This window comes from Rhinolophus hipposideros, assembly GCF_964194185.1.
Source record: "Rhinolophus hipposideros genome assembly, chromosome: 13".
NCBI classification, from domain to species: Eukaryota; Metazoa; Chordata; class Mammalia; order Chiroptera; family Rhinolophidae; genus Rhinolophus; species Rhinolophus hipposideros.
In genome coordinates this window covers 49,380,734-49,669,091 of record NC_138059.1, presented here as the reverse complement: position 1 = coordinate 49,669,091, position 288,358 = coordinate 49,380,734, and the positions used below count along the sequence as shown (strand labels likewise).

The window sequence follows — 288,358 nt, the reverse complement described above, 5'->3', positions numbered from 1 at the left end:
TGTAAAAATCTTTAAAAATTTAAAAAAAGTCCTTGAAGTTATTGATATGTAAAAGATATTGATATATGCAACATCACAGTGTTGTAGGAATAGGCAATTGCTTATATTATTATAATAAGAGAAAAATGCAGAAGCATCTATATAGTATGTAAAAGTGATGCATCTGAATATGACATACACATATAGCACACATACACATGTGCATGCACATTTATACATAGAAAATACAATGGAAGAGCTATAGCAAAATCTTAACAGTGATTATTCTAGATGATGAGATCAGATGTGATTTTTCTTATTTTTTCAAAATTTTCACACATGCCCATTTTATTGCTTTTATAATTCAGGGAAAATAGTTATGAAAGATAAAGTTATGCAGTTGGTGAGGGAAAATTCAACAATGAATAATGTTATATCCAATCTGCCTATGATTGACTGGGTTACCTAATTACTAAGGATTACTTTATTTTGTTGTATTTTGCATTTTTATTGGGGTATAATTTGGCATATAATATTATATTAAGTTCAGGTGTACAACATAATGATTCGGTTATTTGTATATATTATGAAATGCTCACCACAATAAGTCCAGTTAACATCCATCACCACATATAGTTGCAAAATTTTTATTTCTTGTGATAAGAAATTTTAAGATCTATTCTCCTAACTTTCAAATGCACTTTACAGTATTATTAACTATAGTTGAAATGCTAGATATTACATCCCCAGGACTTACTTATTTTATAACTGGACTACTTTTTGATCACCTTCACCCATTTCACCCACACCCCTCCCCCTGCCTTTGGCAACCACTAGTCTGTTCTCTGTATCTATGAGTTCTTTTTTATTTGTTTGTTTTGTTTTTTTGGATTCCACATATAAGTGAGATCATATGGTACTTGTCTTTCTCTCTCTTAACTTACTTCACTTAGCATAACGTCTTCAAGGTCCAGACATGTTGTCACAAATTGTAAGATTTTAAGGATTACTTTTTGACATAGAATTCAACAGAATAATGCAAAGTATGATGATAACAGAACTCCTCAAGTCATTAAGAAGACTGAGTAGTGTTCACTGTTTGCCTCACCCTCAGGATATCCACCTTTTGGATTTTAGAATTTGGAAAAATTCAAAGAACTTTACTTAGGGAGTTATTTAATAGACAATGGCAATGTCACATAATTTATGGTCTAAAATCACCACAGCATCTTTTCTTCTTAGGTCAGAACTCCAGCAGGACACATTTTGAATTTTTCTATTGTACATCCCAAACCTCAGTTTGAAAGCTGTGCCTGGGAAATATCGAGACCCTAGTTTATATTTTTAAAAAATATTGGACTACAAAAACATACTAAATCTAATATCTAAATATAACTAACCACATTACAAATTCATATATGTAATATGATTATATATATATATTTCATAATATGTCTAAATCTAATAACTAAGTCTAGTCAATATAGAATCTAAAAAAGCCTACAATATTGATCTTTCCAATACTAAAACTCTCTTTTACATGTTTGGCAAGAAGATGAAAATTCAAGAACTCAGCTCTAATCATTTCCTAAGGTTTTTGTTTATTGTTTTGTGTTTTACTTGTTAATTCCAGGATCAAGAACTCTATATACATTTGTCTTCAATGAAAAAAATCCATCTACTTCTAAACCTTCATTCTTTCTCTATGATTCCCACGTTACTAGTTCCAACTTGACCTAGATTTTGAGCTCCAGGATCACTTTTTTAACAGCCTTCTATAGATCTTGATTTGGATTTCCCACCTGTACCTTAGTGCTTTTAATCCAGAATAGTACTTTGAATTTTCTGTCCCAAGAGCTTTCTTACCAAATTTCTATGCATTCTTGTCATCATCATCTAGGTGACTCACCATCAAAGTCTGGGAAATATATTTGATTTATACCTATCTTGTCACTGTATTAGAAACAATGATTAAATATGGTAAATCTAAAGTCCTCAGGGCCTCTGGCATCCACTGCCACAGTCCTAGTCTTATTTCAGGCCTTCACCATTTCTTCTGTCCTAGGTATTGTGTTCCAGCAAGTGTTCTCTTCTTCTTTCATTGTACTTTATTTTTCAAGTTGTTCACCATGTTACTAATTTACCTACTGTACAACCCAATCTCATTATATTGAAAAAAAAAATCTTACTTGAATTTTTCCCACCCTCCTCACATCAAATTTAGTATACACTCCTCACCTTGGTACACAAAGCCCTTCACATTAGTTTTTTATGTATTCATTTTTTCATGTATTCATTGATTCAACAAACTTACTGAACATCTCCTCAATGCCAGTTCTGTTCTGCACATCAGTGAACAGAGTAAACAAAACACCCCTGCCTTCAGGATTTTTGTATTCCAGCAGAGGAGCCAAAAAAATAAATAGAATAAATAAGTGAATTATGAACCATGCTAGAATGTGATTGTTGTAAGGAGGATCCATAGTTCAGAGTGAAGAGGCACCAAATTAGCATCTCAGTTCAGACAACCAGAGTGGGATTCACTGAAAAGGTGACATTTGAGCAAAGATTTGAAGGAAATGAGGGAAGGAGAAATATGGAGATTATGGGGGAAGAATATTCTGGACTGAGAGGATGGTCAATCATACTGCTCTGATGGAGAGTGTACACACGTCACTGTGTCCAGATCAATGTGTGTGGACAGCTGGAAAATCATAGAGAGCCAATAGGTCTCAGTCTCAAGGCCATTGTACAGATGAGGACTTTTACTCAGAGGCTTGGAGAGCCTCTAAAGAATTTGAGAAGTGATTTATCTGATGAACTTATAAAACAACACTCTGGCCACAATATTGAGTAAACACAGTTATGAGGCAATGCTGGAAGTGAGGAGTCCTGTTACAGCACAGTTACAATAATCCAGGCAAGAGGTCATTGAACTTTCACCAAAGTGGTGTGTGGGCATCATGGAAGTGGTGAGAAATGATCTTACTTGGATGGATAATAGATTTCAAAGAAAGAGTCCAAAGATTTGCTGATAGATTGGATGTGGGGAGGGAGAGAAAGAAAGAGGTCAAGAATAGCTTTTAGGATTTTGTATTGAGCAGCTGGGTCATCATTAACTGAGATGTGGGAGACTGAAGTTAGAGCAGGTATGGAAATGGAAGAGGAGAATTTCATGTTTGGTTGTGTTACATTTGAGATATCTATGTCACATCCAAGAGGAAATGCAAGTAGGCCATTGAGTATATGAGTCTGGAGTTCAGAGGACATATCCAACTGGAGCTACAATTTTGAAAGTCATTAGCAGACAGATTATATTTATAACCATGAGACTTTAGGGTATACATACAGGAATTAGTATAAATAAAGAAATAAAGAGTCCAAAGACCAAACTCTCATGTACTCCTACAGATAAAAGTGAGACTGATGAGGAAAAACCAACAAAAGAGGAGAAGCCATAGTACCCACTGACTTAAGAGGAAAACTAAGCAAGTTTTCCAGAAAGCTCAAGTGAAGAAAAAAAAAAAAAATCCGAGAGAAGAACATGATCTGCTGTGTTAAATGCATCAATCTACTTTGGTATAAATTATTTTCTCGTAATATTACTTAGACATTAACTAATATATATTTTATTCTTGAACTCTGTGGGACTAGTTCATGAACCATGCTCTGAAATTTCCTATTAGTGTTCAACTTTATTTATAAAAGACATAATCACTCAACATTTCAGTTACATGGAGTAATTCTTAAATTTTTGATTACTTGTATTCCCTAAACATTGTAGAGTTGGTGAGAAAACAAGAGTAAATATAAATAAATCATGTCATAGGCTGAATGTTTGCTTCCCCACAATAAATTTGCATGTGGAAATCTTAAATTCTTGATGTGATGGTTTTCGAAAGTGGAGCATTTGGAAGGTGATTATGTTATGAGGATAGAGTCCTCATGAATGGGATTAGTGTTCTTATAAGAGACCTCAGAGAACTGCCTATCCCCTTCCACCATGTGAGGACACAGTGAGAAGACTGCTATCTATGAACAGGAAGTGGGGCCTCACCAGACATAGACTCTGATGGTTCCCTGATTTTAGACTTCCCAGTCGCTCGAATTATGAGAAAAAAAATTCTGTTGTTTAAACCACTCATTTCATGATATTTTGTTAGAACAGACTAAGACAAAGCATAACAAAAATATCATCATATCATCCTAAATCCAACTATCTATAACTGCTCATTTAGCTTGTTTACAGATTTTGATATGGCAAACATAATTTATATATATATATATATATATGCATATATATATATTTATATATATATGCATATATATATATATATATATATATATATATATATATATATATATAACTACATCTTCTTGAGTAATATAAAATAATTTCTACCAGGTGAGCTTCTAGAATTAATATTTCTGGATGTATATGATTTGAAAACTTCAATTTAACTGCTTAAATTAATGATTTATAATTTTCAGATGTTAAGTTTATTCCATTATTTATACTTTATAAGTATAGGTATGTGTATGTGCATGTGTATATGTACTTGCACACTGATTATTTCAGATTTACTTGGTTTGAAAAAATCTTAAGGGTATTTTATTAGAATTTATATAAAATTTATATGATAATTGCATTTAAAATATGCAGATTGTTTCCATTTAGTAACGTAGTATATTCCTTCATTTAACTAAGTTTATTGTATATGCCTCAATTATTTTGTATCTTTATTTCTTTTTTATGTTAAAGTGATTATTATTTTAAAATAATTTCAGACTTACATAAAAGATGCAAAGGACATTTTTTTCCAGACCTATTTTAGAGTAAGTTACTTACGTAATGAATTTCACCTCAAATACTTTAATAATTCCTACAAGTAAGGAAATAATCACAATATAATAAATTGCCATCAAAATCAGGAAATTAACTTGTTAGATTTCTACCTACCATGCAATGGGGCAGACCCATTCAAGCACTACCAATTGTCCCAACAATATCTTTTATAGGAAAGATATTAAATTTAGGATGAAATATTATATTTAGTGTTATGTTTTTTTAGACTCCTTCAATCTGGAATGATTTCTGTCTTTTTCTTTTTTTTTTTAACTTCCATGACCTTGACACTTTTGAATATTATAAACCATTTTATAGAATATCTGTGAATTTAAATTTCAGCTTCTTCATGATTACATTCAGTTTATGAATCTTTGCCAAGAACCTCACAGAAGTGATGCTACATTATTTTCATTGCATTCTATGAGGCGGTGTATGATTTCTGTTTGTCCCATTACCGATGTCCACTTTGATCCATTTCTCAATTAAGGTACATTGCAGTTGAATTGTATTCTTCAAGAAGATATGTTGAAGTCTTAACTCCTGGTGTTTGTGAGTGTGACCTTATTTGAAAATAAGGTCTTTACAGATGTAATCAAGTTAAGATGAGGTCATGCCAGATTCGTGTGGGCCCAAAATCCAATTACTGGTTTTCTTATGAGAGGAGAGAGATTTGAAGACAGAAACACAGAAGGAAGAAGGCCATATAATGACAAAAACAGAGATTGGAGTGATGTGTCTACAAGTCAAGGAACTCCAAGGATTTCTAGAAACCACCAGAATCTAGAAGTGGCAATGAAGGACTCACCTCTAGAGCATTCAGAGGGAGCTTGGCCCTGCCATCACCTTGACCTTGGATTTTTAATCTTCAGAGCTGTGAAAAAATACATTTGTGTCATCTTAAGCCACTCAGTTTGTGGCAATCGGATACTACAGCTCTAAGAAACTAATATGTGATAGTATCTGCCAGATTTCTCTATAATAAGCTACTATTTTCTCCGTTATAATAAATAAATTTTTGAGGGGATCGTTTGAGATTAAGTAAGAGAGTCCCTTATAAAACTTTCGCCTAGTAGGTTTTAGCATCCGTTGATGCTTCTTGGCTCAGTTAATTATTATGATTGCCAGATGGTGATTTTAATAATGGCATCATTCCTTCTATGTACATTTGTTGGCATTCTACTCTAAGGAAGAGTCTGTTTTCTCCAGTTATTTCTTTATATTTTTATACCTGTGTAGATTCATCAGTCAAGGTGTTATAACTTACTATCATTCTTATATTAATGCTCAAATTATTCCAGACATGGTCAGCAGAACTCCTTCCAGCTGGCTCTTGTGTCCTTTTGATATATTCCATGATTTTTGACACAATGAAATGTTTTAAGTTCACCTTCTGTTTTTCTGTCCTTGGAATCAGCCATTTCTGTAAAGAGTCTTAGTTCCTTTTAATGTAGAATGATACTTAGAAACTAAGATCTATGTGCTAGGTATGCCCATTGCTAAGAGGTGTTTGTGCACGTGGGTCCTCTCAGGAAACAGTATTAGGGACACACTGTCCCTAACACACATATGTAACATACATATATATAAATGTAACATAAATATATATAAATGTAACATACATATATATAAATGTAACGTAAATATATATAGATCTAACATACATATATATAAATGTAGACATGCATACCATTGAAATCTATATTTATTTATACGTCTATTTATATACACATTGAAAACAGTGTTCTACACCATATACCTCCAATTCTAGTCCAACACCGTAGGATTTAATTTTCTCCCTTTCCTCATTTATAACTCCCTTCTCTGATAGTACCATGTATGGTTCCCAATAACTTCAACATATTTTCTTATTCATTTAACACCCCTGTATTTAATCAATCTCTTTCACTGCTTTCACCCCCAACCTCTTCCTCATGTCATGTGGATGACCTCCTCAAAAACCCAGGCAGACTGCTGCTTTTACTTTGGGTAGACGCCCTCCACAGGCTTGGAGACCCTTGCTGGGCCACATTAATACTGCTGAGGGAAGCCTTATTCATTCCATGTCAGCCCTTCATGATCCCAGCATTATGTTGACACCACCTTCACCTTTCCTGGACTCCAGTAGACTTACCAGGTTGTGACCACACCACCTCTTTACTGGGACACCTTCTTCAACCCACTTAGGCTCTGACATCTAGTGTTGGGGCTGGAAGGAAGGGAAGAAAAGAAGGGAGAGAAGGAAGGCGGGAGGGAGGAAAGAATGGAGAGAGGGAGGGAGGGAAGGAGGGAGGGAGGGAGGAAGGAAGGGAGGGAGGAAGGAAGGAAGGAAGGAAGGTATTCATGCTATGTCTCATCATTTTCAGTTGATTCTCTTGAGATTTTCCAAATAGATCATAAAAACATCGTCAAATAATAATGGATTTTTCTACTGACTCCCTAATATTTCATCAAATTTTACTTATAGGAAAATATTGAATAATGTGAAGTTAATACAGAGGATGCCAAAAACACACATATTTTAAGAAAGAAAAACTGTATTAAAATTGTAATACTCGATATACACTGATAACAAAAGATGAATACAAGTCAAAACGTTTGACTTTTGCAATTACAAGAGGTGCTCAAAGTGGTTATCATTGGTGTCTAGATTCTTCTGATTATGGCAAACTACTGCTTGAGCAATGTGGACCAAAGTGTCCACTCATATACATTTTTGACACCCCCAGTATATTTTTTCTTATTTAATAAATGTTTCTAATATTTTAACTTTGTGTGAATATTGGCAGTTGGTTTGAAATAGACTTTCTTATATCAGATTAGAAATAAATATCCATTCTTGTTTAGTTTAGGTTTTGTCAACAATGAGTTTTGAATTTTATCAAGTGCATTTTTTGCATATGTTGAGATGATAGTTTGACATTTTCCCCATGGCTCAGTAATATAACCAAACACATTAATAAATATCTTAATATTAAAACATTCCCACATTTTTAGAAAAAGACACTGATTGTTTTAAAATCTTATTCTTTAACTATATGATAATATTAATTTGATTATTTTTAGGAATTTTCTGTTATTTATTAATATTAATATTTAATATTGTCTTCTTCATATTTTGGTATCAGTGTTATACTAATGTTCAAAAACACATTGAAAGATTTCCTTTCTAATCTATGCCTCAAAAGAGTTAAATAAATTAGAAATTATTTGATTTGAGGTAACCTGCTTGTAAAACATTAACAAATATGGCCATTTTGACGGGAAGAGAGTATTATATCTCTATGACAACTTGAAACATTTCTTCCATTGTATTCAGACATTCTACCTCTCCCTGATGACACTTTAGTAATGCAAGTCTGAAATTATTTAAAATAATGAAAGAAATAACATTTTAGTAATGTGCACTTTCCTAGAAAATAATTTGTTTAATTGATATATTCAAATTGACTTTCAAAGAAAGCTATAGTATTTAAATATCTTCGGTATTCGTGTCTGTCTTTTTTAAATATGTGCGGTAGCGTATTTCGTTTTCTTTCTCTTTCTCTCTCATATCTCCTTTTCTGGCAATTATACCAGAGGTGTTTATTTCAGAGTTCAGCACATTTCTTTATAAAGGGTAGGGAGTAAATATATAGGTTTTTGTGGGCCATAAGGCCTCTTTTGCAGCAACTATTCAACTCTGCTCTTGTAGCATGAAAGTAGCCAGAAAAAGGACACAAATGAATGAGTGTGGCTGGGTTCCAATAGACTTTTATTATGGACAATGAAATTTGCATTTTATATAATTTTTGTGTGTCATGAGATATTATTCTTTATTTATCCCCTAACTATTTAAAAATACAAAAAACATTTAAACTTGAGTGTCATACAAAAACAGGTGGCAGGCAGGATTTGGCCTGCAAATCCTAGTTTTCCAACCCCTATTCTATTTCACAGATTTGAGCAAAAAAACAAATATACAAACAAAACCACTTAAATTTGTTAATCATATTTATGCTTAATTCTTTGTTCTCTAAATGATTTAACATTTTAAGAATTGAGTCAGCTCTTCTATCTACTTTTATTATATTAGTTTTTTTCTGTCTTCTTGAGTTTAATGTTTGGTTTTTGTTTTATTATTTTTCATGAATGTTCAAGAACACAACAATCTGTATAAGAATGTATTAATAACAAACAACCATAACTGCATTACAATGCCTGATACTTAAGAGATTACAAATAGAGAAAAGCACTTCTCCGTTTGGCAGCCTCATGGAAACTAACTTTCATACCCACTCAATGGAAACCATTTTAAAAAACAAAAAAGATGGACTATGTTTTGAAATATAACACTGAGCTAGATAAACAGAAGGAATCAACAGGAGGCTGAAAACAATTTAAAATCAGGGACCTCGAAGGATTGACCAAAAAGTGTCAAAGCAACTTTGTCCCTAAGAGAGTTATCTGCCAACAAATTGTGATGCAGAGCTTCTTTCCAATTCTCCCAGCACCATTTATTGAAGAGGATGTCTTTTCTCGATTGTATGCTTTTTGCTTCTTTGTCAAGAATTATCTGTCCATATTAATGTGGGTTTATTTCTGGTTTCTCAGTTCTATTCCATTGGTCTGTGTGCCTGTTCTTCTGTCACCCATACTGTTTTGTTTATTGTTGCTCTATGGTAAAGGCTGAAGTCAGGGAGTGTGATACCTCCAGCATTGTTCTTTCTTCATTAGGATGGCTTTGGCTATTCAGGATCTTTTGTAGTTCCATACAAATCTGATGGTTTATTTTTCCATTTCTGTAAAAATCTTTTGGGATTTGATGGAGACTGCATTAAATCTGTATATTGCTTTGTGTAAATGCCCATTTTAACTATGTTGATTCTTCCAATCCACGAACAATTGATATCTTATTTCTTCTTTGACTCAGTCATTCTTTAAAAGTGTGTTTTTTAATCTCCACATATTTGTCGTTTTCCCTGCTTTCTTTTGCTGTTGATATCCAATTTCAAAGCCTTGTGATAAGAGAATATGTTTGGGATGATTTCAATCTTCTTAAATTTGCTGAGGTTAGGTTTATGCTCCAATATGGTCTATCCTTGAGAATGTTCCACGTACACTAGAAAAGAAATTATAGTATGATATTATAGGAGGAAGTGCTCTATAAATGTCAATTACATCCATTTTATCTAATGTGTGACTTAGGGCTGCTATTTCTTTATTTATTTTCTGTTTGGATGATCTATCCATAGCTGTGAATGGTGCATAATATTTAGGCCCCTAATATAACTGTGTTTTGGTCAATTTCTCCCCTTAGTTCTGTTAGTAGTTGCTTGGTATATTTTGGTGCTCCCTGATTGGGGACATACATATTGATAACTCTTATGTCTTCTTGTTGAATAGTCCCCTTTATCATTATGAAATGCCCATCTTTGTCTCTTGTTACCTTTTTTATCCCGGACTCTGTTTCATCTGAATCAATATGGCTACACCTGCTTTTCTCCTAATGCCATTTGATTGGAACGTCAATTTCCACCCTTTCACTTTGAGTGTTCTTGTAGCTGAGATGTGTCTCTAGGAGGCCGCATAGGTTGGGTGTAGTTTCTGATCCAATCTGCTACTCTATACCTATTTATTGGTGAGTTCAGTCCATTTACATTTAGGGCGATTATTGATATGTGAGGAATTCCTGTCACTCTATCTTTGTCATTAATTTTCAATGGCTACAATACAATGTGCCTTGGGGGCCTTTTGGGATTTAGGTAATTAGGTATTCTTTTTGCTTCTTGGATTCAGGGATCCAGTTCTTTCCACAAGTTTGGAAAGTTCTCATGGACTATTTGTTTGAATATACTCTCTTTTCCCTTCTCCCTCTATTTCCTTCTGGTCTGCCATTGTTTTTCTGTTGCTCTTCTGATGGAGTCAGAAAGTTCTTATTGAGTCTTTCATTTCTTTTAAGTCTCAAGTCTCTCTTTCTTTCATTTGTGTCATTTCCAGATTTCTATCTTTGATGTCACTGATTCTTTCCTCCATCTGGTCAGCTCTATTACCCAAGCTGGCTATTTCATTCTTCATTTATTTTATTTAGTTCTTAATATCCAGAAATTCTATGTGATTCTTTTTAAAAATTTCAATCTCTTTGTTAAATGTTCATTTTGTTCTTTGATTGTGTTTCTGAGTTCATTAAACTGCCTGTCTGTGTTTTCTTGAATCTTGTTAAGTTTTTTCAGAGCTACAATCTTGAGTTGTCTATCATTTAAGTCACATATTTCCAAGTCTTAAGTTCATTTTATGGAGGCTTTTCATTTTCTTTCTGAGCTATCTTGTTACATTGGTTATTCATGGCAATTACTGATTTATTATTTCTCTTCCTAGACATCTATAGGAGGGGGTCTGCAACAGGTTGATAGGAAGAGGTCTTTCTTTTGTTTTTCAGTAGGTGTTGGTGGAATGTTTTATTTTCTCTCCCTCTGCAGCCTTCGATTGTCTCTCAATAAATGGTTTTATATTTTCTCTGCGCTGTTCTGGCTTCTCATACAATGGGTTCAGTTTCCTGGAAGGTGGCCTTTTCCTTTGTTATGTCGCCTGAGTCTCAAAGCACTGCTTCCATGGGGAAATATAGAGAGCTTCTGAAGTTCCAAAGCTCGTCCTGCACCAGATTCAGGACCTGTGTGTTTTAGCAGCTCTGTTTACCCCTAAAGGGATCTGCCCAGATAGATGTGGGCAGGCTCTGAATAGTTTGCCAGAGATGGCTCTGATCGATGGCAGCATCCACTAGCACTGCCAGTCATCCACCTAAGACTCCTTTCCCTTCTCTGGAACTAGTTGTGCCTTGGGGCTGTAGCTACAGGGCCACAGTTCTCAGAACTACAAATATTCTGTTGTTTTCATTTGACACTGCTACCGACCTGCTTTTAGCTCTGGGTAGGTGGCTGTGGGTCGAGCTCTGGGAGGGTGGGGAAAGGGGTTGCTAGGTCCCGTGCCTATATTTTGTCCTCTGCTTGGCAGAGAGGGTTGAAGACACCGTTTTCACCCTTCTTCCCTCAGTCTGTGCTCTGAGGTCTCCACAGTGAGCATTGGGTTCAGCTCTGTTATATGCTAATCTCTCAGACAGGACTGTGGTTCATAAGGGGAGCACTAGCAGTCTGAACTTTTTCCTCTCTCACCACTGCTGTAGCTCTGGAATGCAGAGAGCTCAGAGCTCCAAGCTAGGTCTGCTCCTGTGCCCCTGTGGCCTGTGTCTCTACACTTTCCCCTTCCCTTCACTCCGGCTGGCCCAATTTGCCCATCTTTACATGATTTCAACTGCAAGTCTGTTAGTCTTGCCTGTCTGCTGCACAGGGAGTCCTTTGTGGAATTATAGCTGTTCAATTTGTTGTAAATTCCAGAGGAGATTTCAAGAGGCTCACCTCATGCCGCCATTTCTATGATATACATATATATATATCTATACATATATATCTTGATTCATGTATATTTACATATACATATATACACATATATATATAACCACATTTTTTCTATCTTCTTGAGATTACTGCTTAGTTTTTCTTTTAATACTTTTCATGAATGTTCAAGTATACTGTAGTGTATAAAATAATATAACAAAGAATCATGTCCTCATTACTACACTTAACATACACACATGTATTTCAGAGTCCCAGAGGGAAAAAATAGTGTGAGGGTGAGGCAAAATTCCACATTATACTGGCTAGGAATTTTACTCCGTTATTGAAAGGTAGCAAATTCTTAATGAAGAAAACCCAACAATTCCAAAGCCAAATAAAATACAAAGAATTCTACACACAGTAATAAAACTTCAGAACACCAAAAAGAATGACCAGTTAGAAAACAGAGAATACTTACCCCAAAAAATGCACATTAAACTGATAGCTGAATTTCTAGCAGTAACAATGGGATCCTGAAGAGAGTCATATCTTGCGTGCTGAGAAAAACAACGACAAGCAAACAGAACACAGCAAACCAGTATTTCAAGATTGAGAAGAAATAAGACAATTATCAATTATCAATTTCAGGTAGAAACAACATCTGAAATGGGAAGTATGAGATTTAAAAAAGGAATATGTGTAAAGGTAATAGTAAAGGTGTAGTTATAATTTCATATCATTTGGTGGCTCCATGCATTTCTACTTTCCAGAAATGAATAGGAGGATTTGAATGCTAGTCTCATATTTCCATCTTAAAAGGAAATTTTCTCACTCTTTTAAAAATATTTTACATAAGTGTAATGCATGTTGTTGCACACAGGAAAAGAGAGAAAATTAGAAAAATTAGCATAAAATGAACATAATTTATCAATTGTTATATCACTATATGACTTTTAGTCTTATCTATTTGTACTTATTACTTAGATACATGCTGATTATATGATCCACTGTTTTTGTATCACTAGTATAAAATGAGGCTTTTTCCATGTCATTGAATATTCTTCAGAAATATCACTTCATAATTCTACTTAATATTCCATCATTTGAATGTCCCATAATGTACCTGAGACCAGCTAGATGCTCACCAATTCCATTTCCTATTCTTGGCACATAGATTATTTTCTTCCAGCCTTTCTGGTGTTAATTTTGGGCTAGTGACTGTTCTGGATAGTGAAATTCATGCAGAAATGAAGTGCAACATTTCCATGCCCTACAATGTCTCAGAGGATGGTCTTATAAATGGAGACAGGGTGAGTGGATGGCTCTTATGATGCCCTAGTGGTGGACCATGAATCAAGGTCTCAATTTACTCCTATTAGTGTTATTCTTTAGTGTTATTTAGTTATTCTATTAGTGTTATTCTTATGTCCTCTGAATACTGATAACATAATCATCATTTTGGGAAAACAGCTATTTTTTTTTATATTGTTGTCAATTAATTTCAGAAGGGAAACCCCAATCTTAGGTAACTTCCATGTACAGCTTTCATTATCTCAGGGAGAAATCATTTATTCATGGTTTGTAATGATCAGACCTTTGCCTGGGCATATATAGCAGGCATTTTAGAAAAAGTACTCATTTACCTTTCTCTGTATGTGACTTATCATTTTCTATTCTTTGCCATTTTACTGTTGACTTTAGAATATACATACATATACATAACTGTGTGTTTGTGTATGTGTGTGTACACACATATATTTGTGTATGTACACACCATATTTTCCCGTGTACAATGAGCACTTTTTTGCCCAAATTTGTGAGGGAAAATAAGGATGCACATTATACGTGGGCAGTACTAATTCTGTATCTATGTAAATGTTTTCAATTATTTTATTTATGCTTATGAGTTAAAATATAACTTTAGAAATCAATAACAATATCCATATGCAAAATAAAACCCTGGAATATGATAATTGGTTTTGTTGAACTTAGACAAACTTGCAACGATGAAGAGTTCTTGGCCTTCTAGGTATGATGTGTAAATATCGTAAATTTGTTGTACCTAAAATTTCTTGTACCTTTTACCTGTTCTTGTTTTGTAATTATTTGTTACATAAAATTTGTTACATAAAATTTCTTGCGCCATAATATGTTAAATTCATTTATAGCTAAAATTCCTTTACAATAAAAAAGTACTTAAATGTAAACAAATAAAAATTTGAATTAAAAAAATAAAATGAAAGATTTTTTTTCCCTTGAAAGTTTGGGACAAAAACGTGGGTGTACATTATACACAGCAACATACGGTATGTATATACATAGTGTGATCAAAGATATACTGAACATTTAAATCAATAAAAAAACTTTATTACAGTAAAAGACGCAGTGCCATTAACCCCACTCAAAATATTCCCTCTCACTTTGAACACAATTATCTCATTATTCTTGCCACTTTCTAAAGAAGTTCTGGAAGTCCTCTTTCATGACTGTCTTTACGTCATCCTCCATGACAATGCTCCAGGTCACACATTGCTTCTGGTACATCACTTTCTGTCAAATAAAAACATTACAGTGTGTCCTCATCCACCTTATTCACCAGATCTGCACTGTGTGACTTCTGGCTCTTCCCCAAAGTCAAAATGACCAGTAAAGGTAAACATTTTGAATTGATTCAGGACAGCAAGGCAGTTCTGACAGTGCAACTAGACACTCATGAAAGAGGACTTCCAGAACTGCTTCAGAAAGTGGTAAGAAGCAAGGGGGCATATTTTGAGGGGGATTGATGGCAATGTGTCTTTTACTGTAATACATTTTTTATTTAAATATTCACCCTATGTTTTGATCATAACTCATATGTATATTTAAACTATGAGTTGTTTATATATTACAAGTATGTCAGAAGTATTTCTCACTTTATTAGTAGCTTTTACAATTTATGATACTATATTTTGATCCAAATACCTTTAACATTTTTAAATCTTAGGAAATCAGACCTATTTTTTTGTTGTTGCTTGTAATTCTTTCGATTGATTTTATGCTTAGAACCCTAGACATCCTAGAACAAACTTTTTTCCTAGACAAGCTTTCAGTTCTAAATTAAATTTTTACCTTGTGTGGAATTCTTTTTTGTTATGATTATAGGAAATACCATTTATTACTAACATATTTTAATTGTAAAAAAACAAAAATATAATTGTGCCATTTATGTGTGCTTCTTGAACAAGAGTTAATAGTTTTGTACACACTGCTTCATTCAATGCTTGCATCAATCACTGAGACAATACTGTTATTAGCATCCTATCATACAGACAAAGAACAGGAGCTGAGAAGCTTTAAGTATCTAGTCTACAGTGACAGAGCTAGGAAGTGGGGTAGCCAGGATCTGAACCCAGGCCAATGGACTCCACACCCAAAGTTTGCAGTCTTGGTTCCTATGCTGTCTGGCACCATTCTCAATTGGGTGTGAGGGTGATACTTATAGAGTCAAGGTGATGCTTTCTTTATTGTACACAAACTACTTGAATTGAGGTCTATTCATGGGTAACCCCATTCTGTTCCATTTATCTCTCTGACTCATATATTATTATCTCATTAAAATTTTAGTAATGGTAAAAGAAATCACATTAAATGCCATTTCGTGTTAAACTTTTAGCGTTTCCTTAGTTAATTGCAACTTCATCTTTCTTTAAATTTTAATTATACATTATTGATATTTTCTTTTGAAATTCATCATTGGAAAAATTCTAATATTCATTCTATTTTATTTAATACTTATTTGCACACTTGTCTTGGATCCTATACTAGACTGCAATTTTTCTTCAGACATGGGATATTTATCTGTACCATCTATGTTGTGATTTCTTGTGGTTAGGCAATAAATACTTGTCTGACTTAATTCGTTTAAATTGGATCATATGGATTGAATTTAACTTATTTTACACATATTATTATAGTGCCTATTATGTGATAGACTTTATTCTAATGCACACAACAACTTGGAAAGGCAGAACTATTATTGCTGCATTCTAGAGAAGGGGAAGCTGAGATGTGGAGAGGCCATACAGCTAAAACTAGCAGAGTCAGTATTCAGATGCGGGCTGGCTGGCTCTGGTCAGCATGTTCTGTATTCATTATGTTTTTGCCCCCTCCAACAAGTAGTGTTAGGTGGTAAGAGACAGGTGGTATTTGAAGTTCCTGCAGAGGCCTTAGGACTGCACTTGGAAAGATGGTAATATACCTTGCTGGACTGAGAGAAAAGGTAAAAGCATTTTTTGGCAGAAGAAACAGTGTACATAATGAAGGAAAAGCAGAAGCATGCCATTACTGGAAATCAGCCAGACTTCAATGGCAGATATCTGTTGAGAAATCAAATAACTTTTGGGGGGAAATATGTTACCAACAACCTATTGTCATTTTTACAATAACTTTGATCACTAATTCTTTATTGAAGCTGAGCAATTTGAATTTCTATTTTCCCCTAGCATTGCACTATTTTTTTTGTGTAGATAAAATGTTAAAACAAAATGATGCCAAGCAGCAAAGAATTTGCATGTTAAGTTTGGCTTACGTTTTCCAGGCAGAGGTTATATCAAGTTGGGGAAATTACATTGTCCCAGTTTTTTCTCCAAAAGACATCATACTAGATTATCTAGCTGCCACCACTTATCACCACGCAGCTGCTCCCCTTTTCTGTTTGTCCCAACCTCTCTCAAACTCTGCATAAGTCAGGTGGGATGCAGAACATATTGGGAGGCAGGTTGACAATTCAGTGAGGAGGCAAGCAGAAACTGGTAGTACAAGTTCAGCTTCCACAAACTATTTTCTCTTTGATATGCTAAAACATTGTTGGAGCTTGTCTTCCTTAATTAATTCCAAAGAAAAAAAGAAAGCTTTTTTCACTTGAGCCTCAAAATTGTCCCCAAACCCCTTTACTTTTCAGAGTTTGACCTTACTAAAGAGGTGCCATAACTAGTCTATTTTTAAAAAGGGTAAGTCAGAGAGTTGTCCAGGAGAGAGCAAATGAAATTTTGTATCAGGCAAAATTTTTGCATATATTTCAGAAGGATTCATAATTCTGTGGCTGTATACAAATGATCCATTTTGTTAATCTGAATTTCTAGGGTCATTAAAATTTTTCTCTGTTCTGGAGTAGTTTATTATTTAGAGAGAGAGGTGGGAAAAGCCAGTTTAAAACCAGGTAAGGGAAGAAAGCTGACAAAAACATAAATTAGAGGAAGAACTTAATTTAAAAAGTGTCAAAAAGGATAGATAGTCTTAGTTCAATAATAAAGACTGGTTCAAGAGCCTTTTCTATCTTTAAATAAAGCATTCAAATACTCTATTACCTGTACACAACCAATCTTTGATTTCCAATCTAAGTCTATTTTTGCTTCTCGTAATTAGCATACAAATATGAAAAAAAGAAAAAAGTGGTTTACATGTGTGATGATTAGGACATGCCTTTGACTTTAGTGTCAGTGGTTTGTCAGGCTAGAGGTGATGAAATGAATTGCTGCTTTGTGAGCTCGTTAGAGGTAAATCTTGTCTGAAAATGACTCCTATCCATCTCCTTTTATTTATGTTCTAAGTTCATCATACAAACTGCAAGCATAAAAGCAAATATTTGTTTTAAAAGAAATAAAGTGCAATCGCATACAGCAACTTGTTAATATATGTGAGCAGGCAGTGAACTATGTATGGTAACTCTGAGCAATACGTTTTCTCTACACAGGAGATTTGAGTCCAGAGATTTAGTCTATAGGTGCGGGCTCTGCTCTGTCAAGAATCATGTACTGGATACAAGAAATGAGAGGGTAAAGTGTTAAGACAAATCTTATGTTGCCTGCTGACTCAATGCACAGAAAGATCTGAGGCTGAAGGCATTTTCTTTCAGTTTTACTTTTGAGGGTGGTGTTTAAACACACTAGCCATTCACAGGTTCCGTAAAAACAGCACCCCTTTTACTTTTGTGTGAGCGAAGTTAGGTAAGCCCATGAAAGCTAAAATTCCAAACTCCCTAATAATATTGTTAGGACGTAACATATGCCAGATCCCTGCCTAGTAGAACTTCCCTCCAATCTTTGGAATCTTCTCTGAAGACAGGGTCCCTTGTTTCAACAAGCTCTAGCTTGTTTCCCAGTACCTGGGGCTGGTGGAAGCAGCAAGTTCCTTGATGGGCTTTGGGCCCTGCATGAGAGGCCTTGTAGAAATAGAGAGGTTTGACTGCGTAGGTGGCTGTTGATGGATGGCCCCATTTACATCAAAGGCAGTTATTATGCATGAAACCACTCAAGCATCATTTGTTTCAGGGAGTTTAACCAGTCCATTTTTCAGTTCCTTTCTGATTCAGGGTCAGACGCAAATGAAGGATCTCAGGGGGGCCAGTTACTTCCCATTTTATTTACAGCAAATTTGTTTAAAGAGTATCACACTTATAATTTGAAAATGTCCTCCTCCAGTGCCTCTTTGAGGAACAAGGGAAACCCTAATAGGGCTGGAGCACCTATCCACATTGCATACAAATTAATTGAAATAGATCAGCTATGACCAAGACTCACCGGACACTCTGTTATAAACCTGTGAGCAGTCACAGTGAGGATGGCCACCATGGGCAAATGCACATGGAAAACCAGGCTATGGCCACTGTTCAAAATCCCAGGTCAGCTTTTAATGTCATTTGAATTTGAACTTAAAGGAAATAATCTTTCTTCACTTTAAGGTAAGGCTTCAGATTCCATTCAATGACAGGAAATGATTGACTCCTGCTCAAAATATTATTAATATTTGTGTGGTGCATTATAGTTTAAAAATAATATGTTATTTATAAGTAATATATTATTTAATCCTGCAATAACCATATAAGAAAGGCATCATTCCCACTTATCAATGAAGAAACTAAGTCTCCAACCAGTTTCATAAAATTTCAAAGACAAAATAGGTAAAATAAAGGAAGCAAACATAGCAAAAAAAAATTTACATAAAGAATTCAACAAGAATCTCATTCTGGATGCAACAAATGAGAAGGCAAAGTGTTGTGATATATGTTACATTGGCTACTAACCCAATGTATGGAAACACTGAGCCAAAAGCACTTGTCTTTTACTTTTGTCTTTGAGCATGGAGTAGAAGAAGGATGTGTTAACACTAAGAAAATGGAAAAGAACATACCGTATCTAACACCAAACATGTCCTACAAGTTACTCATCACAGTGGCACTATTGTGTGTATTACATCGCCTTTGCTTTTCGGCCAGCTCTTGTCCATGCAGCTGGGTCAGGGATTCTTTCTGTACTACACAGTCAGGATCTGCAGAATGTAGGGGCAGAAAAGTTTTCCCTTCTCCCCCTCTAGGTTCTTTGGCTCATCTAATAATTCAATTGATATGACAGATTAACAGGAAAAAACAAATTTAATTATGTATGTATGTGACAGTTTACAAGTGGTTCGAGTGATTTCGGTTGTGAATTGATTGAAGACGAGGAGAGATCCTGATGTCCTTCAACATCAAAAACCCAAGAGAATTTTGAAAGAGTAAGGGAAATGATTTTATCAAACAGGAGATTTACTATCAGGAAAATTTCTGATGTTCTGGACATCTCTTATGCCTCCATTCAGAGCATTTTAACAACAGATTTGAACATGAGGTGAGTGAGTGCGAAATTTGTTCCATGAATTTTGACTGTTGAACAAAAGCAACAGTGTTTGTCAATTTCATTGGAGTTGTGTGATCCTACTGCTTCAGATTCCAGCTTTCTAAGACATGTCATCATGTAGAAACTTGGGTCTATAGTTATGATCCTGACCATGGTTCAGAGTTCTCAATGGAAATCACCTAGTTCTCCTCATGTGAAAACAGCGTGTCATTCAAGATCTAACATCAAGGTGATGTTAATTGTGTTGTTTGACCTTGATGGAATTGTGCAAGCTGAGTTTGTACCCAGGAACACTACAGTGAACTATAAATATTATAAGGGCTTACAAGAGTGTTTAAGAAAAGATGCGCATAGGAAACGGCCTGAGAAATGGGCAAATGGTTTCATCCTCCATCATGGCAATGCTCCCTGTCACACATCACTTCTGGTATAGCAATTCTGTCAAATAGAAACATTATGGTGTGTCCTTATTCACCTTACTCACTGGCACTGTGTGACTTCTGGCTTTTGCCCAAAGTCAAAATGGCCATGAAAGGTAAACGCTTTGAGTCAATTCAGGACATGGAGGCAGCCATGACAGCACAACTAAAGACACTCATGGAAAAGGACTTCCAGAACTGCTTCAGAAAGTGGCAAAAATGATGGGTTAAGTGTCTTTAAAGAAAGGAGGAATAGTTTGAGGGGGATTAATGGCAATGTGTCTTTTACTGTAATAATTCCTTTATTTAAACATTCTCTGTAGTTTTTGATCATACCTCGTACACACATAGAATTCAAGGTCCAGAGGGAATACACATAATTCTTATGATTTATTAACTTCCAACATCCTACAAATATTGTTGAAGCTATCAAAGTACAATATTTAATATGACAAGTTCTGTGTGCCAAACGATTCATAGGAAAGAGGCCAGAATAACTTCATTATACACAGAGCCTATATCTGAGATTTTCTTCCTTTATTTGAAGGGAGGATACAGAGTTGATTGACAACCTAATTTATAAGTATTAGTATCTTGATATTACAAAACCAAGGCTTTCTGTTTGTTTGCTATGGAAAAGGGTTTTGTAGATGAGCCCCGTCATTTAAAAACACTCAATTGTTAGTCTGAATAAAAAAAACAAACAAACAATTAAACTCAATAGACACACATTGGAGTTAAATGCCTTTCTCAGTATTCCCAGTGATCACTGAAGGGAATGTTGAGCCAAGACTTTTCCCTAAAGGACAGTGTGTTGATAGCTTATTCATTTTATGTTACTATCATGTTATAGTCCAGAGTGAGAAGATTCTGTTTGAGAGATACACACCTGAGGCTGTTTAAGACATTAGGTGGGGGGGAGGGGGGTTCACAGTGTGAGGGATATAAATGATGAACGTCTAAGTATTACCTTGTCTTGTACACCTGAAACTAATAAAACAAAATTAATTAATTAATTTAAAAAAAGACATTAGGTGGATTATTACTTCTAGTGTCATCACATCTACTTGCAGATATTTTATGAACTTCTTCTATTGATACACATACATTCACAAAATGTAACCAGTCTTATTTGTCTTAGCACTGTCATATGATGTAGTTAGTACCATCTGACTTCCAAACACCGGCACATCTTATATCAGTGCATTTCTGTTTGTAACATTGCTCTATTAAAGTATACAAATAGGTACTTCTTAAGCAATTGCAAAAATAAACATTTTTTTTCAGATTAATGCATGGAGTGCTAAAAGTGGTACCAGTGAGCATATTTCTAAATTTTGCAAGTTAAGTATTTTTCTGAGAGAAGAGATAATATCTATTTTAGAGATTTTCAGTAAATGATAGTCAGGTTTATGTATATTTTCAGCTATTGTGTGAATACTGTGTGAAAGAATGGAGAACATGCCTATTAATGAAACTGAAAAGTGAGAAATAAAAAGGAGATGCAATGCAATAAGGATCATGTGCAAATAAAAAGATGAAAACATAAGAATATATTTGGAACAAAAATGAGCAGTTGCAGATCTTTAAAAGTCAATGAATCTATCTGGAGTATAATTAACAAAGTATCCATAACTGTACTATTAAAACAACACTTCAAAACAGAAAGACTTAAAATCACTTTAATATTCAACTTAATTTCCAATAGTCTTAAATTTTTTGATAAATGGTTAAGCTGAAGGTAGTAGTAGATTAGTTTTGCTTTTCCATAGGAAACAACAAGAGTAATAAGTCATAACAATCATTCAGTATTTCAACAAACTAATTGAGCTTGTATGATGTACCAGGTATTGCCTGACACTGTGGGAATAGACCACTGAGACATCTCAGAGACAGGGCATGTATAACCTGCCTACTGAGGAAAAAGTCATCAGCTAAAAAAATTGCAGTTTATCTAGCAAAAGTTTTGTGACACCTACAGGTGCCCAGCACTGGGGACGGGGCAGTGGGCAAGGCTGATGCTATTTCTGTTCTTCTAAAGCTTATATTGTGGCAGGAAAGGAGACTCTAAGTAGGCAGTGATTGATACTATGATGAAAACATCAGGGGTGGCTTAGCGGTGACACTCTTAAGGCTTCACTGCAGAGATGCTCTCCAAACTGGTGCTGGTCAGATACCAATATTCAGCCACAATACAGTGTGTCCTCAAGGGAATAGTCAGCAAAACGTCTTAGAATCAGAACGACGTAGTAGAGAGTACAAATAGGGTGGTTACAAAGAAGTGTTAGGGAGAAAAAGTCCAGGATGCCATGAAATCCTATATTAGGAAAACTTGAGTTAGCCTGGTTGGTCAGGATTCGATAGGAGTAGTGGTGGTCGGGGTCAGGTGAGAAAACACTTCCTTGAGCTGGAGTCTGTGGATAGCAGGTAGATAACTAGATACAGAGGATAGGGAAGAGTCTTCCACACCTCATGCTTTGTCCTGGAACACACTGAGGAATAAGACTAACTATCCCCACCTTTTACACAAATTCTGTATTAGCAAATTAACATATTTAAGAAGCTTAGCAGATTAACCTTTTTTCTAATATCAAGTGGGGCAAGTAGTTATCAACTTTTTGTTGCTTTTCTATTCTTGATATTTTAAAGATAAGTTAACATTATTTATTTATAATAAATAATCATTCCATAATCTCAAGTTTTTATTCATTAAGCATTTTTTTACATCAGAGAAGATATCAAGTGTTGCATTTCCTTTTGAGGGAATAATTAGTGTGTTCACCAAAAAATGAGAGGTCTCCAAATTATGTCAAAAGCCCAACCAACTGAGGACCGCAGGATATTTATTCTGGAGAAAAGAATACTCAGGTGGGAGACTCTAATTAGCTCTTTGTCCATAATACAAAGGTGATTAACTGGAAGAGGGAGTAGATTTGTGGTTGTTAGTGCTGAGCCAGGCAAAAGGTAGCATGGGATCAGAATTGCAGGGAAATAGATGGTCCCACTTAAGGAGGAACTTGCAGCCACCAGCGCTGTTCTAGGTGTAATATCAGCAATGACACACCTTAAGACGCTGCCTTAAGACCTGTGTTTCAGTCCTGGTTCCATCTTTTACTAACTCTATGATCTTAGGCCTTCATACCCCATTTTGTAAAAAAGGAGATAGACACCCATCTCTAACAAGGGTTAAAAGGCAAAATTTGTGGAATCTAATACAGAGTAGCCACCATATAAATGCCACCATTTCCCATTACTATAAGACTGAAAAAGAAGCTGGTGAATGGCTACAATAGCAGAGGGTGGGGAAGTGGATTTTAGAGAGGATGATAACCTATTATTTCACCCTCATGAACACTCCACCCTGAACACTGATTATTCCTTGAGAAAGACGTAATAACACTTAGGTGGCTGAATGGCAGGCCTTCTGAGTTTTGTGACATCCTAATTAAATTTGACTATTATAGACAAAATTTACCACTTCCTGAAATCTATTTTATTCATATAATCATTACTAAGATAATGGAAAGACCCAGGGTTAAGTGTGAAGTTTTTTCAGAATTAAACTTAGTTTTTGTGATCTGTAGAGGGGTAGCTTGTAAGATGCTTTCTGATCAGCAAGGGCCGGAATTCTTTAAATCTGAAGGAAAAAGATACTGTTTGTTACTGCTCAGTTACATTTCATGGTTGTATAGATGCCAATAAGAGGGTTCCCTGACAGTGGCTTTGATGATCCCCTAGGAAAACAGGGAACAGGTTCCAGGACTTCCCACCCAAGGACATGGCTCTGCAGGTGTATGTTAAGGCCAGAGCTGTAGGTTGCATCTGTAAAGGCCACATTGCCAACCTGCCCTTGACATTCACCACTCCAGCTTCCTCACCTTTGTTCTTCTCTTTGACCTTCTTCTGCTAGAATTCCATCTCATACTCCTCAGAATCTGGTCTGGCCAATATTTTTGATGGTCTTTTTGCTGTTTTGAGAGTTAATTATCACAATCTTCATTCTTCTAAAATTTCTGGTGATATTAACATTCTTAACAAACAATGCTGAATGATTTCATTTAAAGGCTTTCCGTCATCACACTTTCTCATCATGGCTTCATCTTTTTCTCTTACTTCTATTGATCTTTAAAAAGTGAAAGAGCCAATGGGTTTATTCAGGAATAACAAGAATTGCAATTTGGGACAAGAAAGTTATGATGAACCATAGGCAAGTCTAAAAAGCAGAGGAAAGGGGCTTGTTTCTATAGTGGAAAAGAGAAATTTGGGTGGCTCTTTCAAACAATTCAGGGTGGTAATGGCTTGTCATTGACTAAGTGTGTCAGTTTCTCATTGGCTGGGTTGTAACTAGGAGCCCAAATCTGAAGGAAAGTGGCTAAAAAAGCTCAGGTGACAACTGACAAAGATAGAGGTATTTTGCTGGGCAAGAAGAAATTCTTTTTTCCTCCTCCTGTTTGGGGTCTGGATAGCAGTGCTTAAGAGCTCCCCCTTCAGGGCTACCTGACTCCATTTTAAATGAGGTTTCCTTAATTTACTTGTAACATTTCCCCTTTGGGTCAAGATCTTTCCTTGAAAGCCTTGCTGATAGAGATTCAAAATTTTTGTGTTTGGTGTTTTTTTCCTTCAGTGACAGGAAGGACCTTTCTTGGTTGTCTTGCCCAATGTCAGAGGGAAAGTACACAGATGGGAAACTGTTGAAGCCACATTTGACTAACAAGGAAGGGTAGGAGGGAGAACTCTCAGGGATCTGAGGTAAGCACTGCGGATCATTTGGAGTACTGAGTTAACATCACCCTACTGGGTACATCATTTCTGCAGAGATTTGACAGACAATACATGCAAAGTTTAGCAGAATAATGACCCCAGTTTGTTTAATAATCCTAGACCAGGAGCCCATACCTGAAGGCAGCCAGGTAGTTAGGATTAGAGACGGGTTGAAACAAGGTATGGAATACCTGGTTATAACAGACTGATCTGATAGGTCCAATAGTGGCATCTGGGATCAAAAACAAATTGGAAGAACAAATCAGAGTTTCTAGTGATAGATCCAACAGTCAGAAAGGTTTCCCCCTCTTGCAAGAGATTGGGCCAAGAAAGTGAAAGAAAAAATAAGGTATGAAGCAATAGCGAGATAGAGCCCTGGTCAGGTCATCTTGGGAAAGCTGTTTCCTTTAGCTGTCATCTGCTTCAATTTCTGGAACTCTTTATTTTCAGGCCCAGTTTATGTGTAGGTCCAGCCAGGATTTGATGCTTTCTTTAGATGTGACACATAGATGCTTGGAGTTTGGCAGAACAAGGGGTGGTTAACAGAATGTAATACGGGTCTTTCCAACAGGTTGCTCCAAGGTGTGATGTGTAAGGTCTTTCTCTCTCAAGAGCGTGCTGTGGAAAGATTGCTGTACTAATGTATGGCTTTTCTCAAAATAAATGCAATTAGGAAGTTCAGGAGTCTCCCCAGGTAGGGAAGAATTTTTTCCTAGTAGGGTTTTAGTCACAGAAATAGAAGTAGCCTATCTACAAAAGAAGGCTTCAGTTCAGTGAGAAAACATACAAACCATTACCAAGACACTCAGTTTAAGAAATCAAAGACCTGATAAACACAGGAAATTAATTATTAAGGAAAACACAGAAACCTAGTTTTCCAGGCAAAATACTTTAAAGAAAAAAAAGCTTTCATACTCTCTTATTTTTTCTTTCTTTTTTTAAACGTTTATTGGGATGACGATTGTTAGTAAAATTACATAGATTTCAGGTGTACAATTCTGTATTACATCATCTATAAATCCCATTGTGTGTTCACTACCCAGAGTCAGTTCTCCTTCCATCACCATATGTTTGATCCCCTTTACCCTCATCTACTACCCTAATCCCCCCTTACCCTCTTGTAACCACTAAACTATTGTCTGTGTCTATGAGTTTTTGTTTCTCTTGTTCTTTTCTTGTTTTTGGTTTATATACCAAAATATCTGACTTATTTCGCTAAGCATTATAATCTCAAGATCCATCCATGTTGTCACAAATGGTCCTATTTCATCTTTTCTTACTGCCGAATAGTATTCCATTGTGTATAAATACCACGACTTCTTTATCCATTCATCTATCGAAGGACATTTTGGTTGTTTCTATGTCTCGGTCACTGTGAATAAAGCTGCAATGAACATTGGTGCACACGTGTCTCTATGTATAAATGTTTTCAGATTTTTTGGGTAGATACCCATGAGAGGGATTGCTGGGTCATATAGTAATTCTATTCGTAGTTTTTTGAGGAACCTCCACACTGCCTTCCATAATGGCTGCACCAGTCTGCATTCCCACCAACAGTGTATGAGTGTTCCTTTTTCTCCAGATCCTCTCCAATACTTGTTACTATTTATCTTGTTGATGATAGCCATTTTGACTGGGGTGAGGTAGTATCTCGCGGTTTTTATTTGCATTTCTCTGATGATTAGTGATGTTGAGCATTTTTTCATATGTCTATTTACCATTTGTATGACCTCTTTGGAGAAATGTCTCTTTAGGTCCTCAGCCCACTTTTCAATTCGGTTGTTTGCTTCTTTGTTATTAAGTTGTATGAGTTCCTTGTATATTTTGGATATTAGCCACTTATCGGAGGCACTGTGCAAAAATCTTCTCCCATTCAGTTGGTTGCCTCTTTATTTTGTCGATGGTTTCTTTTGCTGTGCAGAAGCTTTTAAGTTTGATATAGTCCCATTCATTTATTTAAGCTTTTAGTTCCCTTGCTTTCGAGGTTAAATTTATGAAATGCTCTTTAAACTTTAGTACCTTTAAACATAGTACCTATGTTTTCTTCTGTGCAGTTTATTGTTTCAGATCTTATGTTTAAGTCTTTGATCCATTTTGAATTAATTTTGGTACATGGTGACAGATAGCAGTCCAGTTTCATTTGTTTGCACGTGGCTTTCCAATTCTGCCAGCACCATTTATTGAAGAGGCTGTCTTTTCTCCATTTTATGTTTTTTCCTTCTTTGTCAAAAATTATGTGTCCATATTTATGTGGTTTTATTTCTGGGTTCTCAATTCTATTCCATTGATCTATGTGTCTGTTTTTCTGCCAATACCATGCTGTTTTGATTATTGTAGCCCTGTAGTACAAGCTAAAGTCAGGGAGTGTGATACCTCCAGCATTGTTCTTTTTTCTTAAGATTGCTTTGGCTATTCAGGGTCTTTTGTAGTTCCAAACAAATCTGATGATTTTTTGTTCTATTTCTTTAAAAGATGCCATTGGGATTTTGATGGGGATTGCATTAAATCTGTATATTGCTTTGGGTAGTATGCCATTTTAACTACGTTGAATCTTCCAATCCATGAGCAAGGAATGTCTTTCCATTTCTTTGTGTCTTCTTCAACTTCTTTTAAAAATGTCTTATAGTTTTCAGCATATAGATCTTTCGAATCCTTGGTTAAGTTTATTCCTAGGTATTTTATTCTTTTTGCTGCAATTGCAAAAGGAATTTTTTTTTATTTCTTTTTCTGAGATTTCATCGTTAGTATATAGGAATGCAATGGACTTTTGTACGTTGATTTTGTAGCCAGCAACTTTACTGTATTCACTTTACTGTATTCATTGATTGTGGAGCTTTTTGGTGGAGTCTTTAGGGTTTTCTATACATAGTCATTTGCAAAGAGTTACAATTTAACTTCTTCATTCCCAATTTAGATACCTTTTATTTTTTTCTCTTCCTGATTGCTCTGACAAGGACTTACAACACTATGTTGAAAAGCAGAGGTGATAGGGGACAGCCCTGTCCTATTCCTGAGCACAGAGGAAAGTGCAGTTTTTCACCGTTAATTATGATATTAGCTGAGGGATTTTTATATATGACCTTTATTATGTTAAGGTATTTTCCTTCTATACCTATTTTATTGTGTTTTAATCATAAATGGATGTTGTATCTTGTCAAATGCTTTTTCTGCATCAATCATATGTTTTTTGTCCTTTTATTTTGTTTATGTGATGTATCACATTGATGGGTTTCAGTATGTTGAACCATCCTTGTGCCCCAAGAATGAAACCCACTTGGTCGTGATGAATAATCTTTTATATAGGATTTTGTATAGGATTTTTGCATCTCTATTCATCAGAGATATTGGTCTGTAGTTTTCTTTTTTTGTGTTGTCATTAACAGGTTTTGGTATCAAAATGTTGGCTTCATAAAATGAGTTGGGGAATACTGTCTCTTCTTCAATTTTGGGGGGAGTTTGAGTAGGATTGGTATTAGATCCTCTTTGAAGGTTTGGTAGAATTCACTAATGAAGCCATCTGGTCCCGGACCTTTGCTTTTGGGAAGGTTTTGGATGACTGATTCAATTTCGTTACTGGTGGTTGGTCTGTATAGATTTTCCAATTATCATGGTTCAGCCTAGGAAGGCTATATGTTTCTAAGAACTTGTCCATTTCTTCTAGGTTATTGAATTTGGTGGCGTATAATCCTTCATAGTATTCTTGCATGATCCTTTGTATTTCTGTGGTGTCCGTGATAACTTCCCCTTTTTCATTTCTGATTTTGTTTATTAGTTTATCTGTTTATTTTTGTTTATCTTCTCTCTTTTTATCTTAGTGAGTCTAGCCAAGGGTTTGTCAATTTTGTCAATCTTTTCAAAGAACCAGCTTATCGTCACATATTTTTTTTCTATTGTCTTTTTGTTCTCTCTTTCATTTAGTACTCCTCTGATTTTTATTATTTCCTTTCTTCTGCTGACCTTGGGTTTTATTTGTTCTTTTTTTTCTAGTACTTTAAGGCATAACATGAGGTTATTTATTTGGGATTTTTCTTGTTTCTTGAGATAGGCCTGTAGTGGTATAAATTTCCCTCTTATAACTGCTTTCACTGCATCCAAAAATTTTGGAAGGATGTATTTTCATTCTCATTTGTTTCTATGTCTTTTTTGATCTCTCCTCTAATATCTTCTTTGACCCAGTCGTTCTTTAAAAGTATGTTATTTAATCTCCATATATTTGTGTTTTTTCCTGCTTTCCTTTCGCAGTTGGTATCAAATTTCAAAGGCTTGTGATCAGACAATATGCTTGGTATGATTTCAATGTTCTTAAATTTGCTGAGGCTGATTTTATGTCCCAATATATGGTCTATCCTTGAGAATGTCCCATGTACACTAGAAAAAAAATGTATAGTCTGATGTTTTAGGATGAAGTGCTCTATAAATGTCAGTTATGTCCATTTCATCTAATGTGTCACTTAGGGCTGCTATTTCCTTATTTATTTTCTGTTTGGATGATCTATCCATAGCTGTCAATGATGTATTTAGGTCCCCTAGTATAACTGTGTTTTGGTCGATTTCCCCCTTTAGTTCTGTTGGTAGTTCCTTGGTATATTCCGTGCTCCCTGATTGGGGGCATAAATATTGATGACTGTTATGTCTTCTTGTTTTCTAGTCCCTTTTACCATTATGAAATTATCATCTTGTCTCTTGTTACTTTTTTCACCCTGAATTCTGTTTGATCTGATATCATTATGGATACACCTGAGTTTCTCTGTATACCATTTGATTGAAGTGTCAATTTCCACCCTTTCACTTTGAGTCTATGCTTTTCCTTGTAGCTGAGATGTGTCTCTTGGAGACAGCATATGGTTAGGTTTACTTTTTTTGATCCAATCTGCTACTCTTTGCCTTTTTATTGGTGAGTTCAGTCCACTTACACTTAGGGTGATTATTCATATGTCAGGATTTTCTGTCACTCTTAGTTTCTGCACTCTTAGTTTTCTGGTAAGAGTGCGTCTCCATTGTTTCTTTGCCTTTCTATCGTTGTCTATTATTCCTGTGTAGTATTCTATGATGTTTCCCTCTTTTTCTTCTTTTATTACGGTACATATTCAGTTCTGGATTTTTTTTTTTTTGAGTGGTTACCGTAAAGTTTATGTAAAAGTAAGTTTGATATTTAGAGTATTCCATTTTCTTCAGCACGCTTACTTTCTCCATTCCCATATTCTGGTTCAAGCCTTTATTCTCCCCCTTTTAATGTTTTGGTTGCCACAAATTGTCCCTGTTGATGGTGGTCGAATAGCCTCCTTTAGTATTTCTTGTAGTGCCGGTCGTGTATTAGACAATTCCCTCAGCTTCTGTATGTCTGGAAAGGTCTTTGTTCCTCCTTCATATCTAAAGGATATCTTTGCTGGATATATTATTCTTGGCTCATAATTTTTCTCTTTCAATAGTTTGAATATTTAGTTCCACTGCCTCCTGGCTTGTAGAGTTTCTGCTGAAAAATCTGATAAAATCTAATGGGCTTTCTTTTGTAGGTTACCTTCTTCTTTGCCCTGGCTGCCTTGAGGATTCTTTCTTTGCTGTTGATTTTTGACAGCTTCAATACAATGTGCCTTGGAGAAAGCTTTTTGGGATTGAGGTAATTAGGTGTTCTATTTGCTATTTGGATTTGAGGATCCACTTCTTTCCACAAGTTTGGGATGTTCTCATCAACTATTTGTTTGAATATACTTTCTGTTCCCTTCTCTTTCTTCTCCTTCTGGTATGCCCATTATTCTTATATTGTTCTTTCTGATAGAGTCAGAAAGTTCTTGTAGAGTTCTTTCATTTCTTTTAAGTCTCAAGTCTCTTTCTTCTTCCATCTGTGTCATTTCCAGGTTTCTCTCTTTGATGTCACTGATTCTTTCCTCCATCTGATCAACTCTATTGCCTAAGCTGGCTATTTTATTCTTCATTTCTTCTATTGAGTTCTTAATTTCCAGAAATTCTGTTTGGTTCTTTTTAAAAATTCCAATCTCTTTGGTAAAATGTTCATGTTGTTCTTTGATTGTGTTTCTGAGTTCATTAAACTGTCTTTCTGTGTTTTCTTGCAACTTATTCAGTTTTTTCAGAACTGCAATCTTGAATTCTCTGTCATGTAAGTCACATATTTCCATATCTGTAAGTTCCTTTTCTGGAGACTTTTCACTTTCTTTCTGAGCTGTCTTGTTGAATTGGTTATTCATGGCAATTACTGATTTATTATTTCTCTTTGTAGACATCTACAGGAGTGGATTCTGCAACAGGTTGATAGGAAGAGGTTTTTCTTTTGTTTTGCAGTACTTGTTGATAGAATGTTTTATTTTCTCTCCGACTGCAGCCTTTTTTTTCTCTCTCGCACTGTAATGCATTATTCCAGCTTCTCACACATTGGGGGTATTCCGTGGGAGACAGGATTCTCCTTTGTTAACAATTCTCCTCGGTCACTGGGCGCAGTGTCAGTGTGGAGATGTGAATAGCTTTTAAAGTTTCAAATCTCTTACTGCTTCAGATTCAGAGCCCATGTGTTTCAGCAATTCTGTTTACTCTTGCAGGGATCCACCCAGATAGGTGGGGACAGAGACGTGGATTGTGAGAGCTGGCCCAGAGCAATGGCAGCGACCACCACCACAGCCAGTCCTGCTTCCACAGCTCCCTCCCCTTTGCTGGAACTAGTTGGGCTGTGAATCTGTGTCTGCAGACCACAGTTCTCAGAACTGCAAATATTCTGTTCTTTTGATCTGACACTGCTACTGTTCCGCTTCTAGCATTGGGCAAGTGGGTGCGGGGCAGCTCTGGAGGGTAAGGAGCGGGCAGCTAGTCTTAGTGCCTAAGGCTTCCATTCTCTGCTGAGATGTGAGGGCTTAAACCATTGTTTTCAGCCTTCATCCCTCAGCCTTTGCTTTCAGGTCTCTGCCGTGTGTGGTGGGTTCAGCCATGTTATATGCTGTCCCCTCAGCCCTGTCGGCATATACAGAGCCCTAGCTATCTGAGTTCTTCCCTTTCCCACAGCTGCGGTAGTTCCGGGATGCAGCGAGTTTGGAGCACCGATGTAGGTCTGTGTCCTGCGGCCGCGCGGCTCCATCGCCACACTATTCCATTCCCTCTTCCCCTGTTTGCGCAATTTGCCCACCTTCAGGCAAATTCAGTAGTGGGCCTCTTTGTCTTGCATGTCTGCTGTGCAGGGAGTCCTTTGTGGAGTTATAGTTGTTCAATTTATTGTAAATTCCAGGGAAAATTTACAGAGGCTCACCTCACTCTGCCATTTTGATGACGTCTCCATAATCTCTTATGAGGAGCACATTAATAGTCCAATAGTACTTTGTCGTTTTAGCAGATTAAAGAAAATTAAGGTCTAGTTTTATGTAAGAACACTATTGATATTAAAGCTTACTTTTAAAATCCTTATGACAACTTCATTTACTCTTATTCCACTTGATGACACTTTAAGATTTCCTTTTTTTAATTAAGTTTATTGGGGTGACAATTCTTAGCAAAGATACATAGATTTCAAGTGTGCAATTCTGTAATACATTATCTCACATTTTGTGTTCAGTACCCAGAGTCAGTTCTCTTTCCATCACGATATATCTTTCCATCACCATATATTTGACCCCATTTACACTCGTCTAGAACTCCCATCCACCCTTACCCTTTGGTAACCCCTAAACTATTGTCTATGTCGATGAGTTATTGTTCCTTCATTCATTTGTCTTGTTCATTTGTTGTTTTCAGTTTTATATATCACATATCAGTGAAATCATATGGTTCTCTGCTTTTTCTGTCTGACTTATTTTGCTTAGCATTATAATCTCAAGATCCATCCATGTTGTCACAAATGGTACTATTTCACCTTTTTTACTGCCTAATAGTATTCCATTGTGTATATATACCACAACTTCTTTATCCATTCATCTATCGAAGACGTTTTGGTTGTTTCCGTGTCTTGGCCACCATAAATAAAGCTGCAACGAACTTTGGAGCACACATGTCTTTATGGATAAATGTTTTCAGATTTTTTGGGTAGATACCTAGGAGAGGGATATATGGTAATTCTATTCTTAATTCATATATATATATATATATATATATATATATATATATATATATATGTTTCTGGTGTGCAAAACAATGTAATAGACAATTAACATTTATATCCCTCACAAAGTGATAACCCCCCTGTGTCCCGACCCGCGGGACACTACACGACGGACCCCGAAGCACCTAGAAGGGAGGAAAATGGGAGACACAAAGACCGGAGACAAGACAGGAGTTCTCATCAAGTCTCTCTTTAATGCAGCTCAACCAGGGGTTATATACATTCTTTTGCTGGGTGGAGGGGCATTAACATAAGAAGGGTTGCTGCAGGCTAGCAGTCTTAAGCCATCAGGACACATCCTACAGAATGTGGGTGTTACCCAAGTAACTTCCTCTATCTCATGCTTCTCAGTTATGTGATGGTGCCTTATAGGCACCGCCCCCTACAGGTCCCCCTTTTCTGTTTTATAAAAAAAGAGCTCTAAGCCCCTAGGGAACTGCGCCTGTCTTAGGTTGGGACAGTCCATCTCTGTGAAACCTGGTACAGTGACAAGTTTTTTATTTTTTATGTTACTTAGAGAGCTGTCCTCTTACCCGTCATTGGCTATCCAGTTCATCTCACAAGGGAGGAGTCCTGTTTTATGACTCCTGTTATTGGAGAAAGGGATCTCCTCGCTCTTGCATCTCCAGTCGGGTGTAATGGACCTGTATGGGCTTGGCCTGCAAGGCCTCTATTTGTTGTCTGAGAAAGCACATGAGTTTATTGAGGAGGATGGGTCCCAGTATGGGGCCAAGCAGGGGTAGTAAGTAGGGTAAAAGTCCATTGAATCTGGTCCAGAGGGTTGGAAAGGAGGTCTCTTCTTCTTTTTTCAAGGTCTTCTTGTAATTTTTTGACTCTGTCACGAACAATTCCAGATTTGTTAGCATAAAAACAACATTTTTCTCCGAGGGCCAGGCAGATTCCCCCTTTTTCTGCAGTAAGTAAATCTAATCCCCTCCTGTTTTGGAGGACAACTTCTGCTAGGGAATCAACCTGATCTTGAAGATCTTGGATAGTTTCTGAGAGTACCTGGACATCTGATATAAGTTGCCCAGATAATTTATGGTATTGTACTAGGGAATGTCCTATCCCCGCGGACCCGGTGGCAAGTGCGGTGGTGATGCCTAGACCCGCTAATAAGGGAATAAAATGGACTGCACGTTTAGTGCGTCCTGCAATATGTTCGAAAGTCGGGATAGGAACTGGCTCATCTCCTGGAATGATGGATACATCTGGGAGGAGGGAGCCTAGGGCACAAACTCCTGTCCAGTTTTGTGGTAAATAGATGTAGGCATAATTATTTCCACAAATATATACCGATCCATTGGGTGCACACATAGGAGGATACATTAATGAAGGAGGAGCAATTTGTAAAGGAGAGGCTTCTAAAATAACCTCTGTAGTATATTGTTAAAGCCAAGGGGTTGGGCATACAGGTTTGGTGAACTGTCCGGGCTGGCCACATGAAAAACAATTATTTTTGCCTTTAGATGGATTAAATAATGAATCTTTTAAAGCTGCCCCAATAACGAGGCCCATTTGGTGACCAGGACCAATATCAGTGCATAGGCGAATGTAATCAGAGAGTGAACCCTTTTTTCTAGGGCGGATGGCTGCCTGACAGGCAGAATTGGCATTTTCAAAAGCTAATTGTTTGAAAAAATCACTATCAGTTTCTGTGCTACCAAGGAGTCTTTCAGTGGCGTTGGTTAGGCGACTGATGAAGTCAGCATAAGGTTCATCTGGCCTCTGTCTAATACTAGTGAGTTGAGTTGTGGCCGGCCCCTTAGGGAGAAGTTTTTTCCATGCCTTAGTAGCGGCAAGGTGAATTTGAGAAAAAAGGCCAGATGGATATTGTAGTTGAGCTTCATTTGAATCGTAGGGCTTAAAGCCCCTGAGCTTATCATAGGTCCAATCAGTGCACTCGCCTCCCGCTTCTGCGTTGTGGCGTGCAGTTTCTTTACAGGCCTCAGAAAACTCAGATTTCCAGAGAACATAATCGCCCCCCGATAAGGTAGCATGGGCCAAATAGTGCCAATCGTGGGTGGTTAACCAGAGGTCATCTAGGGATTGTAAAATTGAGAGTGTAAAGGGGACCGTGGGGCCATATTCGTCCACCGCTTTTTTGAGTTCTTTTGTGGTTTTTAAATCAAAGCGTTTATAGTGTCTGGCGGGTTCTTTATTGTCTCTGTCGGGGTCCTCATCACTATCTGCACTGCCTCCTTCAGTTTTTATTGGGGGGAATTCAATAACAGGGAAAAGATTAAGAGGGGGTTTTTTAGCAGCAGAGGAGAGTTGTGAATCTAACTGTTGAAGTTGTTTAAGGAGAGTTAGATGTTGTTTTTTGAGTTGAACGGTTTTTTGTAATTGTTGGACTTGGTGGGAGAGGAGAGTTTGATCAGGATCGTGGATAGGAGCTGAAGGCATTTGGGGATTATAGGGAGGGGGCAATTGATTAGAGGCCAGAGACTGCCAGTCAGGATTAGTGGCAGCTTCCTCTAAATCAGCCTCATCCTCAGAGCTTAACTGATCGTCCTCAGGTGGGCTAGAATTTACATTAAAATCGGGACAATTAGGTGAGGACTCTTTTAGTCCTGAGATAAACTTGTCAGGAACACTAACCTCTTGTCCCATTATGAGAAGGAATAAAGACTCTCCTCACGTAGGCAGTCGGTTGGTACAATCCGCCAACACGGACCCAAACGAGACGTCATGGATGGTAACGACCCGCAGACGAATGTCTTTTGGGACTCACCCGGCCGGAGCGACAGGGGTGTTGGGATGAGAGGAGAAAAAGCCCTTACGTGAGCAATCGGTTGGTATAATCCGCCAACACGGACCCTGAGAGGCGACGCGGCTGGTAATGACCCTCAGGCGAAAGCCAGTCGGGACTCAACCGGTAGGGAAATTCTCTGGGTGGACGATTGGAGCTCAAAGTAAGCAGGCAAAATCTCGCTCAAACGGTCCCAAACACCTAGAAAACTGTCTCGTTGGTGAACGACTAAAACCCAAAGTGAGCTGAGAGCAGATAAAAGGGGAGACTGGGACAACAGGTTAGGGGAAAGGGGAACCCTAGTCTAAGTGTCTGAGGGGAAGCCTGTAGACTATACATAAGTCTAGAACACAAATATATGTCCCATTTTTTGAAGGAGTCGTCCGCTTACCTGTACAGATCTCCCACAAGTTGGGTAGTCTTATGGTGATCAAAGAAGAAATATGCTGCAGCTCCTTAGACCGGATGAACTCAGACGTCTCGTCTTCTAGAAGATTTCAGGCCCCACGTTGGGCGCCAGTTTTCCCGACCCGCGGGACACTACACGAGGGACCCCGAAGCACCTAGAAGGGAGGAAAATGGGAGACACAAAGACCGGAGACAAGACAGGAGTTCTGATCAAGTCTCTCTTTAATGCAGCTCAATCAGGGGTTATATACATTCTTTTGCTGGGTGGAGGGGCATTAACATAAGAAGGGTTGCTGCAGGCTAGCAGTCTTAAGCCATCAGGACACATCCTACAGAATGTGGGTGTTACCCAAGTAACTTCCTCTATCTCATGCTTCTCAGTTATGTGATGGTGCCTTATAGGCACCGCCCCCTACACCCCTGCCCCATCTACTACCCCTCTGACATTGCATATCGCCATTACATTACCACTGTCTCTATTCCTAATGCTGTACTCCACTTCTTATTAAAAGAAAAAAAAATATATGTATATATAAAATATAATATATATATAAAATATATATAGATTTATATATATATATATAATATATATATGATTTTATATATATATATATATATATATATATATATATATATATATATATATATAATCATAGTTGATATTCATTATTCTTCAGCTTCAGCTTCAGGTATCCAGTGTAGTGATCAGGCATCTACATCATACCTGAGGTGGTCTGCCTAATAAGACAAGTGTCCATAGGATACCCTACAAAATCTTTGCAGCATTCTTGATTTCATTCCCCAAATTGAGTTTCATTTCCCCGTGGCAATCTTGTGGTTACTGATTGTGCTTTCTAATCCCCTCACTTTCTCTCATCTCCCCCCCGCTGCCCCAATCTAGCAACCCTCAGTTTTTCCTCTGTCTCCGAGACTGTTTCTGATTAGTTCGTTCATTTATTTTTTTCTTTAGATTCCACATATAAATGAGATCATATGGTATTTGTCTTTCTCTGTCTGACTTATTTCACTTAACATAATGTTCTCTAGGTCCATCCATATTGTTACAAATGGTAAGATTTCCTTCTTTTTATGGCTGTGTAATACTCCATTGTATAAATGTACCCCAGTTTCTTAATCCAGTCATATACTGATGGGCATTTCATTTGTTTCCATGCCTTGGCTATTGTGTATTGTGTATTGAGCTGCAATAAACATAAGGATGCATAAATTTAGAAATTTAGAGTTTTGGATTTCTCCAGATAGATACCTAGGAGTGGAACTGCTGGGTCATAAGGTGGTTCCACTTTCAGTTTTTTGAGATACCTCCATACTGTTTTCCATAGTGGCTGCACCAATCTGCAATCACACCAGCAGTGTGCAAGGGTTCCCTTTTCTCCACATCCTCGCCAGCACTTTTTTGTTGATTTATTGATGATAGCCATTTTGACTGGGGTTAGGTGGTATCTCATTGTGGTTTTCATTTGCATTTATCTAATGATTAGTCTGATTGAGCATTTTTCCATATGTCTGTTTGCCATCTGTATGTCCTTTTTAGAAAAATGTCTCTTCATGTCCTCTGCCCATTTTTTAATTGGGTTGTTTGGGGTTTTTTTTGGAGTTGAATTGAGTGAGTTTTTTAAATAAATTTTGGATAGTAGCCCTTTATCAGATATATCATTGGCCCATTCAGTGAGTTCCCAGGTAATGCTGGTCCAGAGGCCATACTTTTAGAAGCACAGACTTAGTGATTATCTCCCCTCCTATTTCTTCTTTGACTCAGTCATTCTTTAAAAGCATGTTGTTTAATCTCCACATATTTGTGGTTTATCCCTTTCTTCTGAAGTTGATGTCCAATTTCAAAGCCTTGTGATCAGAGAGATGTTTGGGATGATTTCAATCTTCTCAAACTTGCTGAGGCTAAGTTTATGTCCCAGTATATGGTCTATCCTTGAGAATGTTCCATGTACACTAGAAAAGAATGTATAGTCTGATGTTCCAGGATGAAGTGCTCTATAAATGTCAATTATGTCCATTTCATCTAATGTGTCATTTAGGGATGCTATTTCTTTATTTTTTTTTCTGTTTGGATGATCTACCCATTGCTATCAATGATGTATTTAGGTCCTCTAATATAATTGTGTTTCGGTCAATTTCTCTCTTTAATTCTGTTAGTAGTTGCTTGACATATTTCGGTGCTCCCTGATTAGGAACATTAATATTAACCACTCTTATGTTTTCTTGTTGTATAGTCCTCTTTATCATTATGAAATGTTCATCTTTCTCTCTTGTTACCTTTTTTATCCTGAAGTCTGTTTCATCTGATATCAGCATGGTGACAGCTGATTTTCTCTGGATACCCTTAGCTTGGAGTGTCAATTTCCATCCTTTCACTTTGAGTCTATCTTTGACTTTGTAGTTGAGATGTGTATCTTGGCGGCAGCATGTAGTTGGGTTTAGTGTTTTGATGCAATCTGCTACATCATATCTTTTTATTGGTGAGTTCAGTCCATTTACATTTAGAGTGATTATTGATATGTGAGGATTTCCTATCACTCTATCTTTGGTTTTTCAGTTAGACTGTGTCTCCATTGTTTCTTTGCCTTTTTGTTGTCTATTATTTCAGTGTGGTGGTATTCTATGATTTTCCCTTCTGTTTCTTCTTTTATTACATTATATATTTCAGTTCTGAATTTTTTTGAGTTGTTACCATTAAGTTTATGAAAAAGAAAGTTTCATATTCAGAGCATTCCATTGTCTTCAGCATGCTTACTTTCTCCATTTCCATATTCTGGTTCAGGCCTTTACTCTCCCCTATTTTATGTTTTGGTTGTTACAAATTATCCCTATTCATGCTGGTCTAATACCCTCCTTCAGTATTTCTTGTAATGCAGGTCGTGTGTTATAAAATTGCCTCAGCTTCTGTATGTCTGGAATGTTTTTATTCCTCCTACATATCTAAAGGATGTCTTTGCTGGATATGTTATTGTTGGCTCATAATTTCTATCTTTCACTAGTTTTAATATTTGATTCCACTCCCTCCTGGTTTGTAGCATTTCTGCTGAAATCTGATGATAATCCAATGGGCTTTCCTTGTAAATTGCCGTCTTCATTTCCCTGGCTGCCTTGAGGATTCTTTCTTTGTTGTTGATTTTTGACAGCTTCAATACAATGTGCCTTGGAGAAGGCCTGTTGGGGTTGAGGTAATTAGGTATTGTAGATAAAACATGTTTGCCCAGTCTTTTCTCTAGACTCTAATTCTCAAACTTGAGCATACATCACACATAATCAGAATCACCTGAAGGGCTTATTAAACACTGATTTTCAGGCCTCACTCCCTGAGTTTCTGATCCAGTAGGTCTGTGTTTGGGCTCAAGAATTTTTATTTCTAACAAGTTCCCAGGTAATGCTGGTCCAGAGGCCAAACTTTTAGAAGCGCAGATTTCATCATTATCTAATAGCCAGATAATGTTTTTGTGAGGCAGTGTGTTTTAGTGGAATAAGTATGAATTTTGGAGTCAGACATACCTAGGTTCAAATGTGAGGAAAATACTGATGCCCACCCATGCTTAGTCAGTGGAAAACCGAGGCTAGCCCTTTTCCTGTCCTAATCAGCATGCCAGCTACTAGCCAGCTGTCACAAATTTTTGTAATCTTCATAGCCTGTTAAATTAAAAGAACTTGCAATAAGGGAAAAATGATAATAATGCTACTACAAATACTTTATATTTGTGTGGTGTTTACAGATTTAAAAATATATATATCATATATAGAGAGGCAGCATAACACAGAAAAGTTATGCAATTTGGATCCAACACTGGGTTTTGCTATCTGCTATTTCCTACACAATTATATGAATGTAGGCAAGGCATTTCATCTCTTGAATACTATTATTTCTCACATATAAAATGGGGAAAAATAGACAATGCCAGCTTCATGCTGTGCTGAGTACTAAATGTAATGTAAACTTTCGTTTAAAGCTCACACTTTTCTGTTTTTAAGTGTGGATATTTGGAAATTGACTAAAAATAAGCTTAACATGAAAGGATATTCATTTATACATGATTTTTTCTATTTTGGAAGAGTAACTAACAAAAAAAAAAGAATTAACTTCAAAGGAGGCATTCTGATTTGTCAATGAAAAATACAGAGAAGAAATGCTCCTTAAGAGAAGTCAATGAAGACCAGTTGTAAAATGTGGCAGATATTTTGGAATTTGATATTTTTCAAAGACTCCACAGGCCTTGACAGCATTTTCTGGCATCAGAATGAAGCCCATCATTTCAGGTTATACCCCTGAATCACCCAGGGGTTCTGTGTTTCCCTGTCCCCTTCTCTGTGTACTCCCTCTCTGTGGGGCAGAGTCTCCCCTACTCTCTCAAATTGAAAGCTTTGTGTGTATTTTGACATTGACAGCCACCTTTTTGAGGATTCAGAAATACATCTTCTTTGCCATACAATCCTAATCCCAGCCAGTCTGGTCTAGAGCCTGGCATCTGACCTCTCACTTTTAGAAGGAGAGGTAAATACAAAGTGAGGAAACCAAGGAAAATACAAGGTAATTCTGTTGTTGAGGTATGGAAATCTCTCAGCAACAGAAAGTTAAACTAAGGAAATGTGTTGGATATATGGAATGACAAGTTCTATCTCTATTACATTTAAGGAATCCTACTCTAGTTTTTATTTCTAAGAGTGAGAACCAGACTGCAAAGGGGGAGACTACCAATGCCATAGCTTTCAGCTTGGACCAGATTCAAGCATTGTGGTAATGATGAATACAATGATAAGTATTTATTTTTCTTGTTAATGGAAACCAAATCCTGAGAAACTTGGAATTGAAAGAGACTTTAGAAGTCATCCTATCCAGCTTTCTTTCTTGTGGGAAATACACTCAGAGATATCATCACAGACAACCACTTGGGCTCTCCCCACACATTTGTAGTGATAAGTTAGCATGTTTCATTTTTTAATATCTCATTGTTAGGACTTTCTTCCTTATGGCTGGCCAACATTTTCTTCTTTATGACCTATATTTATTGTCTTAATTGTTCCTTCTGATGTGAAACAGAATATAAAAGAAAAAGAAATACCTTACAATTCTGATAACCAAGTTTCCTAAAGATGTTTCCAAATGAGAATGGGCCAACTCATAATTAAAGCTACATTTGATTTTTTATTTTTTGGGGGGGCAGGGGTGTATGTTTTCTTCTTTACTCTAATCCCCATGAGGATTTTCAAATTCCCTATTCTATCTTCACTTTACATTTCTTCTTAATTCCTGGAGCGTTGATGCTGTGTCCTCTGGGACTCATGATCCATCATCAGCAACATTCTCTATCACTTGAACTTGTTTAAGCTATTGTCCTCACCCAGACCTGGTTTTCACCTGAAAATACTACATTCCCTGTAACTCTTCAGAAGTGATGGCCTTTTTTTCTTCAATGTTCATCAAAATAATGGGCTTAGAAGTGGGATAAGTGACCTCACCCCCACTCTCCACCATTGCTGCTTCTAGACCATTCTCCTCTCTCCCTAAAGAGCCACAGGTCTGCATCCTCTCCTATGGGCAGTCAGTTGGAAATCCCTTGGTCACTCCCCATCATTTCTTCAATATTTATCTCCTGGCTCAGAGCCACTCTTTTAAACACTACAGGTGATTTTTTTTTTCTGGGTGGTTTCAACATCCCCCAAATCATCGATGTCATAGATGATTACTTTCAAAAATGTAGCACTTTAATTTGCATTCCTCCCAGCCACTCACTCACACAGTTATGTCCCTGGCCAGTAACTACAAATGTTTCCTTGTCTCACCTTCAAGAATCTCTTCTGAGTACCACCACCTTTCCTCTTCAAGCAAGTCCTTCTAACTTTCCAATTCCAATATCCTTTGACTGTAGTGGGGGCTAAAAATCTTCTAACACCAGTTATCAAACTTTCAAATCACTTCCATATATACCACCCCAGCTCTGCCTCTCTCTTGCTTCATCTTACTCTCTTAGAAAAAAAATATTTGGTTAAAACTTTGGTAATAAATTTGCTTACATCCCTTTTTTGCCTATTTGCATCTGTACCAATGTGTCTGAATGTGCCTGGGTTATTTTCAACCAGGCTGACTGATCTCATTTTATATTCATGACCAGAAATCTCAGGCCTGATTCCACATTGACATTATGCTACATTTCCCTAATTTGTTCATGTTATAGTCTTTTATATTTGTCTCTTCAAACCCAACATCTCCTCCTCCATCCTCACTCTTAGTTGATGACATTTCACTAAGAAATTTGCAGTCCTCAGAAAAGAACTTGTGCAAGTTACCATCTACCCACCGACTAGTGACTGTAGCATACTCTTAGCTATCCTGCCAGAACTGTTACTGGTTCTATCAAAGGCCAACACTCCACTTTCACACTAGATTCCATTCGTTCTCACCAGTGCTAGGGCATCACAGCACTCCAGCAATTCTCCTACATCTATTTTTCCCTTTCTCCCCAGAAGCATAAAAACCTATCATCTCTCTCTCTTTTATAATAGTTTCAGAAACCTTTTTGACTACTCTTCTTTCATCTTCTGCCATATTGCTCTGCTTTTCTTTTCAACAGCGCTCCTCAAAAGACTTGTTGGTCCTTCCTAGAACCAATACCTCTCTTCGTCTTTCAGGATTTTGCCCTAGAGTTAACAATGACTTTAATATTGATACGCCCAGTAGTCAAGTCTCAGTTTTCCCTTTACTTGAATTATCAGCAGTATTTATATAGTTAATCTCACCTTCCTTGATGAATTATTTTCATTATCACTGACTTCTAGATATTTATTTTTATTTTTTTTAAACTATGTTTCCACTTCACAGCCATCTCCTGGTTTTCTTCCTGTCCCACTGACTCCTACTTCTCAGTTTCCTTTGCTCATTCTGTGATCAGTGAATTTTTGGGTGTTCTAGGCCACACCCTGAGTCATCTCAAAATCAGTGTTTTGACTTTGAATGTAATCATTGCATTGACAATTCTCATATCTCCAACTTTCCATAATCTCTAGACATGTGCAAGGTCAAACTTCCTTCTCAACATCTTTGTTTCAATGTCCAATAGATACCTCAATCAAGACATGCCAAATATGAGCTGCTTATCGTCCCCCTCAGCATGCTTCTCTCCATTTTCCTTCAGTTTATGGCAGCTCTATCCATCCTGTTGTCAAATCAAAAAAATTTGGAATCTTCCTTGACTTCTTTCTCTTATGTTCCCCATCAGCAAATCATTGATTCTAACTTCAGAATATATCCAGACCGTGACCACTTCTCATTGTGTCTATCACTAATGCCTTGATCCAAGCTACAATCACCTCTTGACTAGATGAGAGCCTGTTACTTGGTCTTCCTGCTTCTACCCTTGTTTTCTTATGCACTTGCCACAATCCAGTAGCCAGAATACTTGTTTAAAAAATACTTGTTAAAAAAATGTTACTCACCTATTCAAACCCCTCCATTTCTTTGGGAGTGAAGACCGATTCCTTGCAATCCAAGGTCTTAGATAATCCACCCTATCAGACATACTGTGTTCTCAGGGTCTCTACATTTGCTGTTTCCTATATAGCAGATGCTGTAGGAAATCCACCCTTATCCCATGACCCACCTGAGGGCACCTACAACTTTGGAATACACAGACAAGAGATTTGTTCCTCAAGCACTTGAGTTTCTCTGCCTACACACAGCAGGGCAGAAGGGACCTGCCTTTAATGAGGGAAGGCAGTATCTCAGCTTTCTCATCCCCGGGTAGGGCTATTCTCAGGTATGTTTCTCTCAATCTCTAGAGGTCTCCAGTGGGGTTGAACCTCAGTTGCCCACAGGGGTAAGCTAGTCATCAGCACACACTTTATTTTTCTATTGTAAGCTACTATATGATTAGAATTTTTAATGTTGAATCAACCTTTTATGACTGAAATTAACAACCCAATTTTGACATGACAAATTGCCTTTTATAGTACGTTATTAGATGAGTTTACTATTTTATTTAGGATTTTGTGTCTAATTTCACAAATAAGATTATCCTGAAACTTTCTGTCTCCCACTGTTCTTTCCCCCCTGGTTTTAGTATCATTATTGTACTTAATTTCATAAAATTAATTGAAGAGTATCCCTTCTTTGTCTATTCTCTACATGAATTTGCGTATGATTGCAATCATCTGTTAATGCTGTGGTAAAATTTATTTGTTAAACCTTTTGGAACTGTTTGTTTTTCAGGGGAGAGTTTAATGTGTCATTTCAATTTAATTAAAGCTATGAGGCCATTTGAAATCCAGATAATCCTGAGTCAGGCTAATCATTCATATTTTTAGAGGAGTTTGTTTATCCAGTCTTAAATTATATTGGCATAAAGTTGTTCATAGTATTTACTTTCCTAATGCTTGTATGAGTATTTCTCCTTTCACATTTCTAATATTTTTATTTGTACTACTCTTCTTGATCTTTCTCACTTGAGTTTTCCCTTTTATAATTAGGTGTTATTTTTTTTAAAAGAATTTTGACTCTATTTAGCCCCTAAATTTTATTTCATTTTCATTTGCATTAATACCTGTTTATTATTTTCTTATCTTTACAATTACACTCTTTATTTTTCTAATTTCTTAAATTGGCTGTTTAGCTCATTACTTTTTAGATTTTCTTCTTTCTTAGGTAAAGTATACATACATTTAAAGCCTAAGGAGATAACATTTTCCATATCCCACAGGTTTTGATATCTCATATTTTCATCTTTCTGTGAGTGTTTTCTAATTGCCATGTGCTCAATGAGTTATACAGAAGTATTTTAAAATTTAAATTTCTAATGTTTGTTTTTCTTTCAAGTTACTTTTTGTTACTGATTTCTAACTTAATTACCTTATGCTTATGAATGTGGTCTGTATGATATTAATTATTTGAAATTTATTTTTTAGTATATCATCGTTATCATAATTTTCTATGTATGTTTTTATTTATTTTTTCTTTTTTGTTTTTTTCTTTTTATTAAATTTATTGGAATGACATTATTTAGTAGAATTATATAGATTTAAAGTGTACAATTCTATAATACATCATCTATATATTGCATTATGTGTTCACCACCCAGACTCAGTTCTCCTTCTATCACTATATATTTGACCCCCTTTACGCTTTTCTACCACCCCTCTGACCCTTCTTACTCTCTGGTAACCACTAAACTGTTGTCTATGTATGTTTTAAAGAATGGGTTCTATATATGTCCCATGGCTCAAATTTGGGAATTGTTATAATCATCTACAGCATTACTGATCTTTGTCTGCTTTATCAATCAGCTACTGAAAGAGTTAGTTTAAACTCCACATTGTGATAGTAGATTTGTCGATTTTTATTAAAATTCTTTTAATTTTTGCTTTACATATTTTGAAGCTATGCTAATTGGATGCTTACAAGTCCAGATTGTTATATGTTCCTGATAAACTAAATTTTTGTTATTATATGATAAAGATAGATCTGATGATTATTTATCTTTGCTCTGTTTTTCTTTTTCTTTTTCTTCTTTTCTTCCTTATTTTGAATAAATATTTTTTCTTCAATAAATACTTCATTCTTTTAGTAGTTACCCTAGAATCTTTCACATATATGTTCTACATAATAAGTTTAAAATTAATCAATACTTTCACCCTCCATCAGACAATATAGCCATAGACTTCTTTAAATCAAACCAATCCCTCCTGACTCCTATTTTTTTGAACCATAATTTAATGGTTTTTCTCCCAATTAGATATTATTATTATTATGCTTTATAGAGTTAGTGTTTGTTTAGTTTGCCCACATGTTAACCCATCTTCTTTATTAGTGCTTTTGCATGTCAGACTTTTATTTGGATGATTTCTGTTTTCCTGAAGTACATTATTTAAAGACTCCTTATGGGAGAGCCTATTTGTAGTAAAGTCTTTCAATTTGTACTTGAAAATGATTTTCTTTTCCTTCATTTTTGAAGATAGAATTTCTCATGCTACATAGTTAGCTTGGTGGTAATTTTCTCTTACTTTCTCTTAGCCTTTGGAAATACTGACTCCTGGCTTCCTTTTTTGTTGTGAAGAAGGTTTCTAGCAGTTTACTGCACTTCCTTTCAAGCAATCTCCAATTGTTTTCCAAATCTTCTTGTTTATTTATTAAATATTCTACATTTTCACAATCATGTATGCAAGTGTACAGTTTGTTTTATTTATTCTGACTGGAATTCAGAAATATAAGGAATTTTTCATCCAATTTCTCTTTGAATATAGCAGCACCCTGATTCTAATATTTCTTTTGAGATTGCTGTTTGATGTATGTTAGGCCTTCTCATTCTATTTTCAATGTCTGTTAATTGTTTCAGTGTTTTATCTTTTTTGTTACAGTCTGAGTAATTTCTTCAGATTCATTCAATTATGTCTAATCTGTTGCTTAGTCTACCCATTAAAGTTTTTACTTTGCTGTATTTTTTCATTGTTAGATGCTATGGTTATTTCTTTACCAATTATGCCTTGTCATTTTTTTATAGTTTCTTGTTCTTTAATCATAGATTAGGTATGTTCATTTATTGCTTTAATTATTCTAAATATATTATGTTTTATAGCCATTGTTTACACAAATGTCAATCTTTATGGGTCTGATACTGCTGTCTTTTTCTTCTATTTATTATTTCTGACTCATTTGTTTTATACTTTTAATTTAATTTCTTAATTGTTTTATTATTGTCTTTGACAAACCGTGCATTCAGTTGCTTTGGAGCCATATCGGTGGGGAGTCTCTGAGGATTGTTTAAAGGTCTGTTCCTTTGGGAAAGTTTTTGTTTGTTCCCACCAGGAGGCAACCCAAACCACTTTAACCTGAATTCTTAATTTGGCTTTTTCCAGGGTGCCACACAGTAGGTGGCTTCTAGTAACAAATCCACATGAGGGACTAATTCTTGTTATAAGTCATTATTATTGTTTGAAAGTAGAATTGCTCACAATGCATACCTAGGTTAGTGGTTATTTTCTTCTTTCACCCAAAGCCAGGTCCGAGGCAGGCAAATTTCTTTCAGTTCCCCTTGATATATGTTTTTTTCTAGTTAATCTTTTTATTATGGGTATTTCTTTCCATGGGTTTAGGCTTTCCAAGCAGTTGATGGTGGGGGCAGGTTTTATCTCCAAATCTGCTTCCCAAATTGCAGTTATAGTCTTTACCCCCACACGCTGCATGGCTAACTAAAGCCAAAGCTCCAGGGAACCAGGGATTGGCAGATATCTCCAATATGTCTGTCAGCATCCTCTCTTGCTCACATATATGTTATTTATTTATTTAACCATTTTGAGTATGTTTAAGAATATTCTGTATTTTTAATTTTTCCCCCAAAGGAAGATGTATTTGTTTTTTCATGCTATTTTCTAAAATTTTATTAAAATATAGTTAACATACAATATTATACTAGTTTTAGATGTACACAATAGTTATTTAACATTTATATATCTAGAGAAATGATCACCATGATAAAGCCCAACAGCCATCTGACACTGTACCATACTATCACAATATTATTGACTATATTCCATATGCTGTACATTATATCCCCATGACTTATTTGCTTATATCTAGAAATTTGAACCTCTTATTCTTCTTCACCTTTTCCACCCCTTTTTAAATTTTTCAAATACAGTTGATATTCAATAGTATATTATATTAATTTCAGGTGTAGAGTACAGTGATTAGACATTTGTATAATTTAAGAAGTGATCCCACTGACTAGTGTCATACCCACCTGGCACTATACATAGTTATTACCATATTATTGATGGTATTTTCTATGCTTTATTTTACATCCCTTGCACTATTTTGTAACTATCAATTTGTACTTCTTAATCCCTTCCCCTTTCTCACCCACTCCCAAATTCATCCGATCTGGCAACCGTGAAAACGTTCTCTATGAGTTTGTTTCTCTTTTGTTTGTTTGTTGTGTTCTTTAGATTCCACATATAAGTGAAATCACATCACAGCTGCCTTTCTCTGTCTGACAAACTCCACTCAGCACAATGCCCTTCGGATTCATCTATGCCACCACAAATGATGGCAAGAATGCGTTTCCTTCCTTGGGTGAGCAATGCTTCACTGTATATATGTACCATCTCCTCTTTATCCATTCATCTATCAATGGACTCCCAGGCTGCCTCCACATCTTGGCCATTGTAAACAGTGCTGCAAAGAACATAAAGATGCATATGCCCCCTGTACGTAGCATGTTGGCTTTCTCCTGATAAATACCCTGAAGTGGCATTACTGGGTCCTTCTTTGTCTCTTGTCATTTTAAGTCTTTGATTTAAAGTCATTTTGTATGGTATAAGTATTGCTATTCCAGTTCTGTTTGTTTATTTGTTTGTTTCTATTTCTATGAAATATCTTTTGCCCATGCCTTTACTATCAGTCTGTGTGTGTCTTTTGATCTGAAGTGAGTGTCTTGTAGGCAACAAGGGTCTTCTTTTTTTTTTCATCTTAAAGAAGTACTCCTAAGATTCCTTATCCTTCTGGTTTGTTGTTGCATAACTCCTTTAGCTTTACCTTGCCTAGGAGAGCACTATACCTGTCCTTCCATTCTAAATGATAGCTTTGCTGGGTGGAATAATCTTGGTTATAGGTCCTTGGTTTTTATCGTTTTAAATATTTCCTGCCAATCCTTTCTGGTTTGCAAAGTTTCTCTTGAGAAATCAGCTGACAGTCTTGTGGGAGCTCCCTTGTAGGTAACTACTTTTCTCTTGCTTTGTTTTTAACCTTTGTCATTTTAAGATTCTTTGTCTATAACTTTTCGCATTTTAATTATGATGTGTCTTGGTGTGGGCCTTTTGGGGTTCATCTTGTTTGGAACTCTCGGCACTTCCTAGGCTTGCATATTTATTTCCTTCACCAGTTGAGGGAAGTTTTCTGTCTTCATTTCTTGAAATAAGTTTTCAGTTCCATTCTTTCTCTCTTCTCTTCTGGTACCCCTGTGATGTGGATGTTGGTACATTTCATGTTCTCCCAGAGGCCCCTTAACTATTCTCATTTTTTTGGATTCTTTTTCTTTTTGCTGTTCTGTTTGGGTGTACTCTGCTATCGTATCTTCTAAATTGCTAATATGATCCTCTGCTTTATCTATTCTACTGTTGATTCCTTCAGTTCTTCATTTCAGTTATTGCATTATTTATTTCTGACTGGTGCATTTTTATGTTTTCTATCTCCATTTTGATGTTTCCTATATCTTTGTTGAAGTTCTCCGTGAGATCACTGAGCATCCTATAACCAGTGTTTTGAATTCTGTCTTATAGATTGCTTGTTTCCATTTTATTTAGTTCTTTTTCTGGAGCTTTGTTTTGTTTGGGATATGTTTTCTTTTATTTGGGATATGTTTCTTTATCTCCTCATTTTGGCTGCCTTTCTGTGTTTTTTTCTATGTAGGGTTACTATACCTCCCAGTATTAGTAGAGTAGCCTTATGTAATATGTGTGTTGTGGGGCTCAGTGCACAGTCTCTCTGGTCACCTGAGCTGGGTACTTCAGGTGTGTCTCTTGTGTGGGTTGTGGGTTGTAGTTGAGCTTTTGTTGCTGTTTGACATCAGTGGGAGGAATTGCTTCTCAGACCAATTGGTTGTGAGGATTGGCCAGACTACAGTAGAGGAGCTGTTGTGCATGGGCTGACCCTACCTACGAAGCAGGATTCACTTTAGCAGAGGTCTGATACCTTCCCAGTATGTCCTTTGTGTGTGTCCTCCTTGGAGTTGGCCAGGTGATGCTCTTGCCTGGTCCAAAGCTGGCCTCTGGGTATGCCTGCCCCAGGGCCTCCTGGGAGGGGCCCCAACACAGGGCAAGTTCAGCTGCAGCCTGTACACTTCCCAGCAGCCACCTGGCATGAGCCACAAAACAATCCATAGATGGCTGCTGCCTGCACTAAGCTTGGAGATGCCCTAAGAGGCCAAGCCATGAACCAAGACTGACTGTTTCTAGTGCTGGGCTTAGTGCTGCTCATTCAGAGGTACAGGACACACTGAAGCCAGATCCTGTATGTTTGGGTTTTGTGAACCTTGAGATATTTTAGGAATGTCTGCAGCATGAGCCAACACAGGCTGTTCATACAGAAAAGCCTCTGGAAGCAGCTTAGGCTGGCCCAAAAGTTGGGTAGGGTTGAGTCTCAGGGCATCAGGTCGATTAAAGGCTGGGAGTGTGGAGGACTCAACAGAGGAGCTTCTGCCAGCTCCTCTGTCCGAGAGAAAACTGTCCCTCCAGCCCTTGCCCTGAAGGCAGACAACTCAGTTCTTCCCTGTAAGTCCCTTTCCAGCTGCTGCCTCAAGCACTGGAGCTCAGAGCAAGTGAGACTGTCACTGAGTAATCTGTGCATGGTCTCTTTAAGAGGAGTGCCTGGGCGTGCAGCTGCCCTTTGTCTCGCTCAGCCACATTCTCTGCTGGTTTCCACAGCCTGAAATTATGGGGACTTCTCTTTCCAGAAGTGAAACCCTGGGCTGGGGAGCTTGCTGTGGGCCTGTGACACCTTGATCCTTATGGGGGGGGACCTCCGCTGCTGAGATATCCCTCACATGCAGGTGTGGAACCAGCACTTTCTGTGTCTCTGTCCCTCAAGCTGGCTTCTTCTCTATGACCTTAGATGTAGGGCTTCAGTTCAGCTAGACTTTAGGTGATTCACAATGAAGGCTGTTCTGTAGTTTAGTTGTAATTTTGATGTGGTCAGCATTTACCTACTCTACCATCCTGACCAGATCTCTATTTTTAAAATACTATTGTCTCTAAATATTTCCAGCAAATGGAGTCTATATAATGCCTTCTCATCTTCTATGGAACGAAGAAAAAGGAAAAGAAAAACTCTTTCTCAGAACACTATGATACTAAGGGCAGTCATTATGCTCATTCCTGGGCAGAAATCACTTAGTTAATCTAAATTTCAACATTTAGATTAAAATCCATAGTCTCTATCTCAAAATAAGCAATCCAAAGTTTGTGGCTACCACAAGCATTAGTAGATGTTGTAGTGTTAATTGGCTAGGAAGTTTTGTCTACATAGTATCTTCACAAAATAATTAATATTATAATATTTTATGTATTTATATAATATTGTGCAAAACCTGATAGTGTGTTATGTTTACTTCAATAATGGCATTGTTATAAATTCTATGTGGTTGTCCAGGTAACAGAGAAAAGTAAGGGATGCAAGATAAAAATGGTCTCAAAAGCTCACTTTTTTCCTTCATGTGAAAATATATCTATCTCAGCAACAAATCCCCCCCAAAAAATAAGAATTTTAAAAGTAATCTTGAAGTTCAAGGATGACCTAAAATCCTTTTGTTATTTAATATTTCCTAAGTACTGCTAATTGTAAGGTTTTAATAACCTACTTGTTTTGTTTCTACTCTTAAAGTTTTAATTAGCTAGTATGAACCTTGATGAATAAATACACTATTTTATGTTTATCATGTTTTAAAAGGCATATTCATAATTGCTTCAAATTTTCTATGGGGTGAGGTACAGTATATATAATCAAAACCACAAACATAGATAAATGATATTTAACAAATTTCTTCTGAAGTCTAAGAATGTCATGAGATGAGAGACATTCTTTCCTTGGTTTGAAATCTCAACGTTGTGGAGATTTTAATGTTGAGGAAAAGTATTATATTCTGGAAAGCTGAGGAAAATACTATATTCTGCTGTTCTGGGTATTATTTTATTTTAGGACAAAAAAAATCCATGATTTCCATGATTTGGGGGTCTTAAAGCAGGAGAGGACCTGTGCTGGTTTGTGACATCGTCAAGAAATAGTGCTCAGGATGAGCAGGGACATAATCTAATGAGTGTTTTCTCCTGGTCTCCCTTTTTTATGCCCAGACATTTTTAGGCCACTCTTTGAGGTAGTGCTCAGCCCAAACTACCTTATTACCCTCATTTATCCTCAGACATTCTCTGATCTAAAATGTATCAAATACAACTGAAACATAAGGGATTTTATAGCTTTGAGCATAATTTGGTGAAGTAATTATTTGTTTTCTACTCTCAAAATAGATTATTTAATTTCCTGAAGATTTAGAAAGTATGGAGTTGGTTTTATTAACAGTGACTGAGCTGGTCACTTGTATAGAGTGGTTGGTGCAGATTTTCAGAGGGAACTTGCAGGAGGGACCAAGAGAAGAAATGGATTCCTTGCCTGAGGCAAGTGTTTGCTTCCTGCCACAAAGTATAGGATCCTGGAATGTCAATCATAATTTATCTAAATTAATTGGGAAAATAACTTTCTTTTGGAGTTTCTTGGAGGACGTCATGTTCAGGAGTGTTTGTGTGTGTGTGTGTGTGTGTGTGTGTGTGTGTGTGTGTGTGTGTGTGTGTGTGTTTATTTTTTTCCTGGAATCATGCATCCGTAGAGAAGTGCTTCTCACATTTATTTCTTGCAACATTGGTGGGCTCTGACCTTGTAAATTTTAGAGACTTCCAGATTTTTCTTTCATCTTACTTATGTGGTCTGGGCATGAGAGGCACTGTGCTACTGTGCTATGAAAAATATGTTCACACCAGTAAGTAATTTGCTGAGGAATAGGGTCTACCGCTTTTATCAGCTTCACAAAATTGTTTGTGATACATCCCCGTTAAAAAATATTAAATGATTTATTAAAACAGTCTATCTTACAGAGAAGTCTGCTTAGTTTCTATAAATTATAGCATATTTTATATAATTCTGCCAACTTTTTAGTTACAAGTATAATAATTTACCACAGATAAATATCAACTTGCATTGTACTTGCATGGCAGTGATGAAGAAATTATTATTGCTTGGATCTTCAATGATAATGTATTAAATTTGGCAAAGCTTAATGATATGACACACCAAATGCACTGAGACAAAATTGCTTCAAAGTTGATAAACTGAGACAAATGAATTTAAACTTGAAGTGAACTTTAACAAAAGTCATCCATCTCATTTTCATTATAATTTACTCTTTAAAAGGACATAAGAGACAACACTATACTCTAGATAGTAGAAGACAGTGCACAATCGCTATTCACCAGGTTGAAAAGCTTTTGTTTACTTAATATAGTTTCCAGGTTCAGTAGTCAGTGTTATTTTAAGTTTTTACTTGTATTTGTGAAAAAGATATAGAAATATCCCTCATTAAATTATTTTTAAGTATTTTAATTTAGATTTTTATCAGTTAATATTTAGAATTTTGACTATATATTGTATAGAAACCAAATCTACCTATATAAGCAACTTTTTAATCTGGAAGAATAAGTAACACTTTTATTAAAAGACCATCAAAATTAAAATGTTTTAAAGCTCTGTACATGGGTTGGCAGAATATAAAAAATAAACAATTTTCTATGTATTTCATATAGTTAGACAAATAAATATGTAAATTTAAACAAAATTTTTTTCTTTCATAAACAAATAGTTTTCTATGAATTCAAAAATTTGGGAAAATAGAAAATAATACACCACTTATTAAAGTATGAAATTAATTGAACCATTTTTTACAGAATTCAAAACATGACTGTAGGTCTAGACAAGTTTTAAAAATTGGATTATTTGTGTTTTTTTTTTTTTTTTATTCATTAGTTTCAGGTGTACAAGACAAGGTAATATTTAAACGTTCATCATTTATATCCCTCACACTGTGAACCCCCCTTCCCCCATCCACTATCCCTCCGACCTCACACCGAGCCATCACATTGTATATATATAAAATTATAGTTGGCATTCATTAATGTTTAGCTTCTGGTGTACAATGCCATGATCAGGCATCCACAGTATCCCTGAGGTGATCTCCCAAATAGGATGCATGTCCATCGGATACCCAACAAAATCTTTACAACATTATTGAATAAGTTCCCCAAATTAATTTTCAAAAAATCATGAGGCCATCTTGTGGTTACCAGCTGCTTCCTAATCCCTTCACTTTTCCCCTTATCCCCACCCCCCCACCCATCTAACAACTCTCGTTTTTTTCTTTGTGTCCCTGAAACTGTTTCTGATTAGTTCATTCACATATTCTTTTCTTTAGATTCCGCATATAAGTGAGATCATATGGTACTTGTGTTTCTCTTTCTGACTTATTTCACTTAACATAATGTTCTCTAGATCCATCCATGTTGCTAACCATCAGAGAAATGCAAATAAAAACCACAATGAGATACCACCTCACTCCAGTCAAAATGGCTATCATCAATAAATCAACAAACAACAAATGCTGGTGCGGATGTGGAGAAAAGGGAACGCTAGTACACTGTTGGTGGGATTGCAGATTAGTGCAGCCACTATGGAAAACAGTATGGAGGTATCTCAGGAATCTGAAAATGGAACTACCCTATGATCCAGTAATTCCACTCCTAGGCATCTACCCGGAGAAATCCAAAACTCCAATTCAAAAATCTGTATGCACTCCTATGTTTATTGCAGCACTTTACACAATAGCCAAGATATGGAAACAACCGAAATGCCCATCGGTAGATGACTGGATTAAGAAGCCATGGTACATTTATACAATGGAGTATTACGCAGCCATAAAGAAGAAAGACATCTTATCATTTGCAACAACGTGGATTATTTGTTAGTAGGATGTTTTTTTAAATTTATTTATTATATATCAAAACTATGTGCAACTAAAATGTAATACACTGTTGCCATAAGACAGAGAACTACTGTTTTTATTTTTTGTATTTATAATTAAGGTGTTTAATAAGATGGAGCAAGCAGGATCTTCCCCTCACTTCCTTTCCTCCATTTATTATATGTTATTGGAAATTATCTTTTTTTTTTGACAGAACAAAAAAGATTGTGTCACTGAAATACTATTCAACTCTTTTTTCATTCTATTTGTGTTATACTCATTAACGGAATTTTGCTTGAGAAAAGCTGATTTCCAAAAACTAAGTTTGTAGGTAAAGGACACATTTATTTCACATATATATTTTTTTATATATTTAACATGTATATGTATGTGTGTGTGTGTGTGTTTTACCTACATGTGTATTTCACATTTACCTTTTTTTATGTATTTTCTTCTAAAGGAAATCTGTATAGCCCATCAACATCAATCATGACATTTTAAGAGTGAATGTGTGTAAGTGGGATACTGCTTAGTGATTATGGCATTTGATATATTTCCATCTTATAATTTTAATTATTTTCAATGTGTCTACTAGCAGTTTAATTGCTCTTCTTTAGCTGCTATAAGAAAAGATGTCAAGTTATCTGGTTGAAGGTGAGAAGCATTATTTCTGTAGAGGCCTTCAATGTACAGAGGATACACAGATGCATCATGATTTAAAAGGAATTCACTTAAGAGAGTAGTGTCACTGGGTTATAGAACTGCTGAACTCATCTGAAGCATTGTGGAATAAAATATATGAGAAATATAATATTCATAATTAAGATTTTTAATGAATTGCCTTGTTAATCCATTCACTGTATGCATGTTGCAACATTTTCTAGGCTTAATTAGTGTACTTGATGATTATGTTTATTTTCTGATGTACACACTGATTAAGCATTGTCCACACACTGGAGCTTGAAACAAGATCAGTCTATAAAGTAGTACCTAGTTATCTAACTGGGGACTCAAAATGCAAATAGATCAACTTATGTAAAATTAAATTAGTTCTAATAGAACCCATTTTGCCTGAGCAGCTGGTGTCACATTATAAACAGTGTTCTCTTGTTATAAGAAATAAAGGGCTTCTGTTGACAGATCCTTACATCCTTTTAAGCTTAAAAAACTGAATGCATACAATGTTCTAGTTGAACTGCAACTCTTAGACACAAGAAATCATGAAGTGTTTTCAGTTAACTCATTCTATTGCGCTTAAGAAATACAAGTCATTATGACATTATGGCATTTGAGGAAGTGAGTGCCAGATTTCAAAATGCTTTTCATCAAAACCTCCTGTTTTTAGTCACTTACAACTTTTATGAATTTTCTTCTATTATGTCATATACATAAAATATTCTTATATTAAAAAAATTCATTGAATACTTTTGTCTTAATTTGCAAACACTTTAGGCACATTCTTTTTACTCCCCACCATTTGATGGCTAGATTTATAAAGTTAAATTTAGCACTGAAGAAGTTGATAGACTAAAAATTTATTTGAAACACATTTAAGAAAGCATTTGTTCAACATTTGTATAAAAGCACAGGATTTGTAAAAAAGATAGTGCCTGTTCTCAGGGAGATGACGACTTAATTGGAAATATGTCAGGAAAGAATATAAATGATAAAATAGTAGACTGAGTGTCATTTGGAACTATTAATAGTGCACTGGTGGAAAACAGAGAAACTAAAAGGGAAATATTGTTACAAACTACATGATTTTTTTAAATTAAAGTTTATTGGGGTGACAATTGTTAGTAAAGTTACAAAGATTTCAGGCGTACAATTCTGTAATACATCACCTATATATCACATTGTGTGGTCACCACCCAGAGTCAGTTCTCTTTCCATCACTAAATATTTCCATCACTAAATACCTCTTTACCCTCATCTACCACCTCCTTCCTCCTTTATAAACTATATGATTTTTGTAAGATCTGTTTCCTGCAAAAACCTTAGAAGTCGTGAATCCATAAGCTTTAAGGGGTCAAGAGGTTGAGGAAAAGATATTAAGTGGTAGTACTGAGTATTCATTGATAAGCCACTAGATACCAAGCATCATGGGGATTTGAGAAATATTCGACAGTACTACTGATTCACGATTGGAAGGGTACATTGACAAGGACCTCTCTTACGGTAGTCAATGGTGGCAGTATACACTGGTATTACTGTAGTGGAAAGCAATCTGGAAAAATATACTTTGGTGCAGTATTTTTTATTTCTGAGAATTTTTTCTGAATAAAAGCCCTAAATAGAGAAAAATACTTTCCAACAAGGGTGTTCACACACTTGATTACAATGGAGAAACTCTGAAAAGCTCCTGTTATATAGCAGGGGAAGATGATCATACCATGGAACAAACATTTGATGAAATTAAGTTTTTCGGCTCCATACACTACAATGATTTTTACAAAAACTTTAGAAGATTTAGAAAATGCTGGTATTGTGATGGTATGTGAAATTAGAATACAGAATTATGTATGCACTATGTTCAAACAATGTAAAACAAGAAATAAACATTTTTCCTCCATGGGAAACATTCTGAAGGAAAACAAAACAAATTATTATTGTCCTTTTGTAATTGCAAAAAATTTCTATATTTTACATTACATTTTTTTTAGGGAGGGAAACATTCAAAATACAGATCAACTATGAGAGGTGAAAATGTGGTTTTACCATGATTAACAAAGTAAGTTTTTAAGAGCCTTCACAGTTTCACCCAACAGAGTCTCCATCCCTGAACTTGTCAGAGCAAGCATTTCTGAAGAGAGGGACAGTATGAAAGAACATTAGATTTGTAATCAGAGATTTAATAAATAATCCAGTAAACTTGGCCCAAATCAACGACTGTCAATTTTTTTATCTGTAAAATAAAGGGCTTGTGCTAAATGATTTTAAAGGACCATAAAACGCCTCCCATTTTGATTCCATGATCCCACCATGAAATTGGCAGTGCAGACAGAGAAAAGAGTTACTCTCTTCTAACATGCAAAATACTAATACTCAGTCTCCAGATGGAGAGTCACTTAGAGGAGGATCCAAGTCATTTCACAATACTCTCTAACATGTCCAAACACCCTTCTGAAATGTGATTTCCGATTGCATGGAACCACACATTTTCTCACTGAACTCATACCAGTGGAGCTGATCAGTGGCCCAAAAAGGGCAGTCAGGATTTTCTCAGAAATGTCTGTAGCAGTGACACAAACTGTGCCTTTATGCACTTCTCACATCCTATTAAGTGACAGAGGTCTTTCAGAAGCTTTGTATCCCAGGCTAGAGTCATCTTATACCTTAGTGGGGTTATAAGATTATATAGGCATAGATATCTGAGATCAGTGTGAAATTAAAGGGAAGCAGAGCATGAAAATAAGCATAAAAATCATAGCTCACCTCTAAATATAAACTTGGTGATTTATTGTTATTTTTCACCCTCATCAGCAACTATTAACTAATGTTATACCTTTCTTCACCATTTTCCTGGAGAAAATCATCAGTCATCGTAAGTAAAAAGGCATTGACTCATTTATGTGTCCAGTAGAGGTCACCTTAAAGGTTTCCTAGGAGTAACCCTCCAGTTCACATCTAAATAGAGGAAAATGGGTCATCTGTTCAGGTGCAGAGCCCTGGTTAGGGTTTTGGATTTCCTCCAAATTTTACTGACAGCATTACAAAGCTGTACTCCACAGGGGAGTATCATCAAAGCCATCACCACCAGTTTTGGTCTAAATTTCCTCTGATAGAAAGAGTAGTATTGATGGTTGCTCGAAGGATATTCTATATATTCTAAAATTTATTCCTAAATTGAGTTATAGCAGCAAAACTCTATCCAATTTGGACTCCATGACTATAACTTGATGTCATTATCCTCTACTGAGGGACAGCATAAAAAGTCATTGTGTGTCTCTGAAGATGTCGCTGAGTACACTGTCCATAGTGTTATGCATGGTGTTCTTTATGAAGCAAAAGTCCAGCTTGTCTAAGCGTCAGAAGTAGCCGTACTTCTCCCAAGTATTGGCTCTGTTGTGACCTCATAGGTACTATGAGCTGTGTGACAGGTGTCCCTTAAGCACTGATGCTAAGAAGCTTATAGTAATGTTGCTGGCACACCCACAGGAAGGGAATAGGGTTTTCTGCTCTACATTCTACAGCCATATCGCTCTCCAATTTTATATCCCTCAACTTGACTTTTCCTTCCTTTCCTCCTCCTTTACATTTATTATACATTCTTACATTTTATGAATTCTTACAAGCTGCTTTAATTTCTTCCTGGAATAAACTGTACATTAGTAAATAAGTAAATAAATCAATAGTCTCCTCTATTTCACTCAGTGATCCAGAGGCTTGGGAAGAGATCAGGCCTACTGAATGTTGGGCAAGGTCTCTTTCCTCATGCCTGTCCTTGGTCTGCCTCCAGATTTTAAGACCAGTGAAGGAAGGAACTAATACTTAGTACAGTAAGTAAAACACTGTAAAAAGTTAAATATGAGGAGACTCAGGAAGGCTGTTTTGTGGTTGCTGTCTAAATTAACACTCAATTTTTGTAATGAAGAAGAATGGGGACTCATTTTCATATGTACAGACACATTCACACTGGAGAAAAATGCTCTCTGCTATTTCTCAATATTTGAATTTTGTCATAATCAGCATATATTGTACTGAGGGATTTAAAAAAAACATTAATGGGAATATTGGGGAACAGTGTGCTTCTCCAAGGCCCATCAGCTCCAACTCATTGTCCTTCAGGCTAGTTGTGGAAGACACAGTTCAGCTCCAAGTCCAGTCACCGTTTTCAATCTTTAGTTGCAGGGGGCACAGCCCACCATCCCATGCAGGAATAGAACCAGCAACCTTGTTGAGAGCTTGCGCTCTAACAGACTAAGCCATCTGGCTGCCCCCTGTAGTAAGGGATCTTTAGTGCACTCTATTCTATTCAAAGGGAGCTTGCTGATGAGGGTGAAAAATAACAATAAATCACCAAATTTATATTTAGGGGCGAGCTATGATTGTTATGCTTATTTTCATGCCCTGCTTCCCTTTAATTGCACTCTGATCTCAGATATCTATGCCTAGATGAATTAGATGAAGAGAGGAAATGTGGGAATGAGACAGCAATTGAGGGGATCCCAAAAAGAATGCTTCCAAGATAAGATCAGAGTCTGACAGCCAAAGGATGTTTCTGCTCTTTGCCACTGAGCCTGACAACCCCGTGTCACTCCTGATTTCCAGGTGAAGTGTGTTGACATGAATACCCCTCTTAAAATTTGTATGCAGCAAAGAGAATGTATAACACTGCTCTTAAATATGAGCTACATAGTAATTACTCTATTTTTCTTAATTAATAATTTTTTCCAGTCAATTATAAAGCCCTTAAGGAATTGGAACTTCTAGTGTACCATCTTCTAAGGACATCATTATCCCTGAATGTTTCCCAAAGGGAGGCTGGGGTTTTGTTTTTTGGTTTGTTTGTTGTATTTTATTTTATTTTATTTTACTTTACTTTACTTTACTTTACTTTACTTTACTTTACTTTACTTTACTTTACTTTATTTTATTGTATTTTATTTTATTTTATTTTATTTTTTACTTACCTCTGTGTTTGGAGGGAAAGTTGTAGCCTTGCTCCCCCTTGTTACTTCCAATTTATTATGAAATTTTGAAAATTTTAATTTGTGTGAAGATGATGTTATCTTCACCACCCATTTCATGTTGCTGTCCCTCCACAGTCAAAGACCATTCCAGCACCAGCTCACTATCTTCCTCTTCACCACACTGCTAAGAGTGGTATTAGGGCAACATGGTCACCCTTCTCATATACCGGCCTCTCATTTTTGTGACCTCCCCACTTCCAGTGATCTTTCCTTTAATTCCCCTCAGAGCTCATTCTAATACCGTGAGCTTGTTGTCATCAATATCTGAAATGTTTCAGAAGTCATTCCTGATTACTCCTTCCTGATTACTCTCCCCTCTTCTATAAGTGTAGCTGCCACAATTCATCATTACACATCATTGAAACCATCCCCAGTCTTGTTACCCTATCTCCACTCTGTTGTATTCACCTCTTAAAAATTAGTCCTCCTTAGAACGAACTTCTCTTAACTCTGCACAGGCAGCCAAGCAGATAGACAGGGCTACAACAAATAGACTGCTTTATGTGTCACTCTCTTCTCAAGACATCAACCCTCCCTTACTTGTCTAAATAATATTGGCAGATAGAAATTCCCTCATCCTTCTCCTGTGAATATGTTACCATTTTGAATCTATACATTCCGTTCCCTTATGCAATGGATTTCACACCCTTCTACTTTCTTAAGTGTTCACTCCTGTTACAATACCCTCCCTCCAGTTCATTGTAAGTTTGTCCTACTCTGGTATAGAATTCCTATGAAACAAAATACTATGTCATTTTTGAACAAACTTTTCCTTGACGTCCATCTTTAACTACACTTATATCAGTCTGTTCAAGGTCATAGTAACATATCTTGAAAGAGCCATCTATTGCCCAAGTCTCCACTTTTGTTTTCTCATCAGTTCACTTCATTTTATTCTTACCATTCCTAAATCTGCTCTTGCCCGGTCACCATTGACTTCAAATTGCCAATTCAATGGTCCTTTCCCTGTCCTTTACTTAGTGCCAGCATTTGATATAGTTGACCACATGCTCCTTCTTAATAAGCTCTCTCCCCTTGATATCTGTGATATCACATGTTCAGTCTCCCCTACTAACTTCTCCTCTTGTGCTTGTCTCTAAGTGTTATCTTGTTCCATAGTGTAGTTCCTGGATTTCTACTCTTTCCTATAGTTATACTCTTCCTATGTATTCTTTTCTAGTCCCTTTGACTTTAAATACTATCTGCATGGCTATGACACCCAAATTTATATCTTCTAAACTGGAACTTTCACTGAAATCCAGAATTATTCCCAATAGGCATCTTAATTTAGACACGGCCAAAAGACAACTCTGTATTTCCCTACCCCTACAAAAACTTCTTCTTTCCAGTTTCTCTTTATCATTAAATGTACTGCCTTCTATACAGTTGCTTAAGCCCCAAAATAAGAAGTAATTCTTATCTCACTTCCAACAAATTCTATGGATTCTATCTCCAAAATATTTTCTGAATCTGACCATATTTCTCCATCTCCACTGCTCCCCTACCAGAACATAAGCTACCTTATAACTGCCTGGACTATTTGCATAGTATTTACTTTGTCTTTTTGCTTGCCTTCTGTGTCTCTTCAATTTATTCTCCATACAACGTCTAGAGTGATATTCTAAAAATATGGGTCGAATTTTGTCTCCTAGTTGGAGACAACCAGTAACTTTCCATCGTACATACAATTAATCTAAACACCTAGCCACAGCTTAAGCCCTGAATCATTTGACATTATTTCCTATTCTCTTCTTTGTTATCTCTGCTCCACCACAGGACCTCCCTATTTTCTTTCAGACATACCAGAGTCATTGTCTTCTTATGGCTTTTGCACTTGCCTCTTTTTTCGCTTTGAGTTCTATACCTTTCGATCTCCCACCAGCAGCTGACTTTCTGTAGTCACTTACATCTAAACTAAAATATCATGTTTTCAGTGATGCCTTCCATTATAAATCTTAGCCCCCCCGCACACACACATTCTTTATCCCATTGCCCTGTTTTACTTCATTAGCAGCTGTTACCTTGTACTCATTTTCTTTTTTTGTTTATGCTTTTATAATGCTTATATTACCCTACTATTCTTCTTAAAGTCCCTTTCAATAATAAATGTGTGAAAAGAAGAAGAAAAAGTTAGACAGCATCTAGCTTTATTTTGGTCTGGAAACCTAGAAATTTCTTTAACAATCCTTGAGAACACCTTGTTTTCTTGGTCTCATCAACATTTTACACTTTCCACATTTATTTGCTTCTACCCTTCTCAATTATAGAATCAAAAACAAAGGCACAAAAGCTGGTCTAGTTTTATATATTGGTCTACTGACTGAGCTGGGCACTAATTTTTTCAGACTCAACATGATGGTTAAGAGATTAATCTCTTTGGCCAATATTTCCTTATACAAAACCTATAACTGCTCTAAAATTTTTAAAAATTTAAAAATAATTTTTCTTTGGAGGTTCAACATGTATTGTCATTTAATTTGTTCATTTGGATCAGTGACTTTTGAAATTTTTTTTTAAATAGTCAATAAAAATTTTTATTCTAAATTTTATAACATTTAACATTTTTGTATTTTATACAACGTTATAAAATTTTTTAATGTTGTATCTATTTACCACAAAAATATAAAGTGAAATAAATTCTTATATATTCTGTTTTTTAATTTATTAGTTTCAGGTGTACAAGACAAGGTAATACTTAGACGTTCATCATTTATATCCCTCACACTGTGAACCCCCCTTCCCCCCATCCACTATCCCTTCGATATATAGTGTGATGGCTTTTGAAATTTTGAACTTTTAACATTATTGACTTGATTGGAGCAATCATCTTAATGAACATTTCCTTCTCCATTTATGAGGACATTGTGGAGACTTGCTGTTTATAAACTCCACATGACTATCAATTTTCTTAATATGTTATTTCTTAATGTTTAAGAAATAGGACATCCCCACCCCAAAATATTGGACATAAATTCAATTGGAAATTGTCACAATTTTAAAGCATGTAAAATAACTAAAGGAATTCTGGTAGATTTCACTTATAAAAATGTATATGCTGTTATCAGAAATCAGAAGGATTAAATATACATGGCAAAATGTTAACACTAAGTTTACTCATAATGGCAGTCAAATATGAGGAACAACGTTTGGCTCTGACAACTCTGCAGAGATTGAACTGATTCCCTCAGTAGTCACTTAAGTGTATCCTTGTCAAAGATGTTTTGTGAAACTCAGGTCTGAGTAAGTACTTGCCTTAGGTAACTGCAAAGTCTTCTTCCAATGTTAGTGGTTTATGAATCTGTCTTAACATTCGGGGATTACTTAACTTTTTTTCTGCAAAGCTCAAAGTATTTTGAGTCATCTATATATCCACCTGGGAGATGATTTAGATAAGAAGAGAGAGCAAACTCATTTCCTCTTGGTATATAATACACGAATCCAATCTGTCCAAACTGTAATGTGCTCATCACATATCAATTCTCCAATCTAGATGTGTGTGGAAAATGGAAAAACAGCATTAAATTTAAACTGTTAGTTGTGACACTCCAAATGGGGCAACTGAAGCCCAAGAAGTCAGAAGAAGCCCTTCACAGAAGCACTGAAGCTTCAATTTGGCTCCATAGACTGGGTGTCTGGGGAAAAGCTACAATGCATATAATAGCCTGAGTACAGCAGTAAGAAAAGTTTTGGCCCCTTTTGAGAGGGGTGTTCTGTGAGACAGTCACATTTGATGCCTCTTTTAAATAATGTCTAGAGATTAAAGTTATTCTTAGACAAGAATGAGTGTGATTCCTTCAGTAAATGGTGAGAAGCTAACTATACAGTTTGTGTGTAAAAAGTATCAGGTAAGGTAGCTGAATAGGTAGGCTGAGATAAAATTGAAAAAATCCAAGTATCACTAAGAAGTTTGGACTTACTTCTATATATAAAAGAGACTTTTAGGCAGGAGGTGTATTTATTAGGCTAACACTAGCTGCATAAGAAATCCACACAAAAAGTACAATGACACAACACATGAATAGTTTAATTTTTGATCATGTAAATAATTTTGAAAGTTTTTGGTTTGTAAGGGAGGTTAGGGGCTTTGCTCTATTCAGTCATTCAGGACTCAGACTGACCAGGGCTCTGCCATCCTCAGATAACAGCTTTTGCGGTCATGTGTGCAGTTGGAAGAAGAGATGATTTGGGGCGTTTATATGGGTGGACTGTAAGTGACAAACACATCATGCTGCTTCACTGCCTTGGCACATAGCCCCACCTAACGTCAAAGGAGGGTGGGAGACATGGTCTGGTTGTTTGTCCAGGAAGAAAGGGAAGTCATTAGGATGCGTTATAGAAAAATAATAATGGAGGCAGGGAAAGGATGTCTTGAGAAGAGGCACATTTCCCTGGGACTGTCAGAGATACTGGGTACTAGGATATGTTAGGAGATCAGATAATGGATGATGAGAGCTTGGAACAAGGCATTGGAAATACAATCGAAGGAGTTCATAAAAGGCTGTGGGGAGCTGTGGGAATGGTAGAGAACTTGTTGGAGCCTGGGGATCCTGAAAGTGGCTGTGGGTGTATTATTATATAGAGGAAATTGGAAGCATGGACACTAATCAGCAAGATGACTAGTCAGTGACTCAATAGGACTAGACCTTCAAAATCTGGACTTCCTGCTAAGATTGAGAAAGTTTATATTTGGGGAATTAACCCAACATGAGAATAAAAAGGGGCCTTGAATCCTAGACTGGTGAAATGGCTAAGTGAGCTCCTTAACTAAACTGCATTTCCACGTTGTTGAGAGGCTTTAGGCTCTGTGCTGTAGACCAGAAATGAATATTGAATGACAGGAGACCGACCAAATCTGAGACAGCCCCCACATCACATAGTAGTTGTCATCCTGGCCTCATTTCCTAGGATTAAGTCCAGAGTAGCCTCTGTTCATGATGTCTGTTCAGCAAAGTGTAAGAAAAATATTGTGTGATCTCTGAAATCATGTTCAACAGTTTAAAGGTCTTTGCAAATGATTGATTTAGATGTTTCTTCTCACCTCTTTAAAAGGCAGTGGCAGCAGCTGAGCATCCAGAGCGCCGTGTCAGCCTCACCTCCGATCCCAGGACACTCAGTGTTAGCCAACGGGCTGTCTGCTTCGCTTGGGCCATTCTAATCCATCCTTCCTCCATTGCTCTGTATTTGCTTTTTTTTTTTTTGTTTTAAATGCTAACTGTTCAGTCATGAAGACACTTGTTTCAAATACATTTACAAAACTAATTGTAGAAACCACAGAGATCCTTTGTTTGAGACATTGTGGTCTACAGTGTTAAATCACAGCAAGAAGGAAACCTGGAAGTCAAATTACCAGTCTAGAAAATATGAGTATTTTCCTAAGTGTAATCATAATAAGTCTGATTTGCTTTTCTGAGATGAGGGGAATAAACTAGTTGTTATGGACTGAATATTTGTGTCCTTACCAAATGTGTTGAAAGCTTAACCCCTCATGTGATGGTTTTTGGAAGTGAGGCCTTTGGGAGGTAATTAAATTTAGATGAGGTCATGAAGGTGAGCCCTCCCCATCGCCGCCAAAGATGGGATTAATGCCCTTATAAGAAGAGAAAGAGACCAGAGCTTTCTTTCTTTCTACTATGTGAGAACACAGTGAGAAAACAGCTATCTGCAAGCCAGGCAGAGAGTTCTCACCAGGAACTGAATCACCTTGATCTTGGACTTCCCAGCCTCTAGACTGTAAGAAATAAATGTCTACTGTTCAAGCCACCCAGTCTCTGATATTTTTTTATAGCAGCTTGAATTAAGATTAAGTACATTTGTTGTTTGTTGATTTATTGATGATAGCCATTTTGACTGGAGTGAGGTGGTATCTCATTGTGGTTTTTATTTGCATTTCTCTGATGGTTAGTGAGGTTGAGCATTTCTTCATATGTCTTCTTGCCTTCTGTATGTCCTTTTTAGAAAAATGTCTCCTCAAATCCTCTGCCCATTTTTTAATGGGGTTGTTTGGTTTTTGGAATTGAGTTGAGTAAGTTTTTTATAGATTTGTGATATTAATCCCCTATCAGATATATCATTGGCGCGGATGTGGAGAAAAGGGAACGCTAGTGCACTGTTGGTGGGATTGCAGATTAGTGCAGCCACTATGGAAAACAGTATGGAGGTATCTCAGGAATCTGAAAATGGAACTACCCTATGATCCAGTAATTCCACTCCTAGGCATCTACCCGGAGAAATCCAAAACTCCAATTCAAAAATCTGTATGCACTCCTATGTTTATTGCAGCACTTTACACAATAGCCAAGATATGGAAACAACCAAAATGCCCATCGGTAGATGACTGGATTAAGAAGCCGTGGTACATTTATACAATGGAGTATTACGCAACCATAAAGAAGAAAGAAATCTTATCATTTGCAACAACATGGATGGATCTAGAGAACACTATGTTAAGTGAAATAAGTCAGAAAAAGAAACACAAGTACCATATGATCTCACTTATATGCGGAATCTAAAGAAAAGAATATGTGAATGAACTAATCAGAAACAGTTTTGAGGACACAAAGAAAAAACCGAGAGTTGTTAGATGGGCGGGGGGGTGGGGGTTGGGGATGAGGGGAAAGGTGAAGAGATTAGGAAGCAGCTCGTAAGCACAAGATGGCCTCAGGGTTTTCTGAAAATTAATTTGGGGAACTTATTCAATAATGTTGTAAAGATTTTGTTGGGTATCCGATGGACATGCGTCCTATTTGGGAGACCACCTCAGAGATACTGTGGATGCAATGCCAACTATAATTTTATATATATAATGTGATGGCTCGGTGTGAGGTTGGAGGGATAGTGGATGGGGGGAGGGGGGTTCACAGTGTGAGGGATATAAATGATGAACATCTAAGTATTACCTTGTCTTGTACACCTGAATCTAATAAATTTAAAAAAAAAGATTAAGTACAAATCTATCTAAATAGGATAGCTGTTCTGCACTTGTGTGTGTGTGTCTGTGTGTGTGCGTAAAAGGAGTATACAGAGAAATGAGAAATTAAAGACCTATGCAGCTAGAATGACTTTACACATCTTTGGCATATACACAGTGCTGGACTTTCAGCTATGGGAATGTGATCCAGATCCAGCAAGAATGTTGAGGGATGAAGCAGATGAGCACATTACCATGGTGACCTTTCAGATCACCTAAGTCCTCTATCCAAAGCCACCATTTCACCACACATGTAAATTATGTAAAGGGATCTTAACACAGATTTTACACAGGTGAGTGGTGTTGCACATCACTTGGTGAGTATGAACAAGATAGAATATGAGTGAGCTGGCCACCAAATGTATGGACCGTATGCAATTCAGTTGCCTGGTGATGAAGCAAAACTATCTATCTAATATCAAAACCATATTGCAAATATAAAGTTATAGATATAATAGATATAGAGATAAATATAGATACAAACATAGATATAGGCATAGGTATAGGTAAAGATATATATATACAAGTACAGAAATAGATATATAGATATGTACCACATTTCTCAGCAAATATTTTACCCTGCATTATATTTTAAACTATATTTTAGTGTTCCTCTGGTTCCTGATGAAAAGAATGACCTGTTAAAAGAAAGAGCTTTAAAATTTCTTACTGATTCCATCAATCAATTTTACATGGAAATTTTCACTTTCCTGAATGATAACAGTTCTATAAAAGTTTAGAAGATGCAACATTAGAAAACATTTTCAATGGTGTCAATGTCTTGTAAAAACGCCAAAGAAAAAAGGAAAAAAAATTTCTGGAGAATTTCTTTATCAGACCCATGGTGGTTTTCACTGATCTGCTATGATGTAGAGGTATGAATGAAATTGGCAGTATTACATTGTGGTTAAGAGTGTGAGCCTGGAGGCAGACGATCTGAGTATGAATCTTAGTCCAACAACCTTACTGGCAGTACTTGGAAAATTTATTGATATTTTAGTGCCTCAACTTCCAAATTAATCCACAAAAAAGTACTTAGAACAATGTTTGCCATAAGATAAGCAGTAAGACAAGTGTTAGCTACAATTACTGTTGATAATATCATCATTATAGAAATCATTTGAGCTAACATGTTGCTGCATTGGGGGGGGTCTCTTCTTTCGTTCATTATCAAACTGTCATATGATTCTATAATTTTCCTAAAATCAGATTCCATTTTGCTTCATTTTATTGGCTATAAATATTCTACTTTTGTAAATAGTTATAGGAAATACCCAGAGTCCATATGAAGAGATAAAAAATGGCAGTGTGAACTGGATGGACAATATACTTATGAATTGTCCTTTCATTTAATCCCAGGCAGCTGGTAGAATTTAGGTGCGCTGCTTACATCTGACCCTGACAGAGCAAGCTCATAAATGTTGGCATGAAAGGTAGAAGACCTAGAAGTCAAACCTATAGTTTGGCCTCTACAGTGTTACTAAGTTTGGGATCCAGCTGACCTTTATTACCAGAACCTGCAACACTTCAAAGAAAACTTGGCACTTAGCTCTAACAGGCTGTTGCTGACTTCCTTAAGGATGCGCTGAGCCACCCAGACAAGCCAAACTGGAGAGAATGAATTCCTATGTCAAAGGATTCTAATCACACTTTAGCAGATTTTAGGGAAGCAGGCAGCTAGGGAGGAAATGTGACCAGCACTATGACAAATTACACAACAGGTACTTATAAAATTTTAGAGAGTAGAGGATTTCTTTTTGGTCTCCCTAGGGGTTATACCAATGTAGGGCAGTTTACTATGCCAGGTAGCAATTAGCGTTTAAGTTTAAAATGCTTTTAAACTGAGTTTTCAAAATTCCCAAATTAGCTAACATCATGTTTAGTGTGGTGAAAGACTGACTTTTTTCCCTCTATGATAGGGAACAAAACAATGATGTCTGCTCTTACCACTTCTAATCCATACTGGAGGTTCTGGCCAGGATAATTAGACAAGAAAATAAAATAAAAGTCATCCAGATTGAAAGGAACTAGTAGAACTATTTCCATTTGCAGATGACATAACATTGTATGTAGATTTCTATGTAGAAAATACGAAAGAATCCACTAAAAACCAGAGCTAATAAGTTCAGTAAGGTTTCAGTTTACAAAACAAATGTACAGAAATAAATTCTATTTCTATACAGTAGCAATCAACAAACAAAACATGAAAGTAAGAAAAACATTTTACTTACAATGGTATCAAAGGAATAAAATACTTAGAAATAAATGTAACAAGAGAAGCATAAAACTTTGAACACTATGAAATATCACTGAAAGAAATTAAAGGCCTACATAAATGAAAAGATGTTCATGGATTAGAAATTTCAATATTGTTAAGATGGCAATACTAACCAAAATGATCTACAGATTCAAAACATTTCCTATCAAAATACCAGCTGGCTTCTTTGCAGAAATTGACAAGTTAATCCTAAATTTTATATGGAAATTCAAGGGATTCAGAATAGCCAAAACAATCTTGAAAAAGAACAAAGAGGATTCGCATTTTTACAATTTCAAAACTTAGTGGATTTGGAATTTAAAATTCCTAAACTATAGTGATCAAGATAATGTGGCACTGGCATAAAGATAGACACAGCAATTAATGAAGAGCTAAGAGTCCAGAAATAAATCCCTACTTCTGTGGTAAATTGCTTTTTTGCAAGAATGCTAGGCAATTCACAGGGAAAGAATTTTTTTTTTTTCAACTAAGATGCTTGAACAACTGGATATCCACGTGCAAAAGAATTCAGCTGGACCCCTACTTTACACCATATACAGAAGTTAACTCAAAATGGGTTGACCTAAATGTAAGGGCTAAAAGTGTAAAACTCAGAAGAAAACACAGGTGTAATCTTTGCGACCTTGAATTTGGCAATAGTTTCTTAGATATGACAGCAAAGCACAAGCAGTCAAAGAACTGATATAGGTAAATTGGACTTTTTCATAATTAAAAATGGGTGTTTTAAAGGAGAAAATCAAGAAAGTAAAAATAAATAACCCATACAACGGGAGAAAATTTTTATAAATTGTATAGCTGATAAGGGACTTATATCTAAGGACACATATGAAAATAATTCTTACAACTCAATAATAAAAAGATAAATGATCCAATTTAAAATGGGTAAAAGATGTGAACAGACAGTTCTCCAAAAAAAGATATACAAATAACCAATAAGCACATGAAAAAATGCTCGGTATCATTAGTCATTAGGAAAATGCAAATCAATACCACGAGATACAACTTCGCATGCCCTACAACGGCCATAATAAAAAAAAAATAGACAATCACAAGCGTTGGTGAAAATGTGTAGAAAATAGGACATATACATTGCTAATAGGAATGTAAAATGGTGCAGCTGCTTTGGAAAACAATCTGGAAGTTCCTCAAACAGTTAAACATAGGGTTACCGAATGACCCAGCAATTCCTCTCCTAGGTATATACCCAAAAGAAATAAAAATATTTCCACACAAAACTTGTATATTAATATTTATAAAAGCATAATTTATGGATGTCCATCAGCTGGCAAGTGAATGAATAAAATGTGGTATATCCAAACAATGAAATATCATTCAGTAATAAAGAGAAAGTTACTGATACATGCTACAACATGGATGAAACTTGAAAATATTATGCTAAGTGAAAGAAACCAGTAACAAAGGATAAGATGTTGTATGGTTATTATGACATGTCCAAAATAGGAAACTTCATAGACACTGAAAGTAGATTAGTGGTTGCGTGGGTCTGAAGGAAGGAGTTGGCCAGGGATGAGAGGAATGGGGGTGGGTGAATAGGTTGTGACTACCAATAGTTATGGTATTTTTTGAAGGGGGTGATGAAAATGTTCTAAAATCATGACAATGGTTGCACAACTCTATAATATAGTAAAAATCATTGAATTGTGTACTTTAAATGGGTAAATAATTTGGTATGTCAATTATATTTCAATAAAGCTATTATTTTTAAAATGTCCCATATTAGGTTTATTTCAGTGTTAATATCTATTAAAGTCACTGAAATTGATCAGGTGACTGGTCTGTCAGTTAGAAATCCATATTGTTAATACACTGTTCTTGTGGCAACAACATTTGCTTCTTATATGGATTCATTTGCATCTTGTACTGGTACAGTTGATGGCTCTGTAAAGGGATTCATTCACAGAGTGGAGTTTAAGTACTATAACTCCCAGTGTGGGTATTTTTAGACTGGATATTCCCGGCTCCTAATTTCTCTTGTATTAGAATATTACCTTTAAATAGCACAATAAAGTTTTGCACTATGTAATTATATTATTTATAATACCAAATGATGAATTGATAGCCCACATGTTAGGAAGCAAAGTGAATGTACACTTTCCCTCATGGTGGAAAATGGAACTATTTTTAAAGTTGTGTTGTAAAGCATATAATATTGTACTTGATTTTAGTAAGTAGTACACTACTTTGTTTTGATTCATATAGACTTGGAGGACACTAGTATAACAGGCTAGAGGGATCCTATCTCTGTGCATGTGCTGCCAGTTCCTTGGAGGAAAGGCTCAGGCCAGCCAGAAACGGTGAGCAGGGGTGGGGAATGGGGGTAGGGGGTGAGGTGCCTCTCATAAAACCAAACACTGTAAAAGAACAATAGGAGGAAAGGGTCTCCAATAATTTATTTAGGTCCTGCTGGAAGAGAATACAAAGATATCTTACCTTACATTCCTCATTCTGTGCAGATCCTAGCAGTGTCTATGGGCTTTGTCGAATGCTGAAAGGGTGTGGGAAGGTTTTAATTCTTTTTTATAAACAACTATCCTCTTCTAAAGCAGTAAGTTCTCTCTCTCTCTCTCTCTCTCTCTCTCTCTCTCTCTCTCTCTCTCTCTCTCTCTCTCTCTCTCTCTCTCTCCACAGAGTCTAGTTTGCTCTTATAAGACTGCCATGGTGGTTTTTCTTAAAAATAATGTTAAAATAAGTAGACACAAACTTTTAAAAATGTTAATATGCGGTTCAACCTATAAACAAGCAAAAATTAATTTTTTATGTGTTAGCATGAAAATATTGCAAAGGGTGTTTAAAAAATACTTTCCAGGAAAATATTTAGAGACAAGAATTTTCACTCAGTTTTTCATCCATATGTGTATCATAAGCTCCCACTTGTTTGGGCAGTTTGGTAGTCATGTCTTTAAATGTAGAAGGTCTTATTGAAAATTGTGAAGAATTGTTTTTCCTTTATTTAATTTATTTAATACTATTAGGAGTGCATATTGAATATCCACTAAAATAGCCACATGAAAAAATTCCCTGGTGACAACGGCACAATTGGCAGAGAGGTGTGAGCTAGTGTCCAGTCGTGACAGCTAGTAATGGAAACGGAGCGCTTGGTACTCTGAACTAAGAGACCCTTCTGTGTGCAACTTGCATGGGGTCTAGTGCAAGAATAAAGCTTTCCTAAGCTCCATCCAGAAGTGTGGTTGCTTTTGTCATTTTAATTGGTGTGTGTTTGTGAAGTGGGGCCTCTATTTACTTATAGCTTGGGGCTTGTGTTTACCAAGCCTGGTGGAGGCCAAGTGACAGGACTCCTGCAAGCTCTCCTGCTGTATCTTGAGGCACTTTTCTTTTCAGTATCTGTGCCTGTCTAATTCGTGAGCTTCTGTGAAGCAAGCACAGGAGGGTACAAGGCCTACAGGGAGGAATTACACCTAATTACTCAAATAATTGCTAGGCTGTTGCCTTCTTAGTCACTGAAAATAATTTCCAGGTCCCTGGCTTTTATAGATAGTCTTCTAGAGGCAGGAGGACACAGCCCCCTTTTTAACTCAGCCCATTCACTCACAAAATCAGAACACTTGAGCCTGCAAAATTAATAAGCACCACTTCCATTACATATATTTTAGGTTGTTGTTGCCGTGGCGATAAAGTCAGGGACATTGAATCTCCTCTGTTGAGCCATTGTTATCATCCCTGGCCATCTGCTGCAGAGGAGTGATATTCCATCTCATTTGCATGATGACTGATATATGGGAGGTTTGGAAGGACATATGCCACAGCAATCATGTGATGAAAATTAAAGTGAAAGTTTTGGGCCCAGAGCCGAAAAAAAATCTGTGTATGCGCATGAGGCTGTTGATGTGCAAATGTGAATCATATTGAGAAGGTCTGAATAGGGAGGTGTGACGTAAAGAGGGGACACAAATGCAGGTGCTTATCTCTAAGCAGTCAAAGGCACGGGTTGTCATATCATGGGAACTACCTTTCAAAGAAACAGCTTTAGTGTTTCCGTTCAGCACACAAGGGAGGAGAGAAATATAAGTTTTGGAAACAAACAAAAAAGTAAGTTTAAAAGTTTTGAACCACATATGGTTCTCACTGATGTTTAAGTCATTCTGAATTTTAGTAAGTTTTTATGTCTTATGTCATAACATTTAGTTTTGTTTCTGGAAAAATATATATTACTAGAGGTTGAAGTTTAGAAGTGTGTCGATGGTTTTTCTGATGTGTATCTTGAACTTTGGTTTTTGGTTCTTGCTGTGATGTATACTAGGTCATAATTTTAAATGCTATTTCTGTCTCTCTTTTTTTTGTAAAAAAAAAGGTTACTGTATGTGTTCTGAGAAGGATTTCAGAATAAAATGTCATGGTGCAATTGCATTTATACTGCATCAGTAACGCCTTTGTTCATATACATTTTGAAATGTGCAAATTTGCAGCATAGAGTACTTGATATGAGATGAAACTCAGTATACTTTTTCCTTTGCAAAAAGTAAAGTGGAAATAATTTCTGGAATTGCAAAAATTACCATTGAGACCCCAAATCTGACATCTCTCTAGAATAGAAATATTTTGGGGTTGTCAACATAACAATATCAGTTATTTGTATAAATGAGTAACCAATATCAAAAAGATGTTTCATATATTCTTTTTGAAAAGCCAAAATTCTGGTTATGGCTTCACATAGGAAAAGAGTTTGTGGGAAGTTGTAAAGAAATTTAAATTGATAAGTATTGTATTTATAATCTTGTCTTTAAATATTTAGAGAATTGAATGAGATCAGTCTCCTTAAAAATGATACAGTTCATTTTTGGTAAATGCAGATGTCAGAAGACTCTTCAGAAATTAAAGAGTAATATTAGAAAAGGTTGTAGAATGAGAAAGACTAACCTTGAACAGAATTTTGCAAAAGGATGAGATCGATGAAATATTACTAAAGGATAGAGAAAATGTTCAAATATCTTGATAAAAAGTACTTTGTCTCATATCTCTTTCATTCTAACAAGGTATTTATTAAATATGTTTTCTTTGATACATGTGGAAATAATAGAAGTAGTCTCCTAAATGGGTGTAGTGAGTTTTTTCAGTTTCAAAGAACAAAGCAGCTAATAGGCAAAGTATGCAAAATAACTTCTCCAATATTGATATTTTTTAAGAAAGTGGCTTATTGTCAGAAAAAGTTATAACAACTCTCATCTTATGCCATAACTAGCACTGCAAAATCCAGTAAAGTAAAACGAAAAAATGATGAAGGATCCTTGAACAAAACTGTGTACACTATCTCTATGTTAGGGAAAAAAAATAAGTTTCAGGAAATAATCAGATTCATAGTGTAAAATAAAACTGAAATTAGACTTTACCTAACTTCTTTTTCCTTGCAATTAACATCTGCATATTATCCTACTATTATGCGTGTAATCTAAGATTACCAGTGATCTCTTTTTCTCCTTCTTCTAAATATTCATTTACTCAGTGGTGATTATTATGTGGCCTTCTTGGCTTACTCCAATATTAGATTAATATAGATTTCTTGTGCCAAATTAGCGGAAATCACTGTTGCACATAAGAGTGATTCACTCTTTTTTAGTTGTATTTATGTTATAGAAGCAGCATCATTTTAGCTTAAAAGCTTTCATATTTTAAATGTGAATATAATGTCCCTTGGAGAGAATAAGGTAGTCATATTTAAAATGTTTCAAAGTACATTGGAACTTTTATGAGATTCTTATTTAGTTATGTTTAAGGGAGGCCCCCCACTTTTTTTTGAACAGTGGCCTTTACTGTTCTGCTATAACATCAAACCAGTAGAGTTAAAGTTTCCTGATTCTTCTTAAATTAGACATTTATAAGTGCAAATTAAGTAGAACAGAATAGATATATTTGGAGCTGTCCATGGTAGTAGACTCTTAAATGTTAACTGTTATAAAGTGCGTATCTACATAATCTGTGTAATTGGCTTTATTACCATTTTTAAAGGTCAGAATTAATTTCTTATTAGAGAAATTAACTTTGTATATACAATAATTATTTGCAGATATGTAACAATCTTATTCTTGTAACTAAATTGCAAAACTTTAATCTTCCATAATGTTAATGAATGTTCCTGGTTGCAGCTTTAAAGTATTTATGAGTAAATAAACAAAAATCATTTATTAAGTATGTAATCATTTAGGTTGACAATATAAAAGCACAATTCAAATAGTTTCCATGGTAGTAGGCCAACGTGAACAAACATCACAAAATGTAACTTGCGTGAATTTATTGTTCTTGAAATTAGTTCTTGTCCTTGTGTGACATGCCACGTCTGCTATAGAAATCTAAAAGATCATAATTGTTTGATATGAAATGCAAAAAGAATAGTTAAATTGAAAGTTTAGCATCATGAAATTCAAAATCCCTAGCGGTATATAAACATTAAAAGAAACTTTGGACTGCTAATCCTGGGAAATGAGTTTTATGGATTGAATTCAACAAGGCTTCAGAAATGGTTCCATCTGCTGCCTAGCAGCTGGTGAAAGGATAAATTTAATTCATTAATTCATTTGGAAAAAAAGGATCCAAGTAGTAAAAACTTCCTTGCTTATAATGCATATTGGTGAAAACACAAACTGAAATCTGGTCCAATTGATCATGCTAGATAATGAGCTACATTTTGTCCTCCCTTTTTGGTAAAGGTCTTAGCGATTGAGTCAATAATGGTGTTGATTTTTATGACAATAACCAATCATTTCCAATCATTTCAATAGTTAAAAAAAAAACTCAGCAAAATTTAAAGTGAGTCAGTTTTTAACCTAGGTGAAAGCAGCCACTAGAAATTTTGTACTTTCTCATTTTGTATATGTATATATGGATAACAGTGTGTGTATTTATGCTTATATACATATATACTCTGATATATGTATATATTCTGAATCACATCAATGAACTTATATTAAATAGCATCTTCCCATTTGTTGAAATATTCAAAATTATTTAGTACTCAAATTAATATAAGTAAAGAATATTTTAGATTCAAAATTTATATTTACTCAAAAGTTGCAAGATTAAAAAATAACACTTGTTTTGTTTTCTCCTCTTTCTACACTCTAAACTAGGTGCTCCAGTCTCTGTTTTCATTCACACCTTGCAGAATACTTCAAAAGATAGAAAGTTGTATGCTGTCTTTTCCCATCTCCTCTGCTATGTTAACTATGACAAAGCATGGAAAAAAGATTTAGTTGGCTGGTTGCACAGGACTTTTTAGTATCTTTATATAAAAATAATGGAGATTTGATGCCCAGTTTCTTGTATTGTTTAAATTTAATCAACGTGATAAGGTATGAGAAAAGTTAATGTTAAATTCCCTTTAACTTAGGGTCATATTGGTGAATTCTGTATCTCCTAACATTTTAATGAGAGTGAACTTTCCTTTTGAAATGCATAGGTCACCTTTTTGGGCATGGTAAATGTTTCCTGTTGCCAGTTCATTGATCCATGATAGAGATAAGAACATCTCTGAAAACAAGTCTGTTTCAGGAGCCAGGATATATTTTAGCAATTCTTTTTGCATGGTTATTTCATGAATGGTTTTCGAGTTTTCTTTCTCTGTGGCCCATAGCTCACTGTGGTGGGTTTGTTGGATTTACTATAAAGGTTGTGTTTGCACCCTTTGGGCTGGGTTAAGAATCAGGGTTTATGCATTTACTTGTACTGTTGCATTGTTTATACAGCTTTGGTTTAGTTTTGATCTTTTTTTTTTTCCCTTTGAGGCTCTTCCACAGTGTCAGCTGCTGACTGATAGTAGGAAAAATGGCCTCGTGGTGTGAATGAAAGGGACCTAGCGGTTGGTAAACAGAGATAAGGAATAAATAGAGCACAGGCAAAAGGAGATAGTTCTGTGGGGGCCCAGATTGCTGCCAGTCTGTTCAAGGGAGATGTAGAGCCTGTCCTTTTCCCAGATTAAATTAGTGTGTGAAATCTCCAGTGACCTCCTCCCCTTCTCCCCATACTCTTTAGCCAAGCTGAACAGCCTCTGCTGTAAAGTATTCATTTTATCCAGGGACAAGCTGGACAATAGAACTCTCCCTGATACTTATGGACAGCTGTCGTCATTCATAGTGCTCTCAGCATTTCATTTTTCATAGGAGTTAAAAGGATTTTTACCTTGTAACTGAAAGAAGGCATAAATGCAACTTTGCCAGTTCTGAGGCTGCTTGGGCAGGGGGTAGGACTGAAGTGGGGGTGACTTTGGAGTAAGGAGAAACTGCTAAAGAAAACAATTCTTTTTTTGTTTTGCTAATATGATCAAACTAAGACAGAAATTAAATTTCAAACCTGGGTTCCTTGCGAAGAAAAAATACCTTTGATTCTGAAAGTTTCACAAAATTAAGGTCACCAGTGCAAACTAGATAATTCATCTCTGCCTGCTCTACCCTTGTTTTGGCTAAATATGCATGCATTTTATTACCTGTGAATAACCACCCATAAATAGTAAGCCTATAAGAAACCTCAGTAGTCCTTTTTTCAAAATTTTCTTTCCTTCTCTTTTCTTTTCTTTTTCCCCCTTTTCTTTTTTTTTTCAGTGATTTACTGCAAATATATTCAGCATTTGACTGATTAAATAGACCTTCGTCAACCTTGAGGGTCACTGTGTAGAGTATGTACATAGAAAATGCATCAGCCCATTGTACCCTGGCAGCTAATGAGATTGGTCGTTAAGTAAATGACACAAAGCCTACAAAAAAAGCTTAGCAGCTCACTAGAGTATCACAGAGTGTCCCTGCACACCACACAACGACACAAACACTGGACTAACCTAGTCCACCCCTGCTTTATTCTACATCACTGCTTCCCTGATGTCAGCGTGAGAGGCAGAACAAAGGCTAGGAGGCACCGGTAAGTCAGTCTGGCAATTAAGCCCTAGGGAGAAAGTAGAACAAATTTTAACATAATCATGAAGCTGAAAGTCCGTTTCTCGACACGTAGGTCAGAATGAAGGGATTTTGCTATCACTTCTGGAGATATTGCTTCTGTGATCAATGCTCTTATGTTGTTATTGTTGTTTTGTTTTGTCTTTTCATAAAAGTTTTTACATTTCAAAAGTAAAGTACACTCCAAAATGCAAGTGAACTTGAATTTCAGAGGTAGGCTATTTATTGGAGAAATGATGCTTTCACAAATGACTACTGTTCACGTTTGTGTTCAGGTTTGAAAAACTTTCAAATGCATGTGGCAACTTTGCTTTTAGTTAGTCCTACTGCTTTTAAAAGAAAATGGAAACCTGGGGCATGAACTTCATTCTTCAATATAAAATTGTCCCATCTGCTAATATATATTAAATATCATATATGGGATAATCATTTCTTTGATCAGTATCTTAAAAGTCAACCAATCCAATACAACAAAACAAGAAAATTAAGCCTCCTCTTTTCTTCGTATATTTCATTTCTCTTGAATCTGCAAATAAAATCATTGCTGCGAATCTGTAATATTGAATAGGATTAGTGGTTATTTGCTTGCTGTACTTGGGAAAAAAATCAAAGCTATCTGACACTGAGCATTGGCTTACTGTGTCGCTGGAAAAATGCATTTGCAGTATTGAAGTATAAGGTTGCAGGATCCTTTTAGAGAAATATGGCAACAGGAAGTTGCCAGATAGTCTTATTTTCCTTGCTGAAATGTCTGCCTGCCTTAAACTTGTGTACTTAGAGGATGCTTAGTTCAAGAGGGGATGATATTGTTACAAGACATTCAGGTAAATTAGATACTTTATTCTGAGAACTGTCAGCTAAGTGGATTGTCAACGGTTTAATAAACTCTGACAATCTCATTGAAAACATTTAAAAAGTATTGTTAACATAAGTGTGGTATTTTAAAATAGATGGATTCATAATATCAGTGACAGGATACAATTTTTAAAAACACTGTCATTTGATATTAGAATGGCATGTCATAATCATCTGTTCACAAATTAAAATTTTCCATATTATGTAGAAATCAGCTGCTAACTCACATTACTTGCACTTAAACCTTTTTATTTATGTAAGAATATAGAAATATGATACAGAATAAATCTTACTATTAGTATTCATGAGAAATTCATAATAGAAGTTCATAATATGATCTGGGTGATCAGAGTTCACATATTCTTTTTTTAGTCTTAGTGCCTTCCAAGTGCCTTCACAACATTCATTTTACTTATATAATTTGTTTAAGTCTGTATGTGTATAGTATATAACATATATTATGTATTACAAACATATTATTTTATAGTAACCAGAATTTGAAGGAAATAGATTTTGTGAAGAATGTGGTATAATTGTGTCTTGTTAATTGCAAGTAAAACATATATAAGGAAGATGTACTTTGATTTAACTAAATTCAGATTTTTCTAATACATAATCTCATCATCATGCCTTTAATATGGTAGAAATCATGGAGAAAGAAAGCTCCCTGAAATGGCTACACTTGCTACCTAATAGTTTTACTTTAAGGCAGTTACACAGCTAGTCACTCTTTTGGGCATTAGATATATTAGATTATCTTTTGATACTGAACATTTTAAATTTAAATATCATGTATTGTAATTTATTTTCTATAGTTACTAATGTTCATCATGTTAATATAGAAGTAAATTGTACAGAAAACACACAATCCTTTTAGATGGCTATAAATATTTTATCCCTGTCCTCACCACTACAGCAAAGGGTGAGCAAACTTGACTGAAATCTGTTAGACTGATAAAACTGAGTGGAATTATTTTCACAGAAATGGAAAAATAATTCCTCTGTTGTAATTAAGATTAGAGGGCACAGATCATTACTTTTTTTGTTTATGTGAACTTGTTTCCACTAATATTGGTCTTGAATTTGAGAGATTTAAAAAATTTAACTATTTAAATATGCTAAGAAAATGGCTTTATCAGATGTATAACTTTTTTTAAAGAAATTTGAGAAAGAATGTTTGTTGACAGAGGGAAACTTTGTATTACTGAACTTTTATTCAGATTCACTTATTTGACAAATAAGTATTATTAAAACAACAACTTGCTTCAAAGGATATCACTAGGTGCTGTGGATACTATAGAGTCCTCATTCCCACCCATAAAGATTATGATCTAAGAACTATAAAACATTTTTTAGATAATAAGGCGGTCATTATAAGTGTCAAATGAGTGACATACAGTGACAAGAGAATCTATGACACTCCTTTCTCAAGTTCACATGTTTGAAACCTTCCATTTACTAAATTTGTGGTCCTGTGTAAGTTATTTAACTATTCTGGGCCTCAGTTTCCTGGTTTGTTAGTTGAGGACCAGGATAGATAAATATTACCTCATGACTTATGTGAAAAGTAAATAAGATAATGTGCCTAAAGCCCCTGGTGTATCGTAGGTGTTCAAAGTGTTTTTTAACTTTCACTTGGAGTTTGAGACAGTAAGTGGCCAATACCATGTTGTATACTCCCTTACCAGTACAGAACTCTTTCTCGTGTTTTTACTTTCAGAGCCCTAAATTTCGTGAGATTTCTTGAAGAACGGTGAAAATTCCATTTTACATGGCTGAGTGATAATTTCAAATCTAAGGTAACCAGTTAAAAATAAATGTATGTTAAGTATATATGATCAAATTGACCTATTATGCATAATTTCATGACATTTCAACTTAAATTTTCTATAAGCAAAAATACTTAATTTCATTTAATTTCAAAATGGTTTATCTATAATTTAAATATTTAATTATAGTAAAAGTCTTTATCTACTAAGATTATTTCCTTTACTCCTTATTCCTTTTTAAAAAATTAATATTTTAATTTTGCCCCTTTGGGATTTATTTCAGTTTGGCTAAGATTATTTCTTTTATTTGATACTTTAGATTTGGTAAAAAAAAAAAAAAAAATCCCTCTTCAAGGAAAGGAAAGTATTTTCTTTTATCACTATTTAAAGAAACTTGAAGCTAGTTTATTGCTGAATATTTTAAAATTTCATCCCAGTGAACTCTAAGAGATACCCAAATTTCTTTACAAGTATTTGAATATTGTTTTGTCAAGTGTCACATCAAATTTATAAGCTTTGGGGCAAGAATTTATTACTTTCTTAACTCTTCAGATTTTGATTGCGGGAATTTTGTTCTGATATGGTTTGGCCTATACATTTAAGTTGCAACTTTGCAAGACTTTTGTTGCTAAGAAGAATTTCTGATCTCGTATTTCTTATATCCACAGGTAAATTGCACTGGCCCACAAAAATGCCAATGCCTTCGAAGTCTTATTAGTAACTTATACTGTTAAGTAACTACAACAGTATACTAGATTTTTAGATTAGAACATTTTAATTTATTTGATTTATACAATGTAAATATGAAGATGCCAGAGATTTCTGCACAAAATACATGTTCTCTAAATATTCCTAAATATTATATGTGTTGGTTTGTTGGAGTAAAATATATATTAATTGATATACTATTTTACTGAAGAGTTACATTTACTAATTCCATGAAAAACATTTACATTATGATTTAATTAAAAAATAGGTATGCAAATTTTTGTGGTACATTTTCTCCACCTTTTCCAAAATTTAAAAGTACCATCATCAGTTTAATTTAATTTTCTAAATGTTGAGTTTTTCCTCATGAAAGAAACATGGCTAAAGGTCAGTGTGTAGACCTTGTCTCATCCTTTTTTTCAGATGTTTCATATATGTATGTTAGGCACGAGACAAAATTTAGTTATCTTTATTTGTCACAGTAGCAGAACCAGATAAAAATGAAATGGTTAATTATTTAGAGAGAATAAACAGTACTTTCATTCTTGGGGTATAGATTAAAGAGAATAAGAAAACAAAAACTGAAAAATTTTGTTGAAAACCTAATTTGTAAAAGAATACCATCAACTAGAAAGATGCACCCATTATTTGCTCTTTTGTTTCTATAGTATATTTGGTATGAATGAGAATGAAGGTATATACCTTTTTAAAATTTTCTTCTTTTAAATATCAAACAATGGTATGGAATTAGTCTTAACATTTCTATCCTAAAGGGTGAAAATGGTGTAAGGATGAAATATGCTCAAGAAGAAAATGAAATCAAGAAAAGTTTAAGGCTGACAATATGACTACTGTAGGAAGGGGGCAAAAATTAGAGTATACAACCTATTATGTACAGAGCCCTTGATCTTTTTTTGTGTGTGTGAAAGATACCAGTGTCTACCAAAAGGGTTAAAGAAAATGCATTCTGTTGCATCTGCTTACTAAATCCCTTACTTTAGTAGAAATTCAAATTTTGTAAAGATTATTCGTTTTATTGATGCATATAATTATAATCACAAGCCATCTGCTGATTTGGCAGGCATGGTTAAAATTCTCTAACTCTCATAACCTTTCAAGTACAGTGCCCTTGGGACTCTATTTCACTTTTATATTTTGGAAAACATGTAGGGACAAATAAGGGCGGTCATCTGCAGAATGTCAGACCTGAGGAAAAGAAAGAATGGAGATTGGGGTTGCTGTTGTTATTTTTAATGGTAGAGGAAGCTATTTTTTCCTTTTCTTTCTTTCGTTTTTTGCTTCTGACTTCATGAAGGATTATCCTAGTTTCTGTGATGAATTTGGGATTTTTTTTTCCTATGGATTAAAGCTCTATCATTTTACTCCTGAAAGTCAGGTTCTAAGTCTAAACAAAATAAACAAATAAAAAACCCTTCCAAAGATTCCTTACATTGTTTTTCACAGGTACGTTAAATGCATTTCATCTAGACTCTTTGAACTAATAGAATATTCTACTGGTTTTGTTTTTCTGAAATACTCACACTCAATTGAATAAGCTTTCTGCCATAGATTTCAGATTGTGGAGAAGTTTGTATGTTTTGATACAGGCTTTTGGCATAAAGGTCAAATTTCCAAGTGTTTTTTGTATGAATTTATGTACTTACCAGATTTTCCTTTGGTATGTATCTTCTTGTGGCCCTTCTCTGCTACCATAAACATTTGAAGTTTGATTACATTCTATATGTGATTCACTTAATTCCTTAGAAATGTTTCTTTCATAATCAACCTTATCAGCCAGAGGATTTCAAGGGTCAGGTTTGGCATTTGGTATGTAGGCCATATCACAGCAGACTGTAAGTAAGCTGAGGGGAATTTAAAGAGATCATAGGAGTTCAGGACTTCTTAGATTTGTCAAATAACAGAAACATACACATACTCCCCCCCCATATCTCTCTCTCTCTCTCTCTCTCTCTGTCTCTCTGTCTCTGTCTCTGTCTGTCTCTCTCTCTCTCTCTCTCTTTCTCTCTCTCTCTCTCTCTCACACACACACACACACACACATATACACACACACACACACACACACGTACCTCTGAAATTTTTGACCCAAGAACTAGTTCTTAGGGTTTTCGGCAAATAAGAAAAAGAACTTCTGGAACAAACATTGTGCATATGAATTTTTTCATAACAATGATAATATATATATATATAACAATAATAATAATCTTTAACATTTACCAAGTGCTTATACTGTGCCAGGCACTGTGTTGTTCTCATGTATTATATAATGTATTATTATATAATTATTATATATTTATTATATAATATTATATAATTTAGTACTCATAGTATTTCCATTGACACCCTTTTTTTGCAGAGGAAGCAGAGACATTAAGATGCTTTTCTTTAGGTCACCAGCAGGGTAGAGGCTTGAGCTCAAATCTGTTTCCCAAACCCATGCTCTTAATCTCTCCCTGTGCTCCATGATCTATGGGAACAAAATATAGGGGAAAACATAATGTCAGCAACATAGTGTCAAATGACACTGAGTCCCAAGTACACCTGGGTTCTAGTCATAATTAAATATCACTAAGTAATTAAATGATCCTGATGAAATAACTTGACAAATCACTTTATTTTCTTTATAGATAACATGTGTCATGATAAGGTTTACAGTAGGTTACCCCTGGGGTCCCTTTCATTTCCTAAATTCTAAAGCTCTATGAACTCTTTATGACTAAAACATCCCATGAATTTGAAAAATAATTCGGAGACAGCATAAGCCTTCATTATTCCTCTGGAAGACACACATATTTAGCATGCCAATTAACCTTGATATTAGAAGTAGTCATTCTGAGTACTATATGATTTTTAGCTCCATTCGATCAAAAGTTAAATATTTGGCTGTAGAGCCAAAAATCTTAGCTCTGTGAACATAAACATAGATACTTAGAAACTTCTGGTAATTGAATTCTTCCTCTGAGTATTTTGGTGTGAAGCAGAAAATATTATTTTTTATTATAATAATATAGCTTTAACATAGGTCCAACCACTCTTCTAAGTACTCTGCGTCTATGAATTCTTTTAAATCTCACAACTACCATAACTAGAGAAACAGCCTATAGGATAAAGTCTGCTATCACCCCCTTTTTATAAATGAGAAGACTACACAATGAAGAGGTACTGCAACCTGTGGGAGACTGTGGCTGGAGTGTCGGAGCCTCGACTGCACCTCAGCACCATAATCTTTTGCGAACCACTACACATTCGGCCTCCATGGGCTTACTAAAGTTTCACTTTGCTTAAAATCATGTTTGGAAATACAGCTTACAGGTTACAAAATATTTAGACATATTGTAGTATTTATTTTTGTATTTTAGATCTTAATTAATCAGTTACTATTATAGTACTCACATAGTTTCTTTAAATTATTATAGGAGATTAACCTGAAGGCATTTTTAAATTTTTAAAAATGTTGTAAATACCATGTTGAAAATATAGTACTAAGTAAAAAAGAGTCAAGTTGATGAGATTTGACAAAAATCCTTTAGAAGAGGAACTGTATTTAAAATCATTTTATTCTTCTCAATACCTCACAGAGAAACTTTGAATTTATTGAGAAGTGTACCAAGTATTTGTTGAAAGAAAGAATATAGGACTGGAGAGGTTTAATCACTGTAAAACTCTTCCTAAGTAGATACCACATTAAGTGAAAAAAAAAGTAAAATATTTTATTCCAGCTGGATATGATTTAAAATGTTGCTTCTATTTTATATGTCCTAAAGTTGCCAAGAAAGTGAAGCAAAAATTGTGAATATTAGCACTAGAAAATTGTGAAGAGGTTATGTAGGTTCTGTGCAATCAGTTGATTAAGAAATATTTATGTTCCTAGAAGGTACCAGAAGTACAGAGAATGAGTGTAAGACATAATATATGCCCTCAAGGATTTTATGAACCAGAGTAGAGGACAGTGCTATAGGTGAAGCTCCCAACCTTGTTCAGGTAATTGTTCATGTGATGGGGGAGGCTTATGCACTACTGTAGCCTGTGCAAAGAAAAGTACACTGTGGCCACATGCAATTCTACTCTGCCACTCGGCCTTAATTCATATGGGGCTGGAGCATCTCACCAGGCATTAGTCAATTCTATTTTCCCTCTAAAAGATAGAGTTATGGCTTAAAGAATAGAATGACCACCTTTGCTTAGAGGTAGCATCTGGGAAGATTTCACAGAAGAGGCATTTAAAGACTCTTGAATCCTTTCATTCAATAAACTTATTGAGGATCTATTATATTTGAACAACTGTGTCAAGCAATGAGGATACAGACATAAGTACTGTAAGATCTCACACCATAGCAGGTGACAAGCAAACTGATATTTACAATAGAGTGGGACTGTTTTATACAAGAGGCAAGCCCAAGACCCAGATTTGAAAACTGGTCGAGTCATAAATGACAGCCATCTGGCTCGGACTACAGGGTGGGTGGGTAACAAAGAAGAGATTCAGAAGGAAGAGGTTATTTAGAAGAAAAATATGATGTACATATTGAATGCAAAACAACCAGGTGGTGATGTTGAGTATACAGTCAATCAATGGATCTGAAATTCAAGAGTAAGATCTGGAATGGAAAGATGGACATTGGATGTAGTTTCCAAGGAGAATATATAAAGTGAGAAAAGAACCAGAATGAGGAACCCCAAGAATACCAATATTTAATGGAAAAGTATAAAAAAGGGTGGGGATAAAAGGTAAGCTTTTTAAGTAATCTAAAGAAAATAAAAAATAAAAAGGGGAGCCAACAAAGAAGAAATTTAGAGAGGGCTGATGAAAGCCAGGAGAGTCAGAGAAAATAGATATAAACTATTTCTCTACAGAAGACTGAGCAATAGTGTTAATTGCTCAGAAGATAGACTAAAAATGAACCATTAGATATACCAAATAGGACGTCACTGGTGATCTTAGCCAGAGAAAATTCAGTGGAATTTGGATGGTAGCCAGATGGTCATGAGTTGTGTAGGGAACGTAGGGTGAAAAAAAAAGTCTATGATAATTTTAAGATGACTGACTCTGACGAACAGAGATAGTAAAATATATGGAGAAGAAATATGTATATATATACCAAAGAGAAGGAACCACAAGAGAGACGACATCTGAAAAGTTTGAAGATATGGAAGAAAAACAAACTAAATGAAGTAAGAAGCAAATGTAATAGAGTCCAATGGAGAATCTATCTTAGAAAGGAGGCAGTCTCTTCTGCTAAAACCAGAGCAAGGATGCAGACAGAAGGAAATATGTTTGTAAAGATGAGATGTTAAGACCATTCAGAGTTGATAGCTTCAAAATGTTCTCTCAAATTAAGCAGCAAAATTCTGTATCAACTCTGTGTGCAATGGATTTAAACTGCAAGTGTCTCTAACATGCTAGTTTAAAAAAAAAGTATTACAGTTACATTATAGTATTAAAAACAAAAGGTTGTACCTCACTCCTAAATATTATTTGTAACTTATAATGGCATAGTCTAATGAGACTAATGAGAAACAGAAGAGCTAGGGATTTTCTTGGATTGAGCTGTTGTAAAAGATGCACACAATTTGGAAGGGTAAAGGGGAAGTGGAGAGCATCCTTCCTTCTGGAGCCATATGGAGGAAGGAGTAGGAAGATATTGGCTTCTCTCCATACAGGACACGTGTCAGAGTGTTGAGAGTAATGAGTTTAGATCATAGCAGGCAGCAGATACATTTCTGCTCTTAATATCTCTTCTTTTGTATTTTTCCTTGTGTTACACTGCGGCTAGAACTTTAACTGTTAGCCTTCTCTTTACCTTTACCACCTCTACCCCAGACAAGGACCACTTTCTTGTACCCAGATGACTGCCATGGCCTAGAAACTGATTTCTCTGCTTTCACTCCTCTGCTCAAAGCTGTCCAAGGGTATTCAATCACACTTAAATTAAAATGGCTCCACCTGTTTTTTTTAAAGCTTTAATAATATATAATTCACATAATGTACAATTTACCAACTTAAAGTATACAATTTAATAAATAGTCTTTAGTATATTCAGAGTTATGCATCTATCTCCACAGTGTTAGAACATTTTCATTTCCCACAAGAAAAGCTCTTATGCCCCTTAACCATCGCCTTCCAATTCCCCTTCTGCCCCAGTCTCTAGGCAATCACTAATCTACTTTATGTTTCTGTAGATATGCCTGTTGTGGAAAGTTCATGTGAATGGAATCACACTATATGTTATCTTTTGTGTTTGGCTTCTTTCACTTAGCATAGTGTTTTTAAGTCTCATCCATGTTTTATCATGTGTCAATAGTTGATTCCTTTATATTGCTGAATAATATTCCACTGATTAGATATATCATATTTTATCTATCCATTTATTAGTTGATTAGTTTGGTTTGTTTCTACTTTTTGGCTATTTTGAATAATGCTGTGATGGACATTTATTTGTGTACAGTTTGTTTCTGTGTGTGTGTAGACATATGTTTTCATTTCTCTTGGGAGTTGAATTTCTGGGTTATATAGTAACCCCATATTTAATTGTCTGAGGAACTATCAGTTTGTTTCCAATGCAGCTGTACCATTTAATATTCCCATCAACAATGTATGAAGGTCCAATTTCTTCACCTCCTCATCAACACTTGTTATTGTCTATCTTTTTTATTATAGTCATCTTCATCGGTGTGAAGTGGTATTTCACTGTGATTTTGATTGACATTTTCCTAATGACTAATAATGTTGAGCACCTTTTAATGTGCTTATTTGCCATTTGTATATATTTGGAGAAATGTCTATTTAAGTACTTTGTCCATATTTAATTGGGTAATTTGTCTTTCTATTATTGAGTAGCAATTGTTCTTTATATATTTTAGATACAAGAGCTATTTTCACCCTAGCCATATGGTTCTTGTACTCTTTCTCAAATGAAAGATGATTATTCCTACCTCAAGCTAAAACACATCCCCATCTTCTAGTCTACATTATTTTTCCATAGTACTTATTACTGCTTTAAATTGCATTGTATTGTGTTGTTTCCTTGGCTTTTGGTTTGGTTCCCACATTGGAATATAATTTCTCTATTGTACATCCTTGCTTCTCTATCACCTATCTCAAGATGATGAGAGGCTGTTGTGATTAAACATATGGACCTTAGAGCTGGAGTCCAGTTTCCTGGACTCCACTAGCTGTGTGACTCTGGGCAAGTACTTCACTGTGTTTTAACCTCCTCATTTGAAAGGTGGGAATAATTAATTATCCCTGGTTCATATAGTTTTTGTAAAGATTGAGCTAATGTATAGTATACATAAAGCATTTATGATAGTGTCTAACACAAAGAAATAATGGAATTTAAAAAGTCAACAGATATTTTTGAATGAGTACTTAATAAAGTTTCCTACTAACTACATGTTCTCTCGAAGGAAAAAGAATGGTTTAATCTCCAAGGATTTTATCAGTCTCATCAACACACATCCTCACCATGACCACAAAGGGTTATTAATTGGGTACTACCTACCTGTGGACTTTGCATAAAGACTGATCTCTTTTTGGATCATGAAATGTCACAGAATTTCTACTGTGTGCAATGTCTTTTATATACGATATCTCATGTAATCCTCACAGCTCTAGAAGGATGTTCTGTTATATATTTTTACAGATGAAGAACTTGAATATTAGGGTTGTTAAACACAATTCTGAGATCACAGAACTAGTAAAAGTCAGAATTAGGATTCAAACTCATGTTGGTGTTAGTTCAGAGACAAAGCATGTCAGCATGCTAAATCTTCTGCCTTGAGCCAGGGCTCAAGCTCTCCAGTCATCAACAAAGCATTCCCAAGTTATTTATTACTGTCTTCCCCCACGTACCAGTTTTATGATTTTTACAATATTTCAGTGTCTACATTATCTTAGCACTCATTACTGATTTTCTAAAAATTCAATCCAGTCTATATCCAGACTAAATGAAACACAAAAGTTCACATCCCTTGAGCTCCCACTGTATTATTGTGCGCCTTTCTATGGTTTGCTCAAGGAAAGACATGTGGCTATCAAGTTACACACTGACATTTTACCCAGTACTACAGAGCAGGAAAAACATTGGCATCAGACATGATTTTGAATACTAGCTCTTATCAATAGTGTGACCTAAGTTTGCTCAATTTAAATGGGGAATAATAATGTCAACCTCCTTAGGTTGTTGTGAAACTTAAATAAAAATAATATATCCATAAAATGCCTAGTCCAGTGACTGAGTCAGCATCCACGCACAGTTTAATGATAGATACTGCTGAAAGCCTCATCTGATTTTGTTTTTAAGTTTGGCCTCTTTTGGATACTTAAAGCATTGTCTACTGCTTTCTAGCCCCCTCCCCACTGCTATCTAATCAGAGACCAATATGTCTCTTAGCACATTCATTTATATTTTCATGGCAAATAATATTGTTTCTTTTATTATGTTTTAATTTTATTTCCTGGTCTTTTAAGAACTTGCCAATTTAGTTTCTTTTGGCATTTATAATATGCCAGTCACTCCTCTAATTTTCACATATTATTGAACTGGCAGTGACAGTCCTTAAATTTTAATACCCTCGCCCCTTTGCATTAAAGTCAATAGTTAGTTGTGTTAAGTATATAACGGTATTACATATGCTTTTTGTCCATTGTTTTAATTTGTAAAATTAATATCAATTTACATGTAAACTGTTCATAAGATTATTTTCTACTTCATTAGTTTTCATATATAAAATCAATAATGCAATAATCTACTTTAAGCATTACATTTATTTGTTTTACAAGCTAATCTAAATTGTATGTTTTACAGGCATAACTTTTTGCTACATGCTATGGATATTTTTGTATTTCAATAGTCTCTAAATATTTGATCAATTGTTTTCCTAAAATTTGTGCCACAGAGGCAGTGGACTCCTCATTGTTCTCTGTTTTCTTAAAAGTTAATCAACAGATACTTCAGTAGTCAAAACTCTCATTGAGAACCTTGGCTATATGGAAGGGAAAGCAAGGGGAGATTGTCATTGCCCTGCAGGAGCTTTCAATCTAGAGCAGAGGATGAATGTGTCAACATTGATTCATTATTGTGGGCCAGGTGCTATTATAGGAATAGGCATATCTTCCTGTGGGAACCCAGACATGGGGAAAATAATTTAATAGAATGAAAGGAAACCCATCCATATTACTCTGAAGCAAAATCTTCACTTCATGATCACTTGTTATTCACTCTGAAAACACATTGTGTAAATTAGGTCTCTGAAAGCATGGACTCTATAGTTCTTCAAAAGTGTTTTCTTCTTGCACATGCTTTTTTGGAAAAATTTAATGTAGCTCAAAATATGGAGCCTAGTACTCTGACAGAAAACTAGGGTCAGATTCCCTCAGTCATCTGCTTACAGATAATGAAACAGTTATAGAGAGAATCCAAATCACCAACGAAAGCCATTGAAAATAGTAGACTGGAACTAGATAAGCATAGGACAAAGGGCCTGATGTGAACTGTACTGACCTCTGATTAATCACATGAGACAACTATGAAACCAGATGTTCAAATTACCAAAGGCACTTATTTAGTCTGATTCATTGTAACTCTTAAAAATCATCCAAGGAGAGAGATCAGTTTAGGATCTTCACATTCACATGCAGGCTCAGCCCATGTGTATTTCTGATCCAAATTTGTATGGTTATGAATTCTTCTTTACTCAAACTACATACCCTGATGTTTGTACTTTTGGAAGAGAATCCTTACCAACCCATTAGATTATTCTCCCATGTTACCAAAAAAGTCAATTCAGTACCACATCTCATCAAACATTTTTTATTTTATTGCCTCTTTGATTTATACAACAGAAATATCTGTACTATTAGAGCTACACACACCATACACCTCTCCACTTACTGAGGACTCCACTTGTTTACGTAAACAGTTTCTGCTCTTCTCTGGAAGAATAAGTGCTTAATGAAGATTTGAGTAAATAAATTATGAATTCATGAAATAATACTGTTCTTTCCTAGAAGGGGTGGTTTCACTGATATAATCAAATTCCCTATTTGTGACATTATCATCTTCTCATATTTAGATGAGACTGATGCTTTAGAAATAGCTTTGTAATAAATATAAATGGGATAGCAAAGCCAAATTAGTGTCAGTGAGAATCATGAGTGGCATTGATTCCTTTAAAATCTTTCTCATATGCTTACTGATGTTTCTTACATTGAGCCATATTCTTCCAGCTTTACTACAGTACTATTCACTAAGATCAGGTTTCAGGACAATGAATAATTTTCTCTGGCCTGAGCAGATAAATAGTAAAGTACCTAACTTCTCAGAGTGTAACTTGCTATTTGGAGAATCACCCTCCATCTCTTTGCTAATACACACTCAGTAATGTTTCATTCTATAATTCATCTTATTAACAACTAGTTGCAGTCTCCTCTTTCTAATATATGTATTCCTATGAACAACATTGCAAAATGCCCTTGTAAAAGGTTTGTCACTGAGATATTTACATGAACAGCAATGCAATTACATTTTAAAGTATTAGGCTAAAAGATTTTTTCATCCTTCAAGAAGTTTTTAGGATGATGTATTCTTTAAAACAGCAAAAGTCAAAAAGAACACACAGTGTATATGAGAAACTTGTACCATTTAGAAATTAAGTTCCAATTTTCTAGGGCTGGTAAAACATTGAACACCATAAGAAAATTTGTCTTTTTTCTTGACATTGAAATTTGGTTTTATGATATGATTTTTAATTCATCATTTTCATATTTTATTTGCTTTGGCAAGTTTAAATATTGTACAGTCTTAGATTTGTAATTTGTGAACTTATATTTGACAAGTATACCTGTAATGAAGAAGTACATAATTACTGTTTCTTTCTTGACGTGAATGGCTTCATATGAAGGGAAGATCAAGTTCAATAAGACATAAAGTTTCTCAGAATGTACTTAAGTGATGGTCGAAAACATTCACTTTTTATCTGTTCCTTTCTATCATAAAGTAATAAAAAAAAGCAAATAAATAGCTCTAGTGTAAAATGGGAGTGCTTCTGTTCCACATGGATGTAAAGTATTTAGCCTTTGGGAACTGGGTTTCTTCAATGCATTTAATATCTAAGGCAATGGTTCTCAAACTTTGGTCCCTGAACCATCAACACCTGCATCATTTGAAAACTTGTTCGAAATGTACATTCAGGCCTTGTTTGACTGTTGATCAGTAACCTATGCATTAATAAGCACTCCAGGTGATTCTGATGCCAGTGAAATTTTGAGAACCACTGCTCTGACACTCTGCAATTCAAAGTGTGGTCCACGATCAGCAGGAACACCTGGACCATTTTTAGCAATGCTGGACCTCAGGGTGCCGAATCACGACCTACAGTTTAACAAGATGCCCAGGTAACCCTGATGCATATTAAAATCTGAAAGCCACTGACCCAAGGTTTAGAGCAGCAAAGTTACCAACAGGAGAGTATTCTCTAGAGGCATTTTGGGAGCTGTCCAAGTGGAACTCAATGGATACCTTACTGTTTGTATATCGCTCTCAGTTCCCTCTGGGATTAAAAAAAAAAAAAGAAGAAAGAAGAGATGTGTAAACCTCTTTTCTGCATTATTCAAAACACATAAAGACAAACTGTGTCTACATTATGAGATAGAGAGCAGAGCCATTATCAGGGAGCAGAGTTATTATCTGGGTAATAAACCATATGTCTGTATGTATATGATATATATTCATAATAGCATATATATGAATACATATACATATATATGTATAATTCACATGAAAAGTGAATTAGAAAATTGAGTTTTCAAAAAAAATTTAGAAAACTATGCTTTCACCTAATGCCTAACAATTGTGTGATCATATATATATATATATATATATATATATATATATATATATAGACATTAGGTGAAAGCATAGTTTTCAAGTCTAAATTTTTTTGAAAAATCAATTTTCTAATTCACTTTTCATGTACGAACAAATCTATGTTTTGTGACTTTTATATTAGATTATTTTTTACCTTTGAATTTAATTATCTGTAGTGAATCTATTTAGAAAGTCTTTTTAAGCAGTGAAGCACAGACCTTCAAGGCTCCATCTCATCCCAATAGGATAATTGTTACGATGCTAAGGAATCAGTAAGAATGCTTTCTGTGGAGGTGGATAAAGTTTGCTTCTTTCCAAACATTTGGCATTTAACATTTACTAGTGGTGAATCCAGTGTCCTGGGAGGCAAAGAATAGTTGACCAAGCAAAGTCTGATTTGTAAAAATATTTTTAGCATGAAAACACATGAGAATTAAAGGAGTTTTAAAAATCCTTTTGAAATTTTTGCACAACAAACACCCCATATGTAAATAGGACTGTCACTCAGTGTTTGTCCATCTAGAGCTCCAGATGAACCAGTGTAGTGTGCGACGACAGGAACAGCTGACTCATTAGCAGAGAGCAGTGAAAGGTAATTAACCCTGGGAAAAGTACAGCTGCCGTGCGGGCTGTTCCTTTCTGTAGGATCTGATTAGAAATTAGTGTTAAACCACTGATTCTTTTTTTTTTTTTTAAAGGACTGTCATTGATAATTTTCACTTTCACTCTCAGGTGTGTCCCTAGAAAAGGTTCTCAAATGTTCTTATATACAAAAGGGCTCAAATCTAAAAAGCATTTCCTGATAACAGTAGACACCTGTTTTACTTATTGACAGACAGTTCTTTCAAATAAATATTATGTTTGACTATTGAAGATTGGTCCTACCCCAACCTATACTTGAATGGTCAGTATGTAAATTACTTGAAAGGATTGTTTTATATAATCAGTAAACTGTAGATAATTACCCTTAATTAAATTTTCTCTCTCTTTTTCTTTTCATTTTTCCTCTGATGATGCTTCTCAGCAGTAGCGATGGAAATTCTGCAGTTGAAATCCAATGGATATTAGGGAAGTAAGTGAACATTATTTAAAATTTCCCCCTAAAAAGAAGTAATCCCTAAGTTTTAAATTTTCAATGCCATTCAAAACCTTGAGACATTAAGGAAATTGATTTTAGTGGACAAAGATGATTGACTTTGTTAGTGTTGGTATCATCATGATAATTTGTGCTATATTCATATATTTTATGAGGAGTATATAAAATTATTCATTTTGATTTATCACTTCACATGTCTCATATGAAGATCATTAATACTTTAACATAGTCAGAATTCACATATGTAACTAAAGAATGTGGTAGACAGAATAATGCTTCCCCACAAAAAAAATTGTCTATGTCCTAACTTCTGAAACCTGTGAATATGCTACCTTACATGGCAAATAGAGTGTGATTAAATTAAGAACCTTGAGATGGAGAGGTTATCCTCGATTATGCAGGTAGGCCCGACTAATCACATTGTCCTTAAGAGAAAAGCAGACAAATGAGTCAAGGCAATGCAACATGAGAAGAACTAAATTCAACCCACCATTGCTGGTTTTGACGATGGCGGCAGGTAGCCATGAGCCAAGGAATGCAGAGGCCTCTAGAATCTGAGAACAGCCCTCAACCTATAGCCAATAAGAAAACAGGGACCCCAGTCCTATAATAGCAAGGGACTGGAGATTGTCAACAGCCCAGATGAGCAAGAAAATAAATTCTTCCCTGCAGCCTCCAGAAAAGATTGTGGCCTGACTTGAGATTACTCTGGTGAGAATGTACTAGACTTTGGATGTCCAGGTCTGGAAAATAACATATTTGTGTTGTTTAAAGCCTCTAAGTTTGTAGAAATTTGTTATACCAGCAATAGAAAACTAATAATACAGAAGATAAATCAGTCAGTCAATTGATGGCATATATCTTGCAGCTGGCAATATAAATTCTATGGAGAATTTCCTGTGTTTAAATGAAGAGGAGAAAAATTTCTTGAAAGGCCAAGACTAATTAATCATTTTTAGAAATTGGAATATTCATTTGTAGATCCTAAATAATTGTCACCAACTCTGAGATTTCTGTCTTCTGTTTTGCAAAACATTTCCCCATACAAAAAAAGAAAAAGAAAAAATCTCCACATGTTATTTGAGTAAACACAATGCCTATATCATCCAAAGTGCAAATGAGTATGTACTGTATTGGAACATCTAGCTACATGTGGAACACTGGGTAAGGTAGCCAGCTCATTTTGTTCCCTTTCTTCATATGTAAAATTGGTAATACTTCCCTATAGGCAGGTCATTATGACTAAGGAAAAGAGTGCACGTAAGTGCTTACAAGATGCCCAGCACTTGTTAAAAGTTCAGTAAAGGTGAGCTATATTCAGTTAGAAAGTACTGTGTCATTTACTATTTTGATAAAAAATAATTGATTACTTTTGTATTTTCTCATGGTTAGTGCCATTTTATTTCCAATACAAAAATCATCGGTTTGAAGTATATGGCTATACCTTATTTAAAATAAAGTGTAGGTGTATAATAGTTAGGACATTTTGACCCATTATGAGTAAGAAAAGTGAGGTATAAAATGTGGGAATTGGATATAGTTTAAATGAGTTGGAGATCTTCCTAGATTGTTTTCTTGCCAAAATTTGGAAAAATAATAAGACTATATTTCTATTTTACCTTTGGCTTTATTCCCACAAAGGGACCAATTTAAATCATAAACTAATTTTTCATATAAATTCAAGTAGACAGTGGGTAAAATCTGTTATACTTCATTCATGCTCTTTTTTGAATTTTGGGAGCTGACTTTTTTCAACATAAGAGGAGACAAAATTGTAATTCTCCTTAACTGGCATAGCAGTCAAACAGACTAAATCTATAGAGCCCGAGCTGCTGTGTGTCTGGGATGTTTTATATTGAAACACAATTAAAAAAATAATAACTATCTGAAGAGGATTGTTTTTGGCTTATTTCAATTCAACTCAATAATAATGTATATATAACCCGCCCTGGCCACATTGAAAGACACAGCCTTTCACTTCCATGAGCTTATACTGACACAGGGAAAAGTAAGTGAGCATGAGTGAATATAACATCAGGTAAAGCATAATAATCAAGATGAAAGTGCCATCAAAACACTGCTGGGATACAGAATCCTATGAGATACTGTCATTTGAACCACAGCATGAATGATAAATCACATTTCAGCAGATAGATTTTGCAGTTCTGATCTTGAAGGAAAAGTTCCTCTGAAATTAAAAAACAAATTAAATTGACAAATTCTAAACATTTAATTTTCAATATTTGATTTTGACCATCTAGTCTCCTTTGACCCTTTTGTAACTATATAAAAATATGGTTTTAATATATTGTTTAAGCAAGCCAAGTATAATTTTGACTATTTGTGTCTTTCTACTTGGTCATTGGGGACATTTATTTATTTTAGTCAAAGTTCTCTGAATCTCTCCAGGTATAAATTCTTCAGTAATCATCATTTTCTGGGAGATTTTCCAATGTGGTCAAAGTTTCAACTCCCATTTCTCCTTCTGCCTCCCTCTGTTATCAGACATTCCATATCATATTGGAATCCTCAATTTGGTGGTTTGTACTTATGAAGACAAGAGTTGTGATTTATATATATTTTAATTCCCACTGTCTAGCATAGAGCAATCCATGCTAGGTAAATTTGTACTGAACCAATAATAAGTATTTTTTTTAGAAGAAATAGACTTATATTTTTAAAATCCATATTAAATTAAACACCTACGTGAGATTAAAATCCAAATATAATTCTACAAAAATCCAGTTTCCATTGTCCTCAACAATTGAGAATCATGTCATTTTCTTTGTAAATTTCAGTAGGTTCTCCCATATTTCCTAGTAAGATAATGAAGACAAATGACTTTATTCTTTTATCTTAACTCAAATTTACAGAACATGGTGAAGATTTTAATGGAAAACAGTTACTGCTGGGAAAAACAGCAGATTTTTTGAAAAAAAAATTTAAAACCCTCTTAAAAATGGATACGGAAAACAGAAAATGTCTACGGATATGAAGCATACTGTATAACAACCTATATAATAAAATAGTTTAAAAAGATAAAATTCCTTCTACCTAAAAAGCCTCATTTTTGAATCATCAAGAGCTCCTTGAACTTTCTTTAAAATGTTTTGACATTATATGCTTGTTTAGTATAGATTTACCCAAAATAGAACATTTAGTTGTAACACAAGCCTTGAAGTTAAGTGGTTAGTTTAATAAAATGGAGTTTCCATAGTTACCACAAGAACAGATGAGAACAGAGGTTTTACTTCTTTGGAAGTCAAGAAGTGTCTTTAGGAAAAGAATTAAACAAACAGACCCAAGCTGGTTTATTATACAGGTCTCCACACCTAATTGGTTTTTTAAAAGAGGAAACTCTTGGTATGATAGGTAATTAAAGATTTTCCCACTAAAATCTCTAGCAGCACATTAAAAAAACAGAGTATCCCCTTTCTCTGGGCATTTCAAGCTAGATTCTGAGTCAGAGGGAAAACTAGTTTAATAAAGTATTTCTGTGAGGTGCATTTTGTTCATAGTGTTTTGTTAATAAACCACGACATAAGCAAGTGATGAAAAGTGCCACGCAAAAAACAGCAATTCCTTGCTCTTTGTGACAGACCATGCAGTCTTAGGTCTAACTTATTAAGCTTGATCAACATTTTGTTGAAAGCCTTGATGGAAGGGAAATGGAAAACCATGCTAGTGAAGATGTTTCTTTGTGCCAGCTTTATTGTTTTCTCAGTTAAGTGTTGAGATAGGCTCTCTTTGAGTGTTAATGGAGGTCACTTTCAGTATTGTCCTTTGCTGTGTCTAACCCAAGGAGTTCTTCACAGTTAGCTGTTGAGAAACAAAATGATGTGATTTCTAGTATCTCACCTTCAGCTCCTGAGCCTTTAAAACAGCATTGATTAACAGGACTTTTACAAAGTTTCTATGTAGTTACAAGGACAGTTTCAATCTTCTGTCATTTTTTTGCATTAGCTATGATTATGCTTTTACCACAAAAATGCATTTGTTTTAAAGGTAACAATACAGACTAGGAGAATAGCTTATGTTTCATCTATATTTATCAGCACTCACTGTACATTTGTGTCTTCATTACCAGGAAATATTAAGGGACATTGTGCCATCTATTCCTGTTTACAGTTTATTATGCAGAGATAGGAAACACTTAGCATGTAAAATGAATGTAGAAATTATTCCTGGATAGAAACACGGACATTTCCCACTCGTTGGCTCTTTCTCTTCCATCACCGGATCAGAGTGTAATTGTCAGTAATCAGGCCTGCTTGCTGCTGATAAAACCACTCTGAATGCTAGCAGCCTTCTTTGTGTGATGACTCAATTATTCCAGAAGTGCCTCATCAAATCTGCCCCATCAGCTGGGCTAATAAATAAGGAGAAGAAACTGGCCCCCCAAAGCAAATTATAAATCCATTTGCATTAACCATTTCGCTGGTCCATGATCTAGGCAGAAATAAGCATGGCAGATTGTGTTAAGCTTATTTGAATATGTTTATAATGTTTACAGCATGCAACTTTTTTTTCCCCACAAGGTGTTGGAATTATCAGTCATGAATGGCATCTAAATGCAGTTATGTTAATTGCAGCAAAGCTTTAAGTGTCTTTGAGGGCTATTTTGTTTCTTAAATCAGGTGAAAGTTAAATCCTCTTGTGGTGAGAAATACACGTTTTGTGCAAGTTATTGGCATTGCTTCAGAGTTTAAGGAGAAGAGGCCTGTGTTTTATTTTTACAGGTGCTGGAAGGACAAATACAAATAGTATAATGCCTCCTAGTACAACTACTTTATATATAGTACAGTTGAAACCAGAAGTTATTTGCATCCTCTGTATGACTTCAGCAATTTGCAAAGCAGAAACTGCATTTTCTGGGAGATCAGAGTTGCCATAGCACTCCTTGTGCACAAAATTCCTTGAAAGATTTTATAGAGCAGAGATTTCCAAACCAAAAAAAAAAAAAAAAATCAATTAAATCCATCAGGGGACGTTTTGTATATTGACAAATCTTATTTTTGTTTTTCTTTTAAAATGACAAACTATACTGATAACAAGAAGTTTTGTTTATCTTTGAACTTCAGTGACCACTAGGGGAAGCAAAAAATGTTCAAAATGGATCATGAAAAGCATTTTGGTTGCTAATATCAAAGAATTAAACTCGTTGAATATGTAATGATTTAAAATCCAAAACATCTTCCATAAAGGTAAGTGTACCACTGACTTACTTTACAATGGGAGATTTTTTTCCTGCAGAGTAGTTCCAGTTTTGATGAAGCTCATTTTTTCTAATCCTACTGTGATCAGGAGCATAATTACGGGCTAATGGTAAAAGTGAAGCTTGTGGCCAATATACAGTATTTAAAACAACTTAAATAAAACTCACTGCTTCTCTTCATCTGCTCTAGCCAATGAAGTATATTTGCTACTACTGGTATCAACCTGTACAGCTAAGCAGAGAAAAGTGATCTTTGACGGCATAAATATAAAGTGTCAATAAGCTTATATAATTTGTATGCATCAATTTCTAAATATATAATCTCTTGCTATGATGGGAAAACAAATTCTATAACTCACTTATTAGAAACTCCAAAATAAGGGACTTAAATTTTCATTAGAAATTTAACAGAGCAACATGGCAAATGGAAAACCGAAAATTTGACATCCCAGGCAAAGATATCATTAAGGTTTATACAAAATTTGACTCTAACTTAAATTATCATGCTCATCAATATAAAAAGAAATCTGGAAACTTAGAACTGTAAAGGTCTTGCCTTACCATTCACACATACACACACACACACACACACACACACACACACACACAGGCACAGAGTACCCCTCTCTTTTCATCATTTCAACTAATGAACAATTGGTGAAGATATTAAAGTTAGAAGAGTGATCAGGAGGTTAAAACTGTTAGAAGTTGTGAAGACAGGGACTCAAAGGATAGCAATGCTAAGGCAAATGTGCTGGCACTCTTCTGCTTTTATTTTACTCCTTGAGAAACTAAATCTGAGAGAGCTCTTTGGAGCTTGTATTAACTTTGCAAACTTCTGAGAGTTCCCTGCTGTGCATTTCCAATGTGTCTGAGATAGAACAGTCTGGTTTTATAGTACGCAAATTCCAAAAAGGAACTGGTGGACATGGTGAGCTGAAACTAGTTATATAACAGGGCTACAAGTGCTACATATGTTTCATATTAAATTTATTTGCCCTATCATCAAAATTTTCACTTCAAGTTTAGTTGAAGGATATTCTTAATATTACATTTTTTTTGAACTATAAGTAAATCTATGACTCTCTGCTTTAAGGATACAGTTAATATATACATCATCTCACTTTAGGTCATTCACCACCCCCACAATAAAATATAATCTAATATACCTTTTTTAATAACACAACAGATTCATTACATTGTATTATAGACATTGTATATATTTTTTCCACTTCAGTGTATATATTTTCAGAAGTAGATACTCACCCATAAAACAGTTGTGAAGAACTGAGTCCCTAATTATTGACATATAGTAAAGCAGACAAATGAAGTGCTTTGTGATGACTGCATTTAACAAGTACAGCCATGTCTTAATTAGAGAGCACACTTAAGGATTTTGTAGCTAATTAAGTTACTAATACCTTCTTTGTCATATAGTTTTATCTTTTAAGGTTGCAGTTTTATAAAAAAAGAAAATGAGCTTCAATACAAAAGTGTTCATCCTGGTAGATGGGGGATAGAACTAACTCAGTTGCCCGGTATGGCAGCTTGGTCAAGATTCCAAATCTTAGGTTAACTGTCTTCAAAATGTGTATATTTTATGAATATTTTAGTAAGTCCTTAAGTTTTATAAAATAGTTTAAGATCTGCAAAGTACATTAAAGTATGGCAATTAATAAAAATGGGTTTTTAAACAGATCTCCTTGATCTAACAGTAGGGCAGATGCTTGGGATGGAGGGAACCGATTTCAGTGGAAGACTCCTTTTGGTGTCAGCCAAGAGTGTTTCCCAAAAGCTGGTGGGTTAGTAAGTTAGTAATGATAGACTGATCGACACGTGGAATGGGGAGCCTCTGAAGGGCTCGTATTTTCCATTTGTATTTTGGTGTACCTGGACTTCTCGAGCCCTTTTGTGTCAAATCATATTTCTAAAGTTGTATTTTGTCTGAGCCCTCTGTGCCCTGCTCCAAGGCGATCTCAGCTGTGCTGCCTTAACTCTCTTCCCCAGGGAGGGGACAGACAGCAGATGGGGTTAGGGCAGAGGGCTGATGTGTCTGACAGCAAACGGCCTGGTTGTTGAGTGGAAGCTCCGAGCATCAGGAAGCTACTTTTCCCCTGAGAACCAACTAACCACTGAAGAAAGTTGAAAATGAGCCCTTTGAGAAACGCTATTAAAAGTAGTAAAAAATTGCAATTGTGCAGATGATGTGCTGCTGTGTGCTTATTCGGATGCTAATGAGTTTGACATTAGGGAACTCAGAGGGTTTACAGCTACTCCCTTATGTGATTCAGTTCTTTATTGGCAATCTTTGAGAAAATAAATGAAAAATGTATTGCTAATAAATACATAACACGATAGGGTATTAGACAAAAAGCCATTACTTTCAGGATCTAGAAAGAGCTTTGCTCACCAGTGTGACTGTTTTCTAGGATCTTTTGTTTTAGGTTAGAGTATGGAAACAAAGAGCAATAGGCAGGTGGAAAGCTTTAGAACTCTTTCTGAACTGAGGGTGGAGTAGAATAAGCCGAACACACTTGTAGAGAAAGCCTTTTTTTTCAGTTGCATTCAAACGCAAACTAAGAATCCCCAAGCTCCTGTGCCACTTTTCAATTCTTACTTACTGTGCAATAATCTGCTCTATCACTTAAAAGAGTTTTATCCCTATTTCCCCCCAGGAACTACAGTTGCTGACTTGAGTTGAAGAAGCATCTGCTTAATGTCTGGTCAAAGCTTACAAGTAACACAGAAATCTATGCTTAAAAAGCCAGGTACTTCAATCTACTGCAAAGGGTAAAACACAGAATGAGAGAAATCTGCAAGGAAGGTTGGTGGCTTATGTTTTAAAATACCGGAATTGCCAGATATAAACTTTCTAAATGTACATTGATATAGGTAGTGTTTGTATAAATAGCCCCTCTCTAGTACGCTGAGTGTACTACACTGAATTTCAAAGTTTTCTCTCAAGGATCTCAAATGGGATGAAGACAGATTCTGTTCCCATCCCTGGGACCAAATAGAGGTGATGCAACTCTGTGTATTATATCTGAATGAAAAATAAACCAAAGGCAAATTGTTTCCATAAGAGACAGGTTAAAACATTGGTAAAAAAAAAAAAATAGTACATTTTATGACAGCCTCATTAATGAGAGCCCTATATACTAACAGATGAATTTAGAATCTGTTTTTTGTGACTTCATGAGTGTAGTACATTCCAAATCTTGTCTGAACTTTCTCTTTTGGTGGTTAAAAGTAAAATAATAGTGACAATAGAAAGTCTTTCTTATCCAATTTCCATAGTAAATTGAAGACATAATATATATATAGTTTGGTAATAAAGACAAAAATGAATTTGGCTAACCTTTAAAAATGTAAAAATATTTTTACCATTGATATGTAGTATAAAATTTGTCACTCTGATTATAGTATAGTCCAACTAAATTATAGGTAAAAGTGTCAATGCATCCTTTATTGTTCACTTCAATGTTCATTGCAGATCTATTTAATTTGTCCTAACTGATACGCTTTTCTTCTTTTTTATATCTTAATAGAATGAATTTCAAGATTTCTCACTGAACTGGACAAAGATATTTATTTAGTCACTTTGACTAAACAGGGCAAACCAAGTTGGCATACAAGTTATCTGGGGAAAGAGAGGTAAGGCAACATTTTTATTAAAAAGTGTTACATATTGAGGCTCACCTGTATAACAGTGCTTTATTTTTGTGGATTTGCTTTGAAAAAAAATATTGTTAGTGCTGAATTAGAGTTGTGATTTTTGTCAGAAACATGGACATTTTAATATATAATAATATGAAATGGTAAAGTCCTCTGAGCTACAAAACTTTGTATATTGACTGGCATGTGTTATTTGTTCCCACATTTGCCCTTAAAAGTTCAGTGTTAAAGTATTTTTAAAAATTCAATTTGAATTAATTTGTATTAGAAATTAATTTACTTAAGGATGAAGAGTAAATAAGTGATAAATTGCAGAAGCATGTTTTAAAAAGCACTATAGATAACTTTTAAAGTTAATTTGTACAAATATTGAAAAGTAAAGGAATTGGGTTACTCTTGGAGAAAAAAATAATCTATTTAAAATAGTTTACCCATATATGAAGGGGCTTGTTTGCTAACATTTATATATTTTGCAACACATGCATCTCAAAGCATCAGCAAGAAAAAATAAATTAAGGCCCTTGGGGTATTACTTACTCTGAGTTATCTTTAAACAGGGCATACTGAAAAAATACAAAGAAAAAAATGCCTCCTAAAACATCAAGCCAGCAATTGTCCCCTTATATCACAAAGCTGTGACTCAGAGGCCGTGGTACGAGGACTAATAGAAATCCTTGGCACACATAGGCTACCTAAGGGAATAATAGGACTATTTGCTGGAGTCGTTTGGCAAAAGGACACAAACATATGGCTTTGGTTTATATTCAGCATTGCCAGTTGTGCAAAGTTACAGCATGAAGTCTACAACAGCAATGACAACTCAGAAATGAGAAGTGAGAATCAAAATAAATGAGTAGCCTTATAAAGATACCCGACTGGTCTCAGGTCTAAGATTTCTTTTATTGCAGTGCATTTCCAAGAGACTCTGGATAAAAAACACCTGATCTGTGGGGCATGCACATGCACTTGACCCTCAGGAGGAGCTATTCCCAGAGAACTGTATTTAATCTGATAGTGGATTGAATCTGTCTCTTTCCTTAGTTATGGTGTTTGTTGGGGGTGGGAAGGATTAGGGGAGACGAGGAGAGAGATCATAAATTTGAAGGGTACACATCATGCAACTCTTCAGCTTTCTATACAGAGTAAAAGACAATACAATAAGAGAAAGGAAGGAACAGAAAGTTGGAATCAGGGACAGTGTGCCTTAAATAAAAGATTCAGAAAATTTTTGTTTTATTTAGGATAAATGATTCAAAAATTGTTCAGAAAATTATACATACGAGTATGCCATTACTGATGATCTAAAAATCCCTGTTTTTATTACTTTAGGTTTTTAAATGTTTATTTAATGGAATTCTTTTCCTGGGTAATTAATAAGTGTATGAAAATAAAACCAGAAAAGTAAAATCAGACAAAAACCATACTTGAACATTCTATCTTAGTATTCATCTTAATAAGTCCATTATTCTTTTGATGTCACAACTCATTTCCCCCATCTTTTCCCTGTGTAACAGGGAAACTTCTTTTGCTGCCATTTTGGACTGATACAAAGCTATGTTTAAACAAAAAGATGCCAGGATTATCAAAGAAAAGACACTCAATGTAGGGTCTTTTGTTCTTCAGTCTGGCCAAATTTTATTCCAAGGGCCTGGCATCATCTCGTTGTTTCATTTTCTGGGTTTAGTCTTTCCCAACTTCCTGAGTTTCTCTTTGTCATTTCTTTTTTTTTATAATTGATCTTTGTAAAGGAAGCATCCACTGAGGATTAAGGGCTCATCATAGAGAGTATGCTGAGACCTCTTCTCAGCAGCCACAGAACTTCCTCTCACCATTGCAATGAGTTCCCCAGGATTGAAATGCCATCGCGCAAGGCTAATGTGACACAACATACAAAACTGCATTGCCAGTTCAAAAATTTTAGGAGATTAACACAATAAAATTTTATTAAAACTGGAAATTATTGCAAGTTGAATGTATATGAAGGACTTCTCAAATTTAAAGTAGCTACCAATATGAGACTATATATACATAGACAATATTAAGATTAATTGTATATGGATTTTGAGAAAATGTCCTCAGAACATTATAAATCACCACAGCTTTTCCTAGGTATTAATCTTAAGCAACTCAAGTCTTCTTATAAAAAACAGTAAGGATGTCTGTGTCTAAAATTTTGTTGAAGGAGAAATAAAATTTATTTCTAAAAAGAGATTTGTTATGTCCAGTGCTTAAAAAGTGATTAAATATTTACTTGACTTTTTTTTTTTTTTTTTTTTTTTTTTTTACCGTTGGGTTAAAATAGGATCGGGAGTGAAAAATAAAATCAAAGGCAACTAAATCTCACATACCAGTAATTTATTTGTGTGAATAAAACCTAAATTGAGTTTATGAATTCTGTGTCCTTCTCTTTGAATCTCTTGCTTTTACAAACTGGCAATTCCAGGACTGTCTTTTCAGCCCAAAGGAAAGCACCAAATCTGTGCATGGGGGTCATGTGGACAGGCGATCTGTTGATTTCCCCTTATTTAAGCATTAGTAAGAAAAGATGGTTAAGTGCAAGTAACTAGAAAATTGTACACCTGTTTCTAAGCATATAAAAATGTTAAATGGAAGGCTTCCAAATTCAAATTAGTAGTTAAATTTTATATTTTATTTTATGGTTATTTTCTTCTTCACTGCCTACGTATTTATTTCCAGTGTTTGTTTTTGCATGTACTTTCTCCAAGTTTTGCTTCCTTACCTTCTTTTGTTTAAATATTTTTTATTTTTCATTTTTATTGGGGAATATTGGGGAACAGTGTGTTTCTCCAGGGCTTATCAGCTCCAAGTTGTTTTCATTCAATCTAGTTGTGGAGGGCGCAGCTCAGCTCTAAGTCCAGTTGCCTTTTTCAAACTTTAGTTGCAGGGGGCACAGCCCACCATCCCATAAGGGAATTGAACCGGCAACCTTGTTGAGAGTTCGTGCTCTAACTAACTGAGCCATCTGGCTGCCCCTCCGGAAGCTCAGCGGCAGATTGTTGTCTGCAATCTAGTTGTGGAGGGTGCAGCTCACTGTCCCATGTGGGAATTGAACCTGTAACCCTGTTGTTCAGAGCTCGAGCTCTGACCAACTGAGGCATCCGGCCACTCCTTGCCTTCTTTAGTTTATAATTTTCTTTCCCTCGTGTCATTTCTCCTTGTATTGACTCTTCTCCTTAGTCAAGTAGGGAATAAAGTATGTTTAAAATTTTCCTCATAGCTTTATTGTGAGTTACATGCCAAGAAAGGGCTATATTTTTATCTTTTCTATAAAATGTTATATATAATATATCCATATATATAGGTTAAATAAACTTTTATTAAAGTAGTTTCAGATCAGGAAACATAAGAGTGCCAAAACCTACCTTTAATATTCTTATCTCTATTAAGAAGTAGATTGTCAAAGCCAGGAGGAATCATTATAGGAATCTCAGAAAATGTCTTTTTCCCATTCATAAAAAATGGAATGATACTTATTAATTGCAAAGAGAAAAATATACCTTTTCAAAAGAAATATGGTACCTATCCTCTTCACCAAATGAAGTTTAGCACAACCGAGACATAACCTGTGTTTCTGATGTCATACCATGAAAGGTATACAATATCACTTATGTCAAATATTTGCCAAAAGCATTAAATCTGAATCTAATCATGAAAAAATAATTAAATCCAAAATGTCCTGGTCTACAAGACATGACCTGGACTCTTTCATGAAAAACAAGAAAAGTGGGAAGACCATTCTAGATTAAAAGGACAAAAATTATATACCAACTCATGTTTTAGGAAGGAAAAGATATAAAACATTTTGGGGATAACTGGGGAAATACATTAGATTATGTTATTGAAAAATACATAGTGCCCCAAACTGGAAAACAGAGAATAATAAAAGTTAGTGATTTTAAGACATAAATGTAAAAAATCCCTAAAGAGATAAAGTTTTTGCCCCTAGGGAGGAGGGATGGTAAATGGCAAGTAGGGAAGGTTGTGCCTGTTTTTTGCAACAAATAGAACTATTATTTGGATCTTTAAAATATGAGAATGTACAATGTTGATAGAAAAAAGAGAATATATCAAAATATATACAAAAAATAAAAGATTATTTCAGAATAGTTTGTGGTTCATGTATTAAGAAGGAAAAAATCATTCTACTAATTAGTACCAATTGGTAAAGCCTAGTAAAATTCAATATGCAGCATTCTAAAGTACAACATACAAAAAACTTTGAGTATAAATGTGTATATGATGTGTTGTGATAAATAAGTAATTATTAATAAACTAACAGGAAATCATTAAAAAAATGGAATGAGGTAAATAAAGGCCCAAAGAAACCTGGATAAAGACATCTTTTTAAAAATCATATCTCTGTTTTGAGAAAAGAAATGACTCATTAAATTTCACAAAATTAATTGCAGACTTGGCCAATAGTATTTGGGACTTAAGTAATAAAGATGATCAAATCTCCTTTTCCAAAGGAAAAAGAAAACAATGTTCCCAATGATAAGTATAGTTTTTAACATTGCAGCACATGTTATTTAGGTCAATGTCCCGAATCATAACATAATTGTGTGCCTCTTCTATAACTCGAGGAATATTTGAAAGGATGGTGATCCCCACAAAAATTAAGTCTACCTATTGACAATTTATTAAAGTCCATGAGAATAATTCAAGTAGAAAACACTTAAAAATTTCTACTCCCATATTCAAGGTTTTAGAGAGCAAAGACTTATTTTCAAATTGAAAACTATGAGGAGAGTAAGCCATCTCATAAATATTAAAACCTTCCATACCCAAAAAGAAAAGTACATGTGCTTTATGTTTCTGATGTTCTTATTCACTGACAAGCTATAAGACATGACTAAACACTAAAGTTCATATCTTTTATTGTTCTTCAGGTGTAAGGAAGAGAAAGAAGGTGAAATACATAGGTTGTATATTATGGCCTTGGTCCATTTTGCTCCTACTGCTTGGCCCAGAAGTTAAATCTGAAAACTTACTTTTATAAATGAGTATGGGGTTTTACAATATTTATATAGTACATATATGCTACACCAACAAGAGGACAGTAGATCCACAAAACACAATTATGGGGCCAGCATTCCCAGCACAATCAAGCACAGGTCTATGAATATTTGTGCATCCCTTCCAATGATCTAAATGGGGAGGCGACTGCATGGGTTGATGACAGAATGGTCAGGTACTTGGGTTGCAGAATTGCAAAATAGAATTAGTCTTCAAGCTGTTATAAATAAAGTTAAATTTAAGTAGGTTTTAGGAACTTTTATGTGTGTCTACTTATACTATTTTCAGAGTGTGCTTCATGTTTGGTAAAGAAACTCATGGAGTTCAACATTCACTTACCTTTGGCGGAATTTTTCAGAGTGATTGGCGAGAGCTAATAAATAGCACCTGCGTGGCAGGCTAACATTAGACTTGAGTTGAGTTGATGCTCACCCACGGGAGTAGCTTCCTCCGAAAGAGTTGATTTTCATCATTTTAACCCTCATGCTACTAATCTTTCTTAATTAAGTTATTCATTTAGTACATGGAGGGGAGTTTGCATGAGTTGAGCCATTTTGCATGCAACAGAGATATTCACAGAGAAAGGGGATTTTACAAAACAGTGCTGACCATCCTAAGTAAATCAAGCCATTTTACCCTGTTTCCCCTAAAATAAGACCTACCCTGAAAAGAAGCTCCAGTTAAGATCATCAGCCAGATGGACCCATTTAGTACATTATGATGATGTTCCAGAAGAAGATGACATAACTGTGTTTGAATAAATGCAGATTGTTGAACATGAAAAAAATAAGACATCCCCTGAAAATATGTCTTAATGTGTCTTTTGGTGCAAAAATTAATATAAGACCCAGTCTTATTTTCTGGGAAACATGATAATCCTAGGCAGTGTCACATCTGTCATAAATTCATGTTGTTTTAAAAAGAGGAAAAAATACAGGAAAAAATCACATCTTTTTTGTTGTTTTCTCTTATTATGTAATTTTAAAATATTCATAACAGTGAACCATTTTATTTAGACTAAAGCAACTGCTGTTTCTCAAAAGCAGTGAACACTTTTCTGTTTGCTAATTAAAAAAAAAACAGTTCAGTGATTGGTGCGGTGTTTGTTATGAAATGATGACAAAAGATTACTGGTGGTTTTAATAGTTTTAGCTTATGAGGGCTGTCGTTAATTTGTCTGTAGTGTTGCAGGTGAAAAAATGCACAATGGATAAATAGTCTATATTGGCTTAACTGAACATAATATATAGTGTGTTCTGGAGTTGTTTGTCTCAATAGACTATAGTAATCAAAAGTAATGAACCTATTATGTGCAGGACCTTGGAGAGCGTCAAATGGCAGTAAAAGTGTGGCACATAAAAGGTTTATTAAAGGAAATTAAAGTCCATCATTGCCACACCTGCTCCCCTATTAGAAGTCTATGGCAGGTCAGTGCCTTCAATCACAACTCAGCCTCGGAGAGCAGAGATGCATCTCCCATCACCATTGCAGCCACACAGCATCCATGCTAGTCTAGTTCAGGATTTAAGGATGGGAGACACAGAGAGTGCCTTTGGCCTGTCTGATTTTCATCAAGCAAAACAACTTTTTTCTATTTAAGAATTTCTTCTGATAACATGTAAAAGTGAATTAAACTAAGAGATTAATGGGGATTCTAGTGAAATGGATGAGTATACTCTGGTCAGAATCTATCTCCATGTGGACAAAAAACAACAGACTTAAAGTTTTTCCATCCTTTTGATAATTTATTTGATTACATTTAAAATAGTAATGGTATTTTAAGGAAATTTGCTAGTGACACACACACAACACTCAAATCTCACCTTCCTTATAGATTTGGATGATTATAACCAATATTTCTTCTGGAATTCTGGAAGTAAATGTGTATTGTAGTTGATGATCAACATTTCCAATGATGTTTTGAAATGAGGGCATGTTAGGGGTTTGCCCTCACATTGCTTTCTTACACAGGGAATTATTTTTTCTGACTAAGCACAAGATATGTATCAGAAAGGGTCTAGAAATGTAAAGGAAGCAGGTTTTAGTAAATTAGTCTGAAACCTTTTGGTTTGGCATTTGAGGTTTTGTCTCAACCACTGTTTGTCACAACCACTGGTAAGCAGACAGTCCTTTACTCTATCTTTGTAATGCCCAAAGTGTTTGAATCACTTGCAAACTTATGGATAAGGATATCTGCCGTGTTTTCACTGTTTCCTCTGGTTCCGGCATCTATAGAAGTATTTCCAAAACTCATGGAGTGTGAGGGCAGTCACAGTTGTATCCCTGCAGAGTCAGAATACCATCAGAGAGCATGAAAGGCTACTCTGTTTTTCAAAATGACCTTCAGAACTCCTAATGATATGTTTTCAGTTTTGGTCAATGTCAAAGGAATGACCTCAGGACTTGTGTTCATGTTACAGATGGATGCAGAGGCTACAGATAAAATGCTGTGTACCCGCTCTAAAGGAACCAAGGGTGAGTTAGCAAGCAGATTCCATGACACACTGCCCACCACACCATGAAATATGGGAGTTCCAGTGCTCAGTCCCTGAAGTGTAATCCGAACGATTACAACATTCTTTTTTAAAATCAAGCTAACATATTGGATCAGGGTTTGAAGGGCAAAATATTATGAACTAGGAGTTAAAGGATTCGGAAAAGTCTAAATGATATATGATGCTAATTTTTACATAGTCTTGAACATCATGCGAAACAACATAAGAGTCAGTGAGTGAAGAATGCTTCATGGAGAACTTCAAATTATTGAAGTGACTTTAATGGCCAAGGGAAAAGACCAAATTGTTAGTTTATTTCCAAAGCAGGTTTTGATTTTTATGTTATCTGGTTTAGTGGCTCCCATTCTAAACTTAGTTCAAATAAAACGCTAATGTTTGTTTTTTGACTGTCCCGGCTGGGAATTTCCAGCAGCTCTGCAAAGAAACGTTTGAAAGGTTTAACTTGCCGGTTATCCCTCTCTTTTGGTAACCAACAGATGGTAATATAATATTGAAATATAAACAGGCCCTTGATGATCTAAACATCTGGAAAACAGGATTGGCTGGCAATAATAATACCCCTTAAGGAAAATAACTTTTATTATAATCAGCTATATTTTTGTGACCCTTAATTCTAAACAAGAAACTAGGTTCACCATGCCCTCTGAAAACACTCTGGGTAGCTGTTCCCCACCCCAGTCTTCTCAAAGTCAGCCTTGCTGAGAAGAACTGAGTCAGGTAGCAAGTGCAATATTTTGGAAACAGTTTGAAATTTACAGTTCAAAGTGGCTAATCAAATGAAATTGTTTCGTTAGCCATGTTTATATATGTAGTGAAGGTAAATAATTTCTTTTTGAGTAAAGTCCAGAATCCCAAAGTGTTTAATAAATTCCAGGATGATTTTTTTTTCAGTTAAAATATAACCAAGGTTAGCACTAGCCATAACAATCAAAGTGCAGAATAATGCTGTAGGAGATATGGGGCTTTACCTGAACAGAAATTTCACACTGTATTATTTTCCACTTTTAGTTGAAGTAGTCTAATATTTGGTAGTGTAATATTTGGAGCAGTGTTCCAAACATTAAGTTTGTATGCAGCAAACTTCTCAATAAAATACAAGTTTAAGAAAAACAGTTTGTATAATTATTTAGGATAAGCTCACATCTTCCATAAATATCAGCATTCTAAGGACTGTATTTGGATTATTTAAATTTCTTGTTTAGACTCCTAAAAGCACACCACTCTAGCATACTTTTAAAATGTGGCTCTTTTAATTTGCAGTTCTTTTTTAGACTTCAAATTCTTTTGGCACATACATATACACTCTTAAATAGAGCCAAAATGTTCTCTGAGAAATGAAACAACTGTTTCTCATGTAGCATGAGTAATCTTTAAAACCACCTGTTATCTATCTCAATATGCTGCTTATCCTTGTGTAGGCAGGTATTTATAAACATGAACTTCTTTAGTTACCATGATTTCAGTCAGAAAAATCAAAGCTCTTTTTTCTGTAAATTTCTTATTTTTAAAATAATGTTGATGTTAACAAGGCTGAAGCTTATCTTCCTCTTTTTCTATGTACGAAATTTATGGAACAATATCTTGGGACATATTCATTAGTAAAACTTTTGCCAGTTTTATTTATATATTTGTTTAAAGTCAATAAAATGTAAACAGGATTCTTTTGAAAAAATTTTCTATAAACAATAAAATTGATTAAATTGATTTAAAAATAATTCAAGTCCTTTGTACTTCTGTAAATTTTTAATGAATCTCTAAAGACAGATATTTGGAAAGTCCAATCCATGACGTCTGTTCCCAAGGTCACCTAAGGCACTAAACCTAGATTCATCTGTTCTGGACCATATTCATTTGTCCTCTTCTCTCCAAAGAACCAGAACCAGAAAATATCAACCCACCCAGAGGGAAATTAAGTGGAGTCAGTACTAACCATTATTGGTCATTATCTCTAGGTGGCTTAAAAGTCCCAGTCATACAGTTTTCAAAATTAAAAACTGATTTTTTTTTCAACAGTGCAAATGGATTCTCTAATCCAGGAGCTCAGGTAAGATTTGTCTTACATTACTTTTTCTAATATTGACTTATTTTAATTATTAAAATATTTTATACTTTTCAAGCCTCAGAATTCCTGTTTTAGTAGGTATGAGAAATACCCCAATGGACTTATTTCACATAGCCTCTATCTATACACCAAAGAAACAGAGAAAGGGAGAAAACTATTGATAATTGATCCCAAACAATTGTGATAAAAACAGTAGCATTTTGATGTAATGTGAGTAAATTTCCACTTTTCTCCATGGAGTGTTGTGTTGCCTCTATGTACACACCTCACATGTGGTTTGGTTTTGCACTGATTGGTAAGTAAAAAACTGATTTGTTATCTGTAAACTTAACAGATAACCCAGGTCCTAAATTCTCCATTTAAAAAAAAAAAATTAGATAATTCTATCAAGTAACCACATGCTTTTTTAAATGTAGACTGTTGAAGATAATGTGTTTGATAGGTTTTTATGTGTATTCAAGCATTTCTACCTTAGATACACCTCAGGTAATATTCTGGAATAGAAATATTAATGAGCTTTGCAGAATAAACTCCAATTAGGTTTTCTTTCACAGTATCTTTGTGAGGTATAGTTTTTCTTTAAGTACATGTTTAAAAAGAAACACATACTGACAATACATTTTCTGTACTGGTGATTTTTTTTAGTGAAATTGTGTCAGGAACAAGATAAGTCCCTTGTCTCCTCTGAATTTGCTATTGCAAAACACAGAAAGTCCCAAACCCACTATCTATCCACCTTTGTGAAAATGACAGTGGTCTATATGTGTTCCTCAGGGAACTATTTGAAAACTGGAGTATGTGTAACAATGTCTGATGCACATTGAAATTCATAATGTGTGCATTAACAATTTACATAGTTATTTTCCCAATCAACTGTTCTGTGATTTCCTGAAGCAACAGCTATCTTAGTTACTTAGCGTTCCATATGATTCATTCTGTCAGATTTGGTCCACCTATTTAGTGGAACACATATCTATCAGAATTGAGTGCAAGCTTTCATGCTGATGCTCTTCTCTGTGGAAATTTGTCAGTAGGGAATCCATGGTACTGCCTATATTATCAATTTTTTCATTGAGAATTTTACATTTTAAGCTACCTATATAGGAGCAAACATATAATTCGCACACATTCAATTAAATAACTGAATTGTCTGGTTCACTTAAATTTTGGATTTTTAAATCTGCTTTCATTTAAAATTCCTATCAGTTTGGAACTTTATGTCCCCTGTGGAATGACCAAGAGAAGTTTAAAATGATCAATGGCTCAAAGTGAGTGAGATGTTTGCCATCTCAGGAATTGGTTTCCTAGTGGTCTAGAGCTGACACGGTGCCCAGAGACTCACGCAGGGTCCTCTCACCTTTTGAAGTAACTGTTTCCAGTCAGTCTTTTAGGGAATCAACTATTTGGAGGGTGTGGGAAAAGGCCTTTTGAATGATGTGTCTTGAAAAATAACTCGAAAAGGAGAATGCTTTAAAGGAGAAGGAATAAGTGTGTGTTTTGCCCTAAGGAGAAATATATAATTCATAGAGAAAAAGGAAGGAATTAGCAGAGAGAAGCAGCTTTTTGGAGTAAAGAAATGTTTAATTTAACCTTTCTAGAGAAATAGAAATTCCATTTAAGCACTTTATTAGCATTAATAATTATAATAAAACTAATATTTACTGAGGTCTTATTGTGAGCCAGACACTCTTGAGCATTATTCATCACTCTTTCTCATTTAATCCTCACAATAACCTTAAAAGGTAGAAACTGTAAGATTTCCAATTTTTAGATGAAGAAATTGAAAATAGTTTATGGAACTAGCCCAAGATTTCACAACTAGTAAGTAACAGACTTCTGACTTAGAGACCGGTTTCTTAACCACTAGGCTATGCTTTCTCTCATACACAATTAATGCTGTCTAAGATATAAATAAAAAAGAAATGGTTCAGAGTTCATATCTTCAGTAGCTAGATTTTAAAATCCTATACTTTAACCCTTTATGGTATGCTTTTCAAAGCTTAGTTTTCTGAAATTCAAACAAAGAATAGATTTTAATTAAAATAATAATGTTATTCTTCTAATTCTCTAAAAATTGTTTTTATCACATATTTAATTTTACCTAATTTGTCCGACTCAGAAAGCTGGTGATAATTGCTGAGAAAATTCATAAACAAAACTGATTCATCTATTTTTCTTTAATAAGAACTAGTTTATAAAAATTACTGATTATTGTTAATTTTATAATTACTTATTTTCAACAGAATGACCATGGTCAGGCTGAATAGTTCCCATTTCTTAAGGGTTTAAGTTGACCCAGATGTAGATCGTAATTATCATTCTATGTATATCTTGGAAAGAAGTTTAATATATGTAAGGTTATATTTTTAATGTATTTTCAAATTTGTAGGACTTTATGCATTTGCGACAATTGCTCCTCCAATTTATTACCTAGATTTGTTGTGAATTCCCTAGAATATGTTGTGTGCCTGAATTTTGACTCTCTTAGGAAATGTGGCATATTTTCCCCAGTATAAAAGTTATGGCTATTTTGTAGAGAATATTGGCAACTTTATTTAGTTTTTCTTTTAGAATGTTGGACATGTTATTGCTTCTGGAGCTACCACTTACAAAAATACTAATACAAATGAGGCTAATTTGAATATACTATATATTGTTCATGACACTAATAAAAATTGATACTGACATTCTCATCTTCTTATTATAGTCTATGTCAGCTACTATCATCACCATTAAAAAATCAATTTATAACCACAGGCCCACCTTTAATCACATTTCTTATAGCATTTCCAGTCTTTCCTCCAACACAATTCAGGTTACAGGTGGTGCTGAGAAGGCTCTCTTGCATCTCTCTGAATCATGACCATTGTATTATCTTCGCTTTTTTCTTTTATTACTATTATCCTTACTCTGATCCTCCTGCTATTGTATCTACTAACATTGGTAATTATCTCATGCATTGGCAAAGTGTTTTTATACCAGTCCAGCCCCTTTCCTCTAATTAGGAAAATATATTATAGCTTCTGAAATGGCTTTCTTTTGTGACAACTTAGAGACACAAATGAAATCAAGGTTCTTAAGTATATTAGAGACAAATTCCATGGTCTTATTGCTGCTTACCAATTTGTTGGCTTAAGTTTTATAATGAAAACTTTGATTTAGTTGACTTTTTTTAAATTTTATTTTATTTCATAAAATTTGTTCCTTCATTTATTATCTGGCATGTTCTTGTAAGTTTTAAAATGTTAACTATTTTGGGAGCTCTGTAATCCATAAGCTATAGATTTAACAGCAACATTTAATGGATGTGAAAAAAATTATGACGTAGCTTGAGATGACTTTCTCTGTTTTCTTCTTATTTTAGTCTTTATATCAGTCAAACATTTTACTTACTACTTAATGATTTGCTTTCTAATTTATTTCTTTTTTTGAATAGAATTTTTTTTTAGTAGCCATGATTTTATTGGAACTACTTGTTGCACAAATTTCTGGAGATGACAAGTAAAAGAAAAAGAATGAAAGGAAAGTTACTTCTATTATTAAATGTTCCATAAACCCATCATAAAGATTAAAGGAAATAAGTACTTCTAATCATGAGGTTTTATAAAAGAAAGGAAAAACCCTTTTCTTTCTTTTCATTACTCTGATTTCCAGATGCAGGGCTCAGTACATGTTAGGGTATTTTGATAACACACCTACTATTTGTGTTAGCAATATGTCTACCTAAACATTATGGTCAAACCTATAAATTACAATCCAAGAAACTGACACCTTAAAGAAAACCCACTTTCCTGTAAACCACTTTGAGGGGAAAGTGAGACTGATAACCAAAGAGGTGATGATAAGGATTTAATTTTGAAGAGGAGACATATCCATTTAGTGGACGCCTGAAGTATCACTGTCCAGTTGCTCACTCTCCTCCATCTTTTTCATCCACACCTTGTGTAGTGGGTAAAGCTGGTACTGACCATGCTACTTAGAGGCATGAGGCAACTTAATTATTTTCAATGATGCTAATGCTTCCTATCAACATAGTATACACTTCATTTATTTGTATCTTCAATTTCTTCAATGTCTTACAATTTTCTGATTGGTCTTTCATTTTCTTAGTTAAATTTATTCCTAGGTAATCTATTCTTTTTTTATGCAATTGTAAATGGGATTGTTTTCTTAATTTTTCTTCCTGATAATTCATTATTGGTGTATAAAAATGCAACCAACTTATGAATATTAATTTTGCATCCTATCTTACTGAATTCATTTTGTAGTTATAATAGTTTTTGGTGGATTCTTTGGGGTTCTTTCTATTTAGTATCATTTCTTCTGCAAATAATGATTGTTTTACTTCTTCCTTTTGGATTGGATGCCTTTTATTTCTTTTTCTTGTCTGATTGCTGTGGCTAGGACTTCCAGTACTATGTTGAACAAAGTAGTGACAGTAGATTACTTGTCTTGTTCCTGATCTTAAAGAAAAAGCTTTCATTTTTTTCACTGTTTAGTATGGATGATCTATCCACTGATGTCAATGGGGTGTTAAAGTCCCTTATAATTACTGCAGTATTGTCTATCCCTCCCTTTATATCTGTCAATATTTGCTTTATATCTTTAGGTTCTCCTATGTTGAGTGCACAGTTGTTTACAAGAGTTATATTCTTTTGTTGGATTGATCCCTTTCTCATTTTGAAATGCCCTTCTTTGTCTCTTGTTACAGCTATTGTTTTAAATTCTGTCTTATGTAAGTATTGCTACCCCAGCTTTATTTTTTATTTTCATTTGCATGAACTATCTTTTTTTATTGCTTTACTTTCAGTCTGTGTGCATCTTTCAATCTGAAGTAGGTCTCTTGTAGGTAGCATATGTACAGGTCTTGGGTTTTTTAATCCATTCAGTCACCCTATGTCTTTTGATTGGAACATTTGGTCTATTTACATTTAAAGTAATTATTGATAGGCATATAGTTATTGCCATTTTATTAATTGGGTTTTTTTTTCCTTGTTTTTATAGTTCTTTTCTCCCCCTCTTTTTTCTGTCTCCTCCCCCCTCCAGTTCAAGTTCTTGTTTCTCAGCCTAGTTGGGTAGGACACAGCTCCCTGGCCCATGCTGGTATTATGAGCCTTGTGCTCCCTCTGGTTGAGGCAGTCGGATGCCGGTTGGCGGTTTGCCGCTCACAGCAGCTCACAGCAGCTGTCACCAGCTGCTGGCCACTCACGCTGGCTGCCGCTCATTCACGCTGGCCACTGGCCACTCATGGCGGCACACAGCAGCCCACACCGGCACACAGCAGCTTAGTCCAACCTCCCGCTGCTCACAGCAGCCCAGCTCCAGCCAGAGGTGTTGTTCACAATCTTAACTGTACAGGGCGCAGCTCACTGGCCCATATGAGAATCAAACCAGCAGCTTTCGCATTAGGAGCATGGAGGGAGCACGGCGCTCCAACCGACTGAGTAACCTGGCCAGCTCTTATAGTTCTTTTCTGTTCCTTTCTTATTGTCTTGCAGTGTCTCTCTTGCATGTTGATAACTTCCTATAGTGTCATTTTTTTATTCCTTTCTCTTTATTTCTTGTATATCTCTTAGATTTTTGGTTTGTGGTTACCATGCGTCATATATATCAAGCTGTGTTTACAGCGGTCTATTTTGATGATCACTCAAGGTTGAGCATATTATAAAATCACTAAAATTTTCACTCACCCCCTCCACATTTATGTTTTTTAATTTATTTTTTATTGTGTGTGTGTGTGTGTGTGTGTGTGTGTTTGCATATCCCTTAATTTATTGTTTTAATTACACACGATCATCCTACTTTAGCCTTTTAACTTTTATACTGGCGTTTATCCAGTTGGTTGATCCATTATTTTTACTAAGCATTTGCCTTTGTCAGTGGGAATTGTTTTTGTTTTTTTCTTTCCTATATTTTCTTATTTATATATTTTTTCTTTTCTACTTAAATAAGTTCCTTTAACATTTCTTGAAATACTGGTTTAGTTCTGATGAACTCCTTTAGCTTTTTCTTGTTTGGGAAAATGTTTATCTTTTCTTCAATTCTGAGTGAAAACCTTACTAGGTAGAATAATCTTGGTTGTGGTTCTTTGATTTTTATCACTTTTAATGTATCATGCCATTCCCTTCTGGCTTGCAAAGTTTCTGTTGAAAAAAATCACCTGACAGTCTTATGGAAGCTACCTTATATGTAACTACCTGTTTTTCTGTTGCTGCTTTTAAGATCCTCTCTTTGTCTTTAACATTTGGCATTTTAATTATAATGTGTCTTGGTGCGGGCCTATTTGGGTTCATCAACTCTCTGTGCTTCCTCAACTTGTACGTCTACTTCCTTCTCCAGGTTAGGGAAGTTTTCAGTCATTACTTCTTCAAATAGGTTTTCATTCCCCTGCTCTCTCTCTTCTCCTTCTGGTACCCCTATGATGAGAATGTTGATATACTTGATGTTGTCCCAGAGGTCCCTTAAACTATTCTCATTTTTTTAAATTCATTTTTTTTCTTTTTCATGTTCTAATTGGGTGTTTTCAGCTACCTTGTTTTCCAGATCGCTGATTTGATCCTCTGCTTCGTCTAATCTGCTGTTGATTCCCTCTAATATATTCTTCATTTTAGTTATTGTATTTTTTCATTTCTGACTGTTTTTTTTATGGGTTTTATCTGTTTATTAGGCTTCTTACTGAGTTCATCTATTCTCTAAGTTCACTGAGCATCCTTATAAATTGTGTTTTTGAACTCTGTGTCTGGTAGATTACTTGTCTCCATTTTGTTTAGTTCTTTTTCTGGAGTTTTGATCTGTTCTTTCATTTGGGACATGCTTCTTTGTCTCCTTATTTTGGCCACATCCCTGTGTTTATTTCTATGTATTAGGTAAATCTGCTATGTCTTCCAGTCTTGGCAGAGTGGCCGTAAGTAGTTGGTGTCCTGTGAGGCCCAGTGGCACAGTCTCCCTCTTCTGAGCCAGATGCTCCAGGAGTGTTCCTTCTGTGGGTTGTGTGTGCCCTCCTATTGCAGTTGAGCCTTGATTGCTGTTGGCATGTCAATGGGTGAGATTGACCCTCATGCTGACTGGCTGTGGGGATTGAACATGTCCATAGCATACAAGCTGCTGGAGTGGGAATGGGAGGGGGCTGACCCCAGGGAACAGAAGTCACTTTAGTGATGCCCTTTGGGTATGTCACTTGTGGAGTTGGTTGGATGGTGCTCTGGTATTGTCTGCAGCCAGCCATCAAGTGTTTTGGTTCTGGAGCCTCTTGGGAAGAGCTTCAGTTCAGACCAAGATCAGCTGCCATTTGCCAGCTTGGGGCCACCTGGTGGGAGCTACACAGTGGTCTGTGGTTCATTGCTGCCTGTGCTGGCCTTGGGGGTGCTTGAGAGATGCTATGCTATGAACCAAGATTGGCTGCCACTAGTGTTGTGCTTGGGGCCCTTTGATGGGCACCACAGTGTAAGCTGAGGCCAATTGCCACTTGTGCCAGGTTTGTGGTCACTTAGTTGAAGCTAGGTGCCAAGCCAATACTGGCTACAGCTTATGCCAGATTTGGGCCACCTGGTGGAGTTACAGTGCAAATTGAAATTGGTCAACACTTGTGCCAGGCTTGGGACCTCTTAGCAAGATGTGCAGGGCACACTGACACCAGCTGGTGTTTGTTTGGGGTTTGTGGAACTTTGGGAGACTTTAGGAAAGTCTACAGTGCAAGCCAAACAGGCCACTGGTGTGGAAAAACTGTTGGAAAAAGCTTAGGCTCAGTGGGTGAGTTGGGTGGGGTAGGTCTCAGAGAGTGAAAGATGGGCAGGGCTGGGTGAAAGATGTTAGCCAGGTTAATGGAGAAATAAGATTTGGCACCCACCTGCATCTCCTGGCTGTGTGTGTCATGAAAAGGCTCAACAGGGAGCAATGGCACCTACCAGTGCTTCCATCACTGAAGAGGGCCCTCATGACCCCTACCTCTCCAGCCCTAGCCCTGAAGCTAGTCAATTCAGTTCTTCTGCATATGTCCCTGGTACTTTCTGAGCTGCTTCCCCTGCACTGGAGCTCAGAGCGAGTAAGTTTGTGAATGAGCAAGTCCATGTGTAGGCCCCTCAAGAGGAACACCTGGGACTCCAGCAGCCCTCCAGTAGCATCCAATCATTGCTGGTTTTCATAGCCAGATGTTATAGGGAGTCCTCTTCCCAAGCTGTGGAGCCCAATGTGGGGCTAGAACCCCTCACTCCTCAAGGGGAAACTCTGCAGCAGGGATATCCCTCCTGATTCTTAATTGTCACAGCATGGGTATGGGCCTACCCATTCCATGTCTCTGTCTTTCCTACTAGTCTAGTTGTGGATTCTTTATATCCTTAGTTATAGAACTTCTGTTCAACTAGTTTCCAAGTGGTTCTCAATGATGGTTGTTTAATAATTTAGTTTTAATTTTGCTGTGGTCGTGGAAGGAAACAAGTACACTGTTTATCTACTCTGCTATCTTGACTGAAAGTCCTCTTCTTTTGTTTAATAGACTATTTTTACAACAGCTTTAGGTTCACAGCAAAACTGAGCAGAAGTTACAGAGATTTCCCATAACCCCCCTCCCTCAAACATGCACAGCCACCCCCATTAACAGCATTCCCCACCAGAGTGGGACATTTGTACAACTGATGAACCTACATTGACATAACTGCATTCCGTTTTATCATCCACATTTTTTGGAAAATATTAATTTAAATTTTGTCAATTAATTAATAAATCAAGTAGAAATATCTCAGACCTACAAACTAACCCCACCACATTTTCTTTATTCACTGCACTGCCAATTATAAAGAGGTCACTGTCCTTTCCTTCTAGATTACTTTCCGTGAATTGATTTTAAATCTATGTTACAGTTTCTGAAAATAATACAAATATCTATTTATTCTATTTGTTTTCCTCTTCAAAATGCTATTTCCCAGGTAATGAGTTATCATGGGTCTTGTATTTCAGAGACCAACTTTACAGTGAATAAAGGGGGTGCCACTTAAAATCTACCTGAGGCCAATGGCACCATTTAGAAATGGGCCAACAATGGGGTCCAGTCCCTTCATAGTATATTGTACATAGAGAGAAAAATGGCCATGTGTTTCCAAGTTTGCATGCACACAGACACACACACACACACACACACACACACACACACACACACACGAGGTCTGATAATTAAGTTTGTGAACTTGTTGCACTGATGTCGCTAACTGTTGCTAACCTTTTTTGAATTTATACCAACTGGGCAAACAGTTCACCAAGTTTACTATTTGGAAGTGCTGAAAAGGCTGTGTGGAAAAACTTAGACAACCTGAACTTTTTACCGATAATTCATAGTTCTTGTATCACCACGATGCACCAGCTCTCATGGCACCATCTGTGAGGAAGTTTTTAGCCAGTAAACAAATGACTGTATTGGAACACCCTCCCTACTAACCTCCCAATGACTTCTTTCTTTACCTGAAGATAAAAAAAATATTGAAAGAAAGACACTTTGATGACATTCAGGACATCAAGGGTAATACGACAACAGCTCTGATGGCCATTCCAGTAAAAGAGTTCCAAAATTGCTTTGAAGGGTGGACTAGGTGTTGGAGTTGGTGCATAGCTTCCCAAGGGGAGTACTTTGAAGGTGACAGTAGTGATATTCAGCACTGAGGTATGTAGCACTTTTTCAAGGATGAGTTCCTGAACTTAATTGTCTGAACTCGTGCATATACATACATATATGTATGTATATATAATATATAATTATAAATATAAAGTTAAATATTTATAACGTGTATAATTATGATTACATGGGACAATGTAATTTAAATGCTCTGTATTGAATTGTAATGTCTCCATTTCTGAAAAATATCTAGAGTGAAGTTTGTCAGACAAAAATAAGAACAAAATATGCTTTATTTACTTTGCCTTTTGTTATATGTTCAAGTTTTATCCCAAGGATATTGGTGGTCAATGTGGACCAATGGGTTATAGGAGTCTAAGGTACTAAAATCTCTAGAAATCGGACATTTTCTAAAAATGAAAAATGCCACTACTGTAGGTTTCACATGAAGAATTACTTCATTGTGGCTTGCGGGTTTGCAGAACTCACCTGCACAGATAATTTTTTCATCCATTTAGCTTTTCTTCTTATAATGTAAATCATGTTACCCAGCAGAATTTGCCACTCTTGATTAAGAAATGAGTATTTCCTGCAATATTTGTTCATTCAACACTTCTGCACCAGTGTAGTACTCAATATTGCAGTGGAGACAAAATTAATGGTGTCAGCATAATAACCCCAGGGAATTAGGTAATGACATCACTGTGGGTGATATAAGCAAAGTGCTGCAGGCATTTGGGAGAGATGACTTCCCACTAGGAGATCAAATATAACCTTTGAGCCTGCCCATGCAGCGTACAGTATGGTCGGTATCCCCTGGGATCTGACTAGAACTATGCAGACTTTCAGGCCTACCCTAGACCTACTGAACCTGCATTTTAACAAAATCTCTAAGCTATTAATAGGCTTATAAAAGTTTGAGAGACACTAGCTTCTTTACTGCTTACTTGGAAAAACTCTTCTCTTCATTGCTAATTTTCAGTGATGTCAATTGGAAGAAAAGTCTAATGTCTGGGTTTCTTTGGAATTTTCTTGGTCTATGAATTCTTGGATTAATGTTAATGAGTGTTTGCATTTCTCTTTGATGAAGAGTAGCAGAATTCTGGAAAAACAACTTTGACAGTAGTGTAGCAAAAAGCACAAGCTTTGGTCTTCTACAAGTCTTTGATTTGACCTCTTGGAAGTGTTTGAAATCAACTAAATCTTCCTTAAATATTTACCATAGCTCATTAGAAAGAGAATTTATGTAAGGACACTTTTAAAAGACCATTTTATATGCATTCATAGATGACTCTCTAGAGTGTATTCTCAGAATATTTAATTATTGTGTCTCAAACAAAATCCAAAATCTGTCAATTTCTATTTGTCACATGACTGTCTTACCACTTTGATAAATTGGTAACAAATATGCTGAGGCTCCTTTCAACCTGCTCAGCACTTCACAGTTTATTTGTTGTTTTGGCTGGTATCTTCTCACCCTAATGTGCTTTTAAGCATTTCTACACAACACAAAATTATTTAACATTATTTCTTGTTTCTCTTCAATGCTCCTGAAAAGAATGCATTCACTTTAATCCTTAGGCAGAACATTTTATTTTTTACTGTTATCCTTTAAGTAAACTATATCCATTTCAAGTCCCATTTTAATTATATTATATGTTTGCAAATTTAATGTTTCTGAATCTTGTAATATTTTTCCTGCTTAAAGTGAAATGAAATAAATGTGTTCCACAATGGTGACAAATCAACTCCCTACAACCGAAGCATGGTGTGCTTTAGTTTTCAATATTTCCTCACATTGGGTGACCTCTCATAACTCTAATGCAAACCTTCACTTCGAATTTGACTGGTTTATGTGTTGGACAGAACAATGGGATAATAGCAGCCCAGTGTTCTGGGTGCTCTATCGGTGATTAGCTGTGTGCCTTTGGAGAAATATTCAATTGTCAAGTCTTGCTGATTCTTGACTAATACAACTTTTTTCTATATAGCACTTTCAGTTCTGGCTTCGAAATTCACCTCTCTGTCCCCTACCCACCTCCCCCATCCCAAATCATAGCTAAATTTAACCTTTTGCTTTATTCAAACATAACTTCTGAGTTCATCTTTTCCTTTGAACCTCTCCTTTGCTACCTCCTCACTTTTTTCTTTCATGATCTCTCTCTTTATTTATTTTCTCCTTCTTGAAGGATAAATGGCTTTTTTCTAAGCACTCCCCACCCCCAAATTTTGTTTTTCTAATCTCATCATCATACTGTTTTCTCCAGGAAATCCCATGCCTAAAGATATTTCTTATTTTTCTTTTTATAAAATACTCATTCCATCTCAACTCTATTAAGGCTATTCCTAGCAAAATTATTTCCTTCATCTTTACCCATATGGGATTTGTACTCATCCTTTAAGGCTAATGACTGTCATCTTCTCCATGAATTGTCCCCCCAGGTTGACTGATACTTTTTCTCATTGAATACCCAAAGCACTTATTTTCTTGTCTGTCTTAAAGCATTTATTACTTTGAATCATTGCTATTTTATTATTCATTCGTCCATCTGTCCACCCACTCAAAAGAAAGCAGATCTTCTGCCTTTAAGTTTACAGTTTGGTTAGGGAGACAATAAAAAAGGAGCACACTTTAAAAAGAAAAAACTTTAATTAATCATATAATTCTTCCTTTTTGATGCACTGTCAACATTTTAAGGACAAGAAATTTATTTTATTCACTGTTGTGTCCCTAGTACATGATGTTACTGGAGAAATATTTTATTTCATATTGTCTACCAGTGTTCGTTTTGAGGGTAAACATTATAATTAGTAATTCATTGTAAAGGAATTCCTATTTTATATATTGATTCTCTATAACTATCTTTAAAGGGACTGAATCTTTTTCTTCAAAATTCTTAGATTCTTTTGCTAGTTCTGTCTCTTTAAAGTCAAGACTATTAAGCCAGCAAAGTTTCCACTGGCCCCTTAGTTACAAATCAGGGTCCTCTAACTATAATCATTTCTAATTCATTTTTCTACTGCCAATAAGTGTCTTCCTCTACAAATATAGTTTATGGAAGTATCAAATATAAAAGTGAGGTGCTCTTAATTTTGTTAACTTCTTTATTAATCTCATTTGGTCATTTTCAGTCAGGAAGAGAAAACAAAACTAGAAAAGAAATGCATATTGCCCATTTCTAAGTTGCTTGCATGAAGTTATCAGCCAGATGATTTTGTGGACAGGTGTGGCCTGATGCTACAAGGTGAGAAAATAAAGCCAATGCTGAACATGTGAACACTTAGAAGAAAGACAAGGCTGGTGCTGCCAAGTACAGAGCAGTATGGATTAGGAAAAACAGTTTGGGGGTTTTCCTTAAAGATTCTCACAGTGTTTCTCAGCCTGACGCATAGGAGCTCACACCGTCTGTGGGGAGGCACACATACATGGGGATGATTCTCCAAGGGGGGGGTAGGGAATGTATCTCTAGGGACTCATTCAAAATCAGGGCTAGGGGAGTGAAACTTGTGTAGGGAAATGATTGCAATATGCCCCTGGCAACAGCTTCTGTCTGTATCACCCTGTGTGGGAATCATAGAGTAGACCCTGTTCTTCCATGTTGCCCCTGTGAAAAATAGAGAGAATTTAGATTTCTAGACACCTCAGTGTTTATGGTAATTGCTTCAGATCCTCTAAGGATCCTTGTAGGTGAAAGCCAATACAAAGCCTGTGGTCTGTACTGTAGGACCACAGCACTGGGTTCCTGAAAGGCAGGTCTGGCAGGCTCACTCTCTATGGTCATTTTCAAAGAAATGTCACTTCCCAACATGACATGCTCCCTAATTTACTCCTACCTCACTGACTGTGCCTTCTTAGTTCTTATTGCTAGTTCCCCCTCAGCTCTCCAATCTCCCAACAGTGGACCCTGATGCTAGGATGCATCCTCAATCTCTTTTGCTGGTGATCCCTTGGTGATCTCCTTCAGGCTTTCAATACATTTGTATGTAAATGAAACCTGTCTTCCCTGAATTCCAAAGTCATATCTCCAATTGTGTAGTAAGCATCTCCAAATGGATCCCTAATGTATACCTCAAAACTAAATACATCCAAAATTGAATCACAATCCTCTATAAATTGTACAAACCTACTTTTATTTTTACCTAATTTACTTTTCCACTTGTCAGTAAATTGGGAAAGGCAAAAGCCTTGGAGCCATCCTTGATCCTCTCTTCATACCTATATGCAATTTTTGAACATTCTTATGGCTCACATTTCAAGATAAACCCAAATCTGACCATTTCTCACTATCTGTGTTGCTATTACTATGCTCCCAAACCATCACTGCTCACCTGAATTATTGCAGTAACCTCCTGACTGGTTTCCCTGCCTCTGTCCTTTGCCCTTTATAGTTCATTCCACAAGGCAGCCAAAATGACTACCTTAAACTTTTTAAGTGAAAGTCAGATCAAGTCTCACCTCCTCTCAACCTTTCAGTGGTTTCCACTTTTCTCAAAGGAAAATGCAAAATCCTTACTCTAGCCTGGTCTCTTTAATATCTCCATTGCACCCTGCACACTGGACCCCTTCCTAAATCAGACCTGCTTATGCCTCAGGCCTTTACATGCTCTTCCCTTTGCCTGGAATGCAACTCCCTGCACAATTGCCTGTCTTTCTCCCTCACTTGCCTCAAGTCTTTATTCAAATGACTAAGGCCTTCCATGACCTTAGCCTTTAAAATGCCAAGTCCTCATTTCTCAGTTTTCTCTATTCTTAGTGGAAAAATATGATCATGCTTTTATATGCAGTACTACTTATTACCTTGTTTCTAATCTGTCACCTTTCACAACAGTGTACATTTTCTGAAAGCAGGAATTGTCATCTCTTATTTCATTGATAATATCCACAACATCTAGAATGGTACCTGATGCATATAGGTGCTAATGAAAAAAAATTGCATAAATGTGTTCTGGGTATGATAGAAGGCACTGGAATAAAACAGGCACTCACAATTTTTGAAAGGAGACAGCCTAAAAGTCATAAAAACACAGTGTAATAATGCCTATAAAAAAGTGTATGTAAGGGAGCACAATGGAATGGCTAGTAATTTCTGGCTGAGGGTTTAACCTGAACTGGAAGAATGAGAATGTAGCCAAGCAGGAAACTCCCATGGGCGGGAAGCAGGCACTCTGTAAAGATGAGTTAAATTAGATTGAAAGGCAAACTCTTTCAGCGGCCTGATTCTTGGCCTGCTGTGGATTTCGGTGGCTGGGACAGGTCAGAGGAGGAAGGTGAAATAAGACCAGAGAGTGTCTCTTAGTGTATATGAAGGCCGATTCCCTCCATTACTTCAAATCCACTTCTGCTTATCCATCCTTAACAAGATTGCCCTATATTTTTTTGAAAGTGATAAAAAGTCATGTATCAAAAGAAAGCGTATACTCTAAGATCCAAATGTCTTCAATTTTTATAATTTTATGCTTTAATGAATTAAGCTTTGATGTTCAGTTTATTTCTATATCTAAAACAAATGCAGTACAATTTCTTGACAACATTGTAGACCAAGACTGCAAACAGGTTTTTAACCTCATGATCCCTATTACCCATGGAAATATCCTTGTAAATAATGATTTACAGGATAACTCCCAGAAGTACATCCAACCAACATGTGGGTCAAATTGTAAAGCGGGTATACTAAGCCCTTCCATGCCCTGAATCATTGCCTGTGTCTCAGGAATTGTGCAAACACTTTCAATATCCTGTTTTGCAGGATATGAACAGATGCTACTGTCCACATTGTCTAGATGAGTTAACTCTGGCTCAGAAATGGGTCTCCAGTTGCTTTGGCCGTCTCAGGGAAGCACAGTTGTATAATATCCTGAATGACAATATGAATTTTTTAAAAAAAGGTTGTATGATGTAATATTAAACTACACATTTAGACTAGGATTCATGTGCTGGCAAAATAGTCACTCACTTCTACCCCCACTGTTAAATGGAAATATAGCAGCATCCCATGAATGCCCCAGGAAGGTGGCCAGCCTGTTTCATTAGGAGATTGCAAAACCATGTTGGGACCAAGCCTGTCTGACTTAGTGGGGGCTGGGATAGATGGGCAGGAGGGGTAATTTCTCAGAAGCTCTGGTAGTGAATAGGAAGCAAAGAACATGTGTGCATAGAAGGGGTTGGTGGGTTACAGGAAAAGACATGCGGCACTTGTAGGCTTCATTTTTAGTTGAGTACTTCTAAATCAGGCACAGCCTTTAAAAGCAAGTATATATACTTACGCATACACATATAGAGAGATATTACACATACATTTATATACACATAATTATAATAGTATATCAAAGTAGGTGACTTCTAAGTCACTTCATTATTTTAACACTTGATCCTCCTTTTCAATATTACTCCAAGCACGGCAGCTAGTTCTGTGAAATGATTCATAGTATGTTTTGGGAAGGTGAGAAGGATAAATGGAAGCATTGCAAATATCAGACAATTCTTTTTCATAACAAAGCCCTTGTGTATATCTGTAGGTTCTAGTTTTTCAGTCCAGGGTAACCTAGATTTATGGACCAAATATCTTCATGCAGGTAAATATGAAGAAATAAAATTGGCATTTTTGGATAGTCGTCATAAAGCAGCCACATACTCTTAAAAAGTCTTTTGTCAGTAATTTTGAAAGCCAAAAAATTATCATAGTACTCATATTACTTGATGAAATTGTGTTTGTATACATGCCTGTTTTGTTTTGTTTCCCCTCAGTGGGTGTATCTTTACCTCATACTGTTGTGTCTGTGTCTCCTTTTTAAGTTGCTGTCAGTGTCTTTATGTCTATTCATCTTTGACTATCTAATGTGCTTTCCCCTCTACACACACACTCTTAATTTCCATTCTTTTCCCTAGCCTCCCTGACTTCCTTCATTTTGATAGCCTCAATCTCACACACTTTCTTCCTCTCTCTCACCTTTCCTTCTTCTGCAAATTTCTATTCTAAATGTTCATACTAGGCCCACCTTACTCAAAATTGAGAAACACATTCTTTTGAACATTGAGAAATATCTTTAGTAGAAACTACAACAGAAATTGCCAGTAAAAGAAACCAGTGAATAATGAAAAGGTCAACATTAATAAAATTTGTTCTAGATAATAAAAATAATATGACTCTCCTTCTTACTAAAAATATATGAAATAAATAATACCCGATAAAACTATTTATCCATAAATTTTACCTAGAATTAATGAATTAGTTATATTTCAAAGAGAAATCACTATATTAGTTTCTAATATGTGAGATATGGTTATAATTATCTATTACATGTAAAACATTTAATTCTTACATCAAATTTTTGAACTTATATTAAGCTCCATTGTCTGTCATTCTCAATAACCGTTCAGAGACTGCTCCTTAGAAAGAGTTATGTATGCGCACCTTGGGAAAAAGAGAAAAATGTTCATGTGAGAGAACAGAAGGACACCTATGCTTTATTCATTAGAGTACTAATTAGACCTTTGTGTTTCCTTATCTTCATGTCAAGCCCTACTAAATTAACTCAGTTTTACTTATGTGGCCCCAGCCTGAGTGTTTTGTGAGTGATTGACCCACAGTAACAAAGAAGCTCCAAACCCATCATTAGTTAATGATTTTTACTTTGTGAAGAAATTAGATAATTTTCGTTAATAAGGATGTATGCATCACAAACATAAATAGGAACTTGGTATTTGACGGTTTTGGACATGGTGCTAAATAGAGATAATTTCTTTGTAAATTGTTCACCATTCCCCTCTGAGTTGTCTGGCTAATTCACATGATCTTGAGTTTATTCACATGATCACAAATTAAATATTAATCACTTTTGTTACTTTTGTTTGAAACTAATTTAGAGCAAATGTTTTTCTATGTGTACTTTGCAATCACTGTTGCCTACTCCATTCTGATGTTCCCATTCAAAAATGAGAGATAAAATAGGATTTTTGAAATGGAATTTTGCCAGTGCCTGGATAGTGGTTCTGCATTCTACTCACCAATCTCCATTAAGTCTCAAAGTTCCCATTCTGATGTTTTTATTAAATGTATTGAGGCGACATTGGTTAATAGCATAAAAGTTTCAAGTGTACAGTTCTATGATACATCTTCCATATTATATAATCTCCCTCCATCACCATATATTTGACCTCTTTCACCCTCTTCATCCTCCATACTGTTGTCTGTGTCTGTAAGTTTGTTTGCTTGCTCATTTGTTGCTATTTTTATTCCTCATATGAGTGAAATCATACGGTTCTTGTCCTTTTTCATCTAACTTATTTCGCTTAGGATGATACTCTCAAGATCAATCCACGTTGTTGCAAATGGCAGTATTTCATCCTTTTTATGACTGAGTAGTAGTATTCCTGTGTGTGTGTGTGCGTGTGTGTGTGTGTGTGTGTGTGTCACAGCTTCTTAATCCAACCACCCATTGAAGAACACTTAGGTTGTTTCAATGCCCTGGCCACCATAAATAATGCTGCAGTGTCATTCTGATTATAAAATAACTGCAAATCATTTTGATCTCTAAGTTTTATGATGAAGTAAACTGTTTTTTCTTTGTTTAAAAGTGTACCTGGAAGGGTTCTATTTCTCCTCAAACTGCAGAAAGTGCTTGTACAGTGCCTAGATGATCACAAAAAATACTCCATGACCTCTAGGAAGCTCAAAGAACTGTGCTACATACATATGTAAACTATAAATTAATATAGATAAAGTATAAATAAGTTGCAAATTCGGGGAGATGACTTTCAAAAATGAGAGCTGAAGTAGGATTTTTGATGTCGTTACTCACCAAGCAACATAAAATAGGATATTGATAAAATGGCAAGACAAATAAAACTTTTGTGCATCATTCATGGGGGTGATTTGAAAATAATATGAAGATACTCGTACTTGTATTTAACATTTCTTTTTCATTTAAATTTGAGATTTAGAGCTTAAAATCCTTACCCCCAGTGAAAAGCTGAGCCAGTATTGCTGGTTCCTCCACCAAAAGTTGGAGGTACCCAGGCAGACTGTGCAGTCTTAAGACCCAGCCTAGGGGTTGTAGGAGGCAGGAGGTCTCAACCTGTTATTACTTAAGCAGCATTTAAGTTTTTTACTTTTTAAATCTCACCGTCTTTGCTAGTATATGCTGCTAACAAAATTTCTGCTGGTGACACAATTTCTATATAAAATTATATAAAATACTATGCTAGTGAAATTAAATGAGGGCAAACTTTATTTTGCTTCAAAATGAGGTATCTGTGAATACACAAACAATTAATGTATATAGTTTTATAACATACTCACATAATATGCAAAAATGCAGTGTTTTTATCTCCATCATGAAATTTCACAGCTCTCTAGATAGATAGATAGATAGATAGATAGATAGATAGATAGATAGATAGATAGAATTTTTGGTTAGGAATACAAGCTTCAAGTTAAAAAAAGAATTCAGATTATTGACTAATTAAAGTAAAAAGAGTCACTTTGAACTCGATTCTACAAATGCATTTTACTTGAATTGTCAAGGTTCTATTATTATTCAACTAAATTTAATTTTCAGCAGATACAATCTATAATAAAATATCATAGATCAACTAAGATGATGCAATAATCTTAAAGATTTTTTAAGTAAGACATATTTTAAATATCTTCTCAAATATAATCATTATTTTCGCAAAGTACTTATGAAATGTGTGAATTTTGTTTTTGTATTACTTCATGATCAAAATAAGATCATTTATGTTTAATTTTTCTTAATACCTTTAATTTTATACTGTTTGACAAAATTAATACAAGATCACATATATTTTATTGTTTTTTTATACTTAAGAGAAAGTAAATTAAAATAACAGTCTGGCTTTAACGAAGCCAAATTTACAAGCAAACAACAACAAATATCCCTTTGTATTTAACTTCTTTCTAAATTCTTTCAGTATCCTGATTTTAAAATCCATAATGATCATCTCTTTGCTGTCTTTAATTTTCTAATTTTATCTTAATATAGTCAATTTCTTTTTTGAGGGGAATCCCTATGATCCATCATATTATATTTCTGAAAATGCCAATGAACTATTTATATATTGCATGACTGAGATGTGGCTATACATTAACCGAATTGTTTGATCAACCTATAGGCCATTAAAAGGAGATCAATGGTACCCTTATTATTTAACTGAAATACATTGTCTTTGGGTATAAAGCAAAGATAATTTAAACTTTATATTAGAGTGTACTCCTGATGCTGGTGTATTATTTTGTATTTTAATTAATTATTAAATAGTTGTTTCTTTAAAATTTTTGATTCATGAGAGGATTGAATTATCTTTAAAACTATATGATTGTTCTGTATTCCTGGAGAGCAGAGTTTGGGATTGATTAGTTCCTAATGTCGTGGTTATTTGGTCAATCTTTTTATGGACCAACTGGGATTTCTTCACTTACTTGATACTGTTAACTTACCTCCTGTCTCTCTTTTGGCTGTCTGGAAAAAGCACATCATCAGTGGTGACGGGAACTAGCAACAAAAGCTTGCACAGATCAGTGAACTCTTGTTTCAAGGAGGGTGGGATAGGTACATCATCTGTACATTCAATGGATAGCTTTTTGAGACATCTCCTAGAGAAAGGCAATTCTCTAGGTTCATGTTTGCACCAAAGTCATGTTTATACGCTCACATCTGGGTGGAGTTCAACTTCAGTGAACATATACTAAACATGTGTAAAGACACAGGCCTTCTATTACACACAGGAGATATTAAATGGACAAGAAACAGTCTCTGCTTTCTTGCAGATGTTTCCAGGTTACTAGGAGAAAGAATTACCATTATGATTATGTTTTATACTCATGCTAAATGTGCGATGTGGCATAGAAGCAATGTGTCTTGACATTGTTGCTGGAAGGACATCCCAACGGAGGATATGTTCACCTGGCATGGGAGGGCAGCAGGATGTTTGTTGGAAGTGTTCTTAGTTCCATTTAATTATTACCTCATGATTTAGAGCAAATTTTTATTATTATTACTACTATTATTATTATAATCATTATTAATACGTGGCTCTTTTATGAAAAAACTGGTGTGGATATTATGCAATTAATTAATCATTCATAAAACTTAATCCCAATTAAATAAGGAGAAAATATCTATTAGCTCTGGCCTTATGGGGAAAAAAATTCTCCCCTCTAATAAACCTGATGTTATCAAATAACCTTGCCAATGGAATCAGTGTTCCATAAAGCAAACCAACCATCAATAAATAGCAACAACTGTGATGAATTTATGACAAGATTAATAGGAGAAGCTTAAATTATAGGTTTACTGTTGGGCATGTTATAGCTTGACATAGCTCTGTAAATATGAGCGTGGTCACAAGTTTCTAAAACATAGCTGAGAGAGCTGACTCATGAACTTCAGGGACTGTGTTTGAAGAATGAGCAATATCTCTATAATCCTCACTGCATAAAAATAAATTTGTCATTTATGATGGCCTTTACCTCTCTTAGAAATCATGAGCCTTCTTTCAAATGAACATGTGACTTTAATTTTTACTCAGGCTGCTGTCTCCTGATTTCCTTAAAGTGGAGTCAAATAGTTGTTGCAGGTTGCCGATTGTCAGGATGTCCACAACACAGAGTGCTGGGTCAGAGGGTTTTAGGAAGTGAAGTGACCACCTCCTAAATTAAAACAATTAAGAAATGCAGAGAGAATATAGCATTGCATCTAATGTGACATCATGTATGGGGGGGCAAATGACTATACATTGCCTAAATTCTTACCAGAAATGATTTAGGCATTTAGGATAATTTGTTCATTTTGTGAAATGTGCGGTGAGGAAATATTGAAAGCTCTACTTCCTAAAGCATAATATTAAGATTACATTTTCTTTTTTTAATGAGGTTTTTAGATTTCAGTAGGTGGTATTTTAGATCATTAAAAGGAAGCTTATCTGTTAAAACACATGGAGAAGAGTATCCATCCTGTCTTCTTCATTTCTGACCTATCTCTCTTACATATTCCTTGTGTCTCTCATTTCAAATTTTATTGCATATTCTCTTATTAGTTATTGTTGTCTTGTGTTTACTTTCTTTCCATAAGTTAGATTATGAGTTCTTAGCAAAGAGAGGTCATGTCTCACACTTTTATATGTTTTGTTATACTGAGATAATAAACTCCTTGGAAAAGTCACTGAAATATGTCAATCTATTTCAGATTTTAAAATTGAAAATACAATGTTAAAGATTCACCCCAGATGGATATCCCAATAGAGCAATATGAAAACCATATGTCAAAATAATACACTGTTTTGTCAAATAAAATAACATATTTCTCCATCCTTGGTCTTTTAAGTCAAATGCATCAATATCTCTTGGTTTCCTAAATGAATGATAATGAATTCTGTCTCCTTTTTGCTTCAAATGGAGCATAGAGCAAAAACCAAAAACGGCAGCCATGACCATGTACTTTCTAAACCATCAGAACGGACCATAAGAGGGACTGTATCTAAGTCCTGTAGGTCAAGAGCGAGCTCCAAAGCTCCCAGCTCCTCTAGCTTAGCCACCACTACTGCCCTTGCCCCAGGTTAGGTTCTCTGAACAACAGACTAAAACAGGAATTTTGACACAATGCTTTTGGAGGCATGCTCTTGACAACAATACCTGTTAGCAGAAAAGGAAGCAGGACTGGGCAGTGTGAGAAGTTGAATTACAACACAATTGCAGCACAAGTCTCAGCCATTCTTACTGGGAGCTCTGGGGCTGAAATTGCTCTTTACAGCTTTTTCTGTCTTATGGCAAGGTTGAATATGGGCTGTCCCCATGAGGCTGTGATTTGGAAGTAGAGCGTTCTCTGACTGAGGGCAAGTCCCAGAAATGGATTCAGCTCAGATCCATTAGCTTCCAACACTTTCCTCAGGTGGGGGAAATTAATACCTTAGTCCTGTAGTGGGGAGAGGTTAGTGACATGCCACAGTATACACTACAGTGTACTTTTTCACAGTTCAAATTCACTTACTTTGCGTATTAAGTTCACTGCCTATTTACTCTTCTATTCAATCCCTTTATCCTTGCCAAGTACATCTACTAATCTAGATGGCTTACTTGGCAGCCTGACTCAGACCTTCATCCTTAAGGGATTTGAGACACTGGTCACCATGACTTTCAGAGTCTCTGGCTGCAGGACATGTTGATTTGCTGTCAAGTGTGTGCCAGAAAGAAGTTAGAGACACTTCAGTAGATCACTTGAGTGCCAAATGTATTCTTCCCTGTCACCAAAATGGAATGGCAACCTTCCTAGTCCCAATGATCAGGGTCAATTACTCCTGCCAGGATGTTGACTCTGTTCCTTGACTTTTGATCTCTAAACACAAGAAGTCCAAGTGACTGAGATGCAGTCAGAATTTAAAGTTTATTTGAACTCATACTGTGTACCCCAGTGGAAGTATTCTCCTTTTGGGGACTATGATCATTATACCCACAGAGCCAAGATTTGAAGCAAGGAATGTACAAATCCTTCGGGTTAGTGACTGAGAGGCTGGTAAACCAAGCCACTCCTAATTTCACCTTAGTTCTTGGAGCCATCTATTCAAATTATCAATGATATAGCATTATATAATGATTATTTAGAGTGCATATATATAGTATACATGAATTGCAAATACTTTTCCCCACTCTGTGGCTTACTTTTTTCACTCTTATTGGTCTTCTAAAAATTGTATATATACATATATACATATATATATATATATATATATATATATATATATAGAGAGAGAGAGAGAGAGAGAGAGAGAGAGAGAGACAGAGACAGAGAGACAGAGAGAGATAGAGAGACAGAGAGACAGAGACAGAGAGAGAGAGACAGAGAGAGAGAGAAGCATGTATATATCATAAAGAAAAGAACTCAAAGAATCTCTGCAACCTGAACATGCTTATGTAAATAGATCAAGAACAGAATATTGATAGGAAGCTCCATTTACTGGTTGTTATCTTTAGGTGAATAAAAACTTAATTTTAATGTGGTCTAATTTATCAGGATTTTTTTTCTTTTAAATTGTGCATTTTGTAAACTGGTTAAGAAATCTTTGTTAAAGTCGTGAAAATATTGCCTCACATTTTTTCCTAGAAGCTTTATTGTTTTACAGTGCATGTTTTAAATCCAAAATCCTTCTGAAATTCTTTGTGGTAAGGTAGAAGGCAAGATTTTTTTTTCCAGCTAGATATCCAATTAAGCTAGTGTCATTCATTGAAGAAATAATCCTTTCCCCAATGACACCTTTATCATAAATTTACCATATACAAGAGCTGACAATTAAGTTCATGAACTCATGCTAGAAAAAGTGCTACATACCTCATTGCTGAATATCACTACTGTCACCTTTGAAGTACTCCCCTTGGAAAGCTATGCACCAACATCAATTCCTAGTCCACTCTTCAAAGCAATTTTGGAACTCTTTCTGGAATGGCCATCAGAGCTGTCATCGTATTACCCTTGATGTCCTAAATGCCATCAAAATATCTTCCTTTCAATATTTCCTTTATCTTTGGGTAAAGAAAGAAGTCATTGGGGGCCAGATCAGGTGACTATTGAGGGTGTTCCAATACACTTATTTGTTTACTGCCTAAAAACCCCCTCACAGACAGTACCATGTGAGCTGGAGCACTGTAGTGACGCAAGAGCCATGAATTGTTGGCGAAAAGTTCAGGTCGCCTAAGTTTTTCACACGGCCTTTTCAGCACTTCCAAATAGTAAACTTGTTAACTGTTGTCCAGTTGGTACAAATTTATAATGAATAATCCCTCTGATACCAAAAAAAGTTTAGCAACATTGTTGCAACAAGTTCTCAAACTTAATTGCCAGGTCTATTATGTGCGGGCTTATTTCCGGACCCAATAGATAGAACGTCTATTCTGTTCCATTGGTCTATTTGTTTATGCTTGCACCAATAACACCACATCTTAAGTACTACAGATTAATGATTAACTTTGACATCCAAGTCTGTAACTCTTCTAACTTTGTTGTCATTCTTCTTCAAGATAGTCTTTGTTGTTTTTGGTTCTTTTTATTTTCATTAAAATTCAGAATTAACTTGTTAATTTCTAAAAAGAAAATTATTCTAGACATTTTATTTGGGATTGCATTGAATGTAATAGATAAATTTGGGAGAATTGAAATATCGCAATACTGAGTCTTTTATTCCATGAACATTTTATATTTCTCCATTTATTTAAGTATTCTTTAATTTTCTCAAAATACTATTTGTTTTATATGAGTTTTACACATCCTTTGTTATGTTTATTCCTAAGTATTTTTTACTTCTATGTATTATAAGTGGTTTTATATTTTTTATTATTTTCATAAATTTTTTATTGCTGGTTTATAGAAGTTCAAATAAGTTTTTAATAGTGCCCTCACTAAATTTGCTCCCTTATTTTAATGTTTTATTTGTAGATTGTTTTTGGTTTTCCTCAATCGTTGTCTCTGAAAAAATAATAGTGTAATTTTTTCTTATTTAATCATCAGACCTTTGTTATTCTTCTTCTTCTTCCTCTTCCTCTTCCTCTTCCTCTTCCTCTTCCTCTTCCTCTTCCTCTTCCTCTTCCCCTTCCCCTTCCCCTTCCCCTTCCCCTTCCCCTTCCCCTTCCCCTTCCCCTTCTCCTTCTCCTTCTCCTTCTCCTTCTCCTTCTCCTTCTCCTTCTCCTTCTTCTTCTTCTTCTTCTTCTTCTTCTTCTTCTTCTTCTTCTTCATTCAAATTCATAGTTCCTGGTCCCTTTCAATGAGTCCGTAGTATTCTGCCTAATTAGAAGAAACCAGTAGGAATACTCACTATGAATTTTCCATGGAAATACTAGAGCATGCAAATAGTTTCCTTGGATTCAGGGATTAATAACTTTCATTTATTTTTCTGTTATATTCTTTGGGGGAGTGGGTATGCTCAGAAAATATCTATTTCTGAAGCTACATTTTAAAAAATGTGTTACATATCTTCTAGTAACTTGCACTGAGAATTTATTACTGTGGAAAATAAGCTGGAAAACTGTTCTGGAGCCCAGTTCTTATTGGACAGATTTTGGGGTTTCACAGTTTCCTAGTTTGTTATATTCTTTGAGACCTGAAGGGTTAATGAATTTGACTTCTAAACATAATTCCAGCACTAAGTATATTATTAATGTTATCTAATTGTTGTTTTCCTCAGTCATTTTAATAATATTTTAGCCACACGTTTTCATCAAATGGAGTATGATTTCAAATTAGAATTTGAGTTTCTAAATGGAAGCATTTCTCAAATATGTAACTAAAAATTTCCCTTGGATCTGTAAAAATACAGATCCTTTAAAGATATTTTAATAAAACAAAAACCACAGATATGAAATATAGTGTTGAAAGGTATTTGGTGCATTGATAAAGTTCCCTGGAGGACTCTGGATGTTTAAAGCAACAGTTTGATTGAATAGAACAATAAATGCAGTGGTGAGTGTATTTTCTCTCTTTCTTTCTCATCTACTAGAAAAATATAGATAATAGAGCTCATTTATTTCCTTAACATTTCAGAGCTCCACAGATGGGAAAGCACAACCCAGTGGAAATTATTTCTGGCAACCTTGAGAAGATATGTTAGCAATTTGTGGCATTTCTTTCAGTGACCTGTAAAGCATGGCTTTCCCTCATTGCAGTGTCACAGTGAAGTGTCACAATAAAGCCAAAATAGTGTGCCCTCAGGGAAAACTAGAAAAAGGGACCATTTTCCATGCACACACAAAGGGTAATATTTATTATAAGTCCTTTCATTTTAGCTTCAAATGCTGCCTGGGCTATGGCTGCTTTGCAATGGAGAAAAATGCAGAGTGTGAGATTGAAAGAAAATGTTATGTGTAAATCTAACATAATTTATGTAAATATAAATAATATGTAAAAAAAGAAAATGCATTCATGGACATACAAATATGCATAAGTCTGCACAGTGTGCCAAGGAGAGTTTGTGATGTTGCATAGTAGCAACATCAGCCTGATGTTGATGGAGTCTAAAGAGCACTGAGCTGGGAGTCAGAACAGCTCTAACTTCACCTATTTTGTCCTTACCAGCACAGAAGTTATCTACTTTATCTACAGCTTGTGATATAAAAAGAACTATCCGTGTTTGATGGGTAAGGAATTTGGTGTTCAAAAAAATTCAATTATTTGTCACAGATTACACAGCTAATATATTATTTAAGGAAATTCATACACAGTTAATATCAAACACAATAATTTATTTTAAGCTAAATTTGTAGGTTGGTGCAAAGGTAATTGTGATTTAAAAGGTTAAAAATAATTGCAAAATCTGCAATTACTTTTGCACCAACCTAATCCTTAAGATAAAACCTTATATGCTTCCTCCTTGCACAGTTATTATTTGGACCCAAGTACTGAACTTGATTTTTATTACCATTAAATGTCATCTCATTAGTTTCATTCTACTGCTCCAGATATGAACATTTTGAGTGTCTTAATTACATTTTGCAACATGTTTTTCATTGCTGCAGCTCAATAGCATCTCCAAATCTAATGAATGTCATATATATCTGCACCTGATAAAGCCCTGTAATAGGCAGCTTCCTTCCAGTTAGAGAAGTGACTGGTTTATCCAGGTACTACTTCACCAAGTTGTCAAATGCAGATTGAAATTACCCAAATTAATTGTTCTAATTGGCAACATGAAAGGGAGAGCATGAGCCTTGAAGTCCAGAAGAGTGGGATTCAAATATCAGCACCACCAACTACCAGATATGGGATTTCGGGAATGTAATTTGTCCTTATAAGTAAATTTGGATAATAATGTTAACATCACAAAATTTGTAAGTATCTTACAGGTAGATGTGCAGCCTCATTCATCACCCCAACCATTAAAGAAAGAAATGACTTTTTTCTGACTGACCAGTTTTTTTTAGAGACCCAGGTATCATTAATCAGTGTTTACTGACACTGAAAAATATTCATTTTCGTAAACTTTCTCAGCCTCTTTCCACTTTCTTTCCCTGTTTTAATATCGGAATAATATTTGCCAGAAGCCTCTCTCATTTTATGTAAATCCTTTTGGTTTGAGATGATGGTTTACTGGTCTTACTTGTATATTTTCTGAGTATCTTTGATGGAAACTCACTTGATTTAGGAGACTTTAACTGTAATAGTTTAGGGAACTTCTTGAACTCATTTCACATGACTAAGAAATTTATTCCCCTTTGATATGTTTCTTCAGTCCCTCCTCCTTCAAAGGTCAATCTCCTTGACAAAGGAGGCAAGTGTAAAGCAGTTCTGCTTCTCTGTGCTCACTTTCATTACTTTATAACTGCATGTTATAGACTAATGTTCCTTGACAAACTGTCAGGTTTAGGCCATGTGGGTCTTCATTTGCTGCAGTCTTCTTATAAAGGCATGTGTTTGCTGCCATGGTCATCTGGTTATATCCTCTTTTGCTCCATCATCTGTACTTTCACTTTTAATTTGAACTCATCAAAGAAATTGTGCAAAAGCATATTTGTTTATTTAGTAACTACAATGCTCCCTCAGAATAATTTTAAATTCTCCTATTTTTAATCTTATTTAAGAAATTTCTAACCCTCTTGAATTATCTCTCTTCCTGAAATCATTTTTTTCTCCTAAAAGGAATAGCACTTTTTTCCTCTGAAGTTTTCATCTGTGACTATAATAAAATAATTTTCATGAATGGGCCACCATCTTTGCATTGATGTTTCTAAGAGAACAATTTAAGGCCTTTGTCTATTTAGCAATATTACTGAGTATTTCATCATTTTTAGTGATGGAGTAAGTAATATCTTACTGCTCTGAGTCTAGGATTCTCTCCTCTGAATCTTTTCATCTAAACCTCTTACAAGTTTGTTCCTAGAGCATTTAATAAATATCTCTCATAGACTCACACGGTTGGCTAAACCCTCTGGTTTGCTGGATCTTGCCAAGAGAATGTTTGTGTTAACTTCAATACATACAATGATCTACATTAATTCCGAGAGAGCTGTGTGTAAAAAAAAAAAAAAATCTATTTTGAAAGGGCCACCCTCAGGAGCATATCCAAATAGAACCATATGAGAACAGGAGTAAAAATAAACTGTTGTGCATTTTTGTGAATTCCAATCTTATTTCTCTTCCTTTTATGTGTCTGTTCTTTGTACCAAATTGGTAAGAATCAAAAAGCAAAATGCCATGTAGCATCTTTTCACCTTTTGTGTGTGTGTGTGTGTGTGTGTGTGACTGGACATGGGTTGATTGAATGTTCATAACTTGTCCCCTCCCTTTATGCTTCTTTCTTTCAAGTCAAAACTCAGGAAGTTACATCTAAAGTTTGATATTCAACTGTGGCAGAGATAAATAGTTTGGGTAGCAAACAACTATTGAAGAACCTTGTGATTTATCCATACTGGACACTTTTTGTCGTTGTTTTGTTTTGTTTTTCTTTGTTTTATCTGGTGGTATATTTTTCACATTAGTTGTTTCTTAGGATTAGCAAACCAGTCAAATTTTGTTTCATCCCTCCCTAGGTATTTAGTATAGTGCCAAGCAAAGCACATATTAACATATGCTTACTCAGGATTAAGGATGATTTTTTTAAAACTATTTTGATAGGCAGTAAAATAGAATCCACAATTTATTCAATGGGTGAGTTGTTAGTGCCAACAATGAACCCTAAACCTTTAGGCCCAAGTTTTCATGACTTTAGATTATACTTCAGTAAAGTCAAAGGGCAAATAGCAGTAAACTATTTTACCAAGTTCTTGATTTATAATACCACATTCTCAATCGCCACAGTGCTGCATATGATTGTTCCACGGTGAAGAAGAGGAGAGCTGAAGAACAGGCTTCGGGTGTCCCAGTTAACAAGAGAAAATCCCTGCTAATGAAGCCCCGACACTACAGCCCAAACATGGACTGCAAAGAGCGTGACACCAGGACTGAAGCAGAGGAGGATGATGGTCTTCTGGAAACCAACAAACAACCTAACACAGGTAGCAAGGAGGAGTGCCCCGAACTTTTCATATGCCCTGGCACCAAAGACTCAGCCTTTATTTATGTAGAACATACAGTCTGTATGGTTCAAACCATATTCCAATTTGGAAACAAAACTAAACACTTAATTTCACTCAGCATCCATTTATTGAGGGCCAATTTTTTATTAGTAACTGTGGAATATCTAAAGATAAGTACCAGAGTGTCCTTGACCTTTCTGAAGAAAATAAAAGGTACTAAGCCTTAAAGTTGCAGAGTATCTTGGCTCCCTAATAGGATGGATAACTAATGCCTGAAAGAACCGTTCAAAATAAAAGGACACATTTAAGCTTCAACATATGACATATTAATAAAACATTTGTTTTTGTATTTTTTTTATAAACACGTAGTATAATTTAGCACCCCCGCCCCCCAAATATAATTGATGATAACACCACGGACCAATGCCAGTGGACTGTGACCTTAATATTTTCAACATTTTAAAAATAAATATTTATAGCAATGGATGGCAGAAGGGACCTAAAGTTGGCAGTTTAGATTCTCCTTCATTCAGAAAATGATGCATTATAGAAAATTTATCACTGTGGCCATTATTTCCCAAATAAATCATTTTAATTTACCTATAGGCACACATTATGTTTTATTAATTCAATTCTTCACTCATTCATCAAATGTTGTTTGCATGCTAAGTGATATGTAGTTACTATTTTAAAAATTTAGGATGTGTTTCTACCCAGTTCACAGTTAGTTCCATTAGTCCCTGGTAGTTAGTGCTCCAGGAGTCAGAATATCACCAACTACTTGTGCATGAGGCTGAAATCGAAGAACAAGCAAAAAATTATTTCCCAGCTAACCATGCTCCATAATCTAACTATCTCCAAGCTCTGGCTACCTTTAGAAAGTAGACTCGGCTAAGTTTCTACAATGTTAAATCACAAAGTCACATTTCCAGAAATTACAGGTCACAGATGCTCCTATCTCTGGTCAAAAGAGAAAAACTCTAAGTTGTCTTCAGTACTTTGAGCATGTTATCCCTCACTCTCCGGAGGGAAAGAGAGTTAAGTTAGTGCCCAAGCCCAGTGTAAGGACTGTTCATCTCTTGGGGTACTCTTGGTACTCCAATGTCTTTACCTGGCCAGGTGAGTGCCCAATTGTGTCTTCAGCAGGCAGTTCAGATGATGAAGAGAAAATACAGTGCTCATGAAAGCTAAGATCATGAGCTTGTATCCATTTGATGGCAAAACTACAGACCATATTGTCAACTGGCTGTCTTTCAAAGAGCTGCAGGTGGACATTAAGGATGATGAACAAAACTGAGCAAATACACCTTAACTGGGGCAAAGATAAGACAAGTTTGCAAAGTACTACCAGGAGGTAGGACAAGTGCACACTTTCCCAATGCAGACAAGAAAAAGAAGGGTCACCTTACAGTGACATTAACCCAGTGTGGATTCCCCAGTTTATAGCCATATGCTCATGATTAAGGGAAATCTGTCAGTTATAGGAGCGCGAGGGGCTGAGATGATACTTTTAACACATATTATCGCTCAATAAATAGCAAATAAGAGACAAGCCACTCAAATTTTAGAACTTTGAAAGACAATTCACTTCTTTAAGGCTTTTCTTCCCAAAAAAGGCTTTCTTCAGCAAGATTTACATATTAAGGAGGCCTGGAGTACTCATTTATCCATAAAAGTAACTGAGATAATTATAGAAACAGAACAAAAATCTAATTATAATGAAATCCAATTATACTGAAGGAGTCAAAGTCAAAATGTGTTGTGATTTTCAGAGGATTTTCTTTTGTTTAAATTGTTTTAATGCAGAACAGCTGATATACATGCAAGAATCCATTAGTATAGGCCTTCTAGGATTACCAGACTCCTCAGAGTAGAGACTTTGGTTTAAAGCAAATAAACAAATGTGAACTTTTATATATTAAGCAAAAATGGTGTTTATTTTTTCACTCTTCAAGGAAAGTGTTAGCTCCAGACCCTTGAATCTCCCTTACACTTTGAAATTGCACTCAGGGCTAAGAAAGGGCTCTCCTTGGTAACTGTCCAACTCTCTGACTGCCTCCAGAAGTAGACACTAGGAATTTCTTGACCTATATTGTTGTGGTATTAAGAAAGTAGAGGTGGGTTTATTTGCTAGTTTTTGTTTTGTTGTTGTATTTGTTTTTATTTTTTTTTATTTATAATTTAGTGATCATTGTTTTTCATTGTGAGTTAGCTGTCAATTGTATTCTAATATCTTTCCATAAATTCACTATTGAAAATATTTAAACTTTTGAAAGTAATAGTCTGTTTGTATTCTGAACAGTTACTCCTAACAGTTGCTGTACTTTGTAAACATCACCGATGACATATAACATTTGTAGGTTGTGGGATTTGATGGTTAGCTTGTTACAGACGGACAAACATAGAGCTGGGAGGCCCTGGCCCTGGTTCTGAATTTCACCCCCTGTTGGCCAGCAGTGTGATCTTGAGCAAGCCTTTAGCTCTTTAGAACCATAGTTTCCTTTCTGTAAAATGGAGTAGAAAAGTACCTTTTTTAGAGTTATTATGTAGATTAAACAAAATAAAGAATTAAACACCATGTCAGGAACACATTAGTTTATTGTCCTAGGATGCCTTTGGATCATCTAGTCATTGGATCATTGGATTATCCTCATATTGAGGATGAGGATCCAGGACTCAGAAAACATGGGTCTGTTTAAGTCACACAGGCAGGTGGTGCTGGGCCAGCCACATGACCCCAGTCTCTGAATCTCAAAGCCATAGGGGTTTCCCCTCCACATTGCTCATTATACATTGACCATCCAGTTTCCCCAGACAGTTGGTGAGCTTTGCCATAGCATTTGTGGCATGGGTGGTGACCTGGGCTGAGGCTTCCTTGCGCTATGGACTGTGCCCTTTCACGGGGCTCAATTTCACTACTTATTCTAAATGATAAATAGGCCCCATCTGACTTATGTGGAGGGTCCTACATTTCCTCTGCCATTACTATCTTCTAAAATAGTAAGGGAGAAGAGAGTCATTGTTTACTGAAAACCTGTTGGGTGTTATTTACTGAAAACCTGTTGGGTCCCATCTGACCAGTGTGCCTCACTGTGTGAGTGAGGACAGCAGCATCAGAAAGGTTACGGGACCAGTTAGAGTTTGCACAGAGATGAATACCAGGCCCAGAATTAAACCAAGGTCCCTCTAATTCTAAAGGCAGGGGGATCTTTTAGTTATTTCGATGGCAAAAGCAGGAGATAAATCAGTAGGCCACTGGGGAAAATAAAAACACAATAGCATAAAAAACGTAGGCAGCCAATTACAAAGCTAGAAGAAACAAGTACCTTGTCACAGATCTGTCAGTTTCAAAAGCTCACTCAACTTTTTTTTCCTTAAAATTACAGTGAAAGCCAGGGAGACGTGAGTACATAGAAAGTTGGTTTGTAGGCTAGCAGAGCATCCCTGGAAACCATTGTGTGAGATGCACGTAGGCACCTCTATCGGCAGAACTCCTTTTTTACCTGAAGAACAATTAATAAATATTTTCTTTTAGTATATAACAAACAATTGAACCAAACAATTATGTAAACTGGAAATGACCCAAAATGCTAGTAGTTGGCAGCAGCACAGTGAAATGCATTGTCGTGCACATGTGCATTTTTGTCACTCCCGCCTCTCTGGTGATCTGCACTTAATAAGAATATTTTAAACTATGTAGCTAAGCAACAGAGGTAATTGTTGCTTTCTAGAGCTTTTGTTAGCACTCTAACACAGCCCAAATATGCATAATTAGGAATAATGTCTATAAATCATTATTGTACACATGTGGGTAGTTAAGTGGAGTGAGAGAATAGTTCAATGAATTGAGCATATTCACTGAAAATGCTTTTTATTTGTTTTCTGTAGTTCATAATACTTTAAAATTATCATAACCCTTTACACTTTCTCTTAATTGCCAACTGTGATATTGAGAAAAACTTCATTTGCATTTTAGACTATGTTTAATATATTATTTAAACCTGGAGTTCCTCTGATATGAATTCAGAAGAGGGTAGACCATCCTATCAAATATTATATGCTTGTTTATCCAGCCTCTTTTCTAGGAAGTAAAATGTTAAATTTTTCATTTTATCTTGAATAGATCCCAACAAAAGACTGCACCCTATAATCAGTATTATTTAAAGGGGCTAGTGTTGCACTAAATTCTTCCCTTCATCCAAAAATGCTTTTAGTTACTATGGCAATATTTACTTGATCCTGGCAGTCCAGTGTTGATTTAGGGAGATAATTACCAGAAAGGAAGATGATGGAGATGTATTTTTGAGTGTCCTTGTCAGAGACAATGTTTATAAAAAATTAAACGAGACGAAAAAAGACACATTGTCTTCCACACAGACACCCTCTCTCTCAATCCTCACACATGATGGCTGTGCTTTTCTTCCCTCCAAAGATGTTTATTAACACAGAATGCACTTCACTTGGTATCTTTAGCAGTCTTTAAGGGGGCTTATTATTTTGTGTTTCCCTTCCCCCACCCTGCCTTTTGAGACACAGAAATGGTCCTGCTTCTGGGTGCCATGCTCCCTAGACTACACCTCGTGTTGGGCCAGGGTTAGGTCACCAGAGAATCTGTACCCTTAATTAGTGTGTTTGCACTGGGACAGGCTTAGTAGGCTGACATATATATTTGTACAATCTTGTCACACCAACTGGGCCAATGCAGAGAGTGAAAGAGGGTGACATTAACAACTGTACTGAGACCACAGAGATCCAGTGGACCATCCTAGACAGATTGGCTGTTGGGAGCTTGTTACAGGATTCCTTAACTGTCAAGATGCCAGTTGGCCCTGTACTGAGAAATAGATAGCATTCAACATCCTCCAACCATCCCCATCTCTTGTCTCATTTCCTTTTTACACACATGTACACAAGTACCAGACCAGAAAATGTGTTACTTTTTAAGATATTATTTGATCATGCTAAATTTCTCATTTGCTTGCATTTTCCTCAGCATGGAATTTTCTTATGACAATTATGAAAGTGGTCAGGAAGTCTTGAAAGCTTCAGAAATTTTTTAGTTGTCATCTCTATGTAGATGTATTTTAGTTAACATTCCATAAAATCTGAAAGTATGAAGATAAAAAACATAAAACATAAACCAAATAAGCTTTGAAAATATATTGTCATGCTAACCGAGAAATCTTATGAGTATTTCCTTTATAATGTATAGTATTATGTATATTTGATTTCATTCTAGGTGGCTAAGATTTGCAAATATAAGAGGTACTGTAGCAATAATTTCACTGTTAGCAGTCTGTTATTGTTATGTATCTACTTCAGTACCCTAGAAGCACTTAGACCTTAATATACTGAACATTCTAATAGCTCATTTTTAAAGGTAATTCTCAGAATATTAAGGTGTAAGTTTTGTTTTGTCTTAAGAGGATATAAACTTTTCTCCCAATATTTTAAAAAATTGACAGACCCTACATACTCAGATGTTTCATATATATATATATATATATATATATATATATATATATATATATATATATATATATATATAATTTCCTTGATTTTTTTTTGAAAATAGTTCTTAAAATAATTTTAAATTATTAAATAAATTTCATCTTGTTTTTCAAATATTGGTTTTATTTTTCCATAGAAGAAATCATGATAAAACCTATGGATGAGAATATTCATTCAACTGCACAAGAAAACTCCAATGGGAAGGAAGACAGATATGGCTGTTACCAAGAGCTCATAGCCAAATCTTTAATGAACTTGGGGAAATTTGACAAAAATGCATCTGTTCAGACCATAAATGAAAACTTAAATGACAGTGGTATCCAATCTCTAAAAGCGGAGAGTGAAGAAGTAGATGAGTGCTTTATGATTCATTCCAATGATGGAAAAGACAAAATGGATGACTCCCGGCTAAGGTTCTGCTCCTCTGATGACAATGAAAGGAACACTGGAAGCGCAGAGAATGGTTGGGACAGTAGCTCCAACTACTCAGAAGAAACCAAATCACATAGAGGCCCAAAATATATTTTAGTGAATAATAGAAAAGACCTATTGGAAGTTCCCGAAATAAAAACTGAAGGTGACAAATTTATCTCTTGTGAAAACAGGTGTGATTCTGAAACAGAAAGGAGAGACATACAGAATGCTCTTATGGAACCACTGGGTGGCAAAGCCCAGCCTTCATTCCCTGGGATTGAAGAAGATGATAACCAGTGCTTGGCAGCTATGACAGAAGAGTCTGTTGACCTGGAGAAAGCAAAGGGGAACTTAAATTTGCTGGAGCAGGCAATTGCTCTGCAGGCTGAGCGAGGTTGTGTTTTTCATAAGACCTACAAAGAGCTGGACAGGTTTCTACTGGAGCACCTAGCCGGGGAAAGAAGGCAAACCAAAGTTATTGACATGGGTGGAAGACAAATCTTTAGCAGTAAACGTAAGACATGTCTTTCCATTTATTTTAGAAATAAAATTGCTTTAAGTTCTGGGGGGGAAATTAGTAAGATTTGATTACCTTTTCCAGGTAGTATTTTGACAACTTACAATTTAAAAACTAATTTATATTATAAAATAAACAATTTCTTTTTTTCCCTACTCTCTAGATTGTTCTCAGATTAAATTTACTAGTCAGCTTTATCACACACGATAAAAGGATCATTGCCTCTATTTCTTTTAATTTGACGGCTTCTTAAAAATACATAGTACTTTTTAAAAAAGCACTTTATTGGACATGGTAGAAGTACATTAGTATTATTGGATTTGAAATCATTGTATTAGTCAAATCAATTTCAGAAATTTAGTTTTTCTTTCCCACCCACTTTCTGGAACCATCTGACTGCCTTTGAGCTTCAAAATAATGTCAAACTACCAGCAAGTCAGGCAGGATGATCTGATCCCTCTTAGAATAAAACTGGATGTTAATGCTTTTATAAGCCTATGCTTTTCACAAACTCTCTAACCCAGGGCCTACTTGAATGAGAGATAAAATGTGCATGGAGAAGACTACAATTATTCCTCAGACTTTAGGGAAATTGTGGTCCTTCTTTCATAAAGATAATCCCCTCCTTTACCCTCCCAGCCTTGTACCAGGTGGGTTTGGTGATGATTCCTGCAGTTAAGTGAATTTCCCAAATGGTGATATTTAAGTGCCTAGAAGGCTGTTGAAGATGGGTATTTCCAAGATCCCATCAGGCTCACTCTTCCAGAACTTGATTTTTTTTTAAAGCAAGTTTCTAAGATGACTCTTGGACACTCTAAAGTCTGAGAACCACAGAATTAGGGCAGGAGTATCTTAGAGAAGATCAAGGTTGTGGCCCCAAAATGCTTATGAGAATAATGTGTTAGTATGGTTTAGATGTTCCAATAGCTGATATTTATGCAGAAATAAATGATGTAATTTGTCCTTTTAAGACCAGTTTAGCACTCACCTCTAATCTTGTCAGATATCCTCTTGCAGTTTATAAAATAATGACATATGGTGAGGAGCAAGATAATGCTATGCACATATATTGCCAGTGTTGGGTTGGAGACAGAATATTAACACTGTGTTTAGTTCTGTGCACTCCACTAATATGCAACTGTTGAACTTACCTGTGTGTGTGTGTGTGTGTGTGTGTGTATGTGTGAATGAACTATGAAATCAGAAAAAGAGATGATATTTACTTCAAATTCCTCCAACCCATAATTTCCAATATACTTGATTTTATTCATTCTAAGATACATAGTTTCCCATTTCAACATCTCTTAAATCAGAAGGATGTGCCATGATTTAATTTTCAATAGTTTTTTCTTCTTACTAGCACACAAAATGATGTTTCATCTTACAATTCATAACTGCCAGCCAATAAAATCCAGTATTTGGAGAAACTTTAACTACTTGTGCTTTAGTTTAAAATATTTGAAGTTTTGTAGAAGTTTTAATTTTTTTGTTTTCAAAAATTAACAAAGAAATAGAATCTGGGCTTGTAAACACTTCATGTTGGAGACTTAACTAAATTACTAATGTGGCTGCATGAGTCAATAGTATGTCTTATTGGGTAGGGTACATTTGTGCCGTGGGGTGTTAAAAGCCTATGCAACACAGAGACCACACTGGTATAAAACAGACAAAAAAAAAAAAGATATGAAGCTCACAATACAGGGAAACTCTGCAAGCTTAGCCCAGAGGATGCCTACAGAGTCAAAATTAAGTATTCACTTCCTGTTTCTTGTTCCAGATGTTGGAGCCAGCTGACTAAGAGGCACTATTTTCTCTGGCATGCATTCCATTTTTCTTGTCCTAAATGAGAGCTATGCTCTCCATAACACCATCCTAATTTTCCATACACCTTGGGCATGTGACTCTGCTGTTAAGCAGAGAAAACTAGGATTTTAAAATATCATTTTACCCAAGTCTTCAGATGAGTCAGCATTTCTAAAATGAAAAAAAAGTTTGGCTCTCCTGTTGCTACTACTAAGCATTTAGTGAGACTTTAGGTCACAACATAAGTAGTCATCATACAATTTATTATACAGCCAAGGACACTTTTAGAGTGAAGGGGAGTGATATGAACAGTCACACAAGTATATCAGGTGTGAATAGGACAGTCCCAGGCAAACCAGGATATAAGGTCACCTTCATTATGTAGCATTCCACAAAGAAAATCAAAGAAGAAAAGCCAGGTCTGAGAGTCATAGGAGCTCTTGCTTCTTATCTTGCAAACAGGTTCGGCCCTATAGAGCATTTCATCAGCATCTTTTTTTCACTCACAGAGAAGAGGCTTGCTGACAAAGGTGCATGATGGACTGTCAGTGGACCACACCTGGTCAGGTGCCAGCCCTGCCTTATCTCCCACACCCTCTCTGGCTTCCTGTAGATAAATAGTGTGGCAAGGAGGAGAAATGCTTGATGCCAAACCTTTCAATGTGGTTTAGAAATTCGGTCTCACCTGGATGAGATCCAAGAGAGGAAGGGCACCAAAATACACATTACTTCTCCTTTTTTCTAATTCACTTTCATATTTCACTATCATCAAACTTCAAAGATTTTGACTAGTGGTCTACAGATATTACATGCCCAGATCAACTTGAAATTTTGCAATATTTTTGGATTAAATAAAATATATATCCAAAAAATCATAGACCATGTCAAAACTCTTAACATGTCCCTTTGTCACAGAAAACAGAGTACATTCTCGAAATCATGGTATTTAAATCCTGTCTCTCATTAAACAAAAGTGCCTGATGCTCAAGGAACTCTTTCCACTGTTCCTTTCTCACAACTTAGAGCTTTCTTTTCTCTCTGCACCCGACCCCCTCATGCATGATAAATTGAAGGATCCTTGGCTCCTCCCATTTGCTGAAACCAGGCTGCCAAATAATTGCATTACATACAACCTGCTGTGCCCATCTGCCCATTTATAATCCAAGGACCATTTATAAATCCAGGACCGTTTATAATCCAACAACTGGATTGACGTGCTATCACAGAGGCATGCCTGCTCAACACAGTAGTCGACCCTGGAGACAGCTGCCGCCTCCTGTGACATTGCCCTATTCTTGGTGCCTCGCTTGGAGCAGGAGCATACATGCCATCGACCCTGCTCGGGATTCCATCATCCGCAGTTTTCTGGCAGCAGGATCATATAGATTATTTATTCTCACTCTCAGCATCAAGTGTGTTCACTCTTCATACCTCATGTTCTGAAAAGCCTCCAGCTGCTTCCATTCCACATTGGTCCTTTCCCCGAGGTTTTCATACCTGTTCTGCTTCTGGTTCCTCTAAATAACCAGAATGCTGAGTGACAGGCTTGCCCCAATGACTGGTATCATCCCATGCAAGAATGACGGGGCAGTTTGGCATACATAAATGCATTTCTGTTTTAAGTTCATCTACCATCTCAATCACCATTACGAAAATATCTAAAGAAGGCCTCTTCTGTGTTAGCTCTAACCTCCATGGTATTCATGTTAGTCCTGATTTATTTTATATATTTATAGAACCTTTAACCCTCAGCAATGTGTGTGCCAGAAAATTAAAACCCTAAGCTTATCATCAGCCCTCCCCCTCTAAGCTGCAGTCCAATGGCAGCCTCACAAAATGTGTTAGGAAGTGTCCCTATTCCCTGCCTGGCGGCACCTGTGATCCCCACCCCCACCCCATGTTCTTGGCAGCACTCTGTTCTCCAGGCCACTCAAGGCAGCCTCCACTCTTTGTATTTCCATTCTCTCTAACTCTCCCACAAGAACGATTCTTTGCCAAACCTTATTCCTATTGCCTCCGTTCTTTAGTTTCTGCATTCAGAGTAAAATCAACAGTTTCTTCTCTGTAGTCACTGCATATTGATCCAAAATGACAACCCACTGGGGTTTTGAAATTTTGGGCCTCTGCAGCACTGACAATTAGTTGGGCATGGCACCAGATGGCAGTCTTGACTCCCTGTACTACTCATCGGAGCAGATTCCACACCTGTCTAGGAGCAGGCAGCCGCTGGGACCTGAGCTTTAGGGCCACAGGCTTCCAGTGACCCACAGTGACAAGGCCAGAGAAGTATTTCTCAGATATGGTGGCTTCATTGTTTTGTAATTTTTTAAATTAAAGTTCATTGGGGTGACAATTTTTAGTAAAGTTACATAGATTTCAGGTGTACAATTCTGTAATACATTATCTATATCTCTTATTGTGTGTTCACCACCCAGAGTCAGATCTCTTTCCATCACCATATATTAGACCCCATTTCCCTCTTCTAGATCCCCCGCCCCCCTTAATCTCTGGTAATCCCTGAACTATTGTCTATGTCTATGAGTTTTTGTTTCTTCATTTGTTTGTCTTGTTCGATTATTGTTTTCAGTTTTATATACCACATATCGGTGAAGTAATATGGTTGTCTACTTTGTCTGCCTGGTTTATTTCACTTAACATTATAATCTCAAAACCCATCCATGTTGTCACAAATGGTGCTGTTTCGTCTTATCACTGAACAGTATTCCATTGTGTATATATACCACAACTTCCTTATTCATTCTCCTATCAAAGGACATTTTGATTGTTTCCAAGTCTTGTCCAATGAACATAGGAGCACATATATCTTTACAGATAAATGTTTTCAGATTTTATGGGTAGATAGCCAGGAGAGGGATTGCTGGGTCATATGGTAATTCTATTCGTAATTTTTTGAGGAACCTCCACACTGCCTTCCATAGCAGCTGCACCAATCTGCATTCCCACCAACAGTGTGTGAGGGTTCCTTTTTCTCCACAGCCTCTCCAACACTTGTTATTATTTGTCTTGTTGATGACAGCCATTCTAACTGGGGTGAGGTGATATCTCATTGTATTTGCATTTCTCTGATGATTAGTGACGTTGAACATTTTTTCATATGTCTATTTGCCATTTGTATGTCCTCTTTGGAGAAATGTACCTTCAGGTCCTCTGCCCATTTTTCAATGGGGTTGTTTGTTTTTTGTTGTTGTTGAGTTGTATGAGTTCTTGTATATTTTGGATACTAGCCCCTTATCGGAGGCACTGTTTGCAAAAATCTTCTCCCATTAGGTTGGTTGCCTCTTTATTTTGTCGATGGTTTCTTTTGCTGTGCAGAAGCTTTCAAATTTGGTATAGTCCCATTCATTAATTTTAGCTTTTACTTCCCTTACCTTTGGAGTCAAATTCATAAAATGTTCTTTGAACCCAAGGTCCATAAGTTTAGTACCTATGTTTTCTTCTATGCAGTTCACTGTTTCAGGTCTTATGCTTAGGTCTTTGATCCATTTTGAATTAATTTATGTATGTGGTGACAGATAGCGCTCCAGTTTCATCCTTTGGCATGTGAAAAAGCAGAGGTGATAGGGGACAGCCCTGTCATTTTCCTGAACATAGAGGAAAGGGCTTCAGTTTTTCACTGTTAATTATATTAGCTGAGGATTTGTCATACATGGCCTTTATTATGTTAATAAAGGTATGTTAAGGTATTTTTCCTTCTATACCTATTTTTAAGTGTTTTCATCATAAATGGATGTTGTATTACCCAAAGCAATATACAGATTTAATGCAATCCCCATCAAAATCCCAATGGCATTTTTTAAAGAAATAGGACAAAACATCATCAGATTTGTATGGAACCACAAAAGACTCTGAATAGCCAAAGCAATCCTAAGAAAAAAAGAACAAAGCTAGAGGTATCACACTCCCTGACTTAACCTTGTACTACAGGGCTACAATAATCAAAACAGCATGGTATTGGCAGAAAAACAGACACACAGACCAATGGAATAGAATTGAGAATCCAGAAATAAACCCATATAACTATGGACAGATAATTTTTGACAAAGAAGAAAAAAACATAGAATATAGTTTTGAACTTGGCTTTTTCCAGACTCCTTCAAACGGAGATAGCTTTGGTTTAAATAAATTCTTTCTCGCTTTTTTCTTTCTTTTCAGGAGCCTGTGCATCCTATGGTGTGGAACTGATTTTTCATAATGAGGCTGTAACTACAAAATGTGACATGACAACTTAAAACCATCTCTGTTTTAACACTCCCTTGCCCTGTGTCAGCCTTTGCTTAGGAAACTAAGAAAATTGAAAACATGTTTTATGTTTCCACAGGTCTTAGTTGAGGGTCTTATTCAAGGCAATGTGAGAAGAGTGTTCATGATGATAAACTGAATAAAATGAGAATGTCACACTGCAAGGCCACTCTATTGAAAGGGAAGGGAAAGAAGAATAACCAAATGAATCTCTCAATTTAATTTCTCTGTAGATTCACCAAGGCCTGAAAAGAGGGAGACCAAATGTCCTATCCCAGGGTGTGATGGCACAGGACATGTGACAGGGCTCTACCCCCACCACCGCAGCCTTTCGGGATGCCCTCACAAGGTGCGGGTTCCCCTGGAAAGTGAGTACTACTTATCCCTAAAAGAAATAGGTGCCTTGTTATACATGCCATGACATCACAACGTAATCTTTCTTCTCTTATTTGGAATTAGAATGGAAATATAAAGTTTTCTATGTGTCAAGATGATTTTCATCTAGCCTGGTATTTAAAATATAGTGTACTAATAGAAAATTTGGGGTATAGTCAGACCAATAGATCAAGAGATGACTGACAATGAGAAAATAATTTGTTACTCACAGTACTGGAGAGGAGGTGGCAGGCCACACCAGGCAGGGCTACCTGAGAAGCACCTGGGTTAGTCAGGGGCAGAGGGAAGGGGGAATTATGGGCAAGAGCCTTTATTGTGGTTTCCATGGGAAAGAGCACAGTAAGCAGGTTTAGGATTGAAAAGTTTGAATTCTTTCAGTGGGCTCTGGGATTTAGGGGCATTCTATAATTGTCTGGTTTCTGGCTCTTGGAGATTAGAGCGGGTGGAGAGTGTCCTAAAGTATAAGAGCCCCGTGAAGGAGGCAGTTGGTTGAGGGCTCAGAATTAGTTTGTTGTATCTATAAAGTATTTACTATCTCTAGGAGTTAGGTATCCCTGGGAGGGACAATCTCTCCAGGGTTAGCAAGGCCTCAGATGTCCAAGTATCAGGATACAGAAAATAAAAGACATGGATAATAAATACACTGCGGGACTACAGAGCTCTTTCTCACTTGGAGGCATAGTTTCCTGAAGCCACAAGCAGTGTTAGCCTCGGTACATCATTTAAATATGGAAAGTGAATCACATCACCAATGTCCACCCGAACCACTTGGCACTTAGGGGCATGTGATGTCTGTAATGTTGCCTCAGAACATCCTACAGCAGCTGAGGGCCCCCTGATCAAGAGCAAACTTGAGTTAGTCTCCCCACCCACAGCCCTGCGATGAGCTAAGAAACTGAAGGAAAAGGAAAGGGCTGCCTCTTAAGTTCTGAAGTATCTGTGTCACATCTACTTTTTTTTTATTAGTTTCAGGTATACAAAGCAATGTGATAGACATTTACAGCCCTTACAAAGTGATAACCACTCCCAATCTACTACCTCTTTAACATCGTATATAGCTGTTACAATACCATTGGCTATCTTCCCTATGCTGTACTCCACATCCCATCCCATGGAGATATATATATATATATATATATATATATATATATATATATATTAGTACAGCATATAATATAGTATATGCATATAGTATAGTATAGCATATATAGTATATATATATAATCTACTATTTGATTTATTGATTTTTAAATATACTATTTGATTTATTATATATATATACATATATATATATATACATATATATATATATATATGTATATATATATAAACACCTCTTAGATCGTACAAACCACAGTGATATAAAGGCCTCAACATTACACTTCTCAAAAGCATTTTTTTAAAGCACTGAATCTAATCATCTCAGCACTGTCCCACTAGATTAGCAGTTTCCCAAACTCTTTACCTGATTGTTCACCCAACCATTTTCTCACCAACAATTGAATGGCAGTGAGGGTGGAGAGTAGGGGGCGATGGACAAAGTTTCAAAATAATATCTTAGGAAATAAATAAAACTATATTCAGAACTTCACAATGTGGGGAAAAGGAAAAGAACTACTATTTGACAAATAATGGTTTCCATTCATTCCAGGGAAAAACACATAAATGTGAAAGGAAGGTTATGAGCTTTTCAGTTTAAGTTAAATATAAGCAGAATAGTCTCATTTAAGTCTAGTGTTAACCATAACATGAAGTTTAGATAAACTAAAACTTGAACAAGCTTGCTGAATTTAATTTTTGAAGTCTGTATGTGCTCACTTACTTCAACCCGAATGTATACGGGGAGGGAGCATGGTGGATTATGTAACTAAATTTATTTAAGTTGAGAAATCAATTTGTTAGTGTGTTATGTATTTATGGTATATATATTTTTTCCTTTTATGTGATATTTTGTTCTTAGTTCTTGCCATGCATGAAAATGTGCTCAAGTGTCCCACCCCAGGATGCACAGGAAGAGGGCATGTGAACAGCAACCGCAATACCCACAGGAGGTAATTGTGATGAGTTTCTAATCATTTTCATTACAAATGTAAGTGGGAGAAACTTTCCACCTAGAAAATAAGGAACTAACAATGTGTTATCAAAATTACTGGATCAGTATCAAATACCTTACCACTTGAAATACATAAATATTTGTCAGAGAGAAAAAAAATTACCTCATTATTTACTTTCCTAGAAATTTTCATTCAGCAGCCAATTATGCTAAAAAAAAAGTTACATTTGAAGACTATGGTTACATATTCAAATAATCATACAAGTAGAACATGTTCTCTTTTGCTCTGGACCATCACCATGGCTATTTTGACATTGAAAAGAGTTGCTTATGGGGTATCTTTAATCCCATCCAATAAGCATTTAAAAGGTATCAAAAGGGCTTCAATATACTGTGGTTTTAACTATAAACCTGGTTGAAAGTAAATATTTCCTTTCTTTGAGATTCATCTCATTGAGACCACAACTAAAAACACAAGTGTGCATTTATATACAAATATATTGTGTATATATAAATAGTTTTGGTGAAATGTTTATTGTTTTGTGTGTATTTTATATTACGTATAGATTATATGGTCTTGAGATACTATTTGATTTATAAGCATATTGCCGGAAAACTTCATATTCTATTCTTTCAATTTAAACTATGATATCAAAATAAGTCCTTACTATTTTGCTAAATATTCTTAGATAAATCATGGAACTATCATGCTAACATTTATAGTTAGATACATTGCAATTGGAATAAGCACATTCAATCGAAAATATTATGAAGTTTTAGAATAATTTAGTTATTTTTTCCTTAAATAATATTTTGATTTAAAAAATGAATTTGTTATTTATCATCTCTGAGATGGGGTTGAGGATCAGATGTTGACATTATAGTTTGCAAAACTGTTTAGAATCTTTAGGTATGAGAATGGTACTAAGAGAACTATTAACATGAATTAACATTTAGTGTGTAACAAGTATGTTGTGAGGTACATGCCAAAGCAAATTACGTCATCTTTTTAACTTAAATCTTCCCACTTTTTTTTTAAAAAAACAGTCTTTCTGGTTGTCCAATTGCTGCAGCTGAAAAATTGGCAGTGTCCCAAGACAAAAGTCAGCTTGATTCTCCCCAAACCAGGCGGTGTCCTGAACAGGTTCACAGGTATGACTCTCCCATGATGTCCTTGATACTCTATTTATGCCATGCCCCTACACAATGGCTCTGTCACTCCTCAGGCACCAGTTCACTATAGCCTGATCTTCATTCTCAGCTACCAATATCCACTCGAGAGGCTGGTCCGGTTGATCATACTGTCATTTAATGAAACTTCTAGACTCTCCCGAAGTTTCACTTGAAATTAATCTGTATGCAAAGGCAACATAATGTAGATTAATCTGAAAGAAATAAAGTATATGATAACATATATTAATCAAAATTCTGCATCAATAAACAAAACCCATCCGACTAGTCAAGTAAGCTTTTCCTTATGATTGATTTATCCTTTCTGCCCAGAGAAAATGCCATCAAAAATCACCCATACCCACTCAAACTGTGTGATGTTATATATTCATCCTTCTGTTCCACATATACATATAGTTTCTTTAAAACAAAAATTTATTCCAAGAGTTGATAACTACTGGTAAAATAGTTCCTATTGGTCCTGGATGCTTCACAATATATAGTAGTTTGGATAACCTTACTTATAGCAAAACAATAAATTATGTATGATGCCACTTAATGTGAAGTTGTACTTTTATTAATATAAAAATCATATATGTTAAAAAGGTGATTTCAGGATTAAAACAAATGACCAGATCTTCATTGTTGTTACTGTATACTGAAATGCAAAATAATAGGAATATTTTTGTGATATGATTTTCCTTAATATTTGCATCTATAGATTTAATTAAGAGTCAAAATTGGCATTCAAATCATTAGTGAAGACTATGTCAAGTGAAGAACATGAATCACTGAATAGCTAGCAATTTTAAATCTTATAAAAGTATTCTTAGTTAGTATTACTGTATTCTCTAGTTTCTCTCTAAGTAGGTTATTTATCAAATATAGAAATAACATTGTTTCATTTTGTTCATTTCTTAAAAAATAAATATCATTTTAGACTAGAACATATATGCAGCATTAGGAGTATTGACCATGGTACACATACAATAACAAGATAAACTAATCACTCAAATATTTTTGTTTCAGCTGAAAAAAAATTACCAAATCCCCCTCCCACCAAAATCAAAAGTTTGACATTCTGATGAGTCGGGCTTGTTTTGGTAGAAAAAAAGACGATATATATATGTATACATTTTTTTTGATATTGATTAATTCTCAAAGGTATATTTGTTTATGCAGGTTTGCTATTAGACCACAGCACAACATTTGTGTTTTCCTTGGCTGTAATAGATACTGTATAAATATGATGCCTTTGTTTTTGTTTTTTAAGATTTGTTATATTAAATTTATTGGGGTGAAATTGATTAGTAAAATTATATAGGTTTCAGGTGTACATTTCTATAATACATCATCTATATATCACGTTGTATGCTCACCACAGAGTCAGTTCTCCTTCCATCACCATATATTTGACCCGTTTTCCCTCTTCTGCCACACTCCTCTTACTCTCTGGTAACCACTAAACTGTTGTCTGTGTCTCTGAGTTTTTGTTTCTTTGTTTGTCTTGTTCTATTGTTGCTTTCAGTTTTATATCCCACATGTGAGTGAAGTCATATGGTTCTTGAGGTTTTCTGCCTGACTTATTATACTTAGTATAATAACGTCAAGATCCATCCATGTTGTTGCAAATGGTAGTATTTAATCTTTTCTTACTTATGCCCTTATTTAATCCAAATATAATAATTTTAAAAGAATATTTAATTGATATTTAGCTTAGATTAGGATAATTTTGCTGAAAAATATGATTATTACAATACAATAGTTTTGATTTATACTGAAATGATGGCAATTTAATATATAAAATATTGAAATAGTATTTAAAATATTATTAGAACTTACAAAAACATTCAAGGAAGGGGAGAAGCCTAAAAAGAAACTCACAGTTCAGGAATCAAGTTTCTGGTGCCTATACTGCCCCTTTCAGGTGTTAGGCTCCTGCCAGTTCTAATGAACAGAGCAGACAGGGCTCGGCATCTCTTCTTCTGAACAGAATATAATGACTTTTCCTCACTAGTTACAATCATGACTTTTCACTGCTAATTTGATTAACAGTCCTGATAAGCGGAATGTGCACACCTTGTCAGTGCCCTAATAATAGTTATATGGCGCTTTTCTCTCAAGAGCTCACAGTGCTAACATATATCAAATACTTGTTCCTCATGACATTTACATAATGGATGGAACACTGCACATCTCTTTTTCACCGAAGCCTCACTTTAGAGGCTTCACCAAGAGCCCAAAGTCCTTCCTCCCTATCTCTTACTCTTGGTGCAGACCTTTCTGATCTGTCATGCTGTAATCACAGCTCTTTTTCAAAGTGCAGTGTCTCTATGAGTATCTACAGGCATGACACACCTGCTCTGCTTTAAATTCTGATGCTAATACACTCATCCATAGTTTCATCACATTTCTTTTGAACTCTTCAGGACAAGCTTGGTGAAGCAAATTGAATTCAATTTCCGATCACAAGCCATCATCTCTCCCAGAGCCACGGTGTCAAAAGAACAAGAGAAATTTGGAAAAGTACCATTTGATTATGCCAGCTTCGATGCCCAGGTTTTTGGTAAACGCCCCTTCATACAAACAGGTCAAGGACAGAAAATGCCACCATTTACTGAATGTAAGCTTTGAATTCTAATACTTATTCAGAAAACATGCATCATGTATATGTATGTGCTGAGAGGAAGCACATATACTCAAATATGCTACTTAATTCTGGGAGGAGAGAAAATACATTGTACAATGAAATAAAATAAACAATGATTAATTGATCAGCATTTTACATGAAGTTACACTGAATATGGTGAATAGTTAATACATTAATTATTCTACAAGTATGGTGCCATTATTGAATCTAAATACAGTAGTTCTAAAGAAAATATTTAATTCACATTTGGCTGGGGTTGGGATTAATATATTGAAAACTATAATAACCATTATGATAAAGTAATTGTAATTCATATTGAAACTATGGAAATTTAATAGATAAAATATTGAAAAACTACTTAAAACATTACTTAAATCAGCAAACGCATTCAGACTGAAGGTAGGGGGGAAAGTGAAAAGTCTAGGAAGAAATTCACCATTTAAGAATCAATTTTTTTCCTAGAAAAAAATATGTGTGGCTGTAGAGATGTTTACCCACAAATTTAAGAATTGATATAAAAACATTTAAAATGTGTTAATACACTGATGCTCACACATTCACGTAGAAGATGTGTTCATAATTCAAACATGCTATAACCTATGAAACTTGGTATTTTTACTAACACATTTCTTCAAGTTGTTTAGAGTTGCTAAATACTGTAATGAAAAGGAGAGAAAGTGAATGTTGGAAATAAACCCAGGATTGATTTCTGCATTATGATGACTTAATCATTAAGGGAAGAAGAAAAATAATTCCCCACTTTGTGTCCTCCATAGGCCATGAATTTTACACATTTTACAATTCCACAGAATCCCTTTGATCTCACACCTAGTTCCCTAAACTGAGTGCTCTTAGGACACAGAGTATGTGCTTCCTTCTGTGATGCTGATCACCTTTTTCAAAGAACTGGAATGCCATGTGAAACCCAGCAGTGGATAAACAGACTTGAAAAAAGCTTGCCCATCAATGAGAAATACATTATACTCCAAAATATATTTTACCTATTCTTACCAAAAATAGGTCCCAGACAACATTAATAACCACTGAGAATCTATTAGAGTCGGGGGAAAAAAATTACACACACACACACACACAGTATGTTTCGTATCTATTTGTACATTATATGTATAGTTTTATACAGTTTTATTATATATACACAAAATATAACATATAACATATATGTTTAATTCAAGTGAAGCTAGTTAAGGGTAATCTATTAGACTCATAATATGAATATTGGTTTAAAAATGCAAAACAGTGAAATTTGCATATTTTTATAATTATAGGCATAACATTTGGTGTTTTAAATTTTGTTTGAAGAAAAATAATGATCAAATATTTAAAATAAACAATATTTACAGCAAAATAAATAACTAAATGCTTTATATGATCCCACATTACATGTTGGGTGTTTCTCCCGTAACCTTGAGTGATGTGTACTAACACCCAGAGTGAAGAGAAATATGCTTAATTCTATCTCTCAGCAATGCCTTGGTACCCACGACAGAAACATAAAACAGAAGCTTAGCCTTGATAAGAAAATTGCCTTTCTGTTCACTTTGAGAACATTTTCTACGTCCTTTACTCAACGTGCTCTACCTGAATATGCAAAGGCTCTGCCATCTATTTAGTTCCATCTAATTAGATGAAGAACAACTTCTACTGGTTTAAGTACAAAACAAACCTGCATATCAAATAATAAAAATGCAATTCCATGTCTAAATATAACTTGTTATTGTGAACATAAATATTGAAAGGATACATTTTTTTGTCTACTAGAATTACTGGTTTTCACACATACATAGTTTGTAGATGTACAAGCCTTAAGCCTCTGTAGTCTCTGATGTGTTTTCTTTTTGTTAGTGTGGTTTTTAATATACAATTTTTGCCACACATGCTGCCAGTGCATCTGCCCCATAACATTAGTTATGGAGTTTTGTCATAAGAAGCATAAATACAAAAAATATTAAGAGGATAGGCATTCTTTCCCAGCAATCACATCATTTGATCTGTGAACTTCTGTGAAAAACAATCTGAATAACCTTCATTTAATGTACCAATGGATAATGGATAATGTTTTAATTTATTCTTCACATATTTTAATGCAAGAAGTTATATCTTTAAAACAAATCAATTTAATGACTAAACCACGTACATGCAATTGCTAATCAAATCTCTTTTCAACAGCAAAGCATTTTTCAAATCCAGGGAAATTTCCTAATCGACTGCCTAGTGCAGGCGCCCACACACAGAGCCATTGCCGTGCCAGCTCTTACAGCTACGGTCAGTGTAGTGAAGACACCCACATAGCGGCAGCTGCTGCCATCCTGAACCTTTCCACCCACTGCAGGGAAGCTGCAGACATCCTCTCCAACAAACCACAGAGCCTGCATGCCAAGGTAGGCCAGTCCAAGAGCCTGGAGGGTGGGCCAAAGACTGAACCGTGAGAATAAACTGCCTTTCATGTTCCTAACCACATTCACTACCAGGCTGCTCCCCGCCTGAAGCACGGCCCCTGCTTGTTTTAGGAAGAGGCTCAGAGGAGCACTAATTAACAGAGTTGACCTAGGAAGGTTCAAGGAGGAGTGACAGAGTGGCTGTTTTTGAAGGTAGTGAACCAAAGTTGGGTGAGAAGTGAGTTATGGTGATTCTTTGGCTCCCCAAAGAATTTTTAGGTTTCAAACATATTTTTGTGTTGAGGAGTTTGGCACACAATAAAAGAGGATTGCCATTAAAATCAGTCTGAACAATGGAAGCTTTTCGCTGTCTGCAATTCAAAGATAGTGGGAAATGTTGGATTAAACAGTGACTTGTAAAATATTTGCAAAATTGACTCATGAAACTTCATTGCACATGTTCCTAGCCTAAGTTGTCCTGGTAATCTCAAAGAACACAAGGTAAATCAACAAGAGATAGTTGAGGGGGACTTGAGAACTAAGGGCATTCAAATCCAAAATCAAATTCTGTGAAATTTATGAAGATGCCACATTTCTGAAGCCCCTGAAGTTAATCACATTTCTCTAATAACCTTGCCTCTCCAACTAACAACAAGAAATCCATATCGATGTTTATGATACCTTGATGAAAACAAGAAACAGAAATCCTCCAAGTCTTGCCTTTTGAGAAGGAGGATTGATCGCTACAGTCACATTAATCCTTGGAGGGAGGGTAGGAACTGCTCATGCCATCAGCAGGAGCCAGTAACTCCTACCTACACAAAGGGCTCAGTTAAAATAAATCACTTCCCCACCTAAATGGCTGAAGCCAACTGAAATAAAGTGTGCAGGCTTTTTTGGAAAAGGGATTTTACCCCTGCTTTAAGTGAAAGATGCCCTGGGTTAAACTCTAACCCAGAGACTTAGGCGATTAAAGGATGTAGCTCTCTTTTTCCTTTTAAGCACAGCCCCATTTCTGGCGTGGTCAGCTGCTCACCTGGGCCATGCCAGGCCTTCAGGAGAGCGGGAATACAGTGCCATGGAGCATTTGACAGAAGAATCAGAATTAGCTTCTGGACAAATCTGAGCCAAGTAAGCCCCAGGAAGAGTTGGTGGCCAAAAAACACTCAAAAACAATTTTTAAACAAATGAGGTTCTTAAACAAAGAAAAACATATCCTCTAAAAAACATAAAGAAAATACCAAGCTGTCCAAATACAAAGGAATCTAAGTCAAAAATTATTTACATAAATGAATGACCTAGGGTACTTTAAAATGCAACATTAGTCATTTTTAAATTTATTTGTAGAAACCTGAATAATTTTTTCCTTTTTAAGGGGATATTCTAATATGCAGGTCTTTGGAGAAATACTAAAATATCTTCCTTCTTAGGACTTCATTATTTGTTTGTGTAGATTGTTCTATGAAAATAAAAATATCAATATTATAATGATTAGTGCTACTTAAATCATTTGAGTAAATGGTTCTAGGCTGAATGCTTTCCATCTGCACATGTAGATTTTTTGTTCCTCAGAATTCTGCCTTTAACCTTTACGTGCTCCCTGTTCTATTAATTGCTGAAGCCAAACAATGAATCAAACAAAGATGACTAAAATTTGAGGACATTTTCCCTTATCAATAGATGTTCTTCCCTTGTAAAATACATTTCTCTTCAGAAAAGTAACGTTAAATTGGCACATTTCAAAAATTCAAATAACCAATTTCCTGTGTATGTTTTTATGTTCCTATTGGGAACACTCTGTGTGCCAGGGTTGTCCTATGGAGCAGATAACACCTGCGTAGTGTTACAGGAATTCCACTGCAGGTCTCAGCCTCCAAACTTCCAACCAAGTCTGAACTGCGGAAGCCAAACCATTGATGTGATGATGAGGATGGAAGAGATAGAACATGCACAGATTGACTTTTAGAAGAAGTTTGTTATTCTGGCAGTTTTAAAAACCATTTTACCATGAAAATTGTCTTGTTTGACATAGTAGTTATTAAATAACATAAATATGGTACCCTACAATGTCATTTCGTGCAGAATCCTTCTTCCAGGCATGCATTTGCTTGCACACAACTGTAACAATTTGCAGAATTCTGTCCTAGTTGGATCCTATTTCTGAATATGGAAGAGAAACGCATAAATTCCAAAACCACAAAAAAATAATTATTGTAGTAAAAAAAGAGAGAGAAAAGCCAAAATAATTAATCCTGAAAAATGGCCTCTGATCAAACAGTGCCCAATGTGGGCCATTTCTGTTGTCAGTGTTGCACTTTGCTCTTTGCTTTCTACTTTACATTGGATTAAGTATAAACAGTCTTCCCCTCCACATTGGATATTAGCCTGATTCTCTTTCCACTATGATTTTTTTTCCTCCATGGCAAGTTGTTAGTATGTTTGTTTCTGATGCAAAAAATCCATAGATCTCTTGAGTTCCCTATTTAAACAAAGGATGTAGAGATGTACGGCTTTTCCCTACTCTTGACTTCTATAGCTGAGCATTTGTGATTTATTAGAGACATTCTGGCAGATGAACTCTTAGCTATACCAACCAAAAGGTCTTTAAGTTCTGGACTGCTCAAGCCCAGGTTAGATTCCATCACAGACCCTGTCTTCAGGCTTATAGACAAAGCAGGACAAAATAAGTGGTCATTTTAGATAGAGAGCTAAAGGTTTTCAGAGATAACACTCCTCATCTTCAGAGGAGGTGTAGGTGGTTTTGCAGGGAATTTGATCAGAATGTAAGCAAAGGCTGATTTCTTATTTTATTTCTATCTCCATCCAGTCCTTTCTTTTACATAATCAGCTTCTTTGGAGTAGCTTATAGAGCCCAATAGAAGAGCAAATTATAGATAATGATGTCACACAGGCATAACTTTTTTTAAAAATTAAGCCTAAGGACACTAACTTCGAAATTGCCTTCATACCCACTTGGGGCTAATACAGATTTTTTTTTCTCAACTGATTTCCAGTTTAGTAAGAGATCTGAATTCATGGTTTTCAAAATTTCTACTCTTAAAAAAAAAAAATTCCTACTCTTATGGAAGATAAAGTAAGCAGAGGCCGTTTTCAGAGGGGCAAGAGAACTCTGAGTTCCTACACACTAAAAACAATGAAGGACAGATGATGTGGATGTTCCACAGTGTTCTCCTTCCAAAGCTTCTCAGCCTCTTCGAACAGCTGTCTACCTAACACTAAAATGCTTCCTTCATCAGCCCCTTCCCAACACTGTGCTAAGGATATCAGTGTTAACGTGGCCCATTACTGCCCAAGCTCAACTCCGTTATATTCTGAACATTAATTTTTAAAGGAATTATTTGTTAAAATACAATCCAACATTACATAACACATCTAAACTGCCAAAGATCACTTATATGTATTAAGTATCTCTTTGAGGAATCAAGTCAGGTGAAAAAATTAGTAATATGAATACTTAGTGTATATCATAATAGTTAAGGTTAATTTTATCTGAAGTATGAGCCCTCTTGAGTCTAGTACTTTCGTTGCTTCTAAGATTTCTATAATGTCCTTCATTTTAATTTGGAATTAATATGAGTTTGTAAAACATGAATGGACCACAACTTCCCCCTTTAGTCTGGTGACTGCTGGTAGTGGTAAGACCCCAGCATTCAATCAAAATGGGCAGTAGGCAAGGAGTGAGCATTCTGGGTTTGTTGAGTTTGCTGAGTGATTTCTTTCAGGCCCGGGAGAACCTGTGCCAGCATGTGTCAGAGACACTCCCCATTTTCCATCCTTCCTCCTACCCTCATCAACAGAGGTAGAAACACACTTCACAGTCTATCTTTATCCTAATCAGTGCTGCTTGCCAAGCATTCTGTTGTTTGTTTTGGTGTTTTCCCCACCTGTTTAGACAAAGTGGCATATGCACAGTGTGCCTTAAAAGAAAACAAAAAATTGACACTTGCTTGAAATGTTTAAAGTTCAAAGTCTGTTTTGTGTTTGAATAAGGCCTAGAAACAACATGATATCATATCACCATTCTTGCTGCCTAATATCAGAAATCGCCTGGTGGCTCTCAGGATGGTTAGAGTCCAAAAGCAGCCTTTTTTGGTAACTTTAACATCAAGACAGATTATATTACATACTGTGAGTGAAATGTTATGAGGGACTCAGGACAAGGATTTAAAGGAACTGACTAATACATGCGTAGGGAAAATAGATATTTAGTAACTGATGCTTTACCTCTGTGTATAGCAGTTTAGGGACATGTCTCTTTTGGTATTCAAAAACCCAATCAAATTATTATTATTAGTTGTCATTTATTGCATGCTTACTATGTACCAGGTACTGTAAATAAGCACTATGCCCACACTAATCCTTTTTAGTCCTTCTAGAAACTCTGTGAAGCAGATATTATCTCATTTTGCAGATGAAGAAACAGTAATACAGAGATATTAAATAATATTCTCCTAGTGGCACACTATAATTTTTGCAGCTGAAATTTGAATTCATGCCTGTTCTTATCTTCTTAAATATTTTGTCTTTATGTGGTATACAGACTGCTGGCCGACCCAAAAGTTTTCACTGGCTATGATTCCAAGTCCCAGACAAAGATTTTTGGGAAATTTCATTTTAATTTTATACTTTATAACAGACACATTTCTCCTCTGAATTCCCTTCTATTTACATTGAGTACATTTCACAAGTTTATACTCTTAATTTAATAGTTTTAATACTCAATTACTATTTAGTAACAATTAGATATTTTCATTTTATTTGTTTATTGTTAATATCTTGCCTGCTTTGAAAAGATAGCTTTCAATCCTGAAAAGATACTCCCCAAACAAATACTCTGAGTAAGAATGAACAAACGAGTGGAGAGATGAAAGCCAGGGTTAATTACAGCAGAAACCTAATCTGAGGTACACTTCCTTTTGCACTTCCCTTTGGCCAAATCAAAAAGAAAAAGATGGTGGGCGATCTATCCTCTCTTATTAATACCTTCTTTCCCTGAAAATAAGACCTAGCCAGACCATCAGCTCTAATGCGTCTTTAGGAGCAAAAATTGATATCAGACCTGGTCTTACTTTCCTATAATATAAGACAGGGTCTAATATAATATAGTATAGTATAATATAATATAATATAATATAATATAATATAATATAATATAATATAATATAATACAATATAATACCCAGTCTTACATTAATTTTTGCTCCGAAAGACGCATTAGAGCTGATTGTCCGGCTAGGTCTTATTTTCAGGGAAACACGGTAGAAAACTTGCCAAAAAAAGGAAAACAATGCTCTCTTATTCTATCAATATTTTGAAAATTAATAATTTTCATAATCAGAACATTTAAGATTATAATGATCAGTGCTACCTACTTAAATCACTTGAGTAAATGGTTCTAAGCTGAATGCTTTCCGTCTTCATGTGTAGATTTTTTTTGTTTCTCAGAATTCTGTCTTTAACCTTTACATGCTCCATGGTCTAAAATTGCTGAAGTCAAACAATGAATCAAAGAAAGATGACTAAAATTTGAGGTCATTTTCCCTTATGGATAGATGTCCTTCTCTTTTAAAATTATAAATTTGCTTTTTTTAACTTCACCATCTTTGAATGTATGATAACATTTTTAATAGTTGAAACAATGTAATATCATCATTTGTCTGGAAAATATCAGAGGAAAATAGCCACAAACCTATTCTCTAATTACTATAACTACAATAATTTCTGTATTTTCCTCTTTGTTCTTCTTCTGGAAACTAATTTCTACCTATTTTTCCTACTTGTACACATAGTAGGGATGCCAGGTTGTTTTCTGTTTTCAGTGCTATGTCTTTTCCATGTTACTATAAAGTCCTCATAATTATTTTAGTGGTCACATAATGTGCCATTAAATAGATGTAGCATAATTTCAATAATTATTTCTCTGTTGATGAACAACTGAGACATTTCTTATTTATAGTACAGATAAGGATTATAAAGAGTAATTAGGTCAACTTTCATTTCAGTTTAATACTAATTTATAACATATTTACTAACTTACTTTTCACTACAAATCTCTTATATGCATAAAATAAGTTCCTTGAGGGCAGGAACAACATAGTTTTTCCATTTTCTTTTCCTCAAAATATAGTACCTTGAAAATATTGTTTTCTCAACAACTTAATGTGTAAATGAATCATAAGTATCATCTGAAGCTTGAAAGTGGATGAAATAAATGGTCTTTGATATGCTTATAAGTTGGAAAGTACTTGAATAGTAGTAAACGTATGCCTACCCTCAAAAAAACTTAAAAACTTAATTTAGATGAATAAAGTAAGGATCCCAAGTAGCACTCTGAGAAATTAGAATATTAAAAGTCTGGGGGGCAGGCCTCCATGTCAGCTGTAGAGCTACTGCCACCTTTTCCCGTGGCCTCCTCCATACCCTCTCCTTGTTATCCTGCCATTTGGAGTTTCAAGCACAGAGACAAGTGATTCTATTGATACTGCACTGAATAAAACTCCATGTAGTAAATGTGTGATCCACCCATCTATGGGCAGAAAGGGACGCTTCTCTGGTATTGTGTGTAATTGTTGAATGCATCTGTGTGCTCACTTAAAGCCCATCTGTACTCTGCTACCCAAACGTGTGGCCCGGCTCTCTCCCGTCAAGTCAGGTGCTCTGAGCAGCCGGCTTGGGCACAGGCTGTAGAAAAGTGCCTCTTTTAAACATTAGGAATGATTTACTTTTTTTTTTTTTTTCAACCAGCTCATGATTACTCATGATGTATAATTACAACAACTCCATTTTTTTTTTTTTAAATTTACTATTTGGAACTTTTTTCTGTAAAAACTAAAACATATATTAGTATTGCCTTGGAATAATTGATATCTTTTTCAGCAAGATCAAATGTGCACTATTTATGGGTTTTGTACTATAAAACTCTGCAGCCCAGTCACATGGCTTCTTTTTGCTAAGCCATCTGTCACAGAGGTCTGGAATTTTATGTGCATGTTGGTTGTGCAGTCTTAACCCAAGTTTTTATTTTTTTTATAAAAAATGTCTGCAACAACAGTATTTAGCAATTTACTTTACATTGGTTATTAAACTTGATTGCTATAGCTCTATTTCATTGCTTTAGTTACATGTCACAATGAAGCCAATAGTTGTTTTGATATGCTCATGACGGAATACATTATTATATCGTGGAGAGAGCACATGGCATTGATATGGTTAATATCTTGGATTTTTGTAACTAAGGTTTATTAATGCTGGTATAAAAATGTATTTGATTTTATACAGATGGCATAAGATGTTGTGGTTACTAAATTATTATCCTGGATAAACTGTACTGTTAAATTCAGGGCTTAAAACTATCACAGGAGATTAAACTATTTACTAAAAAGGACAGAAAGATATGGCCAAAGCATCTTAGTACAAACATATTAGAAGTATATTTGCCTCCCACAAATATAAATATAATTTATAATAATAAAGCACATCTATCTCGTAGGCTGAGAGATTGAAAAATAGGAACTTTGCAGGTAAAACAAGCAAACAGAAGATGTGCTTTTATTTCCTAAATCAGAGGCAAACATTGAATAAGCACAAAGCCCAGCTATTGTGGGCCACACAATGGCAACTCTTGGGGTAGGGATGGGGGATGATGGGGAGGTGTGGGCACAGAGTAAATGGAGACTTAAAATAAATCCCCTGGGAAGTAACTGGCTCGAAATGCGTTAGGGATCTTGCTAACACATCCAAAGAAGACTCCTGCTTTGCCAGCCAAAAGGAAAAAGAGTAGAGAAAGTGTCCAGAAGTTAAATGTAAATTGATGGTGAAAATGCCAGAAAGGTATTCATTTGACCCACTTGGGAAAATGACAAGCATGTTCTTCCCAAGTTCTAAGAATTGTTGCCTGGCAATGTTCACAATTTATGATGCCATAGAAGCCATCCTATAGCATGTACCTTGCAAAATACCCAGAGCACATGGGCAGTTTGTTGGGACATAAACCTAAACAAAGCTTAGCCAAAAGTATCCGAAAAAGAAATGTGAGAAGAATTAGTTTTAAGTCTCATACTAAGTATCTAGAAAATAATCACCTTTATTCTAAAGTTTTCACTGTAAAATTTAAATTCTGAGCAGTCATGCAGGCAGTTGCCACCTAAAGGCCCCCAGAGTGAATTATGGTTTGCATGCCTGCCTCCCTCAACCTGCCCCCCAAAATTCAACAAAGGTTTTCTGGTTCAAATAACCCAGAGTAAAATGCTACCATCATATTGATCTAATATTCCAATAAAATGTCTCTTCCAGCTGGTTATTTTTGCATGTTTCTCATGTTAGAGTTATATTGTGATTAGGGGGAAGGGGAAGTAGTGTTGTGCCTTTTTATAAGCTCAAGCATTACATGGTTTAAATGATGAATCCTGCAAACTAGCAAAGAAGATTTAAAGCTAAACTTAAAAATATGTATAATAGGTTTAGCCAATACATTTAGTATTTGGAACATCTTATTTATGTTAGGCTTACTTTGTTTAAACATAGAAACATGAAGCTCACTAATGGGGCTGCTCTTAAGAGTCTGCCTAAGAATTGAACGTTAGCCACAGCAAATCAGAAAGCTATATTTAAAATCAGATATACTTACATAAAAGCTTGCATTTAAAATTATCCCTTAAAAGCCCCACATGGCTAGGCTATGACTGTAAACTGTTTAAATGTTCTTTCTGTTTCCTATTGTATACCAGGGAGCCGAGATAGAAGTGGATGAAAATGGCACATTGGACTTAAGCATGAAAAAAAATCGAACCTTGGACAAAGCTGCATCCCTAACTTCTTCTAACACTTCTATTCCAACTCCTTCCTCTTCCCCGTTCAAAACAAGCAGCATTTTGGTCAATGCAGCATTCTATCAGGCTCTCTGTGATCAAGAGGGCTGGGATACTCCTATCAACTATAGCAAAACTCATGGGAAGACAGAGGAGGAGAAAGAGGTATTGTTTCAATATGTCAATAAGTTTAAGACAGAGCATGATTGGAGAGTATTATTAGCTTTTTCCTACTAAATTATTTTTCACATTCCTGTTTAGATTATACATCGTTCTGTACCTTGTTTTAGGTTTTGGTAAAGTGATCATTTTCTATATCGGAATGATATTTATGAATGAATCCAACTTTTCCTGTCATTTGCCTAAACTGACATGTTATTATAGTGAATTTTACCCCCATTATGGTTGCAGTTGTGTGCACTGCACGAGAAATTATATTATATATCCTTTCAGATACAGTCGCCTGTAAGGGGCAATGTATCACTCAACACTGAAATGCCAGCTTACGAATTCTTTCTGCACTAGAAGATAGAAAAATGAAATCAATTCAGAGACAAATAAGAATCATGTCAAATTCATTTCCTTGGTTTTGTGAAGGCACTGTGTTAGCATAACTGTGTACAGTTGGCCTTCCTTATCCACGGGTTCCGCATCTGCAGATTCAACCAACTGGGGATAGAAAATATTCAGAAAATAATTTATATTGTTGTTGATGTGTGCTATGTAGTTAAACTTACAATAGTTGTGTCTGTATTGAACATGTAGACTTTTTTTCTTGTCATTATTCTCAAAACAATACAGTATAAAAAACTATTTACATATTATTTATATTAGGTATTATAAGTAACCTAGAGATGATTTAAAATATGCAGGAGAATGTGTGTAGATTATGTGTAAATACTATACCATTTTATATAAGGAAGTTATGCATCCGTGAATTTTGGTATCTGTGGAGGGTTTTGGAACCAATCCCCTGTAGATACTGAAGGACGACTGTATAGAATCATTATCTGAGATATTGGATCATGAATTTTGGATGTCTGTGTTGTATCAATCCCAAAGTCAAGGACATGCATTTGTAAGTTTGATTATCTTGGAGGTGGTTTCTTACCCCTGAAAGCCAGATGTTGTGACTGTGCAGAAATTGATGTAGCCTTCATCTCCAAAGTTTAAACTAACTGGTTTGGCCTGATGAGCATGACTTAGTGTCATTTTAAAGAATTCATGGCTAGAATCCTCTGTGGTTTAGACTCTATATCATTGCAAATATGACCCTAATTATTATAGTAAGTGATTCTGTTTTGCTATTTGCTAGGCAGTTTATTGATACTTGCTAATTTACATGTTTAAAGAACTGAAATAACCATTCTCTTTGGAAGTATGCACCACTTTTTTCAGCTTTTTGAGTTCAGAAACTTTTGGGCAAAGTCTAGTTTGATTTTAGCATATGCTTTAACATCTCAGAGCATAAGTTGACATAACCAGTAGTGATTGCACTGTTTTGTTGCTTTCAATTTTCCCTCCCTCCCTCCTTTCCTTCCTTTCTTCTCTGAGCACACTTTCACTGGCAGTGAAACAGGTCCTGAGGATGCAGTACCAAATAGGACATGCTTCCACCACATGTGTGCTCAGAGTCTGGTAGGAGGACTGATGTACAACCAAATACACTGATAACCGGAGTAGAAAGAACAGGCACAGAATGTAGCAAGGAAGGAATGGTCAACTCTATGTGACATGATTAGGGACAGTTTCCTGGAGGAGCACCCTTGCCCCAGGACCCAAGGCAGGCTCTGGGTAATCACCACACATACCATCACAGAAAAGAGAGAGTGAAATTTATACAACAGTAGCTTCTGATTAGATCATGTCATACTGGCCTTAGTCATTTTACTCTGCTTGGTTTTTTAAAATACACCTAAAATATTGAGGAATGGTCTTACTTAATCTATCATAATACTATTTTAGAAGAACAGTTTCTTAAAATATGTTTGACTTTAATGAATAGAAAACTGACACTTGCAAAGTATAACAAGCTGGTTTAACGTAAGTGATGACCACGGAATGACAAATATATATTCCTTTCCTCCACTCCACCCCTCCACCATTTCAGGCTTGTGCAAAAGAATAGAAGTTACACCTAGCTTCTATCTATATTTATAATTTAGAAATATGTTGATATTCACATTAGCTGATTAAGCACAATCATGATGAGATCAAAATTGTTGATTCAATCCCATTCCATACAAGTCAGCTTTAGAAAAGGTGAGGTTTTAACCTCCAATTCACAAGACTGCTTAGTCTTTAGCCAATCGATTGCCGATAGACTTGTGGCATATCCCACCCTACACCACTAACAGGAAATCTAATCTTAGTTACAGGATCTGTTGATGAGGTTTTTGTAAAAAGGCATATGTCACATGAAGGACAGTGCTTTACAAGGTAAGCACACTGCATCCTTATTCTTGAATGAATCCCACTAGAATAAAACCCACCATGTTTGAGAGTATCCCAAGGTCATGTGCAGGGTGGAATTCAGATTTTCTGTCCTCATCCTTTTGACTGCTATAAATGGACCATGCTTTAGTGTTCATCAGAAATCCCCTTTCTATTCATACACTGTCAGACATACGGATCCAGTTCTGACATTATGAAACAAATTTCATAATGAAGCAAATTTGCAACAAGTGAACTCTCATTTCCATTTAGGGTCTTGTGTTGTTTGACATTGGTTATAATTTTGTGCCCTCAGCAGCAATGTCAATATTGTACCTTTTATATTCTGAGAGACTTCTCCCATTTGGGGGTCTAGTTAGTACCTCACAGACCTCCTTGGCTACACTTCTTATCACTCAGCCAGAAAATGAGATCACATAACAAACTTTTACCTTTACTTCCGATCTCAATTTTTTGCATAATTAAAAAAAAATCATCTGGATTCACCTTGGAAGCTTTATGGATTCAACTGGAGTGTATTTTATCTAATGCTTATATATCTGTGATTGTGTTTTATTTCCCAGCAAATCATGGGCGGGGTGGAAATGGATTTGTTTAGATTAGATTTCCTCTTTTTTCAGAACTTCTTACATACTTCAGGTCTGATAGTACAGACTTTTACTGCTCCAATTTAAAACCTAAGTATTCTGAAATCTGGAATTTAGAAACTGGAAATAAAATGGCATTAAAAAAAAAAAAACGAGGAATTTGGAGGTGCTCAGTGAGTTCTTGGAGTCAAAGTGCTTGCCTTAGGTTTCAGTTGACAAAATATTTTTTAAGCTTAATGCTTGTTGTCAAAGTTATCTGAACATGGGTGACTCATTGCTTCAGAAAGCTATAGCCAATGGGGGCACACACAAGAGTGCTTCTGGATCACTGTAACTCCTAAGTACAGTTTCTCACCTTTTTTGTTGTTGTTCCTTCTTCTTTGCTAAGGTAATCTATTAATAGAGAATATTTTTCACATCCTGTTTTGTATCTTAAAAATTAAAAATATGGTACTTGACAGGTATTATTTTGAAAAAGTAGATTGTATTCAATGTCCTTGTTGCAAAGGTAGCAGAAGGATACCACGTTCAGGAAGAATAAAGATAAAGGATCTTTATACTCAGTGTCTCATTATTTTAACAATCCTGAGAAGCAGGATTATTATGAAAGTTCTTAGAGGAGAAAATTGAGGCTTAAAGAGATAAAACTGTTGGTCCTTGGTTATGTGGAAATTAAAATAATGAGCCTGGGCTTCCCTGAAGCAAGAAAAAAGGAAAAGGGAGAAAATAGAGAGAAGAAAAAGTAGAAAAACAAAAACACCATAAAATGGAAACGACTAGGGAATATTGAGAAATGTTAGAAAGGAAAGAAATAAAGAAAATGATGAAGAAATGGTATATGGCAGGGTGTGGTGGAGGAAGAAGTGGTCTACGATGCTTACGTGGACAGCATGACCTAGATCCACAGGATGTGACCACACAACCAGTTACAGGGACTTGCCCATGCTTGTCATTTCCAATGAGATTTACTGGATGACTGCACATGGCCCAGATGATATATTGAACACTGGCTTGTGATCTGTTCCTGCTTCCACATCCTCATCCTTCCCATTGCCTCCTCTACTACCTCATCACATCCCACTCCACATGACACTCACACACACATATATACACACAACCAGAAATCGAGCGATTATTTCTAATTCGTTGTTATCTAGCTCATATGCACAACAGTTGCTTAATTTTGGTGGTAATTTTCAGAAAATATTGTCTGTCTCTCTCAGTGAAATAGCCTGTCCAGATGCCCCCTTAAAAAAAAAATCCTGAATCTGGAAAAAACTCAAAATATCTCGAAAGGAAAGTACTGAAAAATAGGGCTGTCAGTTTCATTCAACTGTCAGTTCTCCAAAGATTTCAGGGCTTAAAATGTTAAAAGTGCCAGATGCTATTATCTGTTATTCATGTTACCATTATGTTCTGGTCTTTACTGAAACCAACATAAACTTCCATCTGTACATTAAAGGAATTTCATTGTACCCATATACTCTCGAAACACACACGTATATACCACAGTCTCTTTTACATATCTATAGGATGAAACCATTAGTTTCAAAATAATACTTCAAATTTTGAAGAAAATTTTATAAATGATATTGGTTTATTTTTTTAATAGGTGCTATTTAGGAATTTATCCATTATAAATTGTATCCATTACAAAATGAAGAATTCTCTTAGTCATGGCCACCTGTATAAGAATACATATGCTCTTTGCAAGTTTTTTACGGGTAGTATGCCGACCAAGAAAAAGGGAAAAGACAATTATTTTATAATGCAATTGCATATATAAGAGTCCATAGTTTTTAAAAGAAGTTAAAAAATACTTAAAAGGTCAAAACTAATATAATTATCTTATTAAAACATTACCACATATTACTATACCAAATTAAATGCCATATGCTCTGAAAGCATTATATTTATATGCATTCTAGTGAAATAATAACTTAAACTTTCATAATTCTTTCTTTGAAAATCTCCTATCCCCTTGCTTTCCGTAATATATAAATTCAGCAGTCAGATAGTAGCTGATAACCTTTATACATTCATCTGTAAATCATGACTCCTTAGAGATACTTTGTTCTTAACTTTTTAATAAACAAAATAGTAAAATGGCTCTTTGTGCCATTTTTGTGAAAAATTCAGCATCTAAACACAAAAACAAAGACTGTTCCACACTGAGACTTAATATTGGATTTAGCATTTGTACATACTTTCCAAAAGCCAAGACTTATAAATTATAATGGAAAAATAGTACCTAAGCTGAATCCATATAACACCAAATAAAATGGATGGTGGTATTATTAGGTTTAAAGTCTTATAATTAGGAATTGCTTCACTTTAGGCATGTACACTGTAAAAGTTGAAAAGTATCATTCATCTGTTTTGCTACAGATGCCATGGAAGCAGCTACTAAAACACCACTTCTCTTTGTATCTTAGTAGGCAACTATTACCAAGCACCCATTTCTCTTTATTGTTAAATGGTATATTATTATCTGCTACTATTTTCAAACACTTATCAATAAAATAAAATGGAATACTTAGCATTATAAATTATATGAAGAAAGAAATTTTGCAAAACCGGATGTATTCATTTGATCTAAAGATAATGTTACTTGAGATAATTTACCAATGTATTTACCACTGTATGGTCTTATGTAAAATAATTTATGGAATTGTTATCTAAGTAATTAATGAAAGAAATTGCATTTGCCTTTATGACTGAAATCATGGTTTAGAATTTCTCTTCGTTTGGGAAAATTTAGGGATTTTGTTTTTCTAAAATGTTGTTTTTGAATGTAGACTTGGGATTATTATCAGTATGTTTGCCATTGCATTTTTTTTTTGCATTTTTAGATTTATTTGATTTAAATAAGATTTACCTTGAGAAGTTCAAACTACTTTTATTACCTTAAATAGATTAGTACTTTTGAGAATTAGAATACAGTTTTCCATACTGGTTAACCTTATTTTAATATTAAATCCAAAGACTATTATATTTACCATGTATAAACCTAATGATAAAGTAATTATGTGATTAGGACAACCATCATTACTTTTCTGTAAGACAAATGATTTGAAAGGATTAATGAGTCTTCTTATGAAATCAAGATCACTATTAGTCCTAAAACAAGGCCACAGAAATTAGTGATAATACAATAAGAAATTCCATCCAATAAGTAAAAGCTTTACAAGATACCAATTTAGTAAGAGGTAACTTAAGAAAAGCAAGAAGTGATATAAGAATAAAAGCAATTATCTGGAAAAATATCAAACTAAACGTCTAAATACTGTAGACTCAGTTATTAAATACTTAAACAAAAAGAAAATCTTAATTATTTGTGTATTAGAAAGGACACTCAATCTAAATGTACTACTTCCTTTTCTGTTTAAAAAATTTGTGTGATTTATTTATTTTTGCAATATTTCTTTAGTTTTGCCAATGTGTACATAATGAACTAGTCCTATATTCTCTAGAAAACACTTTTAAATAAAGTTTATTGTGGTGACAATTGTTAGTAAAGTTATATAGATTTCAGGTGTAAAATTCTGAATTATATTATCTATAAATCACATTGTGTGTTCAACTCCCAGAGTCAGTTCTCCTTCCATCACCATATATTTGATCCCATTTACCCTCATTTACCACTCCCCTATTCCCTTACACTCTGATAAACATTAAACTATTGTCTGTGTCTATGAGTTTTTGTTTCTCATGTGTTTGTCTTGTTCTTTTGTTGTTTTGGTTATATACCACATATCAGTGAACTCATATGGTTCTCTCCTTTTTTAGTCTGACTTATTTCTCTTAGCATTATAATCTCAAGATCCATCCATGTTGTCACAAATGGTCCTATTTCATCTTTTCTTACCGCCAAATAGTATTCCATTGTGTATATATGCCACAACTTCTTTATCCATTCTTCTTTCGAAGGACATTTTGGTTGTTTCCATGTCTTGGCCACCGTAAATAAAACTGCAATGAACATTACAGCACACTTATCTTTATGGATAAATGTTTTCAGATTTTTGGGGTAGATACCCAGGAGAGGGATTGCTGTGTCATATGGTAATTCTATTTGTAAATTTTGAGGAACCACGACACTGCCTTCCATAGCAGCTGCACTAATCTGCATTCCCACCAACAGTGTAGGAGGGTTCCTTTTTCTCCACAGCCTCTCCAACACTTGTTACTATGTGTTTTGTTGATGATAGCCATTCTGACTGGGGTGAGGTGATATCTCAGTGTGGTTTTTGTTTGCATTTCTCTGATGATTAGTGATGTTGAGCATTTTTTCATATGTCTATTTGCCATTTGTATGTCCTCTTTGGAGAAATGTCTCCTCAGGTCCTCAGCCCATTTTTCAATTGGGTTGTTTGTTTTTTTGTTATTAAGTTGTATGAGTTCCTTCTATATTTTGGATATTAGCCCCTTATCGGACGCACTGTGCAAAAATCTTCTCCCATTCAGTTGGTTGCCTCTTTATTTTGTCGATGGTTTCTTTTGCTGTGCAGAAGCTTTTAAGTTTGATACAGATCCACTCATTTATTTAAGCTTTTACTTCCCTTGCTTTTGAGGTTAAATTTATGAAATGCTCTTTGAACCCAAAGTCCATAAGTTTAGTACCTATGTTTTCTTCAATGCAGTTTATTGTGTCAGGTCTTATGCTTAAGTCTTTGATCCATTTTGAATTAATTTTGGTACATGGTGACAGATAGCAGTCCAGTTTCATTCTTTGGCACATGGCTTTCCAATTCTGCCAGCACCATTTATTGAAGATGCTGTCTTTTCTCCATTTTATGTTTTTTGCTTCTTTGTCAAAAATTATCTGTCAATATTTATGTGGTTTTATTTCTAGGTTCTCAATTCTATTCCATTGGTCTACGAGTCTGTATTTCTGCCAATACCATGCTGTTTTGATTATTGTAGCCCTGTAGTACAAGCTAAAGTCAGGGACTGTGATACTTCCAGCATTGTTCTTTTTCTTAAGATTGCTTTGGCTATTCAGGGTCTTTTGTGGTTCCAAACAAACCTGATGATTTTTTGTTCTATTTCTTTTAAAGATGCCATTGAGATTTTAATGAGGATTCCATTAAATCTGTATATTGCTTTAGGTAATATGCCATTTTAACTATGTTGATTCTTCCAATCCATGAGCAAGGAATGTCTTTCCATTTCTTTGTGTCTTCTTCAACTTCTTTTAAAAATGTCTTATAGTTTTCAGCATATAGGTCTTTCACATCCTTGGTTAAGTTTATTCCTAGGTATTTTATTCTTTTTTGTTGCAATTGGAAAAGGATTATTTTTTTTATTTCTTCTTCCGAGGTTTCATTGTTAGTATATAGGAATGCAATGGACTTTTCTACGTTGATTTTGTAGCCGGCAACCTTACTGTATTCGTTGATTGTTTCTAATTGCTTTCTGGTGGAGGCTTTAGGGTTTTCTATATATAGCATCATGTCATCTGCAAAGAGTGATAATTTAACTTCTTCATTCCCAATTTTGAATACCTTTTATTTCTTTCTCTTGCGTGATTGCTCTGGCAAGGACTTACAACACTATGTTGAAAAGTAAAGGTGATAGGGGACAGCCGTATTGTGTTCCTGAACGTAGAGCAAAGTGCTTCAGTTTTTCACCATTAATTATGAGATTAGCTGAGGGTTTATCATATATGGCGTTTATTATGTTAAGGTACTTTCCTTCTATACCTATTTTATTAAGTGTTTTAATCATAAATGGATGTTGTATCTTGTCAAATGTTTTTTCTGCTTCAATTGATATAATCATATGTTTTTGTCTTTTATATTGTTTATGTGATGTATCACATTGATGGATTTCCGCATGTTGAACCATCCTTGTGCCCCAAGGATGAACCCCACTTGGTCATGACGGATAATCTTTTTAATGCATTGTTACGTTCAGTTTGCTAGAATTTTTCTTAGGATTTTTGCATCTATATTCATCAGAGATATTGGTCTGTAGTTTTCTTTTTTTGTGTTGTCATTAACAGGTTTTGGTATCAAGGTAATGTTGGCTTCATAAAATGAGTTGGGGAGTACTGTCTTTTCTTCAATTTTGGGGGGAATTTGAGTAGGATTGTTATTATATCCTCTTTGAAGGTTTGGTAGAATTCACTAATGAAGCCATCTGGTTCTGGACCGTTGCTTTTGGGAAGGTTTTGGATGACTGATTCAATTTCGTTACTGGTGATTGGTCTGTATAGATTTTCCAATTCTCATGGGTCAGCCTAGGAAGGCTATATGTTTCTAAGAACTTGTCCATTTCTTCTAGGTTATTGAATTTGGTGGCGTATAGTCCTTCATAGTATTCTTGGATGATCCTTTGTATTTCTGTGGCGTCCGTGATAACTTCCCCTTTTTCAGTTCTGATTTTGTTAATTAGTGTCTTCTCTCCTTTTATCTCAGTGAGTCTAGCCAATGGTTTGTCAATTTTGTTAGTCTTTTCAAAGAACCAGCTCTTCGTCACATTAATTTTTTTCTATTGTCTTTTTGTTCTCTATTTCATTTATTTCTGCTCTGATTTTTATTATTATCTTTCTTCTTCTGGCCTTGAGTTTCATTTGTTCTTGATTTTCTAGTTCTTTAAGGTATAACAGGAAGTTATTTATTTGGATTTTTCTTGTTTCTTCACATAGCCCTGTAATGATATAAATTTCCCTCTTTAAACTGCTTTTGCTGCATCCCAAAAATTTTGGTAGGATGTATTTTCATTCTCATTTGAAAACATTTATTATACAATAAAACCTAAACTATATTAAAATATTAACTTCTATAGCTCAAGAAATGCCCATAGTTATGTTTATCAAAATGTGAAATTTTTAAAGGTGTCCTCATGAATTATAATTTCTCATTCTTTCCTGAGGATGTCTGTAACAATCAGGATATATCCTTATACTCATTTTCTTGTTTATTTTGTGTAAAAATCCTATGAGGAATTTCAGCCAAATTTTTAAGCCAAAACTCAAATTTGACCCTGATGACTTCAAATGCAGATGTCTTTCCAGTGTTCCCTAATGGTGCTTCTTTTTTGTGCTTCTGTTTTGTGTGTGTGTGTGTGTTATTTTGTTTGTTTGTTTGTGTTTTTTTTTTTCCAGAAAGACACAGTGAGCTCTCTAGAAAATTTAGAGGAAAATAAGTTTCCTGGAGAGGTCTCCATACCAAGCCCTAAATCCAAGCTCCATGTAAGAGATCTCAAAAAGGAACTAATCACGTAAGTGATCCATAGTGGTATACTCTGTGAGATTCTGGAAATAAGAAACTCAAATTCATAATTTTAAGTAATAATATCTTGACTTATATAGGTAACTTTAGGAATGTTTTAGGGCCATTTTAACCAGTCAGTTGTTAAATATTCTATATGTACCTAAACCTATGCTCAGAACTATAAGGATTATGGGGAAGGGGAAATGTATATATGACATGATCTCATGCTAAGAGAATTAAAAGTCTAATTGATTACAAAACAAAACAATATAAAACGATTAGAAATGTTTATGTTTTGATCAGAAGTTCTTAATCTGACATCCACTGACCCCAGATTATCCAAGTCAGGGTTCTGGGGAGTCTATGAACGTTTTCAAACTTAATGCACATTGTTATTTTGATAAGAGAGGTCATGGTTTTCATCACATTCTCAAAGGATTCTGTGACTCAAAAGAGATTAAAGACCAGGACAACTGAAAGCAGTAAACACTAGTTAAAACTACAACCAAGTTTTGAAATGGGAGGTCAGGACCTACAGAGCGGGGACCAGGCTTCTTGGAGCAGAAAATCCCGAGCTGAGCTCTGAGGACCAGACACACTTGAGAGACAGAGTTCAGGCACAGAATCCAGTAGGACTGATGAGGGCCCTGAGAAGAGTTTTTCTCAGGTTTTGCATAAACAAGCTCCATAGTGTTTGAGCAGAAAAGTAAACTAATTATGTAGCATTTTAGGAGGAACAGTGTGAAGAATTTTACTGAGGCTGTCTGGAGTTGGGAAAATTCATCTCAAATGTTGATATAGAGATTCAAATGATATGTAGAGAGAGGAAATACAACAAGAAAAGAACAGAGTGGTCAACAAAGAATTGGAGGACACACATTCGTCTGGTACCTAAAAGAAGATGACACAAAGAATACAGAAATGAGGCCACCTACAGGAAGAAAACTAAGGAAAAGATTGTGATGGGAACTAAAACCTGAGAAAAATCCCAAAACTGGGCCTTTGATGATATCAGATGCCTCCAGAAGTTCAAAGAGGTTAAATCAGAATAGGCTGGACAAATCTTTGGAAAAGAGTCCTATAAAATAATGAAGGCCAGCCAGCAGGTGGAATATGGAGGCTGGGAAAGAAATTCAGAGCAGTGTGTATGCAGGTACAGTGCAGGTGGTGACACCAATTACTGTAGCGATAACAACTAAGATTGCAGACTTCACCCAGCTCACACATCCTTATTTTTTTAACCCTGAAGATCTCTCGTGGGTTAGAATTTAGAGGAAAATCACACAACTTCCTTGCGCATATGAGTTCATCTGGGCCATCACCAGGACAGAAGGCAGTCCTGAGCTCCTTCTCTACCTCAGCATCCGGTTAACATGCAGGGTAGGTAAAGACAGATACTAGGGAAGACATTAAATAGGGGAGGAGGAGTTGGAAGAGGAAAGCATTTCAGGCAAAGACAAGACAGGAACCTTGGCTGTTTTGCCTTTATATCCTCAGCAGGTAATATAGTCTTGGCTAGGTTGTGTTTAACGTGAGTGAGTAAAAAGCAGAAAATATTTTCCATGTGTAAATGATGAAATATTAAAGTATATACCCATGTATATTTAAAGCTGCCAATTAATGAAGGTTTCTGGCAAAGAGAAACCCTTCCACCTAGGCACCAGCGTCTGCATTCACTCTTTTGTATCCTTCTGCATAAAAATATGTTTAAATTTTTCCAATAAAAATTATTTTTAAATTCTCTCCTGGCCCAGCTTCCAACCGATCCCCTGTCTCTCCTTCCTTTTACAGCAAAATTCCTCAAGAAAATTGTCACTACTGTGTGACTGAATTTCTCTTCTGAATCTTTCCCAGACAGGCTTTCACTCATTGCTCCAGCAAACTGTTCTTACGTTCTCGAGGGAACCCCATTTGGATGCTCATTCTTCATACTCTTGTTCCTACTTGATGAGGCAGGATTTGACAGAGCTTATCACTCCCCACTCCTAAATCTATTTTCTACACTTGGCTTGTAGGACACCACACCTAAAAACTTTTTTCCCACCTCGCCTGTTATCCCTTCATAGACTCCTGTGCTGCCTCCAAAGATAGTCTTTGGAGTCATTCCCAAAGATGGGAATGACTGAGAGCTCAGTCCCGGAACCTCTCCTCTCCTCTCCTCTCCTTTATCTACACTCACTCCTCCCGACTGTCAGTGTTAGAACCATCTCTATACTGAGAACTCCCAGGCTGGCATCACCAGCTGGGACCATGGAACTCATTTCCAACAGCTCACAAGAGCAATCATCACTCCCCTGCCCCCAGAAGCCTCCCTTTTCAAGCTTCCCTCTCCCCAGCCACCCTCTTCTCTATGCTTTTCCCTTAAGTCCTTAGGGACTTACATTTGCTCTTCCCTCTACCCAGAATGCTTTTCCCACAGATCTCTGTAGGATGCCATCTTCTCCTCCCTCAGTTCTTCTCTCAACTGTCATTTAGCTGAGAGATCATCATGGCTACTATAGTCCCTTCCCCCATCCCTAACCCTGATACCCGTATCCCTTTTGCCAGATTGTTTTTCCTTCAGCATATATCACTAGCTAACATACTTATACATTTTTCTTCACCCATATTTTCTTCTGTCTGCTTCTCCATTAGAATGGAGGCCCTAGGAAGGCAGGGTTGTTCTTTCATCCATTTTGTTCTCTTCCACGTACACACTGTTGGTACATATTTACTGTGCTGCCTCTTATTTCCCCAACTACATGGACGTAACTTAGGATCAGGAACTTAGGATCAGGACGTAACTTAGGATCAGGAACACATTTCAATCGCTATTATGGCTTTGCAATAATAAATGTTCAATAAAATTATTCCTAGTCCAACATCAGTTTGTTGTCTTGACATGTGAGTGATTTTTAAATAATCGTAGACTTTGCATTCTTTAAGGATTGCATAGGCAAACCTTACTGGCTTAAATACCATGCTCCCTTATGAGTTTATTATTCACCTGAAACCTGGCACCTGAAGAAACATGATGAATGGTAACAAACATATTAGAACTTCAATTTCATTAAATACTATTTCTTCTCAAGAGGTGACTTGGGTCAACCACATATTTATTCCCTCATGGAGTTGCTATTCAAAATTTTAAGTCTTTCTATGGATTTCATTTATTTCTGCATATTATTTTCAATATTTTCAAAATGACAAATTTTTATATTTTGGGCATAGATTTTTGGAAATTGTCAGAGTCATTCCAAACTAAACATAGTGTAAAATGTTGATAATTAACCTGAATTACCATTTTGGATAGAAAAATGAAGTGTGATTATTTTGTAAAGGGTACGCCTTAAAGGCTCTAAGGTAAACACAAAAGAGGAAGAGTTCTATAAAGATTTTGAGCAATTTTTGGAATATATTCATGAATTTCTAGAAAAGTAACTCTCTAGAGACTTCCTGGTTCTCACCTCATTTTACAGCCAGGTGAGTGCTTCAGTGGATACCACATATATGTGTCTGTTTCGGTACACTGGTTTTGTGAAAGTCTCACTACTTTACAGTTTCACCCTGTCCTTATGATGTTTTGTTTTATGTTTCGAACAGATAAATATACCTTAATTGCTTACCAAAAATTGTGTGGTTGAAATAGGATTTTCTGATGTTGTTGATTAGCATAAATTTGCTTAGACTTTGAATTGCCACTTAGTGAGGGAACTAGCTAGTTTCTTTTCTCTGTGATACTTTCTCTTTGATACTTTCATTTGCAAACCTTCCCAGAATGTATCATCCAACTGGCATTGGCACATGTTATTGTGTAAGATTTTTCTTTTTTTTCTTTGTTTTATTTATTGGGGTGACAATTGTTAGTGAAATTACATAGATTTCAGGTGTACAATTCTATATTACATCATCTATAAATCCCGTAATTAAAGCCACCTTTCAGAATTTGAAACAGAAGCTTTTCCCACTACAACACTGCCCCCAATCCTTTCTTTATTGCTTGACCTCTTTATACCACCAAATTTAAACATATATATATACATATATATATACATATACATATATATACACATATATATATACACACACACATATATACACACACATATATATGCAGATAATGACGTGCACACTTATTATTATATTTCCTAAGTAATTTATAGCTCACTCACTTAAAATTATTAACACTTCTTTGCCTCTCCTGGCAGTATTGATAGGCGTAGCAATTAAAAAATACAAATAAAATAAAGTAAATGCAATGTTATTTTTGAACACTAGGTGGCAATATATTTCCAAAATGGGAATTGCAAAACAGGTCGTTGCAACACATTTCTCACCCTGTGACATTTCAGTTGTGCAAAGTTCAGAAAAGACTGTTTCTCCATTTAGAGGGAGAATGGCACTTGCCAGATAATTCAGCTCAAATGTTAGTCATTATTCATTTTTTTCTTTGCTTGTTTACATATATCTATAGCTTCCACACTTTCCTTTCTAATATCCCATCTAGGAAAGTGATGGATAGAGCTAGATGACTCCTCTTGTATCAAGCCCTAAAAATCAAACATCTCTCTGAGATATGGAAATGTTCTAACTTTTATAATTTCTTTAGATTACCTGAAAAAACTTGGAAGGAGGATCACAGGGAAAAATAAAATACTTAGAAGATATCATTTCAGAAAATCTTGGATGTTGTCAATCTCTCCCTAAATATCCCTTCAAAGGGTTAAATGGTATATTCTACACATATGGATAAGCCTTCACTTTAGGCGGGATGTCAGAGAAAATCGGAAGCACGAATGATGTAGATTCTTCCTCTGACTATTAACACCATCACCAATAGTACTGAGTAGGCTGGGGTCAATCTGCTTACTCCAAATTAGTGACTTTTGAACAGAAACAGAGGAAAATAAAGGATTGAGAAACCAAGGAACCTATTAACTATGAACATAAAACTGCTCAGGATATCAGTCTTGTTATATTATTTTTAAAACACACAAGAGATACACAGAATATAACCAGCTTCTGAAATAAAATGAAGTACGTAGGCACAGACTCTGATCTTCAGCAGATTCTCCAGCAGAGCCTATTGCTTAGGTTAATTATTAATTAGCAGTTGTCCTGTTGGGGTCAAGTTTTGAATGAAACTGATCACAAGCTTTTTAACTAAACCTCTCTATTTCTGAACCAGCAGCAACTTTCCCATCTAAAATGTCAGTTTACATTTCAGTCATATGTAATATTTTCAAAGTTTTGCTTCTTTTACAGGCATTTTCTAAAATGTTTATATAATTACTTTGTTGCCTGTCTCTTAAAGATGCACAAAAATTCCTTTCTGAAATCTGTTATACAATCGGTGATGGTATTCTTAAGAGCCACTATCATTACAAAGCATGGGCTTATAATATTTATTTTTATAACACATTTTCAAAGAAATAAAACACTCACAACATCACTAGGACACATAGTTTAGCATCACTTTCCTACATTATTTGAATCAGAGAATTGGATGCGATGCTGAGAGCTAGTAACTTAAGATCATGTCAATTTTCTTTTAGCTAGTCTATTGGTTCTTATATAACATAAATCCTTAGTTCAGTTGCTTCTGCATATCCTTTATTGTGTTAACTGATCTTGAAAAGAGAAGTTACCTAGCGAATCAGTCAGAGCCAATGAATTCATGAAATGCCCCTGACTCTAATTATATATATTTTTATTGACCCAGCTGTCCAACGCCAGGATGTGATGGAAGTGGCCATGTCACAGGAAACTATGCATCCCATCGCAGGTACCTAATCATGTGATGTGCGGTCAGGTTTTCATCATCTTGTTCTAATTTAAATACTTATTATTGCCCATTCTAAAAAGATATTATTTGGATTGGGAATTGGGTTTTTGGTTTCTTTTGTTTTTCAGAAATAAAGCTAAATTAAATCTTTAATCTTATCACTTATGTGATATAGAAATCATGATTTTTGATCAAAAATAGTTTTCTGATCCTGTGGTCCAGGTTACAAACCAAAAATTAGAGTTTATGTCAGGGCTTTGGTTGTTCTAGTTTTTGGACTCAAGTGAAACAAAGGTAAGACAACAGAGTGACTGAGGTTGACCATTTACCGTGTGGATGTAGCCCTTGGCAAATAATAAATCAACATGTGACAGAGGTTAAATAATGACAAAAGGCTGTGTTTAATCTTTCCACTTACTTCCTCATCGCTATTATTTGCTTTCCTTTTGGGGTCTCCTTTAAACATTTAAGCCACCATACCTTGGTGATGCAAAGAGAATGAACTCCACATAAGTAATGATTGTATCCCTTAATTATAGAATTGGAGAGTATCATTGGGTTAAAGGTTTTCACTTAATAAATAGCAAATATGAGTCTATGAGAAATAATCGAGGTGTTCGCCAGCTCAGACTGGTTCGAATAGCAAAGGCAGATTCAAGCGTTTATTTATTTTTTTCCCAACCCCCAGTCACTGGTAAATTTACCAGATGTTCACAGACTCAGGATGCCATTTGAATTGGATTTGTATATGTCAGTATTGTGTGTTTTGTTTTTTTGTTTTTCTCATCCCTCTTTAGTGTTTCTGGATGTCCTTTAGCAGATAAGACTCTTAAATCCCTCATGGCTGCTAACTCTCAGGAGCTTAAGTAAGTGTCGGAAGCATGCTCTCCTTGCTCTTTGTCCACTATGTTGGCACTCTCCTCATTCAGGACCAATGTGGTCACTAACAAGTAGTAAATTGTGTCTCACTAAATTATAACCAACACACACCTTCACCAAAAAAGTTCAAATGGCTAAAACCAAATCACTGTAAGTTAATTAATTCACTTACTTTAGGGGTTTGTTTTTTTACAGTAATTTTTAATGCAATGAAGTAATAGTTAAACAAAATAATTTTTTTCTATTAATTTCAGAGTGTATTTAGTAAATAAGACCCGTAAAGGTGTGGCAAACCATTTTCGTCATTTGATTTTTAAGAAAACTGCATAATATTTTCCATTATGGGCATTTTGAATCATATGACTGCCTTTCACTTTTGGGTGCTAGACATATTTTGGCTCATTTCTATCTACTTTACAGAATCTCAAAGTCACACATATATTAACTTTTGCTTATTGATTTTATTTTTCCTACTCTTACCTTCTTTTATTCCAGATTTTTTACTTATTTGTTTTCCTATCTTGTTATTTTACATATAGAATAAAAAGTTTTAATTTACCTTATACCCTTTAAAAATATAATAGAGCACAAATTTTAAAAAGATGAATAACATTAAACAAAATTATTGAAATTTACTTGCAAATAATAATATTTTAGGAAAAATGAATGTTACTAAGTCTAGTGATAAAACAATATTTGTATAAATAATAGAATCAACTTTAGTATCTAAATCACGTAATATTTCAGATATTATACATTCTTAATATTTTGTTAGTATTTCCATTTTATAATTTGTTTAAATTTTTTCACATAAATATTACCCCCAAAAAAGCATGAAAAAATATATAGAAATTCAGAACTTTAGTACTGGAAATAGTAAAAGGAACTATGAAATACACTCATACAACTTTTCTAATTTTCAAGTGTAAAGTATAATTGATTGTGTCAGTGTAGATTCTGAAAATTGTTTTATTGACTGCTACTTTTCCAGATTGAAATATAAGAATGCCAAGTAAAGACTAATAATTAACAGACCGAAAAGAGAGAAGTGCCAGGCATACTTAATCTTACTTATTCAGTACTTACTTATTTAATCTTACTCAGTTGCTCTAAACTTCTACATTGCCATATCTTAATAATAATTATCAGTCCTCTTAAGTATTTTCTAAAAACATTATTTCTAGGAAAAAATAGTTGAAAATAAATTGAAAACACATAGGTTGATAAGTCCTATAGTGATCTCCAGTATTTATATGAGCATGTTTTATACAGCCATCTAACAAGTAACAGCTTTGGATATTTTCCATACATAGAAGAAAAAAAGACATTTCATGGACCTTTTCTTCAGATACTCAGGAGAATTCCAAAACAAGGTTACTTGACACAGATTTTCCCATAATTGCAATACATAAATCACTATTTTACTAAAAATGTTAATAGAAAAAGACTAACTTTCAAGCTTTTTCTACAATATAGATACATATTGTATTTGAAAATGGTTGATTTAAAGACTCACTGCAGGTTTCTCTGGTTAGCTTAAACAGTTGTATGCTGATTTTATATTTCATTTGGGAAAAAAACATTTACTTCTATTTACTACCTCAGGATTGAATATATAAGCATTTCCATGAAAGTTCAATGGATTAGAGTTTAAGAAAAGACTTTTAAGAAAAGACTTTAGAGTTTAAGAAAAGACATAGTGTTCACATTTTTCTTGAGATTATTTTTTTTTTAAAACTCTAGTTTGGGTAAAAATCTGAACCAGGGTGAGCATACAACTGAAATAATAGCAAAGGTAATTTCTATAAGAATCTTCAATTTATGATAGCCTCTAAGTTTTTCATTAGTATTAAGATTTTTTTAAAAGGCAACAAAAGGGTGAGAAGCTATATAAATTGTAGTCAAGTGTATTTTGAAACCTATTCCTAATCAGCATTTGAAGTAAAATTGGATTTTCCTTCCTATTTTCCCCTCCTCATTTCAAATTTAATGGTTGATTGTCAATAATAGTTATTGGTAGATTTTTCAAAACGCCATTTAAGTTGGGCCTTGAGGCAGAACAGACCAGGTTCAAATGACTTAGCTTCTTTGGCAACCATATTAATGTGCCAAGTCTCTGGAATTCACATACACCACTGTTGTTCATCTGAATTTAATGGATTATCACGGTAGTGGAGCATATCAAAGAAACTACATTACGCACAAAAACAATTTGGAAAACTTGATGCCCCTTCCTCCACTACAACCATGTGGCCTGTGCTCTGTTCCTGTGTTTTCCAGGTGTCCAACGCCAGGGTGTGATGGTTCGGGGCACGTGACTGGAAACTATGCTTCCCACAGAAGGTAGGATTGATCCCATTTCTGATAAACAAAATCAGTGTCAGCAGCAGTCGCCATGGAGATCACATGGTTTTGTTTTGTTCTTTGTTGGGTACATATTTTAGTTTGTCCGGCTGCCCTCGTGCCAGGAAAAGTGGTGTCAAAATGACTCCTATGAAGGAAGAAAAAGAAGACCCTGAACTCAAGTAAGTGTGGCAGTTGAGGTAGTGGCATCAGGGTCAGAAGTAGCTTGTTGGTCAAATGGGCGGGACCTTGGTTGGGATGCAACTGAGCATTGATTATATTTCAGGGAAAGTGTACCCTATCAAACACAAGCACCCTTGAAGCAGTAGTCAGTGTTTGGATGTTTGAGAAAGTTTTCTTATTCCTAGCTATGTTTCCAACAGTGTTTACATGTAAAAGAAAAAAGGGGGAGATCATATTTTTTCCAATTTTTTTAAATTCAAAGTAGCATTGCAGAAGTACTACCACATAGTACAACAAATTGGCCGCATTTAATACTGAAATTTAATTTTGCTTAAGGTGAAATTTTATCTAAATTAAATTCCCTCCTCTGAGATATATGCTATGAAGTCCTGGAAGACATATACAGATATAGATGCAGAAATTTAAATTGCCTGTTCTGCAGCATTTCTAAGTACGATATTTCGACATCTGGAAACCAAAATTCCAGTTCTATGAGCAATGTGCTATGTAATAGGGCAAGACAGTTAACATTTTATACTCTTGGTCTTTGTTTGGAGGCAGTCTGACACAGTGCTTACCTGGTTGGCTAGGGCTAAAAAGTGTTGGCATGAACTTGACTCCACTTCTTGTGAAAGGGATGTCATGTTACCTAAACTTAATAAGCCTTATTTTCCCCACCTATAAAATGGGATAATAACACTGTCTGCCCAATAGATTTGCAATGATGATTACAGGAGATAATGAATGAAAATTGCTTAGCTCAGAGTCAGTGGACCATCATTAAAATTCTATAATTTCACCATTTCCCTTCTGGACAGTATGAAATCACCACTGCCTTCGTATTCCCTCTGTTACTGTACTTCATGTGAGTTATTCAGTCTCTCCCAGCTACTAATGTCTCTGCTGTGTCTCTCTAGATGTCCTGTGACAGGGTGTGACGGCCAAGGTCACATATCAGGTAAATACACATCCCATCGCACAGCTTCTGGCTGTCCCCTGGCTGCCAAGAGACAGAAGGAGAATCCTCTCAATGGGGCCCCTCTCTCCTGGAAACTGAACAAACAGGAACTACCACACTGTCCCTTGCCAGGCTGCAATGGGCTGGGCCATGTAAATAATGTTTTTGTCACCCACAGAAGGTAACATTTGTTCTCTTTTTGTTGTGTTGTTGTTATGATTATTTTTCACCTGGGTTGCTTTATGTATGTATGGGAGGGAACCTCCTCAAAGTCATAAATTATAACACTTTATATGTTATATCAATAAGTCTTGCCAGGTAAATAATTGATTTGTTTGAAGAATAAAAGCTATCTTCTCTATTTCTGAAAATTCATTACTCAGTTTTCAAGTGTTCTAGATACTATGCATTTGTTTTCTGTACTCTAAAATATTGTTTATGCTGCTATTTTTTAATGGTTTAGCCTTTTTACGGTTCACTTTAGTTTCAAGTGGTGATATCAACTCTATTATGTTGTGTAATTGTAAACTTTCACTTTACATATTTATGTCATTCCTTCCTTCTTGGGAACTAGCTCAATTTCAGGCCAAATTGTAGTTGTTTTGCTGCTGAGAAGATGTGACTCATCCCCAGCAGCCAGAAAGAAAATGACATAACGACTACTAAGTGTACGACAGGATGAGACAGATTGTGATAACCCTTTATAGTTTCACAATGACTTAATTCCTTTATCACTGAGTGTCACCTATTTCAACAGAGCCCTTGGTGGGTACAGTGATCTTAGTCCAGCTTTTTGGTTCATATTCTACTTAAAGGAAAGGTGCTAGGAGATTGACTGCACACTTCTCCAATCAATGAGGGTTCGTCCAGCCTTGCGTTCCACTGCACATGATGTGGAGTTAAAATCCAATGAAGCTTTAGTGAGCTCTGATGTTTTGCTAATAAGCAGAATCAAATTGAGCAAAGCTGGGACATTTTGTTCACTTTTAAAGATATATATCAATGGTTTGAGAAAATGAAATCTTTCGGGAATTGCTGATTTAAGTGGATATGCAGCAACAACTGCTTATGGATTAAACCTGAACTTTGTGTTTTTTGTTGTTGTTGATTTTTCAGATACCTACTAACCTCCACAATAGTACATATTGTTTTACTCTGAGTTTGAATTATCATTTCATATTCAGAAATGACAGTCACAAATCAAGTGTGCCTAATGTCACATTTACTACACAGCAGCTTTGCTTTCTTATCACGGCCTAAACAATGTTAACACTGATAATGAAATGTTACTGCAGTACTGTGGTGAGCACACCTGTCAGTTAGCGACTACACAGTTACTTTTAAAAATCCTGGGGACATTTTAAATGATGACACCAAGGTGAGGAGCAACTTGGATTCTCATAAACTGCAGGTGGAAGAGTAATTGGTAAAGCCATTTGAGGAAGCAAGCTGACTTTAAGGAGTCAAGTTTCAAAGAACAGATGAATGGGCTCTGCTGCCTAGCCACTGAGCTGTTAGGCTTATGCCCCAGGAAAATCTCCTGCACAGTGGAGTCCAGAGACACCTCTGACAATGTCTGGGATAGCCTTGCTCTATTAACTCCAAATTGGAAACAACCCACGTGCCCCCTACCAGTCAAGAGCATAAATGAGCAGTATCTGCATTTAGAAGCTGCCCCACAGTGGTGAAAATGAAGGCACAGCACTGGTGAATTTTAGAACACAGTACTGAAGGGGAAATAGTGCTGAAGAATATGTGCAGTATAATTCTGTTTACAAAGAGTTAAAAACATGTAACAAAATTACATTTAAAAAAATTATGTAATTATTAACCTACAATTCAAGTTAATGGTTTTCTTTGGGGGATAGGAGACATCAATTGTTGAGGGGCCCAGGGAGCTTCAAAGATATAATAAGGCATGCTCTATGTATGAAGGAAATGGTGTGCATTTTAAGAGTATTCTTTAAACTGCCAATCTATATTATATGTATCTATGTACATATTATGTATTTCATAATACAAAAAACAAAATTATGAGTTCAAAAAGTACAGGCTGTAAGATTAATGCCAAGATATTATTTTCTAGAACAAAAGCAATTAAGAATTTAAACAATTGAATAACTCAGATTTCACTCTTCTTCCTAGAGATTTCTTTTACTACTTAAAAGATTTAAGATGCTGAATTTGGGGGATTCTCTTTAAGGTGGAATGCTTTTCTAAACCACAGAAGGGGCCAAAAATATGTATACACATTTTAAGAAAGCATTAAAATTGTAATGCTCAATATATACTGATAACAAAAGATGAATACAACTCATGTGTACACATTTTTTGCACCTCCGGTATATATAGAATTCAATAAAATAACAAAGTTCCTAGCTTATTGCCTGGACACACTATAAGTGTTCCGTACAGACTCTATTTCCTTTCTCTTTCATAAAATTATATTAATATACATATGTACAATAATGTGCTAAAGTAAACCTGACGTACTGGAATACCACATTCTAACTTACCATACACTTTCATGTGTTATATATTCTGTTCAGGACTCTTTCCAATACTGTGAATAGCTGACTAACATCTATTTAGGGCTCTTTTGTCCCAGCAGAGAGCACTGTTCTAAGTAACTTACATGGTTTAGTCCCTAAAATCTTTACAAAACCCTGCAAGCAGGGTTTTGTACAATACAGAGGTATTGTAATTATCCTCTGTGGACAGAAAAGGATACGAGCTCAGGACTGTTCAGGAATTGCCCCTGCAGAAAGTACTGGGACACCAGAACCCCTTTTGTGAGCACAGTATCATCCGCCTCCCTGAGTTTGAGTCCTTTCATGTAGACACATAATTTCCTCAACCATACTCTAAGGTAAGTGTTGTCATTTTTCCCACTTTATGATTCAGCAGAATGGAAATAATGACAAAACTTACCCTATAAAATGGTTAAGAACAATTTGACTCGTGTTACATCAGCATTGTGTTTACATGCTAATTACTTTAAAACCTTACTTTAAAGCTTTACATTATGAACTTCCACTTTGAAAAAATAGCAACCTTAAAAGACAGATGATATTATATTAAAATACACACACAATCATTATGGATGTTTGCAGCTTTAAAAGCAGTTCTCTGATTAACAGAACTCAGTGCTATGTCATACCTTAGCAATTTTATTGAGGTTTTATTAACATAAATAGTGATGTCCATTACATAAATTGTATCACCTGCCATTTTACTTTAATAAAGCAGATATAGTATTAAATGGTCTTGATATGCCTTAATAGAATTGCAAATTTGGTCAAAATTACATAAGGCACATTTCTCTGGCCTTTGCAATGTGGAGCCCAAAACCCGACAAGTAAACCCCAGCCAACCTCTACCTCTTCTCCACCAGTGAGGTGGAGCCTCGTAGAGGACATCCTCCACAAGAAAAAGACTTTTTAAATATTTTTCCACACCATTTTTTTTTAATTTAAGATTTACTTTATATCCTTGATGATGTAACTATATTGGAAGATAACAAAATATCAAGAGGCCTTTATGAAACCAAGCCTCACTTTCATGGCTTACTTATACTCTTTGGTTCTAAGTCACATAGTTTTGGACACGTCATTTACTTTCCACACCACCGTGTTACAAATGGACATTTACTGCTGTGTTGTCTCAAGAAAGCAGATCTTTTAAGGGAGACAGTCAGAGAAGTCCCTGAGCTATAAATTTCTATTATGTTACAAATGGACTTAATATGGGTCACTTTTAAAATTCAACTTACCAACTAAATTTTAACCCTGTTTATGACCATTTTCTGAGGAAACAATAGGTGACATAAAATAAGACAGGTTTGTGTAAACTTCCCCAAAAAGAAAAAAGATAATGAAACTTAAATAGGCCACACTTGACAATGAGAAGCTTCGAAAATAGAAAAATCAGGTTCAAATTCAGTTTGGGCTTTTTCATTTTCTTTCCTGTGTAAAATATTTTATAATTTATCAAATTTTGGCAAACTAAATAAACTTATTTTATGTATTATATTACAAAACTATTATTTTCATATTTTATGTAATCTTTATATAGAATAATTTAGAATTCTTTAAAAATATATCCATTCAGCATTTATTAAGGGCTTTGCTTCAGAAATATTTTCTTTCACTTGGCCAAGTATCCTAATCTTTGGATTGAAGTAATTGTTTCACACTTGAATTGTAATTAAATTTCAGCAGAAAAAAATGTAAATGGGCTGATTGAGATAATTTTTAATTTTATTTAAAAATTGTATCTCCAAAAATACAACAAAATTGTAAAAGCATGGGTACTTAAAACAAACAAAAAAAATCATCTGTTTGTGTACTATGGAAAACAAATTTTGTTCAATGTCATTTTCATGTTGGTGCAATTTAAATAAAACAGATGACATTAAAGGAAAAAAATGTTGCTGAAGAGTGAAATTAAGGAACAGTATAAACACCACTACAGGACAATACACTGCCTCAGCAATTATTGTATCTCAATATTTTTATAGTGGTCCCTTTTATTCTCGTTAAGAGTAAAGTTTTTTTATGATAAACCATGTTTCAAAAGTGAAAGAATAAATTAGAAACTTTCCCATATCCAACCTGAATTTGTCATGGAGAGGCAGGGTTATTATTTTGGCCTTGTTATAATTTGAGTCATTCTGTAATGATCAGACTACAGTATATATAAATACAGAAAAAACTAGACTCTGACTTATTATTCATGAAATTTTTACTAATTTGGAACAATTGTTATTTGTAATATACATATAAAATATCATGTTTATAGAAAATAAAGTAACCACTACTAAAGAAACATGCTTATGAATGCAGAATAGTAACATTTTAACAAAATTAATTAAATAATATCAACAGAAGCTGGTTATATTTTGATTTAAGAAAAAACACAAAACATATTACATTGTTTCAGGGCCTTTTGCTTTTGTTTTAATAGATATTTTTCACTTGTTACTTTCTACAAAGGGACTGCAAATTATAAGTAATCAGTAGGCAGACAAACAAATAGTAAGTAGTAAATAAAAAATTAATTTTTATAAGAAATACTGTTTAACAGATTGGTATAATTTCTATTTTTACAGCTTATCTGGATGTCCTTTAAATGCACAAGCCATCAAAAAGGGCAAGGTCTCAGAAGAACTAATGACCATCAAGCTCAAAGCAACTGGAGGTAAGAGCTCATGGCCGGGGATCACCATCCGCACCAAGGTCCAGACCTTAGCTCCCCAAAGAGTTCTGCATTCCAAACTATACCTTATGCGGGACGTGTAATTTTCTACAAGAAGGAAGCTTTCCTCACATTTGAACTAAAACAATAATTTTATCTAAAGAGAACAGCTTGATTTTCTCCTTGCTTTTTAATAAGGATCCCCGACAGAGAAAATCAAGCGGACTTTTGTCCCTCAGTCCTCAAAATGACAGCTTGCATGAGCATGCTCGTATATGTGTGCGTGCGTACATGTGTGTTCCTTGTGTTAGCTCTCTACCAGATATAAGAAACAATTTCTGTCATTTACATTTGAATCCTTAAATTTTGTTCTATACTCGAAATGATTTTCATGGTGAATCCAGATGATTTCAATTTAGCATCTATATTTATATTTCCCTATATTGTTAAATATAATATATATTTATATTTATATTTAGCATCTGTATTTATATTTAGCATCTATATTTATATTTCCCTATGTTATATTAATATAATATATTTACATTTCCCTTTTATCTAGTGTTAGTTCCTGATCAAATTTAATATACAGTTTCTGTGCTCTATATTTGTATTCCCCAATTTTCCTTTGATTCTTCTGTGCTTTTCTGCTTTTTTTAATGTTTTTAGCCTTTTTCCTTTTTTTGGTGGAAATTATTTTATTTGTGGCTTATTTTTATTTTTTCTAATTTTTTTCAATTACATTTGACACCCAATATTATTTTATATTAGTTTCAGGTGTACAGCATTGGTTAAATATTTATAAATTATATAATTTATGTTTTGCTTAAGATTTCTGTACAGCATTATCTCAGGCATGTGTTGTTTTCCATTGAAGATCACACTAAGTCATCTGAGACACAATAGCAAAGCAATCATTTTGCTTTGGAGGGTTTATTTGATGGTGTATTTGAAACATGACTACCCATGGAACGGAGCTGGAGACTTTTAACTATTGTAACTTTATTTGTCTGAAAACATTGCTCAATCTTTTAATTTGCATGTGATTTTTAAAAGAAGATATGCAATATTCAAGGAGGAGAGCACTCTCAAGCTTCCTTCTGTTTCCCTCTGAGGCCATCAGAGGCATTTCTTTTTTTTTTTTTTTTAATTTAGATGTGTTTTATTTATAGTTCATAAACAAAATTTGTTATGTTAAATTTCTATGCCCATTTTTAATTTCATTTTATTTTATTTTATTTTATTTTGTTTTGTTTTATTTTATTTTTACATCCCTCACACCGTGAACCCCGCTCCCCCCATCCACCACCACCCCGACCTCACACCGAGCCATCACATTATACACATAAAATCAGAGGCATTTCTTAAAGTGGGTGCTCCTTCCATGGGCGCTCACTCCTGAGAGCTGAGGTAGGTCAGCATGCTTGTGGAGGAGGAAAGACATGCTGGATGTCAGGAACAGGTCTGCACTCTCATGCTCTCCAGTGTTCAGATGCTCAGTAAAATTGCTTTCTCCAGATGCTTTGATTGTTCCTTGGAAATATTTCCCACTCAACTGCTTCTTAGCACATTCTCAGAAAAATTGGCATAATTAATATTTATTTGTACATCGCCTTATGTTAAACAATATTTAAAGGGTGGGGAGTGCAAAGCTACATTTAATGGGGGACAAAAGAAAGAAAGCTACTTAAAATTTAATTTAAAAAAAAATGAGACAGAAGGAAATAAAAGATAAGAAAGCAAGATAGGACAACCCTGAGGATAATAGAATGAATGTGTGAAGTCGGCCATTTCATGGTGGGTAAAAAAGGATCTCAAATTTGACTTTCAGCTTTTTAGAAGTAAAAGCAAAAGGAGAATATAACCACTATGAGAATCACACTGTCAGTAAATTCAGAGCAAAATATTTTCTGGAACTGAGTGCTTGAAGAAATACTTCCTATGAGTCTTCATTATGCTAGCACCAAAAACACCTTACAGGCTGCTCCTAATAAAGATAACAAAACAGTAAGCCAGTGGCTTTATAGCAAATTATAGAGGGTCAGAGTGATATGGGCTAGTTACACTCCTCTGCTGGTCTGTCTGAACCCACTGATAGACTATTACAGTAATCTGGGAGCAGCTGGACTGAGCACACACCCTGCAAAGAGCACTTTATAAATCCAGCATCTTCAGCTGAGCTTTCCAAGGATGTGGAGCAACAGTGAGATGGGTGGAAAACATTAACAAGTGTCTGATGTGCAGTTATTCTAGGTGGGCCAGGAAACCAGAAAATTACATGTTTTTACAATCTTAGGAGCTAGGGGTTGATGCTAATACGAAGCTTGAGACCCTCTAATGATTTTTGCATGAAGAAAAATCTATTTGAATTCAGGTCGGTGATAAGTTGAGGGTCAAGGAGGAACTAAAGTGATTCTAAGTCTGCTCTAATATAGTTCCACCTCTGTAGCCCCCTACGTTAAAGCGTGACCACAATAATTATACCCTGAATGATTTATATAAAGCAGGTGTAAGCCAACCCTCCCTCATCATAAAATAACCTCAAATTGCAATAAAATATAAAGTATACATGGCTTTAAACGTCTTAGTGTACTATGTTAAGTTAAACTACGTATAAATCATTCATGCAATTGGTTGAATTAGGTAACATAGGATTTTATTACCTACAAACCAGTTAAAACATGGAAAGTTTATATCAAAAAATTTTCATTAAGAATTGATCTCTGTTGTTCATCCTTGCCATAATTAAATTGCCACACTAATTTTTAAGACCATTACTAGTTCTTGATAATAAAATTAGATCATATGTACAAGAACAAATGCTTGACCTTCTAGTCTTTGTGGATACAACTAAAAATTATGATGGTTGACCTACATATATGTTTTTAATTTATGATCCTTCTAGTTATTCCTATGTGGTAAAATAGTATATTCTAAATGTTTTGATACATCATTCCTTTCTGGATATTATCTCTTCACCCCTTTAGTAACAAAAATAGTTAAATTTATGTTAACTCATTTCCCCTAAATAAAAACAGAAGTAAAAATTTAGTCTGTACACCAAATATAAAAATAAAGGTTCCCTCAAAAAATATATAGTCTGTTTGAAATAGAATTGTTTCATTTGTATGATATGAAAAAAATAACTTGTTAAAGACCCTTATAAGATGAGTACACCTGCTATATACAGATACATACATCACATATATTTATGTGGAATATGAAGAAAATTTTATTACAAATTATATAATCCCTGATTATGCACTTAGATTAGTATCAAGTAAACGTTAGAATTATTGAATGAAAAAAAGCAGATGCCCTTGCTCTTAAACAGGTGTACTCTATAAAGATAAAGGGCCATGGAACAGTTCAGTAAAATATTTAATGGAAAGTTTATACGGTTTCCTTCATCAGCAATACTTATCTAGTCTAACATTCTATGTAAGTGTATCTGTAAAGCAACATCAGCACACACATTTTGCTAACACTTTCAAAACAGATTAAATACCTGTGTGTAAAGGTAGCATTATAATTGTTAAGAGAACATATTCTAGAACCAGAAAACTTATGTTTCGAATTGCAGTTTGTCATGCAGGGTGTCATGTCCCAAGGTCTCTAGTCCTGCTCCCTGCATAAGAATGCAGGATATGGTGAGGCCAAAAAGGAACACCAACGGAGCCATAGATAGGGGAGTCATAGGACGATAATTTCACTGGCGGCTGGGTTGGAGACACAGGGAGCAGGAGCCACACTATTCGCAACCCGCCATCCATTTGTCTCTGCCAAACAACCTCACTTACTAACTGCAATCCACACTCCTTCCTTGCTAGCCCCCATTTGCTGCTAGCGTAGCCACGGCAGTTATATTGGTGGCCAACGGCTCACTGGTTACAGCTGCCGGCCAACTAGCCACATCTGATGGCCATCCATTCACAGTTGATGGCCATTTACTACCCTAGTGAGCACCTTTCTACTTGAGGCCGAGAGCCTGGAAACTGCACTCATGGCTCTGTCCTCACACAGTTCTATCAGCATACTGATTAACCCCTCCATGCCTTTGTTTTCCCACCCATTAAATGAGGTAATTAAGTATACTACTTCATAGTCTCCTTATGAGATTCAAATGAATTAATATTTGCAAGTACAGTGTGAAACTCAAAATCAATATCATCCTCCCAGTTCTACTCAATAGTGAAGGCTCTTAAAGAGTATATATATTGAAAGGAGTAGGTCAGGTGAAATAAGTAAGATAATATATTCATGGGGAAAAAGTACAAAGAAATTGGGTGAATTTACTCTCGTGGCTAAAATCTCTCCCCAAATCTCAGAAATCATAATGAAAACATAGTTTACTCATTTATTAATTTCATGAGAATTTGTGGAGTGCCTATTATGTATTAGATTCTATCATAAAGTTTCCTTTTTGAGGTCCTTTTCCATAGGCTTCTCGGCTTCTTTTCTTGTTAGGCATCATCCAATTGGCCCCATCTTGATTAAGAAGCACTAATATTGGACCCATAATCCTAACTAGGGGTAATCCATAATCCTAACTAGATCTCAGTACCAAGAATACAGACTCTCACTTAAACAGTCTTTTCACAAGTATCCATAACTTAGCCAAAATTGAACTCTTCATTTTCGTGCTGCAAATTGCTGCTCCCTGAGCCTACCTCATCCCAGAAACACCAGCTCAAGCAGAAACAGGTAGTGATCCTTGATTTCCTCCATTCTCTCATCCCCTTCCTCCAATCCATCACAAGTGTTGCAAATTCTACTTTCAAGTTTTATCTTTAGTCTACTACTATTACTCCTACTTCCACTGTCATTGGGCAAGGGGTCATCTGACCCATGCAGGACCACAGCAATAATCTCCTAACCAGTCTTTTTGCTTCTACTCTGTTTTTCTTCAATCCATTCTCTGCTCAAAAATCTGGGTTATACTATCAAAAAGTCAGCCAGAACACATCACTCCCTACTTAAAATCCTTCACTGGCTCTGTCACGCGGCGAGTCACACAGGGTCTCTGGTCCCACTCCCCACATAAGAATGCAGGACATGGTGAGGCCAAAAAGGAATACCCACGGAGCCATAGGTAGGGGAGTCATACTATTATATTCTTGCTGGCGGCTGGGTTGGAGACACAGGAAGCAGGAGCCACAACCCTCACTGCACCACTTGTAGGCTTAGCCACCATCTTCTTACTAGCCCCAATTTTGCTGCTAGCGTAGCCACAGCAGTTATATTAGAGGCCAATAGCTCACTGGTTACAGCTGACGGCCAACTAGCCACAGCCGATGGCCATGCAATCACAGTTGATGGCCATTTACTACTTGAGCCAGCACCTTTCCACGTGAGGCCGAGAGCCTGGAAACTGCACACCTTGCTCTGTCCCCACACTCCACCCCTACAGGGTCTCGCCTCACAATCTACGCGACAAGCGTCTTCCACTAGGGGCCCTGTGCGAGGAGCCTGGAGGTGAATGCAATATCCTGGACACAGCCAGCCTCTCTGGGCACAGCCAGGGTCTCTCAGGGCTTCTCAGGGCACCACCAGTCCTTCTGGGCACAGCCATACTTACTGGGCTTCTTAGGGTACCACCAGTCTCCCTGGGCACAGTCAGGGCCTCTTAGGGCACTGCCATCTCTCTGGGCACAGCCAGACCTCCTGGACTCAGCCAGGGCTCTCAGGGCACTGCCACTCTCTCTGGGTGCAGCCAGACTTCCTGGACTCACCCAGGGCTCTCAGGGCACTGCCATTCTCTCTGGGCGTCTCAGGATACTGCCAATCTCTTCAGGACACGGCCTGACTTCCTGGACACAGCCAGGGCCTCTCAGGGTACTGCCAGTCTTTCTGGGCAAAGCCAGTCTTCCTGGGCACAGCCAGGGTTTCTCAGGGTGCCACCAGTCTTTCTGGGCACCGCCAGACTTCCTCACCTATTCTCCACGGGAGCTGGTCAAGACACAAAAGCAAACATCAGCCAGTTCCACTACATGGTGGTATGTTCCCAAGCAAACAGTCAAGCAGTCCATTAAATTAGGGATGGAGCCCATTCCCCATAGTCCACAGTCATTCTCCAGGGCTGTGCATTAGCCTCACAATGTGTGCCCTCTCTGCAGGGCGAGGGCTCCAAGTCCTCCCCAACCTGGGGGTGAGGGCCTCAGCAAGCACTTCCCAGCCCACAGTGTCGCAACAACCTTCCTTTGCTTTCTCCGGCTTATGCTGGTTGGGGAACCATCCATGTCTTCTCGCCTCTCCACGGGGCTCGAGCTCTCAGCAATGGCTCCTCCTGGTCTTCCTGAGACTGAGTGTTCATAAGCACAAACTACTCCACCCCCTTCGGAGAGCTTTGGCCGGCATTATACCCTGCTCACTGCACCGTGTGTTATGCGGGGTGACAGGTGAGGTCTCAGCTCCGCTCCCCACATAAGAACGCAAGACATGGTGAGTCCAAAAAGGAACGCCCACGGAGCCATAGGTAGGGGAGTCATACTACTATATGCTCAGCTGGCAGCTGGGTTGGAGACACAGGAAGCAGGAGCCACACAATTCTCAACCCTCACTGCACCGCTTGCAGGCTCAGCCACCATCTTCTTGCTAGCCCCCATTTTGCTGCTAGCATAGCCACAGCAGTTATATTAGAGGCCAATAGCTCACTGGTTATAACTGACAGCCAACTAGCCACAGCTGATGGCCATGCAATCACAGTTGTTGGCCATTTACTACCTGAGCCAGCACCTTTCCACGTGAGGCCGAGAGCCTGAAAACTGCACTCCTTGCTCTGTCCTCACAGGCTCCATAGCACTTAGAATAAATGCAAGCTCCTTGTGAGTTTACCCCACTTTCCTCACTCACTGTGCCTTCATTCAAAAGGACCTTCTTAGGAAAGTCTCAGGAGTATCTCCTTCCCTGGCCAGGCCTTTGTGCTTTCTGCAGCTTCTGCCTGGAATGCGCATCTCACCCACTAGCTTTTCATATGCCTGCCTCTTTCATGTAAGTAAAGCCTCAGATTAAATGAGGTTTCTTCAGTGAGGGTACTCATAGTACCCTGCTTGTTTCCTTTGAAGCTCTTCATATATTATAAGCATTTCCTTGCTTATCGTTTGCCTCTCCAGATATTATGGAAGAAAATACCATTCCTTGAAGTGGAATTTGATTCCAAAGGGCAAAAAGAAAAAATAAAATCACAAAAAAATGTGTCAAAGAAATATAACAAAATAAGTTTTCTTTTGCTCAAATCAGAAAGTTAAGTGCTGATAGCACTGAAAAATACCAGTTTAATTGAGAATCTATGCTCCCTGAAGTTATTGAAAACAAGTATTTCAATCCCTATTTTCTGAGAGAAGATTCCTCTACCAGCATACTGGCCAGCAAAATGTGGTGCTGAGAATGCAATTTGATTCTTTAGATATACAAGCCCATGCAGAGTAACTCCTATGTTTCAGATATTTTCATTAGTGCGGTCTGGGGAAATTGTTTACTGTTTTCATAGTAGCCATCTCATACTTTTGACTCAGAGTCAAGTTGATCTAGGTACTAAATATCTAAATCTCAGTTGTGGGTTTGCTTTTCTTTTTTATCAACTCTCAGAACTCAGCATTAGTTTAATCTTATGACACACTCTCTTCATTGGTCCCGGCATGGCCCACTTTTATCCAGGTAGTTAGTTACTTATAATAAAGCAAGAAGTACCTACAAAACAGTTACCTGTTTTTATCATGCTATATATAAATTTTCAGGGCTTACTTTGTTTTTCTTAACATTGTGTGAGTAAGAGTCATCTATGTTGTTTTTACTGGGCATGTATGTGGCTTGTTTCAAGGTTGTACTTTGTGAACAATATGCCACGTGCATCTTGCACATGCCACCTATTGTACATGCGCAACTGTTTGTCTCAGGTGTGTACCTAGAATTCTATGACTAGAATTGCTGGATCTTAGAGGATGTGAAGTTCGCCTTCAGTAGATAGTGAACCGTGTTCCAAAGTAGTTATGCCAGGAATGTATAAGAGCCTAGATTTCTTTCAAACAAATTGTCAAGTCTCCCCATCCTGCTTTCATAAAATTGATCTTTCTAAATATAAACACAAAAGTTTACATTTATCCCACTTAACTGGCATCTCTATGGTTTAGAGTCATCATTGTGGACTATTGAGATTACCTTAACTTTCTGGTATCCTTAATATTTACTACCTTTCCCACCTTTTAAAAATCTTTAAAATGTATTCATATTCCTTCTACAAAATAGTGATGGGAAAATAACTCCTGTTCATTGAGAGCCTACTCTATGTTAAGCACTTTATATTTCATTTCATTGATTTGCACAACATAGATTTTATGCTCTTTTACAGACAAGGACACTAAAGCACAAAGAAGGAAGTTTCCCAGGTTCAAGAACAAGGGTCAAAGCCAGCGTCAAACTCTATAGCCCATTTTTCTTCTCCTAGATTGCATTTGCTCCTTATCCAAGTCCATGTAGAGAACCCAAATTGTGTATTCCTGGACTCTGACCCACCTGCCAGCACCCCAGCTCTGCCTCTATAATGGTTCATAAAGTCCTCCTCAGTTAACAAATGTATAATTAAAACAAAATTCATGTCTTAACTGTCATTGCAGCACTGTATATAAGAGAATGCATGAATTTAGGAATTCAGTCCCAGCTCTGCCTAATACTCTGTATCATACTCAAGACAGGGTTATATCACCTCTGTCAGTGATTAGCATGGTCTCACTTAGCCTAAGGCTCAGTGTCTTCATATGTGAAAAATGTATATTGGAATATGTCCCACAGGGTGTAGTGAAGTTTAAATGAGAAAACATTAACAAACGTCTTGCAGCACACCTACAACATAATGGAGAAACATTAAATGGTGGTACTTTTATATTCCCTTTTTTCTTACAAAGGATTGAAATCATGCAACTCCTTTTACCCACCATTTTAGAATCTTGGATATGGATTTGGGTTAAAAATTCAACATTTTAAATTAAAGTCTAATTTTCACTTCACAAACCACAAATTAAATGTAAAATGACTCAGATTTGTCATAGTCTTATATTTTCAGTTTGAATTAAGATAATCTGACTCTTTTAGGTATAGAGAGTGATGAAGAAATTAGGCATTTGGATGAAGAAATAAAAGAACTGAATGAATCCAACCTTAAAATTGAAGCAGATATGATGAAACTTCAGACACAGGTAAAACAAAGTTCTTTTTGTGGTAAATATAATCTTTAGTGGAGGCAAAATACTGAACTGTTAACCTTGTGATAAGAAAAAAAGTACTCGGATGTCTTCCAATAAATATACTGAGCATGTCTGGATTACATAATTATTGTAAAAATGTGAATATTGATTTGCTAGCTGAAGACAAATCTGCATGCGTTTGCTTTGGGTGCATCAAAGGCTCTATAAGCAAATAAAGCAGATCATCCGATAGATCATCTTGTAGAGTGTGTGGTGCTTTAGAAAAGTTGTCATGAGGAGATATAAGATTACTTAGTTTTATTCAAAATTCAAGTAAAACAGAGCAACTTTTTTATTAAATTTATTGACATTATTTTATTACTGACATTAGTTAGTAAAATTATATGGGTTTCAAGTGTACAATTCTGTAATACATTTTCTATGTATTGCATTGTGTGTTCAATATCCTGAGTCAGTTCACCTTCTATCACCATACATATATTTGAACCCCTTTACCCTCTTCTCTCCACTCTCCCACCTTACCCTCTGGTAACCACTAACCTATTGTCTGTGTCTATGAGTTTTTGTTTGTTTTTCTATTCATTTGTTGCTTTCAGTTTTATATCACACATATAAGTGAAATCATACGGTTCTCGACTTTTTCTCTCTTATTTTACTTAGCATGATAATCTCAAGATCCATCCATGTTGTCACAAAAGACAGCATTTCATCTTTTCTTATGGCCAAGAAATATTCCATTATATATATGTACCGCCAAGTAAAACAGAACAACTTTTTAAATTTATTTTTTTTCTATAACATATCTGAATATGTCAGTTTTTGTTAGAAACAGATCTTTCCTGAACAGAGATTTTCCTGAACAGATTCTTTACCAAAAATCCAAGCAGTTTCTCAATTCTTCATTCTCCTTCCCCATTTCTGATTAAATTTATCCAAGTGGAAATTAAAAGGTCGGTCCAGGATTTTTTAAAATACTACTGATAACTCTATTGCAACAAATCAGAAAGAAAAGAACAATGAGACAAATATAGGCTGAAGTATCTTACTCCCTTCTCTTCTTTCCTGAAATGTAGTATTTTTAGACCACTGTGGTTACTGACTCTCAGTAGTCCTCATTCACATCAGCTTAAGACTGAAAATTTTAGTCCATCTGAAACACAGGTTTGGTTTCCTTATACAGCATGACCAATGTCATAAACTTCCATTGATAGCGATCAGGTCTACAAAAAGAGCTTAATGCCTTGGTTTACAAATTGTAGGAACTCCGCTTTACAGCTATTAGTAAAGAAAGCAAAGGCCTCTGCCCACATGGAACTTTCAATCTAGAAGGGAGAGGCAGACAGTAACAAAAATAAATCATATCAATAAGTGATAAATTGTGTTGTGTGAGTGAAGGAGGCAGAGAGATGCAGCCAGATTTCAATGTAAAAGAAGATAGCCAGGCTAACCCTCAGGAAAAAGAAAACATTTTGGCAAAGACTTTGGGAACTGAGGGAGTTTGCCAAACAGGTATGGGAAGAGTGTTTCAAAGAATAAAAATAGCAAGTGCAAGAACCCTACATCTTGAGAAGGCCCAGAGTTTTGAGAAATAGAGTAAGTGTCGCTTCAGGTGAGTGATGTAGGGAGAATCAAAGGAGATGAGTCCCAGAGATAGTACATGGAGTGTCTTAGACTATTTTAAAGACCTTGGTTTTTATTCTGAATGAAGTCAGAACCATTGAGGGGTTTTGAGCCAAGAGTTAACGTGATCGTATTTGACCTGCATCTGACTTACATTTTAAGAGACTTGTAGTGATACCTGTGTTGAACATAGGCCAGGAATAGATTGCAGAGGGTCAAAGTCACAGGCAAGGCCACCCATGAGAAGGCTGTCAGTCAGTCTGGTGGCTAGGTTTAGGGGACAGCAGTGCAGGTGGAGACAGTAATCCCATCCTGTATATTTTGAAAGAGGAGCCCAGTGAATTTGAAGTGTGAGAGTAAGAGAGCCCTCAGGGTTACCTCGAAACTTGAGCAACATTGAGGTTGCCACCACCTAGGAAGAAACCTGTATACAGAGCAGGTTTGGGGGAAATAGGAAAAGTTTGCTCTTAAACATAGTGAGCTTAAGATATCTATGTGGAGATGGGGTGGGATCTATAATTCATGGGAGAAGTTTTGGCTAAAGATATAAATTTGGGAATGTGATTGCAAAATTTAAGAGCAGTCTTCTGGGGTTGCACTTCTGTGAAGAGAAGTTACAGCATATGCATTTAAATTCAGCTGATGCATTTTCCTTCAGAGAAAATGCTTTTGTACTCTTTCCAAACTCTACTTCTCATATTCTCAAGTTATTTCCATTTCAGATCACATCTATGGAGAGCAACTTAAAGACCATAGAGGAAGAGAATAAACTTATAGAACAGAACAATGAAAGCCTGCTCAAGGAGCTGGCAGGTTTAAGTCAAGCTCTCATTTCAAGCCTTGCCGACATCCAGCTCCCACAAATGGTAAGTCTGAGGCCAGAATGTGGCTGCTCCATTCCAAGTGTTTGCAGTGTCCGTGTCCAGCAGGGCTGCCAGACAGAGCTACCTAGCTTTGAGAAAGCCTGTCAGCAGTCACAGAGGCATCATGCTTCTTCATGTATGACTTGCAATAACCTCCCTCATTGGGAATGTGATAGATACATACATTTACGTTACATTAAGGTCAAGGGTTTTTGATATTGAAGGAGTCATTTAAAGATGAGAGTTTACTTGAAACTTGTTTCAAAATGTAATATGAATATCAGAGGCCAAAACTTTCTGGCTAAAAATTTGTTTTCAAATAGAAAGCTTATAAAATCTGAGACCCAGCCATTTGTGTCATTCACCCAACTCAAGAAGTGTAGAAAAAAATAATAATTTGGTGCTTTCTTTATACTAAGTATGCAGAACATACTTAAATTTCCTTAATATAGAATAAAAAGCACCAAAGTGAGTAAGGGATCCCTTTTCCAAAATCTAAACATATATTTGAAGTATAACAACTATTTAAAACTAATAGAAAATTAGTTTGCTTTACATTTTCATAAATGTAATAAACATTTGAGAGAGAGGCTGCATTGTTGAATGCCTTTAATTTACTCATTACATGTATTTTTAGAACAAGTTTTCTAAAGCTTCAAATTTTATATTTAGAGTATATTAATATATTAGAAGCATAGAGCATGGAGCATATTAGAGTATATTAGAAGCAGCAATTAATAAAGAAATATGATTGGTTTCCTAAAAACAATAAATCCCTCAATTTTCCCAACTTCCCAGCATGGAGCTGTCATCTTAACCAATTCCAAATATGTCTCTTGATGATTAAAAAAAAAAAATCAATAATTAAAATAATTGAATAATGTAATAAAGAACACAAACAAAAATAAATTATTACTTTGTAGCAGTTTTAAAATAATTATTGGCAGTATTATAATATTATTTGTTAACATTTGTCTAACTTATACTTCAAATTTGTGTTCCTTAATATTTTTTCCTTAACCAATACCATAAAAATAATCATTACCACACAAGATAACTAGTACTTTGTATAGCCACCATATAAGGCTTTCTAGTGATGACTTTTAGGGCTCACCACACTAAATGCACCAAGGACTAAATTCACAAAAGCACCAAGGACTGAGCATTGGCTTCTCATTCTATAGTTGAGAAAATAGGGGCTCCGAGAATTTACATAATTTGATCAAGGTTCCAAAGCTAGCACAAGTCAGGTGGGCCTGGCTTTCAGTATGGCCTTTATTCACTCTGACACTCAGATGTGACTCTCCAAGAAACATGTGCACCACAAAGACAGAAGCTAAAAGGGACAGAAAACCACAGTTAGACAACACTAATAATTTTGATCAGTACTTTGCCGAACACAACAGAATATTCTTCAAATTTAGAAAGCCTACCTTCTAAATAACAATAACAATAATATACTTTATAGTATTTAGACCTTTTAAAAGTCCTTTCTTCCAAGCATCTTGTGAAGTAAGCCAAATGTCAATTTTTTTTCAAAAAGATGGGAAAATGCACGAAAGAATGGTTGGGTAGCATTCCTTTGTGTCATTCATTTCCTTTCATACAGCATGAAATTTCTACACATCTAGTGTCTATTCTCTTTGAAGCACCACATTAGGCATAGAAAATAGCAAAATACCTGAAAAAAATAAATAAATAAAGGATGAGCAGACTGTGACTCTGTGAATTTCACATTCTACCTAGAAAGAGAAATAAAAAAAAGTATATTACAATGATACTGCAAGGGAAAATAGGACAAAGAAGTGTCTGAGGATGAAAGAGGAAATTTTCCACCAGACAACTAGTTAGCAAGCAGCTCACTCAAATCTTAAATTCCTTAATTCAACCCAGTGCTGTGAAAGGAAGCATCTGGTACAAGCAAGCCTTCCTCCCCAGCCTCACTGACATTCACAATCTGCAAACAGGAAGTCTGTTTTATGCTGAGCTTATGCAGTTGAAGCTGAGACTGCCTTTTAAGCCAAGAAGTGCACTCTGAGGGGTCCAACTCAGCAGCCAGACATCTACTTTAGTGGCTCCACCTGACCACAAAATATGTACAATCACATTAATACCATTAATTGAGTAAAGAATGAACAGATGCATCCCAATGCACACTCAGTCTTTCTCCATCTCCCCAAACTCCAGCAGCCATATGTATCCTTACCTTCCTTTCCAGACTCCAGAGTCACAGACACGCTTCCATGTTATTTGGTCCTCTTTTTGCCTCAATTTGAATCCCTGTGATTGGTTTAATGTTGTTTTGTCTTCATTTAGGGGCCTATCAGTGAGCAGAATTTTGAAGCTTACGTAAATACACTCACAGACATGTACAGCAATCTGGAACGGGACTATTCCCCGGAATGCAAAGCTCTGCTAGAAAGTATCAAACAGGCAGTGAAGGGCATCCACGTGTAGGACCGCAGCACTGCCAAGCAACAGAAATCACCAACAGCAGTAATACCGATGGATCTGCTAGGGGCTCTGGCTCCTGCACTACTAAGGCACATAGGTTGCCATACCGTATTTACAATTGCAACATTGCACTAATTTATTCCCCCAGCTGACATAAAAAGAAAAGAAAAGCTATGATAGACTCTGGATTAAAAGCAATGCTGTCAAATATTAGATCTTATTTATTTTCATATGTTTTTCTTTTATTTCTTCATTGCACTCTTTTGAATTTTTTTGTTTGTAAAGTATATGTAAATTAATGTAACATTTTTATATTTTATTTATTTCTAATCAAAGAATTTTTTATCTTTTAACTGCATTTTGAAGTCTGTCATATTTTTACAAGTATGTTGGTTTATTTTCCAATAGAATTTAAATAGAAATGCTATTCTCAAATCACATATCTTTCTAGGTTTAAATGAGAAAACAAAAAAGTATGAAGGAAATCTTTGTCTAAGGACTGCACTATGCTCCAGTTTGATTTTATTGCACACTCCTTCCCTCCCCCCGCCACCCCTTCACTGGCTTTTGTATTTCTAAGTGGGCTTGTGGTAAGGTAAGATTCATGGAAGAAGAAGATAAATGGCGCCCACTAGTGGCCGATAAGCTCTCACAGAAGCACAGTATACTGAAAAAGCCTGTTCAGAATTGGGTAGCAATAATTAAATATAGCAATCAGTAAAATATTCAACTTGGCTGTACGGTTTCAGCTAATGTGAATTATTTATTTGAGATAGTTTAAAGAAACATAAGCTTTTATAGTGATGCAGATTTGTCTGTTTGTTTTTCAAGTCATATCAGATAGTTGGCAACTCTTATTCCAAGACAAGAAACAGGACTTGATGTGACCAGCCAGGTTTTCCTACCATATGTTGGTACAATATACAAGTGACAATATTGATGTAGATTTGTACTTAGCAAATACAAACACATCCAAATGGAAAATTTTGTAAATACCATATCCCCTGAAATAGCATTTATCTTACTGGGTTGACTGGAAAGGAATGGAAAATATAGTAACACGTGAAAAAACGTTACTCTGATCTGAACACTGGTGATATGGTCTCACCCTCTTTAGGCAACAAGACAACTTTCAATTTGATCAAAATCTTTCTGTAAAATTACAAGTGCTACAAAGTATACACTCACCCACACAGGCATACACCCACATACACACACTCAAATACACTCACACTAATAAAATTGAGCCTGAAATCTTGAATTTCTGGATGGATCAGAGTTTAGTAGTTGCTATAGTAAAGCCAATGTCTATTTCAGGGATTGTAGAGTAATTAAGCATTGTTTCAAAAGTTTTTTTATATTTATTTTTTTTAAGAAAAAGGTATAGACAACCAGCTAAACTGCCTTTTTGGTGTGCACACACACCTCGTGTGCAATGTGCCTCCGTGTAAATGGACACTTGAATTTATTGTGGGCTTAATTTTCTGTTCTATAACAAAAGTGTTTATTTTTTATTAGCATCATAGATACGTAGATTGAATGTGATGGCACTTACAGGCTTGATATATTATTCCCATTATTACTGTTATCTGCACAATGAAAAGTAATATCAACAGTAATTCCACTTCCATGCAACTGTGGCCATTGTTATGTAGTAAGTGGGGCTTATCTTTGATTTGGGGTTCATTTGAGCCCTTAAATCTTAGTTTAGTGAAAATGAGATGTCTGTTCTTAGGTAGGAAAGGTGTTTATTTAAAAATCAATTTAAAAAGAAAAGGAGCTACCATATGTGCTGTCTATTATAAATGGGACACCAAACAAAATTTTCTATTAAAGTTATGTCCTTGCAAACATTTTGCTATACAGTACTTGAGAGATGCGTACAAATTAGTTCACTTATTACAAAGATAAAAGTTTAATTTGCTAAATATTTTAACAAGTTTGTTATATATTTTATTTAATTTAAAAGAAATCTCTTACCAACCTATGTATTTATTACTATAATTTACAATGACTTCGGGTTAATTTATTTGTGTTTGCATAGTTTGAGCAGGATGTTTGTGAAGTACGTTTGTATTTATTTGCCTCCTTTGTACTTGATGTGTTTTATAATGTGCACTGAATTTTTTTCCTTTCAACTATGTTAATGATTGATACTGTAAATTGGGTCTTTTGTAAACAACTAAAGGGAAATGATGTATGCATTTTTTTTTAATTTCAAGTAGTTTGTATAATGTTTCTTCAAACAATTAATATTTCTTACATCAAAGCAACAAAACTGTGTTCAGTGCTGTACATTTGGTGTATGGTAGGAAATAAAAATTGATAATGATTTTTCCTGTGATCTTTCTCAAGCTACTATATAGACAACATTATTATGATCTCGTGAAAAGCATTGTCCCAGAGGGGTTCTGCGGGGTAGAGTACATCTGAGTCCTCATCTAGTTCTGAAGGATTTGGTTCTGTCAACAAGTAGGCCTGGTTTATTTTTTACCCCAAGTATACAGGATTTTTTGCCAATTGGCAAGTCGTCACAGCTCTTGGTTCAGTTCACATCTACAGAATAGTGAGTGCCTTTGATGTAAGAAGCAGTAGCACTAGCAGCAAATACACCTGAATCTAGTGAGCTATAAAATATAGGGCCCACTCCCTGATTCCAAATTGCTGTGGGTATATCTGTATCTTCACACAAGTCAATTGAACTCAGATTAAAGAAAAATAATGATTAATTATTGACAACACCTATGTTACTTGTGTGTTTTCACCACATTTTTTTAAATTAAAGTCTATTGGGGTAACAATTGTTAGTAAAGTTATACTGATTTCAGGTGTACAACTTTGTAATACAACATCTATATATCACATTGTGTAGTCACACCCAGAGTAGTTCTCTTTCCATCACCATATGTTTGATCCCCTTTACCCTCATCTACCACCCTATGCCCCTCCTACCTTCTGGTAACCACTAAACTATTGTCTGTGTCTATGTTTGTCTTGTTCCTTTTTGCATTCAGTTTTACATACCACTTATCAGTGAAATTATATGGTTATTGACTTTTTCTGTCTGACTTATTTTGCTTACCATTATAATATCAAGGTCCATATATGTTGTCGCAAATGGCACTGTCGTGCTGTGCGGCGGGGTCTCTGCTCCCGCTCTCCACATAAGAACGCAGGACATGGTGAGGCCAAAAAGGAACACCCACGGTAGGGAAGTCATACCACTATGGTCTCACTGGAGGCTAGGTTTACACGACGTGCGACCTGCTGTCCGCTTTGCTGCCAACTGAACAACTCTCCTCGACTCTCCTTCACTCTCCTTCAGTCTCCTCCTTCACTCTCCTCGGCTCCCCTCCGTAGCTGCTGCAGTTATATCAGTGGCCAATGGCTTAATGGCTACAGCTGATGGCCAACCAGCCACAGCTGACGGCCATCCACTATCTGAGCCAGCACCTCTCCACATGCGGCCGAGAGCCTGGAAACTGCTTTCTGGGCTCTGTCCCCACAGGCACTATTTCATCTTTTCTTATAGCAGATAGCAAGTATTCCATTGTGTATATATACCACAACTTCTTTATGCACTAATCTATCAAAGGACTCTTGGGTTCTTTCCATGTCTTGGCCACCGTAAATAAAGCTGCAATGAGCATAAGAGCACATATGAATGTTTTCAGATTTTATGGGTAAATACCAAGGAAAGGGATTACTGAGTCGTATGGTAATTCTATTCTTAATTTTTTGAGGAACCTCCACACTGCCTTCCATAGTGGCTACACAAATCTGAATTCCCACCAACAGTATATGAGTGTTCCTTTTTCTCCACAGTGTCTCCAACATTTGTTATTATTTGTCTTGTTGATGATAGCCATTCTGACTTGTGTAAGGTGATATCTCATTGAGGCTTTTATTGACATTTCTTCGATCATTAGTGATGTTGAGCATTTTTTCATGTCTATCATCCATTTGTATGTCCTCTTTGGAGAAATGTCGCTTCAGGTCTTCTGCCCATATTTTACTTGGATTCTTTGTTTTTTTGTCCTTGAGTTGTATGAGTTTTTTATATATTTTGAATATTAGCCCCTTATCGGAGGCGTTGTTTGCAAAAATTTTCTCCTATTTGGTTGGTTGCCTCTTTATTTGGTCGATGGTTGCTTTTGCTGGGCAGAAGCTTCTTAGTTTGATATAGTCCCATTCATTTATTTCAGCTTTTACTTCCCTTGCTTTTTAAGTCAAATTCATAAAATCTTCTTTGAACCCAAGGTCCATAAATTTAGTACCTGTGTTTTCTTCTATGCAGTCTATTGTTTCAGGTCTTATGTTGAGGTCTTTGATCCATTTTGAGTTAATTTTGGTACACAGTGACAGATAGCAGTCTAGTTTCATTCTTTTGCACATGACTTTACAATTCTCCCAGCACCATTTGAAGAGGCTGTCTTTTCTCCATTTTATGTTTTTGGCTTCTTTGTCAAAAATTATCTGTCGATATATATTTATGTGGGTCTATTTCTAGGTTCTCAATTCAATTCCATTGATCTGTGGGTGTCTGTTTTTCTGCCAATACCATACTGTTTCACTTTTTGTTACACTGTAGTACAAGCTGAAGATGGAGTGTGATACCTCCAACATTGTTCTTTTTTTCTAAGGATTCCTTTGGCTATTTGGGGCCTTTTGTGGTTCCATACAAATCTGATGATTTTTTGTTCTATTTCTTTAAAAAATGCCATTGTATTTTGATGGGGATTGATTAAATCTGTATATTGCTTTGGGAAATATGGTCATTTTAACTATGTTGATTTTTCCAATCCATGAACACAGAATGTCTCTCTATTTCTTTGTGTCTTCTTCGATTTCTTTTGAAAATGTCTTATAGTTTTCAGTGTACAGGTCTTTCACATCCTTGGTAAAGGTCATTCCTAGGTATTTTTTTTTTTCTTTTTGTTGCAACTGAAAAAGGAATTGTTGGGTTTTTTTTATGTATTTATTTATTTTTCTGAGGTTTCATTGTTAGTATATAGGAATGCTGTGGACTTTTTTACGTTAATTTTGTAGTTGGCAACTTTACTGTATGCATTTATTGTTTCTAATAGTTTTTTGGTGGAGTCTTTAGGGTTTTCTATAGAAAGCATCATGTCATCTGCAAAAAGTGACAATTTAACTTCTTCATTCCCAATTTGGATGCCTTTTATTAGTTTCTCTTGACTGGTTTCTCTGGCTAGGACTTCCAATACTATGCTGAAAAGCAGAGGGAATAGGGAACAGTCCTTTGCGTTCCTGAATGTAGAGCAGACTGCTTCAGTTTTTCACTGTTAATTATGATATTAGCTGAGGATTTGTCATATATTGCCTTTATTACGCTAAGGTATTTCACATTCCTTCTACATGCATTTTACTAAGTGTTTTAAGCATAAATGGATGTTGTATCTTGTCAAATACTTTTTATGCATCTATTGATATAATCATATGATTTTTGTCATTTAATGATATAAATTTCCTTCTTAAAACTATTTTTGCTGCATCTCAAAAATTTGGTAGGATGTATTTTCATTCTCATTTGTTTCTATGTATCTTATTTCTTCTTTGACCAAGTAGTTCTTTAAAAGCATGTTGTTTAATCTCCATGTATTTGTGTTTTTTCCTGCTTTCTTTTTGCAGTTGATATCCAATTTGATAGCCTTGTGATCAGAGAATATGTTTGGGATGATTCCAATCCTCTTATGTCCCAATGTATCGTCTAGCCTTGAGAATGTTCCATGTACACTAGAAAAGAATGTATAGTCTGATGTTCTAGGATGATGTGCTCTATAAATGTCAATGATGTTCGTTTAATCTAATGTGTCATTTAGGGCAGATATTTCTTTATTTTTTTCTGTTTGGATGATCTATCCATAGCTATGAATGATGTATTTAAGTCTCCTACTATAATTGTGTTTTGGTCAATTTCTCCCTTTAGCTCTGTTAGTAGTTGCTTGGTATATTTCAGTGCCCCCTGATTAGGGGCATAAATATTGATGACTGTTATGTCTTCTTGTTGTATAATTCCCTTTATCATTATGAAATGTCCATCTTTGTTTTGTTACCATTTTTATCCTGAGGTCTGATATCAGATACTGATATCAGTATGACTACACCTGATTTTCTCTGAATACCGTATGCTTGGAGTGTCAGTTTCCACCCTTTCACTTTCAGTCTATATTTGTCCTTGTAGCTGAGATATGTCTGTTGCAGGCAGCATAGGGTTGGGTTTAGTTTTTTGATCCATCTGCTACTTTGTGCCATTTTATGGTGAGTTCAGTCCATTTACATTTAGGGTGATTATTGATATATGAGGATTTCCTATCATTCTATCTCTAGTTTTGTGGTAGGTCAGTGTGTCCATTGTTATTTTGCCTTTTTGTTGCTGTCTGTTATTTCAGTGTGGTGGTATTCTATGATTTCCCCCTCTGTTAATTCTTCTTTTATGGTATATATTTCAGTACTGGATTTTTTTTTTTTTGAGTGGTTACCATTAAGTTTATGTAAAAGAAAGTTTCATATTTAGGTTATTCCATTTTCTCCAGCATTCTTCTCTTCTCCATTTCCTTGTGCTGGTTCAGAACTTTACTCTCTCCACTTTTATGCTTTTGTTGTCACAACATTTATGCTGTGAGTAGATTTCTGTGCTGCAGTAGCAAGTTGTCTTTTTCCTCTTTTTTTTTCTTTTTTTTTCTTAAATTTATTGGGGTGACAATTGGTAGTAAATTTACATAGATTTCAGGTGTACAATTCTGTATTACATCATCTATAAATCCCATTGTGTGTTCACCACCCAGAGTCAATTCTCCTTCCATCACCATATATTTGATCCCCCTTACCCTCATCACCCAACCCCCCACCCCCTTACCCTCTGGTAACCACTAAATTATTGTCTGTGTCTATGAGTTTTTCTTTCTCATTTGTTTGTCTTGTTCCTTTGTTGTTTTTGGTTTATATACCACATATCAGTGAAATCATAGGGTTCTTTGCTTTTTCTGTCTGACTGATTTCACTTAGCATTATACTCTCAAGATCCATCCATGTTGTCACAAATGCTCCTATATCATCTTTCCTTAACGCCGAATAGTATTCCATTGTGTATATATACCACAACTTCTTTATCCATTCATCTATGGAAGGACATTTTGGTTGTTTCCATGTTTTGGCCACCGTAAACAAAGCTGCAATGAACATTGGAGTACACATGTCTTTATGGATAAGTGTTTTCAGATTTTTTGGGTAGATACCCAGGAGAGGTATTGCTGGGTCATATGGTAATTCTATTCGTAATTTTTTGAGGAACCTCCACACTGCCTTCCATAGCGGCTGCACCAGTCTGCATTCCCACCAACAGTGTATAAGGGTTCCTTTTTCTCCACAGCCTCTCCAACACTTGTTGCTATTTGTCTTGTTGATGATAGCCATTCTGACTGGGGTGAGGTGATATCTCATTGTGGTTTTCATTTGCATTTCTCTGATGATTAGCGATGTTGAGCATTTTTTCATATGTCTATTTGCCATTTGTATATCCTCTTTGGAGAAATGTCTCTTCAGGTCCTCTGTCCATTTTTCAATTGGGTTGTTTGTTTTTTTGTTGTTGAGTTTCATGAGTTCCTTGTATATTTTGGATTTAGACCCTTATCAGAGGCACTGTTTGCAAAAATCTTCTCCCATTCAGTTGGTTGCCTCATTATTTTGTCAATAGTTTCTTTTGCTATGCAGAAGCTTTTCAGTTTCATATAATCCTATTCGTTTATTTTAGTTTTTACTTCCATTGCCTTTGGAGTCAAATTCATAAAATGCTCTTTGAACCCAAGGTCCATAAGTTTAGTACCTACGTTTTCTTCAATGCAGTTTATTGTGTCAGGTCTTATGCTTAAGTCATCAATCCATTTTGAATTAATTTTGGTACATGGTGACAGATAGCAGTCCAGTTTTATTTTTTTGCACGTAGCTATCCAATTCTGCCAGCACCATTTATTGAAGAGACAGTCTTTCCTCCATTGTATGCTTTTAACTTCTTTGTCAAAAATTATCTGTCCATATTTATGTGGTTTTATTTCTGGGTTCTCAATTCTATTCCATTGGTCTATGTGTCTGTTTTTCCGCCAATACCAAGCTGTTTTGATTATTGTAGCCCTGTAGTACAAGCAAAAATCAGGGAGTGTGATACCTCCAGTATTGTTCTTTTTTTTTTAATATTGCTTTTTCCTCTTTTTTTTTTTAAGTGTTTTTCCCCCCCTTTACCCTGTATGTTATGTTTAAATATATAGTGTCCTATTTGGTCTATGGGTTGCCATTTCCTGCTTCTGTCTGTCTGTTCATAATACTACTCATGGTTTTGTAGTCCTTTGCTTTTCTGCTTCAGGTCGAATAGGCTCCTTCAGTATTTCTTGTAGTGCAGGTTGTGTGTTAGACAATTCCCTCTACTTTTGTATGTCTGTATTTGTCCCTCCTTCATATCTAAAGAATATCTTTGCTGGATATATTATTCTTGACTCATAATTTCTCTCTTTCAATTGTTTGAATATTTGATTCCACTCCATTCTGACCTGTAGAGTTTCTGCTGAAAAATCTGATGATAATCTAATGGACTTTTCTTTGTAGGTTACTTTCTTCTTTTCTGGCTTCATTGAGGTTTCTTTCTTTGTCATGAATTTTTAACAGCTTCAATACAATGTCCCTTGGAGAAGGCCTGCTGGGGTTGAGGTAATAAGGTGTTCTATTTGCTTCTTGAATTCAAGGACCCAGTTTTTTCCACAACTTTAGGAAGTTCTCGTTGACTATGTTTGAAAATACTCTCTGTTCCCTTCTCCCTTTCTTCTCCTTCTGGCATGCCCATTTTTCTTATGTTGTTCTTTCTGATGAAGTCACAAAGTTCTTGTAGAGTTCTTTCATTTCTTTTAACGCTCAAGTCTCTCTCTTCTTCCATCTGTGTCATTTCCAGATTTCTGTTTTCGATTTCACTGATTTTTTCCTCCATCTTGTCATTTCCATTACCTAAGCTGGCTATTTCATTCTTCATTTCTTTTATTGAGTTCTTAATTTCCAGAAATTCTATTTGGTTCTTTTTTTAAAATTTCTATCTCTTTGGTAAAATGTTCATTTTCTTCTTTGACTGTGTTTCTGAGTTCATTAAACTGCCTTTCTGTGTTTTCTTGCATCTCATTGTGATTTTTCAGAACTGCAATCTTGAATTCTCTGTCATTTAAGTCACATATTTCCATGTCTTTAACTTCATTTTCTGAAGACTTTTTATTTTCTTTCTGAGCTACTTTGTTACATTGGTTATTTATGGAAATTAATGGATTATTTCTCTTCCTAGGCCTCTACAGGAGTGGGTTCTGCAACAAGTTGGTAAGAAGAGGTCTTTCCTTTGCTTTTCAATAGTTGTTGGTAGAATGTTTTATATTCTCTCTGATTACAGCCTTTATTCTCTCTCATGTTGTAGTGTTATATTTTCTCTGCACTGTTCTAGCTTCTCACAATATGGGTGGATTTCCCTGGAAGGTGGGCTTCTCCTCTGTGAGCAGGTCACCTGGGTCTCAGGGCACTGCCTCCGTGGGGGATGTGGAGAGCTTCTGAATTTCCAAAGCTCTTCCTAAACCAGTTTCAGGGCCTGTGTGTTTCAGGCCTCTGTGTCAGGGCCTCTGTTTAGCCCTACAGTCATGTGCCCAGATAGGTGGAGGTAGGGGTGGGGTTGTGAAAGGTGGCTCTCAGCAATGGTGGGGACAACCAGCACAGCCAATCCTCCACCCAAGACTCCCACCCCTTTGCTGGAACTAGTTAGGCCAAGTGTCTTTGGCTGCGGCCACAGTTCTCAGAACTGCAAAATTCTGTTCTTTTGATCAGATGGTGCTACCGTTCTACTTCTACCACTGGGAAGGTGGGGGTGGGGCGAGCTCTGGGAGGGTAGGGAAAGGTCGCCTAGTCTTTGTTCCTATGCCTTCCATCTTCTGCTTGGCAGTGAGGGCTTAAACCACCGTTCTCTTCTTCCCTCAGTCTTTGCTCCGAGGTCTCTGCTTTGAGTGTTGGGTTCAGCTGTATTATATGATGATCTTTCAGGCAGGACTGTGGTCCATGAGGAGAATGCCAGCAGTCTGAATTCTTCCCTCTCCCATGACTGCTATAGCTCCAGAATGCAGGGAACTCAGAGCTCAGAGCTCAGTCTGCTTTCTGGGGTGCCTGTGGCCCCAGAAGTGTCTCTGCACTTCCCTCATCTCTCCAGCTCTGCTTTCCCAATTTTCCACCTTTAGATGATTCCAATTGCTCATCTCTTTGTCTTACCTCTCTGCTGCACAGGGAGTCCTTTGTGGAATTATAGCTATTCAATTTGTTGTAAATTCCAGGGGAGATTTCAAGACGCTCACCTCATGCTGCCATTCCCATCATGTAATGAGTTTTTCCCACCTAATATCAATTAGCTTAATTTAATTTTCAGGTTTCTGAAATAAGTCAGTTGGAAAGGACAAAAATAGTATGATCTTACTCATACGTGGGATATAAAACAAAAAGAAACAAATAAACAAACGCAACAAACATAGGAACAAACAAAAAAACACAAGCTCATAGATACAGACAACAGAATGGTGGTTCCCAGAAGGGAAAGGGGTTGAAGAAAGGATGACGAGGGTAAAAGATAATGGGGGTTATATATGTGATGACAGAAGGAAACTAGGCTTTGGGTGGTGAGCACACAATATAGAGTATGTAGGTGTGGTACTGTAAAGTTGTACACCTGAGATTTATATAGTGTTATTAACCAATATTATTCCAGTACTTTTAATGAAAAATGTCCAGTTTCTGCTAAGACTTACACATCTCTAGGACGTGAGTATAAATGCTTGAGTATAAATGGTTGCCATTTATACTCAATGTGGTAAAACCCGTGTAATGAAGAAAAGTTGGCTGAAGGGAAGTCTGGGTCCCCAGAAAAAAGGCAAGGAACTTAGGCAGTCCTTAATGTAACAGGGATTGGTATATGGCGGTCAATGCACATAGCTTGTTTTTAGTCACTAAATGTATTGTACAAGATGCATGTATGATACATCCTGTGCAAATGCAAATCTGCTCAGCCAACTTCTTAGCTTACCCTTTGCAGGGTATGTGTGTCTTGCCCTGATTGGGATTTTACATCAGTGAATAGTATCTGCATTCTTGTCACTCAAGATGTCATAAGAACAGTACCACTTCTATTGGAGATAAGAATAAAATAATGAGTAAGAACTACACATTCATATACTACACTACATTCATACAACAGAAGTTTAATTGGAATATATTTATGCCAGGCCAATTTCCTGACTTCCACGTAAGTTCAGCCTAGAAGGGATGATGAAATGAGTGATAGGTATTATGACTGAGGTACACACAGGCTGCTGTGGAAAGTGTAGAGAGTTACCTAACTGATTTCCTGGGAAAAGTACTGGCTACAGATGAGCTGGATGAATTTGAGGAAAAGATTTGCAGTTGGTGGGAACATCATGTGCAAAGTTATGGTGATGAGACAAATCCAAGCAACTTAAGGTAATTTAAATATCAAAACATTGATGAGAAGTAAGAAAATAGAAGGCAAAAGTCCCAGATAAGTGGGAGAGTGGGTAATTATAAACAGCCATGCTAAAGAGTTCTAATTTCTGCAAGCAGACTTTAGAATGCCAAAGAAAAATTTAAAACCAGAGAATGACAGGATCAGATTTCCATTAAAGACAATTTGTTCTAGTAATTCAAACAATTAATATTTCTTACATAAACATAATTGTGTTCAATGCTGTATCTTTGCTGTATGGTAGAAAATAAAAATTGACAATGAGTCTTGCTGTAATTGTTTTCAGGCTGCTATATAGAAACTATTGTCACCATCCCATGAAAGGTGTTTGGTACTTTTAGACACACAATTAAATACTTCTACTTGAACCAATGTCCTGAATTAAAAGAAGGGGTGAACAAATCTTTGATTTGCTTCATTAGAAAAAGTTTTAAAAATTAACTTGTTATGGTACATACATATTTTATTAATATTCATAAAGCTTATGTTCTCTGTATCTCTTTCTACACATTATGTCCATTTTATTGTGGTCTGGGAATAGTATTTAGCTATTCCCTCTCATTATTCAGCAGATAATTATAAAGTAAGCAGATTTAATTGGCTAATAACTGCCTACACTGTCTGACACAATCAATGATGCCCTGTATACTTCAACTCATGTAATCTAACAAATTTATGGAGAAAATACCACCATGCCCAATTAAACTGATGAGATTCCCAATACTATAAGATTAGGAATAGGTAAAGCTAGGATTTGAGCTCTTTCCAATATTTTTAATAATTAACACTTGGGAATCTGTCTAGTCACCCATCAGATGCATCTCACCTAGAAGAAAGAAACCAAGAATTGGTTAATATTAAGATATATGCTAGGGCTCAGACATATCCAATATTCTTAAATCTTGACATGATAATAATGCCTACCTACCATTACTGAGTGCCTCATAGCGGCTTGACAGCCACACTACAATGTGAGTATTCTGATCAGCATTATACTAATAGAAACCTGAGGCTCAGAGAGAATAATTTACTTGATGCGTAAGAGATAAGTACCATGGTTCGGATTCAACCTGGTTCTGACCCAGAGAGGAGCTCCTGTCCCCTCTGCAAGCCATCATTACTGTCTTTAGCCAACCCCTAACTTGCTGACCATCATCCTAACGTGCCTCAAGTCATCTTGATTGGGCCAGTTTAATCACCTCTGCAGATAAAGTTGTTCAAAGCATCATTTTCATGTTTAAATCACGCTATCATGATATATTTTCCTTGTAAAGGCATATCATAAAAATAGGACACCTTAATAATTTATTTGACAAATAGGGGTTGAAAAATCTTAATATGGTTGTAATAACACCAAAAATAAGGACAATGCAACAACTCATTTTGTTGTTTTTAGAGCAAAACAACATAAGTACCCTGTTTCCCCAAAAATAAGACCCAGCCAGACTATCAGCACTAATGCGGCTTTTGGAACAAACATTAATATAAGACCCGGTATTATATTATATTATATTATATTATATTATATTATATTATATTATATTATATTATTATATCATATTATATTATACAAAAGACCTGGTCTTATATTATAATAAAATAAGACCAGGTCTTATATTAATTTTTGCTCCAAAAGACGCATTAGAGCTGATGGTCCAGCTAGGTCTTATTTTCAGGGAAACATGGTATGTGTTCTGTCATTAGCTGCTTTGTTTATGCTTGACAGTTTTTGATTAGCCTCAGATAAATAAAAAGATACTTCATACTGACATTTACCAGTTCTTAAATATTTACAAAGAGAATGTCAAGTTCTCTATTTTTAAGAAACAGCTGTTGTTTTAGAATTTTCCACTCAAATATGTATGGTCATCTACAAACATTTTCTTTCTGTGATTGATTATCTTGTTCAGTTTGAAATGAAATCCAGGATTGGATGGATGGGCAAGATATTTTGAAGTAAGAATGGCTCTTTGGGGATATAGCACTCTAATAATGGTCTAAAATATCAAACTTTTAAGCACTAGAAATCTTTATAAATATTTATCCCCAAGAATAGTGTACTTGAGAGAACTTTCAAGTATTATGCCTTATCAAAACTCAAAGGACCAGAAATCTCCACACCCAGAGAGTTGGCTATGCCCAGGCAACAGTGGCTGTCTTCTCTGACACATGTTGGCTATTGTGATGTCTCTATTAACATGAGTTTGCTCTTCCAGGAAATTCTTGCCCAGGAATAAAAATTGAAAATATCTTCATTATTTGTTCCAAGAACTTCTTAATAATACATTGATCTGAATGGGAACTACTCAATGCGCTCTCAGAGTAAATATGTACTCCTCTGGACCACACGTTCTGAAATGATAGTTTTCTTCTTGAGACCCTTTGAAACCCCAGCTGTGCTGGTGCATGTCTTCTAAACTGTTATGTCGTGAACTTGCCTAATGAATTTGCCTAATTCTAATCGCACTCTACGTTCAAAGGTCCTCTTAAACTAGACCTTCCAAACTACATGACATCCCATCTTTTCCTGCCCTTCTCCACAATGTGAAGACCCAGTCAAGGTGAATAAAGTTTTTTGTATCAACAGATTATTTTAGCTGTATTCTATGGGAGTAGCATTCAACAGACCCAAGTAATTCCTACAAACTGCCATGAAAATATATATACATACATATATCTCCTCAGTTTTCAGTAAGCAGGCACATAAACGGCTTAATTTTGAATCGTTGAAAACCTAAAAGCTTAACTCTAAATGTTGCCAGCTACCTTCTTGGATAATTCTGTGAACATAAAGAAAAACTGCATGTTTTTACTCTCTCCCACATGCCCTTTCCATCTCCAGAGAATCAGCTAGATGAATAAAAATGTAAGCAATCAACAGAACCAGGGGAAAATGAAGGAAAGGAAGAGAGGGAGGAAGGAGAGTAAGGAAAAGAGAAGAAACAAGGATAAAAAAATTGATCATTCCTTGTAGCACATGGTTTTTCAAAAGTCAATAAAAGTGAATTCCAGGCAACAGCAGACGTTAATTCATGAGCCTGGACAAGCACAGCACCTGCCCCTGTTTCCCCAAAGTACTGCAAAACACTCTGACGGTTTTAAAAAAGGTATGTGTGTTGGGGTCAGGTGTTAACATTTATTTGGTGTTTAATGTCACCAGGAATTTCCCAGGCACTTTATACATTTAATTCTCACAATTCTATGAATTATGAATGATTATACACATTTTGAAAAGGATTCACCAAGTGACTAAGTAACATGTGTACAGTAGAGGACAGCTTTATACCCTCCTTCTCCTCAGCTCTTCCTATCAGCGGGTGCATTTCCGCTCTGTTCTGCCCACTCTCCCTCTCAGCCTCTGGCCCCCACCTGCCTCTTCCATCTCACCTTTCTGCACTTCCTGCAGCATCCAATACAGTAGCTGCTGAGCACTGAATTATGGCAGCTACCACAGGGTGAAATGAAGTATTCTGGTTCCATTGTGTTGAATAACATATGGTTTTAAAATTAATTTTCCTTTTTACTTATTTTCAATGTAATTTCTAGAAAATGTGAAGTTGTATGTGTGGTTCACACTCAATTTCTATTGAAAAGTGCTGTCTGACCATTTCTTCTCCAAGAAGTGAAAAGAGTGTTCAAAGAAAAGGAACAAAAAATTATGCTTTTTACTGTTTCTATAGCTCAGAAATCACAATACTTTTTTTCTCCTCTTGTTTTCTGACAGAGAAATCCTCAAAATATGAGAAAATCTGAGAAATATTTATGTGTTCATACAAGAAACAAAGTGGTTAACCCACCATAAAATCCATAAACATATTAAATATGTTTACACAACCTTAAAATAAACTTGTTTTAGGTTTTGTTTTTATTTTTATAATTGTCAGTGTACATAACTAAATTCTGCTTTAAAAAATCACTGTAATAGTTGGAATAGTTTTTCTTTAGTATGCAATGCTGAAATAGCAGCTAAGAGAATGTATTAGAAATTATAGAACCTGGACAACCAGATGGTTTAGTGGTTAAAGTGAGGTGCTCATAACACCAAGGTTGCCGGTTCAAATCCCAGATGTGCCAGTGAGCTGCGCCCTCCACAACTAGATTGAAAACAATCACTTGACTTGGAGCTGAGCTATGCCCTCCACAACTACATTGAACAAACAACAACTTGACATCCTGGAAAAACACACTCTTCCCCAATATTCCCCAATAATGATATTTAAAAAAAAAAAAAAAGAAAGAAATTAGAGAATCAAAAATATCATGTAGATTTCTCTTCCTAAAAGCAACATTGATCTTTTGTTGATAGGAAAACCTGAGTTTATTGTTGTCATGGAAGGAAAGCACCACTCCTTGAAGGGGAAAGGCAATGGTAGGTTACAGTAGGTTGTGGGCTTGGGGTAAAGATAGATCTTTCGATGGCAGTGCCTAACTAGGTTTGAGTAAGGTTGGTGATATAATAACTTATAATCAGTGGAACAGGTTAAGAGGTGAGAGTTTAGAAGGAAGTCTTGGGAGAATAAACAATTGTTTGATGCTATCTATTAAACATTGACTGCTCTAATGTTCATTTAAATGGATTTTGGGTAGACCCTGAAATGAACAAAGTTATTTGAAGCTTTATCTTACCAGACAGAATTTCTTAATTAATAAAGTCATGTGGATAAAGAACTGCAATGGTAAAGTTGTACTAATTTATATGGTAAGCTGTGTGGGGTAAATAATTTCTGCTCTCGAAGGTAAATTTGCAGAGATTTTGTTGTGGACTTAAGGAATTCTGAGGCCGCAGAGCTGATAGGGATGGCCTCAGGAAAAGTGTGGAGACCAAGTAACCAGGCACAGCAGGAGTTTCTAGGTATGAGGACATGACACATTCTCAAAATGTGACAGAGACAAGGCCATTATCTACTAACAATGTCAGCATCAGTCTGAACACCTCAATCAACACTTTTATTTTGTATCTGGAAAGGGCTGATTAGAAAGCATACACAGCATTATTGGTTATATAATATCCTCAAACTGTTTTTCATATCCTCATGGCTATATTGTGGCTACAAATTTGTGCTTTCTAAGCCTGAAACTAATGAAAAAGAAGAAGGAGGAGGAGGAGGAGGAAGAGGAGGAATAGGAAGAGAGGAATAGAAAGAGAAGGAGAAGGAGGAGGAGGAGAAAGAGGATGAGGAGGAGGAGGAGGAGGAGGAGAAGGAGGAGGAGGAGGAGGAGAAAGAGAAGGAGGAGGAGGAGAAGGAGAAGGAAAAAGGAAGAAAGAAGAATAAGGGAAAAAAGAAAGAATACACAGTGCCTTTGCCCTTAGCAGATAGACACATAATCCTTGAATACAGCAAAATTGATGAGTAGAGGACTGGGGCAGAAACAAAAGGAGAGATGTCTAATGTAAACCAAATGCAGCCGAATGCTGAGCATATGTGATCTTAAAAAGTTTCTCACCACGAGGCAGATGTTTATATGTATATAATTTTTACTTAAGACTCAAAAAAGTTAGATAACTTGTCCAAGGTCACCCAGCTGACTAATGGAATAGCTACAATTTAAGCCCAAGCCCGTCCGACTCCAAATATCAAAGTTCTCCCACATTATCCTGAACCTGATCCTTGATTGAGAAAAGTACCAGACCTGGTAGAAGATGAAGTAGATGGTGGAGACAAAGTTGGGAAGATCAGCTGAGAGACTATTGCAAAGACAGAAAAAATGGTGGAGACCTGAACAAGGGCTATTGTATTGAAAATTAAGAGGAAGACCAAGTTCAATGAAACATCTCTAAAAGTAGAATTGCTACAATTTTAAATTAGCTAAGAAAATTGACACCTAGGTTTCATTTGTACACTTACTGACCACAATTTCTAGGTTTTGTTTGTTTTTGTTTTTTGTTTGTTTTGATTGTTTGTTTTTGTTTGTTTGGTTCTTTTTACCCCAGGTGAACAAAAACCCTGAAACTTAGCTGACCATCTAATGCTGGGACTGCTGAGGTGTGGCAAGCAGGCCACGGTGAGGTCCAGGGGCCAGCTACATAATCTGTAAGAGATGTGACAGTTTTAAAGAAACAAGAAGGGAAAAAAAATTTGTTCAACTCATTTACAAATTTGAAATATAACCTAAATTATTATTTTCACAGAAGTCCCATTTATCATTAGGTTCTTAAGAATTGCAAAAGAGCTAACAGATAGCCTAGATTAATTTACACAAGCTAACATTCTGTTAATGGGGTACAGTTCTTCTCAGAAAATGTATTTTCACATCCATTGTACCTTATGTTTAGTGATTAAATTTTCATGGTCTTGTTTGTTGATACAAAAATGAATCCAGGACTCAAAACTGATTCCCTGAAGTGAAACGAAGAGGTGGCAATTCCAACACAAATATTTCAACTTAGAAATCCCATATGGCAGATACAAACACTCTCCCCAGTGATATATGAGGAAATGGAGGCATGTAGAGATTTATTTTATTTTAATTTATTGGGGTGACATTTGCTAGTAAAATTACATAGATTTCAAGGTATAAAATTCTGTATTACATCATCTATAAATCCCATTGTGTGTTCATAACCCAGAATCAGTTCTCCTTCCATCACCATATATTTGAGCCCCCTTACCCTCATCTTGAACCCCTTATCCCCCCTTACCCTCTGGTAACCACTAAACTATTGTCTGTGTCTATGAGTTTTTGTTTCTCATTTGTTTGTCTTGTTCTTTTGTTGTTTTGGGTTTATATAACACATCACAGTGAAATCATAGGGTTCTCTGCTTTTTCTGTCTGACTTAATTCACTGAGCATTATACTCTCAAGATCCATCGATGTTGTCACAAATGTTCCTATATCATCTTTTCTTACCACCAAATAATATTCCATTGTGTATATATACCACAACTTCTTTATCCATTGATCTATCTAAGGACATTTTGGTTGTTTCATGTCTAGGCCTCCGTAAACAAAGCTGCAATGAACATTGGAGCACACGTGTCTTTATGGATAAATGTTTTCAGATTTTTGGGGTAGATACCCAGGAGAGGTATTGCTGGGTCATATGGTAATTCTATTCGTAATTTTTTGAGGAACCTCCACACTGCCTTCCATAGCGGCTGCACCAGTCTGCATTTCCACCAACAGTGTATGAGGGTTCCTTTTTCTCCACAGCCTCTCCAACACTTGTTACTATTTGTCTTGTTGATGATAGCCATTTTGACTGGGGTGAGGTGATATCACATTGTGGTTTTTATTTGCATTTCTTTGACGATTAGTGATGTTGCGCATTTTTTCATATGTCTATTTGCCATTTGTATGTCCTCTTTGGAGAAATGTCTCTTCAGGTCCTCTGCCCATTTTTCAATTGGGTTGTTTGTTTTTTTGTTGTTGAGATTCATAAGTTCCTTGTATATTTTGAATATTAGCCCCTTATCGGAGTCACAATTTGCAAAAATCTTCTCCCATTCAGTTGGTTGCCTCTTTATTTTGTCGATAGTCTCTTTGCTGTGCAGAAACTTTTGCGTTTCATATAGCTCCATTCGTTTATTTTAGCTTTTACTTCCATTGCCTTTGGAATCAAGTTCATAAAATGCTCTTTGAACCCAAGGTCCATAAGTTTGGTATCTATGTTTTCTTCTATGCAGTTTATTGTGTCAGGTCTTATGCTTAAGTCTTTGATCCATTTTGAATTAATTTTGGTACATGGCGACAGATAGCAGTCCAGTTTCATTCTTTTGCACCTGGCTATCCAATTCTCCCAGCTCCATTTAATGAAGAGTCTGTCTTTCTTCCGTTGTATGTTTTTAGCTTCTTTGTCATTAATGATCTGTCCATATTTATGTGGTTTTATTTCTGGGTTCTCAATTTTATTCCATTGGTCTATGTGTCTGTTTTTCTGCCAATACCATGCTGTTTTGATTATTGGAGCCCTGTAGTACAAGCTAAAGTCAGGGAGTGTGATACCTTCAGTATTGTTCTTTTTTCTTAGAATTACTTTGACTATTCGGAGTCTTTTGTGGTTTCAAACAAATCTGATGATTTTTTTTTCTATTTCTTTAAAAAAATGCCATTGGAATTTTGATGGGAATTGCATTAAATCTGTATATTGCTTTAGAAAATAAGGCCATTTTGACTACGTTGATTCTTCCAATCCATGAGCACGGAATGTCTTTCCATTTATTTGTGTCTTCTTCAATTTCTTTCAAAAACATCTTATAGTTTTCAGCATATAGGTCCTTCACATCCTTGGTTAAGTTTATTCCTAGGCATTTTATTCTTTTTGCTGCAATTGTGAAAGGAAATGTTTTCTGTATTTCTTTTTCTGAAATTTCATTGTTAGCATATAGGAATGCAATGGACTTTTGTATATTGATTTTGTAGCCAGCAACTTTACTGTATTCGTTGATTGTTTCTAATAGCTTTTTGGTGGAGTCTTTAGGGTTTTCTATATATCGCATCATGTCATCTGCAAAGAGTGATAATTTAACTTCTTCATTCCCAATTTGGATGCCTTTTATTTCTTTCTTTTGCCTGAGGCTCTGGCAAGGACTTCCAACACTATGTTGAAAAGCACAGGTGATAGGGGACAGCCCTGTCGAGTTCCTGAACATAGAGCAAAGGGCTTCAGCTTTTCACCATTAATTATGAGATTAGCTGAGGGCTTGTCATATATGGCCTTTATTATATTAAGGTGTTTTCCTTCTATACCTATTTTATTAAGTGTTTCAATCATAAATGGATGTTGTATCTTGTCAAATGCTTTTTCTGCATCAATTAATATAATCATATGATTTTTGTCCTTTATTTTGTTTATGTGATGTATCGCATTGATGGATTTGCGGATGTTGAACCATCCTTGTGCCCCTGGAATGAACCCCACTTGTTTGTGGTGAATAATCTTTTTAATGCATTGTTGTATTCAATTTGAGATTTCTTAAACTAAGATTACAAAGCTCCTAAGTGACAGAGCTTGGATTTGAACTCTGCCATTGTGGGTCTGGAGCCCATAGTTGTAAGCACTATGATACACTGCCACATAGTTAATGAGAGAGTGCTATTATTATTAGCACCCAAAACCTGTGAGGTTTTTTTTGCTGAATTAATTACAAAGTTTAAGTCATTATTTATACTTAGATTCAGTACTAATGAAGCACCTGCTGAGTGAGAAAAAAGGAAGGGCATTGGTACTGGAATAAAATTGGTTCAACCTGAATGCCAATCCACAAACTACTTTATTCACAGACAGCAGCTGGCATTGCAATATGCCTCTTGATCTTAATGCTGTATTGAAGGAAATGGTAGAAATTGAAAAAATATCTTTGGACACAAAATATACAGTCTTTTGTGAAGAACTAGGGAGCAAGTGTGTTTTTTTTTATCCTGAAGTGTGCACTCTAATTAAGGGAAAGTGTAAATGCTATTCAAGATTTTTTTTAATGAAAAATGAGATAGAAATATTTTATTATTATCTGGATAATCCTATTATAACCATCTCTAAGATTTTATGCAGCTTTGTCAAGTTTGGATATCAAAGATATTCAGTGTCTTAAATATGGTGAACCTATGACTTTAAAGCCAAAATATCATAATTTTAAATGTTGAGGATAAAATAGCTTAATTTCTGAATAAATCGACTATGGATCAAACTGTTTGATCCCCTGAAGTACTTGATTATTTTTTCACTCAGTGGAGAAAGAAATCAATGGCCCATTATTTTACATATTTATAAACTATGCTAAGGTCAAATACATTCAAAAATGCTTTCAGAGACATATACAACCAAGGCGTGGGTTAGGAATCTATTCATGGCTATTGTCCAAGTTGACAGAACTTTCTCAGTGTTTGTGTGAGGTTTTTGTCATCTTAATTCTTTTGAAATACTGAAATTAGTAAGGAGTAAGAAATCTCACCATTACTTTTGGGTTCATGTTCAATATAAATATCCAGAACTTCCTACAGACCCACCAAAAAATTGCTGTCATCTTAATGACTGATCATCATGTTAGGATTTTCTAATTTAATAGAAATAAGGAGTGATGCACTTAATTGTATTAGATAGATTTGGTTCATCTGAATGTAATAGTAAAACCTCATTAAGGGTAGGTTTAGAACAATAGAAAGCCCCCTCTCTCTCTTTTTCTCTGTATCTCTCTCTCCCCAAGAAATTGGATGGATGGCAGTCTAATTGCTGCTCTAATTTTATTTGTCTTTCTAATCCACCATCCTATCACTAGCTTGCATCCTCAAGGTTATCACATGAGCCAACATGGCTGCTAGATCTCCAGTCATCTCACCTGCATCCTATACTAAGAGAAGGATGGCAAGAAAGGCAAAGAACATAAAAGGGACCCACAGAGTTTAGCCAGGTCCCTTTAACCAGCCATCCCATACCCCACATACGCATAAAACACCTGTATTCACTTTCATTGGCCAGAATTAGTCACCTGGACTTACCTTACTCTAGAGGAAGTCTTTTATTTTGGATAACAATGTCCATAGCTAAGAATTGGAGTTCAGAGTTCTGTTACTCAGTAGGAAGAGAACAGATGTTGAAATAAGCATCTCTAGTTGTCAACCACTGAGCCAACATGATGTGGAGAAACATATGTGGCTCATTTATCTTGGGTAGAGTTGGATAAAAGTTCTTTAAATAATATCATTCATTTAACTGCAATTTTTAAGTCATTATTTTTAAATACACTTTTTGTTTACTATTTTTTAATTCAGATAAATCTATTTCTTTTCCTAAAAAGTGGAAGTTTGCAATTGTTGGACACTCATTAATGGATTGCATATGCCCAAAGTTTGATATGCACTTATTGGTATGACTCAATTTGAGGGGGCAAAAAAGCCCAGTTTCTCTAAACACTGACCCCACAGAGTGCCACTCTCCATTGATCTTAAAATTCCCATCCTTGGGATGAGCATGAGCTTTGCAATATCAGACACACCAAACACTTTATAATTTATGACTGTACCTGGCTGGAATATATAATTTATACCTGGCTGAAATGTCAGCTAAAACGGGCCAGACCTCTGCTATAGTCATTGTTTTTTCACAGAGTGAGGGATAGTCCCCAAACAGAGTCTGAATAATGACTAAATGGATATGTGAATGAAGCAACTGAGTGAGTCACATCTGAAATGTCACTAGATCTTTGCTATGTCTGTTTTCCCAAATGTGAAATAATATATGAGCCAGTTTCCCTTGAGGTTCTTGGATGATAACAAGTATGAGAATACCTGGAAAATTTTTAAAGCAGAGTTACATAGTATCATATTATATTATATTACATTATATTGTATCATAACTATACTATATAGCAATTGTGATTACTAGAAATCTTCAGTACAGTAATGTTGTTTGGTTTTACAAATGCTTGAGGTGTCCTGAAAAATATTATTTAGTACATTATGTGATATAATTGTAAGTTCTAGGTTTTTTTCCCCTTTCCACCATACTTATACTACATGGTATTTGAGAAAAAACACTGAGCTTGTCCAGATCCCAATGTTCTCTCCTATGAAATGAAGAAAATGTATATTTAATGTTCTAAAAAATGTAGAGACTATGGCCAGTAGAAAGGGGATGGTAAAAAAGTACAGAAGTTTCATCAGACAAGAAAGGGTTTGAGTCTCAGCCTTGCCACTTAGCAACTTTGTGTCCTGGAAGTTAACTGCCTCTCAGTATGGGCCCAGGGCCTGTGAGACCAGAGCCTCCTCCAACCAGATACAACCCTCTGCACCAGCCCGGGGAAACTTTGAGACCTGCGATGCAGCACAAGCCTCTATGTGCTTTGCTTAACATCACACCCTAATGTGGACTCCCTGTCCGTTTTCCCAACACCCCCTACCAGTTTTCCTGTGAATATTCCCTAATATCATATTCACTGAAATCCTGGTCTCAGGGACTTCTAGATGGAAGACACAACAACGTTAAGAGGAACAAATGCGGGGCAGAAAGGGGAACGGCCAAACATACCCTTACGAATTCACCGTCCTACCTACATCTGGTCTCTTAATTTGGAGATGTAAGTAGAGGCCAGGCACCCACAGGCAGCCCAACGAAAAGATTGTCACCCTCTACACTACACTTTGCAAAATCCTACTCAACAGGTAAATCGTCTTTTGTTTCACCCAAAGTATATAAAACTATGATTGGTATTAGCAAAAACTGTGAGGTAATTAGGTGAGGTGTTTGACATAGAACTAAAAACATCTTCATCTGTATGAATACAGGTTGTTTTGTTGTTGTTGTTGTTGTTGTTGTTTTTAACTTTCCATCTAAAGGTTTTAGTACAAAGTAAACAGAACCTGAATAATATTACAGCCTGACTCATGTTAGCTAATGTTATATAGATTTAGAAAAACAAATTGGCCAAGACACAGTTTTTCAAAACTGCTATGCAATGATCTAATGCTAATTTCTCCAGTGCAATTACATTTGGATCTGGCACTAAACAATGAGTAAATCAACTTTTTAATAGCCATTTCTAGCCTGTTCCTATGACTGAATTATGCACATTACCCACGATGCTCTTAATTTCAAAACTCATTTCCTATCACAGTGCATATCATTTTTCTGAATGTTCCCTCATGATTTTGAGACTGTTTCTGTATTTGATTCCTCTAACACCTGATTTAGTTAGGGCACACAATGTGAGGAAAGCTATGTCTCATATAAATAGTTTACTCTTTAGTAAAAGGGTTGCTTTACAAAATCCTTGGAGAGGAACTCATTAAAATAAGAAAGGGGGATTTACATGTATTTCATAGACCATGATGACAGTGACCTAGTTTTACTACCTTTCAGCAACTCCTTTTAATTTTTTTTTCTTCCATCTCTTTTGCTCTAATTATTCTTTGCCAGTAAAGCCTATACAATACTTTATTTAAAAATTAGTCCAATTTATTCTCCAATTTAATTTAGTCAAAAGCCCTGGTAGTAGATTTATAACCAATTGATACCCACTCTATTTTGTAGACCCAGAACAATTTATCTTAATAATATCCTTTAATAGTACTTAGCATGTTTGAAGATTTTTTCTAAAATTACTCATACTGTGATTCACTTGTATTAGCTTTGGGGAATCCAAAGAAGTGATCAGACAAAAGTATAACTTACTGCCATAGGTTTTCATTACTCCCAAGGATCTCCAACAGACATCATTTCACTGTGCAACTTCCTCAGGGAAGGGCAAACTCCCCTCTATTCTCTTCCTCCTAGAACTATGGGGAGAATTCATCTAATACAGCTGGCCCACGAAGTTGTCCTGTGATGCATGACAGCACCCTGTCAGAAAGGAAAATGGAAATAGTGAGTTCCATAAAGCTACTCTGTCATCATACGTCTAATGCTAAATCCACAAGGATGTGTTCCAGCCACATTACCCTGTTGGCTTTGGCAGGTCCATGGGAATTTTAAACATGTTTGGGGTTATAACACTGGAGATAGAAACCTAGACTATTAAATTGATTTTCCATCTCTCCCAACGTCTCATATCTCCTATCCTACCACTGCACTTCAGGGCAGAGATGCCTGAAATTTCAAGTGATACCTGAGACAGAGGAGACCAAGCTCCAAAGGAAAGTGTCAAAACAACTAGAGACCATCCAGACAAAGGTACAGTATCCAGATAAAAGTCTATGGAACTGTTAAAGGTAAAGTGAGGACCAGAAGAAGCCCACCAGCCAATTCAACAAAAAATGCCTGAATTTTAATTCAGTGGCAAAGTAGGACCTCAAACATGAGGTCCAAGGTGAAGCTAAAGTTAATTTTATTTCATTTTTTAAAAACTATTTTTTATAATGATCCCACTGCAGTCAAGACTTTTAGAGACTCAAAGTCACAGGCTCTTTATGAGATGGATAGGAAGTTGTCCTTACTAAGGAAAGGACTGGGTTGCAGGTCTAGCTCTGTTACTTACTAGCTGTGTGATCTTGAATAAGTTTTTTTAACTTTTCTTGGCCTCACTTTCTCCTACTATATAGGGCATAGGTTTAATTTAATTCAGTATTGCATTCCCATCAGGAATAAAAGGCCCAGTCTCCTATGTAAATCCTTCAATCAACTCAAAGCAAATTTGTCAATGAGAGCAAAAACTCAACTGGATTACGTTTTGATGTTGGATTTTGAAAGAGACAGAACTAAGAAACTCTTTCCTGTTCAGTTCAGCCAACATGTTCTCAGTACCTCCACTGCACATGCCAAGCGCTACCAACAGCATTCAATAAGGAACAGGTGAGAACCCAGGAAACAGACACAGAGGTAAAAGTTTTGCATGAAGAAAATTGAGTGGGGTGTACCCTTAGGATCAAGTCCTATTGGAGCAGGACTGAGCAGATGGAGGATTTGTACTATAATGCACTCACACAAGAATTCAGCCAAACCCAAAGAGAGCTCCAGAGTTGATATGGCCTATGGAGCTGTTCCACTTTGAGGCAAGGGGGCTGGTCTTTTAACCCCACACACCCCCAGAAGATGAATCCTTACCCTAGCAGCTCTGTGAAGGGAGCATGGCCTGGCCAAGGCAGTTGACTTCAGGAGATGGGCTTAGCTGTGAGCGGCTGGCCACCCACATTCTCAGAAGCTGGAGGGAAGGGATGTCAGTGCTTAAGCCTGGTAGTGAAGGACTGGGTGGTACACCAAACACCCACCTCAACCACAGGAAGCACTCTTTCTAAATCACTACATTGCAAAGCAGGATGTTTCGAGTGCTACTGTAGAAGGGAAAAAACAACAAAACAGTATGATCTGAGAACAAATAAGATTAACTCTGATCAAACCAAAGAAAACATCATGGAAACAGTAATATTTGAGCTGGGATTTGAAAAATGGATAGAATTTTGAAAAAAAAAGGGGGGGATGGAAGATGGACATTCTAAGTGAAGGAAACATGTAAAGAGAAATAAAATATGCAAAGTTAAGTATGGTATTGGGGGCAAATATCAATTGGTCAGATTTAACTATTGCAAAAGGTAATAAAGTGAAAATAAGTGGAGAAAAGGTACCTAAACAAGAATAAAACAAATGAGAGAAGGAAGGAGAAACACTAACAATGGGGAAAGTTTCTGGTGTTCGTAATAAGTAGTCATAACACATCAATGACACTGCTCAGGAAAAGGAGGTTGAGGGAGCTAATAATAAGATTGAAATTTAGCATATAAGGTCTATTTTACTAAATTATCATTTATAAGATAAAACGTAGCTCTGGGCAGCATTAGTCAAAAGTGTTATAAATGTCCTCAAGTTCTGGTTTCTGAATAATTTGAATATTAAAAGAAATCGTGATTTAACTCAAGTCTCTACCCTGCATCCTACAGGAATTCCAGCACCTTCTCCAATTCATATTAGGATTCCCAGAGGGGCTGTATTCTTCTGGTGCCCTCTCACTCTAAATTCGGGCTTCCGTCAATTCTGGTTAACACTCAAAGCAGTCACAATTGCTGACCTGTTCCGTGTGACTTCCTCCACTTATAAACACCAGTCATGCCCTCCAGAAAAGTTAATGAGTTAGCCTCACGTTACAGAGCTATCAGAATCAAAGCCACATCTTCCTGATCCCAAGCTTGTCAATTCTATCTTTATATTAATGAACTCAAGGGCAGGGAATGGGAAAGGGGGATGTGGGGAAAGCTTCCTGGTACATGTAGAGATTTTACTGGGTTTTAATGTTTAACAAATCTAAAGATAATATAATATGTAAAATATATTCATTACTAAGATGTGTAACAGTCTACTTATTATAAAATTATCTTTAACAAATTCCTTTCTCTGATTCACATTGTACATTTTTTTAAAAAATGTATCAAACTTCATCTATCTTTATAAAAGTCACTTTAGCAATAACTGGGTAAAGAAGGTAACATTATAATTGCTTAGAATTTTGTTACTAGTTTATAGACTATTCATTTTATTTAAAAAGTCAGAGTAATAAACTGATACAATATCAGCTATATGATTTACAGAAGTAGATTTATTTTCTTTTGGCTCTGGAAAAACTGAGAGAAGTACAAAGCATGTGGCTGTGTAATATAGATTGGAAATAGTTCTGCTCTACTATGTTTCATGAAGGACCCAGGGAAAAAGTCTCTGCCATGTTTATTTTGTCTGGCCTCTAGCAGTAATAACAATGATAATGTTTGTTATTATTTAATATCCAGTTGTATTTTTCTTGCAAATTAGTCTTTATTGACATACTAATATATTAGCAAGTAATAAAAAAACGTGCACTGAAATTCAGGAAATACAAAGAAATATTAAAAAATATTTCTTTATTAAAAAAGTTAATATTTAAATGTACACATTATTCATCTGTAGCCATTTCCAACTGTACAGAATTTTTTCTCCTCATCTTCTCCCAATATTTCCCCAATAATTTTCCTAACACATATGTTTTTATAAAAAATTTTATCATTGGCAAGATGAGTTGAAAATCTTATCAGTTAAAACCTTTCTGATGAACAACTCTGAAGAAAAACCCTGTAATTTTATCCAGAAAACATTATTAGGTACTTTTGTGCATCCTGCTGTTCTCAGAAAACATGCAAGTTGGATATGAATCTTGTTTTAAATTATAGATGCCAATATCATTTATCAGAATAGAATGAAAAGATGGGGAGTTAAAATAGGAAATCTATAGTGCATCTAAACATTTTTACCCTACCTCAATCTTTTAAAATACATTTCCCAGAACAATGAGAACCAGCAGGGAGCAAAGAAACATCATGAGCATTAAAGCACTTCCCAGTGAGAGGAGGCCAGTGTACAGCTATGTTGTTTGTGTCCTGGCTCAGCGGTGCCTACAAAGCAATGAATAAAGGTGCAATTTAGTCCTCAGGAACCGTGTGCCCTGCTGTGGGCTGTGTCACAAAAGGAAATGGTTGCCTTTTCCTAATTCATCCACTTAAAAGTGCTCCTGTAATTCACTCAAAGGACTCTGAAGTCCCTACAATGGCCTTAAAGCAAGAGTGTGTAGAAAAAGAAGAGCAGTAAGAAAGTTGATGTTTAAGAGGTGGGTGGAGAGGTCCACAAAAAAAATACCAAGAGCTCACAGTCAGAAATGTAGGGGAAGCACTGGGAGAAAAACAGTATCGTAGGGCCCAGGGAAGCAGACATTTTTAAGAACATGATGAACAATATCAAATGTAGCAAACAGGTCCAATAAAATAATAATCAAAATCTATCTATTGAATAAGGCCAACTGTAGGTCATTTAGGACTTTTGCAGAGCATTAGCACCATGCTATTAGGGTCAGGGGAAGAAGAGAGAAGGAAAGGAGACAGGCCAGTAGCTGGAAGGGCAAGCTGGCTCAAAGAGGTCCTTTTGTTTTCTTATTTAAAAGATTTCAACATAACTCCAGGCTGATGGAAAACAACTGGTATAAAGAAATATGTTTAGCATACTGGAGGATGAAACACCATGTAGCACAAGAACCAGGTTATCCCAGCTAAGGCCATCCTAGACCAGCCAGCCCCCAGCTGACCTGAGAGCTGACCACAGATGCCTTTTTCCGAGGTGAGCACTGATTGCGAGCAGGGGAGGAGGCAGGACAGCGAAGTGGAAGCGCGTTCCCCCCCCCACGGAGGAACCGAGGCCGGCTGGCGACCGCCTCCACTGCGCTCAGGACGGAGCGCAGACTCGTGGAAGGTTTGCTTTGGGGTGCGCTAGTTGGGCAAGCGGGGGAAGAGAGAGAGGCGCAAAGTGGAAACACTCCCCCCCTCCACGGTGGAGCCCAGGCCAGACCGCGACCGCTGCGCGAATCCCAGGACAGAGGGGAGACTCGTGGAAGAGACTTAAACTGACCCCTGAACTGAGGAGTAGTGTCACATTACAGAGGGGCGTCTTCGCTGGGAAGATTGGCAGCCAGCTCTGACCTTCGGAAGAGGCTGGGAGGAGGGGATTTTTGCTGGACGAGAGAGAGGAGACTCCCACACCCCCAGCCACCAAATTTTCGGACCTGCGAGAGGAGTGTGACGTGGCTGGCCTGGGAAAGAGAAGACCCCTCCATCCCCAGCCCCCACCCTCTCTGGCTGGCCTGGGGCGGGGCAAGGGCAACCGCGGAAGCACTCCCTGAGTTCAGCAGTAAGCGGCAGACACAGCTCCCGGCTTTCAGCAGCTTAGAGATCTCCCGCCCTTCCCCTCCCACACACCCACGGAAGGAGGGCTCTAAGACTCAGGAGTACTGGGCACAGGGCTGGTGGAGCTACTCTCAGCATGCATTCGTGCAGGAAAGGACAGAAACTGCATGGTCTCTCTGAAAATTGTCATCCAGACCCCTCAGCCCCTCGCATTTAAATCTACACTCCTAAATACACTCTGGGCACCAGGTGACCAGCGCTGCCTGCGCAATAGGCAGGGAACCCTTTGGCACAGCGGAGGACAACCTGGAGATTACTTGGTGGGCTTACGCCAAGACTGGTGCTGCTTTCTGTTTTGCTTTGCTTGGTGTGTTTTTTTTGTTTGTTTGTTTGTTTTTTTTTCTGCTTGTTGTGATTTGCTTTGTTCTGCCTTTATTTCTTTGATATCTTTGCCTATGTTGAGTGGGGATTGTCGGTTGTATTTTACATGTGAATGTACTTGATTTGTTTTCTTTGTTGTTGTTGTTGTTGTTGTTGTTGTTGTACTTGGTAACTTGATTTGTGCTGAAACTGCCCTAACAGGGCCCAGCTTAAGAGGCACAAGATTCAACATATCCAGAAGCCAACTCTGGACCAAACCAGAGTACTACCGGGTTTGACCTACAAGTCACATACCAAGAGGGAATTCTCTGAAGGCACAAGAGCCCATAGAGGCCAAACCTCATTTAAGTGGCCAACCCATACCCAGCAGAACACTCTGTGGTGGGCAGAGCCAAGTTTCACAACTAGATGGCCTAGGAGTTAAACCCACCTACTCACAACCAAAAAGCAATTAAACTTCTTCTTGAACAGGCCAATATACTAAACACATGAGCCACCTGTGAAGCACATGCAGAGGAGAAGAACGAAGTAGTCCAAGTCAAATATAAAGGACACATACTACATAAGATAACCCAGCAAGAACAAAGAGCTCTAGGGGATCTTCCTAATACATCAAAGCAAACACAGAGAGTCAGTCAGAATGGGGAGACTAAGAAACATGACCCAAATAAAAGAACAGAAGAAACCTCCACATATGGAACCAAATGAAGCAGAGGTAACCAACCTGTCAGAGACAGAGTTCAGAACACTGGTGATAAGAATGTTTAAGGAGCTTAGAGAAGACATAAAGAAGGATATAGAAATCATAAAGAACAACCAGTTAGAACTAAAAAAGGAGGTAGAAATCTTAATGAACAACCAGCTAGAACTAAAGAACACAATTACCGAAATTAAGAACTCACTTGAAGAAATGACCAGCAGGTTAGATGAAGCAGAGGATCGAATTAGCGACTTAGAAGACAAGTTTGCAGAGATCACTCACTGAACAACAGAAAGAAAAAAGAATAAAAAACAATGAAGATGGGTTAAGAGACCTCTGGGATAACATCAAGCGCAACAACATGCGCATCATAGGAATACCAGAAGGCAAAGAGAGAAAGCAAAAGATTGAGAACATATTTGAGGTAATAATATCCGAAAACTTCCCTAACCTGATGAAGGAAACCAATATACAAGCCCAGGAAGAGCAGAGAGTTCTAACCAGGATAAACCCAAACAGGCCCACACCAAGACACATTATAGTTAAAATGGCAAAGCTTAAAGACAAAGAGAGAATCTTAAAAGCAGCAAGAGAAAGGCAGAAGGTTACATACAAGGGAACTCCCATAAGGCTATCAAATGACTTTTCTACAGAAACATTAAAGTCCAGGAGGGAGTGGCAGGAGATATTCAAAGTGATGGAACACAAAGGCCTACAACCTAGATTGCTTTATCCAGCAAGGCTATCATTTAAAGTTGATGGAGAGATAAAGAGCTTCACAGAAAAGAACAAACTGAAAGAATTTATTACAACCAAGCCAGCATTGCAAGATACTAAAAGGACTTCTGTAAATAGACGAAAGATGAAAACAATTTACTACAAATTTTAAAATGGCAATAACTATGTACCTATCAATAATCACTTTAAATGTGAACGGATTAAATGCTCCAATCAAGAGACATAATGTGGCTGAGTGGATAAGGAAGCAAGACCCTTGTATACGCTGTATACAAGAGACTCATCTCAGACAAAAGAAACACACAGGCTGAAAGTGAAAGGTTAGAGTAAGATATTTCATGCAAATGGAAGCGAGAAAAAAGCTGGAGTTGCAATACTTATATCTGACAAAATAAACTTTAAAATAAAGAACGTATTAAAAGACATAGATGGGCACTATATAATAATAAAGGGATCAATCCGACAAGAGGACATAACCCTAGTAAACATCTATGCACCTAACATAGGCGCACCTAAATATATAAAACAGGTACTGATGGACATAAAGACAGAGATCAACAGCAACACTATCGTAGTAGGGGACTTCAACACACCTCTGACAAAAAGGGACAGGTCCTCCAGACAGAAAATCAATATGGAAACAACAGCCTTAAATGATACTTTGGAGCAGTTGGATTTAATAGATATTTTCAGAGCATTTCACCCATATGCTGCAGAATACACGTTCTTCTCAAGTGCACATGGAACATTTTCCAAGATAGATCATATGTTAGGACACAAAACAAGCCTTGATAAATTTAAGAAAATTGAAATCATACCAATTGTCTTCTCTGACCACAGTGCTATGAAATTAGAAATGAACTACAAGAAAAAAAAAACCCAGGAAGACACACCAATTCATGGAGGCTGAATAACATGTTACTAAATAATGAATGGGTCAAGCAGCAGATCAAAGACGAAATCAAAAGATATCTCGAGACAAATGAGAATGAGAACACGACGACCCAAAATCTATGGGATGCTGCGAAAGCAGTCCTAAGAGGTAAGTTCATAGCACTGCAGACCTACCTAAAGAAACAAGAAACATCACTAATTGACAGTTTATTTTCACACTTAAAGGATCTGGAAAAAGAACAGCAAAATAAGCCCAAAGGGAGCACAAGGAAGGAGATAATAAGGATCAGAGCAGAAATAAATGAAATAGAAACCAGAAAAACAATACAAAAGATCAATGAATCCAAGAGCTGGTTCTTTGAGAAGATAAACAAAATTGACAAACCTTTAGCCAGACTCATTTAGAAAAGGAGAGAGAGGACCCAAATTAATAAAATCAGAAATGAAAGAGCAGAAGTGACAACAGACAACACAGAAATACAAAAAAGTTTAAGAAATTACTATGAGCAACCATATGCCAACAAATTTGACAATCTGGATAAAATGGACAATTTTCTAGAGGCGCACAACCTTCCAAGGCTAACTCAAGAAGAAACAGAAAGCCTGAACAGTCTGATTACCACCAGGGAAATTGAATCAGTAATCAATAATCTCCCAACAAACAAAAGCCCTGGACCAGATGGCTTTACAGGTGAATTTTTCAAAACGTTCAAAAAAGAATTATCACCTATTCTCCTCAAGCTCTTCCAAAAAATCCAGAAGGAAGGAAGACTCCCAAACACTTTTTACGAAGCCACTATCACCCTGATCCCAAAAGCAGACAAAGACACCACAAAAAAAGAAACCTACAGGTCGATATCTCTAATGAACATAGATGCAAAAATTCTCAACAAAATATTAGCGAACAGAATTCAGCAATACATTAAAAAGATCATACACCATGATCAAGTGCGATTCATCCCTGGTATGCAGGGGTGGTTCAACATCTGCAAATCAATTAATGTGATACACCACATTAACAAAATGAAAAATAAAAATCACATGATCATATCAATAGATGCAGAAAAAGCATTTGATAAAATACAGCAACCTTTTATGATAAAAACCCTTAAGAAAGTGGGAATAGAGGGATCATATCTTAACATAATAAAGGCCATATATGACAAACCCACAGCTAACATCATACTCAATGGGGAAAAGCTAAAAACATTCCCCCTAAGATCAGGAACAAGACAAGGTTGCCCACTTTCTCCACTTCTATTCAACATAGTGCTGGAAGTTCTAGCCACAGCAATCAGACAAGAGAAAGAAATAAAAGGCATCCAAATTGGTAAGGAGGAAGTAAAATTATCACTATATGCAGATGATATGATACTATATATGGAGAACCCTAAAGACTCCACCAAGAAACTATTAGAACTGATAGATGAATTTAGTAAAGTAGCAGGATATAAAATTAATATTCGGAAATCAGTTGCGTTTGTATATACCAATGATAAAATATCAGAAGGAGAAATTAAAGAAAGAATTCCATTTACAATTGCTCCAAAGACTATAAAATATCTGGGAATAAATCTAACCAAAGATGTAAAAGATCTGTATTCAGAAAATTATACGACACTTAAGAAAGAAATGAAAGAAGACATAAATAGATGGAAACACATTCCATGTTCATGGATAGGAAGTATTAATATAGTTAAAATGTCCATACTGCCTAAGGCAATATACATATTCAACGCAATTCCTATCAAACTACCAACAACGTTTTTCACAGAAATAGAACATATAATCCTAAAATTTATATGCGACCATAAAAGCCCCCGAATAGCCTCAGCAATCTTGAGAAATAAGAACAAAGTGGGAGGTATAACGATACTTGATTTCAAACTATACTACAAGGCTACAGTAATCAAAACAGCATGGTACTGGCATAAAAATAGACACATAGATCAATGGAACAGAATAGAGTCCAGAAGTAAATCCATGCCTATATGCCCATCTAATCTTACGACAATGGAAGCAAGAATGTACGAGGGGGTAAAGACAGTCTGTTCAATAAGTGGTGTTGGGAAACCTGGACAGACACATGGAAGAAAATGAAGCTGGACCACCTCCTTACACCATATACAAAAATAAATTCAAAATGGCTAAAGACTTAAATGTAAGATCTGAAACCATAAAATATCTAGAAGAAAATATAGGAAGAAACTTCATGGACATTACCCGGAGTAAGATTTTCACTGATATATCCCCTTGCGCGAGGGAAGTAAGAGAAAAAATAAACATGTGGGATTACATCAAACTAAAAAGTTTCTTCACAGCAAAGGAAACCATCAATAAAACAAAAGGGATCCTACTGAATGGGAAAAGATATTTGCCAATGATATATCTGATAAGGGATTAATATCACAAATCTATAAAAAACGTACTCAACTCAACTCCAAAAAAACAAACAACCCAATTAAAAAATGGGCAGAGGACTTGAGGAGACATTTTTCTAAAAAGGACATACAGAAGGCAAGAAGACATATGAAGAAATGCTCAACCTCACTAACCATCAGAGAAATGCAAATAAAAACCACAATGAGATACCACCTCACTCCAGTCAAAATGGCTATCATCAATAAATCAACAAACAACAAATGCTGGCGCGGATGTGGAGAAAAAGAACTTTGGTGCACTGTTGGTGGGATTGCAGATTAGTGCAGCCACTATGGAAAACAGTATGGAGGTATCTCAGGAATCTGAAAATGGAACTACCCTATGATCCAGTAATTCCACTCCTAGGCATCTACCCGGAGAAATCCAAAACTCCAATTCAAAAATCAGTATGCACTCCTATGTTTATTGCAGCACTTTACACAATAGCCAAGATATGGAAACAACCGAAATGCCCATTGGTAGATGACTGGATTAAGAAACTGTGGTACATTTATACAATGGAGTATTACGCAGCCATAAGGAAGAAAGAAATCTTATCATTTGCAACAACATGGATGGATCTAGAAAACATTATGTTAAGTGAAATAAGTCAGAAAGAGAAAGACAAGTACCACATGATCTCACTTATATGCGGAATCTAAAGAAAAGAATATATGAATGAACTAATCAGAGACAGTTTTGAGGACACAAAGAAAAAACCGAGAGTTGTTAGATGGGCGGGGGCGGGGAGGGGTTGGGGATAAGGGGAAAGGTGAAGGGATTAGGAAGCAGCTGGTAACCACAAGATGGCCTCAGGGTTTTCTGAAAATTAATTTGGGGAACTTATTCAATAAGGTTGTAAAGATTTTTGGGGTATCCGATGGACATGCATCCTATTTGGGAGACCACCTCAGAGATAATGTGGATGCCTGATCATAGCATTGTACACCAGAAGCTAAACATTAATGAATGCCAACTATAATTTTATATATATAATGTGATGGCTCGGTGTGAGGTCGGAGTGATAGTGGATGGGGGGAGGGGGGTTCACAGTGTGAGGGATATAAATGATGAACATCTAAGTATTACCTTGTCTTGTACACCTGAAACTAATAAAAAAAATAAAGAAATTTAAAAAAAAATGAAAAAAAAGAAAAAGAAATATGTTTGAGTGACAGCTTGAGATTTTTTTAACCTCTTTAATCATCTTTCAACTATCTATATTTCCCATCCCCTCATAATATTGCTTTTCTGTATTAATTATACTGTTGATCTATTAATTTGTGTTTATCACAATTATTAGTATTAATATAATTTCTTGTTAATAGCATCTCATTATGATAATTTTATGCTCTTGAAACTATTATTTGAAACTATAGATGTTACAGACAGCAACATTAATTTTGTCTTTTACTTATAAAATCTATAACTTTAGAAGACCATTAGATTTCTTAAATTCATAAGTATTTTTTTTTTCAAAAATATTGTTAAAGTCATTTTGTTAGCCTAGAAAATACACATGGATCATTTCTGCCTAAAATCATGATCTCAGTCATATACTGAAGAGTCAATTTCAAAAATAATTTAACAGGGGAAGATCAGGACAGACATAAAGATTAAAATTTGTTTAGTACCAGCCTTCCCACTCTTAGGTATTGACCCAAAAGTATTGAAACCATATGTCCATAAAAATATTTGTTCATAATGGTTTTTTTTGTAATAGTTCCAAACTGGAAATAACCCCAATGTCCAGTAACAACTGAATGAATAAACAAATACTCATCAGCAATAAAAGGTTGTGAACTATTGATACAGGCAACAGCATATGGCGGATGAAAAAAAGCCAGACAAAAAAGAAAGGGTACATTCTGTATGATTCCATTTATATAAAACTTTAAAAAAATAAAAACGAATTTGTAGTGCCAGAAAGTAGATTGGTGGTGTCCAGGATAAAATGTGTTAGACAATTAAAGATGTGATCTTATTCAGTTTATTGTAATAGAGAGAATATTTGTTTAAGTTGGTTTCTATAAGAATACCATTTTTTGAGACAAGTGAAAGTACTGGAAGTTAAATTTCCTTAATTTCTTGGAATTTTAAAAATATTCAGTTTATGTAAGTGCTTGTTTGTCTCTAAGCTAATCAGAGTATAGTTCCTTTCATTTAAGAGACTTATAATTTAATTTATTAACATAATCTAGAGGCAGGAAAAGATTACACATTCACAAATGAGTTAAAAGGTTTTTTGAAAAAGATACATATAAACATATGACTCAGAGAGAGAAAGCTTATAGCTTCAATTCAAAATACCAGCTATGGGTTAAAGGTAAATACAAAATTATAAACTCACTGGTTCATATCACAGAGCTGTTCTCTTCCCAATGGGTCTGAACCTTTAATTGATTTGAGTTCAAAATAGACAAGTTAAACAAACTAATAAATCACATTCTCCATTGTCTTTCACATAACAGACATAGAATCTCTACAAAGCATCAATTCATTTAAAGATTACCAAATGGGTAGGTCATAAATCTAAAAGAACCTAACAACAGAAAGCAAGTGAGTAAACACAAAAAAGCACAAACAAATTCTTACACTGCTGCCAGTGGAGAGTTCTGACAAGAGTCAGAGCAGAGGATCAGAAGTCAGTCATGCTGTTGGGTCCCCAGCTGGGCAATCAGGAATGGGGCACTTTGAAGGCCTCCTTACCTAGGACAAATAAGCCAGGATTCAAAGCAGTCTTGCAATCTTATGGAATCGTCACCATGCTGTCAAACACAAAATGCACCTGACAATTAAGGAGATGATTTTATTCAGCCTATTACAAAGGGAGAATGTTGATTAATGAGAAACATCTCAGAAAAGAGGAAAGTGGCCTGGAGATTTAGAAAGGCAGGTAGATAAGAGGCTCATCCAGAGTCTGAGGGGACTTATAAGAAAGGATGGAGATAAGTCTTACCTCAGAATATGAAAGGCAGGCAGTCTCTTATGGTGAGCACTTTTTTGGACAACAAAAGGACAGGGAACTACTAATCTCAGGATGATGTCACAGAAATGGCGGCGTGAGGTGAGCCTCTTGAAATCTCCCCTGGAATTTACAATAAATTGAACAACTATAATTCCACAAAGGACTCCCTGTGCAGCAGACAGGCAAGACTAAGATACACACAACTGAAATAATCTAAAGGTAGGCAAATTGGGCAAGCAGAGGAGGAAGGAAGGGGAAAAAGCAGACACACGGGCCATGCAGGTGCAGGACGCAGAAATAACTCAGATCTCCGAGCTCCCTGCATTCCAGAGCTACTGCAGTTACAAGAGAGGGAAGAATTCAGACTGCTGGTGTTCCGCTTATGTCCCACAGTCCTGCCTGAGGGATCAGCATATAACACAGCGGAACCCAACGCTCATGGCAGAGCCTTTGGAGCAAACATGTAGGGAAGAAGAGTGAAAATGGAACTTTAAGTCCTCACTGCCAAGCAGAGAATGGAAGGCTTAGCCACAGAGCCTAGTTGACCCCTCCCTAACCTCCCAGAGTTGGCCCCACCCCCACCTGCCCAGTGCTTAGAAGCAGAGCGGTAGCAGTGTCAGATCACAAGAAAAGAATATTTGCAGTTCTAAGAACTGCAGCCCACAGCTACCGATTCAAAGCCCAACTAGTTCTGGCAAAGTGAAAGGAGCCTGGGGTGCACAACAGCCTGTGCTGGTGGACACCGCCATTGCTCAGAACCATCTTTCACAATGAACATTTTCCCTGCCCCCACCTATCTGGGTGAATCCCTTTATGGGTAAACAGAGCTGCTGAAACACACAGGCCCTGAATCTGTGCAGGTAGAGCTTTGGAATTTCAGAAGCTTTCCTCACCTCCCAATGGAGGAGGTGCCCCGGGACCCAGTCAACCTGTTCACAGATGAGAAGCCCAAAATCCAGGGAATCCTCCCATTGTGAGAGAACCCAGAAAACTTGTCATGCAGGTGTCATGCGAGGTCTCAGATCCCGCTCCCCACATAAGAACGCAGGATATGGTGAGGCCAAAAAGGAACACCCATGGAGGCATAAATAGGGGAGTCATATGACTATATTCTCACTGGTAGCTGGGTTGGAGACACGGGAAGCAGGAGCCATACTATCCGCAACCTGCCATCCACTTCTCTGACAACCAACCCCACTTGCTAGCTGCAATCAGCCCTTGCCAGCCACCATCTTCTTGCTAACCCCCATTTGCTGCTAGGGTAGTCACAGCAATTATATTAGAGGCTAATGGCTCACTGGTAATAGTTGATGGCCAACTAGCCACAGCTGATGGCCATCCAATCGCAGTTGATGGCCATTACTACCTGAGCCAGCACCTTTCCACGTGAAGCCGGGAGCCTGGAAACTGCACTCCTGGCTCTGTCCCTACACTCCACCCCTACAGAGTCTCACGTCACAATCTATGCAACAAGCATCTTCAGCGAAGGGCCCTGTGTGAGGAGCTTACAGGTGAATGCAATATCCTGGCCACAGCCAGGCTCTCTGGACACAGCCAGGGTTTCTCAGGGCACCACCAATTCAACTTGGTTCTGATACTACCTAAAGATAGCATCATACCCCACAGGTTAAGGACTCAGTCCTACAAGACTGCCCCTCCCCTACTTCCAACACTAAATGCAAGTGCCAATTGGCACCTGTGCTTCTAACCAACTGGCTATAGATCTATGCTTCTAACCAACTATGCTTCTAACCAACTGGCTAAAGTTGAATAATCCCCTCCTTGGTTTTGATTAATTTGCTAGAGCAGCCCACAGATCTCAGAGAAACATTTTACTTAGTAGATCATCAGTTTATTATAAAAGGATATAACTCAAAAACAGCCAGATGGAGGAGATGCATAAGGTAAGGTAGTATGATAAGGGGAACAGAATTTCCAAGCCCTCTCCCAGAATGACACTCTGACAGCATCTGCATGCATTCACTAATCAGGAAGCTCTCCAAACCTGGTCCTTTTGAGGTTTTTTTGGAGGCTTCATTACCGTGTTTCCCCAAAAATAAGGCCTAGCTGGACCATCAGCTCTAATGTGTCTTTTGGATCAAAAATTAATGTAAGATCCAGTCTTATTTTACTATAAGACTGGGTCTATAATATAATATAATGTAATGTAATGTAATGTAATATAAAAATATAATGCTGGGTCTTGTATTAATTTTTGCTCCAAAAGACTCATTAGAGCTGATTGTCCGGCTAGGTCTTATTTTCAGGAAAACAGGATATATAGGCATGATTGACTGAATCATTGGGCATTGGTGATTAAACTCATTCACTGGGTCCTCTCCTTTCTTAGAGGTCAGTAGAGGCAGAGGGGACTGAAAGTTCCAATTTTCTAATCACATGGTGCACTCCACTGGTAACCAGCCCCCATTCTTAGGTATGGTCAAAAAGTCACCTGATTATCATAACAAAACACACCTTTATGGATTTTATTGCAGGAAATTCCAAGGGTTTTAACAGCTCTGAGCCAGAAATAAGATGAAGACCAAATATATATTTCTTATTATAAATCACAATATCACAGGCAGAAACATGAATCATTAGAGGTCAGGAGGTGGACTATAGTAGTCTGATGAATTAGTCCCTCCATTTAACCACATCTCCCAGTATCCATGCTTCCTCTTAAATCCATTCTGGGTTTGTCACTTGATTTATTCAAAATAATATGGTGTAAGTGATGCTGTGCCAGTTTTGTGCCTACTCTTAAGTTCTTGAAGTTTCTGTTTTTGCACTCTTGGGACTCCTGAGCTTCCATGTGAGAAATTAGCTGAAGAGACCATGTGAAAAAACTTTGTGTGAGATCATGTACACAAACCACAGGAAATGAGAGGGAGTAAGAGAGAGAGATAAAGAGAGCGAGCTGAGAAGAGGAGAGGAGAGGAGAAGCAAGGAGAGGAGAGAAGAAAAGAGACCCTGAGACTACACAGAAAAGAACTGAGGAACAGAGCCAACAAAGAGATCCTAAGGCCCTAGACATATCACCCCACTCAAGTTGACCCAACCAGCCCCCAGCTGTTAGGCCACCTTAATTGAGGAACCAGAAATGAGTGAAAAGAATATCTTGAACATTCTGGTCCCAGAAGACATCACATGGAGTAGGGTGAACAACCCTGCTGATCTTGTCTGAATTCCTAACCACAGAATCATGAGCACATAAAATGATTATGGTTAGAGATGCAAAGATTTTGGGTAGTTTTTTGTTGCAGCAACAGATACACCTTAACAACCACTCTCCCAAGGTTTTCTCACTTGTTTTTAATGAGTTCTTCCTTTTTGTTCAGAATTAAAATCAAATGTCATTTATTTATTTGATTGGTAGACAGGCTATGGGATAGTATTAGTCTAAGGACCTGAGTTAGAATCCAGTTCTGCCACACTGCCTCTATGCCTCAGACCCTTATCTTCACGTTCCATTTTCTCAAGTAGGAATTGAGAATGTAATATTGCTTTACTGACTTGTGATGTGGATTACATAAAAGAATAACAGTGAGGTGTCTTTGAAACAACTAAGCTTATTCCTCAGTTGTTCTTCCCACAATTGAGACTATTAATTTCTAGATGGAGGGGATTCCTCCCATCAATGTGCCCATTGTACGATAGTAGACATGGTGACTGCACCAAGTCTGTCAGATACTGTTACATGTCAGTTATTCAAGCTATGGAATGAGAAGGCACAGCTTTCCAAAAGATACATTTTAGACTTAAATATTTTTCATAGTGACTATTTTGACAACCACTATGATTATTGCGCCTTTAAGCAATTACTTTTCCAAGTGGCATGAGCATGAAATTTGGAATTAGACAAACATGGATTGAAATCTGCCTTTGTTGGTTACTCCTTGTGTGATTTTGGATGTTAACTTCTCTGTAATCTACTTCCTTTTTTTTTTTGCATGGAAATGGAAATAATAACACACATATCACCATGGCTATTACATTTTTTTGTTGGTTAGGTGTTATCATATCTGTATTTTGTGCTATTTATCAAGCGCTTATTTATTTTTTCTTTAGTTTGGTTCACAAGTTCTATGAAAACAAAATATTTCTAACAAAAATATTTATACTTAATTACTAACACTAAAATTGATATTCATCTATTCATTGTACATACTGTTACTGAAAAAAAATTATGTGATTTTACAGAGAATGCACCTATTTTCTATTCCATGAAAAGAAAGACATTGTGGTGGTTGTTTTTTTTTCATTCATTTTAGAATAAATTCTTATTGCATTGATTAACCAATAGATGGCAGGACTTCAGAGAACACTGAAGTTTTGCTGCCCCTGAGAAAAATACTATTTGCCTAATCCAAAAGATAATTAACAAAGATAAGCTAGCTTCTGTTCAAAGTTTTAAATCTAAACTTTATGTATTTATATTTCAAATGCTATGCTATCTTCTTAATAATTTGCACTCTTTGTAATAATTTGCACTCTTTGTAAAATTTTAATGCAAAAATATTCCATTAAACATGAACATATGATGGCATGATATACTGAAAGGAAAAAATGCCTTTTCAAGCACTATGGAAGGTACATAATTCATCTCAGAATAGATGACTTTTATTTTAGGAAAGTATGTTTTTTAGGGAAAAAATAAGGTCCCCAAGTTATAATCTGGAAGGAGATAAAGAACAAAGAAAGAGTTAATTTTTGCAATTTAAGAAAATGATAGTGAAAGTAGGTGAGAGAAAATGAGTAACACAAAGACCAAGAGATAAGGCAAGGATGTGAGAACTCCATAAGAAAGAGCTATCTGTGCTCTCTTCGGCAGCACATATACTAAAAAAAAAGAAAGAGCTATCTATGCAGCATACTTTCCCTTTATCTCATAGCCATTTCAGAACTCTTCTGCAAAATCTGCAGCCTCCTGAAGTGTCTTGTCCTTTTGAATATTATATAATGTCTCCCCCTGTGCCCTGTCATCTTAGCTGGTATAAAGTGCTATAAGCCTGGGGTTTCATTCTGAGGCATATTTGCATACTTTGGCAAATATTCTGCTCCTTTTGCTGAATCTGCCCTCAAGTTTAAATCTACAAACAGCAGCTTGAGTAGGGTTTTGTAAATTAAAATAATTTTCAGGTACACGGGGACATCCATATCATATGTTATCCTGGAACTCCTGGCAAGAGCTCAGAAGTAATTGTACACTGTATTATTAAATAAACCCTTCAATTTTTTTTTCTGATGCAATTTCAGTAGCTTTTTCCCCCCTGAGCACTTGTAAATATCAACTTGGTTCAGTAACGAAGCACTATTAGAAGGCTTCATCATAAACTGCACCTCTTAAAATAATCTTTCAATATATCATGTATATCAACTATGGTGTTGAAACAGATGGTACAATGGTGATAGTCAAATGCCACACTTGGACTGTTAATTCCAATTAAGAAGTTTACATCATGGAGGGGTAGATTACATTACTGGTGCTGGTCAGCAGTATGTTTTCATAAGGCCACACACTTATTGATGTTATTTTATACAGTAGGACAGAGGGTTCTTATGACACTTGTACCAGACTACTATCAGAAATACAGAAACTTAGCTTTAGGACACTCTAGGTTTGCCTTAGATAGAATCAAAGCCTCTTCAGAAAGTTTTCAAGAAGTAGGCTAACAGAATCCCAAATTTGCACCATCTTTCTTTTGAGACGCTCTTCTGAGACAAGAGGGTAGAATGAAATAATAAATAGTGACAGAATTAAGCCAGAAGGCAACATCTTGTTTTCTGAAACTGAAAAATATAAATAACAACAAAGCTTAAAAGCAATGAAAACCATGCAGGAGTTCTCCTACAAAGGAAGGGGCACAACTTCACACTATTTATTGTCTTTAAAAAAGAATATTAAAAGAAATAAAGACAAAAAATACTGAGGATTTTTGAATAGTTAACACTCTTGCTTTTCAACCCACAGAAATAGTGTGTATATGGGGGTAAAGGGTGAGTTAATAAACGCTCTATAATCTTAATAATACCACCCCATTTGCAAAACAAAAAGTGAGCTAGTGGGGTTTGGTTCTTATGGAGGTTAGCCCCAAAAGACAAGAAAACCATTTGAAAGTAAAATGCCTTTCACCACTTCAGTAGCTCACCACCTCCACTGCAGGCTGGGGGGGGGGGGGGGGAGGAATAGCCAGGATTTGCCTTATTTATGTATTTATTTACTTATTTTTATTTATTTTTGTTTTTAGTGGTAATAAGAAGGGATGAGAAGATGTTTGCTCAGCTTTCTTGGAGAAAAATATTAATACAAAAAGGAAAAATTAATACTGTTATTGTATTAGTTTGTTAGGTCTGTCATAACAAAATACCACATATTGTGGCTTAAACAACAGAAATTTATTTTTGTACAGTTATGGAAGCTAGAAGTCCAAGATCAAGGTGTTGGCATGTTTGGTTTCTCCTAAGGCCTCTCTCCTTGGCTAGTAGATGGGTATCCTCTTGCTGCATCCTCACATGGCCTATTCTCTGTGCATGTGCATATCTGGTGTCTCTTCTTTTAATGACACCAGTCATATTGAATTAGGGCCTCACCTATTTAGCCTCATTTAACTTAAAATTTACCACTTTAAAGTCCTATCTTCAAATACAGTCACATTCTGGAGTGTTGGAAGTTAGGACTTCAACATACAAATTTTGAGGGAGATACAATTAAGTCTACAACAGTTGTCTAAAAATATATATAATCGATGAATGGATATTTACTGAAGATTGAAGACAAAGAAAAGTGAGCAGGAGTGAAAAGTGAACACCAGTTCCATGTTGAACGTAAAAATGTAGGGAGTTCCATGGATCTACTCTACAGTGGAACTGGTCAAAATTACAAAAAGATAACAATTTAAAGCTTCTATAATTAGTTCTAAGGCTAAACAGTAAATGGAGAAGCGTTAATCACAAACACCTTATAAAACTTAGTAAAAACAGCAAGAGTCTATGGCATTTGAACCATTACACATTCCTCCCTCCCTTCTCTCCTTCCACTATGATGGAAAATCCATTCCAGGTAGGTGTATCCAAGAACACAAGACTCCCTCTCTCCTCAGCAATCAGGTGGAGAACTGAGGTATCTTCCTGAAAGGGGCAGAATAGGATGTCAGTATTCCTCATCCTGTTCCCAGCAACCTGTGGCAAAAGCTCAGTTCCTAAGGGTGCAGCCAAAATACGAGGGCTATCTTTTTCCACACAGTCCCCATTTATGGGATGGAGACTCTACCTTGAGTGCAGACACTGATAATATTGGGACCCAGATTGCCCTTAGCCCATCTTGGCTTATGAGGCAGAGATTCCACATCTGGATGAGCAAGCTGAGTAGACCAGGCATGACTTTGCCAATTAGCAAGAAAAAACTAAATTGTTACTGAGAAGGGGCCCTTGATACGATTACAGCTGACTATTCATCAGGATCGTCAGAAACGATGGAAATCACAAAGAAATGGGGTAATATTTTCAAGTTTCTCAAAGAAAAAAACTTTAAATAAAGAAGCTCATGTCCAGCAAAGCTATCTTTTAGAAATGAAGACAATATATAGACATTCTCATATAAATAAAAACAGATAATTTGTTGATAGCAGACCTGCCTTAAAAGAACTTACTTCAGAAAGTTCTTCAGGCTGAAAGTGAGTGACAGTAATTTGAATCCACATGAAAAACAGAAGGCTCTGATAAATGTAAGTATGTATTTACGAAAGTACAAGTGCATATTTTTTTCTCTTTTCTTAACTGATTTAAAAGCAATTACATAGAACAAGATGCATATAATTGTGTTGCTGGACCTATAATATATAAAAATGTAATATATTTGCCAATAACAGCACAAACAAGGAGGGTGGGAGAAAAGCTGTACTGGGCTATGGAAATGACTCCAGATGGTAATTCAAAGCCACAGAAACAAATGAAAAGAATCAGCAATGGTAAAAATAAGATTAACATAACAAAAGCTATAAATGTCACTCAGAAAAAAAGTAAAAATAAAATGTATGTGTTACTGTATTAATTTACTCAGTACAGTAAGTGTTCACTTAACACCATTGATAGATTTTGGGACTTTAAGAGGAACAACTTAAAATGAAACCAATTTTACCATGTGCTAATTGATATAAACGAGTTAAGTTCTCATGGTATCTTATTAATGTTATAATAAAATGGCATTGAAAGAAAAACATTTGAGGACCTGTTGTATTAGTTTATTAGTATTTATTAGGGCTGCCATAACAATGTACCACAGATCATGTGCCTTAACAGAAATTTATTTTTCACAGTTCTGGAGGCTAGGAGTCTAAAACCAAGGTGTCAGCAGGGTTGGTTTCTTTGAAAGCCTCTCCTTGGCTCGTAGTTGGTTATCTTCTTCTCCCTGTCCTCACATGGTCTTCCCTCTGTGTGTGCATTGGTGTGATGTCTCTGTGTCCTAATTTCTCTTTTTACAAGGACACCATTCATATTGGATTAGGGCTCATTCTAATGACCTCATTTTAATGACCTCATTTTAACTTAATTACATCTTGAAAAACCCTATCTCCAATACAGTCCATTGTCAGGTACTGATGCCTATAACTTCAGCATATGGATTTGGGGACACACAATTCAGTCCATAACAGTTATATAAAACTTCTGCAAAGCCTAAGCTCTCATTGATGGGCAGAGGTAGAGCTCTCAGAAGGTGCCACTTAATAAAGGAAACTTTTCTGTTTTAATTTAAAGGGATAATTTTTATCCTCTTTTTCAATTCTGATTAAATATTATCTATAGCTGAATATAATTACTATAGCTAAATCAAAAGATCTGGTGAATATTTACAGAAGCAGAAATAAATTATTGGATATTCAGCTGAAAAGAAACATTCACCTTAATTTTCTAAGACTGCCAAGTTTAGGCTGCAGAATATCTTCTGGCATTCCTGAATTGGCTATAGCATCTGTTAACAATGGAAACACTGCTCTGCTAGCAGCAAACAATTCCAAGGACTCTGGCAGCAAACAAACCACACTTGAAAGCCACAAGGCATGACTGTCAGGCATGTGAGACCCTAACATCCAATTTGCACTCAATCTCTAGGACCAAGCTGAATCCCACATCAGAGAGGTTAGGAGGTCTGCAAATTAACTTCGTGAACTAATCCTAGAAAAAGTGCTACATACCTCATTGCTGAATATCCCTATGGTCACCTTCGAAGTACTCCCTTTGGGAAGCTATGCACTGATGCCAGTGCCTAGTCCACTCTTCAAAGCAATTTTGGAACCATTTTTTCTGGAATGGCCATCAGAACTGTCATCATATTACCCTTGATGTCCTGAATGTGAACAAAATGTCTTCCTTTCAGTATTTCCTTTATCTTCGGGTAAAGAAAGAAGTCACTGGGCACCAGATCAGGTGAGTAGGGTGGGTGTTCCAATACGTTATTTGCTTACTGGCTAAAAACTCCCTCATAGAGAGTGCCAAGTGATTTGGTACATTGTCGTGAGGCAAGAGCCATGAATAGGTGAAAAGTCCAGGTTGTTTTCATCTAACTTTTTCACGCAGCCCTTTCAGCACTCCCAAATAGTAAACTTATTAACTATTTGTCTGGTTGGTACAAATTCATAATGAATAATCCCTCTGATATCAAAAAAGGTTAGCAACATCATTTTGACTCTTGATTTGGACTGATGGCATTTTTTGGTTGTGGAGAATTGGCTGACTTTCATTGTATACTTTGGCACTTTGTTTCAGGGTCGCATTGGTACACCCATGTTTCATCCCAGTGATAACATGGCCCAAAACATCATCTTGCTTCTCCAAAAGGTCTTAGCAAACTACGACTTTCCTTTGCTTTTGTTCATCGGTGAGCTCCTTAAGGAACATTTTTGCACATACCTTTCTCATGCCAAGATTTTCAGTTAAGATTTTCTTAACTGTATCTCTATCGATGTTTACATGGTCTGCTATGTTTCTCACAGTCAGCTGAAAATTTTGATGTGAAATTCAATGAATTTTTGCAATGTTTTTGTCAGTTCTGCTTGTTACTTGTTGCCCTGAACTCTCTTCATCATTGACACCTTTCTCCCCTCAGAAAAAACTTTTAATCCATTTGTACACTGCCATTTTCTTCATGGAATTATCCCCACAAACTTGGACTAACATGTCCCTGATTTCACTTCCACTCTTGCCAAGTTTAACAAGAAATTTAATGTTTGTTCATTGCTCTAATTCAACCTCAGACATTCTCGCAGTGGCACACAAAAACATGCAATAACACTTATGAATGCCACCGTGCAAGACACTGCCACACATCGGCATGAACACAGCCTTAAGATACTGATATGCTAAGGTTATGAAACCTTACTGAGCTGTTTGTACAGTGCTGCCAATGTAAGCGCCCAGTGGTGAGTTTGCGAATGTAATTTTCAGACTTCGTATGCTTGCATATGTGTATATATATGCATGTGATGGGAATGGAGCTAGTGGCGTGATTTATGTTCTATTAGCTCCCTGGATTCTTTAGGAAGTAAAACAATGGGAGACTTGCATTACCTTGATTTTTTTCTACTTCTAAGATCATGAAGAAATTAGGGTTGACAGAGATAGCCTGAGCTACAGTTGCTACCAGGGATCACAGTGAAGACTTTCTGGCAAAGCTGAGAGAAATAAAAAATGAGGAGGATCATTTTTAGTTTCTACTTTCTTCCTGGATATCTGTTAATGTACAGAAATTCACAGTGGTAAAATTTGGAGCATTTGTATTTTGCTGGCATTTTAGAATAGGAGTATTCTTAGTTGGTCTTTCAGTCTCAGTGTATAATGTCTGGATATCTATACTCAATCACACAGCTGGGCAAGACCAGGGCTGGATAACAGAACAGGAAGAGAATTGTCATCCTTGGAACAACAGTGTCCTGGAGCAAAGTGGGTACCTGAATAACTGTGCTGGTACAACTGATGTATATCTAAAGTGATGCAGGCAATCATGGATGCTGGGCACCCATCTCATGAAAGCTGGCACAAGATTGATGAAGAAAACATTACACTTCTGATTTCCTCCATCCAGGGATCAACCACAAGCCTGTTATAGAAAATGAAACCCCCAGGAATGTCCTTCGTGCCTTGGTATTAACATGGGGCACTTCTACTGATAGAACCCTCCTGGCTTCTGTCCTCTGCCTCTATCCTATGTCACACTATCCCAAAAGGAGTCATGGCTTCCCTGATTGGTGAATTCTGAGAGTGGACCACGCTTGTGTTGCTCATCTCTGTCTTCTGCAGGTAGCTGCCTTTCCTCCTTGCCTGAAATCTGTTCTCCCTCATTTAATCAACCCTCCAGCCTGGGGGGGGGGGGGGACAGGGAGGCCTGTAGCTTTAGAGGGTGAGTCAATTCAGGCTGGTGGGGAGCAGGTAAGAAGAAGGGGGTGTGGGGTTATTGATTAGACCCCATCTGCATTCTCCACCTAAGACTCATCAGCAGCACAGAAAATATAATTTTGACCTCCTATCTGATTTCTGCATCTACTTCTCCCCTGTTTCCAAACTTAGAGAAAAAACTGTGTGTGCATGATTATCACTGCTCAGCTGTAGTAACAAAATATTTTACTGGATGTGGCTAGATTGGTTGTGACTTATGAAGAGTGGTGGTTACAGCTTTCTCATTTCTGTTTGCAATTCTGCCACTCCCGTTCTCTCATTGCTGAAATGGCTGGGACATATGCTCCAGGAAGTCAGGATGCCTGTCATTTCACCAGATTTATCACTGAAAGTCAGCTAACTGCTATACCTAGTGGGCGAAGGTGAAGAAAAGTGAAGTCTGCTCAAATGCATAGTTCTAAATCATAGTTCCAACGCCCCTAATCATAACCCTTGTAACTGCTAACCAAACAACAACAAAAACTATACAATACAAATTCCTTTTGCTTCATGACTGTTTCCCTCTTCACCCTAGTCATGAGTGTTTTTTCCCCTCTGTGAAGGGAAAAAACTCTAGGAGTTCATAATGTTTCTACATTCACCATATTTTATCATAGTATAGTATTCATGGATTCTCTACTATCAACTCTAAGCTACATGAGGTCACGGACATCATCCTAGTCATCACGTGACCTTAGGATAGTGACTTGCAAAGAACACTTGCTGCAAGTTTATCCAATGAAAGAAGTTTACCTCCTATAGGTAGTTAAAGAGCTCAGCATTTCAGCTTTGTACATTCATCCTGCAGGGAATTATTCTATATCACCCAGAAATTGTGAACTGAAATTCAGATGAAAGCTTTGCATTACAACAGGCTTTGCTGGCAAAAGCACCCCATGTCACTAGCTGCAAATGGTGCCAGGATGTAAAAATGAGCCAGGTCCCCTCAGGCTTTCGGATTTCAATAAACATCAATACTCATAAGTTTAAAACGGAAGCAAAACCCTTCAAAAGATCTTAAATTGTGTTGAAGTGAAAATGAAATATACTGCTGATCTGAGAGTTGGCACAACAAACAGAATTTCTCAGCTCTTTGATCAATACTGAAATGGGCTGAGAGTCTTACAGTGGAAATAACAGGAAATAACCACGTAGGTTATGCCGTCACTATCCCCCCTTTTATAGATGAGGAAACTGAAATTCAGGAAGGGCCACTGATGTGATCCATGACTTCACAGCTCATTAGTGGTTGGGACGGGACAGTACATACAACCCCCTGACTCCGACTGAGCCTAGACCATGAATATTATTCAGAGATTCAGAGTTCATCCAAATCTGGTTGCTGAGAGAGCAGTTAATGATCTTTGAGCACAAGATGTCATGATCCAAATTATAAGAAGAATGAGCTGAAGGTCATGCTCAAGGCAAGGCATAGGCAAAAATAACAGGCGATAGGGAGGCTACTAGGGAAAGAAACCCTGGGCCAGGAAGAGGAGTATAATGAACAATGGGATGTTGTGTTTTAGGGAACATACTGGATAGAGCAGCTGAGAGAGCATTTTATAAAAATCATTTGTTCGATAAACAGCTTTTTAAATAAATTAAGGATTATCAATCCTTGTTATGTTTTGTTATACTTATTTTCCAGGTCTCCTGCCAGATTTTCTCATTGGGCAAGACGTAAGAAAGAGGTGAAGTTAGAATTTTTATTCAAAACAAGCAAAATTGTTCCTTTTCATCCATTTCAGAGGCGGAAACAAAAAGGCCTGACTACACAAAACAGAGTATATCCACACTTTGGAATACTATGCATCTTTGAAAAGACCGAGGTAGAGTTTCTGTAGTGAGGTAACATCCTTCCAAGAACACACATGTTGTTCTGTGAATAATATAAGCCGGAGAACGACATTAAGATATCAGTTTATTTACTTAAAAAACAAATAGGACATGATCAGTATGTGCATACCTCTGTGTTCTTAAATATAAAGACAATCATCTCTAGAGAAAAAGGGAACATGCCCTTGTTAGCCTGTAGCCATCTGCACTGTTCAGATTTTTGCCAAGAATGTGTGTGTGTGTGTGTGTGTGTGTGTGTGTGTGTGTGTGTGTGTGTATATATATATATATATATATATATGTTTAAAAAATGTAAAAGCAATGTTACTATACCAATTTTTTTGTTTGATTTGCAGGCAAAAAGTAAATCTCTACAATATTTTCTTGGCTTGTGGAGATAAGCTAAGTTAGAGCAAGAAAACTTTGAGAAGATGCTGCTTTTAAAATGTGGAGACACAGGAGATTGCAACTGGGTGGGTCTTGGTGTGGTGAAGCATACACCTGTCCAAAGAGCCTTTGGCTGTTGTCAGCATGACAAGGCAGCATGCCCCAGCAGGGACTTAGCCAGAAATTCTAAAGTAAGATTTATAAGAATGTATTGCACTATCTACTGTCCAGTTTGATCAACAATGTCTGTGTTTTGTTTCTCTCTTTGATTTTCCATAATAAAAATTCTTCCTTTTCGTTAATTTGGCCTTAATAAATCAAATAAGACAACTTTTCCATTGTAAGTGGACTTTTCTAACTCAAGGAGGAGCTAAAATGACATTAAACTTTTCACCTGGATCTCCTTTCCCTTCATTCCTTCTTTTTCTTTTTTTTTCACTTATCAAAATGATTTGAGGTTTTACTGGCTTATTTTATTTTGTTTTGAAAATTTGGGTTCCTTGGGTTCCTAAGAAAAAGGTGATCCAGCAATTATATAATTATATAATTGATTATTTTCAAGATTAATGAAGGTTGCTTAAGGGGACATAATTTTGTTACAAACATATTATCCATAAACGACAGAAAAATCGGCAACTAACTTGAAGCTGTGGGAATATTGTTACTATAGATACTAACTAATGCTGAATGTGCCCCTTTTAAAATGAGAAAATAACCTTTAGCTCCTTTAAAATGTAGAGTTTGGCATTTTACTAAATTTCATAGAGAGAAAATGTAATGAGTTAATAAACCCAATTTGGAGGCTGGTTATTGTCACATAAATTAATTTGCCTGCTAAATGATCAGATTCACATCCACCTTTTTCTCCACCATCTGCCTCACAACAAAGTTGGCACTGTACTCCTTTGAGGATGAACTGTAAAAATGTCATTATTTAGAGGCTTATTATCCACCAAGTCTTGCTGAACCCCAATTTTCCTGTATTTGCTGGCTGACCAAGTAAAGAATAGAGTTTGGAATTTTTTTTTTCTCAAAAAATTTATATATGCAAGTGGTATACCTCAAGATATTACTTTTTATTAGGCTATTGTCCAAAGGAGCAGTGCTTCCATGTAATCTTGGACTCCTCCTTGGCAGGCCACCTATTGGCACCTAGTGGCAGGCCCACTATTTAGTGCGAAAATGGCAGACCACGTTTCCATGGCTTGGTTTTGACTTGTCTCTCCAAACACTTGTGATCTGTGAAATCTCTCATGATTGTCACACTGAGTGATCCCATCCCATTTATCTGTGCAATCAGGCACCTGGCAGGTTTTGCCAAACAGAATGCTGGTTAGGGAGCGGTGTGCTGGAGCCAGATTTTTGCTCTAGCCAAGCTCTAAATATGACCCTAATGGAATTCAAAGGCCAAAATAATCCTGACCAGGATCTTCATACAATCCTTGTTTGAGGGGAGAAGAGAAAATATGCTCAGTGGAAAAAAAAAATCACAGTAGCTATAAAAGAACTGTTTAATATTTAAAGATTTTTAAAAGTCAGAAATTAAATACAGAATTACAAGTAATGGCTTTTTTTTTTTTTTAAACAGCTAAGCTATATAACACCCAGTGGTAGGTAATGTTTTTCGGGTTTTTATTTTTTGCTTTTTCATGTGTTCTTCTCTAGCAGTCGAGATAGCATTATATATATATCAACCCATTCTGTGCTGTATAACTTCTACTGTTTATGCTTCACTATAATAATATGATGTGAATTTCTTGTTAGATAACTCAATTTTTAAAAAAATATACGGCATGTAAATAATGGCAGTTACTCAAAAAATGGTTGATAATTATATAACTTGAGGAAAGGATAGTGGGGAATACATTTTTACCTCAGATTTTCACAAATATATGGTTAATCCACTAAAAATTTTGAGGATTTACTATATGTTAATATGCAAAAACAAATACAGTATAGAGAGATGGTCCATGACCATAGGCTCCTTGTCTAACTCTACCAGGAAGCTCAGACAAGCAAAAAATAATCTACTACAATATGTGATATAAGAAAATATTATGTGAGGTACATTAGAGGAAACGAATAAGGGCGTAATGGAAAGCCTCCAGGTGCCAGGGCCAGGGGTCTCCAACCAGAAGGATCCACATGAGCGGAGGACAAAGCAGTGAAGCCTGCAGTAAGGCCTTCAGAAGCCACTAGCTTTAGCATGGAATGTGACTGGCAAGTGTGCCAAGATATAGGCAAGAATTCGGTTCTCAAGATTTTCAAATGTCATGGAAAGGATTTTGGAATCTGTATAGTTGGGAGCCATTAAAGAATTTTAGTCAGAAAAATAACAGGTATGACTTTTAGAAAGCTCATTTATTCCAACAACATTGTAGCAAATATGTTGCAGTGGGGTAAAATCAGAGGTGTGAAAACCAGACTGGAGGCTATTGTGAATTAATCCTGGCAGGAGATCATGTATCAAAACTAGGCTCCAGAAACAATACAAAGAAGGGTGGGTTTAAGATAAGGAGTAGAGACAATCCACAGCATTTGGTAAAAATGACATCAAAAGTGAGGAAAGGGAGATGTCAAAGATGACTCTCAGATGTCTGTAAATGACAACAATGCGGAATGAATTTCTATTTCCAGTATAAATTGTAAGAATTAAAAGCAATGAGAGACATTGATCATACAATTTACGTGAAGGACAGACCATTAAGTTTATGCATGGAAAATAATAAGATTGTGCTATATCAACAGCATGGAAATGAAGCTGAAGGAAAATGACAGAAATCTTATCAAGATGTATATATCGATCAACTATCTGGAAAATTGTTTGGGAAAGTAGAACAAAATATACTAAAGGGTGAGGACATGGGAAAAGTGGGTTCAAGCTTTAATTCTTTAATTTGGGTTTAAAAGTAGTGAAAAGGCAGTAAACCATTGAAACATGCTAAATATGTCTCCTGTTGGTGGTAGTGGCAGTGGCAGTGGGAAGGATATGAAGGTCAGTTAGGGAAAGAAGATGACATGAACCCACCTGAGTGAGCATGGAGAGAGAAGCACCCAGGCTCAAGGAAGCCAGGTGGCTCAAGCAGTAGAGGAGGGCGCTGCTCCCTCCTTTTGAGTCCCAAGCTGTTTTTTTCTGAGCTTGCCATTTGCAGTACCAGTCACTGAGTCAGCTAGGAATTCTTGTCTCTGTAAAAGATCTGCTGTTACTCAGTGAGTTTTCTCTACAAGATTCTGAAACACCTGGCTGCTCTGAGTGTTGGGACAACTTAAGGGAAACTGAAAACATTTTTAAACAATGAAAGCTGCCAAGTCAAGTTTCAAGTGTAAAGGGTTCTGGTCTGACATGAAATTTGTCAGGTTAATTTGAATTGTGGAAACTAAATCAGTCATACATCAATATTTACCATGAGACTTACATTATCTGAACCTGCTATTTTTATTTACTACAAATTGAATAATTTCCAGATAAGAACTTTCACTTAATATTGCACAGACTCAGCTTAGGATTCATTTCTAGAAGAAATTTGAAATCCAATCATGGCTTTACTGTAGTAGTATTAAAGAGGATCTTTCCCAAGATTAATACTAAAGAAGGCACAAAGCTCATTGTACATTGTGGCATTATGGAAATAATCCCAACCTTCCACACATAGCTTGAATAGAAGAAGGTATTATAGAAAACAAAGAAATTACATTTACAAATTGTCAATTGTATTCAGAAAATCTATGGAAAAGATGCTCTGTGAATTATTTACATGATTTGAGTGCACTTTTCTACTGGAATGATTCCAGTACTGACTCAAGTACCATATAGTCCTTACTTTTTTTTATTTTGTACTTTGTAAAATCATCTTTGGACATTTTCATATTGTGAATGTTAGTGATAATGGCAAAATCAATTTCAATTAGTTGATATCTGATTTTTATTTTATTCATATATACTCTCAAATTTTCAATTAAAAAAAAATTTGACTTGAGCCTTCCAGTTAAATATCATCAAACTATTCTAAAAATTGGTACTAAGTTAAACATTGACTGCATTTAAAATTTTATTTTATTTTAAGTGTGTTGAAAATTAGGTACATTTATTTACTCTAGAAAAGAGCCCTCTAGGTCAAAATACTTTTTAGTAGTGTTAACTCATTTTAAATTTTGGAACAAGGTTAGCTATGAATCTCTCAAGATATAATCATAGAAAATCAATTGTATTGTTCAGATTTATTTTCTACATCAAATCTTTTGATTCTCCACAAGTTGCATTTCTAATTATGACTTATGAATTCCTATAAAATTTATATTTAATATTTTATTATTATACCACTTCATTTTTAATTATTAATTTTCATTCTCTCCCATTTTATCTTTTTTAATTTTATTTTTTAATTACAGTTGACATTCAATATTATTTTATAATAATTTCAGGTGTATAGCACAGTGGTTAGACATTTATATAATTTAAGAAGTGATCCCCCTGACTAGTTTAGTACCCCACTGGCACTATACATTGTTATTGTTATATCATTGACTACATTCCCTATGTTTTATTTTACATCCCTATGGATCAATTTGTACTTCTTCCTCTTTTTATTTTTTATTTTTTTTTGGAAAGGCCTGGATGACCAGCCTCTCTCAGATAATTTGTACTTCTTAATCCCATCACTTTTTTCAGCCAGCTTCCCACCCTCTCCCATCTATCACCCCAACAAATCTAGTAACCATCTGACACCATACATAATAATTACAATATTTTGACTATATTCCTTATGCTAGACCTTACATCCACATAACTACTTTGTAACAACAAATTCATACTTCTTAATCCCTCCCCCTTTTCTCACCCAGACCCCCAAACACCCCTCCCATCTGGCAACCATCAAAATGTTTCCTGTATCTATGAGTTTGTTTCTGTTTTGTTAGTTTATTTTGTTCTTTAGAGTCCACATATAAGCGAAATCACGCTGCATCTGTCTTTACTCTGTCTGACACTCCACTCAGCCACAATACCCTCCAGCTCCATCCATGCCACCGCAGATGGCAAGAACCCATTCCCTTCCCTGACTGAGCAGCATTCCATTGTATATATGTACCACCTCCTCTCTATCCATTCATCCATCGACAGACTCCCAGGCCGCCTCCACATCTTGGCCATTGTAAACAGTGCTGCAACGAACATATGGATGCACATGTTCCCAGGAAGTAGTGTTCTGGATTTCTTTGGGTAAATACCCAGAAGTGGGATTATTGAGTCCTTTTTTTTTCTTATTATGTTTTAAAATCTATTGTTGTTTTTAAGTCTATTTTGTCTGGTGTAAGTATTACTACCTCAGCTTTTTTTTTGTTTTTTCATTTGCATTTTCATAAAATATCTTTTTCCATCCCTTCACTTTCCTTCTGTGTGTGTTTTTTTATCTGAAGTGAGTCTCTTGTAGGCAGTATATGTAAGGGTCTTTTTTTCAGCTACCCTATATTTTATTGGAGCATTTAATCCATTTATATTTAAAGTAATTATTTATAGATATGTAGTTATTGCCATTTTATTATTCATAATTTTTTTTATCTTTTTCTCTTCCACCTTGAAGAAGTCTGCCTAACATTCCTTGTAATACTGGTTGGTAGTGATGAAATCCTTTAGCCTTTTCTTGACTGTGAAGCTCTATACCTGTCCTTTGATTTTAAATGATAGCCTTGCTGGGTAGAGTGCCCTTGGTTGTAGGTCCTTACTTTTTAATCACATTGACTATTTTGTGCCAATCCCCTCTGGCTTGCAAAGTTCTATTGAGAAATCAGCTGATAGTCTTTTTTGAAACTCCCTTATAAGTTACTAGTTGCCTTTCTCTTGCTGCTTTTAGGATTCTCTTCTTGTTTTTAATCTATGCCATTTTAATTATAATGTGTCTTGGTGTGGGCCTGTCTGGGTTCATCTTCTATGGGACTCTTTTGTGCTTCCTGGACTTTAATGTCTATTTTCTTCACCAGGTTAGAAAAGCTTTCAATCATTATCTTCAAATACATTCTCAATTGCTTGCTTTCTCTCTTCTCCTTCTGGTACTCCTATGATATGAATGTTGTCATGTTTGATGTTGTCCCAAAGATCTCTGTCCTCATTTGGGCGTATTCTTTTTTCTTTTTGCTGTTCTGATTGGGTGTTTTCTGCTACCTTGTCTTCCAAATCAATGATTTAATCATGTGCTTCATCTGCTCTGCTGGTGATTCTTTCTAGTGTATTCTTCATTTCAGTTATTATATCTTCACTTCTGACTGGTTCTTTTCTTATGTTTTTTTTGTTGTTGTTGTTGTTGTTGTTTTTTATTCTTACTATCTCTTTGTTGAAGTTCTCATTAAGTTCCTTGAACATTGTTACACCCATTGTTTTGAACTCTGTCTCTGGTAGGTTGCTTGCCTCCATTTCGTTTAGTTCTTTTTCTGGATTTTTCTCCTGTTCTTTCATTTGGAACATATTTCTTTGTGTCCTTATTTTGGCTGTCTCCCTGTGTTTGTTTTTATGCATTAGGTAGATCTGCTATGTTTCACAATCTTGACTAGGTGGCCTTATCTAGTAGGTGTCCTATGGGGTCCAGTGGCACAGCCTCCCTGGTTACCTGCTCCATGTGCTCTAGGAGTGTCCTTTGTGCAGATTGTGTGTGCCCTCATATTATAAGTTAAGGCCTTGATTGCTATTATCACATCAGTGGGTGGGATTACCCCTCAGGCTGATTGGCTATGGGTTTTGGCCATATCCAACTTATTGGCTGTTGTGCAAAGGGCTGACCCCACTGAGTGGAATTTGCCCCAGTGGACTCTGGTGCTTGTTGAGACTGCCCTTTGTGTGTGCTGCTTATGGGGCTTTTGGGACAGTGCTCTGCTGTAGTCTGAAGCCAACTTCCAAGTATATTTGTTCTGAGGCCTCTTGGCAGGGGCTCTGGTGCAAGCCCAGGTCACCCATTGTCTGTAACTGCCTGGGGACTTCCGGGTAAGAGCTACAAAGTGATGCACAGTTGTTTGCTGCCTGTACGAAATCTGGAGGTACATGAGAGAGGCCATGCTGCAAACCGAAGATGTTGGCCACCATTACCAGGCCTGGAGTGGCTCTGCAAAATGTCAGGACACCCCCAGGCTGACTGCCACCTGACAGCTTCCTTAAGGTTCAGCCACTGATAAAGCCTTGTATGATATGCAAGTTGAGTGAGGCAGGGTCTCAGAGAATCACTAGAGTGGGATGAGTGGTGGTCACCAGTTTAATGTAGATTCTGGTTTGGTGCCAGTGCTTAGCCTGGAAACACACAGCTAAAGTCTCAGAACACATTCAGGCCAGTTGCCACCCTCCTTGAGCCTGCAGACTCCAACAGTTTTTCCAGAATGAGTACAATGCAGGCTGGGCTGGCTGCTCACCAAAAGTACCTCTGGCAATGGGGGAATTGTGTGGGGCAGGGTCCCAGTGAGATCACCAGACCAATTCAGATTTAGATTTGGCCATGGGTGTTGGGGGAGGGCTCAACACAGAAAAGATGGCTCCTGCCTGCAGAGTACACAAGAGGGAGACCCCACACAGAGAAAATGACAACTGTCCTCAAGCCCTAACCCTGCAGCCACACACTTCAGTCTTCTCTCCATATGCCTACAATGCATATGTGACCCCAGTCACTGTCCCTCTGCCAGAGCCCAGGGCGAATGCCTGTAAGTGAGTTTGTGCATGGTGCCTTTAAGAAGACATTTGGGTTTTAGCCTCTGTCCCACTTGGATGGTCAGAATTCCCACTGTTTTTCACAGCCAGATCGGGGCTCCTTTTCCCAGCACTAGTGCTCTGGGCTGGAGAGCCTGGTGTGTGGCTGGAGTCTCTTGCTCCTCTGTGGGGAACCTCCACAGCTGAGATATCCCTTCTGAGTCTCAACTGCCACATGAAGGTTTGGGGCCAGACCATTTCACATCTCCACCACTCATACCAATCTCAACGTGGCTTTTTCTTTATATCCTTAGTTATAAAGTTTTTGTTCAACTAGACTTCAGGTGGTTTTTCCAGGTTGATTGTTCTATAATTTAGTTGTAATTTTGATATGTTCATGGAAGGAAGCAGGCAGAGTGTTTATCTACTCCACCATCTTGGATATACGCATTCAATTCTCCCATATTTTCTGTAGAAACAAAAACTGTGTCAAACATATTTATAACACTATACTATTATTCAATAATAATAAAATAAATGTTTACTACAAAGATGTTGACGTAGACTCAATACCCAAACATATGAACACCTACATTTCATTTTTCTTCCTGAATATTATCACGAATCTAAATACTAGTTGACTAAAAATAGTTTACCATTGAAATACAATTTGCATTCTTTCAACAGAGATAGAAACGTAAGAGCTAAGTCAAATGTCATGGATACATTTAATATTGAACATACACATACACACGGATCATCGGTTCACCAGAAATATATTAGAAGGTTGGAAATCAAAGTGTATTTGTCTTAGAGCCAAAAAGACCAGAAAACTTACAGTGCACATTCATTATTCAGATCTGTACTAGCAATTTTGAACTGGCACTATTTAAATTGAATTACGGTAACTCACTTTGATGATGGGATTAAGTAGTTTTATACTCTTTGCTCACCCCAGAAGCAAGTACATACAATTCATCATTCTCTGCTATTATAACTTAAAAAAAATACATAGGGCTTACAGGAGCCAATGACCCTGACTAGGTATTTCTTAAAGACTGTAGAAGTATCTATTTAACTATTCACAATAAGATGGATACATTTTAATACATACATAATATAAAAAGGATATCTTTGATTTTAAAAGACTCTGGAGCTCAATCTGAAAAACCTATAAAGTTATAATTAATGACTATCTCGATGTGGGTTTTTTTGGTCTCCATCTCCTTATCATCACTTGTAATAAACAAAAATGTTTTTAAGAAAAATCGTCTTAGCTCTTTCTCACAAAGTTAATATAGACGACTGTGTAACAAGCTCAATGGATCTCTAAGGGAGCCAAAGTTAACAGGTTGGGAAACACAGTCTACACTCTGGGTCTGATCTGAGAAGACTTTCAAATAATTTATTGGTGTCCTGGTAGTTGAAAGACTTTCACCTTTCCTCCAGGAGATCAGAAATGCATAATTCCAAAGTGATTTTTATGAATCTGACAGCAAACCCCCAAGAAAATGGAGGCATGTCTATTTTTATAGCCTCTCTCCCCAGCCTTACAGTAGCTGGCATATAGTTGATGCTCAATAAATACTTGCTTAATGACTAGATGAAAAATTTCTAACACTAATGAGAACTCAAAGGCAAGAAAACCCTCAGACAATTAGAAGATGTCATGAACATTTTGTATGCATTTCATATTCTCTTTACACTGAATTCTACTTGATAATTATGTGTTAGGCTAACTGCACGGTGAACATATTCACCAACATGATCATAATCTACTCACTACACCAGCCAGGAATACACATTGTTCAAAAGACCAAAGAGATCCATAAACAATAAATAAATGCAAACACATCATCATAGAAGTCTGGGAAAGGTGCTCAAATTGTGATTCTAGTGGAAGAAATGTTAGCAATGCCCTGGTGGCATGACTGAAGACATATTACTGAGCTAGCCTATATTATGCAGCTAGTATACTATATTAAATCATAATGCACAGAGCTAGATACAGAAGAACTTTCAAAATACACAATACAGTTGTGTGTCAATGAGATCCTGTAGATGGGCGGTTGATATGTTTGAGTCAGAAAGTCATACTTGGGTCTCCTGCCAGGTAGGCTCCCTAAATCAACTTATTTCTGGATCCTTTAAAAATTGAGCTCTCATCCTTCTTCTCTGCACATTGCCTTCCTCAAGGAGCACCCTACTTTCCTTCTCTAAACATTGACTATGGGACAATTCTTATTTCTCCATTTCTCTTTCTCCCTGCTCTCTCAGAAAAGAGAAATATGCTGTATTATATTGGTTTTTACTAGTTTATCAAAAAGCAACAAAAAAATTGGAAAGTGGTGAGCATGAGGGAAGTTTCAAAGGCTCAGGAAACTACCTGAAAATCTGAGTACCTGTTATGCATTCTTTGTGCCCAACACTGCTCTAAGCATTCTCCTTGTATTAGCACATCTAACCCTCAAAGATAAGTGGCATAATGATTAGTCTTATTTTTAAAATGAGGGAACCAAAGTTTGCACAATAGTTGTTCCATTGCCTGTATTATGTAAAATAATCCAGGCCTTACTTCTCACAGTATTTTCTTTAACTCTCTTCTAAAAGGACTAGAAATTTTCTGTTGTGAAACTATTTCTTCTTTGATTCCTGGAGTTAATAAGTCTACTTTCACAAGCTCATTATATATTACCTTAATATCTTATATCTTCTCTGTGTGCAATAAAAGGAAAATAACACTTACTAAGCATTATACTAGTTGCTTTACATAAATTGTCTTCTTTAATACCCATACAAAAGTTAGGAAGTATTTTCCTCAGTTCATAGAAGAAGAAAATGAAACTCAGAAACATTAAACAATTTCCCTAAGTCAGGGAGCTGGCGAGTAGCAGTAAGGACTTGTATCATTCCAGGCTGCCTGCCTTTCAGGCAAGTCTTTCATGACCAATGATGCAGCCCACAACAAAAGAGCAAAAGCCAAACAGTCTTCATCGGTTCAGAAAAAGAAGACAGGTGCACAGGGACCAAAATCTAGAGGCCTGGACTGAACAGGGAGAGAAATAGGGTCCAGGGATGAACACAGATGTCATAGTCTTGATTCAGCAGGCATTCTTAGGACTAAGTTGGGGACCGCTGCGCAGGAGTATCATGTCTGAATTAAGTTCCTTTGTTCCCATACTTGTCTCTCAGGTCACTTCAGTGTGCTTTTCCAGATGTACTCTACTCCCTTCTCTGCTCTCCCATCAGCTGTGCATTACCCCCAGAAGCTCCTGAACCCCAACAGGAAATCCGAGGGAGAGTGGAGAAAGAAATTGAGCTTTTGTTTCCTGGCTCCTCCCAGCCCTACCAGAGCCCTACCAGTGGAGTCTCTCCACTTGGGTCCCAATTCTCCTTAGCAACTGGCTGGTTATGACTTTCCCTTCAAGTCTGCGTACAGCCCTGCTGATTGCTTATATCCAGCCAACTCCTTTGTAAGGAGTCCTTTATTAAACCTTCCTAAAACAATAGTCTGCTGATTCCCTGACTAATACACATATACAACTACAAAACCAGTTTAAGGAATATTTTTTTTTTTTATTATAGTAGATTGTTGATGCAAAAGTAATTGCGGTTTTCGCAATTATTTTTAACCTTTTAACCCGCAATTACTTTTGCACCAACCTAATAGTTTCCTAACTTAAGTTATAGAAAATATAGAAAAAAAATTAAACTTAAGAAATTATACTTTTACTGAAACGTTTATCTATTTAAAATTATTTTTTTTAATTAAAGTTTATTGGGGTGACAATTGTTAGTAAAGTTACATAGATTTCAGGCATACAATTCTGTAATACATTATCTATATCTCACATTGTGTGTTTACCACCCAGAGTCAGTTCTCTTTCCATCACCATATATCAGACCCCATTTACCCTCTTCCAGAACCTCCCTCCCCCTTACATTCTGGTAACCCCTAAACTATTCTATATGCCTATGAGTTTTTGTTCCTTCATTGGTTTGTCTTGTTCTTTTGTTGTTTTCAGTTTTATATTATATTTTTGCCACATATGTAAAATTAATTTTTGAGCGATCAAACTGATGCATTTACATGACATTAATAAAATCTAATAATTTCCTGGTTCCCCCCTTTCCTACTCTCAGGCATCCTTCTCAAAAGCTACCACATTCAATTCACTTAGCTGTTGCCTCAAATTTATCTCCATATTTCCAGTTTTAGATATTGTCTAAAATGACTTTTTAAAATTTGACTAGGTATGGTCTACTAACATCTGGATGTAAATGGCAGGGATTTAGTGCTCTATTCCTGATTACCCCTATTTTTCTTCCACTTTCCTCCCAATGTAACCATATCTCAACATTTTGTGTGTAAATACAATTGATCTTCTGTAGATATATTTTCACTGCTGAGACAATCAGTGCACTTCAAGTTGATTTTCTTTACCATACATTTTATTAATTGACTCATTTTTTCATTAGCTTAATTTTTCTATTCCCTATCATTAATTCTTCTTAAGCTTCCCAACAGTATTATTTATAACTGCTGAACACCATTTTCCATATAGTCCAACATATTCAGTAGTTTGTCAATTCTAGTTTTCTTAGTCCCCTAGAGACCCCATGTATATGCTCTGATAAAAGCTAGATATCTAGCTATGCTGCACAGCATTCTCCCAGGGACTTTCATTTCCCTCTTATCTACATCACATTACCTATTCTCTCTAACCTGTATCTTGCTCTATCCTGATTTATACCTTTGTATTGGGAAAAACACAACTTCTTTCTTATGGAAGTATATTTGAGCGGTAATCTTTCCTGAGAACTCTTTTGTATGGAGTTGTCTTTGCTCTACCTTCACAAGGTAGAATTATTTTTCTTTGTAACTTAGGAGATATGTCTCTATAGTTTCTCAATTCCAGTGTGATCTTCAGAAGCATCAGGGCATTCTGATATTCTGTCTTTGTTTTAAACATTTATTTTAATCTTGCAATATTTTTAGACTCTTCTTTATTGTTCACCGTATTGAACAGTCAAGTTAGGAGGAGGAAAGGCATTTAATACAGAAACTAATGTTCTTCAGTTATGAAAAAAAAACCTACACTAAAAATATTTTTCTTCCATCTTTTCTAATAAAATTATTTAAAGGACATTGGAACTCACCGACTTTTTGTCTTACTTTCTTATCTTTCCCATTTGTCATTTTTTACCATATTATTTTCATTATTTCTGATAGATTTTTTCCACTCTATCTTCCAAATCTTCAGATGAATGTCATAGTTTCAGTTCCCACATATTATTATCCAGAGCTTTTTTTCTTTTTTCTTTTGTTCCCTGTTTGTGCCTGCTGATACTTTGTCTTGAATAAAATTTAATTTATTATTTCCTTGAAGGTATTAAGTATAGTGTTTTTTTTAAGTTTTATTCTAATATCTTTATTACCATTGGTCCATGAGTTCCTTTATTTCTTTCTGTTTTGTTTCTTTCTCTTTCTTAATCATTGACTTTAATGACTTTATTGCTGGCAATTGTTGGCTGTTCATTCATAAGTAAGAATGAGACATTGAAAAACCTATTGGAACCTCTTTGTGCTGGGTAGTGGGCCTCCATGAAGATGAATCAGTTGGGCAGCTGGAGGTCTCCCAAGTCCCTTATGCCAGACCTTTTCCCTGAGGATGTTAATTTTATCCAGAGAAGAGTCACTCAGTGTCATTCTCTTCCCATCTGGAAGAGTATGTCAGGAGCCAATTGGGGGAGGAGCATGAACATCTCACCATTCACCTGTAAAATTTCTCTCAGTTCCCTGATTTCTTCAATTCATCCCCACCCTACCCTTTGCTGAGCCTGGTGAGTTAGTGTCCAATGTGGCTCATTTTCACCAGGGAATAAACCTCTAGTGTCCTTGTGTGAAAAGGTCTTTGTAAAGCAGAGCAGAGGAGTAGGAGAATCTAGGGTCTGGCTATTATACTCAGTCCAGATGTTCCTCCTGGTCTCAGCCCCAGCTTTCCTCCTCACCTGGTACCTCCTCTTATGAAGTCTTTTTAGAGACTCCAGGCAGAGCTGGCCTGTGCTCATCAGCAACCCCTCTGTAGTGCACTTCCAGGACTGCATCTGTTCTGTGAGCTCTAATTGTGCTCCATCTGCTTTCCATGATGCACAGATGTGTTTTCCCCACTCATCACTTATCACTCATTCTCCTGACGGAAAATAGACCAAAAGCATCCTTCATTCATGTTAAGTTTGTGAACTAATGTCTTTCTAGGTTTTATTCTTAATTTTGGTGTGAAAAATGCCAAATAGTGCAACTTCACATGGTAGCAGCTGTCCATTATATTGTAGCTCAGCATTATCCTCCCCTAAAAGCTCTATCTTTTAATTTCAAACCTTTCCTCTTATTTCTAGGTGAAGAGAAGGAACATATGAATCTTGTCTTTAATTCAAGCCTAAATATTAGAATTTAATGTGGTTCATGTGGAGATTTTGGTTGCACAGTCTTTTCTATTATTCTCAGGGGTTAAATAATTATATTTTCTTTTCTGTTTTATAGGACATCTTTGCATTGAGTGTTCTTTAAGACAGTGAAGGAAAAACATCCATAGAGAAAACTGTGCTGAGCCAAAGGCTAATACTCCATATTTTGACTGGACACATAGGAGAGACTTTGTAGTGCTGTCACAAAGAAGATCCAAAAGCTGGAAGTCATAGTGAATAAAACTTTGTATTTATGTCTAAATATGAATAGCACTGCCATTACCTTGACTAAAGATTTCCCTAGGCCCTAAGCTGTTAGATATTTGTGGAAAGCTATTATAGAGAATGAGTGTGACTGACAAAATTCATATTAACTATTTGAGTGACAGAGAGTTTAATGTCCCTAAAAGACATTGAAAATTCCCCAATAAATTATTTATCTCCAGCTTAGAGTCAGCTAGAGAAAGTCCTTAAACAAAATCAACAAAATAACAACAAAAATCTGTCTCTTAACTACTCAACTCCTATTCATGTCCACTTTTATCACACAACACATGAACATCTTGTGAAAAAACACATTTATGTAGTGAACAAAACACTTAACTGGAGTTTAGATATGACTTGGGCTCATACCCTCTATTCAGCTGTGTTTTAACTGAATAAAGTAACTTGCCTTTGAGTCTCAATTTCCGTTACAAAAAACAACAGTAAATTATGAGAATGAAGTATTGAGAACATGGAATGAGACAGCCATAGAAGCACAAAGTCCAGCCATGATAATTCTGATGATTTAATGGTTAATTTTATGTGTAAACTTGGCTAAGCCAAGAAGTACCCAAATGTTTCATCAAATATTATTTTGGGCATGTCTGTGAGGGTATTTTTTGGAGAAGATTAACAATTAAGTTAGTAGACTGAGTAAAGAAGATTGCCCTCCCCAATGTAGGTAGGCCTCATCCAATTAGTTGAAGGCTTGAGTAGAACAAAAGGCTGACCCACCCCCAAGTAAAATAATTCTCGTGACTGATAGTCTTTGAACTGGAACATCAGCTCTTCCTCATTCTACAGCATCTCTGACCTTCAAGCTCAAATGGAACATACACATATGTGTACGGGTGTGTGTGTGTAGAGAGAGAGAGAGACAGAGACAGACAGACAGACAGACAGAGATAGTAATAGCATCCTATTTGTTCTGCTTCTCAGGAGAACTGTGATTAATACACATGCTTATTAGTATTGACCACCCTTATCTCTTGTATCTTGACCACTGTCACTGAGTGCCTCACCATATGGGCAATGTAGGTGAACAACTATAACTGAGGATTTTGAACACAACTGCACACTGAAATCCCCAGGGTAACACCACAAAGCACACATATATTTGTCTCTCAAAATCTCCAGGGGTGGGCCTAGGCATTGGAGGTTGAGAGCCCTGGTTATAGAACATCACCTGCAAAATTTCACAGGATGACATGACTTAAGAAAGCTGGGGTATCATTAATTCAGCAAGCATTGGAGGACCTAGTCTTTTCATGGTTCCTGGAATACAACAAGTACTTTATTCTTTCCTTTAGCAAAAATGGGGGAAAAAAGAGAAGGGAAATAGCACATCAGATGGCAGGAACAAACATGTCAAATGGCTATCAGTAAGTGGAATGGAGTGGGGCTAATTAGGGAAGGGGTGAGGGAAAGGGTCGCTGGTAACATGGCATTCCATTGGAGTCTAAAAAAAATAAGAACCAGTCTGGAAAAGATTGGGAGAAAAGCAGAGGAACTTGTAAATCCCAAGGCCTTGGAGTGAGAACATAATTGGGCCATTCAAAGAACAAAGAGGAGGTGAAGGTGGCTGAAGCAGGGGCATGGAAGGTCAAATTGGTGGAAATACATCTAAGCAGCAGTCAGAGTAACTTAATCAGCAGGAATTTACAGGTTGTCGTGTTTTGGATTTTACTGCAAATGAGAACAGGAAGCTTCTAGAGGGTTTTGAAAAGAAATGATATTTCTTATATGGGTCACTTAGGCTTCCCATATTTGACTAAAGGAAGGAGGGGGCAAAAATAGTTATTATAATCATTATTATACTATCATTACTATTATATTGTCATTAATATTATAGTTATTGTTACTAGAATGAAGAACTACATTTGGCATACAAAGGAATAACTGGACAACAAAACTATAAAAACAAAAAATCATAACTATGTGAGGTGATGAAAGTTAAATAAGCTTACGACTTTATTGTTTTAATTATTTTGCAGTATCTGCATATATCAAATCATTATGTTGTACACCCTAAACTTACACAATGTTACATGTCAATTATATCTCAGTAAAGCTAGAAAAAATAAACTTTTAAAAAATAAATAAATAACTTAAGAAGGGTAAATGGAATGGGAAGGTCTATGCTAGTGTTTTTCCACTTAAGACCCTGTTAAAACACAGCTACCTGGGCTCCAGCTCAAGCACTTCTGATTCAGTTTCAGTTTATCTGAATTGGGGCTTGGAATGTGGGTCCTAAAAAGCTCTCAGGGGCTATTGCTGCTGTTGGCTTGGTCCTCACAAAGTAGCCTTGTCAAAATAACACTGATCTACAGATTTATCACTGTTTTAGAAGTTCCTCACGTCCTGCTAGAGTTTATACTTATATACTTGATATAAATTGTATTTTTAGTTGCATTCTCTATCAATACTTATATTTAATCTTTGCTTCCATGACTATTATTCATTTAATAAGTATTTTAGAGTTTACTACATGCTATAATCTGTGATAGCCACTATAATACAAATTATGTATCTTCAGCTCAATTGTAGAATGTACTAGGAAAAAGACAAGAAAGTTGTTTAGCTGAAAGTAATTACAAAGTAGTTGTATGTAAATAGCATTAAATAAATATTTGATTATAAGCAAACAATAATTGCTTGTGGATAAATATCACCTATATATTCATAGTACATAGCACTTCAGAAAGAATCCATATTATTTGATTCTTACAACACAGAACAGATTAGGTTCATCTGGCAGGTGAGGAAAAGATGTAGAGAAGTAAAGCAATTTCTTAAAGACACAAAGATGAATGCAGGATCCTGGTCTGGGATGCAGGCACTATGGTTGACAATCATGTGTTTTTCCCTATAAATTGCTGTCCCCTTAGAATGACAATAACAAGGAATGAGATTACATTTTAACAGAAAAATGAAAGGCCAATTGAAATTGCTGATCAAGGATTTCCAGTCAAGATGGCAGAGTAGACAAATGCTGTGCTTACCTCTTTTCAGGATCACATAAATTACAGCTAAATTACAGAAAAAAACATCACTGAGAATTGCCTGAAGTCTAGCTGAATTGAAGCACTAAAATTATAAACATACAGAAAAAGCCACCTTGAGACTGGTAGGAGGGGCAGAAACATGGAACACGCTGGTCCCACACCCATGTGTGACCATTAAACCTTCGGAAAGATATCTCGGTTGCAGAGGTCTTCCCCAGAGGAGCAAGGAGTTACAGCCTCACACCAGGCTCCCCAGCCGAGGGTTGCAGTTCCAGGGACAGAAGTCCCCATAACTTCTTATTTGAAAACCAGCAGAGATTGTGGCTGAATGAGCCAGAGGGCAGCTGCAGTCATAGGCATTCCACTTAAGGGTCCATGCACGGACTTGCTCATTGACAGACTCACTTGCTCTGAGCTCCAGCAAAGGGCCAACAGCTCAAAAAGTGCCAGGGACATACAAGGAGGAACTGAATTGTCTAGCTTCATGATTAGGGCTGGAAGAGCAGCTTTCTCCTGGAAGGAGATGCTGGCAGAAGCTATTGATTCTTTTTTGAGCTCTAACCCTCCCTGCATGCACATACAGGCAAATGCTATATCTGAGTCTCTATCAAACTGTCTATTATCCTTCATCTCTCCTGTCCTAGTTATTCCCTGAGACCCCACCCCACCTAGCTTTCAGGCACACTCAAGTCGCTTCCAGTGGCTTTTCCATACAACTCTCTTAGCTCATACTGTGAAATTTCATAAAATTTCTCAAAGGTTCACAAAACCCAAACAAGCAGCATCAGGCCCCAACATGTTCCTTACCTCCTGGCTGAGCAGCCATAAGGCTGACACTAGCAAGAGCAGGTCTTGGTTTGCATATTGGCCTCTCTAGATGACTCCAAGCCCAGTGAAGTCAGCAGCCATCTACAGATTGCTTTGTGGCTCATACCAGGTGGTCCTGAGCAGAGCAAAGTCTGTGGCTAAACTTGGCCTACAGTGGATCCCTTTCCAGGAGGCCTCAGGTCTGGCATGCTTGGTTACCAGCTTTGGATCAAGCTGGAGCATCACCAGGCTACTTCCAAGTATGACACATCCAAATGGCAGGCTAATGAGGCACCAGAATCTTGGTAAAGTGACTCTTGCTCTGTAGAGTCCACAGTTGCACCACATCTTCTCCACTGTGGTCATGACCCATCCTAACAAGCAATCACCCTGAAGGTCAATCCATCCCATTGATGTGTAAACAGCAACCAAGGCTCAACTACAACAGGAGGTACACACAACCCACATAAGGGAAACACGTGGAGCACTCGGTTCTGGTACCAGTGAAACTGCACAACTGGGTCCCACATGACACCTACTACATAGGGCCATTCTACTAAGATCAGGAGACATAGCAGCACTATTTGATACATAGAAACAAACACAAAAAGGAAGCCAAAGTGGGGAGACAAGAAAATATGTTCTAAATGAAAGAACAAAACAAAGCTCAAAAAAAAAAAAAAAAAAAAAAAAAGAAGTGAACAAAATGGAGACAAGCAATCTAACCAGTTCCAAACACTGGTTATAAGGATGCTCAATGATCTCAGGGAGAGCTTCAACAGAGAGATAGGAAACACAAAAATGGAGACAGAAAACACAAAAAAGAATCAATCAGAAGTAAAGAATACAATAACTGAAATGAAGAATACATTAGAGGGAATCAACAGTAGATTAGAGATTAAATGAAGCAGAGGATAGAATCAGTGACTCAGAAAATAAGGTGGCAGAAAACACCCAATCAGAACAGCAAAAAGAAAAAAGAATCCAAAAAAATGAGGAGAGTTTAAAGGGCCTCTGGGACAACATCAAGCATACCAACATTCACATTATAGCCACCAGAAGAAGAAGAGAGAGAGCAAGGAATTGAAAACCTACTTGAAGAAATATTGATGAGAAAATTCCCTAAAATGGCAAAAGGAATAGATATATAAGCACTGAAAGCACAGAGAGTCCCAAACAAAATAAACCCAAAGAGGCCCACACCAAGACACATCATAATTAAAATGCCAAAGATTAAAGACAAAGAGAGAATCTTAAAAGAAGCAAGAGAATAACAGTTACCTACAAGGGAGCTCCCATAAGATTGTCAGCTGACTTCTCAGCAGAAACTTTGCACACCAGAAGGAATTGGCATGAAATATACAAACTGATGGAAAGAACCTAAAACCAACATTACTCTACCAGCAAAGCTATTTAAAATTGAAAGACAGGTAAAGAGCTTCCCATACAGGAAAAAGCTAAAGGATTTCATCACCACCATACCAGTATTACAAAGAATCTTAGACGGACTTCTTTAAGACAAAAAGAAAAAAGAAAAAGAAAAAAAAAGATTAAACATATGAATAATAAAATGGCAATAACTACATATCCATCAACAGTTAAATTACTTGTAAATGGATTAAATGTTTCAATCAAAAGATAGGGTGGATGAATGGATAAGAAAATAAGACCCTTGCTTATGCTGCCTACAAGTGACTCACTTAAGATCAAAAGGCACACACTGACTGAAAGTAAAGGGATGGAAAAGATATTTAGTGAAAATGGAAACAAACAGAAAATACTAAAGTAGCAATACTTATACCAGACAAATAGACTTTAAAACAAGAGACAAAGAAGGATCCAGTAATCCCACTTCTGGGTATTTACCCAAAGAAACCTAAATGCTACTTTGAGGGGATGAATGCATCCATATGTTCATTGAAGCATTATTTACATATTTACAAACCATTGGCCAAGATGTGGAGGCAGTTGGGTGTCTGTCAGTGGATGAACAGATAAAGAGGTGGTGGTATACCCATACAATGGAATATTGCTCTGCTAAAGATGGGATGGATTCTTGTCATCTGCAGTGGCATGGATGACCTGGACGGTGTTGTGCTGAGTGAAGTATGTCAGAGAAAGACAGATGCAAAGTGATTTCGCTTATATGTGTAATCTAAAGAACAAAGTTAACAAACAAAACAGAAACATTTTGATGGTTGCCAGATGAGAGGGGGATTTGGGGGTGTTGGTGAAAGAAGGAGATGGTATTAAGAAGTACAAACTGGTTGTTACACAGTAGTCATGGGGATGTAGAGCATAGCATAAGGAATATAGTCAGTAATATTATAATAACTATGTATGGTGTCAGATGGGTACTAGATTTATCAAGGTGATAGATGGGAGGGGGTTGAGGGTATGGTAAAAAGGTGAAGGGATTAAGAAGTAAAATTGGTAGTTATAAAATACTCATGGGATGTAAAGTAAAGCATAAAGAATATAGTCAATAATATGGTAATAAGTATGCATAGTACAAGGTGGGTACTGAACTAATCAGGGGGATCACTTCTTAAATTATATAAGTGCCTTACCACTATGCTGTACACCTGAAATTAATATAAAATAATATTAAATGCTAAATAAAGTGTAAGACAGGATGACACAGAAGTGGTGACGTGAGGAGTGCTTCTTGAAATCTCCTCTGCAAATTACAACAAATTGAACAGCTATAATTCAGCAAAAGACTCCCTGCTCATTACACAAGTACGCCTGAGAGACTCGCACTGATAATCAACTGAAGGTGGGCAAATCAGGCTAGTGGGGGAGAAAGGTAGGGGGAAGTGCAAAGACGCAGCTTCAGGCCAAAGGGTCCCAGGACATGGACTGGAGCCACAGTCTCAGGAGAGGGAAAAATTCAGGCTCCAGACACACCCCTTATGACCCACAGTTCTGCCTGAGAGATAAGCATACAAGGTGGCTGCATCCAGCCTTTGAAGCAGAGACCTCAAGTGAGAACAGAGATTTAAGCCTGCACGGCCAGGCAGAAATCAGAAAATAAAGGCACAGAGCCTGGCTTCCTCCCTCCGACCCTCACAGAACTTGCTGCACACCCACCCTCCTCAGTTAGAATTGGGCTTCAGAAGAAACAAATAGCAGTGTTGGTTGAAAGAAAAAAATATCTACAACCCTCAGAATTGTACTGACAGTCCAGTTTACTCAAGCAATAAGAAGGAGCTGGAGTGGGACAAGACAGCTCTGAGCTAGTCAGAGACACAAGTTCCAGCCACCTTTCCACATCCGACTCTACACCCATCTTTCTGGGCAGATTCCTGTGGGTAACCAGGGCAGCGGGGACACACAGCTAAGCATTCAGCTGAAGGGGAAGCTTTGGGATTTCAGAAGCTCTGGATGTGGTGTTCTCAGAGCATTGTTGAGGAGTGGGACAGAGACTGCACTGACTCTGTAGAAACAACTGACCACACCCCATAGCACCCTGGATACCTGCTCCACCTACCTGTAGCTGCATTGCCAGGGGCACTATGGGCACCTGGTGGCCAGCCCCACCTCTGCAAGCTGCAAGGAAGAGGTTTTTTTACAGCAGATGGCAATCCACAAAGGACCGGGTAGACTGCTAGAGGACACTAAGACAAGACCTGTTTTTTTCTTGTCTTTCTCTTTTTAAATACTTTTTTCCTTTTTTTTTCTCTCTCTCTCACTCTCACTTTTTTCTTTCTTTCTGTTCTCTTTCTCTTTTTCTTTTTTTCTACTCTTTGTTGTTCTGGGTTTTTTTTGTTTAGTTTTGTTTTTTGGTGATTTTTTTCTGTTTTTTGTTTGCTTGTTTGTTTTGCTTGTGTTTTCTTGTTTCTGTTTTTTGTAATTTTGTTGTTGTTTTTGTGTAGTTTTTGAGTGTGTGTGTATTTTTTGTTGTTTTTTTGTTTTGTTTTGGGGAGTCAGGAGCTGAGACTACACTGAATTTGTAGAAACCATTGACCACACTCTGTAGACCCCTGTAAACCTGCCTTGCCCAACTACAACTGCATTGCCAGGAGCACTCTTGGTGCCTGGGTGATTATATTATATTATATTATATTATATTATATTATATTATATTATATTATATTATATTATGTTATATTATACCCAGTCTTCTATTATAGTATAATAAAACTGGGGCCAATATTAATTTTTTCTCCAAAAGACGCATTAGAGTTGATTGTCTGGCTACATCTTATTTTCAGGGAAACACAGTATGCTATTTACAAGAGACCCACCTCAGATCAAAAGACACACGCCAAGAGTCAGTTCTCTTTCCATCACTGAAATCTGTGTAACTTTACTAACAATTGTCACCCCAATAAACTTTAATTAAGTAAAAAAAAAACCAAAAAAACACAGACTGAAAGTAAAGGGATGGAATAAGATAATTCATGGAAATGGAAATGAGAAAAAATCTGGGGTAGCAATACTTATATTGGACAAAATAGACTTTGAAAAGAAGATTATAATAAAAAACAAAGAAGGGCACTACATAATAATAAAGGGATCGATCCAACAAGAAGACATAACCCTAGTACACATCTATGCACCCAAGGTAGGAACACCTAAATATATAAAACAGGTATTGACAAATATAAAGATGGAGATCAACAGTAGCACTATCATAGTAGGGGACTTCAACACCCCATTGACACCAATGGACAGATCTTCCCAATAGAAAATCAATATGGATGCATCAGCCTTAAATGACACATTAGAGCAGTTAGATTTAATTGATATTTTTAGAGCATTTCCTCCCAAAACAGCAGAATATACATTTTTCTCAAGTGCACATGGAACATTTTCCAAGATAGACCACACGCGAGGCCACGAAACAAGTCTCAATAAATTTAAGAAAATTGAAATCATATCACACTTCTTCTCTGACTACAGTGTTATGAAACTAGAAATCAATTACAAAAAGAAAACCAGAAAACACACAAACACATGGAGGATGAATAACACGTTACTACATAATAAATGGGTCAACAATGAAATCAAGAAAGAAATCAGAGGATACCTTTAGACAAATGAAAATGAAAACACAATGACACAAAATCAGTGGGATGCAGTGAAGACAGTCCTAAGAGGAAAATTCATAGCAATGCTGTCCTACCAAAAGAAACAAAAAAAAAAATCTCAAACCAACAATTTATCTCTACACCTAAGGGAACTGGAAAAAGAACAGCAAAATAAACCCAACGGGAGTAGAAGGAAGGAAATAATAAAGATCAGAATGGAAATGAATGAAATGGAGACAAAAACAACAACAACAACAACAACAACAAAAACACAATACAATGGATCAATAAAACCAATAGCCAATTCTTTGAAAAGATAAATAAAATTGATAAACCTTTAGCCAGACTCATAAATAAAAAGAGAGGACCCAAAATAATAAAATCAGTAATGAAAGAGGAGAAGTGAAAACAGACACTAAAGAAATACAAACAATTTTAAGAAAATACTATGAGCAACTATACACCAACAAATTAGACAATCTGCAAAAAATGAATTAATTTCTGGAAGCATATAATCTTCCAAGACTGAATTAAGAAGAAATAGAAAATCTGAACAGACAAATTACTGCCAATGAAATTGAATCAGTAATCAACAAGCTCTTAACTAACAAAAGCCTGGGACCAGTTGTCTTCACCAGTGAATTTTACCAAACATTCAAAAAAGAATTATTACCTATTCTCCTCAAACTATTCCAAAAAATCTAGAAGCAGGGCAGGCTCTCAAGTTCATTTTATAAGGCCACTATCACCTTGATCCCCAAACCAGACAAAGACATTACAAAAAAAGATAACTATACGAAGATAGTCTTAATGAACATAGACACAGATATCCCCAACAAAATATTAGCAAACCAAATTCAGCAATACATTATAAAATCATACACCACAACCAAGT

General features: G+C 36.1%; 1 protein-coding gene across 7 annotated transcripts; it reads left to right on the top strand.

Moving 5' to 3' along the window:
• The first annotated feature begins 73,717 nt into the window (after positions 1-73,717).
• ST18 (ST18 C2H2C-type zinc finger transcription factor) lies at positions 73,718-215,195 on the top strand. 7 transcript variants are annotated; one of them, XM_081070192.1, is made up of 26 exons: positions 73,718-73,854; positions 81,277-81,355; positions 94,949-94,993; positions 100,099-100,221; positions 102,908-103,056; positions 103,781-103,886; positions 111,365-111,419; positions 113,474-113,504; positions 142,915-143,111; positions 148,780-149,571; positions 155,871-156,005; positions 157,994-158,084; positions 159,134-159,238; positions 161,686-161,879; positions 164,094-164,305; positions 173,050-173,295; positions 183,283-183,398; positions 189,093-189,155; positions 189,953-190,021; positions 192,315-192,377; positions 192,479-192,559; positions 193,478-193,699; positions 198,629-198,717; positions 207,802-207,905; positions 210,257-210,400; positions 212,714-215,195. In XM_081070192.1, the coding sequence occupies exons 7-26, from the start codon at positions 111,365-111,367 to the stop codon at positions 212,852-212,854; spliced, it is 3,150 nt and encodes a 1,049-aa protein (XP_080926318.1). In that variant the 5' UTR covers positions 73,718-73,854; positions 81,277-81,355; positions 94,949-94,993; positions 100,099-100,221; positions 102,908-103,056; positions 103,781-103,886; the 3' UTR covers positions 212,855-215,195. The 7 variants fall into 7 exon arrangements, with proteins under 7 accessions (XP_080926318.1, XP_080926322.1, XP_080926317.1 ...); XM_081070196.1 differs by having other exon boundaries at positions 94,946-94,993; positions 148,783-149,571; XM_081070191.1 differs by having other exon boundaries at positions 94,946-94,993.
• Positions 215,196-288,358: the final 73,163 nt, after the last annotated feature.

Excerpts from the sequence above, each read along its gene's own strand:
- ST18 (XM_081070192.1), top strand. The coding sequence starts at position 111,365 with ATGGATGCAGAGGCTACAGATAAAATGCTGTGTACCCGCTCTAAAGGA. Across the intron at positions 111,420-113,473 it reads CCGCTCTAAAGGAACCAAGG|TGCAAATGGATTCTCTAATC; the intron begins GTGAGTTAGCAA and ends TTTTTTCAACAG. Across the intron at positions 158,085-159,133 it reads AACCGCAATACCCACAGGAG|TCTTTCTGGTTGTCCAATTG; the intron begins GTAATTGTGATG and ends TTAAAAAAACAG.